This window comes from Petromyzon marinus, chromosome 52 (genome assembly GCF_048934315.1).
Source record: "Petromyzon marinus isolate PM22_M1 ecotype Great Lakes invasive population chromosome 52, UKy_Petmar_22M1.pri1.0, whole genome shotgun sequence".
NCBI lineage: Eukaryota > Metazoa > Chordata > Hyperoartia > Petromyzontiformes > Petromyzontidae > Petromyzon > Petromyzon marinus.
In genome coordinates this window covers 4384862-4663043 of record NC_133718.1, presented here as the reverse complement: position 1 = coordinate 4663043, position 278182 = coordinate 4384862, and the positions used below count along the sequence as shown (strand labels likewise).

Here is a 278182-nt window from a genome sequence, read left to right as displayed (position 1 = left end):
GCAAGATAATCTAAATAATCTGAATGCATGTTTCTAAGTAGTAGTAGCGATAGAAGAGTAACACTGAGGTTACTGGAGTGAATCGGTGAGTGCAGAATTACTACTATAATGAGCCAATAATGTCTGTCTGTGTGTAACGCGTGTGACGTCACTCCATATGCCGCACCCCCCCCCCCCCGTCATGAATATTCATGAGCGGGTGGATTTTTACACTCACACAGAAGAAGGTCGAGCGGAAATCATTTGTTTTTTTCACATTCACTTTAAGTTTGACGTTTCTTTATTGAAAGTGAATCTAATAAATAATTCTACGCAGCAACAAAGTGGATTTGGTGTCTTTATTTATTCAGCACTTGAGACAAAAGGTAAGTCTAATTTATGCTTCTACATGATGGTAAAATATACATTTCTCGGTGATTTTGCAGATATTGTATCGAATTTCAATTTAACCCCAGCGACCGAAAGCAGAAGAGAATGAAGTATCAGAGCAGTGAATTTGAACAAATTGAAGATCAGTTATATACAGTGCTACAGTAACAAGAAGTGAGGTGTTTCATGACGTAGTTTTGTGCAAGAATCACTGCCATTAATACAGCGCTACAGAGAACTGCAGTGAATTGTTTTATGACTTCTGTTTGTGCCAGATTCAATCATTAATACAGTGCTACAGTGAAACGCAGTGAAGTGTTTGATGACATACTTTTTTGTGCAAGATACTGCTCAATGTTTTCGTTAATATTACAAGCCCATCCTAGGATAATATCAAGTACCGTGAGACAGGAACTGAGGACTCCACCCCAGATATGACAACATAATTCCAACTTTGGTTGAATTTGTGCTGTGTACGGTAGTAATAATTATTCGGAGTTTACAGAGGCTGTGGCAGCGAAGAGAAAACTTAGCTTTCATTGATGTCTCCTTAGGCAGGTTTGGTGATACATCCATTCCACGACTGGACGGATGAGATCATGATAACAAGCGTATGCACAGTTTAATTACAAGTCAGCGGGAAATATATTGAATGCCTCCATATTTAGTATCTATCTTTAAATGTTTACTCCAAAAATGTTTGGAGTGTAAATTAAATATTTAAAAAGAAATGCTTTACCCATACCGCAATATACAACAAATTATACATCAAATTACATTGACTACTTAAATTATGTAGAAATTCACGTTATAATTGGAACATTAATTAAATATGTAATGTTCCCATACAAGATTAACATGTTTTTGCATGCGTTATTTAAAAATTGAAAATGTATGTTTGCATCCCAACGGTATATATACATTTTAAATATTTTAAAAATACAATATATTATTGGTGTGATATATATATTTTAAGTGGCAGTGAATGCCGTGGCTTCTCGTGGATGCAGGCGTCATAGGAAACTTTTACTTTTATTTGTACGCCTTTTGGCGTCTTCTGGTCCAACACCAGTGGAGACTAGGCTCTAAGAAAAGCCGTCTCGGGTGTGGACCAATCAAATTCAAGGACAGTGCCAATATTATTATCAGAGTTGTCTCTTTTTGTTTGCATTTTTGACTGCTTGTGTTGTGGTTATTGCAAACATGATGCCTTGAATAAAGGTGTCAGTTTTTGTGACAGTTAAAAGGGTAAAAACCTATTACTATAACTTTTACTTTGCCACCAAAGACAAACATCCCCCCTCCGTATAAGGGGTCGTGACAAAAAGTCAGACCCCTCCCCCTCAAATATGACGTCACAAAGCTCTGCCCCCCCCCCCAAAAAATATATAAAACATGCTTCAAATCGCTTTAAACTATTGTCATTGTAGCGCGTTTTTAATGTGGCGCTGCACTCTGATGTTGTAGGAGAAAATATGTATTAAAAAGTCTGTTTCATTAAGTAGAACGTGTTGTCTATATGTATTTAAAGTTGCGCATTCTGATGTGACGTCACATTTCTCAAACACCCCCCCCCCGCCCCTTGTCACACATCGTCACAAATGTCTGACCTTCCCCCCCCCCAGGTGTGCGTGACGTCATTTATGAACGACCTCTAACCTTTACAGACTGTTGGGGCAAGTACCGTTAGCGAGTAGCAATCCTACGAAGGCTGTGGGCTGGCCAGCACCACGCCCGACCGCCTTTGTCTCCCCACAGCGGCGATGTTGACACACCGCACCAGGCACTCATTTAAAGGCTCAGTCGACCTAGGGTTAGAGGCTCATATAGTCATATAGTCGTCACTGCTGTTGGTCCGTGAGTGGGAATCGAACACGAGGTCGCCACCGCGTCCCTTAAACACCAAAAATATCATCAGCTGTGATCAATCCACTGCTTGATGAAGACTTCCACAGGGCCATCGTCACCTGCGTCTCGCAATGCGAACAAACCGTCTGCACACGATCCGAATCCATCGCTCCATCTCCTCCGCTGGCGTCGTCCCTGGGGCGTTTTGCCTCCGTTGGCTGCCACTCCATCGTTAGTCTCGACCACCTAATACAAAGAACAAATCGAAAAAAACAATTCTTGCACGTGCAATTCGACGCACGTACCGTGATGTAAAAAAATAAATAAATCCGATATTAACATTTTAATGGATGCATTGTAATCACCCCTGCCACCCAGAAATTATCTCAACGTTGGGCCAACGTTGACTACTAACCTTGGAGTGTTTAGTCAGAAATGCGCGTGTAATATGTTTAAATAACAATGCGGTAGTGGAGTTTAAAAAGGTGTCCAACAGCGCCACCACGTGTGACTTTTGTTTCTTCACATGCAAATGAGACTCGTCCTAAAACTAAACTTTTTATTGTACCCACTGAGCTAATTATGGGGCGTCCATATGACGTCACGCGATTTTGGATTAATTTTTAACCCCCCCCCCCCTTTCGTCACACGGCGTCACAAAAAGTCAGACCCCCCTCAAATATGACGTCACAAAGCTCTGCCCCCCCCCCCCCCCCCCAAATAAAATAAAACATGCTTCAAATCGCGTTAAACTATTGTCATTGTAGTGCGTATTTAATGTGCAGCTGCACTCTGATGTTGTAGGAGAAAACATTTATTAAAAAGTCTATTTAAATTTTGATTTAAAGCTTTCGTGACTGCAGTAATTCATATTCTTAGCTCTTTCGGTAAAGTCACGTTCAAGGGAAACAATAAAATAATAATATATATAAAACAATAAAAATTCTCACGACGTTTCGACCATAACACAAACGGTCGTCATCAGGTGTGCCGGTTTGCAAACCGGTTTTTTATTTATTGTTTCCCTTCAACGTGACTTTACCGAAAGAGCTAAGAATATGTCTATTTGATTAAGTAGAACGTGTTGTCTATATTTATTTAAAGTTGCGCATTTTGATGTGACGTCACATTTCTCAACCTCCTCCCCCCACCCCTTCGTCACACATCGTCACAAATGTCTGACACCCCCCCTCCCCCCCAGGTGCGTGACGTCATTTATGGACGGCCCCTTATTAGCTTATTTTTCAGAAGCTTCCCGGCGAACACAAATGATGGCTCAACGAGAAGTGGCTTATCGTCGTGTGGAGAGATTTAGAGCGGCGGCAGCAGCCAAACACCCTGAACGCGTGGTGACGTTGATCCTTAACGTGGAAAAATCCACCAAATATACAACAACAAAGAGGCTTCAGAGTCGGGATCGAACCCACGGTCCTCCTTCATACCCGGCGGGGTAGTTCACGTCTCCTCGCCGCCTACTTACATCAACTATCCATTATACAGGATTTTTTTGGGGGGTGGGAGGGGGGTGGTTAGGGGCCGTCCATAAATGACGTCACGAACCTGGGGGGGGGGGGTGAGACATTTATGACGATGTGACGAGGAGGAGGGGAGGGGGGGGTAGAAATGTGACGTCACATCAAAATGCGCAACTTTAAATAAATATAGACAACACGTTCTACTTATATTCTTGTTGCAGTCGAAACTTCGTGAAAATTTTATTGTTTTACATATATTTTGTATTATTTTATTGTTTGCCTTCAACGTGACTTTACCGAAAGAACCAAGAATATGAATCACTGCAGTCACGAAAGCTTTAAATCAAAACGTTCTACTTAATTAAATAGACTTCTTAAATAAATGTTTTCTCCTACAACATCAGAGTGCAGCGTCACATTAAATACGCACTGCAATGACAATAGTTTAAAGCGATTTGAAGCATGTTTTATATTATTATTTGGGGGGGGGGGCAGAGTTTTGTGACGTTATATTTGACGGGGGGGGGGTCTGACTTTTTGTGACGCCGTGTGACGAGGGGGGGGGGGTCAAAAATCGTCCAAAATCGCGTGACGTCATTTATGGACGCCCCCTTAGATCGCGTCAATATTAATGTGTCGCTAAACCCGCCACCACTCGACAGCCAATTCGTGCTCATTGTAAATGTTGTGGCTTTACTCTCCAACACACCGGTTGTGCTGTACTAGTTACACATTGACATGTTCTGTTTACGTGACAAACCTTACTAATTGGCTGTGTCGGGTGGTGGCGGGTTTAACGACACATTTATGATAAAAATGAATAATAATAGGTTTTTTACCGTTTCTGGCAATAAAACAGGTGTCAAGATTTATATTTTTTTATTTAAAGAATATGAAAGAACAAAGAATATGTGTCAAGATGTTCAAATAAAACCCCTTTTGCAAGGAATCAAGTCTGCATTGACCACACGTACTGATGGTGAACATGCAAACAAAACATGCTCTCATATTATTTGATGCACTCGCCTTTTGCCCGTCCAAGGACGGGTTTATTGCAGTAAATCTGAAACTTGCAAGCGAAAAGCAGAGCGCGACGTAATATATTCATTGCATGAATTCGTGATGCAATTTGTAAGGCCCGCGGTGACACGGACTTATTTCATTGTTCATTACGACGTCCTTTTTACTTCGATGTCTCAACAACAGCGTGACGGAGATCACGTGACGTGATGACGTGACGTTTTGCCTTTGTTGTGAGGGTTGTCAGTTGACGCCGAGGAGGGGGAAGGAGGCGCCACGCCCCTCCCCCCCATGTGGAGTGACGTCACCCGCTAATTAATATTAATGCTGGGGGGGTGTCCATTATTATTTGGAGTGACGTCACCTACTCATGATTATTAATAAGGGGGATTCTCCATGCGGAGTGACATCATCCGCTCATGATTATTAATGAGGGGCGGATCCATGTAGAGGACGTCACCTGTTCATGATTATTAATGAGGTGTGGGGGGAGGGGCTGGTCGACGTGGAGTGACGTCACGCGGGGGACACAGACATTCCTGGCTCATTATAGTAGCAAATTGTCATCGAAAGCGATGGGTCTACAGCAGGGACGACCTTCTTTAGTGCCTCGTCCTCACCACCAGTGTCAGAGCAGAGAACGACTCCAAAACGTGAACAGTACAAAGGGGCCGTCCATAAATGACGTCACGCGATTTTGAACGATTTTTGACCCCCCCCCTCGTCAAACGAAGTCAGACCCCCCTAAAATATGACGTCACAAAGCTCTGCCCCCCCCCCCCCAAATATATAAAACATGCTTCAAATCGCTTTAAACTATTGTCATTGTAGTGCGTATTTAATGTGGCGCTGCACTCTGATGTTGTAGGAGAAAACATTAATAAAAAAGTATATTTAATTAAATAGAACGTGTTGTCTATATTTATTTAAAGTTGCGCATTTTGATGTGACGTCACATTTCTCAACCCCCCCACCCCCCCCCCTAGCTGAGTGACGTCATTTATGGATGCCCCCTTAGGGCCTCGTCTCACCACCAGTGTCGGAGCAGAGAACGACTTCAAAAGGCGAACAGTACAAAGGCAATGCACGGGTCAGAGCATTTACATCTCGGGGTGAGCAGCTTTATCACGGGATACACTGTTTTGGTCAGTATCAAAGTATGAAAAAAAATATAAGGTTAGCTTTTACTCTTTTTTATCACTTTAATTTCTATTTTTAATTTTTTTCTATCTACGTGAATTTACCTAAAGAACAATAGAATATAGCTTTTACCCTTTTATTATTTTACACCCCCCATGTGCACGAACCACCCAATCAACACGCGCTTTCAACTTCACCTCCGACCAATCACAGAGCTCGTTGCTTAACAACCCCCTCCACCCTACCCCCACGCCTGAGGCGGCTGCGCCTATCCGCGCTACGAAATCCAATCCTGGACAGTGGAGCCTCGTGGTGGTGGTGATGGTCTTTGCGATCTTCCACTCTGCACGTTACCTTCTTTTAAACAACTTACATTTAAAACAGAAACTATCGCTGTTACCCTCGCCGCCGAGATGGGGAAGCTGAACGCGACGATGCTGAGATACCTGTCCAGGGATGACTTTCGGGTTCTGGTTGCGGTGAGTTGATGCGTTGCGGTGTCTCGCAAGAGAATCGCCAGGCGCCTCTTCGGATAACGCGAGCACCTGAGGAGCAACATTACTCCGGGATTATTCTCTTTAACATTGCTTTAGTTTATACAGAGTGGTGGTGGTAGGTTTAGTTTATACAGAGTGGTGGTGGGGGTTTAGTTTATACAGTGTGTGGTGGTGGTGGTGGGGGCTTAGTTTATACAGAGTGGTGGTGGGTTTAGTTTACACAGAGTGGTGGTGGTGGGGGTTTAGTTTATACAGAGTGGTGGTGGTTTAGTTTATACAGAGTGATGGTGGGGGTTTAGTTTATACAGAGTGGTGGTGGGTTTAGTTTATACAGAGTGGTGGTGGGTTTAGTTTATACAGAGTGGTGGTGGTTTAGTTTATACAGAGTGGTGGTGGTGAGGGTTTAGTTTATACAGAGTGAGTGGTGAGAGTTTAGTTTATACAGAGTGGTGGTGGTGGTGAGGGTTTAGTTTATACAGAGTGGTGGTGGTGGGTTTAGTTTATACAAAGTGGTGGTGATGGGTTTAGTTTATACAGAGTGGTGGTGGTGGTGAGGGTTTAGTTTATACAGTGTGATGGTGGGGGTTTAGTTTATACAGTGTGATGGTGGGGGTTTAGTTTATACAGAGTGAGTGGTGAGAGTTTAGTTTATACAGAGTGGTGGTGGTGGTGAGGGTTTAGTTTATACAGAGTGGTGGTGGTGGGTTTAGTTTATACAAAGTGGTGGTGATGGGTTTAGTTTATACAGAGTGGTGGTGGTGGTGAGGGTTTAGTTTATACAGTGTGATGGTGGGGGTTTAGTTTATACAGTGTGATGGTGGGGGTTTAGTTTATACAGAGTGAGTGGTGAGAGTTTAGTTTATACAGAGTGGTGGTGGTGGTGAGGGTTTAGTTTATACAGAGTGGTGGTGGTGGGTTTAGTTTATACAAAGTGGTGGTGATGGGTTTAGTTTATACAGAGTGGTGGTGGTGGTGAGGGTTTAGTTTATACAGTGTGATGGTGGGGGTTTAGTTTATACAGTGTGATGGTGGGGGTTTAGTTTATACAGAGTGAGTGGTGAGAGTTTAGTTTATACAGAGTGGTGGTGGTGGTGAGGGTTTAGTTTATACAGAGTGGTGGTGGTGGGTTTAGTTTATACAAAGTGGTGGTGATGGGTTTAGTTTATACAGAGTGGTGGTGGTGGTGAGGGTTTAGTTTATACAGTGTGATGGTGGGGGTTTAGTTTATACAGTGTGATGGTGGGGGTTTAGTTTATACAGAGTGGTGGTGGTGTGGGTTTAGTTTATACAGAGTGGTGGTGGTGTGGGTTTAGTTTATACAGAGTGGTGGTGGTTTAGTTTATACAAAGTGGTGGTGATGGGTTTAGTTTATACTGAGTGGTGGTGGTGGGGGTTTAGTTTATACAGTGTGGTGGTGGGGGTTTAGTTTATACAGAGTGGTGGTGGTGGGGGTTTAGTTTATACAGAGTGGTGGTGGTGGGTTTAGTTTATACAGAGTGTGGGGGGGGGCGGGGTTTAATCGCTCCATCTCCACGGCGGCATGGAGAATCCCCCCCAGACATTGCAGCGCCACATTAAACACGCACTACAATGACAATAGTTTAAAGCGATTTGAAGCATGTTTTACTTTCAAAATGGAAATATGTTTTTTGGGGGGGGGGGGGAGGGACAGAGCTTTGTGACGTCATATTTGGGGGGGCTGACTTTTTGTGACGCCATGTGACGAGGGGGGGGGGTCAAAAATCGTCAAAAATCACGTGACGTCATTTAAGGACGGCCCCTAACACTCAGTGCGGTATACGGGCATCATCGTCGTCATCGTCGTCCGACCCCCGTTTTGCCATTCTGTTGCTGTACTGTGTTTCATACTGCACCGATGAGTCCTAATAGTGGCGAGAACCCGGTCCACAGCTGTCCATCTTCTGTCGAGCTGCCTGCGTCTGTCGGTCACGTTTGCTCAAATTGATGTTGATGACAATCTTAGATAAGATGACCACGGCGCAGTTCTTCAGGAGCTGCCGATGGCTCTTCTTAATTCACCAACTGGTGTACGCGCATTTGTGTGTTTTTGTTGTCACTGACGTGGTGTATTGACCAGCTTGAGATGGGGGATGAAGAATGACGGATGCGTTGTGTTCACCAGGTTGAAATGGGCATGAAGAACCACGAGATCGTGCCCAACTGCCTCATCACCTCCATTGCCAACCTCAAGCACGGCGGCACCAACAAGGTGCTGCGGGAGCTTGTCAAGCACCGCCTGCTCGCCTACGAACGTGCCAAGAGTACGTGGCACGCTCTTACCTTTTTTCCCGCTGGCACAGCCGAGCCGAGCCAGCGTAGGACCCTTGGGTATACAGGCGCCGTTTGCCGAGCCGGGACCAGACCGTGATACGATAACCTCACAGGGCACCCGAATCTGGCTCGGGGCAAAGCGGGGCCAGGGGTGGGGCTAGTGACGATTTCGTTGCGCGTGGCATCGGCGGCACGCCTGCGTTTACCGCGGAGGAAAAATGGAGTGGCGCCACACTGGGCTGGCTCTGCGCGGCCCTTGCGCAGAGCATTTGTTCGTCGCAATAGAGCTATTCAGAGGGCTGCGTTGCTCGCGGGGGGGGTCGGGGGGGTCTGATGCTCATGTCAGATTCCAAAGTCTAGTAAGTGGATGGTCTCAAGCCTTCTGCACCTATGAATGCAGGGTTCTTCAACGTAGTCAGGGGTCTTCGACTATAGTTCAAAGCGGGCCGGAGTGGCACGAGCGTGTGCTGGTGAACCCCACGTGACATCGTGTCACTCATTTGTGTCTCCATAGCTCAGCAAGACACGAGGAAGAGCCTTTGCGAGTCACTTCTGGCCCGTGGCCTGACCATTTGAAGAAACATAATAAACCAGTTAACCACGACTGTAACTTATTAGTCCCCCTATTTGTATGCATGCATGTTGAACTTCTTTCTCACCATATGTAGCCAACTGCTAATCGGAGGTGCGGGGAAATTGGAGGTGTAGGGGGGACCCTGACGCTAGCTCATAACCCAACCAGTGACACCTCAACCTTTTCACTTTTGGTGTTCACAGTGCCACACCACCGCAGTCGGTTGTACACATCGATCGCATTCCTTTACGTAATTAGGTGGGAGCCCATTGCCAAAAATCGGAATGACTTTGACGGAGCGATGTCTCCCCCCGCCTCGCACGTGCCTCGTCAGCTGTGCAGGGCTACCGGCTGACCTTCTCGGGCTACGACTACCTGTCGCTGAAAACGCTGGCGGCGCGGGACACCGTGTCCTCCATTGGCAACCAGATCGGAGTCGGCAAGGAATCCGGTACGGACGCCGCACCCCTCGGAATAAAAATGACCAGGCACACAGTGGAGCTGGACTAATCTTCATACCTGTAATATAATCACCGATGCTATAAACGTACGAATTGAGAAGAATTGGTTATCACGCACACGATTCAGGGCAAGTATGGATTTAGAATGGATTTTAATTGTTGAAGTGTACGTATCGTGAGCATAAGAATAACAACGTGGGGTGGGGGGGTGAAACAATATGGATGGATTCTATAATCGGAATTTTGTCGTAATCGTCATTTAGCAATGATCTATTTGCTGCTGGCTTAAGGTCTCGCCAAGCTATCGCCCAGCTCGCACGGTCTCGTCACACAACAATCCACCTGAAGCACCCGCGCGTGGCCTGACCCCCATAAACTCGATCTCGATCGTTACAACCGCCAGACATTTACATCGTGGCGAATGAGGAGCAGAAGCAGATGGCCATGAAGCTGCACCGGCTGGGCCGCACATCCTTCCGCAACCTCAAGATCAAGCGAGACTACCACAAGCACCGGCAGCGCGTCTCCTGGCTCTACCTGTCCCGCCTCGCCGCCATGAAGGAGTATGCCTACATGAAGGTAGCGGTGGCGACGCGGCGGCACGCGACCAGCACCGGGCAGCGAAACCGCGGCTGTCACTCGGCGCCCTTCTCGTAGGCTGTCGTCTTAACCTTTTTGCCGTTCCGATGATGTCATTTTTTTCTTCCAAATCCATTCCGATGACGTACGCGTACATCAGCAAAACGAAAATCGGAAGTAAAAATGTAGTAAAATAATTGTATTAGTACCGGGGTTCCCACAAGGCCATGCGGGAGGGCATGTGGCACAGTTTTTTAGCGCCAGCTATTGTAGAGTGCGGCGGTTGTGTCATTACGCTTCTCTGCGGGCGAGTACAAAGTCTTTAAAAACAACGGCGCTACGCCTCTCTAATGATGAGCCGCTTGCGCGTTCCGAGATTCAGACGTGAACGGAACCCACCCTGCAACTTGCATCCTTCTCGGAACGGGAAAGGGGTTAACCTACATTAATAAAAAGGCTTTTATTTTTTTACTTTTTGGTAATTTATCTCTCCTAATTTTATCCCGATTGTACAATCGGAGTCATTTCATGCGACGAAGTATCCATCCGAATCTTTCGCAGAGCAGTGCGACCCTCGGTGTAAGAGACCGACCCATGGAAAGCAGATGTTACAGAGCTACTTCTGTGAGATCGGTCGTTTTTTGGATGATTTGGTCAGAGGCACTGGTTAGGGGTTGAATATATTTCATTTCGAAAATTCACATTTTGGGCTGTGGGTCGTCAGAATTAAAGAAGTATTGTCGTCGAAAATGTTTGCTCCATGTATATATATTTTTTAATTTTCTGTTCTAAGTCAGTGGTTATGACGAAGGGGATGAGTGGTATTTGTTTGTTCAGTACAGTATTCCTTCGATATTCGCGAGGGATATGTTCCGGAGATACTCGTGAATAGCTAATGTCGCGGATAATGATATTGGCTTATGGATAAATGTTCTTTTTAATGAATTACCTTAAACATGTACTTAAATAGGTTTTATGTCATCACTTTATTTCTCATCACTTCATCTTATTACTTTGTCTCATCACTTTCTCGCATCACGTTATCTCTCATCACTTTATCTTATCTATTTTCTCTCAGTGCAGTCGTGTAGAGTTCCAGATGCGATTTACGAATAGCTAAAATCAACGATAGAAAGTTCGTGAATAGCGAGGGGATGCCGTAATAGACTTAGTCGATGGACATGCCGTGCTGCTGAGAGTGATATAACGGACTGCCGTGATGTCTCCCCACAATCATATGTCGCTGCAGGCGTTGTACGAACGCGGTTTCCCCGTTCCCAAGCCCGTCGACTTTTCCCGACACGCGGTCATCATGGAGCTCCTCAGCGGTTACCCTCTGTAAGTCAACGCTCGCACGCTCGCGCACACCAATACGGAGATGGGCCCACGCTGTGTGAACGACGGAGTCGCTTTCTACCAAACGCCTACATCAACAGTGCTCTGTTGAATGGCTGTGTGAAGATTTGCCTATGACCAAGCCGCCTGAGACGCATCAAGTCTCGTCGGGTCTCAGAGGCTGAGCCGGGCTGAGCCTGGATGGTGCTTGGGTGGGTGACGCCATGCGTAAAAACAAGTGTTGTAGACGGCTACTGGACTACGTTATCGGCAGTGTGGCAAAGTCTGTTCGATTTATATTATGCTCCAATGTCTGCTGCCTACGCTTCACCGACCCCGCAGTGACCGCAGTGATGCATTACGATGACAAAACCTCCGTGGCCGGAATGGCGTGGGAAAGCCGTTGTCCAGGGGTGTTTTGATAAAGATTCACTTCGACGATTTCATGTTTTCTTATGATCCCTGGCCACGATCCGGTTTCATTGTTCCACAATGGGTTCGATCCACAAATCATTTTTTTTGGTTTACTTGGTGGTACAAGTATTATACCCCGTATGAATCGTCGAAAATACAGTGCATATAATTCTTACCGGGCCCGTGCAATGCCAAGTGCACAGCGACAGCGCTTGCTGCAGTGATGGATAATTATCGTTTGCGTGCCATTTCGAAGTGGGAGGAGGCCCTCATGTCGCCACATGGGCCAAAAGTTCCTCACGCCTGGCTTCGAGCGACACCACATCTGAATTTCCGGGCGGCGGTGCTCGGTGGGTGGTATCTTTGCCAGAGGTTCGTGGTTCAAGCCCAGCAGCACGTCCTGGTCAATACCGTGGGGTGTTATATTTTGCAAATTCATCGCAGATGACTTAAGTGGGTAAAGCCGCGTAGCAACGTCACCCCCCCCCGCTATGGTAACAACTGCGGACGATGCTCATCGTACGTGCAACATGGCGCCAACGCGATAGCGCGCTCGCCATTTGATTTGTCCGCGCGAGCAGCTGCCAGATCCGCGAGCTGGCCGACCCGGCGGCGCTCTACAGCGACCTCATGGATTTGATCGTGCGGCTGGCGAACCACGGCCTCATCCACGGCGACTTCAACGAGTTCAACCTGATGCTGGACCAGCGGGACCGCGTCACCATGATCGACTTCCCGCAGATGGTGTCCACCTCGCACGCCAATGCCGAGTGGTGACTACCGCACGTCGGCATCCGTCGTCGGAAATCCGTCGGCAATCCGTCGGTGTCCATCGGCGCCCGTCGGCAATTCCTCGGCGTCTGTCGGCAATCCGTCGGCGTCTGTCGGGCGTCCGTCGGAAATTCGTTGGCGGCGTTGGGTTTTAGTTCTGGCCCCAGAATCTTGTTGCTCGCTTACCACATTCCTCCGTGGCTTCCACAACATACCCCCACTACTGGTGGGGGAATGGGGGAAAGCCTTCGTCGAGCAGTGCGTATTGACTCATGGCTGTATATGAAAATACAATGAGCAACGTTTTGAGCAATGGCCCTTTGTCAGCAGCCATCATGGTCAAATGCTTAGGGTGTATTTATCACGAAAAAATTGTGTCATGGTCAAAATTGGTTGGTTCATTCGTTTCTCAATCCGCTTGTCCTGGTGAGGGTCGCGGCAATAGCATGTTGAATAGGGCGGTCCAGACCTCCCTTTCCCTAGCAGCATACTCTAGCTGTACATTACTATACACTACTATACATTACCATACACTACTATACGTTTCTATACACTACTACACACTACTGTACACTACTATACATTACTATACACTACTACACATTTCTATACACTACACTACACTACTATACACAACTACACTATACACACTACACTTATACATTACTGTACACTACTATACATTACTATACACTACTGTACACTACTATACATTACTATACACTACTACACATTTCTATACACTACTATACACAACTACACTATACACTACACTTATACATTACTATACACTGCTACACACTACTATCTTACCTATACATTATACACTACTGTACACTACTATCTTACCTATACATTATACACTACTACACACTACTATACACTACTATACTACTCTCCATTATACACTACTATACACACACTCGAGCTCTTTATGGGGAGTTCCCAAGCGTTCCCAGGCCAGCCGAGCGTCATAGTCCCACCACCGTGTCCTGGGCCGGCCCTGGGGTCTTCACCCAGTGGGACGTTGCTGCTGCCCGGTAGCGTTCCAAGGGGAGTCTACTGGTGGGCATCCTTACCATGTGCTCGAACCACCCTAACTGGCTCCTCTCGATCCGGAGGAGCAGCGGCTCGACTCTGAGGCTCTCGCTGATTAGCGAGCTCCTCACCCGATCACGGAGAGTGAGCCCAGCAACCCTGTGGAGAAACCGAATGTCGGCCCCTTGTACCGTCGGCCTCATCCTTTCAGTCATTACCCAAAGCTCATGACCATAGGTGAGGGTGGTATCCTAGATCGACCTGTAAACCGCGAGCTTTGTTCGAGAACTCAGCGCCCGCTTCACTGCCACGGAACGGTACGGCGCCCGCAACACTGCGGACGCCGCACCGATTCATCGGCCGATCTCCCGCTCCCACTTATCATCGCTCGCGAAAGAAATCCCAAGGTACTTAAACTCCTCCACTAAGGGAAAATTACCTCATCGGGTAAAGCCACGTGGCAACGTCGCCCCACCTGTTCACCTACCGCAGACGATAATCATCTGTGAGACAATGCGCCTTCTTGATAGCCTTGCACTCCAGGAGCGGCAAAAAAAAATTGAAGAATGGTTGTTGCCCAAAGCGTCCCTTAGTGTATATATTTTCTCCTTTTAAGGCCACACCGTTATTGACGGCTGTGCTGAGTTGTATTGCTATTTTTGCCCTTTGCACCACAGGCACAATTTGTCAGACAGCATCAATACATTTCTTTAATAGCTGTTAAACGCTCATTTTTATAATTGCATGAAGTAAACAGTGCTTAAATTTTGATTTAAAGCTTTCGTGACTGCAGGGATTCATATTCTTGGTTCTTTCAGTAAAGTCACGTAGAAGGGAAACAATAAAATAATAAAAATATAAAACAATTAAATTCTCACGACGTTTCGTGAGAGATTCGTTCATGAGGCTATCCACATATACAAACACAGAGACAATTTCAACCGAGAAGATGGAATCTGGCTTAGCAATCATTGGAAGGATTTGATAAACCATTTCGGGTCTTAATTGATTGATCACGCTTAAGGTGGCTTTCAGACCGCATCCATTATTTTTCGTCTCCCCCCTCCTCTTTTCCGAACATAGATGGACTCGTCCGTCTGAACAAACTGTCAAATCGCTATCCGTGGTGCTAACGTTAAAAATAACCGCCACTTTTTTCAAATTTTCTTGTTGTGGTTTTTCACACCTGATGATGATTGCTTGTGTTGCAGTCGAAACGTCGTGAGAATTTTATTGTTTTATATTTTTATTATTTTATTGCTTCCCTTCTACGTGACTTTACCGAAAGAACCAAGAATATAAACGGTGCTTGGTAGTGATTTAATGTCGCCGTCCGTCACAGTTGCCTGCTGCGTGTGCCTGATTAGCTCATCTCTCCCCCCTCCTCACCGCACCTCCGCAGGTACTTTGACCGTGACGTCAAGTGCATCAGAGACTTCTTCGCGAAACGCTTCGCCTACGAAAGCGAGCTCTTCCCGACCTTCAGAGATGTCAAGTGCGTATCACTTGCCACTGCCGTGCTCCCCGTCAGGTGGCACTTGGAGCTCGTTGTGTATAGTTTAATGTCCTTGGCCCCGCACCTCCGATTTAGCACGGTTGGTTATGTATGGCGCGAAATATTTTTTACATACATAGATGCAGAGCGGCATAAGTCTCACGTTCACTCTGTGTCCCTGTTCCTTTCCTGCACCGTTCAACGTGTCTTTGTTTTTCATGCTGGAACAGTATTTTTGATAACTCTTACAATTAATGTTTGCCAATTACACTTAACATGTAGACTTTTGCGACCAAAATTACGATGAATAATTCATTTTTGGGTTGGATCACGTGCGTACATTTCCAATGCGTTGTTGTACACATTGCCATTTTTTTTGTAATCTTAATACGAATGAATTTTATTCCATGCTTGCATATGGCAGTATGTTAAGGAGCTAAATGCCAATGTCGAAGGTCTTCTAGCCACGCTCCATGAGAGCGTTTGTGTAGTTTTGCTGTTCCCCCCTTGAAGGAGCGCAGACTACAGCGTCTTACTACTCCTGTGCATTAACCTCAACGCATTCTTTCCTGCTACTTCCTGTTTACTTGTGGGGGGGGGGGGGGTACGTTGATGACATCACATCGCTTCATTATGATTCTGCTGGTTTGCAGCTGCCAGCGACACGCCGTATCAAATTGTTAAATGTTGCGGATTGCTGTCCAACGTACCGGTGTGCTGAAGTAATCGTAAAATGTTTTGTCACTTGCGTCGCAATTCCGTCGTGCGTGCCCCGGGCAGGCGCGAGACGAACCTGGACGTTGAGATCTCGGCGAGCGGCTACACCAAGGACCTGCAGGAGGACGATGAGCTCCTTCACCCGGCCGGGCCTGATGGAGACGACGGCACGGCCTCGTCTGACTCGGAAACGGAGCCACCCAACGCCGAGTCGCGAATCTCGCCGGCGGAAGAAAATCCGGACGATGATCGCAGACTCCCAGACGACGAGAAGGGCCCGACGACAGAGTTTGACCTCGGCCACGGCCACGAAGCTGACTTGGGCCGCGACGTTGACCGACGCGAAGACCACGATGACAAACTGGCTGAAGAAGTGGACAGGCTGGCGGTAAAAGACGAAACTTCCGGGGAACTGTGCCGGGAGGTCGGTAGAGTTGGGCCGCCACAGGAAGGTGGCACACCCGGTTCTGATTGCGGTGAGCTTTGCCGGGAGGTTCCGAGTAAGGAGGATTGTGCTGCATTACCCGGAAAGAAGGCGGACAAGGAGGAAGAAGGCGTGGACCAAGACCTTGTCAAACTATCGGAGTTGAATAAGGAGTTCAGGCCGTACAGGTGAGTGCAGTGATGATTTTTTAAATATTCTGTTTGATTTTATTTTTTTGCAGTGATGTATTGTAAACTCATGCCCCAATAATAATTTATGTTAGGCAATTAATGCTGCATCGAATGCAATTGATTGCTAGGCTCACAAATGTTAGGTTTGGGCAAATGGAAAAAAACAAAACTGACTAACAAGACAATCACAAGCTGAATCATTACAATTCATTGGTAATTGTTTAGCATAATAGCAGACACGAGCTAGTATCTAGGCTGCGTTCGCTACCTAGTTTATATGGAGCGTGATGATGAATTTGGCGTGCGTGCATGGTTTCTGGTCCCCTATTATTAATGCTTGTTTTACCCAGGAAAGCCTTTGCTGAGTTTCATAAATACGTGATGTACCCCATCACCTGACAGAATGCGGAGGCCTTCCGGCAGCTAATTGACACAAAGGGTTGAAAAGTCTTTAATTTGATTGAAATGTACCACTTCTTGACTCTGTGTAAAGCAAATTCACGTTTACACACTAAGCAATTTTGGCACGTGGATTTTTCACAGCCACTCAATCCCAGTGTTGATTCACTCGCATGCGCTCTCGCTGTTACGCACTCCTGCGGGCATCTTCGCGACTGTGCAGATTCCCGCAGGAGTGCGTGGCAAGAGCTTGAGAGAAGAAATTCTCATCTAACCCAGAAGGTGCCACGTGAATGCTAAGCCACTTTTAACAAATTGCTTAACTTTGTAATGGCGACTGGAGAGCCTCCACACTTGTATCCGTGTGTGGGGAGCAGTAGCCCAACGGTTGGCACGCTGCGCTGTACGAACCTGGCGACCCGAGTTTTATTCCCGCTCACATCCGACAACAGTGACGATTATCTGAACCAGTCCTGGGCCTCCCCTAGGTCGACTCAGCCTCAAATGAGTAACTAGTGTGGTGTGTAAACATCACCACTGGGGAGACAAAGGCGGTCGGGCGTGGTATTGGCCACCCACCCCCTCGTGTACCGTGCCGACCGTTCATAGGTGCTCGCTAACACCACTTGCCCCAACAATCTGTTAAGGTGATACGGGAGTTATTTGTCATTGTTTTTGTGTACAGAGATGAGGAAAGCCTGCAGCACCTGAACGAGCATCTCGCCTCCAGCCGTCGGCACCGGACAGACAGCGAGTGCTCTGGGACATCCTTCCTTAGCAGCCACTCCACCATCGCTCCTGTGAGTTATGCAAAGCCAAAAGATAAAATATCCCACTCATAAGCCTTAACAGACTGTCGGAGCAAGGGCTGTTAGCGAGCACCTATGAAGGCCGGCACGGCACACGAGCTGGCGGGTGGCCAGCACCACGCCCGGCCGCCTTTGTCTTCAAAGTGGCGATATTTACACACTGCACCAGGTACTTATTTGAGGCTGAGTCGACGTAGCGGGAAGGCTCGGGACCGGTTCATATATTTATCACCGGTGTTGGCCGTGAGTGGGAATCGAATTCGGGTAGCTGGATTCATGTTCTTATAAGGTCCCTGAAGCACAAAACAGCTATAGGCAATGTTGGCTAAAGTTTATTGACGATTCCTAACAAGGATACACTTGTATATTTGTCCTGCTCCTTTCTAGAATAATATCGTCACGATTTTGACTATTTTTTGGTGGGTGGTCTAAAACAAAGCCATGTACATTATACCTGTAGGGGCAGAATGGTATAAGTCACCACTAATTTGTGAGACTTCAACAAATCACTGCTGGCACAAGGATAACGCCATCAATTAGGTGCCATTACTACCGCTCCTGTATCTCATCAGCCCTGCTTAACCAAACTAAACAATTGTTTATTTTACCATATAGGGCCCACTGAGCTATACAGCTCTTTTTCAGAAGTGACCTGGCCACAAATGATAGCTCGACAAATTGGCTCATAATGTGGAAATTTACAGCAGCCAAATACTCTAAACGCATGTTTCTTAACGTGGAGGGAAAAAAAAAAACGGAATGCCCAGAGAAAAATCCACGCGACCAGGTGGATAACATGCCAACTCCAAATATACAGCAGGCTTCAGGGTCGGGATGGAACTCACGAGCTCCTGTGTGTGTGTATACCACATGGCGAGATCGTTAAGATCTCGCCATCCTGGCTCTTAACCAACACTCGTGACGTCCCGGCCCCGCCCTACCGCCCCCCCCATTTAATTCTCCCCCGGCACCCCCCCCATCGCAGGACGTAATCCGCATGAAGGTGAAGCGGCAGCTGACGAAGCAGCAGAAGGCCGCCGCACGGCGCCGACTGCAGAAAGGCGAGGCCAACGTCTACACGACGATACGCCGCGAGAATATGGACACCATCCGCTCGTCCGTGGACTCCAACGACTTTTGGGGGTAACCTCTTCCCCCCGACGGCGGCGGCCGGTGGCAAACGCAGTCGGGCCCCCCTTTTGCGGAAGTCGTCGAGTGGCCATGGGGAAACGTCTCGCTTTCCCAGCTTGGTTTGTCCAATGTCTTTTTTTTTTGCGGGTTGTTGCCATCGCGCTGTTCGCCGCGATGTCCGATGTTTTTTTCTCCAGGGAACCCAGAAAATGGAGCGAAACAACGTTGGACAACTTTGCATAGTGGTGTCCAGGTTTTGGTTTTCACGCAGTTTAAAAATATTATTGCTTTTACGATAGCACATGTAAAATAACTCGGTGTGTTTGGAAAACATTTTAAATATATATTTTTTTCGATGTGAAAGTGTAAATTATGTTTACTGTACTATCGTCATCATCACCACCCATGATCTATCCACTGCTGGATGAAGGCCTAGCCAAGTCGATTACATCTCTCGCTGTTCTGCGATGTAACAATCCCATCAAGTGTTTTCATTGCTCCATATATCCTCTTGGATGTCGTACCCTCCTGTAATAAAATCACAATAAATTTATAGTGTCCCGAGAAAATAAATGTGCCTGTGTGTTTTTATGTTGTTCCTCAAGTTTTATTGCGCTATTGGCATCATCAGACGAATCCATCGGGAGCTGTCGCAGAACGTTGCAACGACCCTTGTCACGGAACAGTCCACAGAAGGAGATATCGCAGAACTAATTCTGCGATCGATTTAACGGACCTCTCTAAAGGCTGTAACCAGTCCAGCGATCGGCACCATGCGCGTGACAAAAAAAGTAGCAATACTTGATTTCAGTATCTAATGTATACAGCACATTATACACTACGTACAACTTACTGCTGGTAGGAACCTCCTGGTTACACCAGCCCACAGGGGATTATTGTGTCCGTCCGTCGTGCATCCAAAAATGGGAGGGGTGGGGCTGGGTGGGGAGGGAGGGGCTGGGTGGGGAGGGGAGGTTGGGGCTGAGTGGGGAAGGTGGGGCTGGGTGGGGGGTGGGAGGGGTGGGGCTGGGTGGGGAGGGGCTGGGTGGGGAGGTGCTGGTTGGGAGGGTGGGGCTGGGTGGGGGGTGGGAGGGGTGGGGATAGGTGGGGAGGGGCTGGTCACCCCGTGGTGCCCTTATAAAACTCAACGTTTAACCTACTTACGCCGGCTTGTGCCCGCCCTCACAGTCGGGCATATTTGCGGAATACACCACGTGGTGGTGCCGCCGTTGACCCTGGCCATTGACCGAGCAACCCAACGTTCCTACCAGCTCCCTCCGCAGGAATGTGTTGAAAATACTGCACGTTTATACATCGCCCCATGCAGAGTCTTCGAGATTGGAGTGGTAAGTACGGTACAGTAAATACAGTAACTTTTTAAAGTAGGATATTTAATCTTCTATATTTGTATGTTCATGCTTATTTCATATCGTAAACATTTAAAACACTAAAAAACAATGCGATACAAGAATGTTGAAAAATAAGCTATTTTAAATAATGATTTGGGATTATCCATAGTTGAGTGCGTAAACCACATCTGAAATTGTATTTTTGTGCAGTTATTGGTGTTTGAACATTTGAACACGTGCTTTATTGCCAGGAAGGCGAAAACGTATTAATGTTCATCAGGCCACACCGTAAGGGGGTAAATGACAGGCGAAACTTCAACCAGTTTAGTGCAACCAATGACTGTTTAACCCATGTACTGCTTGTGGGCCGTCCATAAATGACGTCACGCGATTTTGGACGATTTTTGACCCCCCCTCGTCACACGGCGTCACAAAGTCAGACCACCTCTAAAATATGACGTCACAAAGCTCTGTGCCCCCCCCCCCAAAAAAAAACATTTCCATTTTGAAAACACTTGAGAACACAGTTGAATGACGGGCGGCAGCCTGGATTCAAACCCAGGCTCTCGGCGATGCCAGCAATGCACATTTACAACTTGAGTCACCTGGCTTTGCCGTTTTGTTTATTTCTCTGGATATGGCTTAAATGTTCAGTTCAGTTTATTTTGGTATAGCCCCGTGAGCCATTCGGCTCTTGAATCGGGTGCAACCACAACAAACAAAAAAACAAAAACACGAACAAGAAAAACATCTTAAAGTGACTATGTGACTGTGTTAGGGTCGCCGGCCCCCGGGATCTCCCCTGCCTGCGACCCTGTCCGCGAAGTACCGACGCTCCCAGACTCTCCACTAGTGTGGGAGCTGCCGCCGCCGCACTCCTCCCCTGGCGGGGAAAGGTCGTCGCGCTCCTGTTCCCCCCCCTGTGCCGTCCCCCCCCGAGTCCGGGTCTCCTGCCGGTGGGGCATCCCACTCGACCTCCCTGGGACCCGCTAGCGCTTCGCCGGCACCCAAACGCGACGCTCCCCGCCCGCGCAGTCCCACGCACCAATCACACGCGGGTAACAGGGGGTCAAAGGTCGGAGGGTAAGCGACGTCGTTCGTGCTCACTCCGACGCTTGGGGGGATTGGTTTAAACGGGTTTAAAGGGCTATGCGATGGGCATGCGTGCGAGACGGGTATCCGCTCGCAACGCAGGAGTCCGCAGCCGACGGTTCGTAGCGCACACAATCCACGCGGCGCCGCTCCACACACGCGGCGACCACCGAGAACAGCAAGCGAACCCACGCTTCCACTCTCTTTCCACACCCTCGCAAAAACCACCACACCAGTCTGTTATGTAACGACCACCGCGACAGCAAGCGCACCCACGCTTCCGCAAAAACCACACCAGTCCGTTATGTAACCGCCGACGATTTATTCCACCGCGTCGGCGAGCCCTTATTTAACCGAGTCAGTCGGGATCAGCGGGGCAGGACCGATCTATCTCTCGATAGTCGGCACTACACTCTACCTGTCCTTCTCCCCTTTACCCTCTCCGGTTTTGCTCTTAAGCTAAGTCCCAACTCCCTCTCTCTCTCTCTCTTACTCACGGTTCGTCGTCACTGCCGTCTGGTCCTCGCGGCGCGTCGATACGTCCCACGGACGTTCGTGCGGTTGGACTCGGGAGTTGACGGGCCTGGGGTTGACTCGAGTAGCCAGAGAACCTTTTTCCTTCGCCCGGACCCGCTTTATTCTTTCTACATCAAAGGGGCTACCTGGTGCCGACTCGCGGGCCAATCAGCTCGCTGGGATCACCCGCCAATCGGTAGGCCCATCTGTATCCCAGCATCCCCCGGGCCGTTGCTTTCAGCGACGTCCGCATCTAAATTTACCTGCTCAGCGACCCTCCAGCCAGAGGGCGACCCTGCTTTCCCGCCGCTCGTGGCTCTGCCCTCCTACCTGCCTGCTGACCCGTGTGTGTTGTGTGTGCTGTCTACCCGCGGTGGCTCGGCAGCCCCGTCGTGACCATGTAATTACAACCAAAGTCACGGCGCCGCGGTGGGTGTTAGCGTCGGGGGAGACCGTCCAATTCCCTGGCTGCAGGAAACCGTGAAGATTATCCCTTTACGAGGGCTTCTGGGTGAAAACCTGTCGGCCAGGGTGTCTCCCCACGCGCTCTAATGGTGGGGGAGTGCGTGCGTGTGTGTTCCGGTGGGGGGGTGGGGAGGTGGTGGGGTGGAGCAATGTCGGCCTCGTCGCTCGGAGCGGCGAGATCGCAGGTGGGCCGCCCGCCGATCGGCTCCGTGGCGGCGGCATCACATAGCCCCCCGAGGTGCCAGTCCCCGTCCCGGGTTGACTGGAGCACCTCGCCTGGGCCGCGCTCACGAGGTAGCGCTGCGGGGTCCGGGGGATCCGCCCGGATCTCGTGGCTGGCCTCGGGGGAGGTGGCTCCGTCCTCGGGGTTTCCTGCAGCGGTCTCCTTCTCCACTCCAGTGGCTCCTCCGATCCCTCGGCACCTGGGGGCTGGGGGACAAACTCCGCGGCAGCGGGGTTTAAGGGGCGGCGTCCCCGCCGTCCTCTGGCGGGGCCGGGACGCCTCGGGGCTGGGGGCACGGCGGGGCCCATGTAGTGCGCGAGGCCCCCGAGCACGGGTGGCGCAGGGGCACCGGGGTTTCGCGGTACTCGGGCAGCGAGGTTCTCCCCCGCCGGGGCTGCCCTCCATGGTTTTAAGCGGCGGACGTTAACCACCGTTTCTCGGCCCCTCTCTCCACCCTGGATTAATACCGTCCAGGGAGAGATCTGCCGTACCACGGTCCAGGGGCCCCGCCAGTAGGTGGTCAGCTTCCCCACCTGTCCGGCCCCGACGCGAGGGGTGTGTAGCCACACCTTGGTACCTGTCAAGAAAAGGGGGGGCTCCACGCGGGGTCGGGTGCTCTGTTCCTGTCGCCGATGCGCGGCCTCCCCTTGCGGGTAGGCCCGGTCCCGGACCCCTCGTAGGGTCTCCATCAGATGTTCCACGGGGCGACTCCCTTCCTCCGTTTGGGGTGGAGGAATGCCGAACAGCAAGTCTGCGGGTAGACGAGACTCACGACCAAACATCATTAGGAACGGGGTTTGTCCCGTCGATGTGTGCACCGTGGTGGCGTAGGCGAACAGGGCGTAGGGGAGGTGTTCGTCCCAATCCCGTTGGTTTGCGGCCGCCATACGCTTGAGCTTTCCGGCCAGAGTCTGATTCATACGTTCAACCATACCGTTCGCCTGGGGGTGGTACGCCGTGGTTCGGTCTTTCTGGATCCCGAACTCCCGGCACAGCGCCTGAAACAACTCGGCCTCGAACTCGCTACCCTGGTCGGTAAGGACTCGCTCCGGGATCCCGTGCTTAAGTACATAGTGCTCCACGAACGCCCGGGCTACTACCAGGGCCGTTTTATCGGGGATGGCCACCGCCACAGGGTAGCGGGTGAAGTATTCCACCGCTACGAGGATATAGCGGTTGCCCCGGTGGGATCGTGGGAATGGCCCCTGGAGATCGATGCCGACCAGCTGGTTAGTCCGACTGACGCGGAACGGCCTTAGGGGTACTTGGTATCGTGCCGGTTTCGGCCCGCACTGCTGACAAGCGCGGCAGCCCTGTACCCAGGCGGCCACATCTTGCGTCAATTTGGGCCAGAGATACTGGCGACGCAGAGTCTCCCGCGTGCGCCGTTCCCCGTCATGGCCCCCGAGCGGGTGGTCGTGTACCAGCCGTAGCAGCTGGGGTCGCACCTGGGCGGGAACACAGATGCACCCCGGCTGGCCGGCCTCGGTTAACTCCCGTACCACCCCGTTCTGCACACACAACCGGGCATACAAACCGCTCCAGGGCCCTGGTAGGGTGCTTTTCCCCTCCCGCAGGGCCGCTTCCACCGCCGCCAGATCCGGATCCCGCTGCTGGGTCTGCCTCAGCTGCTCGTCGCTCAGGCCCGGGAAGGCGCAGCCGACGTCCTCCTGGATCCGTCCGATCGGGGCGGGGTGGTCCACGGGGTCCCGAGTCGTGGGCCCTGCGCTCGCCGGGCGGCCGACTGGGTCCGCGCCTCCACCTGTGGCGCATACCGCACTCTCTCTCGCCGGGGGGGGGTTAGGTTCAGCGGGTTCCCGGGGGTCCGTTGCCTGTCGGCAACGTCCCCCCGTGAAGCACGGGCAGGCCTCCTCCGCCCTCGTCTCGGCACACACCGCGGGTCGCCGTGATAATGCGTCCGCGTTTGCATGCGTCCGCCCCGCCCGGTATTCGATCTGCAGGTTGTACTCCTGCAGCTGCGCCAGCCATCGGGCCATCTGTCCCCGCGGTTCCTTGAAGGTGAGGAGGAACTGCAGAGCATAATGGTCCGTGCGCACTCGACATTTCCTGCCGTATAAATACGGCCGAAACTGTTTACACGCGAAGATCACAGCGTACAATTCCTGACGGGTCACACAGTAGTTCAGCTCGGCCCCGCTCAGGGTCCGGCTGGCGTACGCAATCACCCGTTCCACCCCTTCCTGCACCTGCGACAACACCGCACCCAGCCCGCTGCTGCAGGCGTCGGTGTCCAAAATAAAGTCGGTGGTAAAATCGGGGAAAGCCAGTGTGGGGGTGTGTGTGAGGTGGTCTTTGAGGGTGGTGAAGGCCGTCTGGCAGGCCTCCGTCCACTGATAGGGGTTCTTGGGGGAAGTGAGTTGGGTGAGGGGGCGTGCAATCTCGCTGAATCCCTTTACAAATCGACGGTAATAGGTGGCGAGCCCCAAGAATGACCTTATCTCCGACAGGTTTCTTGGCTGTGGCCAATCCACTACGGCGCGTACCTTGTCCGGATCGGTGCGCACCCCCGCCTCGCTGACGCGATGTCCGAGGTACCCCACCTCGCGCTGGGCGATGTAACACTTACGCGGCTTGAGCTTGAGATGAGCCGCTCGCAGTCGCTGGAACACCTCCCGTAACCTGGACCAGTGCTCAGACAGAGATCTACTGAACACGATCACATCATCCAGGTAAATCAGGCATTGCTCCCACTGCAAGCCCCGCATCACCAACTCCATCAGCCGCTGGAACGTCGCGGGCGCGTTGGTGAGCCCGAACGGGAGTACTCGAAACTCGAATAGCCCCATCGGGGTGGTGAATGCGGTTTTTGGCCGATCCTCCTCCGTCATCTCCACCTGCCAGTACCCGGACGCGAGATCGAGGGTGGAAAAATACCGCGCTCCGGCGAGGCTGTCAAAGGTGTCGTCGATGCGCGGTATGGGGAAGGCGTCGCCGAGGGTGACTGCGTTTAGTTTGCGGTAATCGACGCAAAACCGGGTTGACCCGTCCTTTTTTGTTACTAGCACCACCGGGGCAGACCAGGGGCTCGCCGAGGGCTGAATTATGTTATCGCGGAGCATGTCCCTGACCGCCTCTTTGATCTGGGCGCGTTCGGGTGCGCCCACGCGGTACGCGGGGAGTTTTATGGGTCGGGCGGCCCCGGTGTCGATTTGGTGCTTAACGAGATCTGTGCGACCCACGTCTGAATCGTGTTCGCTGAACACGTCGGCGTACTCCCGCAGTAACCCGCGTAGCTGATCGGCCTCTCCCTTGGGTAAATCTGCCCAAGGTACGTGTACCGCGTCAAGAAGGGGGACGACCTCGGCGTGGGGAGTCGGGCCGACTCGCCAGGCCAGGTCTTGTTGGTCCTCGGGGCGACCGGGGTCCTCCGCCCAGAGTGCGAATACCGAGTCGCTGGAGTGGCGCGCGTGTAGGGGGTGCACGGTGGCTACTGTGGTGCGCCGTCGTAGTATTGCTGGGGTGCCGTGGGGGTTAAACACACGCATGAACAATCGGCCCCCATCGGCGTTTACCAATGTGGCTGACCCCACAACCCCGTATCGTTTTGCCAACTCCGGGTGAGGAGTTAGCATTACCTCCCCCGATGGTCGGTGCGCGGGGTCGGTGGAGGGTGTCGCCACAGGTACCAGCATCTCGGCGAGCGGCCCGATGGTGACGGCCGTCGTCAGGGTAGCGGCCACAGGTGTGAAGCGGGGGCGATTCGGCTCCCGTCCCAGGAATGGAATCCGTTCCCCGCTGCCTTCCACGGTGGCGCACCGCTGTCGGGGCTGCACGTTGAGCCCCAGCTTTTCCAGGAGGTCGGTACCTGCGATACACTCGTGGCACAGCACACTCGAGACGTAGAACTCCTGAGTGCACACCTGGTTTCCGAGACGGACCTCGAGGGAGATCCTTCCCAGCAACCCCATCCCGGCTCCGCTCGCTGTGTGCAGCGCGCAATCCGGGGCCGGCAGGCGGCTCACGTCAACCCCGAGCACGCTGCAGTGCGCGGCGCTCACGAGTGAGGCTACGGCCCCCGTGTCCAGTAGGATCCGGGTGCGCTGCCCGTTCACCTGTCCTTCCACCAGTGACGTGGCCCCCGTGATTCCTGCCACCAGCTCCCGTAGCCAGTCGCCCGTCCTCACCGCGTCCTTGGGTGTTGTGGCCGTGACCTGTGTGGGTGTCACTTGCTTACCATTATTATTATCGTCGTTTTGTTTCGGGACCTCGGTGATTGCACCCCTAGGTGGTCCACTCTCTAGGGGGCGTTGGCGTTTAACCCTTCGGTATATCTAGCGCGGGCGATCTGTGGGCAGTCTCTCATGAGATGCCCCTGACGGCCGCACATATAACACGCCCGGGGGGGGGTGGCGGCTCCATAGTGGGCACCCTGCCCGCTCCCTCTCCCCCCCGTGCGCCGCTGCCCAGACTCTGCTTCTAGTCGGGCTACCCTCCCAGCTAGCCCTCCCAACTCGGTCTGAATCGTCTCTACCGTAGTCTGCAGCGTAGTCACATGTGCCCGTACTTGGGTTACGTTGTTGTCCACTTGGGTTACTTTGTTGTCGATCCCCCCGATGCCCGCCTGTATCCCCGCTACCCATCCCGGGGTGGTCTCGCGGGATACCGGAGGCCCCCTTTCCCGACCCCCTACCATCCTGGTGAGCTCCTGTTCCTCCTCTTCCTCCTCGGTGGACAGACTTGCGATGGTGCGCTCCCGTCCCAGTCCTCGGAGCTGTGCGCGTTCGCTAGAAATTCTTTCACATTTGCGCGCGCGCTCGACAAGGGCATCAAAGGAGAGGCGCGTACAGTTCACGTCTGGCTGCCACCACGCCGTGCGCATTAAGTATCGCTGGATTTTCTCTGTGGCCAGCTCCTCAATCGCTTCCGTGGTGTGCCTCGGGCGTGCGATCTTTGTTAGCTCACGCACATCCTCGGCATAATCGCGCAGGTCCTCGCCGGGTTGGCGACGGCGTGCCTCTAAGGCCGCTTTTGCCTCCTCCTCATCGCGCGTACCGAAGCGCAGATCAAGTCGGCGCATCAGCTCCTCTAGCTGTGTCTGCGCGCTTGCGGGTAGGGCTTCCACAAAATCGGCTGCCCGCCCATCCAGATTCATATTAAGTTGACGTAGCGTCTGCGCGTCCGTCCACCCATTAATTTCCTTAGCCCCTAGGACGTTGCGGGCAAATGCTCTCCACGAAGGTGTACCCCGGCCAGTGAATATATGCCTTATTTTCGCGTGGGGTAACGCGGGGGTTCATCCCACTTCTGACACCATATTGTTAGGGTCGCCGGCCCCCGGGATCTCCCCTGCCTGCGACCCTGTCCGCGAAGTACCGACGCTCCCAGACTCTCCACTAGTGTGGGAGCTGCCGCCGCCGCACTCCTCCCCTGGCGGGGAAAGGTCGTCGCGCTCCTGTTCCCCCCCCTGTGCCGTCCCCCCCCGAGTCCGGGTCTCCTGCCGGTGGGGCATCCCACTCGACCTCCCTGGGACCCGCTAGCGCTTCGCCGGCACCCAAACGCGACGCTCCCCGCCCGCGCAGTCCCACGCACCAATCACACGCGGGTAACAGGGGGTCAAAGGTCGGAGGGTAAGCGACGTCGTTCGTGCTCACTCCGACGCTTGGGGGGATTGGTTTAAACGGGTTTAAAGGGCTATGCGATGGGCATGCGTGCGAGACGGGTATCCGCTCGCAACGCAGGAGTCCGCAGCCGACGGTTCGTAGCGCACACAATCCACGCGGCGCCGCTCCACACACGCGGCGACCACCGAGAACAGCAAGCGAACCCACGCTTCCACTCTCTTTCCACACCCTCGCAAAAACCACCACACCAGTCTGTTATGTAACGACCACCGCGACAGCAAGCGCACCCACGCTTCCGCAAAAACCACACCAGTCCGTTATGTAACCGCCGACGATTTATTCCACCGCGTCGGCGAGCCCTTATTTAACCGAGTCAGTCGGGATCAGCGGGGCAGGACCGATCTATCTCTCGATAGTCGGCACTACACTCTACCTGTCCTTCTCCCCTTTACCCTCTCCGGTTTTGCTCTTAAGCTAAGTCCCAACTCCCTCTCTCTCTCTCTCTTACTCACGGTTCGTCGTCACTGCCGTCTGGTCCTCGCGGCGCGTCGATACGTCCCACGGACGTTCGTGCGGCTGGACTCGGGAGTTGACGGGCCTGGGGTTGACTCGAGTAGCCAGAGAACCTTTTTCCTTCGCCCTGACCCGCTTTATTCTTTCTACATCAAAGGGGCTACCTGGTGCCGACTCGCGGGCCAATCAGCTCGCTGGGATCACCCGCCAATCGGTAGGCCCATCTGTATCCCAGCATCCCCCGGGCCGTTGCTTTCAGCGACGTCCGCATCTAAATTTACCTGCTCAGCGACCCTCCAGCCAGAGGGCGACCCTGCTTTCCCGCCGCTCGTGGCTCTGCCCTCCTACCTGCCTGCTGACCCGTGTGTGTTGTGTGTGCTGTCTACCCGCGGTGGCTCGGCAGCCCCGTCGTGACCATGTAATTACAACCAAAGTCACGGCGCCGCGGTGGGTGTTAGCGTCGGGGGAGACCGTCCAATTCCCTGGCTGCAGGAAACCGTGAAGATTATCCCTTTACGAGGGCTTCTGGGTGAAAACCTGTCGGCCAGGGTGTCTCCCCACGCGCTCTAATGGTGGGGGAGTGCGTGCGTGTGTGTTCCGGTGGGGGGGTGGGGAGGTGGTGGGGTGGAGCAATGTCGGCCTCGTCGCTCGGAGCGGCGAGATCGCAGGTGGGCCGCCCGCCGATCGGCTCCGTGGCGGCGGCATCACAACTGTGCTAACAGAAAATCCATGAAAAAAAAAACAGCAAAAATATTCCTGAAATAGCACCGTACACCAACGCTGTGTGCAAAAAATCCCAGTGGGATGCAAGTCAAATAACAACAACCACAAGACAACTAAGATTAAGGCCATCAGTATAACTCCGTACTACAACAAAACAAACATGTCCAAACCAAAAAACGTTTTCCAAATCACCAAAAAATGAAGCCATAATTGCAACGTAACAGTGATCACAAGGAATGTGACCGAATTTTTACAATAAACTACATAAATAACATGTAACACCAAAATCCTAGAAAGCCATCGCCATTTCACGATTCCGTCGCTATTCTTGACGATCAGCCAAGGGGCCGTCCATAAATGACGTCACGGACCTAGGGGGGGGGGTCAGATTTGTGACGAGGGGGCGGGTTTGAGAAATGTGACGTCACATCAAAAGGCGCAACTTTAAATAAATATAGAACTGTTATAACAACATTAATTGTTATAATAACACTCCTACAACATCAGAGTGCAGCGCCACATTAAATACGCATGACAATAGTTTAAAGCGATTTGAAGCATGTTTTATTTTAAAAATGGAAATATGGTTTTGGGGGGGGGGGGCAGAGCTTTGTGACGTCATATTTTAGAGGGGGTCTGACTTTGTGACGCCGTGTGACGAGGGGGGGGGGGGTAAAAAATCGTCCAAAATCGCGTGACGTCATTTATGGACGGCCCCCAAGCAGTACATGGGTTAAACTGCAGTCATTGGTTGCACTAAACTGATGAAGTTTCGCCTGTCATTTACCCCCTTACGGTATGGCCTCATAAAAATTAATAGGTTTTAGCATTCCTGGCAATAAAGCACGTGTTCAAATGTTCAAACATCAAATAGAACATCTTAACACCCGGTTCATTGCCAGAAAGGGTGTCAGACCCATTGTTACGTTTCATAATTTTGGATATTGGCAAGGGTGGGTGGCCAGGCGATGTCAGTACAACAACAGGAATCTTGAACCACATGCGCTGAATGTGGTTCAAGATTCCTGGCAATACGGCAAGTGGCTCACAAGCGTAATTAACAACAACAAAAAAACGAATTTGTCAATAACACCCGTGCGCCTCAAAAGGTCAAAACAATCGGTGATGTTTTGGGACATGGCCATACTTCAAAGCATATTGCTAAGAAATGAGATGGCCCAAAGCGTTAGTTATTGTTTGACTTGCATCAGACTGGGATTTTTGCAACTTTAAAACTTCTTATCCATAATACCGCCACCATACCATAGTTTCATAGTTCCATTTATTTTGGTATATCCCTGTGAGCCATTCGGCTCTTGAATCGGGTGCAACCGCAACAAACAAAAAACAAAAACACGAACAAGAAAAACATCTTAAAGTCACTATGCGACTGTGCAAACAGAAAATCCAGGAAAAAAAAAACATCAAAATATTCATGAAATAGCACCGTTACACCAACGCTGTGTGCAAAAATCCCAGTGGGATGCAAGTCAAACAACAACAACAACCACAAGACAACTAAGATTAAGGCCATCAGTCTAACTCCGTACTACAACAAAACAAAAACATGGCCAAACCCCAAAAAATAACTTTTAGAAATCACCAAAATAAAAGCCACATATACAATGTAACAGCGATCGTAGGGACTGTGACCGAATTTTTAACAATAAACTACATGGATAAATTATAACACCAAACCCTAGAAGCCATATTTTAGGCCAATCAGTAAGGGCTTGTCACGTAAACGGAACACGTTACCGATTCCTTCCTGCTACAGCACACCCGTGTGTTTGGAGGGGTAACCCACGTCGCATTCCGAGGTGGCTCTATTGACAAATGCGTTAGGCGGTGCGCCGCGGATTTGAGAGCCCCCGCGAATAGCGAGGGCCCACACCCTCAACCCCTCCCCCCACCCCACCCTCCTTTTCCCTCGGTGAACGCGGATTCTGGGAGCTTCACCTCGGGGTGTTGAAACCCAAGAAACCGCGCCGGTCCGCTGTTGGTCACCAGTCGCCAGCCCGCGAATCTCACTTCGCCGACAGAGGCTCCGAATCGCGGGCCCGCATGGCTCTCTTTAAAGCGGCGAAGTAAGTGGAGGCTGCCGATAGGCGTAGCGACGCCTTTTTAAACATCGTTGCAACATTTTGAGGGTAACCTTGAGAGGCGAACTTGACATTCACATGACACCTGACGGCTGACCAAGTAGGCCCACAGCCGGTGCCTTAGGGCTTGCCTAGATTTGATGCCGTCGCCAGGCGGCGGTCGCCCAGGGGGACCGCAAGGCCGAGCCGCCTCCCTCCTTACGGTGTCTGCTAATATTAACGTTTACCGTTATTTAGATAATTTGAGTTTATTGTTACGTTTGTAAAATGCTACTTTGTCCGTGGGTATTGTTTGTGACGTTTTGCTGGCGCTGATGTGAGACGAATGTTAAGCGAGGCATATGTCGAGGCTTTTACTGTGCTCTAACTATGAATACAATACGTAAATTTGAACACGTAGTAGGCTTTCGCTAACGATATACACAATAGAGGTTGCTTTTGGGGGGTTATATCGCGTAAATATAAATGTGTCGCTAAACTCTCCACCACCCGACACACCAAATTAGTAAGGGTTGTCACGTAAACAGAACATGTCAATTCGTTACTAGTACAGCACACCCGGTGTGTTGGAGAGCAAAGCCACAACATTTTAAATCTAAGTACGACGTTTCGCCGGTAATTACAACTGGCTTCATCAGAGGGACATGCCATCTTGCTCTCCAACACACCGGCGTGCTGTACTCGTAACAGATTGGCATTTTCTGTTAACATTACAAACTTTATTAATTGGCTGTGTCGGGTGCTGGCGGGTTTAACGACACATTTTAATTTACGCGATCTAATCTCCCCCCCACAAAAAAAACCTGTATTATGAATAATACGTACATTATTGCAACGTTGCAAGATGCCGAATATCGCTTGGAAGTATGCGTCTTACACGTGTTCAATACGTTTTTAATTCGCTTATCTGCTGCACGTCGACGGTTACTGTTGTAAAATCTGTTTGTGATGATCGTGTAGCAATAGTAATAGGTAGAATCACAATTGTGTATTGCTGGGCAGTATAGATTATCACGCATTGTCCATGACCAATTAACCCGGAATGGGGCCTGATGAAGGCAGTGATGAGAAGGAAACTGGCACTATGTGGACACACATTTAGGGTGAACACCATACCGCGTCAACCCGTACAGTTTGGCCCGTATTCTTGTCCAGGGAATCTTGAGTTTTTCAGGTCCATACAGCGTACAGCCGTTTCATTACGGGCAAAAATGTTTTTTTTGTCTTTTATGTTTCTCCCTTGTGATGGGACTTTGTAAGGACGAAGGTTGAGATTTATAAGGGGCACGGGGTGACCAATAAGGTCTGAATTGGTCTGTAATAAGGTAGGGCACTGACAAGGGGTTGACAGGTATGGAACAACAACAGGGAAAATGTCAAGTGCGTTGTTCGGAATAATGGAAGGAACCGGACAGATGGGAAGACTTCACAGAGAATGGCTTGATGACGACACAAGAGATCGGTGCCAGAAAGATGTGGCAGGTACTTGAGCATATTGGCACCAGACAGAGGCAAGTGGAAACAAATGACCAAATGTGCAGTGGACACGTCACGAGCTATCTGCCCATAGCTCGTGATGTGATGTGTGCGGCCTGATCTCGAAAGCTAAGCAGGGATCTGAGCCCTCGATACTGATTTGGATGGGCCACCACCATGTATTAAACAGGTCGTGATTATAGGCTGCTCTGCTGCAACGTTTTGGCCAACAGATGGCAGCGGTGAAGCAAGCTCAATGATTATACCGAATTGCACAACTAGGCTTTCACCAACGGCAGTGCATAAACAATAACCCCCTTTACTACTGTCATCTCTTAGCAATAGCGGTGGTGAAGGACGTGATAGGAATATAGGTGCCAATAATAATGGTAACAGTGGATATTATAATAGTGGTCATCGTGATGACGTCTCTTGTGATGGTCATTACGGTGATAATAAATACTATGGCGATGACGGCAGTGATGTTAATAATATATGTTATGAGTTATTCTCGTGGTTCTAACGGCAATGTGACTTTGCCCATTAGGCTGAGCGTTAAGCTGGGGTTGGCTGGAGGCGCCGTGTACGTTGCGAGCTCACAAGGCGTGTTTCGTGATGGCGAGGATGGGGAGGGAGCCCTCTCCCGCCTCGGGGACACAGTCAGCCCCGTGCTGAATAAATACTTGGGACCGTACGTGGGCCCTTACCTGCCAAAGGTGGGAACATAGCACTCGGAGCCCAGGCATCCAATACTCTTATGGCCATGACATAACAGTGCACCCTAACACCACACACTCACTGTGCTCTCCATATGTCAACACCCACCCACGGAATCCTTGAAACTTGGATGATGTTTCCTCTGCCACTCTTGTGACGCGAGATTACACCCACTTCGTCATCAGCACCCACTCGGATGCCCACAGCAACCCATGGTGGCTCGTAGGCACGTAACGGATGGTTGATTGTACGTATGTATGGGTATTCTGTATGAATGATTCACCTTCCCCCCTCCACTTCCCTGCCAGCCATTATATGAATTGTTACAATTCTGAGTTATAATTTTATGCACGAGTCGGTACTTTTTTAAAAATATATACGATTTTTACTGCCTCTATTGCTTCTCTTCATTCGCTATGCGTCAACATTTACTTGAGGTTAGTATGCACCATGCCGCTAAACACTTTAGGTCCAACTGCGTTGGACTAACCATAACAGTTATTGCATTAGGCTGAATAGAATGCACTCATGTTTTATGTGTAAAGAAATGTATCTACTGTGGAAAGTCACCTGCTGTCCCTTCGAATCGAATGTGTAATCAGACTTGAGCGGAGCTGTCTCGATTGGCCGATTATGTTGCATTGTGTTTCGTGTAGCCTTGAAGTCCCATCTTTCACACTGCAATACCCTAAAGGATGCCACCAGGAGGTGCTCTGTTCATGCTGTTTACTGCTTGGCATGTGCATTTTCTGAGGCCAGCAAACGTTGTTGGAATGCGCTCAATGCCAACATATAAACAGATAGTTATACTTGCTGACAGTTCATCTTCCGTTGAGTAGCCTATCCCAGATATAAACATGGATATATCGAAGTCATTGATTCTGGAAATGTCATGCAACTCAATGCTAGGATTCTCATGCGATAACTTTGCAGACTGGCGTGGTTACTGATCTGTCTGCTTGTTTAAAAACCTCAAGATATGGCACTAGCATGAATATAAACAGGGATTAATTGTATATATTGCCACAGTGTGACAGGGCATTATAGCCTGTAAAGAACACAATGTGTTTGTGAATGTTAAATGGAAGGCTTTGCATTCTGTTCTGAATGTAACGCACACACACATTCTAGCAAAAACAAAAAACACGCAGGACTTTGTACAATGTTTATCCCGTATTTATTTTAGTCCTATTGCACAACCCGCTCCGTCAAAGATTTGTTGTTTCATTTGGTTAGTCGTTACTCAGTTTAGCTCCGTGACCCGTGGGGAATTTTCACTGAATATTTCAGCGCAACATAAATAAAGTAACGTTTTGTATTTCACCAGGAATCTTAAACCTCCAAACTTTTTTGGTTTTTATGTTCGTGCCAAAACGTGTTGGAATCCATCTTGTTACGGCTCACTTTGCTCAGTCGCCCCAGGGTGTTTATGAAGCTTGTGCCGTAACTCACCGTGTGACAATTTGCAGGTTCCCAGTGGTGTGGGCGTCTGCGAAACAGTGAAATCTGCCTGGAACTCAGGTATTTAAAGCTCAAACAACTTGACCACCGCAGGTTTTAAACACATATAGGCGCGCCCTGCTGGAGTTTCGGCACGCGGACTTCCGTGCTGCCGCTAACGCATCAAAACACTGCGGTCGCTTCGCAGGCAGCTTGCTGCGCGTGGCTTGAGACAGTACCGAAACACGTTGTGAGAGAAATGAAATTGAAACCGAACGTTATCTTGGAATGCCCATGTGTGTTCCCAACCGCAGGCGTTCACACCTCCATATTGGCGCTGTCGAATCTGCCCCAGCGATCGGGAGAGTGGGCGGGCCAGGGCTGGACCTACGTGCGTGACCTCGTCAAATGACCGTCAGAGTGCGACCCACCTCATCGCACCTCTCGCTCACAGTCAACATCGTTGTTCTTTTTTTTTCGTTATTATCAGGCAAAGCTTTATTTGGTTTTTGCACGACCTGTGGTTATACATCAACTGACATGCGATGGTGCCAAGACTGCGGCACGTGGCTGGATGACCGGTTAGATTTAAACTACGTGCGAGAGGTGCTATGTTTCTGAATGTTGGTGGATATTGTAACTGGGCCACTGCCTGGCGGTGGTCATCACCATGTAGGTTTTCACTTAACTACACATACACATTCGAAAGACCTTAAAAACATATCAGGAGACAGAGTGTGTCATCAGTGGCGTGCCGAGACGTGGTTGGCATGAGCTCTGGTGCAGGGAATGAAATTGGATGCCCCCCCTCCCCGCTGCCATTGTTACATTTTGCTCCTCCCACTCCCATTGTATCCCCGTGCCTGGGCAAGTCTGGCTAAGTTGGCTCTAACGCAGTTGCCCTGCCTGCACACCCGATAGCTACGCCCATGTGCATGACATTGATCGCCACATTTTTATCCATTCTTAGTGTTAATTCATGATGCTCGGGTATCCGTACACACACGTGGGTGCGCAGGTTGCGTTCGGATTCCCAAATGAAAAGTAATGAAATCGAGGCTGATACGAGTTGGCAACCTTCCCGCAAGAGGTGCAATCGGCAGGTGCAATCGAAGAGGGCACGATTTCTACGTCGTTGCATAAGTCTGCGCCATCTTCGCTTGCCTGCTGTGACCACACCTGCCCAGGGGGAACAATTCAGACCCAACGTGAGACCGTCTTCTATGCACCACCCATCCCCTACCACCCTGTTCTCCTACCACGCACACCACACAGCGACCGTTGCCGTCCACGTTTGCGTCTGGAGAGAAGAAGCCTATGCTGTTTATAATGATAATAGATTTTTATTTTTAAAAGCGCATCAAATGGGCGCAAAACTATCAGGCTCGTGTGACGGGTTCCCGTTTTGCGTCGAGCACGTGGGAGTGTGCGAAACAATACTTGCACTGCCATCCGAGTGGGGAGCACTCGCGATTCCGGAGAAGTGACTGCGCAGTTGGCCGTGGCGTATCGACGCTACCAGTTGGCAAAGCAATTCCAACGCTTCCCGTTTAATCTTTAACAGATGCTCTTCATTGACCGTAGGACATCGCCAACACTTTCTGTAAATGATGAGAAGATCATCCAGCAGAAAAGTGTGTGCAGGCTGGATACAATGAGCAATATTACATGCATACGGTGATTGTTATCATAGGCTGTCTTTCCATCTTGCCTTGCATGAGACATGGCATGACCACACTGCGTGTATAATGCACACGGCCTTGTTTAAAACCACCGAATTACATTACTTTTGGCCGCAGTAGGACAATGAGACAACTCTATACTGGTTTCATCAATGTTAGGATTAATCACTACAGTATAGCCATGGTTGTCCTTGGTGTTTTATTTTTTGGATTGGTGGCATTGTTGGAAATCGCATTTGGGACGTTGCATACGGCCTCTGAATAAACTCTTAGGATGACACTGACTCTTGTGTGTAGCTGGGTGGATGACTAACAATATAAAAGGCTGTGTGGTCCTGATTAGTTTAGCCACGGATTGGCTTCTGGTGTCAAGCGATGGATTGCTTAGATGTGTACGTAGAGTTCACGGTGGTTCGCGACTAATGTGGGCGATGGTCCGGTTGGATTTTCCACAATCGAATGCTGTTCTTTCTTTGGATTTGTACCGAAGGTCATGGGGTGGATCTGCAGTGAGACGCGAGGATTCAATATAACACGGGCCGGCGTTTTTTTTTTAAGGTTAGATTACATCCCTTAGGTTTTTCAGTGGGATCGGCGATCGGATGCTCCCTCTGAGATGTCGGTGTTCGCCAAAATCTCTTGCCATTTCTCCCAGGGTGCAGAAGCCGAAATGTGTAAGAGGGTTATGTGCCTTTGCTCAAGAACGACTTGCTCCATTTCAGGTGGGGATTGGGCGGGTCCCGTAGTCTTCATGGATGGGTTGGCCCCTTGATGAGTCTGCATTCACGATTGGCTCGCGCAGTGAGAGTCGTATATTCTTGGGTCTTTCGGTAAAGTCACGTGGATGGGTTCAAAGAAAATAACAAAAATAATAAAAGAACGCAAAAAAACTACGACGTTTCGATCGCAACACAAAGCGGTCGTCTTCAGGAAAAGGGGGCTTCGCTTCCAAGGCAAATTGTTTAGAAGGGTTTGAAATGGGCGTAGCTCAAATGTCAGCAGCCAATGATAATGTAAGTGGTGGGCAGCCAACCCCTCAGTGGTTGGTTTTCCACCAATCAAAGGGCTGCCAGGTGGAAGTTAGCATGTTAATGAGAGATTAGCATGTTAATGGGAGATTAGCATGTTAAAGAGAGATTAGCATGTTAATGAGGGATCGCAGAGCCACAACCAAGAGATAAGCGCGAAGTGGCTGTGTGAGTGTGAACCCTGTGAAAGCGCAAGTTTGAAATGGGCATAAAGCACAACTCACATCTGATGGTGGTAGGCTGGAAATATCATAGCCAGCTATGACTTAAACTGGTTGATAACGTCCTTCAAATGATTGCTCAGTTTGTACCCATCTTCTCGGTTGAAATTGTGTCTGTATTCAAACAATGATCAGCCACGGCCAAGGTATTGGTCCTTCCGTGTTTCAGATTTGACATTTGGGCTACGCCCATTTCAAACCCTTATAAACAATTTGCCTTGGAAGTTAACCCCCTTTTTCATGAAGACGACCGCTTGTGTTGCGATCGAAACGTCGCAGTTTTTTAATTAGTTTTATTTTCTTTGAACCTATCTACGTGACTTTACCGAAAGACCCAAGAATATGAATTCCTGCAGTCACGAAAGCTTTATAAACCACAGATACGCGGAATCTGCTTCACAGCGGACTTTCAAGATCAGGTGATGTTATTCTAAAGAACAAAAAAGCGTAGGGATTGTGCGCTGCCATCGCGGTCGAAATCTGCCAAGTTCGAAAACTCGACTCGCAAATGACTCAAGTTGGTAAAAGCCACATGGGCATCATCGCGTCCCGCTGGCAGACCGAGTGGCCGCTTGCACAGCTGGTGGTGTGCCGCGTTCTCCTTGCGATGCCACCGGGACAGCTGCCGCTGGAGGTTGACCTTGGCGAGACTGCTGCAAGGGCACCTCGAGATGTTCTGCATTGGAGTCGCGGTATACATATTCAGCGTTGATGGTGACGCTGACGAATTTACACGTCACTTTTTGGTATTTCATAGCTGCATGAAAGAAATGTGCCTTGAGTGTTGCTTTTAAACCAATGGCTGTCTTTGTACATTGTGCCCGAGGGACTATTGGGAACACTTGACGATCTTCAGTTCGACAAAGGAGCCTTTGTCAAAGAAATTGTAAAAAAAAAATTTAAGCACTTTCCACCGATATAAACGCTCTCTTTGTTTAATGAGCCGGGTTCGTCAAATTGGAATGGCTCCAACGTGCCACCTGGATTATTTCCTCGGTTGATTTGTCCCGATGGAACCTTTTCCAGAATTCGTTAAGCCCTATTTTTGTTTTTAAAGTATTGCGTAAAGCAGTGGTTCTTAACCTTTACTGCGGCCCTTGCACCCCTTGCATTCTCAATCGTTAAAACAACCTCAGTTTAACACGTAGGCTTTTATGAAAAAACAACCTCAATAAAAAAGACCTAAATACATAGGTTTGATGAAACACAGTAGTTGTACTTACGTGCCCGAGCTCAATTTGTGTTTAGATTATTTACCTTCGACAAAAAAAAAACTGGCCACGTCTCGCATTCTCCAGAATAGGGCATCACGCACTCCCACATGGGGTGCGTGTACCCCAGGTTAAGAACCACTGGCGTAAAGTAGTGTATCGTCGAGACCACAATGATCTATATACACTTCTGGATGAAGGCCTCCCCCCAAACCGTCACGGTATGTCACAGTCTTGTGATGCAGCGATCGCTCAAACACCTGCGTACAAACTCAATTGATAGCTCCCGTCTCCGCTGTGGAGGTCTCCTTGGTGACGATCCCCCCTTTAGGCTGCCACTCTGTCGTTAGTCTCGGCCACCGGCCATCGTCCGCTTCCAGTCGTGGCTTTCTAATATCGGAAGGAAGAGCGTTCCAGACGGCCGCAGAAGCGCATCCGAAAGCACGCGATGCGATGGCAAGCAGGATTCATGACGTCTCCAACTTGCATTCACGTTCTCTAAACCATGTGTTCCCCTTTCTGCCGCACAGTATAATTACAAACATTAACATCGACACGCTTTGTCCTTGTTAGTTTGGTTTAAGTTACGCTGCTTTAGAGAGTATACATTGATATTCTTAGTTCTTTCGGTAAAGTCACGTTGAAGGGAAACAACAAAATAATAATATATATAACAATAAATTTTTTCGCGACGTTTCGACCATAACACAAACGGTCGACCGTTTGTGTTATGGTCAAAACGTCGTGAGAATTTTTTATTGTTTTATATATATTTTATTATTTTGTTGTTTCCCTTCAACGTGACTTTACCGAAAGAACTAAGAATATGAATTACTGCAGTCACGAAAGCTTTAAATCAAAATTTAGAGTCTACATTGGTTTAGACTACTGGTTTATATGATTGACACTGCGTTTTTAGTAGGTTAGTGTTGACTGGTCACGAGTTAATATCCTATGCCTGATACAATTTGTTAAATTAAGCCGTAATATTGTACACTGGTTCCGATGCGTCTCTCTGGTGCGTCTGTCGGTGCGCTTCTGCATGTGTCTGTAAGGTGTATTGTGTCTCAGTCTGTTTATCTATGTCTCTCCGTCCATCTCGATGTGTCTGCGTCTCTCAATGCCTCTCTAACCACACCTTGTCTGCCTCTGTATGTCTCTCCGTCTCCCCGTATTTATTCCTCTCTCCATCTTCGTCTTTACGTGGATGACTCCTTCATGATGTCTGCGTCTCTATTACTCCTGTTTCTCCCTGTTCATCTCTGTCCGTCTTTCTCCACCATCTGTCTTTCTCCCTGTGTCCACGTTGCCTCCACTCTGTCTCTCGAATTTGCGTGTCGTCCTTGCGCAGGGGGCCATGCTAATCTTCTCTGTATCGTTCCAATTTTAGTTTATGTACTGCCGGAGCAAGTACTGTCTCTCTCTCTCTGTGCGTGCGCGTGTGTGGCTACCGCTCTCATTGTGTCCGCACGTGCGCCTACCTCTCTCTCTCGACAGCTATTCAGACGCCTCTGAATATCGATGTACAAATGGACAGGCGATGTGGATGGTTGGGTGGGTGGATGGACTGCGAGTAGACGGACGGACAGTCGTTGTCTCTCGCTGCTCAAGTGAGTTTGGCTCCGAGCCCGGCTCGCTCGCTCCTCTCCACAAGCCGTGAAACCCAAGCAAGGCAGAAAGGAGGAGGGAGGGGTGGTGGTGGTGTGTGTGTGTGGGATGCCCGACAACCCAAGCTTCCGCAACTGCTCCGCTAATCATCCATGCGACACCAGGCAACGGTAACCAGGGTGACAATTGATTGCAGACCGTCGGGAGCAGTTGAACCAACAAATAGTTTGCCAGCAAAAAACTCTTACACCCCCCCCCGCCTCTTCGTATGCAAGGCTCTGTGGGGAGCGGCAGCGGCGGCGGTGATGGTGGTGGTGGTGGCAGCTATCTTTGCGTGTTTTTCTTGTTAAAAAATTGAAATTGAACGCAAGGCAGCGGTTTAAGTTTTAACAACAACAACATCAGCAACAGCAAAAGAACACGACAAAAAAAGTCGGAGTCAAAAATCGAGAGACCGAGACTCGAGAGGCATGGAAACAACGGAGAAGGATCGCCCCTTGATTTACGCAAAGTTCAGAGGTAAGAAGAAGACGATGGCTTTCGCGTCTGCCGCGATATAATCGAGCGGTCGTTGTTGTGTTTTTCTGATCGCCTTTAACCGGCCGTTCTCGATTGACGAGCTGTGAGTCTTAATCAGCGTCGGGATTTACGTCACCCACGCGTGTTTGTGTGCGTTGGACTTCTTTCGTAACGTACGTAGCCAACCGTGCTAATCGGAGGCGCGCGCGTGTGTGTGTACATTGTACAATTGGTGGTTGAGAGCTGTTTAGATTGCGCCATCGGTGTCGCGGTGTTTAGCAAAAAGCTCTGAACCCAGCGACGTGCACTCGATTCCTGGCAAACGGAGCAATTCTAAATACATTCATTTTTCAATGTAGATCATTTAAAAGTGCGTAGTTCCAGTAGCTTCCCAATATCGGAAGAGCGTTCCAGACGGCCGTACATGGTTCTCGGGAGTGGTGGCACAGTGATTGGCGCACTGAGTTGTGAACCCAGCGGGCTTCGATTCCCGGGCCACATCTAACATCTAGCGGGGACCTGCGGTAGCCTGACCCGTTCCGGGCTTCCCCTAGGTCGGCTCAGCATTAAACGGCTACACGGTGCGATGTGTAAACGTCAGGGTCTTGAGACGCGAGTGTGCTGCTGCTACTGCTGCTCTGCAACTTGCATCCCACTGGGATTTTGTGCACCACAGCGTTGATACGCGGTGCTTTTTTCTGGAAGACTTTTGCTGGGTTTTTTTTCCTGCGTGTTTTTTTGTTTTATGTTTGCGCGTGGTCACTTTAAGATGTTTTCTTGTTCATGTTTTTTTGTTCGTCGCGGTTGCACCCGATTCAAGAGCCGCAATGGCTCACAAGGCTCTATACCTAATAAATAAACTGAACTGACATTAACGCATCGCTAACGGCACGTGGCGCTCACCAAGTGTGTCCATGGCCCACAACGTTGGCGGGGAGTTGGGGGGGCGGGGAGTCTTTTCCATTGTGAATAATACAACGCTCGGGTGCGACGTTTCTTCATTTGCCGGGATGCGTCAGCAAAATTGAAAACCCATTCGCAATGAATTATAAATCACGGGGCTGTGTGGGAGGGGTACGTGGATCAGCGCCGCGCAACAACGTAGCTCGAGTAAATGTTTGTTTTGCTATCGAGCCTAAATTTGCCACTTTTGCCTTATGCAGGTTCACATAGCGCCTTGAATTATATATATAAAAGCGCCTTACACTAGTTTTTTTTATTGTACATAAGATGATAGTGGTTGAAATGAAAGAGCGTTGTTATTAAAAGTGGTGGCGTAGCTATGGCGACAATTACACATCAGATGTGGATATGTACACGTGTGAATATATTAACCTAGCATCCAAAACGTGCCCCGATCTCGTCAAAAGTTGAAGCAGCGTTGAGCTTGCCACAAGCCCTTGGATGTGCGCGATAATAACGAACAATACATTCACGATAACAGGTGTTATAGGCTGCTTCGGAGATATGGTATTTTTGCCAGTACAGGACCGTGCAGCGAAATCCACAGGTGTAACTTTACCACGTAGCAAGCTTTCGCGACCAATATTATTCATAATAAAGCTTTTTTTTTAGATTAGATCGCGTATGTAAAAATGTGTCGTAACCCTCCACCACCCGACACAGCCAGCAAGGTTCGTCACCACGGGTGGACTATTTCAGCGGCTGCCAATCTTTTGGGAGTGTGCGAACACTCTTTTCAACCTCCAAGAAATATCGCGGGGCCACCGAACGCTGCTGCTACTAGCTATTTGAAATTGTACATTTGTGAGGATATCATTAATTTATATTCCGCTGATCCCCCCCACCCTTCCCCCCTCCCCCCCACTTTGTAGTACCCTCACGCACCGATAGGGGTCCACGGTCCACGGGTTGGGAATCGTTACTACGTCACTGATGATGTAGTTACTACGTCAGTGATGATGTAGTTACTACGCCACTGATAATGTCGTTACTACACCACTGATAATGTAGTTACTACACCACTGATAATGTAGTTACTACACCACTGATAATGTAGTTACTACGCCACTGATAATGCAGTTACTACGCCACTAATAATGTAGTTACTACCCCATTGATAACGTAGTTACTACGCCACTGATAATGTAGTTACTACGCCACTGATAATGTAGTTACTACCCCACTGATAATGCAGTTACTACACCACTAATAATGTAGTTACTACCCCACTGATAATGTAGTTACTACGCCACTGATAATGTAGTTACTACACCACTGATAATGTAGTTACTACGCCACTGATAATGTAGTTACACCATTGATAATGTAGTTACTACACCACTGATAATGTAGTTACTACACCACTGATAATGTAGTTACTACGCCACTGATAATGTAGTTATTACCCCACTGATAATGTAGTTCCTAGGCCACTGATAATGTAGTTACGACGCCACTGATAATGTAGTTACACGACTGATAATGTAGTCACTACACCACTGATAATGTAGTTATTACCCCACTGATAATGTAGTCACTACGCCACTGATAATGTAGTTACTACGCCACTGATAATGTAGTTACACCACTGATAATGTAGTCACTACGCCACTGATAATGTAGTTACTACGCCACTGATAATGTAGTTACTACACCACTGATAATGTAGTTACTACGTCACAAATAAGGTAGTTACTACCCCACTGATAATGTAGATACTACACCACTGATAATGTAGTTACTACCCCACTGGTAATGTAGTTACTACGCCACTGATAATGTAGTTACTACGCCACTGATAATGTAGTTACTACACCACTGAAAATGTAGTTACTACGCCACTAATAATGTAGTTACTACCCCACTGATAATGTAGTTACTACACCACTGATAATGTAGTTACTACGCCACTAATAATGTAGTTACTACCCAACTGATAATGTAGTTACTACGCCACTGATAATGTAGTTACTACGCCACGGATAATGTAGTTACTGGGCCACTGATAATGTAGTTACTACGCCACTGATAATGTAGTTACTACACCACTGATAATGTAGTTACTACACCACTGATAATGTAGTTACTACGCCACTGATAATGTAGTTACTACGCCACTGATGATGTAGATACTACGGCACTGATAATGTGGTTACTACACCACTGATAATGTAGTCACTACACTACTGATAATGTAGTTACTACGCCACTGATAATGTAGTTACTACACCACTGATCATGTAGTCACTACGCCACTGATAATGTAGTTACTACGCCACTGATAGTGGTTACTACCGCACTGATAATGTAGTTGCTACGCTACTGATAATGTAGTTACTACGCCACTGATAATGTAGTAACTACACCACTGATAATGTAGTTACTACGTCACTGATAATGTAGTTACTACCCCACTGATAATGTAGTGACTACACCACTGATAATGTAGTTACTACGCCACTGATAATGTAGTTACTACACCACTGATCATGTAGTCACTACGCCACTGATAATGTAGTTACTACACCACTGATAATGTAGTCACTACACCACTGATAATGTAGTTACTACGTCACTGATAATGTAGTCACTACCCCACTGATAATGTAGTTACTACGCCACTGATAATGTAGTCACTACCCCACTGATAATGTAGTTACTACCCCACTGATAATGTAGTTACTACACCACTGATAATGTAGTTACTACGCTACTGATAATGTAGTGACTACACCACTGATAATGTAGTGACTACCCCACTGATAATGTAGTTACTACGCCACTGATAATGTAGTTACTACACCACTGATAATGTAGTGACTACACCACTGATAATGTAGTTACTACCCCACTGATAATGTAGTTACTACACCACTGATAATGTAGTTACTACGCCACTGATAATGTAGTTACTACACTACTGATCATGTAGTCACTACGCCACTGATAATGTAGTTACTACGCCACTGATAATGTGGTTACTACCCCACTGATAATGTAGTTGCTACGCCACTGATAATGTAGGTACTACGCCACTGATAATGTAGTAACTACACCACTGATAATGTAGTTACTACGTCACTGATAATGTAGTTACTACCCCACTGATAATGTAGTTACTACGCCACTGATAATGTAGTTACTACGCTACTCATAATGTAGTCACTACCCCACTGATAATGTAGTCACTACGCCACTGATAATGTAGTTACTACGCTACTGATAATGTAGTGACTACACCACTGATAATGTAGTTACTACCCCACTGATAATGTAGTTACTACGCCACTGATAATGTAGTTACTACGCCATTGATAATGTAATTTACTACACCACTCATAGTGTCGTTACTACGTCACTGATGATGTAGTTACTACACCACTGATAATGTAGTTACTACACCACTGATAATGTAGTTACTACGTCACTGATGATGTAGTTACTACACCACTGATAATGTAGTTACTACGTCACTGATAATGTAGTTACTACCCCACTGCTAATGTAGTTACTACGCCACTGATAATGTAGTTACTACGCCAGTGATAATGTGGTTACTACCCCACTGATAATGTAGTTGCTACGCCACTGATAATGTAGGTACTACGCCACTGATAATGTAACTACACCACTGATAATGTAGTTACTACGTCACTGATAATGTAGTTACTACCCCACTGATAATGTAGTTACTACGCCACTGATAATGTAGTTACTACGCCATTGATAATTTAATTTACTACACCACTCATAGTGTCGTTACTACGTCACTGATGATGTAGTTACTACACCACTGATAATGTAGTTACTACACCACTGATAATGTAGTTACTACGTCACTGATGATGTAGTTACTACACCACTGATAATGTAGTTACTACACCACTGATAATGTAGTTACTACGTCACTGATAATGTAGTTACTACCCCACTACTAATGTAGTTACTACGCCACTGATAATGTAGTTACTACATCACTAATTATGTAGTTACTACCCCACGGATAATGTAGTTACTACACCACTGATAATGTAGATACTATGCCACTGATAATGTAGTAACTACACCACTGAGAATGTAGTTACTACGTCACTGATAATGTAGTTACTACCCCACTGATAATGTAGTTACTACGCCACTGATAATGTAGTTACTACGCTACTCATAATGTAGTCACTACCCCACTGATAATGTAGGCACTACGCCACTGATAATGTAGTTACTACGCTTCTGATAATGTAGTGACTACACCACTGATAATGTAGTTACTACCCCACTGATAATGTAGTTACTACGCCACTGATAATGTAGTTACTACGCCATTGATAATGTAGTTACTACACCACTCATTGTGTCGTTACTACGTCACTGATGATGTAGTTACTACACCACTGATAATGTAGTTACTACACCACTGATAATGTAGTTACTACGTCACTGATGATGTAGTTACTACACCACTGATAATGTAGTTACTACGCCACTGATAATGTAGTTACTGCACCACTGATAATGTAGTTACTACACCACTCATAATGTCGTTACTACGTCACTGATGATGTAGTTACTACACCACTGATAATGTAGTTACTACACCACTGATAATGTAGTTACTACGTCACTGATAATGTAGTTACTACCCCACTGATAATGTAGTTACTACGTCACTGATTATGTAGTTACTACCCCACTGATAATGTAGTTACTACTCCACTGATAATGTAGTTACTACGCCACTGATAATGTAGTCACTACACCACTGATAATGTAGTTACTATGCCACTGATAATGTAGTTACTACATCACTGATAATGTAGTCACTACGCCACTGATAATGTAGTTACTACACCACTGATAATGTAGTTACTACACCACTGATAATGTAGTTACTACACCACTGATAATGTAGTTACTACACCACTGATAATGTAGATACTACGCCACTGACAATGTAGTTACTACGCCATTGATAATGTAGTTACTACACCACTGATAATGTAGTTACTACACCACTGATAATGTAGTTACTACACCACTGATAATGTAGTCACTGCACCACTGATAATGTAGTTACTACGCCACTGATAATGTAGTTACTGCACCACTGATAATGTAGTTACTTTGCCACTCATAATGTAGTTACTACGCCACTGATAATGTAGTTACTGCACCACTGATAATGTAGTTACTTCGCCACTCATAATGTAGTTACTACGCCACTGATAATGTAGTTACTGCACCACTGATAATGTAGTTACTTCGCCACTCTTAATGTAGTTACTACACCACTGCTCACAACGTGTGCGTCCGGCTAAGAGACGCCCAGACGATTTTGGGCGAAAGTCCTGGTATTGTTAAGTCCTGAGCATCCCCTCCCCTACAATAAGGTAACGATGCCGGTTATGCTGATTGACACAGCCTTTGAATGCGCGCAATCGAGCGCACTAACAAGCCGGCTCCAGTGTACTGACCGAGTCAGCCGCCAGGGGTAAGATCGTAGATTCAATACGATCGTCGAGCAATTGAATTTGCCATTCGCGTCGCTGGTAGATATTTCAAAGGTGTTGGTCCGTACGCACGCACGCAGTAGGGAGGCAGACACAGACACACACACAGAGAGAGAGGGCATGAGCCTATGTCCAAGAGTGTGGTTGACAAAGAGGGTTGTTACACTTGCATTGTGCACGCATGGGAGAGGAAGAAACGTGAGAAGGGGGCGCGTTGCGACCGCTTGGAAAGCCCTCATCTTGAGTGGCGTTAAATTAAAACCTGAAACCATGATCCATCCATATCCCCCCCAACCCCACCACCTGCCCCAACACAATCCCCGTCATGCTATGGTCAGAGAGTCCCCACGCAGTGCGAAGGAGGAAAGCGATTGTTGACTATGAGAGCTTCACCAGAGGCGGAGTTTGACCTCTCTATTTGGGGGGGGGGGGGGGGAAGGGGGGGCCGCAAAGGGTTCGATTTGTCCCTCGCAATAGGAATGGCGGTGCATATACAGGGTGCTTCTTCAAACATGTTTTTTTTACACTTCTGAGAATTTGCAACAGTAGCACAAGAAATGTGCGTCCGGGGACCACCTGGAGAAGATTCCAGACACGTTGACATTGATAGCGAGCAAGTGACTTTGTGAAGCTATTAACATACATTTGTTATCACGTAACAGTGTGTTTTACGTTCTTTTTCCAATTGATAATTAGAAGCCGATGTAAGTGTTAACATTTTTTTGAAGCACCGGTAATTATTTTAAAATGGTTTTTTTGGTTTATCTTAATTGTAAACTGCTGAAAATAAATTAATGACGGTGTCCAGTTTTGGGAGGCATTGCCTCCCCCTCCCCCCCCAAACTCGCCCACGACCTTCACCTATGGTGGCTATAGGAGATGTTAACTTCCTCGCCCGGTATACAGGAGGTCGTGGGTTTGATCCCAAACTTCACGCCTGCTGCTGCTGTATATTTGGAGTCTGCGTGTCTCCCTCCCTGTGGTCGCGTAGGAGTTTCTCCGGGTCCTCCGGGTTTTTTTGCCTCTCCACATTTCAGAGTCAACACGCGTTTAGAGTCTTTGGCCGTTATACATCATTTCTACGCGATAAGCCACTTAGTTGAAAAAAAACATTTGTGATAGCCAGGTCGCTTCTGAAAAAACAGAGCCGTATAGGTAGCTCAAGTCGGCCCTTACCTGGCCAAATAAAATATATCTGGTAGAACCTGACCCACCCACCACCCACCCTCCTACCCCCGGGAGAAAACCCATCGACAGGTGTCCCGTTGATATTTCCAAGCCCCCCACGGGCGACTTAAGGAGGCAATTACCACGCGCGTGACAATAGCCCCGCACAAAATGGGCCCGTGTCAACTTCACCACGAGCGCGGGTCCGGTGTTGTCGCTGCTCCTCCTGCTGCGTTTTGTTGAGCGAGAGAGCAAACAGACAGAGAGAGAGAGCCGTGGCTGCATGGGGTGGAGAGGAGGGGGAGGGTACTGGCTACCGCTACAAACGCAAAGAGACACCGTGTGTGCGCGTGTGTGTTTGAACATTGCAAGGGTTGTCACTGTTACCGTACACAAACGGCAACCCCCTCTCGTTTCTGTGAAGCGAAACGACAGGGCCGTGGGGAGGAGGAGGGCGCGGGGGGGACGGACGTGGGCCCTCCACTTTATCATTCGCTGAATCCAAATCGCGGGGCTCATTTCCCCCACTAAATAAAATGCCACCCTCCCCCCAATGTTGGTTTACGGTCGCTGTGCGTTTCGTCACGCTCGCCGATTCAGGTCGAAAGCGCCCGTGCATTCGCTCGTCCGGGTCCCATCCGTCCGTCTGTAACAGGACGGCACTCATAACCCGCATAACGTGATCCAAATATAACCAGTGGTTTCGGCATGGAGTTGCCTTGCTTTACCGAGGACTTCACTCGACAGAAAATCTACCAAATTGATCGGAGGGTTATTGCCCAAAACTTGATGATTAAATAAAAAAACCAGCGCTAAAAGTACAAGCCTTCTAGGGCCAAGGCAATAACCTCAATCGTCGTGCGCTCCCCTTCCCCGCACGATGGAGAGCCTTACAGAACTCATTATATGCATGATTTTCCTTGCTTGTTTTAAAGGGGGGGGGGGGGCATCACGTATGTATGTTGAACTTCTTTCGCACTTTACGTAGCCAACCGTGCTAATCGGAGGTGCGGGGTGAAGGACAACAAACCAAACGCAAAAAGCAGCTCTAAAGAAATGAGTTTACAAACTAAGTGATTTAAAAGTGCATGGCTCCGGTTGGCTTCTCGGAACGGAAGAGGCGTTCCAGACGGCCGCAGGATACGCACCTGAAAGCGCGCGACGACGCGGTGACCGCCGCCTTTGCTTCGACGGCCAGCCAAGAATCCGCCGCATGCGAACGACGACCGGAGTCCGCGCGACGATGGCTTGCGCTCCTGGACGACCTCGGCCAATGCGTTGTGGTTCTGTTTCTCGGCGAGCACTTTTTCCGTGCGCAATCGTCGCCTTCGCCGTTGACGCGCGTCTGCCGTGCTTCAGGGCCGGGGCCTGCCAAGTACAAGCTGCCACCTACGCTGGGCCACGGCGGGCACGACGTCTCGAAGCGCGCCAGCCCGGCCTACACCATGTCCGCCCGCTACGACGACCCAAGTACGCGCGCGGCGGCGAGGAGGGTTCGACACCCTCTCTCGGGACGCATTCCTCCGTCGGTCTTGGTTAGATTAGAACACGTGTGCCCCCGTCGGCCCGAGTCGGTGCTCGCTAACAGCACTGGTCGTGCCATCCCCCCCACCCCCTCCCCACGCATACTCTGATGATCACGGTTGGCTACGTGCGGTGCGAAAGAAGTTCAACATACGTACTCGTCCCAATATCATCTGTGCAGGCTACACGGCAGTGGTCTTCGTTGCGAGGTCCGCGCGACCACTGGCGGACCCAGGTGGCCTTTAGTGCGGCCCCTGACAATACGCAACGTCTTCTTTGGTTCTTTCGGTAAAGTCACGTAGAATGAGAATAAAATAATACATTGATAAAATAAAATAACACAATAAAATTCTCACGACGTTTCGGCCACAACACAAGTGGCCGAAACGTCGTGAGAATTTTATTGTGTTATTTTATATTATTAATTTATTATTTTATTCTCATTCTACGTGACTTTACCGAAAGAACCAAAGAAGATGAATCCTTGCAGTCACGAAAGCTTTAAATCGAAATACACCACGTGTGACAACAACCCCCATCAGCATCGTGCTGTGAAACCCCAAATTATTTCAAGTGTGTGACGGTCCTCACACTGACGTTTTATCGGCGAAAGTTCCCCCCCCCCCCCCCTCTGAAAATTAGTGAAGAATATTGCGACACGGGTTTAGCTGTCCCTGTCTCTCGCTCCAGTTTAGCAATGGAGAGACAAAGGTGGCTGGGCATGGTGCCGGCCACTCTATGCCATTACGAATGATGCTTGCCTCCTCCACAGGTGCTCGCAGCACCTTGTCCCAGTAGTATATGCAAGCCATACGAATGACCTTTGTTCATTGTGTATTCCTCCACTCTCAGCACTGGGGAGACAAAGGCGGCTGGCCACAGTGCTGACCTCACCGCCCCGTTTGTATGTATGCGTGGGAGGGGAGCACGTGACGTATTTAATGTCATTGCCTTGGCCGATAAGGCTTTATACTTTGAGCGCTGCATTTCATCACCAGGTTGTGGGCAGTAACCCTCTGATAAATTCGGTCGAATTTCTGTCGTGCACCGCGCTGACCTTCATAGGTGCTCGACTCAAAACACTTGGCCCACCAGACGCTTAATTTCAGCTTAGTCGGTGGCCGGCACACTACACACACCTGGTATAAACTATTTATTTAAAGTAAACAATTGTTTATTTTACCAGGTAAGGCCCACTGAGCTATGTAGCTCTTTTTCAGAAGCGACATGGCCACAAACGACTGCTCAACGAAAGTGGCTTATCGTGTGGAAATGTACAGCAGCCCGGACGCTCTGAACGCGTGTTTCTAAATGTGGGGGGAAAAACCGGAGGACCTGGAGAAAAATCCACGCGACCACCGGGAGAACACGCAGACTCCAAATACACAGCAGGCGTCAGGGTCGGGATCGAACCCACGACCTCCTGTATACCTGGCGAGATAGTTAACATCTCCTAGCCACCGTGGCACCCTCTCGCTGTAGGGCTGTGGATACCATTTACACTAAGCATATGCCCACCTCCAGTCTTCAATGAGAAATGACGCCCAGGCTCCGCCAGTCCATGCAACCACACCGTCACTGTTCCTCCAGGGTTCCCGATGGCCAAGACTCCCGGACCAAAGTACTACTCCCCGAGCCTCACCCGGCACGGCCTGGAGGGGTCGCCGGTCTACTCGATACAGGGCCGCCACCGCGAACGCAGTACGGCGCCCGCTAACGAGACACACGCTCTAGATGTAGAACAGTCATTTATCTTAACCTGGGGTGCATCACGCACCACCCCGACCCCTCCCCCCACGGGAGTTGTGAGATGCCCCTTCTGGGGGGTGGCAAGACATGGCCAGATTTTTTTTGTACAAGGTAAATCATCGCAAAAGGCAAATTATGCACCACGGGCACGTAAGTTACAACTTCCTCTGCTTCCTAAACCCCCTATGTAGTCATTAGCATTACGCAGTATTTTTTTTGTTAACGATTAAGAACCAAACTGGTGCAAGGCTGTAGTAAAGGTTAAGAACCACACTGATCTAGAGCAGGGATCGACAGCATGCGGCTGTAGAACCGCATGCTACCTTTTGGGCTCCCCCCCCTCCCCCCCGTTGCGACTCTTTGGCTTGCGGGCAGCCGTTTAAAAAAATGAAATCTTAAAAGTAGTTACTACACCACTGATGATTACTGAATTTAATATGCAAGGGAATGGGTCACGGTGACAACAAAGTGTACAGGTATAGGTTACCACGTGGACTTTACATTTTGTCGTAGATTCATGCGTAATTGTTCACAAGTGACTTCTCACGTACGACATAATAATTTAAAACATTTGTAAATCACACCACGTACGCCCCTCTCCTCCTCCCGCGTAACCCCCCCTCCCCCCACCCCCGGTTGAGAACGACTGTGTTAAGGCCTTAACTGGGAGTTGGGGTGGCGTGGTTTGGCCGGCGCGGTGGTGGGATCTTTCTGCCTTTTCTCTCCAGCGCTGGCGTTTCGCACGCCGGGCCCGGGTGCGTACGCGAGCGAGCGTCTCTTCCCGCCGAGCGAGGCGCGCGCTCCCGCCTACTCGCTCGCCGAGCGCACCGCGTCGCGGAGCGTGGACCTTGTACCGGCGCCCAACGCCTACAGGTGAGACCGAGGGGTTTGCGGTGGCTCTCTCTCGGTGTTTTTTTTTTCTCTCCGGGTCCTCCGGTTTTTCCCTCCACGTTTAGAACCAACATCACGCGCTCAGAGTATTTGGCTGCTGCTGTTGCTGCTGCTGCTGCTGCTATAAATCTCTCCACACGACGATAAGCCGGGCCCGGGTGCGTACGCACCATCATTTGTGGCCAGGTCGCTTCTGACAAATAGCTATAGAGCTCAGTGGGCCTTACCTGGAAAAAATAAAAAAACATGTTGAATAAATTGCGCGTGACGTCAGTGGCACGGCTCGGTTTCTGCAGTGAAAAAAAAACCAACCTGGCGCCTCCTGAGCCGCGACAGCCTGGCCCGGCACGGCCCTGGCATGGCTCGGATATGCCAGTGGGGGAAAAAAAAAATGGGGTTCGCGATTCAGCGAACGTCAGCTAATTTTAACACACTGGCTTGGTGGCTTCACGTTCTTTCACCGTTAAGCCTGCCGAGCACGCTGGGCTCCCACCTGCCGCACCGCCGCTCGGCGCCCAGCTTCTCGGTGTCGGCCCGCCGCCCCGTTGGGGGCCACGCCGAGGACCTGGCCCGGACGCCGGGCCCGGCACGCTACGACGCCGCCCACGCCTCGGACCTGCGGCCGCACCGGGCGCCGGCGTGGTCGCTGCAGAGCCGCAGCCGCCTCCCCGGCGACAACACGCAAAAGCCGGGCCCCGGGGCGCACCGGCCCGAGACGTGCGTGTCGGTGACGACGCGCCGCGCTCCGACGTTCCGCATGGGGGTCCGGCACTCGGACTACGTCATGCCGCTCATTTGCTGACGACGCGGTGGCGGTGGTGGTGGCGGCGGCGGCGGCGGCGGTTCACGCGTGCTGCCGCCGGTGCTGAAGCGGAGAGAGCGAATGCTCTTTGGTTCTTTCGGTAAAAGTCACGCGGGTGGAAATGAAATGAGTCACGACGTTTCGAGCGCAGCACAGGCGCCCGTCTTCAGGTGAAAATCGCGACAGCTGAGAGCAGCAACGATGTCTGCTCACTACCCACGTGACTTTACCCAAATAAATTTCGATTTAAAGCTTTCGTGACTGCAAGGATTCATCTTCTTTGGTTCTTTCGGTAAAGTCACGTAGAAGGAGAATAAAATAATAAAATAACACAATAAAATTCTCACGACGTTTCGGCCACAACGCAAGCGGCCGTCTTCAGGTGAAAGGTACAGAACAGACGGCCGCTTGCGTTGTGGCCGAAACGTCGTGAGAATTTTATTGTGTTATTTTATTATTTTATTCTCATTCCACGTGACTTTACCGAAAGAACCAAAGAAGATTTACCGAAATAACCAAAGGGTATGGATTCCTGCGGTCACGAAAGCTTCAAATCAGGAGAGAGCAAAATGGAAAGTGGAAAGGTGGTGAGGCTTGCGGCGGGGAAGAGGGAAGGATGCAGGCGGTTAAGCCCACTGGCTCTCAACCGGGGGGCGCGTGGAACCCTGGCGGTGCGTGGCAATGCTCCAGTGTCTTAGACTGTCACATTCGTTGTGCTTATTGTGCTTACGCTATTGATTTTCATTGTTCATACATTTCTTTCCTGGAACTACGTTGGGTCAAGGCAAGGGGGTACTCAGTTGAAACGAAAACTCAACACGGGGTACAGTGGCAGAAAAAAGAAAAAGGTTGAGAACCACTGGTTGAGCCAACCAACGGCGGAGGCTGCTCCCGAGTTAGCCGAGCAGATGCGAGCACAAGCCCTCGGACTGATCGCCAACCCAATCGACTGTACAACTAGCCACGGCTCCAATTCTGATCACAACCCGCAAGCCTGATTGACTGGCCGTTGGGCCAACATCGCTGAGCCTAGCACCAAGAAACTAACCAAACCGCCACTGGTATAGTCCCTAACAATGACGCTAACCCTGACCAGCTCGTCAATCAGACACTAGTCCTAGTCTACTAATCCTAACCCTTGTCACCCGTCCCAAGCAAAAACACTAACTCTAACCTTAACCATCCACACATTGGTAATAACTAATTATTGAAACTATTTTTGCATTATGCCAGCTAAGGTCTACTGAGCTGTGTAGCTGTTTTTCAGAAGTGACCTGGCCACAAATTCTGTCTCAACGAAGTGGCTTATCATCGTGTGGAAATTTATAGCAGCCAAATACTCTAAATGCTTCTAAGTGTGGAGGGAAAAACCGGAGGACCCGGAGAAACATCCACGCGACCACGAGGAGAACACGCAAACTCCAAATATACAGGCGTCAGGGTCGTGATCAAACCGGGACCTCCTGTATATCAGGCGAGGTAGTTAACATCGCCTAGCCATCGTGATGATGAGAGAGAGGGAAATATGCAAGATCCAAATATACAGCAGCAGACATCGTCAGGGTCGTGATCGAACCCGGACCTCCTGTATATCAGGCGAGGTAGTTAACATCGCCTAGCCATCGTGATGATGAGAGAGAGGGAAATATGCAAGATCCAAATATACAGCAGCAGACATCGTCAGGGTCGTGATCGAACCCGGACCTCCTGTATATCAGGCGAGGGAGTTAACATGTCACCACCATGGCGTTACTGCCCAGACCCCAAACTAACGAACCAACCAGACCAGAGTGCTCGCTCTCCGAATCGGCCAAAGCCGAACTACAACAACCCCCTTCCACGTACCGTATGTAGTAAGTACGTTGAACTTCTTTCGCACCGTGCGTAGCCAACCGTGCTAATAGGAGGTGCGCGGGGCGGCGAAGAAGGAGCTCCTTTGACTTTTTGTTCCCTTTTAAGTTTTGGTGTGGACAACACAAACCTGTCAACCCTTTATCAGTGCCTACCTTATTGCGGACCAATTCAGACCTTATTGATCACCCGTGCCCTTAGGGGCCGTCCATAAATGACGTCACGCACCTAGGGGGGGTTGGGGGGGTCAGACATTTGTGACGAGGGGGGGGGGGGTTGAGAAATGTGACGTCACATCAAAATGCGCAACTTTAAATAAATATAGACAACACGTTCTACTTAATTAAATATACTTTTTAATCAAATGTTTTCTCCTACAACATCAGAGTGCAGCGCCACATTAAATACGCACTACAATGACAATAGTTTAAATCGATTTGAAACATGTTTTATATATTTTTTGGGGGGGGGGGCAGAGCTTTGTGACGTCATATTTGAGGGGGGGGTCTGACTTTTTGTGACGCCGTGTGACGACGGGGGGCGGGGTCAAAAATTGTCCAAAATCGCGTGACGTCATTTATGGACGGCCCCTTATACATTTCAACCTTCATCCTACAAAATCCCATCACAAGGGAGAAACACAAACAAATAGACAAAAACATGTTTTGGCCGTATTGAAACGGCTGCACGCCGTATGGACCTGAAAACTCAATTTCCCTGCACAAGAATACTGGGTAAACCGTATGGGTTGACAGCTGTGACAACACGTGGCCCATCGGAGCGTATGGGGAAGTTTGCGCGGGGGGCATCGATCTAAAGAGTGACTTTATTTTGGTGGTGGTGGGGGGTGGGGCGAAGGTGGGGGGGGGGCTGCCGAATCGAGCACCGTTCCCCCTGCTTGACAACCGTCTAAGTAAGCTTTCACGCGTGGCTCGTCTTGAGAATAACTTATTCACGTCTTGGGATAGTGTTGCATTATACATGCGCCCATGTAGAGCGAAAATACACGCTTTTGGCTTCATCTGTTATGCACGCATACTGTAAATGCTGTATTGTGCACTGGAGTGTGTTCCATTAAATGTTGGTACTGTATTTTCAACAATGAATTGCGTTTAAAGCGAAACGAAACAATACACCCTCCCGGGAAGCTGCCACGATACAATCCGCACACCGGACTTTTCGGTTTCATTTATTTTCAGTTTCATTTATTAGGAGGTATAACCCTGTGAGCCATGCGGCTCTTGACTCGGGTGCAACCGCAACAAAACATGAACAAGGATAAACATCTTAAAGGGACTTGCGCTCCGGAGGTCGCAGGTTCTGTTCCATCTCCCAGCGCAGCGGTTGCATAGTTTTCATAGTTTCAGTTTATTTTGGTATAGCCCTGTGAGCCATTCGGCTCTTGAATCGGGTGCAACCGCAACAAACAAAACAGCAAAAACATGAACAAGAAAAACATCTTAAAGTGACTTTGTGCATGTGCAAACAGAAAATCCAGGAAAAAAAACAATAAAATATTCCTGAAATAGCACCGTACACCAACGCTGTGTGCAAAAATCCCAGTGGGATGCAGGTAAAACAACAACAACCACCACAAGACAACTAAGATTAAGGCCATCAGTCTAACTCCGTACTACAATAAACAAAAACATGGCCAAACCAAAAAACTTTTAGAAATCACCAAAAAATAAAGCCATAAATGCAATGTAACAGTAATCATAGGAACTGTGACCGAATTTTTAATAATAAACTACAAAAATAACATGTAACACCAAACCCTAGAGCCACAGCTGGCTGCATGAGTCACACCACAAACAACAGAAGCATCAGTCGGAGTATCACATGTTTCAATGCACCTTTAAGATCAGCACACTAAATCAAAATACAGATAATACTTTGCAGCGGTCATCCGGAGCGAAACATTTTATTTTATTTAAGGCCACTGAATAGCAGTGGCAGCTAGGGGTGTACAACTCCTCTAGAGCAGTTTTGAGTGAAGATCTCATAGGTAGTGATTCAAGTTGCAATTTATTGGCAATATCATTCCAGACCCTGGGGGCATCAATAGCAAAGGCCCTTCCTCCGGTTTTTGTACGGCAATAGGGAATGTGAAGCTGGTAGATGAGCGAAGACCTGAGGTCAAATTTGTTCTTTGAAACAGAGAGGAGATCCAGCAGGTAGTCTGCGGATTTTTCTGTAAGTACATCGTGAATAACTAAGATCTGGTGTACAAGCCGTCGAACATTAAGAGATGTTACGTTTGACCCGATGTAGAGATCACAGTGGTGAGTCCTATATGGGCAGTTCAATGCAAATCTTAAGGCCGAGTGATAGATGGAATCAAGCTTTTTCAGTACAGTACTTGGGGCTGATTTATACACGATATCACAGTAGTCAAGTAGAGGCAGTATGGTAGCTTTTATCAATTCCAAACGGAACATAGGGGGGAAGCAGTGCTTGTGTCGATACAGAAAACCAATTTTTATTTTTGTCTTTTTACCAATATAATCAATGTGATCTTCAAAATTCAGTTTTGAATCCAGGATGACCCCAAGATACTTATAGATCTTGACTTGCTCTATTTGATAATTATTTAAGGAATGTAATTTGGGAAAAATAACTTCCTGCTTTAGTCCCGGTGAGAAGCATAGCACCTTGGTTTTGGAGGTATTCAGGACTAGTTTAAGAGCAACTAGCTGATGTTGTAGTTTGTTGAAATCAACCTGGAGCTTAGCAATCACGTCATCCGGAGAGCGGCCAGCAGTAATCAGTATCGTGTCATCTGCAAAAAGATTTACCCTGGAATGATCCAGGTCAGTGCCCAAGTCATTGACATAAAGCGAACAAGAGGGGGCCGAGGATGGAACCCTGTGGAACCCCTTTTGTTATCTTAACACTGTTTGACCTTCAACCATCTGTGAATCCAGTTTGGGTGCGATAAAAGAGGTAATTTTTTTTACCATTTTACTGTGTTTTTGGAAAAACCGAGGCAATTTAATTTACTAAGCATGGTGTTGTGGTCTACTGTATCAAAAGCTTTGGACAGGTCAAGAAAAAGACAGGCACAGTACTGGTTGGAACATCGGTGGCAAGTTTCATAAATCTAGGGGCAGCAGGGGGTAGGGGCCCACTGCCCCTATCCACCGAGCAGTGTAAATGTGGGTTCATCACACTTCGTCGGTCGGCAGGTTGCGTGTGGTGTGGTAAGGTGGTGGGGCGCCACGGTGGCTAGGGAGATGTTGACTACCTCGCCTGGCACACAGGGGGTCGTGGGTCCTATCCTGACCCTGACGCCTGCTGTATATTTGGAGTTTGCGTGTCTCTCTCTCTCTCATCATCATCACGGTGTCTAGGGAGATGTTGACTACCTCGCCTGGCACACAGGGGGTCGTGGGTCCTATCCTGACCCTGACGTCTGCTGTATATTTGGAGTTTGCGTGTCTCTCTCTCTCTCATCATCATCACGGTGTCTAGGGAGATGTTGACTACCTCGCCTGGCACACAGGGGGTCGTGGGTCCCATCCCGACCCTGATGCCTGCTGCTGTATATTTGGAGTTTGCGTGTTTCTCTCTCTCATAATCATCACGGTGTCTAGGGAGATGTTGACTACCTCGCCTGGCACACAGGGGGTCGTGGGTCCGATCCCGACCCTGACACCTGCTTTATATTTGGAGTTTGCGTGTCTCTCTCTCTCTCTCTCATCATCATCACGGTGGCTAGGGAGATGTTAACTACCTCGCCTGGCACACAGGGGGTCGTGGGTCCTATCCCGACCCTGACGCCTGCTGTATATTTGAAGTTTGCGGTGTCTCTCTCCCCACGGTCTTGTGGATTTTTTTCTGGTTCCTCCGGTTTTTTTCCCCCTCCACATTGAAGAAACACGCAGAGTATTTGGCTCCTCTAAATTTCAACGTGATAAGCCACTCCTTGAGCTATCATTTGTAATAGCCAGGTCGCTTCTAACAAAGAGCTACATAGCTCAGTGGGCCTTACCTGGCCAAATAAAAAAAAGAGTGTAATTTAAAGTGTGAGTACGCCCACCTCTTGCAAGACGTCTAGTCAGCACGGAAGAGTAGGCCAAAACACCATCTGGAGGGGCTCTCGAGAGCTCCCCTTGGTGGAGGCCCATCCGCCAGCAATGTGGAAAGAAACGTTGCCTGTTATACCCTCTGTACCATCGAATGCCGTGAAGCAAATAGAACGTGACTATACTGTAGAAGGTGAGCTGATGCAACGCACGACTTCATGGAGCGTAGCCAAATGAAATCTGATCGCAGATGAACGCGTTTTTTTGGCTGCACTGTATAGTACAAACATATATCACATACATCAACAGCACGATTGCCGCGTGAGTAAAGTGTGTCGTAAACCCTCCGCCACCTGACGCAGCTGATGAACAGAGTTACCGCGTGATGAGCGAACGTGCCGATGTATTGCTGGTAAGTGTTTGAGCTACCAACGCACCTTTGGTGTTGCTGAAACGGCAATAATCGGGTCATGAGGCGTAAAAACTACATTTATTACAACTGTTTTTTTGTGTTTTAGTTTGTTGCCCTTCCCCTGTACCCTCCTATTAGCACGGTTGGCTACGTACGGCGCGAAAAACTTACATAATAGAATCATTTGGCACGTGTGTTCGTCACGTGACAACTTTGTTAATTGGCCGAGTCGGGTGGAGGAGGTTTCACGACACACATTTTACTCACGCGGCGATCTGACCCCAGCAACAACAACAAAAAAAAATCAATAACGAATCCTAACATTGGTCACAAAAGCGTGTTCAAAATACATCAACAATAGTAGTGGTTTGTGACGATCGTGATGACGCGCGTCTTTTGATCAAATAAATAGTCGTTGGATGTGATGATCTGAAATACAACGCGAAAGTCCGTCAATGGGTGAGCGAAGCAACCAGCCTGCCAACACTCACGTGAAGTTGCCCGTCCTGCAGGGCAGCTCACCGCAGTCTCACGAGAAACAAAGCTGGCACTTTTGAACGACCAAGGACATCTTCACGCCGAATCTTCGTGACGCTTTTGTGTATCTCGATTCACGAGCGGAATTTTACGAAGAACACCTTTCCCTATCCTATCGACAGCAGTGGAACGCACGAACAGTGCCCACACGCGCACGAGTTCGTAGTACACGTGCCGTGATTAACATGCCAATGCAGTACGGTACAGGGGTTGTTGCTAGCCGTGCGTTTTTTTGAGTTGGGCACTGGCAAGGACGGTGTAGGAAACAACGAAACGTGTCCTTCAAAGTCTTTCTTCAACAAGAAAACTTTGGCCCTAAAGGAGAAAACATATAAGTGACGATTTCGGCAAAGACCCATGGTCGTTGCATATACAAAAACAAAATGCTACAACCGTGCTATGGCGAAGTAGGGCCATTGCCCGAAACGTCGCTTATATATATTTTAAGTCAGTATTAATGACGAATGTGTCGAGTTATTAATTATTTTATTAACTATACACTTTAAAAAAACCTTTTATTTTAGCAGGTAAAACCCACTGAGCTATATAGGTATTTTTCAGAAGCGACCTGGCCACAAATGAAAGCCCAATGAAGTGGCTTATCAATAGGAAATTTATAGTAGCCAAATACTATAAACGCATGTTTCTAAATGTGGAGGTAAAAAAAAACGGAGGACCTGGATAAAAATCCACGCGACCACGGGGAGAACATGCAAACTCCAAATATACAGGCGTAAGAGTCGGGATCGAACCCATGCCCTCTATATACCAGGCGAGGTAGCTAACATCTCGCCACCGAGATAAGCCACAGCAGCAGGAGCAGCAACCAAGTGGCATCAGCATCATCAGGACATTGAAAGTGCGATCACGTGGAAAGCACGTGACGCCGGCTTTGGAGGGGGTGGGGGGGACCGGTGAAAGTGGGCGGGGGCTTCGTGGCAGAGTAGGCGGGGTCCTGCGGAGAAGCGGGCGGGGCTTACGATAAAGTGGGCGGAGGGCCACGGATAAGCGGGCGGAGCCTGTGTGACGAGTTGAGCGGAGCCTGCGACGAGTTGGGCGGAGCCTGCGACGAGTTGGGCGCAGCCTCGTTGTAATGCGTCCGGATTGGCGTGCGCGGCGCACGTGACTGGCCCCCACCCCGCCTTCCCCCACCACCGTGTCTGTGGTCAAGTGCCGCCTCAGCTTGCGAGACGCTGCTGGTTCTCTCGCTCCCCGTGGGGTTCCAGCGCGCGTTACTACCCCCCACCTCCCTCGTCGTATAAAAAGCTACGCTCCGAAACACCGTAGCTCAACATTAATCAGGAGACGCACCCAACGTAGATGTCCTAACTGGCCGTCGTCGTTTAATTATTTTTTTTGGAATACCAGCTCCGACACTGCGAATCACACCCACCCCCCCCCCCGGCAAAGCACGCAACCTCTACCGTGTACCCATCACCTCGGCCGGTAGGACTAACTATCCGAGAGTCGGTGCTAGGCCGCAGTTGGGAAAAACAAATTTAAGATTGTTTTTTTTGTTTGTTACAAACAAAACGTCATCCCTCCACACCGAGGGCACGATGGACGTGCACTCGGTGAGCGCGGCAATGCCGGAGATGCCGGCGATGGTCGACGGCGTAAAGCTTGCGGCGGTGGCGGCGGTGCTGTACGTGATGGTGCGGTGCTTGAATCTCAAGTCGCCCACGGCATCGCCCGACCTCTTCTTCCAGGACTCGCCACTGGCGCGACACCTGCTCAAGTCGTGTCCCCTGCTCACCAAAGAGTGAGTGACGGACGGGCATTGGGGTGGGGAGCAGCGATGGGTGCGTGAGTGGGTACGAGAGGAACTCCGGCTCTTAGCTCCTGTTGGATTGTGCGTTTGGGGGGGGGGGGGGGGCGGTGGCAGTAGAGCTATTGTGTGTGACAAAGAGCTTCATAGCTCATCGGATTCCTCCAGTCCGAAAGAGAGATTGTGATTACTTTATTAGAGATTGTGATGTTGGAACACCGCTGTGAAGTTGGGGTTGGGCCAGCCAGGGCCCAAGACTAGCGCCAGGCCCTGTTTGTTGGGCACGGTTCGGACAAAAAAAAACCAACCGAGCAAATGATTAGTGAGGAACCCAAGCAGTTCCACGGGGGCCCTGTGTCTCTGACAAAACATTGGACCTGCATGAAATGTCAGCTCGAATTTTGGATGTTATTGAACGGTGAGATAAACACCCGGCACTTGCGCAGATGCCCCGTGGATTCGTTGCATCGCGCGGTGGTGGCTTGGGGGAAGAGGCCTCCATCTGGAGTTGATTGATTATTGGATGATGATGATGAATTAACGGAACAGGATAGTGAACGTACATCAAATTAAACACGCTCATCTCTTAACGCGTCTACCCCTGTGCGTGCAACTCGCTACATCTGTATTCTACATCTGTCTTTTATTAAAATTACTCTCCTCTCGCGACTTAAGTATTTCTTTGACAGCTTTTTTCATATCACTATTTCCTAATTTAAAGATAATCCCCCCCCACCCAAATAGTTCTGCCTCGAGCCTCCCAATGGGCTGGCACCACCTCTGAGCGAGGGTAAGTGGGGGGACAAGGAAGGTGAGATTAAAATATACTGTCCCCGAAGATTGGGTATCCAGTTACAGACCTTAATTGGGCTTTCGTTTATGAAATATTTCAGGGACACCTCTAGTTATCCTGAAGGTTTAAATGGCTAATGTTAGCGGTTCGAGTTGGGGTTTGGAGTGCGGTTACAGTTTTTGGTGGTTCAGGTTAGGTACGGTAGGATCAAGACTGACCTATAAATTTAGATGAACTCTTGCAATACGTCTTTGGCAGCGTGGAAGGGTAGGCCAATTACCCTCTATAGAGTGGTTTTCTAGAGCCCTCTAAAGTGGAGACCCATCCGCCAGCAGTGGCGTGAGCAAACCATTTAATGCTTTGTCACGTACAGTGCGAAATAAGTTCTGCCTACATACAGGACTCATTCATTAACGTTTCCCTTATGATGAAAGCACCCAGAACCATCTCGTCCCATCTCAGAAGGTCAGCATTATTGTGCCTGGATTGTGCTTGGATGTGTGACCACAAATGCCTAACAAAGGTGTTATGGGCTACGTTGTCATCAGAGGGCGTTGCAGAAATATCAATTGCTGTACTGCACTTCTATGCTACCACGTCTAGTCTCCCTGCCTTAACCAACCCACGCTGACCGATGTAGTGAAGTATGGTCAATTAGCCACCTTCATGTCAAGACGAGGCCCTGATCCATCAGCGGATTGACAAATAGGTTGGGCATGTAAACAAAAGCCGCGGCTAGCGTAAGTGGCAAGCGAAATCTGAACCTGTGCTGGTGGGCACACCATTCAACAACCCACACGAACTAGCAGTTAAGAAGCATGGTGGTGCATGCCTTTGATCTAGCACTTTGGGGAGCGTGGGATGGTGGATCACAGAGAGATTTCGTAAGAATCTGCTGGCTAACTTGGTCTACGAGTTTGTTGCGACCTTGGAGGAGATGGCAGCACAGCAAGTTGGCTCTTGAATATATCTCTGCGGGGTTTTGAGTGCCGTTTCCTCGTATTTGCGGTGGATTTTATTTGAACAGATACTGTCATAGACAAAATACAAGAGTCTTTTGGCCAGACATTAAAACAAATAGTGTATTTCCTCCGATTATATTTATGGGTCTTTAAATGGCAATAGGCCACAAGCAGCCTTGTTATGGTAAAAATCCCTTTCACAGACACCGTAGGGAGCATTCAGTGCAGTACAGCAACACGGCTCAAATATCTTTCTTTTTACCTGCGGGTCCTGTTAGATGTACAAGTTGAAGTGTAAATGAATAAATGGAAATACTGTACGAAAGGTGTGTGTGTCACAATATAATATTCGTGTCACTCCGAGCCATTGTTGTGCGATTGTTTGCTTAGGCAGGCGAATTCATGACAGGGAGTCACGTTTCTAAAGTCTGAAACGAATCGTAATAATTTGTCTTGTCTTTCGAGTCCACCAAGGCAGCGCACACTCGTTTTGTGAAGTCGCCTGGCCTGTTTAAAACGCATTGCTCTTTACATCAAACTTCTTTATGACATTGCTCAAACTTTCCAATGCGTGACCTCATTAAACGGTGTCTTGATATTTGCTAAGGCTTTCCCTGGGTTAATGGTGTGTTATTATTGTTATTACCGTTTTTAATGTGACCTTGTTTTCAGGCTATGATCGGGTTAAGGGGAATTGATTCTTTTGGGTCTGATTTTTTTTAGTTCACATCATTTTTCCCGGAACGGCTGATGGGGTGTCCCAAGCCATTTTTGTTTTCACGAGGGGCGGGTCCTGTTACAGTGGTACGTTCGTCCAATTCCTCTCTTTGATATAGAGAGTTGTTATACCCATCATGCCGCGTAGGGATAGCACTCAAAGGGTCCTTACAGATGGGTTAATTAACCCCACTCGTTGCCTCATCCTGTCCACCGTGGAACCCAGTTTGGTTGGTTTAACGCGCAGGCTTTCGCGACCAATATCCATAATGGAGGTTTTTGGGTTTGATCGCGTAAATATAAATGTGTCGTTAAACCCGCCACCACCCGACACAGCCAAATTAGTAAGGTTTGTCACGGAAACAAAACATGCCAATTCGTTACAAGTTCAGCACAAAGCCGTTTTGGAGAGTAAACCCACAACATTTACAATTGGGTTTCAACATCACAGCGTCTCTTCTTGATCAAATGATGATGGTTATTGGTTTATCGACAATGGACGGATAACGCGTTCAGTCAACATCACCGACCTGGATTTGGACTTGCAATTTTATGACTGGGTCAAATGCCGTTTGCCACAGCACCACCTGACTGGGTAAATGAGTTTACAAATGACGATGTTCCTGCTGGCAGGCAGCTGGGGCTGATAAGCTTCGGCTGTGACTCACCTGGATTAATACAAACATATCGGACTGTTGCTATGCACTCATAGAATATTTACCCGTGCTGAGGACTTGTTCTACCAGACTCACTGTTTTGCTTCGTCCATCGCATGTTATTCAACCACCACCACCGCTTAAACTATACAATTTTTTTTACTCTTATTTTGCTAGATAAGGCCCACTGAGTTATGTAGCTCTCCTTCAGAAGCGACCCGACTCACAGATTATAGCTCTACGAAGTGGCTTATCGTGCGGCAATAATATAGCAGCCCAATGCCCTAAATGCATGTTGATTGTAAAAATGTGGAGGGAAAAACCGGAGGACCCAGAGAAAAAAAAAACACTTGACCACTGCGAGAACATGCAAACTCCAAATATGTAAAGGCGTCAGGGTCGGGATTCGGACCCATGACCTCTATACCAGGTGAGGTAGTTAACATCTCGCCACCATGGCGCCCTGTGTTCAAACCACCACCACCACCACCACACTGCAGGTCACAACACTTCCTGCTACATGTCTCACTCTGTTTTGGAATTCCCTCCCATTGTCTCTTTTCCCAAGTTCTTATAATAATGACAACAACTTTGCTCAATTCAATAAGCGTATTCAATTTTACGCGTTATACCCTCGGCAGCGCCATTTGTTGCCGACCGCTTGGAATTTTGGTCTTGCGGGTCCTCTACTCTGCAGCCATATATAAACGAGTAAATTATTTGAAAGTCTGCTCATGTAAAATTGCTGCACTGTAGAAATTGTGATGAGAGTCTGTATAAAAATAACTTGAATGAGCAACACGCATCTCTGCATGCCCTTGAGTCATGTCTGGGTAATTTGTGCGAGATATAAACAGGGACTGCTGTATATGCAGCATTGCATCACGGCATAGACTCGTGATACCCATCTCGCTGTGCCTCGACACTTGTTTGAGGTTCCGGCTCTAACCCGCACTCACTTACACAAGTCATTCGCTAATTCTGTTGCTTCGTTGGTAAGTGGTTGCGCAATGTGTATGTTCGCACGTTGAACTTCTTTCGCACCGTTCGTAGCTAACCGTGCTCATTGGAGGTGCGGGGTAAGAACAACAAACTAAACATCAAAAGGAGTTCTTAAGAAATAAAACACATTCGTCACTATCACAGTGTGGTGTTAACAGAAAAATATATAAAATAGGTGACGTTTCAGGCAATAGCCCTTCTTTTGTGTGCCATGAAGAAGTTCCATTGGCCGAAATGTCGCCCATTCTAATATTTCCTTGTTTTAAGACCACATGCTGATTTTGATGAATGTATTGAGTTTCGTCACTCATTTACAGTTTAAATTGTATTGCTTCTGAGTAGATGTCGACTTGGTGGCACACACGTTTGTCAGCGTTATGGAGTAGGGTACAAAGGCCGATGTTTGTGCCTGCCATGTACATCTTGCGTACAAAGCCTCCACCCCCCACCCTGACATCGCTCACTTAATCCTCATCAATCATCGATGAAAGGACGATTTCGAGTCGGTGTCCATCGCTTGTCGCCATTTATTGACCTTCGGAAATCTGCGAGTCATCATTATTCTCGTCGTCGTGGTCATCGGTCACCAGCGCTATCACCGTAGTTCCATCGGTCGTCATTATAAAGCCTTCGGTATATTGTCATCGCCTTGGTAATTGTGCCCCCGCATAGCACATCACTGCTGTGTCGCTGTAGATCTGGCTGTGAATTAGCTGTCACTTTAGATCTGCATGTAAGTTTGCAGGTGGACTGAACCAATAAACCGCTTAATGGCAGCGCAGGAAATCGAGAAGGGATTTTTTGACTCGCAACGGGTCTGCTACCTCTCTCATCTCACTCTACTCTCCTCTACGAACTCTCCTGCCTCTCCCCTCTCATCTCACTCTACTCCCCTCCACGCACTCTCCTACCTCTCCCCTCTCATCTCACTCCACTCCCCTCCACGCTCTCTCCTACCTCTCCCCTCTCATCTCACTCTACTCCATTCCACGCACACTCCTACCTCTCCCCTCTCATCTCACTCTACTCCACTCCACGCACTCTCCTACCTCTCCCCTCTCATCTCACTCTACTCCCCTCCACGAACTCTCTTGCCTCTCCCCTCTCATCTCACTCTACTCCCCTCCACGAACTCTCTTGCCTCTCCCCTCTCACCTCACTCTACTCCCCTCCACACACTCTCCTACCTACGTGTGAGACACTTGCAAAATAGCCATTGCCCGATTCCAAAGAAAACCAGTTCTGGGTGGATAACGTGGCCACTGTGCTCGGAAACAAAAGCCTCGCATTTTGCAGAGGACGTGCCGTGCTTTTAAATAACATCTAGAAGTTGCAAGCAGCAAAATTTAAACGTATCTCATCCTTCCTGCCGAGACCGGCCACCGATTTTTTTTTTGTCCGATCTCTCGGTGCAGCGTCAGCTCACGTGACGTTATTCGATTCCCAGCACCGTCGGCGGGGCAGCGGTTAGTGCCCGAGGCGCCGCGAACCCGGCGAAGCCGAGTTCGATTTACGGACACGGCTAACGTCGGTGGCGAGCGATGTCAGACCCACTACTGGGGGGCCCCCCCACCCCGCACCATCACCAACCCGTAGTTGACCAGCATGGTGAAGTACGCTCCATTAACTCCAAATTCACCGATATGGCAATGGGTTGAGATCTTCATCCGGCGGTGGATTGCTACGGGTTGTACATTTAAATGTGTACATGAAAAGGTGAAGGTGGAGCCATGCAATTGCTTACTCACACCACTACTGACAGGAAGGGTCTCCTCCACTCGAGGGACCTCTTGTTGAGCCCCCTCTCGAGAGGATTTTCGCCTACTCTTCAACACTGGGTCAGTCGTCACAGAAGAGGCGGTATCCGCACTTTATCTCACCACACATGATCTGACAGTCTACTAACTTTGGCGGATCTAATTTATGACGGTTTATGGGTGGATCAAGGCGGTGGGGGAGTGGTGTTTTTAGCAACACGGCCAATTGTTTTAACTGCCGCGCCGGGAGATGGAATCGAATCGGTGACTTATGCATCGCAAGTCCAGTATGCGAACCCTTACAACACCGTGGTAGCCACCTTGATTTCTCCTTTGCTAAAGTAAAACTTCCTTTCATTGCTACACACTTGTGCGCTTGCGTCAAACCAGTAACTGGTTTTTGTATGGTAATGCAAAGCGCACCCCTTCTTAACCCTAAAACAAACAACACCCACATTCCTTCCGTGCCGTTTTTGCAAGTTTATAACTCACGGTGACGCTCACTGTCACGACTGATTTACAGCTATCAGGCGCTTGATAAACACCATTCTTAGCAAATCTAACGGCGTCACGTTGTGAGACAACGACATCGGAGCTCTCCCAGCTCGTAGTGTACCACCCTGTGTCACGGAAAGTCATTGAAAGGCTTCTTTCGCGTCATTTAGTTTGGCAGCTTTTACCCACATAAAGGACTCGCCTTGGCTTGTCAATGGGATAAAAATTGTTGAATTTCCTGCGCTGAACTCACCCGGATTGGAAACCCACACTGATCCGTGAGTTCCTTTGCCTACAGTCATTGGTGACTGGGCCACGACCATCGGCTCGCTTCTATTGTGTTCGTTATTTAATCACGAAACGGATCAAACTTTAGTATTCAAAGCCGAACTCTCAAACCGTGGCGGCTCAGCGCTTGAATGCGAGCTTAAGCTTTTTAAGCCACGCACTTCTTCGTCTTTTGCGACACGGCCAAAGTGACTTCAACTACCCCCTCCCCCCCCCCCATGAAATGTGTCCCGACATCCTTACACGCACCGAGGCTGTCTCACACACACACACACAGGCAGCCTTCGGTACGTCGCCCTTAACAAACACATCCAGCTCTCCGGCCACCTCAGTCGAATGCGCGCAATTGACCGAACGCGACGACGGGCCGCGACCTCCCGCTAATTCCCAATCCGGTTTTGCCCGGCAGTGTGTGCCGGAGTGACGCCTGCCGGCGTTTTTTCTTTTACGAATAATCCGCATCGTCGTACTGTACCAAACTGTACGCGCAGGATGTATGCGGTGATGGACCGGGGCTAAAAATCGGCCGGGGCATTTGTAAACACAGCGGGCCCCAAATTGCCGTGCGATCCCATTGGCCCATTTTGGCTGGGTCCAAAAAACAAATGGGGCCGGTGAGGAAGAATCTTTGGGGCTGCCAAATATGGGACTTTATACCAACTGAGAGCATAAATAAGCAATGAAGCATTACACATTAGAGGTAATAACATATTTTAACTAAAAAAAATTATACGTATAAAAATATATATATTCTCTTGCAAACATTATTTTAAAATAATCTCACATGACCACACTTGCAATTTTCCCACACAGACCGGCCCGCCGGCCCTCGGAATGGACCGGCCGACCAGGCATTTGCCCGGACTGCTGCCGTACGGCCATTCAGAGCCCAGGATGTTATGTATGCACGTATGGGCTTGCGATGTTTTTTCTGCGGTGGTGTCCCCACACAGTGGTGGGAGGGGGGGGAGGTTAGGTGGGGGGAATTGGGGGGAGGTTAGGTGGGGGGTGGTTAGGTGGTGGGTTTTGAAACCCATTAGCCCGGCGTGAGAAAGTCCTTTAACGATTCTCTCCGGGGCTCGCGTAATTGGGCACATTACGCGAGATGGTGGCACCGTCTCATTTAATGCCATTCACTCTTCGACCGTTGCCCTAGGGTAATGGTTCACACGTTGGGCCTGCGGTCCGGAGGTCACTGGTTCCATCCCACCTCCTGGCACGGCAGTTGAAACATTGGGGCCAGTTTCTCAACTCCCCCTTCGCACCGCCTCTGTCCGCCCGGCAGTTCAAATGGGTGCAACGCGGCGAGTCGGTGGGCTGGTCGCGTGTGGTGGGGTGAAATGTGGGTAGTCCCACCTATTCCCAAGACGTTTTGACCAGCGTGGAAGAGTAGGCCACATACCTTCTCGAGAGTCCCACTTAAGCTTCCTCTACCGGAGGCCCTTTTGCTAGCAGTGATGTGTTTGAGCAAGCAATTGCAGGGCCACACCCATCACCTTCTGAAATAAGATACAATGAAATGTGATTTTTTAAAATCATTTTTGCGTATACTATACAATTAAAACTCGAGGAGCTATTGATTAATGAATCCAGCTCAGAAGCATGCTCACCCACAATATTTTTACATTTTATTTTAAAGATTTTATTGTCAAGAGCATTCCAGGTATGACTTGGCGATAGAGTTACAGAGGCAGGGTGCCACGGTGGCGCGATGTTAACAACCTCGCCTGGTATACAGGAGGTCGTGGGTTCGATCCCAACCCTGATGCCTGTATATGTGGAGTTTGCATGTTCTCCCCGGGGATTTTTCTCTGGGTCCTCCAGTTTTTCTGTCCGCATTTAGAATCAACATCAAGCGTTTCGAGCATTTGGCAGCTGTGAGTTTCCACGTGATCGCCGCTTCTTTGCGCTGTCATTTGTCATAGCCAGTTCGCTTCTGAAAAAAGAGCTCTAGCTCAGTGGGGCTTCCATAAAAATAGAGAAATAAAAAGCCTTGTCCCTCCTGATTTTGGAAAACAAAAATTGAAGCTACAAAGAGTTCAGATTTATTGTAAATAATGTTGGTGTTTTCTGTTGTTGGTTGGCACATTCTCTTCCTGCAGATGTTCTCAAACTGCCGCCCACTGCCGACGAGTCTTCCACTGTGGTCGTCCTTGTAACAGAGCTGGCTAGCTACCTCTTACGGGCCTTACCGGCTGATAGAAATACAGTTCTGAGCCATTCACTCATCTCAAAATGTGTGAGACTAGGACTAAAGGATCTTAAATGTCTTGTATAAGGTCACGCAAAACAGCCTGTAATGCTTGTTCCAACAACTACATTGTGCCAGGTCTCTTGGACCCACGGCTCTGTCCGAGAATTGCATTCCCAGTTTAGAGGCGGTAACTGGGCTGTAATGATTACAAAGAGCCAAATTGCATTAAATTAGCACAATTAACTTGGCAATTTCCCCTTGTTATTGGCAATGGGAGACGTTGACAGGTCTTTGACAATGTAACATGACTTGAAACGACGTTCATGAGAAAGGGAATTGGTTTTATTTTGCGGCTGTGATCACTGTAAACATGTTGAGAAAACGCATTACGGCTTTGTATAATTTCGGAAATGTGGCTATTCGTGGGATTCTCCCTGACCTTCCAGACCGTGCCCTATGGGCGATACACGTGTTACCTCGTTCTCAGGAACCACTTGCAGATCCGAAAGAAAGTTAACGAGTGTATCGGGGTGTTCACGGGAACAGCTTTAATGACAATTCGAACCACGGGAGAGCATTGACGCATCGCCTCCTACATTGTGTAAATGTGCACGTGGGCAGGTCTGCTAGTCCAATTAAAAAAATCAAAGCGTAATGTACACAGGTAAACGCGTACAATGTTCACCGTTTCTCTGCGTCCATGTACCGCCTTTGTTGAATCTCAACAATTGGCAATTTACTATTATAATGAGCCAAGAATGTCTGTGTCCCGTGCGTGACGCAACTCCACGTCGACCAGCCCCCCTCATTAATAATCATGAGCAGGTGACGTCACTCCACATCAAACAGCCCCCCTCATTAATAATCATGAACAAGTGACGTCCTCCAAATGGACACCCCCCCTCATTAATAATCATGAACAGGTGACGTCACTCTACATGGGGGGGCGAGGAGCCTCCTCCCCCCTCCTCGGCGTCAACTCACAACCCTCACTACAAAGACAGAACCCTCACGTCACGCGATCTCCGTAACGCTCTTGAGACATCGAAGTAAAAGGGACGTCATGATGAACAGGGGATTAGAACCTTTAAATTAAATAAGCCTTATAAATTGCACACGAATGGATGCAACGAATATATCACGTCGCGCTCTGCTTTTCGCTTGCAAGTTTCAGATTTACTGCAATACACCCGTCCTCGGACGGGCAAAAGACTTGTTATAATTATTAATCAAGGTACGGGTGGGCTAGAGTGGTGAAGGAAGCTGCAGCACAAAGCTGTTTGCTATTACAGACCCACCCTATGGAGAAGCAGACAAATTGTATATTGGTCCCCTAAAACAATGTGGTGGGGGGGCGACGTGGGAGTGGGAGGCACTCAAACCACACACATCAGAGCTGAGATGAATATTTTCAAAAATATGCAAACGTGCTTAGGCCTGGCAGCAACCTGTTGAAAATATGCCAATATATTTCGTGTTTTTCCGTGACAGCTGCCCATCTGCTTCCCACATTGCCAATCACACATTTAATTAAATACTTCCGAAGGCAAACGCACGTTGAAAAGTGCGATATATTTCCCCCCTCCCCCCCCCACATCTTGCAAACACATGACATTTACTTTTTGACTCTGCTTCCTTGTCGGTGCCACGGCGAGCTTCTGCTGTTGCGGGTCACAGGAAAGCCAGGAAGAAGGGCAGGCGCGCGGCGATTCGGGCGCGTTCCGTACCTAACAACAGAGCCAGGGATTTGGCGAGCGTTTTAAATATTTAACGTCGTGCGGTTCCGGGGGGGACGGTCAACCCGAGAGGGAGAGAGAGCTTGCGCCCTTATTGCCAAGGCTGAAAATGGCCCCCTTGTTTTCCTCTGTGCCGTAAATACAACAAGGGCGTAGCCCGCCTTGCCGCCCGCCGCTCACCCCTGGCCAGCACACAGTGTCGGCTCGCAGACATGGACGACTTAATTAATGAAAGATCGCCCGACCGTTAAATGTTCACCACCTCCCCTCTAAATTTTGATTTAAAGCTTTCGTGACTGTAGGGATTCATATTCTTGGTTCTTTCGGTAAAGTCACGTAGAAGGGAAACAATAAAATAAGAAAAATATAAAACAATACAATTCTCACGACGTTTCGACTGCAACACAAGCAATCATCATCAGGTGTGAAAACCACAGCAAGAAAAAAAACCGCCACTTTTTTTTTCAAATTTTCTTGCTGTGGTTTTCACACCTGATGATGATTGCTTGTGTTGCAGTCGACACGTCGTGAGAATTGTATTGTTTTATATTTTTATTGTTTCAATTCTACGTGACTTTACCGAAAGAACCACAAATACATCTCCCCTCTCTCCGCTGTGTGTGGAATCAAATGCAGGACCTGCCGCCGTGTGCTTGGGGCATCCTCGGTTCACTGTCCTTTCATTTCCGAGTCCATTGAGACGAGGTTGAAAGTCCGTTCAGGCATAAGGGATAAACTAGAACTTGTGTTTTTGATTAAGTTCCAAAACACTGCCCCATCCCCATTGCTTGGCAATGGAGATGGGGTGTATTTTTTTTATCGTAGAACCGGGGTAACCCCACCGCAGCAGCGTGGTCAAGTATGGTCCAATGAACACCCACACCGTGTCGGCTGTGGGAGTCCTTCCTCCAGCAGTAGTTTGATAGAAGCGTTTGTAATCGTTATTATTTTAATGATATTCACTTAATGTCGAATTGACCTAAGGGGGTCCTTGGCCATGATGATGATTCATGGCACTGGATGCCACTGGACTGTTAAACAACGACTGCCGCCATGCACCACCAAGTAGCGGTGAAATCGCCACGGCGCTTGTGCCAGGCTACGTGCACTTTGAGGCTATCACAAAGTGTGGGAGGCTCGCTGGAAGGAAGTGACAGGACAGGCCCAGGTGTCTGTCCTGTGACTGCACAGCCAACACCAGTGACGATTAGCTGAACTGGTCCTGGGCTTCCCCTAGGTCGAATCAGCCTCAAATGAGTACCTGGTTGCAGCATATAAAAACATTTCCACTGGGGAGACAAAGGCGGCCGGGCGTGGTGCTGCCCGCCCCACCCCTTCGTGTGCCGTGCCGGCCTCCATAGGTGCTGCTCGCAAACAGCACTCGCCCTAACGGTTTGTTAAAGCTATACGGGGGGGGATCTTTGTCTTTGTGTGTGCGTGCACGAGCAGGTATGTGCCTCCCCTGCTTTGGGGCAAGAGCGGGCACGTGCAGACCGTGCTGTACGGGAAGATGGGCCGCGTGAGCTGCCCGCAGCCGCATGGCCTCCGCAAGACGGTGCTCATGCCCGATGGGTCGTCCTCCACCTTCGACCTCTTCGAGGCGCTGGCTCCCCACTCCACCGGAGGTGAGCGCGAAAGTCGGAACGTACGCCGTGTCTTCCCCCCCCCCCACCCCCCGCATGTAACAGCCAAATCCCGTAGCCCTGAAATGTCTTGCTCATGCCACTGCTGGTGGAAGGGGCTCTGCTGCAGGGAGCTCTCGAGAGCTTCTCGAGAGCAGGGGCCGGCCTCCTTCGACTCCAGAGCCGCGTTCAGCTCTTTGAGGACCGCTTCGTGACATTATTTATGAATGGTCACCGTCTCGTATTCAGATGCAAATAGAAAAAAATGGCTCTTCTTGTTATATTGGTTGCCGACCCCCTCCTCTTTGGCCTACTCTTCCACGCTGGCCAGACGTCGTGCAAGAGGTGGGAGTATCCACGCTCTACCCCACCAACGCGCGACCTTTCAATCGACTCTCTTTGGTGTAATAATTTCAGCTGCCAAGTAGTACAGAGATTGGTGGGATGGCGTTGGGGGGGGGGGGGGGGGTGGGCGCGGGGGGCGCAAGAAACTCGACCCCCGTCGTTTCAACTGCCGCGCCGGGAGATCGAATCGAACACACCACAGCAACGTCCCGTCCCGCGTGTATTTGAATTTTTACGGGTTTAATAATTTAAAAAAAACCTCACCTGTACGGTGTGGGGAAGCTGTCATCCAGCATTGTATTGACATGTACAGTATTCCCTCGTTATTTGCGAGGGATACGTTCTGGAACAGCAAATGTTGTGGATAGTGATATTACCTCATCACTTTATCTCTCATCATCACTTTCTTTCTCATCATCACTTTATCTCTCTCTCTCGACGCAGTTGTGTAGACTTCCAGATGCGATTCGCGAATAGCCAAAATCGCGGATGGCAAGTTCGTGAATAAGGAAGGGAGGCTGAACTTGCACAACCTCTGTCCCCTGTTTATCTCTCAACAACGACGTGTCACCTCATTGCGCCAGTCGCGTGCGTCACTCGCCACCCGCCTGTCTGCTCTCGCCTGGCCCCTGGGCAAATAGTTTTTTTTTTTTTAAGTGATTTCAAGGAGGTGCATTGTTTGAATTGTCTTTTAGATGTTTCGTATTCGCTAATACATTTTGCTTTGCTATTTTTCGCCAAGCTAAATGGTTTATTTCGTTAGATCAATGAATGCTCAGACTCAGATCTTCATGGTGAGGTAGCCGGGTGGCTCAGAGCTCAGAGACATGGGTTTGAATCCAGGTTTCAGCCGCCCATGGCAGATTGAACCGGGTTCCCAAATGCAGCGAGTTGACGGTCTTTGCCCATTCAGCAATAACCGCACAAAAAAAACCCCACAATTAAATTTGGTTCTGCACGCAATTTTTCTAAATTCCAGCTCTTGAGAATGTAAAAAAAAACATATACAGGTTGGACCATCACACGACGAACATTACGCTCGGGGGCAGTGTGGGTGGAAAAGTTGTGCCCCTGACCGTGCGATCCAGATGTCACTTTAAAGGGAGCTCAGAGGGTATCTCTCTGGTGTCCGCTTTTGCGGGCCGTTCTCTACGACTGCTAAGGGTCATACTGCTGCGCGAGAGTTCTGAGTAGATTCCTAATCTCGTTACGCAACGCTGACGGCACAATGGCGACGAGAGACGCTTAAGCCAAGCGGTCTCTTCCTCCTGCTGCTGCTGCTGTTGCCTTGCAGGCAGCGTCGTGGCATTGTTGTTGTTGTTGTTCGTTTAAAATGCAGCTCTTGCCCAGTACCGAGTGAAATGTATTGAATTGGGGGGGAAGCTTTTCCCATACTAACGTTGGCCGCGGTAACTGTTTAATTCCCGTTAATGGGTAATTGCTCCGCTTGATTAAAGTGGATTGAGAGCTCGGTAAATCTTTGCCGATGCGCTCGCCTTTAGAAACGCTCGCAGCACAATGCTGAGTTTCCCAAACTCGCTGTTTAGTCTGACTTAATTGTTTATTCTTTTACGTGGAGTCACCATTCTCACGTTCGATAAAAACAAATAATAATCATCATCATTATCAGCCTCTTTTCAATCCACTGCTGGATGAAGCCCTGTCTGTGTCAGTCGTGAGGGGGGCGTTATTTTATCTTATTCAATAAATTGTCACGATTCAGTTCAAGTTTTTCTTTTTACATTGTGTTGAATGTACTGACCTCGAGTGACTGCAGGGGTCTTGACCATACTTCACCACATCGGTGAGTGCGAGACAGTCAAGTAGGGGATGCCCTGTGATGTTTGGCCATGGTCGGGAGTCAAACTCGAGTCTCGTCACATTCACTGCGCGATGTGCGAACCACTTCACCACCGCTCCACCCCGACCAGTCTCTTGTGCACCTTATTAAGTTGGATGTAAATGTTTTGGGGTATTTATGGTTTATTTAGTTTCCCCCTGGCCAAGTCATCAGCAACCCCTCGGCCTGGTCCTCGTGGAAGGTGTGAACGCAGGTAAAGATCACTGTCAGTTTTGACATGTAGGCTTTCGCGACCAAGATTATCCATCTAGTTATTCAGTTATTAGATGCAATTACTGGCGAAACGTCATACTCAAATTGTAAATGTTGTGGGTTTACTTTACAACACACCGGTGTGCTGTACTAGTAATGAATTGCCACATTTTGTTTACGTGACAAACCTTACTAACTGGCTGTGTCGGGCCGTGCCGGGTTTAACGACACATTTATATTTGCGTGATATAACCCAAAAAAACCTCTTATGGAAAGATCACTCTCTGGACAAAACAAAATCGTGGGGCTGAAACGTCGATCGCTTGCAAAAGAAGAGGCTTCTGTTGGGCACGTGATAATTGAGTCTGGTTTAAATCGGCTTGAATAGGGTCACGCGAATGCTTTGGTGCAAGGCGCACTGCTAGAAATGATAATTGGCAGCAGTCGGATTGGCAATTTGTCGCCGTGTCTCTCTGGTTGTTGTGGTTCTCTCTTTTGATTGTTTTCATCACAATTGAAGGCTGCGCTTTCGGCATTCACTTATTGGGACGAAATGCCAATTTGGAACTCTCATGTTTGTATAACGACCCCGGGGAAGGTGATACTACAGAGCCATTTCCCACACACTCTACCGCCGCAAATAGATGTCTCATGTCACGCAAACTTAATTTTTTTTTATCACACAGTTAGAATTGGTGCCAAATTATGCACGCAAAAAACATTACATTTAATAGTTTTTTTGTGCAGTTATTGTTGGTGACAGGGCTGAGACCATCAACTCAATTTCACATGAGAATCCGATTTAAACACAGGTGGCTGAAACCCAGGCAAGGCCGGCTCAGCTTTCTGACCTGAGCGAGCCACCTAGCCATCCATCCATCCAGCTACTCAGCCACCACTCTCATCTTCCCATTTATAACAAACACAAAGATCCCCCCATATAGCCTTTGACAGACTGTTGGGGCAAGTGCTCTTAGTGAGTTGACACACACACATGTGCATGCTGGTCTATCCCACTCCTCACTCCCCTGTGATATGTCTCACAACAGAGGACTTCACGATGGTGATCTGCCCGGGCATAGCGAACCACAGCGAGAAGACGTACATCCGCACGTTTGTGGATCACGCGCAGAGGTCTGGCTACCGTTGTGCGGTCCTCAACCACCTGGGAGCCCTGGCCAGCATCAAGCTCACCGCACCGCGCATGTTCACCTACGGTGAGGATGGCAGTTTGACACGCGGTGTGTGCGTGTGTCATGTGTGAGCATTGTGTCGGTGTGTGTGGAAGCGTTGGCGTAGTAGTTACCGCACTGCGCTTTTAAACTGGCGACCTGGGTTCAATTCCCGCTCGTGGCCACCAACACCAGTGACAATTTTCTTAACCTGTCCTGCGCCTCCCCTAGATCTACTCAGCCTCAAATGAAGACCTGGTGCAATATGTAAATATCGCCACTTTGGAGACAAAGGCGGCTGGGCGTGGTGCCGGCCACCCACCCCCTCGTGTGCCATGCGGGCCTTCATAGGTGCTACCTGCTAAGCACTTGCCTCCACAGTCTTTTAAGGCTAAACGGGCTTCCTTTCTAGGTGTATGTGGGTGTGGATGGGGAGTAGAGCTGTAATGGTTAGCACGCTGAGCAATGAACGACTAAAGTTCGATACCTGCTCACGATCAACATCGGTGGCGATGATCTCATCCGGTCATCGCCTAGGTTCACTCAGTCTCAAATATGTGAAAAACATCATCACTTAGGAGACAAAAACATCATCACTTAGGAGACAAAAGTGGCTGGGAGTGGCACTGACCACACCCCACCCGCTCACTCGCTGTGTCAGCCTTCACAGACTCGCTAACAGCACTCTCCCCCGACAGCCTGTGTGGGCTACACATGAGGAGGTCTTTGTGTGCGTGTGCGTGCGAGTGGACACGCACACGCACACAACGGTTGTCAGGCGAGGGAATCGCAATCGAGGGCCCTGATTCAGGCGCTAGGCAACGGGCGGTGCCGGCGTTGTTGACGAAGGCGCGGTGCCCCCGAATCAGAGTTTTTTTATGTAGACTAGAAGAATCCGATGAGCTACAAAGCTCTTTTTCGCACACGTTCAGTCGGGGCTGGTCAGCGCAGAGCGGCTTATGAGAAACTGGTGCCACAGTGGCGAGATGTTAACTACCTTGCCTAGTATACGGGAGGTTGTGGGTTCAATCCTGACCACTGTAGTTTGCATGTCTCTCTCCCCGTGGTCGCGTGGATTTTTCTCCGGGTCCTCCGCTTTTCCCCTCCACATTTAGAAGCGGCACGCGTGTTGAGAGTATTTGGCAGCTGTAAATTTCCACATGATGATAAGCCACTTTTGTTGAGCCATCATTTGTGGCCAGGTCACTTCTGAAAAAGAGCTGTATAGCTCGGTGGGCCTTACCTGGTCAAATAAAAAAAAGTTTTTCTTTAAACATGTCGGCGCATGCCACTGCCCACTCGGTGGTCTCCCTTCGGTTCGTCTCACTTTACTCGAGGGGGACTTCCCCCCCCCCGGGCTCTCTGTGACGGTCGTTGTGACCTTAACGTGAAGGTCGTCACGACTTGCTGCCTGTCGTTGGAAAGTTTAAGGGTGGGGGGGGTGGGTGTGTCGGCTCGCGTGCCAGTGCAACTATAGTGAATAATGCCACAGCGACTCAGGCACGTGCCATTTACGTGTTGTAGTAACGGTGGCTGAACTTCTTTAAGTTCAACAGGGAAATAAAAAGAATAGCCCCGTTAAGATAACGCGAGACACTACCCAAAGAAGCTCCCGGCACGGAGAGCGAAACGTCGGACATCGTGCAAGCGCGTCGGAAGACCTGCTTGGCACGATGGCCAAAACCTACGCAGCGGCGTGAACTTAGGAACGGTGGAATCGCACATTCCATTCGGAATTAATAAGACCACGATTGAGCATTTAACCTATTTTAAATGGGTTGGTCATACGTTACATCCATACAAAAACAGTACAGAATGGAAAGTTTAAAAGCGGTTGCATTCTTTCTCTGTTAAATGTGGACTTCCTGCCCATGCGGTTGTTAAATAAATAACATCGGTGACTTTTCGTAGAGCACAAGGCATTTCCATTGCCCCTGCATGAGGAAATGACTCAGTGACTTAAGCTTGGGCGTGGTCGCTGATCAATCCGATCTGCCATTTAACGTTTGTGAGCGTTTATTTCTCGTAGTGCAAACGCCCGTATCGCTGCAGCTCGTGTCGATTAGCTGAGTTGGTGGATCGTGCAGGGACATGGTTATCGTGCGTGTGTCATAGCCATCCTGCAGAGCAGCACCGGTGCCCATAGTGGTTGGGCACAAGCGAGTAGGTTGGATCCTGTGGGTTGTTCTCCGGGGGCAAGTCCAAAGGAATAACTTGGTGGGCAAGCGATTGGCGTTGTTAGGTTGTCACAGTAGCATCAGTTCCCGCGCTCACGATACGTCTATCGAATCGTGTGTGCGCGTGTGTATCAGAATCGATCACTTGCACTCCGTATTGCACGTTGAATGTAAGTTATTCTTGGAAGCCCTACCACCAATTTAGCGATGTCTGAATGGGCCCCCCCCCCCCCTCTTCACCGACCCGCACTGCTGACCACCGTGGTGAAGTATGGTCAAGTAACCTACATGACCGACACTACAGGGACGAGGCCTGCACCCAGCAGCGAATTCACAAAAGATCTGTGTACAGTATTCGTATTATTTTATTATAAACAATTCACTTCATGATAATAATTGGGGTTGTTTTTGTTCCATTTTAATTAGCGCGACTCGGCCCCCGCACGATAATATTTCCCCACCATCACATCCCGTTACGCAATACGCACACATCCAAATACAAAGACAAAGATCCCCCGTATAGCCTCAACAGGCTGGGGCAGGTGCTGTTAGCAAGTACCTATGAAGGCCGGCATGGCACACGAGGTGGTGGGTGGCCATCACCACGCCCAGCTGCCTTTCCTCGTGGCAATGTTTACACACCACACCAGGTACTCATTTGAGGCTGATTCGACCTAGGGAAGGCCCAGGACCGGTTCAGATAGTCGTCGCTGGTGTTGGCTGCGAGTGGGAATCGAAACCCGGTTGCCGGGTTCGTAGTACGGCGCGCTAACCGCTACACTTGTTATAACAACAAGTCGTCATTTGCCACTAAGTGGGAGTGACATCACCACGGCACCTGTGTCAAAGCCAGGTGCACTTTGAGGTTACGTGAAGTGCTGAAGGCTTGCTGACAGGAGGTCCGGGTGCCATGGGTCGACTGACTGACAAATGTACAAGCTGTGCCTCCTAGTGTGCCAACTTGCTGCATTTCAGCCGCCCAGCGCCTCCGCTCGTTGTTGTGAGCGTCGCTCCTCTGCCCTCCGTTGTTGCTGGAGGGCGACTGCACAGCGGCGTCCTTCACGAGCCTCCTCCTGCCGCCCCCCCCCCCGACACGCGCGCACACATCACGCGCTCACAACACACACACGCACTGCCCTGGAACGCGCTTGGGGGGGCAGGAAGCGGCTGGGGAGCCACCGCGGCGTTTGGAACGCGCCGCCTCGCCCAGTGCGGTGAGCCGGCTGGTGAGCTATCCCACCGGCAACAAAACTCCCTCCCGTCACAACCCAACAGCCATCGGCACCGCCTGCCTTCCCTCTCACGTACGCACACGCAGCTGCAGGCGTGACCACACTGCCGTGTTTGTCCAGCGTCAAGGCCGATGGCTCGGCACCTTCGCAAATATTACAGCAGCCCTTGAAGAGAAACGTATATATATATAGACGTGCGAGCTGGCAATTGATGTCCAGCTAAAGGCGTATAGAGGGATTGACTCGCGCTGAATATTGTTTTGATGTTCAGTTTTGCGTATCGTCATCGTCAGGTCGTGCGCCGCTGTCCCTCGCATTCGCTGAAGAACCGCGGGTCAGGTGGGCGACAGCAGCCAGGCGGCGAGCCGGCGTGTCCAATCGTTGCCCACGCTCTGCAGTCCTCTTGATATCTGTATATGACAGTTAGTTAGTTTCATGCGTGCTTGCGTGTGTGTGTCACACGGTCCTCGCCTCCGAAATGTAACCCCCTTTCTTTCCGGCCCACGGAGAGAGAAAGCATTATCAATCACGGGGGGGGGGGGGATTTAATCCCATTATTTCACAGTTTTACAAATAAATCTTCACCCTATTTAAATTGTAATTTGTTAATCATTGCACAATAATAGTTAGTGATTTTATAATGCTGTGTCTTGGTTTTTTATGTTTTACAGTATGCGAAACTATTGGTATCGTTCCCCCCGTTATTAATTGAGTGGTACATTCTGAACAGCCGAAAAGCTACGGTGAGCAATGTGGATCAAAGCAGATGGCGGTAACGTGATTTTTCATTACAGACGTTAATTTGGCATCATTGAACTGACGCACATCAGAATCATACATTTATTTATCCTGCAGGAATCCGATGAGCTATGAAGCTCTTTTTCACAGATTCCCAGTAGGGGCGGTAACGAATGTTACAACAACAAACTGTACGAAAACACGATAGTCGTGCAAGTACCCTTGGGACCGGGTAATGGGGACCCCCGCATCTAGTTATTATATATATTGTGAACGACTCGTAGGTCATGAAGAACCACAGACAAGTGAGAAAGCAGCAGCCAGGCGATGAGCCTGCGCCAGCAATTTCGCAAGCAAAGCCACAACATTTACAATCTGAGTACGACGTTTCGCCAGTAATTACAACTGGCTTCATCAGGCGACAGCCAGAGGAGAAATCCTCCTGTTTTGTTACTTAAATAGAGGGGTAGATGTGATGGCATCACTTGTGAGCCCTTCTTCAGCGATGTGGCAGGGGGCGGGGGGGGATTCATGAATGCATGATATTAGTCCGCACTTTTCTCAGTACCGCATTGCCCTGGCGAGCTGGGAGTATGGGCGCCTCTTCAATGCCCACAGGGAGGGAGTTTGACAGTGTCTGTATAGTGATCCAACAACCCTCGCTGCTGCCTCCAACAGTGCTCGATTACAGGCCACGTGCATAGCCACCGCTGCCCAGCGTGTGATGGAAATTGCAATTAAATACACAGATTAAACAAATGATGTTGCAGGCATTCACGATTGTTCAGAATGTGTGCGTGTCGAAGGGGACGGCACAGAAGTACTTCTGAGCTCCCTTGGATTGCCACTTATCCCAGCCCAGTCAGTCGTCCCCGTGAGTCTTGCTTTTGTTTAATATTGGCTGCATCAGCGAGCAGCCCAGAGGCCGCAGACGCTGCCGTCTCCCCGCGATAACGGCAGTCTCTCATCTCATTTAAGGAACCGCTAAGCCCTTTAACGGTCGCTCGTAGACCTTGCACGCCATTATGTGAGCACGAGGTACCTTGAAACACAGAGTGCCTTTTTAGCTTTCCGAGTTTCACGTAAAAGGTCGCTCCAAATAACAGGGCGGAAGTTATATACAGTGAGGGAAAAAAGTATTTCATCCCCTGTTGATTTTGTATGTTTGCCCACTGACAAAGAAATGACCAGTCTATAATTTTAATGGTAGGTTTATTTGAACAGTGAGAGACAGAATAACAACAATAACATCCAGAAAAACGCATGTCAAAAATGTTATAGATTGATTTGCATTTTAATGAGGGAAATAAGTATTTGACCCCTCTGCAAAGCATGACTTCGTACTTGGTGGCAAAACCCTTGTTGGCAATCACAGAGGTCAGACGTTTCTTGTCGTTGGCCACCAGGTTTGCACACATCTCAGGAGGGATTTTGTCCCACTCCTCTTTGCAGATCTTCTCCAAGTCATTAAGGTTTCGAGGCTGACGTTTGGCAACTCGAACCTTCAGCTCCCTCCACAGATTTTCTATGGGATTAAGGTCTGGAGACTGGCTAGGCCACTCCAGGACCTTAATGTGCTTCTTCTTGAGCCACTCCTTTGTTGCCTTGGCCGTGTGTTTTGGGTCATTGTCATGCTGGAATACCCATCCACGACCCATTTTCAATGCCCTGGCTGAGGGAAGGAGGTTCTCACCCAAGATTTGACTGTACATGGCCCCGTCCATCGTCCCTTTGATGCGGTGAAGTTGTCCTGTCCCCTTAGCAGAAAAACACCCCCAAAGCATAATGTTTTCACCTCTATGTTTGATGGTGGGGATGGTGTTTTTGGGGTCATAGACAGCATTCCTCCTCCAAACACGGCGAGTTGAGTTGATGCCAAAGAGCTCCATTTTGGTCTCATCTGACCACAACACTTTCACCCAGTTGTTCTCTGAATCATTCAGATGTTCATTGGCAAACTTCAGACGGGCATGTATATGTGCTTTCTTGAGCAGGGGGACCTTGCGGGCGCTGCAGGATTTCAGTCCTTCACGGCGTAGTGTGTTACCAATTGTTTTCTTGGTGACTATGGTCCCAGCTGCCTTGAGATCATTGACAAGATCCTCCGGTGTAGTTCTGGGCTGATTCCTCACCGTTCTCATGATCATTGCAACTCCACGAGGTGAGATCTTGCATGGAGCCCCAGGCCGAGGGAGATTGACAGTTATTTTGTGTTTCTTCCATTTGCGAATAATCGCACCAACTGTTGTCACCTTCTCACCAAGCTGCTTGGCAATGGTCTTGTAGCCCATTCCAGCCTTGTGTAGGTCTAGAATATTGTCCCTGACATCCTTGGAGAGCTCTTTGGTCTTGGCCATGGTGGAGAGTTTGGAATCTGATTGATTGATTGCTTGCTTCTGTGGACAGGTGGCTTTTTTACAGGTAACAAGCTGAGATTAGCAGCACTTCCTTTAAGAGTGAGCTCCTAATCTCAGCTCGTTACCTGTATAAAAGACACCTGGGAGCCAGAAATCTGTCTGATTGAGAGGGCGTCAAATTCTTATTTCCCTCATTAAAATGCAAATCAATTTATAACATTATTGACATGCGTTTTTCTGGATTTTGTTGTTGTTATTCTGTCTCTCACTGTTCAAATAAACCTACCATTAAAATTATAGACTGATCATTTCTTTGTCAGTGGGCAAACGTACAAAATCAGCAGGGGATCAAATACTTTTTTCCCTCACTGTAATAGCAGTGGTGGGGGGGGGGAGCAGAGGATATCAGACTGTGAAGAATTTGCCTCAGCGATGTGTGTATTTGTATAGAATTTTTAAGGCGAAAGTAAAATCCCCCCTCACCCCCACCAACGCGTGTGACTTGGCATGGTCCTTGCCCCCCCACCGAAAGTGCGTGAGTTGGTATGGCCGAGCGCGAGTAATAAATAATGAAATAAAAAATCGCACAAAATCGCTAATTTTACTCATTTAACGCTGACGGATGTGAAAAAGAAATAGCGCTTGCCAACCGCGGGTTTTACGGCGTGGTACCTGGCTAATTTTTTTTTACGTAAACCCCACCGTTGGAGAGCCAAATCCCTTGCAAGCGCGTGAACACAGACAGACAGACAAAAAATGACATTTATACATAAGATTTTGGTCATAATAATAATTATTATTATGCTTGTTCGTATGTATGTTCAACTTCTTTCGCACCGTATGTAGCGAGCAGTGTTAATCGGAGGTGCGGGTGAAGGGCAACAAACCAAATGCACAAAACGGGTATAAAGAAATTAGTTTTCAATTTTTTACCCGGGAAAGACTCGCTGAGTCTCATGACTGTTTGTCAGCAGGGTCCTGCCAAGTCTTCGCAGGGTGGGGTGTTTATTGCTACTGCTTATAATCCCAATTGAGTAAAGGTTGCCGTGTAAATGATTGTCTTCTTATTCGGCAGTCCCCTATCAGCCGAGGACAGTCGTCTTCAATCGGTGTCTTCTCATCTGTGGGTGCGAAGCTGGCCCCCGATGAGGCCGACGATGCACGACCCCCCCCGTGGTCCCTGCTCCGGGCGTCGCGTGCTTCCGAGCGGGACGGCCGTCCCCGCGTTGTCGATTCCGTCGTGCGGACTTGCCGTTCCGCCCATAGGGCAATGCGGGTTCACGGTTATTCTGTGGCCTGCATGGCTAAGCGGCGGGGGTGCGGGTCTTTGTGTGCGCTCAGGCTGCACGTGGGAGTACGGCGCCATGGTCCGGCGCGTGCGGAAGCTCTACCCCAACACGAAGCTCGTCGTCGTGGGCTTCAGCATGGGCGGCAACATCGTGTGCAAGTTCCTGGGCGAGGACCGCGAGAACCAGGAGGGCGTCGCGTGCTGCATCAGCGTCGGACAGGGCTACAGCGCGCTCATGTAAAGCGTGCGTGTGTGTGTGTGTGAGCGGACCGGTAGTGTGTGTTGTCTGGGAGGAGCGGTAGTGTGTTTTATTTCCGCTCACGGCCAACACCGGTGACGATTATCTGAACCAGTCCTGGGGCCTCCCCTAGGTCGACTCGGCCTCAAATGAGTACCTGGTGCGGTGTGTAAACATCGCCAACTGGGGAGACAAAAGCGGCCGGGCTTGGTTTTGACCACGCACCCCCTCGCGTGCCGTTTCCGGCCTTCATAGGTGCTCGCTAACAGCACTTGCGTCAACAATCTGTTAAGGCTATACGGGCGATCTTTGTCTTTGTTTGGGTGTGTGCGTGTGGAGCAGTGGCTATCACGCTACGCTACGAACTCCCCAAACTGTGTTCGATTCCGGCTCAAGACCAACAACAGTCGCAAATATCTGGAGCGGTCCCAGCATGCATTCACCTCGAGAGGATAAAATCAAATTTGTATTGATACAGTCTTCAGATATACAGAAACCTGTATTATGGATGATATCGGTTGCAAAAGCCTATATGTTGAATGGACATTTAGTGGAGAGAGGGGCAGTTGGTCATTAGCATAGAAGACGAGGATGGTCTTGAGCCTGAACTTTAATAGGGGCGGGGGTCCACAGCACGGTCGGCTGAGGGGAAGGCAATTCCAGACTATGGGGGCAGTAGAGGAGATTGACCGAACTCCCACTGAGCGAAGGTTGACTGGGTGGGGCCTTCGATAGAAATCCATTTTTGCATGAGTGCATAGAGGGTAGTAGAGTGAGATGAGAGGGGAGAGGTAGGAGAGTGCGTGGAGGGGAGTAGAGTGAGATAAGAGGGGAGAGGCAGGCATGGGCTTGTCCGTGTCGGATCACGATGACAGCGAGTGCGATCTTGAAATTGATCTGGGATTGAATTGGGAGGCAGTGGAGCGATAGGAGTATGGGGGAGACCGCGGTGTCATTTACAGTTATGGGTGGGGCGGCTGGCAGCGGCATTTTTGAGCATCCGGCGTTTGGAGACCAGGGATTTGAGAAGGCCATAGACCGGTGTTTTTCATTGCAAGGCCCGCGGGCCACTGGTGGCCTTTAGTGCGGCCCCTGACGTGCGGCCCCCGACGATACACAACATGTGACAACATCAACGTGCTGCTGTCAAGCCCCAATGGTTTCAAATGTGTGGCGGCCCTCACACTGTGATGGTGTCTTATCGGGAAAAGTTTGCAATGGTCGAGTCGGGATGTGACGAAGGCAGAGGACGAGTGTCCATTGACTCCCACCGCTCTTGCCACCGCGGGGGCCTGGTGGCGTAAGCCTTGTGTGTGTGAGTGGTATGCACTCCCTGGGTTCCTCCCACACACACAAAACTCTCTTAAAGAGGCACTGTTTACACTTTACATTCGCAGGATCCTCAAAAAAATAAGTCTTAATGGGCAGTGACTCATCTCGTTAGTGGAGAGGGAGCAGCTGCGCAGTGGTTCTGACCTGAATTCTATTTTGGGCGATGGCTAACATCGCTGGCATGTGATATCTGAACTGTTCCTGGCCCCGACCACGCGACCCTATCACCAATCCACGCTGACCAGCGAGGTGAAGTATTGAAACGCAAATAAACGACAAGTGGAGGGAGGCCTTCATCTAGCGGTAGATTCGCAAAGGGGTGGCAATTGATGTATTATTATTATTTTGTTTTATTTGGCCAGGTGGCTCTCAGCCAGCACCACTGACATCCTAGGTTCAAATCCAGGCAGTGGTCTGTTATTACGAGTTGATTGTCTCAGCCCAGTCGCCAATGACTCCAACAACAACAACAAAAAACAACCCCATCATATTCAATTTGGTTCTGTCGCGTTTAGTTTTCCAATTTGTGCTGTGTTCGATCCGGAAGCAATTTTGCCTCGAGCTGATTTGCCCTGCAGGGAATCGTGTTTGAAATATTTTCAAGTCCCCATCACGAGATGCGGCTGTCTTTGTACTGAACCTATTGTTGGTTTTACTTTCCATCAGTTAGGCCAGCGGTCCCCAACCTTTTTGGCACCAGGGACCGGTTTCGTGGAAGACAATTTTTTCACGGACCGGTGGGGGGGGGGGGAGTTCATCATTGGGTCTTTCCCCCTTTTCAAAGAAGCTCTCTAGCGACGTTTGTTTGTTCCTCATTTTTGCTACTAGGGGGTTAGAGCTTGTGGGCTTTATACCAACACCGTGACTGAGACGAGTGCGCAGTGCGGGAAAGAGGCACAGACGGAAGTGTTAAATAATAAAATAATGGGCGGGCCACGCGCGGTCTCACCGCTCTCACCTCCTGCTGCTGTGCGGCCCGGTTCCTAACAGGCCACGGACCGGTACCGGTCCGCGCCCCCGGGGGTTGGGGACCCCCTGGATTAGGCGACCCAGGGGGTCACCCTTACAAATGAGACTGTTGTCTATTATAACCCTTGTCTCTAGAGTTCCCACCCGCTTCAACACAATCAACTTTGAACCCTTGAGACACTGCCCCCGCAAGCGATCGGAATGCTTGAGATGCTGCCCCTGCGAGCGATCCGAATGGATCCCACCGTCTGATGAGATGTCACCGTGACAGAACGATCGGAACAAAACCAGAAAGTGACAATTATAGTTTAAAATACATTTTGAAGACGCGCACGTTATTTGTTTGCCTTGCAGCGCATCACCCACATTCCTGCAGTGGGACAACTTCCGGCGCTTTTACAACTTCATGATGGCCGACAACATGAAGCGCATCATCCTGAGCCACAAGTATGCCCTCTTCCCTTGCGCGGCCCGGATTACAAAAATGCGCACGCACGCACGCACGCGGGGAGATGAGCATCGCTCTAAGCTGGCACTTGGCGGAGACACGGCGGGCACTTGCAAGGGCACAGTCGGCCCGGGTAACCCATGCGGCGTCCCAGTTCGTTTGCCTGATGAAGCTCTTTGAGGTTGTTCAGTATTGCAGGTTGTTAAAAATTCGGCTGGGAAAAGTCCTAAGCCACCCGGCAGTTAGGAGGAGCTCTCTCAGTCAGAATTTAATCAATGCATTGCCACGGTATATGTAATATTTCTGTAAACACGACGATTTCGTAAATACTGAGGAATTTGAATTTGGCGTGGGTTTGTTCTCTGACACACCGCTGTGCTGAACTAGTAACTAATTGTCATGTTTTGTTTACGTAACAAACCTTGCTAATTGGCTGTGTTGAGCGGTGGCAGGTTTGACGACACATTTATATATTTACCCGATGTAACCCAAAAAACCTCTTTTATGGATGATGATTTATAATTGGAGATGCTCAGGGCAGTGGCCTTCAATATCACACAGAGAGAGAGAGAGAGGCCAGAGAGGTTGGGGCTAAAGATGACAAACAAAACAATTATCAATCAACGTATTGGCTGTGAAGGCCTAGATGTCATGGTAACGATCCCCCTCTCGGCAGCACCCCTCGATCCGCACTCAGTGTGCTTGTAGAACAGCGCTCATCCAACAGCATTTTCTGCTGGCTGCTATTTGAATCGGAATGCCGTACGTTGAAACCTCCGTAGCGTTTTGCAGGGGAACCGGCCAGATTGGACGTTGTGCGTTCACGAGCGGGGGGGATATCTACCGCGTCGTAACGCGTCTCCAGGGTGGCACGGGAGCCGAAAAAGTAAGGGGTTACGATTTATAAATTTCCCCCCACCCGTCCACCAAGCAGCATAACCGGGTGCACTTGCAGTGCGTCGATCGGCAGGTCGCGCTTGGTGGGTTAAAGTGTGGGTACGAGCATCTCTTCCCCCACGTTAATATCGTAAATTACTCCTCGTCCCCCCCCCCCCTCCTCCCACCCCTCTCTTCCCGCCTCCTCTCATCGTTACCCCAGGGAGTTGCTGCTGGGAGACGGGAATGGAAAGCGGCCGTCGTGCCTCCAGGAAATGGATTTCAACCGCCTCTACACGGCCACCTCGCTCATGCAGATCGACGACGTGATCATGAGGTCAGCTGCGGGGGGAGGGGGGGCAGGGGGAGGGGGCCGGGTGGCTGAGGAGCAGGGAGGAGGAGTGGGGAGTTTGGGTGGAAGTGTGAGTGGTTGTGAGTTTGAGAGCATAGCCGCCATATGAGTCGGTGAGTGTGAAATCAATCAAACATTTTTGAAAGTTCATGAATGGTGTCTATTTTCACAGGGGGGAGGGGGGGGTGGTGGGGGGGGGCTGATGGGCCTGGAGGAGGAGCGTGAAGGAGTGTGAGTGGAAGTGTGCTCGCTTAACAGCACATGCCCCAACAGTCTATTAAAGGCTGTAACTGTGGGGGGGGGGGGTCTTTGTGGAAGTGTGAGTGGTTGGGAGATGGGAGTGGTTGGCAGCTTGAGAGCAACCTAGTAATGCCAGCGAGTGTGAAAGTCCAGGAATGGCGTCTTGCTGCACAGAAGTCGCGCGATCAACGGGAGGCTTGAGTTGGCCTCGGGAGAGAGACGGTTGTGTTGTAGCTGTCGCGCGCGAGATGGCGGTGTGTGTGTGTGTGACCGAAACGCCACGCCTCTGCTCGATGGTGTCTCCCCCGTGCAGGAAATTCCACGGCTACAGCACCCTGCAGGACTACTACGAGAAAGAGAGCTGCGCTCCCTTCCTGCAGAACGTACGTCGCTCGTTCCTCAGCCGCAGCGCCGACACAGCGGCACATTACGTCGGTGATGATGCTGCTGGCTGCTGCTGGCTGCTGCTGTGTTGCCAGTGGTGCACAAACAACAACTCGACACACTCGTCGATAACAACGCTGTAGCCTTAAAAGGAAAAATGTATTATAGGCGACGTTTCGTGCACAATGGCCCTTCATCGCGTGACGTGCAGGGCCATTGCTCGTAACGTCGCCTGTCGCATGAAGAAGGGTTATCTACTCTTCTGTTTCACATTATTTTTTTCCCTACGTGTGACAACTTAAACCAAAGCCTGGGCCATTGTGTTGTGAACGTTATGGACTGCGTTAGAAGTTGTGCTTCTATTGGAAGACCAATCCGCAGCCTTACGTTGATTGGACGTACATACTTTGAAATTATTTCGCAACTGTGCGTAGCCAACTGCGCTGATCGGAGGTGTGGGGGAAGGACAACAAGCTAAACACAAAAAGCCAGTTCTAAATGAATGAATTTTCAATCGACACTTAAAAGTGCATAGCACTCGGTGAAGAACCTGAACCTTTAAGTTTTGCAAACCACCAAAAGCAATGCGGCAGAATGGGAAACAATTACGGTGCAATGTTAAACTGCTATCGTGCGAATGCTTGTTGAGTGTAAATTGGACAGTGGTCCCACGGTTGGTGTTTGTTTTGCCGTGTTGCATTCTGGCCGCAGATCAAGGTGCCCATGCTGCTCGTTAATGCCCTGGATGACCCCATCGTCCATTCCTCACTCCTCGTCATCCCTCGCACGCTGGCCGGTACGTTGCACGATGCCCAGCTCGCCCACGCTCGCCCCCACGCTCATCCACGCTTGCGCTCGTCCACGCTCGTCCACGCTCGTCGATGCCCGTGCCGAGCCGAGCCGTGGCAAGTCAGTGTCTAGCGGCCAGTGTCTGTGCACAAGTGTGCGCGTCAGTCACGTGGAAGGGTGACCAAGTGTGCGCGTCAGTCACGTGGAAGGGTGACGCAGTGGTTAGTGCTCTGCTCTTGCGCCCATGGTGAGCTCACGTCAGCGGAGAGTTATGTCTGAACCGCTCTTGGGCGTCTCCTGGGTTGACTCATCCTTAATCGGATACCGGTTGCAGGGTGCAAACGACGACAACCAGGAGACCCAAAGGCAGTGCGAAATTACGGATATAATTCATGGTCGGGCGTGGTGCTGACCTCATCATCCCCCTCGTGTGCCGTGCGCCACCAATGCCAGTGGCGTTTATCCGAACCGGTCCTGGGCCTCCCCTAGGTCGACTCAGCCTCGAATGAGTACTTGATGCGATGTGTGAAACATCGCCACGGGCAGAGACGAAGGCTGCCGGGCGTGGTGCTTTGCCACCCACGTACGTCGTGTGCCGTTGCCGGCCTTCGTAGGTGCCCGGCTAACAGCACTTGCCCCAACAGGACGAACCCTTTGGGTTCGTCATCGTCGTCATGCCAGCCTTTCGTTAGTGGCGCTGAAATGCAACACCTGCCGTGTCTTTGTGCTGATGTCATCACCCCCAACTTCCTCCTCTGTGGACTCTACCAATCTCCGTTAGAAGCCTGTCTGACCCACCCCAACGTTTGGTGGATAGTGGATACGCCAATACCCTTAGTTCAATCATGTATGCCAAAATGATAAAATAATGATATGTTGACACATTTTGGTATTTGCGCAATTCTGATAGCCACGAGATCATCGCGACGAAAGGCGCCGTATTATCATTGACGAGCGTCGTTTTCCAGTCAGGGGTCCGTATTCCCTCTGTGGTTTTTTTACCCAGGTGCTGGGCAATTTGTGAGTCGTTTTTTTTCTTTCGATTGTGGAAAATTTTGGCCGCGGCGCCGGGATTTTTCACGTCCGCTGTGACGCAGGCGGCTCGCGTGCGTCTGGGCTCGAGCCGCGAACCCCAGCAGTGAGCGTCAAACGCCAGAGATGGGGCGGGGAACCTTCACCTTGGCGATAGAGCCGAAATAGGATCCTTGGCCACCTTTGGCGGGCGACCGCACGCGTTAGTTGACGGGGGACCGCGTCGGACAAGCAGGCATGTTCGGTTTTCCGTGACGTCTAAAAAACGTTTCCAAGCGTGGTCGCTGGGCCTGAGTGTCGCCCTCGAAGGTTCAGCACGTGTGTGCGCGCGTGTGTGCTCATGTGTTCGCGCGTTACCCCATACACGTGCCTGGCTCAGCTCGGCATTCGATCGTATCCGTCGTAAAATAAAAAAAAGTTGCTTCGAGTGACGCCGGTCAAACACTGCGGCAAGGTTGACCGTTGGCGATCATTTTCGGTTGATAAAAAGACGTTGACCAATGCCCACTGTCACTGTTTAATGTTGCCTGCAGGATCTTGTTCTGAAATTTTTGACGGACTTTTTTGTTGTTGTTTCACTCTCCCATCGAAAGCTTGAGAGCATTTCTGGATTAGATCAGTCCGTTCATCCGTTCGCTTGTCTCTCTCTCTCTGTCTATCCTTCCGTAACTTGGAGAGGGGGTGGGGCGCACTTATCCCGTTGAAACAAACCTAGTTAACGAAAACGGTTTCCCAATGCGACACTAAGCAGTACAAAAAGGACAATTTGCAATGAACGCAGAGCGCTTGTCAGCCCGACGGTTATGGGCCTCCTCATTGCGAGTTAATTGCTGCCGAGGACAAACGCGCGCTGGGAAGCAACGCACAATCCGCTCGCTGACGCACACCACCACCTCGGACGTTATCGTCGTGGCTGCCGGTAAGGCTTCACCGAGCCACGCAGCTCTGCTTCGAGGACGGCCTGCAGAGACCAAGACCCGTCGGTAGCGGCGGCAGTCGTACGACGCCGCGCGGCGATGGCGTGCGTGCGCGCCCGTGGCGACCCTTCCGCACGTAACCAGGGTTTACCGTGACGTCACCAAGCGTGGCCTTCGCTCGCTCGCCGGTGTGACGGTGGTGGCTACGCGCGATTTTTTTTATCGTAATCATTTTTTTTTTAAATCCTAATCTTTCCTTTTGTTCGTTCCGTGGTCCTCTGCGCGCCCCCCCACCCCCACCCCCACCCCTCCTGCCACCCCGCAGAGAAAAAGGAGAACGTGATGTTCGCCCTGACGTTGCACGGCGGCCACCTGGGATACTTCGAGGGGGCGGTGCTGCTGCCGGAGCCGCTCACGTGGATGGACAAGCTGATCGTGGAGTACGCCAACGCAGTCGCCCAGTGGAGCAAGGCCCCCTGCGCCGCTAGCGACAAATAGACTTTGCCCGCCCCCCAAACAACCCCCCCCACCCCACATTCCCCCCCCCCCACCACCACCAAACCCCCCCCACCCCCGTGGAGAGCGAGAGCGAGCGACGGTGTGCGGGTCCTCGCGGTCAACCCAGCCTGAGACGTCTCGCTCGTTCTCCCGCCGAGATGAAGATGCAAACGAAAGGAGCCACCACTTTTTTGTTATTTGTTTTTTTTGTTGTTTGGCGGTGAGCGAAGCCGAGTGGCCCACGCTTTCACAGACGAAGGGGGGGAAGAGGGAAAAAATATTTGGAATGTGGATTGCGTCCCGTGGCTCACATCGATTTAGTCTTCACCATGAAAATTATGGAATTCTCTTTTTTTTTTTACAATATTTCAACGTGGCTTTTTTTTTACAATTCGTTTCTAGAATCGTTGTCCAGACGAAGTTGATGTTTAAGCCTGACTCGGCGTGAGTAACACTCGCCACGGGAACCGAATGTCGTGGCAAGGAGTAATTTTTTTGTTTTGAGGATTTTCATACTTGCCTAAACCTTGTTGTATTTTTTATGATTAATATTAATAGCAGCTGTGTCTTTATCGTCAATGTCGCTTGTGTGTGGAAGTGAAACGAAGCATAATTTTCGAGGGACCGTTGCACAAGTTTGCGTTTTGATGTCACCAACAGGAAGGGAAGTCCCGTGCATGCGACGTCCGTAAGTTTTTGTTGTCTGTGGCCAACGTATTTGTAAAAATGTCGTAATTTAAAGCAATTAATGCATACTTATGTCGAAGCATTTGCACTCGTAGCTTGATGGGGGAAGGTGGGGAGTCGGCAGGAGGGTCGGCGGATTGCTTTCCGTCGAGTGCGGAACGTGAATCTTGAAACGCTGCTGAGGAGCTAATCATTGGATCCTCGTCGTTAGAGGCTACTTCGTTTGTTCAGCCGAGAGAATTTCCGCTCGATGTCGCAACGCGTTCTTGCGACAGCGGCAAACGATTCCCACGTGGCTGGAAGGGTGCCGCGGTGGCGAGATGTTAACTCGCTCGCACGGTATGCAGGAGGTCGTGGGTTCTATCCCGCTCCTGGCGCCTGTATTATTCGGAGTTTGCGTGTCTCTCGCCCCCGTGGTCACGTGAATTCTTCCGCGGGTTCTACGTTTTTTTTCTCTCCACATTTAGAATCGACGTGCGTTCAGGGTATTTGGCTGCTCAAAATGTTCACGGGATGAGCCACTTCCGGTTGAGCTTTCATTTGTGGCCAGGTCGCTTCTGAAAAAAACACATCTCTGGAGCTCATTGGGGCCTTAGCTGGTAAAATAAAACAAATAGTTTGTTGTTTAAAGAGAGCGGAACGTGGGACGCGATGCCGAGCGTGGCGCACTTCAACCCGCCCATACTGGACATCCGTGAAAAAGAGATTCATAGCTCATCGGATTTCTCTAGTCTAAATAAAGATTTAGATTCCGATTCCGGAAACAAACATCAGAGAGCCAAGCGAAGGTGGCGTTTTTTTGCTTTCACGGCCGTCGCTTCGGGGCACAAGCCGCCGTCACACCGTTTGTGCCGGCACAAAGATTGTAACGCGGTGATGAAGGTTTTCTGAAAAATGCACGCTTCCTAAACACAAATTTCCCCCCCAAAAAATAGTTAAAAATCGTGTATGTGTATAAATAATATCGCGCGCGTGTGGTGTGTGCGCGCGTGTATGTATGTGTGTGCTGCTTGTCTAAGCGGAGATTTAACTCGCCACGCTGTATTTTAGAAAGTGTCTCGGTCGTGAGTGTCGGGGATGGGGGAGGGGTGAAACTTGTTCACCGATCTGATTGACTCAAACAATGAAAACACATTGGACAATCAATGAAGCGCTTGGATAATTGTGGACACGAGGCATTGAAAGTTAAAGGTTTGTCCCGTGACTTTTTCTAAACAGGTATGTTTTTTTTTATAGATTTGTATTTTCGTGACTGCATGGATCCATACTCCTTGGTTTTTTCGGTAAAGTCACGTAGGTAAAGAATATAAAAATATAAAATAAATTAGAATGAAAACAAAGAAATTTATTGTTTTATTTATTTATTTTCATTCTAATTTATGTTGTATCTTAATATATTTGTTTACCTACGTGACTTTACAAAAAAAAAACAAAGAGTAGGTATGTTTTTCGCAGCCGCTCGTAAAATCCGAGTGTGGTCTCTTCCGGATCCGGCCCCGTGTTCAGAATTGTCTTCTGAAGCTTTTTCCATGTGCTACTGCGGGTGGGCGGGCGGTGGTGGTGGCGCCACACCTCTGATCCAGCACTGTGGAGGCGAGAGAGTTGGTGGATCACTCAAAGATGTTGTGAAATTTCCATGCCTGTGTGTGTCGAGGAGGTGCCCGTACCCTGGCTTGCCAGGAGAAAAGTGGATAGAGCAAAGTGTGGACTAATCTCCCGTTTGTTCCACCTGGATGGGATTGAGTGTTGTGCCCCCCCCCCCCCTGTTCCCCCTCGTACACGTGGGTTCTCTTCCCCGCACGTTAATGGGCGCCGCGGTGATGAGATGTTAACTACCCCGCCTGGTATGCAGGAAGTCGTGGGTTCGATCCTGACCCTGACGCCTGTATATTTGGAGTTTTCATCTCTCCGTGACCGCGTGAATTTTCCTCCGGGTCATTCCGGTTTTTCCCTCCACGTTTTAAAATCAACATGCGTTTAGAGTATTTTGATGCTATACATTTCCACATGATAAGCCACTTCATTCAGCTCTCATTTGTGGCCAGGTCAAACATCGCAGTCTAGGACCACAGAGCTTTGGCAATTATTGGGGCCAGGCTCATCTGTGGTTTCCCTCGACCTCGATTGCCGAACAATGTTCAGCGCCGTTGCAAATTTGCAACGTTAGATTAGTACAACATTGTCGTTGACTTTGCTGTGATCGTATCCAGGAGTTGAGAAGAGGGGAGTCCCCAATCTGTTGTCTCTAGCCTTGTATGACCGCCCCAAACCCGGACGGGGTCGCACCTGGGCCCTGTGACTGGATCACTTGACGGTCGTTGGCTCTTTGTTTTCTCCACGAGGCTTTGGTGGCATTACCCATGTCGGATGTAATTACGCAGAGCAGTGCCCAGCTACCCAGGCATGCATAACAGTGAATACTAAAGCCATTTTTAACAACCGCAGCAGTGACGATGCGAAATAGAAAAAAAACGAGTAAGCATTAAGTGGCTTACGATAATTTCAGAGTGCCGTCTATTTCGGCTTTGCGTGACGTTTTGCATCGTCATGTTGCCGCTTGATTTTTACTTTTTGTGCGTTTTTTTGTCGCTTTGTTCGTGAGCACCGTTACATTTCTTGCGGCGTTTTGATTCTCTGCGGCTTGGAACGCGTGGCGTGCTACGGTTAATTCCGCGTGGTGATGTGAGCTGGGGTTGCCACCTCCGTAGGTACAAAAAACCGGAATATATCGTGGGAATAAGAGTATCTCACGATGCCTGAATCGGGGGGTGGGGGGGGAAGGGGATAGCTACACTTAAATGCACGGTCTTGAGTGGTGCATTAATATTATTGCGCAACTTGACAACAACTAGGACGGTTAATGTCCCTGGGAGGACTCGCAGATTTATCGAGGGTGGCTCGCTCAGAGTGGGGACAATCCTGGGGAAAGCCGGAGAAGGGAGGGGGGAGGAAACCCTCGCCCGCAGGAGAAGCATAACCCTGGCTTCGCTGTATCGAAGAGCATTGTTCCCCCCATTGTCCCCCCCCATTGTTCCCCCCATTGTTCCCCCCATTGTTCCCCCCATTGTTCCCCCCATCGCCATCCCGGCACGGCGTGTTTTCCCAGCGCGTCAAACGCAGGGGGTTTCCTTAATCGAACCGAAAAAAATCCGATACGAAACAATTTATTTCTTTACAATGCTGGTGGTGCACGTGCACAATTAATAACAGCAGGGGGCGAACGCGTTCCTCAGTAACGCTGCCATGAAGGGAAGCGAAGAGAGTCGGCGACGTTTCGGGCAACAATCCCTTTCTTCACGAGGATAAGGAATTGGTATTTATTGGGCGCTCAAATGCTCCAGCATCTCAAAACACCTTGCATCACATGGCATTTCTCGATCATTCCAGTGCCCTGGTGTAGTTTTTAATATTTTACTCAAGCCTGCTATCTATAAAGCTGGCCAGAGATAGAGGTTTATCTTTAAAGGGGGGGGGGGGGGCAGCGTTGTTGACGAATGCGTTGTGCGATTGGACGCCACACGCACCCACCGCCCAGGTTGTCGATGGTGACGATGCAAAAAGGTTTTCCCCCATTGGTATTTTAAACGCCGGTGTGAATTCCCAAATCTCACTCGAGATTGTCTGCGTTGCACCTGGCCAGAGTCTTATTTTGTTTTCGCCGAGATGAGAACTCAGGAGATCAGAATTGGGGTGGGGGGGGGGTCCTCATTTGCGAGAGTACGTGTGTACGTATGTTGAACTTCTTTCGCGCCGTACTTGGCCAACCGTGCTAATCAGAGGTGCGGGGGGGAAGGACAACAAACTAATACACAAAAAGAGGGACTGACCCCTGGGTGACCAAAATGATTAAAAGCAAAATAAAGTACAGCAGTGAAGGAAATGGAATGAGAGCAGAGCCGACAAAAGTTAGTTTTTAGCCTGCAAACCAGAGCTTGAATATGGTTAAAGGGATGCATAGATTCAGTTATTGTGACCTGTGGAATCATTTGGTCTGCTGTCCTTCCCCCCCCCCCCCCCCCCCCTTAAGCGGTCATTGAAAATTAAGGATTGCGTTGAGCTTCCCAGATGACAGATCATCGAGGATTTAAGTCGTCACTTTCTGGGAATTTTTGTGATTTTTTGCACTGATGTAATTTTTTGTTCTTTGCCTAGTTAATTTTTTACTCGCCGCACGCCTCTATTAAGTCGACGAAAACACATGTTTATGTGTTTACGCCTTTCCATTGTAACCTCTTTACTTTTAGCCTCTCAAATGTTTCTGTTAAATCGTTCCAGCTTACAGGCTCTTTCCGCGAAACGTTTTGTACGATTATTATCGAGTTCGTCAGAAATTTGCCGCTTTAACAAGTTTGACGCCGTTTTTCGCGAGTGGCCCGGTCCAATTCCCCTTCGTTGTGCGTGCACGTGATCGCTATTGTTCCGTTCTTCGTTTTTTTCACGATTGCAATTCATGGCCCTTCCTCTTCAGCACGCGCGCGGCTTGCGTACACCGCTGGGCTTTGCTTCTGGGCGGCAGTGGGGTGGGGGAGGGGCATCTTCTGGTGCCCCCCCCCCCGAGCTCCTGTCGCTTGGCTCACCCGGGAGGGCACTGAAGCCGTTGGCCTCCAGCGCTTACGTGGCCGTCGGTAACGTCTGGCCGCGGTAAAAAAATAAAAAATATAAAAAAGAAAAGAGGTGAAACATGTGAGCGAGGTGACCGGGTGGCCGGCTGGCTCAGAGGTCAGAGCGTCGAGTTGCCATCGCTAGGTGATCCTGGGTTGGATTCCAGGCACAGCTGCCTGCGAATTCGACCGAGTGCTCAGAGTGTAATCGAGTTGATGGTCTAAGCCCGGTCACCAATGACCACACACACACACAAAAAAAAATCCCACCGACTGTTTACTAAATTCTGGCCAAATTTCGTACTGAGAGTTAAAAACATCCGAATTTGACTGTCATGTGAATAGCACTGCTAGGCCCTAGCAGAGTGGATGGGAAAGTGCTGTCTCCTACTGTGTGGAGCAAAGGTAGCTTAGAAAGGGATCTCTGGGGTGGCTCCATGGCATCCACTTCTGTGGGCTGTTTTCTTTGCGCGGAAGGGTTTTTCGACAGTGCGAGAGATCGGATTAAAAATATATATTTTGTATCATGACATGGCAAAAACAAATATGGCCTTGCTTAAAGTTGACATTACACGAAAAAAATCGACTCCCCCAATTAATGAGACGGGGCAAAACACTGCAGTAGCTAAGGATTTAGGCTTTCTCGTGATTATATTTAACGATCGATGTTTTTTTGTCTTCGTTTGCCACGGTGACGAATCAAGCGCCTCCAGTGGATGAAGGGTTGAGGGTCAGCCAACTGCAACTTGCACACATCGGCCGTTGGATTTATCATGCCAGACCTGGGAGTCGAATCCCGTTTCAATTCCGAAAGAAACGGTGAGCGGAAAAGATTTGTTTTTGTTACAATGACATACCGTGGTTGCGAATCGCTCGCACAAATTACAATGGGAACCGACCCCCAGGTCTGTCTCGCACGCACAATTCGACGCTTGTATCGCAAGCCAGCGAATTGATTTTAATCGCCGAATCGACGGCATCCACCGTTTGAATCCTCCTGGAGGGAAGTTATTTCCACGTTAAAAAAAAAAATCTGTACGGCGAGTCCTCGTTCAACGTGCTGGTAGCAGATGCCTTGCTGAAAAGTGCCACGCTAAGGGGAAAAAAAACACATTCGGCGAAAACAATTTCCCCCAAAAAATGATGCAACGATCAAGTTTGGCGAGATAAACAATGTTAGCACACAACGCAGTGAGACTGCGGGACAAATACCTGATGGTACGCCGCCGCGTTACTGTGTCATTTCGCGTACCGTATCACCCTGCCGCCCAGCCGCAGAGCTCAAAAAAGTAGTTCGTCGTCGACCGCTCAAAAACCGTGTTGTAATGACACGTTATAACGGGAGGCGCATTCAGCGTTATAACGGGAGGGGGGAGGCGCGTTCAGCGTTATAACGGGAGGGGGGAGGCGCGTTCAGCGTTATAACGGGAGGGGGGAGGCGCGTTCAGCGTTATAACGGGAGGGGGGAGGCGCGTTCAGCGTTATAACGGGAGGGGGGAGGCGCGTTCAGCGTTATAACGGGAGGGGGGAGGCGCGTTCAGCGTTATAACGGGAGGGGGGAGGCGCGTTCAGCGTTATGCGAAAAGTCTTCCCGAATGAAAGCGCAACAGCGTTGCAGAAAAAAACGCCGCGTGAACACCACGCGTTAAGCGAGGACACGCCATACAAACTTTGGGTTTTCCCGCTAGCAGTTGCGCGGCTCCCAAACCAGTGTAACATTCGCCGTTGGCACTTAGGCTATCGCAGCCACGCGCGCTCCCAGGTGTCTCGCAGTCGTACTTTCGCTCGCGGGAAGAAAAAAAAAATCCGAAAATGCGTGCCTAACACGGAAGCTGCACTTGGGCTGTAAAGTTGGTGCGAATGTGGGGGGGGGGGGGGGTGGTAGCATGGAAGTGGCAGTGGTGGTGGCACGGCGGTGGCACTGGCACGGTGGTGGTGGCACGGCAGTAGCACGGCCGTGCCGTGCCACCGGCACGCTACTTAAACTTGGTGGCTGTGAGAACGTTGCCAGCGATGTTGGGGCGTGAGCGTTCGGGGCACGGAGCGCGTGTTCGCATTTGTCCGACCAACGATGCACTTTGCCTCCCTGAAGTGAGGCTTGACTCTTTTAAGAAGCTTAGAGAGAGAATACAAAGACAATTTAATAAAAAAAAATCATCCTTTGCAATCTGAGACTGGCCTTCAAGTTTGTACGGCGCAGTTCGTTGTTGGTCGCAAAGATTGTCTTCGTGCTGTCCCCCCCCCCCCTCCTTGTTTTTTAAATGTGTATTTGATCAAGTTCAGCTCTGCACTACCTGGGAGTAGGTGAAGAGATGGCACTACCGCTGCTTGAATCCATCTTTGCGGAGCGTTGGGTAGCTCACCCCCCACCTTTGGTATGCGTGGATGTTCTCCATGTCCGGAACTGGCCCAAACATCCTGAGAGCCAAGCCAATGCGACTGCTGGGTAAAATGCTTTTTTACGTTTAATTTTGTTGTCCTTCCGCCGCACCTCCGATTGGCTACGAACGGTGCGAAATTAAGTTCAACATACGCGCACAAACGATTTGTGGCAGTAATCGGGTTTCGTCAGCAGACGTCGCCAGAAGGGATTGGACGATGGCCGGCGGTCGAGAGACACGTTGGTTTTCACACCTGATGATAAACCGTTTGTGTTATGGTCGAAACGTTGTGAGAATTTTTATTTTTTATATATATTTTATTGTATCCCTTCAGCGTGACTTTACCGAAAGAGCTAAGAATATGAATTACTGCAGTCACGAAAGCTTAAATCTAAATTTAATGGGCAGCTCGTTGAGAAAACAAAGATCCCCCGTATATAGCCTTAACAGACTGTTGGGGGCAAGTGCTGTTAGCGAGCGGCACCTATAAAGGCCGGAACAGTGTGTACGAGGGGGGTGGGTGGCCAGCACCGAGTGGTGATGTTTTACACACCGCACCAGGGTACTCACTTTTGAGGCTGAGTCGATCGAGGGGTACGCCCAGCACCGGTTCACATAATCGTCACCGGTGTTGACGGTCGCTTCTGCGGCCGTCTGGAAGGCTCTCTTTATTACGATATTAGGAAGCCACTGGAGCTATGCCGGGTGAGGCCCTTCCTCATCCGGCAGTGGGCGTGGAATTGGTGACCGCGTGGACGGAAGATGGGGGCGGGGGGGGGCAAAATGGCGGAGATGAATTTGCTGAACGGTCTTGGCGGCCACCGTTGGGTTCTGTGGGATCCCGACAGGAGCCCGGGCAGACGCACGCGGACACGCGGACACGAAGGAGCCAAAGTTGGGGGGGGGGGGGGAGCGGTGACGGCGGCACGCAATGTTTAAAGCTTCGTTTATTGCCATGAAACGCCACAGTGTGCACAGCCATGTACAAGAACATCTGCAATTCACTGTGTAACCCCCCCCCGCCCCAAAAAAACAACACCCGGACCGATCCTATCACAGCGCAGCGTTGTCAACAACATCATCATCTCCGGTTTAAATTATATCCCTGTCTCCCCCCCCCCGCCCCCCATAGTTTTATATTTACGTCTCATGTGTGTGTGTGTGTGTTTGTTGGTGGGGGTGCGTTTTTTTTGTTCATTTTTATAAAATGATTTTTCATTATGATATATATTTTTTGAGTTTTTCATTTTTTTTATAACACCCACTCGTTTTTTTGCAAATAGACGGAGGCAGCAAGAGCCAGCTCGTGCCTCTGGCCTCTTCTGCGGTGACACAGAGCCCCCCCGCACTGAGCCCCCCCCGAGCCCCCCCTGGGGCTTCCATAACCCCCTATTCCACGCGCAAGCGCCCGCGCAAACCCCACCCCCCCCCCAAAAAAAAAAACAACAACAACAACCACCACGCGCGACATCGCGAGAAGAAAAACCACAACACAAGTCGTCGTAACAAACGCTCCGAGCTGGTTTCTCTCTCTCCGTTTGTTTTGGTTGGTACTGTGAGCTTCTTCTCCACGCGTTCTCTTCCACCCCCCCCCCCTCCACCACGTGGAGCGAAACGTCGGACATCGTGGCCGATCGACGCCCGCTGAGATCCTGACGGACGGAAGGCGTTGGTAGGGCGATTTGCTGCGCGACCGTGTGTCAAAATCAACGCGTGATTGTCCGAACGGCGGGTAACAACCGGGGCCTTAATTTCTCACTCAAATCTATATTTTCGTTACTTTCGTTTTTCCGGGTAGCTGGTGAGAGACTGAACGAAAGAGGAGAGTTGGTACGCGATGGATATTTAGTCGCAACCATAGCGACAGGTACACTCGGTGTGGTGTGGGTGCAAAAGTGTTCTCTGGGAGGCCTGTAGATTTGAAGACATTTGGCATGTGACAAGTATCCACAACCATTGAGAGGAACGATGGATGTGGTTTGCAGGGTGCATAAATGTTTCGGTTCGCCGATGCAGGCAGACTTGTTGGCCCCTTGCAGCAGCGGCAAGGGGCCAACAAGTTAGGGCCGGAGTTGTGGGTGGGTGGATTGGCCCACCAGCACCCAAGATAACTCTCCTCCCGAGCGGGGTGCATCATCACCGTTACGGTGGCCCTCAACACAAGCGGCTCTGCTGGCCTCCACCGCCCGAGGGGAAGGAGACGGGCCCGCCAGGTGTACCGATTGGGGGGCAGCTACATTAGTTTATAATAAAACCAACATTTGGGCGACCACAGCACGGTTGGCTACGTACGGTGGCGAGAAAGAAGCTCAACGGACGTGCATTTATCGAATGTCGCGGCGGCGGCTGCTGCTGTCGCGCGTCCGTGTTGGCATCTACGTGGTCGGATGGGCACCAGCGCAAAAGGTTTACCTCCGTGAGAATTTAGCAAAGTGGCGAAAAATAAATGTTGCGTTGTTTTTTTTTTATTGTTGCCCGAGTTCCACGTGCATCCGAGATGACCGTCGTCCGCTTTCGCAGAATGCGTTTAAACCGACGCGTGACCGCCCTTCGATCCCCAATGAGCTCGTGCAGGACTTAAGCGCCACAGGCGATTGTTAATTTAAATGATATCCCACGCCGATTTCAGTGAGCGCTGCAAGAGTGAACGCGTGTCACCCCCCCCCCCCCCCGTGCGTATGTCCACGTGTTGTCTAACAGTCGCCCTCACGTTGTAGAACAGATCGCCTCATCGTGAAACACGTGAGAAAAACAGTTAAGGATGCGCTTCTGCGGCCGTCTGGAACGCTCTTCCTCCCAATATTAGGAAGCCACCGGAGCGATGCACTTTTAAATCATCATCTAGATTGACAAACTCATTTCTTTAGAACTGCTTTTTGTGTTTAGTTTGCTGTCCTTCCCCCGCGCCTCGCATTCGCACCGTTGGCTACGTACGGTGCAAAAAGAAGTTCAACGCCCAGTACAAAGTAAGATCGCTTAACAAGAGACCGCTCGGAAAAGACAGCCGCGTGAATTCGCCCGTGAGAGCGACCGGAGGTCAGGCGAGGGCCTTAGACGGAATTGGCGGGTCCGTTCCAGATGACCGTTCTCAGAAGCTCGGCAGGGACTTCGAATCTGGATTAAGTGCTCCAATGGGCGACAAACAACCCCTGCGTACGAGAGGTGCCGTCGGCTGCTGCTGCTGCTGCTCCTACGGTGCCGCGGAGGTCACCGTCACCGGATTGACAGCGCAGCAACGCCGCTTCGTTGTGCCGTGCTGCTGCCATGCTCTCGACGTCTCTACGCCTCGCCCCCCCCCCCCCCCCCCCCCCCCCCGCATCGTTCGCCAAACCCGGCACTGACCAGAGTGCACGGTCAAATATAGCCCCGTGACCGGCACGGCGTGGGCAGGAAGGCCTCCCCCCCCCCCCCCCCCTCATCCAGCAGTGGACGTGACTAGCGGGAGAGGGCTGCAACGTGTTGTATGTACAGGCGTCCGCGACTCGTGCAGTCCCCTCTCTGGCCTCCTGCTCGTTTATTACGACCTCGAGCCCGCCGATAATCACGAGGTGGGTGACTTAACCTGGCCACCACCCCCACCGCGGAGGCCAAAAAAAGTTACCAGCCTTTTATAAGTTTGTCCACGTGCGCACGCACACACACACACATAAACACAGCTTGTGGACAGTCCAGTGCTTTGCAGTTGAAAACGTCTATTTCATGAAAACAAGATTATCTTTTTTTTGTTGCCTGTAATTTCAATGGGTCATTTTGAAGCATGACTATTACCGTATCTCATTAGTGAGACATCAGCTTTGGCACACATTTTGGGTTTAAATGATTTTATGCGTGTATTAAAGGGTGGGAGGGGGGGGATGAAGGCGTAGCCCTGCATGTGGTTATTTCCACCACTGCTGGAAGGAGGCATCCTCAGCGAGGGAGGCTCTAGACAGCCCCTCCAATGGGAGGGGCGTTATGATGACCTCCACTTCCACACTGGCCAAGATATCTGACAAGTGGTAGTACCCACACTTGACCCCACCCCACACGTGCTCTGGCTATCATAGACGCACTTGCGATGAATTTATTTACGCTGCAGGGTGGACAGATAAAGTAGTGGGCGGGAAAGGGGGGGGTATTTAAGAAACACCACCCCCATTATTTCAACTGCGGTGCTAGGTGATGGAATCGAACCGGCCACCGTCTGGATTGCAAGTCCCTGCGTGCTAACCATTACACCACGGTAGCATCCCACGTGTGTATTTATATTGAAACTGATTTAAATGAAAAAGAGCATTGTTCTTACTCCAAACACTGGAATGTCCAAAGCGAACCCTAAAGGAACACAACATTAAGTTATATATTTTTTTCAAGCTATAAATATTAAACCTCAAAGCATTAAAAAATAATGTGTGCAGCACGCACGCTGGCGTGCGGATGTGCTTTCACTGTTTTGCGTAGTGTGGCTTACAAAGGCCCCCCCCCACCCGCCAGAAAAAAATGATATCTACCCCCCTCCAATTTAAAATCTCAACCAAGTTCACACGCATGAAAGTAAAAAAATAAATAACGTAAAATAAAAAAAAATACTCTAATGATAAAAAAGTACACACCATTCCAAAAGAGAAAAAAAAATATATCATGCCACAAACCAAAACTTTTTTTTTTTTACGGGAGCCATTATAAATCAGTAAGGGCTGAAATGTTATTTGCGATAAGTTGCGTTGAGCTCAAAGCGTTAAACGCGTACAATTATAAATAATATTCATCTTTTATTTTATTTATGGAAGGACCTGCAGTGAGTCTCAAGCAGTCGTTTTCAAGAGGGTTCCTCTGCTACATTGGGATGTCAGTCCAATTCCATTGACGGGCAAAACTTTTTGCATGTGGGAGCAAACGCCAGAAGAGTCTGCAGAAAATGCACACAAACACACAAGAAGGGAGGATAGCAACTCAAACCTACGCTTCTCGTTCTCGACGCAACTATGTACAAGAGGCGGTTTTAAACGACAGAACCCCCGCCCTTGAGTCGAGTCAACAATCCCTCGAATATCCACACTTAAGTTACGGGACACCGTTGTCAATAACAGCCCATGAAATCATTCACTTTGTCCATCTACGTCGTTCCGTTGTTTGCCGGGCCAGCGTGTTCAACGTTAAAATGACGAATGCTGCAGTGCCACATTTACGTTTGGTGGTTTCTGATGACTGGACCGCTCACGCGACCAACGCGAGATTTTATTTTTTGCCCACTGCCGCTGTCGTTTGCTACGGTCCCGAGACATTGGCCCAAAAGCTTCTGTCGCCTTTTGACAACTTTAGCGCGCGACTTTCAACTCGTCGGAATTCGGACTCGGTAACTCCGAAAGGCCGAGCACGCAACGCCGCTACGCTCTTCGCCCCGCCGATCCTCAAAAAACAACGCAGATTTATCGTCCACGTTTGCGTCGCACGTTTTCCGTTACCTCTCTCCAACCACAATCCCATCAACAACCACCGCCACCGCCACAAGACGGTGGGGCGCCACATTCACACGGCTCCTCTCCGCGAACCTTTGACAACGCTTCAGCGCCCCCCTTCAACTCCATCCGTCACCTCCTCGACAGCCCACAATTCACATTTCTCGCACAAACCTACACGTGAACATTCTCATCGTCGTCGTCATCACGTCGTCTCTTACCCCCCCCCCCCCGTACTCGGTTATGAAATAATCGTTTCGGCGTAATTTCTGGCCTCGTCTTTCATGGAACTGTTTTGTTAATCGGTGGTCGCAAGATCAGATTTTTATTGATTTATTTATTATTGTTGTTCTAACTCGAGGATAACTTTGTCTCCGTACACAACGGAAACGGAGTGAAAACGTTGAAAATCAGGGGTGTAACGATGCATCGACCCGTTCATTAATATCGGCTACAAGCGGTTATTAAGCTCACCGGCGCACGCATGGAATCGCGCGCGGGATATTTGAAGTCCTTCAATTTGTGTGTGCGCGTTGTGGGTTCAGGTCACCCCTGGAGCCACTCGAGACGCGAAACCAATCGCCGGAGTTTGGGTTGAGAAAAAAAATATTCAGTTCTGGAATCGAATCGCGACCACGGAACGGCGTCAATTCCTCGCATCATTGCAAGAGTGCGCTGGGTTTAGCCGGTGAATTGCCAACCGCCGACGGAAAATACTTTTCAAATGACATCGGAATTACAAAAGGGAGGAGCCACCAATGAGGATATTTTGTGTTATCGTTTATTTTTTAAGTTTACCGAGTCCGATTATTGGGAGTGTTGTTGTTGTTGTTTCTGTGTGTTGACAAGCAAAACCACACTCCCGTGTCCATGTTTCCAAAAGCTCGAAAGTTTATTTTAGAGTTGTTAAATATAATGATAATAATACAACTCGACCCTGTCTGTAAATCCGTACGTTTTACCGAACAAAAACATAATATCACTGCTATTAGTAATTTAGAATTGTTTGAAACATTGATGATGCCAGGAGCCTGGGGTGACTCAGAGGACACTGCTGAGGTCCTGGTTTTGAATTTCGGGTTTCAGGTAGTTAAACTGGGTCCCCAAGAGAAGCGATTTAATGGTCTCAGCCCTGTCACCAACAATAACAACTGCACACCAGAGACCCATCACGTTAACTTTGGTTACACACTGAATTTGGCTAAATTCCTGCTCGAAGAATTACAAATATTAGTTTGACTGCCACGTGACAAAAGCCGATCTCGGAACAAGAGTTTGTGTGTGGGGGGGGGGGTGAAAAAGTCAGCAGGGCAAAGATGAGAGCGAAACAACACGAAAGCTGCCCTGTGGGTCATGACAGGTTATTTGTCAATACTTCACCACGCTGGTTAATGCGGGTTGGTCAAGCCCCGTGAGCAGAGAGAGCGTGGGAGCATAGGTGCAGGAGTACAACTCTACGGATTTCCCTGGCACTGCGTAGCCCTGCGGCATCCACTACGGCAGCCGCTCTACGTGCGGTGGCGCTTGCCAAGGCTGACCTTCTGAGACCGGACGGGCTTTCAGACACACTCCTGGCGAGCAGGACCCCCCCGTTGGTCCGTCCACGTGCACGCCGGCGATTCGGTTGCTAACAACGAGTTGCTGAAAGGAACATGGGTTTCATTGTCGGCAGGGTGGAGGAGTGGGGGGGGGGGGGGGGCGCTGTCATTGAGCCGTCATTCCGCACCGCACGGCACGCATTGGGGCGTCTTTGTTTGTGATGATGGGAGACACCTGGGAAGGTAAGGTTGGCTGATTTAATTAACCTAACGATGTAAAGTGTTAATGAACCGAAAACAAACAAAAAAATACGGGGAAAAATGCTGTGGGTCTTTTTGCTTTGTAAGTCGCGTTTTTTTTTTACTGTTAACAAACGTACGTGGGCTTGGGTAAGACAGGTCTCTTCGCTACTTGGAGTGACGATGATGGCGGATGGATGAGACTGGTGAAAGAATGGCAGCCAAAGGATGGAATGCGCCCGCTGGGCAGGATTCTGATGACAGCTACCAACGAAAGGAAGGACGATCCCTGGGGGGGAAAAAAACGGGATGGATGGCGAGGCCTAGGTAAGACTTATAAGGCTGGGTATAGACTTCCCACAATGCAATGCAACAAACCACAGCTACTAATCATGTGCCCCCCCCCGCCCCGTTTCTCATCTCAGGTGAGATGGGTGTCTTATTCTACATGATACATTTTCAACGATTATTCACATCCCCACCGTGCTCCCCCACGCTGTTACAAAGTGGCATTCCTTCTTATTGAGAGTGCCAGACAAAGTGTTTTTTGTTCGAGTTCCATACAAAGTTGTGACGACGTGCGAAAGTATTATGTTTTGTTTTGTTACTTACATATGGCTTGTTATTGCGTCGGTTCGCAAGTTAACAGTGAATGCTAAAACACGAATCTTGAATGCGTGTTTTTTTCTTCCATTCACACTGCGAGATGCGACGTTTGCTCGCGTGAACTTGTGAAATGAACAAGTGCCAGATCGTGCCCGTCGAAAGATTACCCTCCTGCGCAGTGCAAGCAGCCGCTGCCTTTTCCAAGAGAATATAAATATTCTAGGACAATAAATAGTAGTAGTAGTTATAATATATATAGATATAAAAAGACAGAGTCTTCCCATTCCTTTGCCGACCAAGCTCAACAAATATCTAGGGAAACCCAAAAGAAAATTCAGTGACGAAAGTCCACTCTGCTGGAAAAAAAATATATTGTTTTCTCTCTAAAGCGTGAAAATGTTTTGACGTGCGTAGATTTGAAAATAATTATTTCGCGGCAGGGTGCTGATCGATTGTCAATGGCCGGGGCAGGTTTGCGCGGAGCGCTTGGGATGAGAGGTCACGCAGTCAGAGGCATCTCCGAGAGACCCTTATGGCTTCTCATGTCTGACCAATCATACATAGGGGGACACGGTCTGTCCTCGCCCAATAAAACTAATTAAAATAACATGTACAATAAAAAAAAATCTACAAATGCCAATAAGTCGTTTTGTGTGCTCTCATTTTTACAATATATATTTTTTTTAAATTAGCAGACGATATCCAGGGTGGCAGCCTGCGCTCAAGCCTTTGGCTGTGCATCTATGATTGTCTGCAGCGAGGTCAGGCAGGCTGGGGGTTTCCGGTGTGTTTTCAGGGACGCGGTTGTCGCGCGTTGCGCTCCCAGCACGTGGGGCGAAACGTCGGACGCCGTGCCGAGCAGTTACGCAGGCACGCCCTGAAATCACGTCGGAGAGCCGCACTTCAGCGCGATCGCGGGGGAAAACAAGAAAAAAGTAAAAACGCCGACACGCAGGGCAGCCGGTTTTGGGCGGCGCGCACGCCACTGCACCCGCTCACTTTACCCAAAATAAATTCGCTCGCCGGGCTAGCCGCGACCCATCGACGCAGCGGTGAAAACCAAAAAACCGGCGCGCGCGCGCGAATCTCGATACGGCGCCACCACTCTAACCCTCGCCGTTCGTCCGCGATTGCCTCGAGATGAGCGTCGCGTCGGGGAGGAAGGCCCTCGACGCACGTCGCGCTGCCCACAGGCCGGGCTCCACGGAGGGCCGCGGCTTCGGACCGCTCGCGTGGTCATTTGGCCGGTTTATTGCGCCGCCGCCGCCGCCGCGAGGGAGGTGCCGTAGGTTGTGGAAGGGTCCAGAGACAAACGGCCGATTCGCTAAATCCCCAAAAAAACCATGCCGCTTGAAACAATCGGTTATGGAAAGCAACAAAGCTGTGACGTTCTCGTAAATGTCTTCTCCAATTTGCGATATGTTGACTTAGGAGAGCCTCCCTGAGTCCCCAAGACTTTTATTTTGTTTATGAGAGTTTCGCCTGCATGTAATGTCTGGCCAAATTACGCTTTGGGCGATGAACAAAGCTTGAGATAAAGTTCTGCTGTGGTTCGTGACGGCTTCGCAGTTCATAGGCACGGAACGAATCGGATTAACATCGGTTCTTACACGCGTGTGTTTGAGAAATTAAAATTGTGGGGTGATAGCCGATTTGGTTACGACTTGCGTGCAATCCGCGCGCAAAGGGGCTACGGAAGGGCTAATGGAACGAACGAGATGGGACGAACGAATCCAAACGAGACAAAAACACAATCGAACCTTTAAATAATCGGACGTTGCCCTAGCAATTGAATCGTGGTGACGCCACGGGTGGAATGGGGGGGGGGGGGGGGGTGGTGTAAGGGGGCAGTGAATCGTGCCGACGACCGGTTCACCATGCGACCCTGCTGCCCGTGATAAAATACAGGGCGATCCATGTACAGACTCCCCACAGAGTTCTTCTCTCTCTCTCTCTTCTCAACGGGCGGGTGAACGCTGCGAACGCGGCTGACCTCCCCCCCCCCCGCCGCCCGCCCTCACCGCACCCCGTGCCTTGAGGAGGCTGAGCGTTACAAGGAGGAGCACGTCGACCTTACCGCTGGGACTCCGAAGTAAAAATTTGTCTTTTCACTCTCCTAGGTGAACGCACCCGCATGTCGCCGTTATTCCGGCGGGGCGTCTCTAAAACGGGATCAACCGCCCTCCGCTGCGAGGGAAACCGGCCTCGAACGCGACGGTCGGTCGGTCGAGGGTTCACGTTTTCCCCTGCGACCGAGACGCACGATCGTTGCCGTTTGTTCGTTTCGTTGTTGTGCAATTTTTTTTGCGCGCGTGCGCGTTGATATTTAACATTTTTTTTCATTTAAACAGGACAGTTTGTATATAAAATAAAAACGATAACTCCTCAGCTTTGTTCGCCTCGCTCGCCCAACCGCTCAGCGGCTTTCGCGCGCCCCCCGCGCCCGTGGTTCACACTCGGAGGAGTGTGCCCGCCCCCCCCAACAGCAAGTTAACATGTTTTCTTGTTTATCTCTTCATTATTCTAAACCGCCCTCGCCCCGCGTCGCGAGCACAATGGCAGCGGCGGCCCCGCGCGAGCCCGTTGTGCCAGGCGAGGTGCGCTTTGAATCTGTACAGGTACAATGCTCGGCCGTCTCGCTTTAAACGGCTCAAATTAAACGTACGCAACCCGTAAATGCCTCGGTCGTTTTTTAAACGTTGACGCTTTGGGGGGGGGGGGAAATCGCGGCGTTTTAAAAAAAAAAAAATGTGCTCGTTGACGCCGTTGTTGATAGTTCTATTAAAGTTACGTTCGCCTCGCTTTCACTTTGCTGCTGTCATTGTTGCGTGTGTGTGTGTGTGTGATATTTCACTCCAGTCTTTATGCTCACCTTTATTTTCTTATAAATTTCTTTACTTATACCATTATTAGTAGTAGTATTACGACTACATTAAATTAGAAATTTTTCTCAATTTGCGGGGGAGGGCGGGGAGGTTAAAATAAGCGTTGCCGTTGTTTCTAACGTTGTTGTTGTTGTTGTTTGTTTGTTACCGCTAACGACCGCCGTGGGGTTTCCCCGTTTCCGTCGACGCCACGTGGTGCCCTACGTCGCCCAACTCTCCGTGAGCCGCGCCCTCTTCAACAACGGCCCTTCCCCTCCGCTTGCCTCATGCTGCTGCTGCTGCTGCTGATGGTGGTGGTGCTGATGATGCTGCTGATGATGCTGCTGCTGCTGTTGTTGTTGCTGTTGCTGATGATGCTGCTGCTGCTGCTGATGCTGCTGATGCTGCCCCGCCCGACCCATCCCGGCAGGCATGAGGTAGTCGCCCCCGGTGCCGCCGCAGGGGTCGTCCGGCTCGCCCCCCTCGTAGGGGCTCAGGCGTTCGCTCGGACGCCCCAGGGGGTCCTGCCGCTGCATGGTGGCGGCCCCCGGGTAGCCGGGACCGCCGCCCGACGAGATGGGGTCCCGCGACGGAGACAGCGGCTCCGACTTGACGCTCGGGTAGCCGCACGACCTGCGACGGAACAAGGCGTTGGTTGGCTCAAGGTGCTCCGTGACGCAGTTTTGAAAGCGGCGGGTTTCGATGGCAGGGGTTAGTGCAAGGGCCCGAGGAGCGTGTGACCGAAATTCAGGGCGCGTGGGGGTCACTAAAGGGCTACGGGGGAGGGATGGGACGGAGTGGAGGGGCGAGGGGAGGGGAGAGGAGGGCAATGGGCGATGGAGAAGAGGTGAGGCTTCCAGAGAGGAACAGAAAGAGGTTAAGGAGGGGGACTGCTTAAAGCACAGGGGCAGTGTTGAGTCTATGGTTAGTGTTGAGTCTATGGTTAGTGTTGAGTCTATGGGCAGTGTTGAGTCTATGGTTAGTGTTGAGTCTATGGGCAGTGTTGAGTCCATGGGCAGTGTTGAGTCTATGGTTAGTGTTGAGTCTATTGGCAGTGTTGGGTCTATGGGCAGTGTTGAGTCTATGGGCAGTGTTGAGTCCATGGGCAGTGTTGAGTCTATGGTTAGTGTTGAGTCTATTGGCAGTGTTGGGTCTATGGGCAGTGTTGAGTCTATGGGCAGTGTTGAGTCTATGATTAGTGTTGAGTCTATGGTTAGTGTTGAGTATATGGGCAGTCATAATAAAGGTTTTTGGGTTAGATCGCGTTTATTTATAAATGTGTCGTAACCCTCCACCACCCGACACGGCCAATCAGCAAAAAAAGTGTCACGTTGACAAAAGACAAATAATTCACTACTTCAGCCCACCGGTGTGTTGAAGAATTAATCCACATTTACAGTTTGAGTACGACGTTTCGCTGGTAAATACATCCAGCATCATCGGGCAATTCGCCAGAATGGTAAAGCCCTCGCTTGCTCCCGGTTTTATATAGAGCAGCAGGGTGACGTCATCACTTAACTCATATCAGGTGCAGTGATTAGAGGCGGAGGGGGGGGGTATTGTAATTATATAATCGATTAGTAATCAGTCATTGGTTATGATTAGTAATGAGTTGTAGATTAGTAATTCTTTAAATCAAAATGTAATGTGTATTATTTAATAATACGCTTCCAGGCCGCACTAAGCCGGTAGCTGTCAGAGCGATTAAAGTTATTCTTGTTCCTCTCAATTTCAATGGATTCTCTAATTAGTCTTTGCCAGTAATAATTAGTTTTACACACCACTGCAACATTGTCAAAATCAATTGAGTGTCCTTGTTGACAAGCATGTTCTGCCACTGCCGACAGTTGTGTTTGAGATAATTTAATATTTCTCTGATGTTCTTTTAGTCTTACGCTGATGTTACGTCCCATCTGCCCAATGTAGCAGCTGCCACATGAACAATTAATCCGATATACACCTTCTGTTGATAGTTTAGGTAATGCATCTTTAGTGCAAGATACTAGTTTTTGAATTTTGTGTACTGTACCAAATCTTACTGTAATGTTTTGCTTTTGCAAAACACGGGCTAATTTGTCAGTTACTCCTGCGATATATGGAATTTTTATTGTTTTGACAATCTGGTCGCTTTCAGCAATATTGCTTTGCAATCGTGATTTGGCATTCAGTGCTCTGTTAATTTGAGCATTATTGTAGCCATTCTGTCATAGTGCGTCTTTAACGTGTTTAATCTCTCTCACTAGACTCTCACCATCTGACACTGTTTTGGCCCGATGTATGAGCGTCTTGATAAGAGAGGATTTCTGAGCTGGATGATGATGTGATTCTGCATTCAGATAGGCATCAGTGTGCGTTTGCTTTCTGTAAACGCTGTGTGTTATTTTACCGTTTAGGCCATGTCCAAGCAAAATATCTAGGAATGGGAGTGTGTTATTCACCTCCATTTCCATGGTGAACTGGATGGCCGGGTTTTGTGCATTGAGATGATTTAGAAAATCATTAAGTGTATCTTTACCATGTGGCCAGACAACCAAAGTGTCATCCACATACCTAAACCAAAAGGATGGTTTTAATGTGCTCGAGGCAAGTGCTCTTATTTCAAAGTTTTCCATGTACAAATTTGCTATAGCAGGGGATAAAGGAGAACCCATTGCTGCTCCTTCCTTTTGTTTAAAGAAATCCCCTCTCCATAAGCGTATTATTAAATAATACACATTACATTTTCATTTAAAGAATTACTAATCTACAACTCATTACTAATCATAACCAATGACTGATTACTAATCGATTATATAATTACAATACCCCCCCTCCGCCTCTAATCACTGCACCTGATATGAGTTAAGTGATGACGTCACCCTGCTGCTCTATATAAAACCGGGAGCAAGCGAGGGCTTTACCATTCTGGCGAATTGCCCGATGATGCTGGATGTATTTACCAGCGAAACGTCGTTCTCAAACTGTAAATGTGGATTAATTCTTCAACACACCGGTGGGCTGAAGTAGTGAATTATTTGTCTTTTGTCAACGTGACACTTTTTTTGCTGATTGGCCGTGTCGGGTGGTGGAGGGTTACGACACATTTATAAATAAACGCGATCTAACCCAAAAACCTTTATTATGAATAATATTGGTCGCGAAAGCCTACGTGTTAAACTATATGGGCAGTGTTGAGTCCATGGGCAGTGGTGAGTCTATGGGTAGTGTTGAGTCTATGGGTAGTGTTGAGTCTATGGTTAGTGTTGAGTCTATGGGCAGTGTTGAGTCTATGGGTAGTGTTGAGTCCATGGGCAGTGTTGAGTCTATGGTTAGTGTTGAGTCTATGGGCAGTGTTGAGTCTATGGGCAGTGTTGAGTCCATGGGCAGTGTTGAGTCCATGGGCAGTGTTGAGTCTATGGTGCAGTGTTGAGTCTATGATTAGTGTTGAGTCTATGGGCAGTGTTGAGTCTATGGGTAGTGTTGAGTTCATGGGCAGTGTTGAGTCTATGGTTAGTGTTGAGTCTATGGGCAGTGTTGAGTCTATGGGCAGTGTTGAGTCCATGGGCAGTGTTGAGTCCATGGGCAGTGTTGAGTCTATGGTGCAGTGTTGAGTCTATGATTAGTGTTGAGTCTATGGACAGTGTTGAGTCTATGGGCAGTGTTGAGTCCATGGGCAGTGTTGAGTCCATGGGCAGTGTTGAGTCTATGGTGCAGTGTTGAGTCTATGATTAGTGTTGAGTCTATGGGCAGTGTTGAGTCTATGGGTAGTGTTGAGTCTATGGGCAGTGTTGACTCTATGGTTAGTGTTGAGTCTATGGGCAGTATTGAGTCTTTGGGCAGTGCTGAGTCTTTGGACAGTGTTGAGTCGTTGGGGGCAGTGCTGCAACTGAGCGTGCGAGTGAGCGAGTGGTTGAATGAGCGAGAGAGTGGCTGGATGAGTAAATGGATGAGCGTGCGAGCGAGCCATTGAACCAACGCCCGCCCGCTGTGCTCCGAGTGCCACTCACAGCAGCTGGTTGATGTTGGTGCCCTGCTGGTGGTGCCAGTTGGAGAGGGAGCTGATGCTTAACGAGCCAGGAGAGTTGAACCCCGTGAGACCCGACAGGTCGGCGCTCGACAGCGCGTATTCTGCGACGGACAACACACGGAGCACGGGTCACCGACGCGCGCAACGTTCAAACTTCTTGAGCACCGTACGTAGCCAACCGCCTCTAATCGGAGGTGACGGGAGCAGAAGGAAGACAAAGTGAACACAGACAGCACGTCTGAAGAAATGAGTTTGTCAATCTGACGACCGACCGACGCGACACGGCCAACTCGATCGTGGCGGGTTCTAAATTCCCATCGTCGACGGCGACGACGACGACGATGATGATGATGACGACGCGAACGGTGGTGGCACCGTCTGTAACGAGGTTCACGTGGCACGCCACAGGGCAGGCTGGTTGTATGTTGTACGCATGTTGAACTTCTTGAGCACCATACGTAACCAACCGTGATAATCAGAGGTGCGGGGGAAGGACAACAAACTAAAAGCACAAGGCCAGTTTTAAAGAAATTAGTTTTCAATTTTAATTTTGGTGGTGGTGGTTGTGGGTGGGCCGACCTCAGGGCCACGCCTGCAGAGGCCCCGCGATGCATTGGCCTCAGTGAGTGAACACTCTTTTCCAGACGCTGGAGGGCGCTCTTGAATTTTAATTCCGAAGCAAGCAGGGGCGGTAAGACCGTCATAATCACGATGATTTATACAACTGGCACGGCGTACGAGGCGGTTGGGTGGCCAGCAACCACGCCCGGCCGCCTCTGTCTCCCGAGTGGCGATGTTACTACGACTACATCGACGTTACTCCATCGCCACTCCGGCGAGATGTCACAGGACTCGAGACTGTAAATGTTGTGGGCTTACTCTCCAACGCACCGGTTGGTGCTGAACTCGTAGCGAATTGGCCACGTTCTGTTAACGTGACAAACCATCACAATTAGGCTGTGTCGGGTGGCGGCGGGTTTAACGACACATTCATATCGACGCGATCTAACCCTTCCACCTATATTATGGGTAACAGTGGACGCACGGAGACCTGTTCAGCTTCACTACAACACCGCACCGGGTACTCATTTGCGGCTGAGTCGATCTAGGGGAGGATGCCCAGGACCCGGTTCAGACAATCGTCACTTGGTGTTGGCCGTGAGCGGGGGAATTGAACTCGGGTCGTAGCCGGGTTTGTAGCGCGGCCCTCCCCCAATCACCGCTGATCTCGACCACTACCCGTACCGTACCAATCTACGCCAACAACAACAACCATCAACAACAAACATCAACAACAACCCGTTCAGTCTGTCATCAGGCGCACAGCTTCCTTCTGCAAGGTCAAGTCGGCAGTCGTGTGGGACCCCCACCCCACCCCAACCTCGGGCCCGCGTGCTTTATTTAAAGGGTAATCAAGCACAAGGAAGAAAGAGAAGACGCTCCCGTCAACACACCGGCAACCCTCCATGATACGTGGCTTTTTGTGCGGTTAGATCGCATAAATATATAAATGTGTCGTTAAACCCGCCACCACCCGACACGGCCAACTAGTAAAATTTGTCACGTGAACAGAACGTGGCCAATTTGTTGCGAGTACAGCACACCGGTTGTGTGTTGGAGAGAAAATCCACAACATTTACAACACACCGGTGTGCTGTACTAGTAACGAATTGGCCTGTTTAACGACGCATTTCTATATTAACGCGATCTAATCCAAAAAAAACCCCTATATTATGGATATTGGTCGCAAAATCCTACTACGCTAACAACCCTTTGGAAGCTAGCCCAAGAGGTGTGCTTATATCCGGAGTGAAGTGGTGTGCTTGTATCAGAAGCTCACGTTTCAGAGGTGTATTTTCCGAGTAAAACCCATTGAAGCTGAGTATCCTGTGTGTCCTCATTTAACCAGCGGTGTAATGTAAGCAAGCAAGCACGTGTTGCTTATATCAGAACAGTGCTTATATAAGGTGTGCTTACATCCGGCTTTGACCGGAGGGATTTTTTTCGAGTTAAAACTCGCAAAATTTTTTTTTTATAAAACGTTGCTTTGTGTTGTAGTGTGAAGGCCGCTATTCTCACACCAGAGCAATGAGCTCATATGCGCGTGATGTTAATGTTTACACATTTGATTTTATTAAAACTTCAGTCGGGTGAATATGGTTGAACTTACTTATTAATTAATAATAAAGATTTTTGGGTTAGATCGCGATCTAACCCAAAAACCTTTATTATGAATCATACTAGTCGCGAAAGCCGACGTGTTAACTCACTTATTAATTGTTGGCGTTTGCTGTTTACTTATTCACAAGCTCCCTTTGTGCGTTTGTTTATTTATTAGCTCCCACTCACTGGAGCCAATCTCGTACCTGGCAACCCCTTATCAGTGTCCTACTTTTATTACAGACCAATTCGGACCTTATTGGTCACCCCGTGCCCTTATAAATCTCAACGTTCATCCTACAAAGTTCCATCACAAGGGAGAAACACAAACAAATAGACATTTTTTATCTCCCGTATTGAAACGGCTGCACGCCGTATGGACCTGAAAACTCAATGTCTCTGTAAAAGAATACGGGGTAAACCGTATGGGTTGATAGCTATGCACTTAACCAGTGTGGTGAAGTATGGTCAAACAACCCCACAAGGCCGACGCTGAAGTGTTGGAGGGAGGCCTTCATCCCTGCAGTTGAGTCACATAAGACTGAGTCCATTCAACAGTCATTAATTCGTTATTTATTGCCGTTGAAATAATTATTATCAGTCTACATATAATTTCACGGTTTGAAATGTTTTTAGATTGCACGTGTTATTGTTTTAGACATGTATAGGTGTTATTGTTAGCTTGCTAAATTAACAACCACTCTCGCTTCAAAAGAAATATTCCCATTTCACGAGGAAACATTTGAATTTCAACAAAACAAAAAACATTCCACTGCTGTATGAATGCATCTCGGATGCCAGCCGTATATCCTGTATAATGACTACACCAGACTTAATGGGAAAAAGAATAATCGGCTTTGCCCTTTCCGGCGATAATACAGTAGGTGTTAAGATGTCCAAACGCCAGAGACACCTGTTTCAAGGCATCAAGGCCGCATTAACCACACATCATACTTGTGGCAAAACATGGCAACAAACACACGTCGATTATCAAATATGCAATGTCCTTGAAACTGATTGAGCCGACACACCACAGCTACAGCCTCCTTCATGGCCTTGTGTCACCACCGGTGTTCAACCAGGCGAACAGCGCAAAAGGAAATGCAAATGTCAAAACATTAATAAGCTCGGGCTAAGCAATTCTACCTGTTTGGACTCTTGTGTTTTTTTTGTTGCCGGTATTAAAATGATGAAAAAAGAGAACATGCTTCACCACATTGCGTCGAGATGTTCAAACATCAAAGAGACACGTCAAGTCTGCATGGGCCACACATCGTTTTGACACCGGCGAAAAGTATCCCATAGTTTACAGCAGAGATAGCCTATGGTCGGCAGGTTTGTGTGTGGTGGGGTAGTAAAGTGTGGGAACTGCAACCAGTTCCAAGACGTTTGGCCAGCATGGAAGAAAGAGTAGGCCAAATCACCCTCCCTCTAGACGGGTCTTTGTGGAGCTCCCTCCAGTCGAAGCCCTTCCGCTAGCACGGTGGTGAGATGTTAACCCATTTTCCTGGTATACAGGAAGTTGAGGGTTCGATCCAAACCCTGATAACCCTGTAAATGTGGAGTTTGCATGTTCTCCCCGTGGATTTTTCTCCGGATTTTCCCTCCGCGTTTAGAATCACGGAGCATTTTGGCCGCTAAAAACATTTGATGACAAACCGCTTCGTTGAGCTATCACTTGTGCGACCAGGTCGCTTCTGAAACAGAGCTACGTAGCTCAGTGGGCCTTACCCGGTAAAATAAAAAATATATACATGATAGTTTAAGCAACGTGGCGGGCGGTCGAGCGAGCGGGCGGGCGAGCAGTTGCCGGGGCTGCGCCTGTGTTCCGGAACCGCTACTCTCGCGGCGTTGCCATTTCCCCAGATGTTTTCCGTCTCGCGCGTTTTTCTTCCTTCCTTTCTGTTTGCCGTACGCCCGTTTCGGCGCGGTTGGAAGAAGGGAAGAAAAAAAAACCGCGCCCACCGTGTAAAGACGCCGGTGGCTGCGGCCGCGCGTCGAGCGATTTGACGCCGCCGCCGCCGCCGCCGCCCCGGTGCGTAGTCGTTTGTTTTGTTTTGTTTTTATCCGACTCGAGCGTCTCACTTAAAAACAAACTGGGCCGCCCCCCCCGGCGCCCCCCCCGCCCCCCCCACCAGATGATTTATCTACCCCAGCCCCATCGGATTGAAAACGCCCCTCCGATTGTCGACGCCAGTTTCGGGTCGTCGTCGTCCCCCCCACACACCCCGCACCTCCGATACTCAAGTTAAGTCGCTGAGGAAGCTGCGAGCACGTGGGTTCGTGGGGAGGAGGAGGGGGGGGGGCGAAACGTCGAACGTCGTGCGGACACGACCCCCCCCCCCCTAAAAACTCTACGGGAGAGCCGCGGAAAAAAAACCGAAAACACCGAGCGGCCCTGCCACGTTCCCTGGGCCCTCCCGCCGGTCAGCAGGGCCACCGCCACCGCCGCACCGCCACCCGCGGCTAAGAGTCGACGCTGGGCACCAACACGACTCGCCGCGGAATAGCTTCGCGAGGGTTTCGCGTTTCGTTTTGTTTTCGCGTTTCGTTTCCCGGGGGGAGGGAGGGAGGGAGGAGGGGGGAATCTTAGGAATTTTATTCGGAAAAGCGAAACAGAGAAAGCGAGGAATGTCTCGGCTTAAATTCCAGGCCCCATCAATGAAATGCTTTATTTGAAAGCCACTTTAGGTAAAGTGTCCTTTTTTTTGTTGTTTGACGAGAAAACGCACGGAGGTAGTTTGTGACTGGAGTGAGCTGCCTTTTGGGGGGCCTCGTATATACACCCCCCCCCCCTGTGAATGTACTAAATTGTTAGGCAATAAATTTACTCACAAGCTAATGAGGGCGTGTAAACAAAATACATATTTATAATACTCTGGCGCCAGCCCGCACTGCTGACCAGAGTGAGCATGGTGAATTATGGTCGATCAGCCCCCTATGACCGACGCGACATCGGGAGGATAGGCCTTCATCCAGCGGTGGATTGAACAAAGTTCCGTAAATTATTGTTATTATCAGCAAATCCAATCATCATGCTCATGAGCAGTCATAGTCTCTCCACTGCTGGATGAGGGCTATCCCCCCCACACCGTCGTCATTCCTAAACAGTCCCACGGCGTCACAGTCCACCGCGGTCCTGCACGTCGCTCTGCCTCCACGGTTCTCTCCTCTGTCTTCCATCAGCCGCCGTCCAACTCGTGGCCACGAGGTTATGCGGCCCCAGCGTCGCGTGTGTAGGTTTCTCAACAGTCAGCAGGCGTCTTCGACGGTCGCCCCCCTCCAAGCATTCTCCAGTCTAAAACCCCCGCTTAGCCTCCGAGATCTGACGCGTACGCAAAGTGGTCCGCTCGCAGGTTACGTCACAAGCCTGTGGTGATAAGAACTCCCCACCGACCGACCCACCGACCGACTCGGCCAACCCAATCAAATCGTAGCGCGGAGCACAAGCGTCGAACGGCGATCGTTTCTGCGGCCGTCTGGAACGCTCTTCCATCCGATATTAGGAAGCCACTGGAGCTATGCAACTTTTAAATAATCTACATTGAAAACGCATTGCTTCAGAAATCTTTTTGTGTTTCGTTTGTTGTCCTTCCCCCCCACCCACCCCCCCACCACCGTACCTCCGATTCGCACGGTTGGCTACGTACGGCGGGAAAGAAGTTCCACGCACGTACGTACTCGTGCCGTGTTAAAGTCGCAAAAGGGGCCGCAGTGCAAGGGATTGTGGGAAGGAGGTTACACTCACCTGTGCTGTAGTTTGGTTGGTAGCTGCTGAGTTGGCTGGGTGTCACCAAGGCTTGCAAAGCGTGGGAATTTGTTAACCTTTGATTCTGCAAGGGGATATAAAGTCACAGAGACGTCATTCAAAAATTAAGCAAAGCAAAAGCTAACTCCTTTTTGAAATGTTTTAAACGAGTGTAATTTTACTGTTGGCGGCGATTAAAGACTGCTTTATTTTGACTGTGAGCTTAAGCATCGAATGTAAATCTCCATTGAGAGCTGTAAAATGGCTTCATACCAGCTTTAATGCAAACGTTATTGTATCTAGACCGCAACTTACTGAAATAATGTCTTTTTCTCGGTAATAAAAACACGCATATATATGCTTATAAATGCGATTTCATCTTTACGTGCCATTAAAAGCTCTAGCAGTTGACAGGGGGCAAAAGCAGATAAGGAAATGTTTTATAGAGAAACTGTCTCCTTGAGTGTAACACGTGGTAGGCTTTCACGACCAATATGATCCATAACACAGGTTTTTGGGCTAGATCACGTAAATATATAAATGTGTCGTTAAACCCGCCACCACCCGACACAGCCAATCAGTAAGGTTTGTCACGTAAACAGAACGTGGCCAATTCGTTACTAGCACAGCACACCGGTGTGTCGGAGAGTGAACCCGCTACATTTATTTACAATTCGAGTGCCGTGACGTTTCGCCGGTAATTACATCGACCAGCATCATCAGGCGGAGAGCCAGGCTTGTGGAGAAATCCTCCTGTTTCGGTCTTTAATAGAGGGGATAAATGTGATGTCGTCACTTGTGAGCCAGTCATGGTTGCGAAGGCCAGAGGAATGGGGGGGGGGGGGCGTGGTTAATGCATGCATATAAATTACATTATCTCTCCTTAAGCCCTCTCGTGGCGAGCAGACCTCAACATTGGCGTTTAGCTCCTGAACATATTGCTAAGGGCAAGAATTGACGAGAATATTTTATCAAATACATTTTTAAACCCATAATGCACGGGGGGTGGGGGGGGGGCCTTTGGCCAAATCCACTGCTCGATGAATGTCTCCCCACGTGACCATGTTCGCCCCGGGGGTTGATCGAGCACGCTGGTGACAGTAAGGCTTTGACTGCGCATCTGCGACAAAGAGCTTCGCAGCTCACCAGATTCCTCCGATGGGTTTGGACAGCGCTCGCCACGGTGACGTTGGCCATGGCCGGGAATCAAACTTGGGCTCGCCAGGTGCAGCTCGCTAACAACGTGTGTTATATAACATCCTTTTTAATTTTGTCTACGTGCGGACATGCCTATATATATAGAAATACATATTTTAAAAAGTATATATGTAATTAATGCCCATCATTAGCGTTTTAACACGTTACCGTGGCTTGACAGGTCTTTTTAAATACTGTATTGCACGATCCGAAAGTCCAATTATTTTGCATAACACGGGCACACAGACGTCTCACAAATCGTCAAATCCCCATTAACACCCCTCCAAAGTTGTGATGCCAATTAAGCCGTCTCAGTGACCAAGACACTGAGCTGTTATATTCGGCACATTTTTTTCTGTGTGTGTCGCTGTCCCCCCCCCCACCACCACCACTACCCCCCCCACCCATTCCCCACCTTCACCCCCTCTCCCACCGCAAACCGCACCCCCGCTCAAACTGCAACGAAGGGACGTTGGGATAACGAGTAATAGATTATGAAATTCACGGGATTTCGCAACAAGACGATGGAGCGGTGAGCGTTTGGCTTTGTCGCGGACGACACGGCTCGCCACCCCCCCACCCCTCCCCTCGTCGCCCGCTTTCATCGCCGCCGCCGCCGCCGGGATCATCGGGGCGTGCGCACGGCGCCCACTCGTCCGTTGGCGCCGTCGTGGTTGGGCGTAAAAGACCGTCCCTGTTGGCGCGCTCGCCAAACTCACTTCTGGCCACACCAGCCAGAAATCGAACACACCACCCAACTGCGCCCTCGCTCTCTCACTCACACACTTCTCAGTCACGCCACCATCACCCACACACTTCCAGCCACACCGCCAAATGTGCCATCACTCACCCACACACTTCCAGCCACGCCACCATCACCCACACACTTCCAGCCACGCCACCATCACCCACACACTTCCAGCCACACCGCCAAATGTGCCATCACTCACCCACACACTTCCAGCCACGCCACCATCACCCACACACTTCCAGCCACGCCACCATCACCCACACACTTCCAGCCACACCGCCAAATGTGCCATCACTCACCCACACACTTCCAGCCACGCCACCATCACCCACACACTTCCAGCCACGCCATCATCACCCACACACTTCCAGCCACACCGCCAAGTGTGCCATCACTCACACACACACTTCTCAGTCACACCACCACCATCATCCACACACTTCCAGCCACACCACCCATTCTGCATCGCTCACTCACAACCACGCCGACTGCCACACCACCATCAACCACAAACTATCAGCAACACCACCAACTATGCCGTCACTCACACACACTTTCAGCCACAGCACCAACTGTGCCGTCACTCACATACTGAGCGGCACACCACCATCACACACATACACACACACTTCCAGCCACACCACCAACTCTGCCATCACACACACACACCTTACAGCCACACCACCAACTGTGCCATCACTCACACCCACACTTCACAGCCACACCACCAACTGTGCCATCACTCACACCCACACTTCACAGCCACACCACCAACTGTGCCATCACTCACACCCACACTTCACAGCCACACCACCAACTGTGCCATCACTCACACCCACACTTCACAGCCACATCACCAACTGTGCCATCACTCACACCCACACTTCACAGCCACACCACCAACTGTGCCATCACTCACACCCACACTTCACAGCCACAAAACCAACTGTGCCATCACCCACACCCACACTTCACAGCCACACCACCAACTGTGCCATCACTCACACCCACACTTCACAGCCACACCACCAACTGTGCCATCACTCACACACTTCACAGCCACACCACCAATTGTGCCATCACCCACACACTTCACAGCCACACCACCAACTGTGCCATCACCCACACACTTCACAGCCACACCACCAACTGTGCCATCACTCACCCACACACTTCACAGCCACACCACCAACTGTGCCATCACTCACACACTTCACAGCCACACCACCAACTGTGTCATCACCCACACACTTCACAGCCACACCACCAACTGTGCCATCACTCACACCCACACTTCACAGCCACACCACCAACTGTGCCATCACCCACACACTTCACAGCCACACCACCAACTGTGCCATCACTCACACCCACACTTCACAGCCACACCACCAACTGTGCCATCACCCACACACTTCACAGCCACACCACCAACTGTGCCATCACTCACACCCACACTTCACAGCCACACCACCAACTGTGCCATCACCCACACACTTCACAGCCACACCACCAACTGTGCCATCACTCACACCCACACTTCACAGCCACACCACCAACTGTGCCATCACCCACACACTTCACAGCCACACCACCGACTGTGCCATCACTCACACCCACACTTCACAGCCACACCACCCGTACTGCCACCGCCGTCATCTCGGTACTCACCATGCTGCCAGCAGGATTCTTGCAACTCTGGGGCACAACCGCTCGCAGGTCTGGCTTGCGCAGGGGGTGCCCTTGCGGCAGGGGGGGGCTCTTGGCGGCCAGGCCGCCCCCCCCAGGCCGGATCACGTGACCACCAGGGCCCAGAATGCCCGGCGACCCTCTCTGATGAGGGTAGCCGTTTGCTGGTGGCACAGGAACACAACAAGCACGTGATGTACACGTACGCACAGACAGTCATTAGAATCGGGATGTTTATTTATCGTGGGGAAATCTGATGAGCCGTGAAGCTCTTTTTCACAGATGCCCATTCAGGGGCCGTCGGTCATGAGCGACCCGTACAAAGCGTACCCATCAACAAATCACAGTTGCTCATCCTATCTGTGCGGAGCAATGAGCGTTATCCTCCCTCGTGTGCGTCGGTATTCGCTGGGCATTTCAGTTTTGTCCTACGTGTAAAAAAACACTCACACACCGCACACAACCACAAACAAAGACCACCCGTGGAGCCTTAAAAGACTGTTGGGGCAAGTAGCACCGATGAAAGCCGGCATAGCACACAAAGAGGTGAGTGGCCAGCACCACGTCCGACCGCCTTTGTCTCCCCAGTGGCGAGGTTTACTTCACCGCACCAGGTACTAATTCGAGGCTGAATCGACCTATACGAGGCCCAGGACCAGCTAAAGATTGTTCGTAGTGCAGTGCGCTAACTACTGCGCCACCGCTCCCCACGCGCTCACACGCGCTAAAACTCACAATCACACTCACACACATAGGTCTGCACACACTCACACGCTCACACAACGACAAAGATTCTCCCTTAAGCCTTAACAGACTGTTGGGGAAAGTGCTGTTAGCAAGTTAGCACCTATGAAGGCCGGCACGGCACTGGAAGGCGTGAGTGGCCAGCAACCACGTCCGGCCGGCCGCCTTTGCCTCCCCAGTGGCGAGGTTTACACATCGCACCAGGTACTCACTTGAGGCTGAGTCGACCTAGGGGAGGCCCAGGACCAATTCAGATATTCGTCACTGATGCAGGTCGCTGGGTATGCAGCACAGCGTGCTAACCACTGCACCACCGCTCCGCACACGCTCACGCACACGCGTGTTCGCGCACACGCACGCGATCTCGCTCACACACACGCGCGCGCTCACACACTACATCACAGTCTTCGGCGCTGTGAGTGCGGCTTTGTGCCTGTTAATGGGTGTTTAAAAAAAGACTGTGTGCATGGCTGCCTTTACAAGTGTAAATTATACTTTGTGCTTACTTATTTATTTATTTGGGATTTTCTCTCTCTCTCTAATAGCAGGTTGATGCGTTGCGTTGTACCTGTCGCATCCCCGCACGTGTCCCTGTGTGTGTGTGCGTGTACGTACGTACGCGCTACGAACCCGGCCACCAACCCGGCCACCAACACCAGTGACGATTACCTGAATAGGTCCCGGGCCTCCGCTAGGTCGACTCAGCCTCACATGAGTAACCTGGTGCGAGGGGCTGGTGACCCCTCCACCTTCAAGTCAATTACCAACATTTTGTTTCACTTAATGATCAAAATACGATTGTGCCAAAGGCCTCGGGGGAGGGGGGGGGGGACAGGCATCTGTGATGTCTTGTGGCCAAGCCCCATTTGGTGATAAACCAGGAGACTGAACCCAGAAACAGCAGGAAGCCACCGTGGCTGGCCACATGGAATGTGTCCTGTGGACTAGAGAGGGTCTGGCGGACTGCTACTCACTCCAGTAACCACGAGGGAAAGGCAGTACTCCATTCGGGGCAGGAAAACTGGAGGTCACTTTGTGAGCGTCACTCTGAGGGTCACGGTGAGGGTCACAGTGAGGGTCACTCTGAGGGTCACTCTGTGAGGGTCACTCTGAAGGTCACTGTGAGGGTCACTCTCTGAGGGTCACTCTGAGAGTCACTGTGAGGGTCATGGTGAGGGTCACTTTGAGGGTCACGGTGAGGGTCACGGTGAGGGTCACTCTGAGGGTCACTCTGAGGGTCACTGTGAGGGTCACGGTGAGGGTCACGGTGAGGGCCACTCTGAGGGTCACTGTGAGGGTCACGGTGAGGGTCACTCTGAGGGTCACTGTGAGGGTCACGGTGAGGGTCACTGTGAGGGTCACCGTGAGGGTCACTCTGAGGGTCACGGTGAGGGTCACTCTGAGGGTCACGGTGAGGGTCACTCTGAGGGTCACTCTGTGAGGGTCACTCTGAGGGTCACGGTGAGGGTCACTCTGAGGGTCACTCTGTGAGGGTCACTCTGAGGGTCACGGTGAGGGTCACTCTGAGGGTCACGGTGAGGGTCACTGTGAGGGTCACTCTGAGGGTCACGGTGAGGGTCACTCTCTGAGGGTCACTCTCTGAGGGTCACGGTGAAGGTCACGGTGAGGGTCACTGTGAGGGTCACGGTGAGGGTCACTCTGAGGGCCACTCTGAGGGTCACTGTGAGGGTCACGGTGAGGGTCACTCTGAGGGTCACGTTCTGAAGGTCACTCTGTGCTCACCTAAAGGACTGGTGCCTGCACCAGTCAACACCGTCAAGTCTCCTCCGAGCAAGCTTCCTGTACACACGCAAAAGAGAAACGTTTGTTTCAGTAAAGAAAAAAAAGAATTGCATGAGTTTCGCGCGGCGCAAATGTTACGGTCTGGTCAAAGTTTAATTTGAAGTATCTTCTTCCCCACTTAAAATAAACCTGAGGCTGCGGGCATTTTCATTGTTGACCTTGCAACGGTGAAAATATTTCCACGCTCTTTTGGATGCTTTACGACGGAGGCACATTACTTATTCCGGCAACTTAAGTTCGAACCTCAGCACTGGCTAAGATCCGAAGTGGGCCTGGGATTAACCCTTCGCCAACTGACCGTTATGACAGAGTGGCAAAACAACGTCTTACGATGCACAAGTTAACCAACTTATCATTAAAAAAAAAATGTGTTTCTCTGTAACGGGCCCAATGCATGCATCACGCACAATGTTTATGCGTTGTTTGTAAAGTAACTTCCTGACTGTACCTATCTGTGATTCGACGGAGTCTGTCACATGTCGCATATCTTGACTTAAAATGTATTGAGCGTGCCCGGAAGAAACTAAATTAGGGATTGCAAAAAATTTATCTATCCCGTTCGCGAGTAGAACAAACTTTGATTTGAATAGGCGAGACTTATCTATCCCGTTCGCGAGTAGAACAAACTTTGATTTGAATAGGCGAGACTTATTCGAATAAAAAAAAGAGAAAACACCGAGCATCTCTCAACGCTGGATGTTAGCGGCTTGTCGAGTTTTCCCCAGCAAGAATTTTTTGTTTGTTAAATTCGAGTGGCGGCAAAACTTCCTGGGAGGACATGATGCGGATTGCCGTGGCAATCGAGGCGTGCGCCAGCGATCCCGCATCAGTTCACTCCGCACGATACTCGGTAAATTGTCCGGTGACATTTTTGGCGACTTTTTAGAAGGTCGATGCGGCGACATCTCGAGACTTCTTGATGTTCGCTTGTCGACTTTCCGCTTCGTAGCGTTGACCGCACTGCACCAGTGCGCACAAGGCACTGAGCCGTGCACGTGAACACATACACGTGCACACACACGTGAACACACACACACGTGCACACACACGTGCACACACACACACACACGTGCACACACGTGCACACACACGTGCACACACACGTGCACACACACACGTGCACACACATGTGCACACACACGTGCACACACACACACGTGCACACACACACACACGCACGCATTACCCCCCCACCCCAGCGAGCCTTGTTGTTGTTCACGACGTAATATCGGTAATTAGGTTTTCCTCTGTTCAACTAAAAGCGTTTCGCGGACGGGACGGGCGGTGGATCAGGAGGGGCCTCTGCACAGCGACGGCGCGACGAGGAGGATGGGGGACGACGAGGAGGATGGGGGACGACGGGGAGGATGGGGGACGACGAGGAGGATGGGGGACGACGAGGAGGATGGGGGACGACGGGGAGGATGGGGGACGACGAGGAGGATGGGGGACGACGAGGAGGATGGGGGACGATGAGGAGGATGCTGGGAAGAGATGGCAATGGTGCCGTGGGAGCGTGCAGAAAAGATAAACCGAAGCGGTTTTTTTTTAAAAATCCCGTTTACAAATTTCGCAGAAATTCCGCGCGCTTTCCCTCCGGAGTGAGCGGACAGCGGTGTTTTTGCGCGCCGGTGTTGTCACCGCGTGGCCACCTCCCCGCCAACTCTCGACACGGCGGTCAGTAAAAGCCACCCCCGTTATCGCCGCGCGAAGGCGACGCTCGCTCGCTCGCTCGCTCGCAATCACGGCGCTATCACGGCGCGAGTGATTTAGAATGCGGCGGCGAGGGGATCACGTCGCGTGCGAGCGCGCTCCGGCCCGGCGAAGGTTCAAGCCGCCGTCCCTCTCTCCGTGCCGCGAACCGGCCGGGCCGCGAGCGTGCGAAGCGCGTCGACTCAAGATCTCCCAGCGGTCCCCTAGGGCGACTCCGCCTTAAACGAGTACCCGGTGCGACCGTGCGTAAACGTCAGCTGCCGGGGGGCACTGAGTCGGTGCGGGTGCTCGCTAGCAGGCGCTCGCTAACAGCACTTCTTGCCCCAACTGTCTGTTGAAGACAACACAGGGGGGATCTTTTCTTCGTCAGCGTGTGCGTGCGAGTGCACCTAGGCTGGCGCAAGCACTCTGGTGATGCCGGCACCACTTGGTGGCGTATGGCGGTTTGTTTTGTTGCGTGTGCATGCAAGAAGCGTGCGTGTGAATCGTGAACACGGAGGCGTATAGTCTGCTTGTTTATTTTTATTACTTTATATTCTCCACAACGACGCTGAGGCTTATTCCGTGCATCCCCTGGGTAAACTTAGCCTTAAATAAGCACCTGGCCTAAGCAGGCACTCCCCAAACACCACTTGTGCGCGTGTATGTACGTGCGTTCCGTACGTGCAAAATGGCTTGACCAGGTCTACCTGTAAACTCCAGGGTGCTGTTGTACACTGACATCGCTCACTGCGGCATCCTGAATGCGAGATTGCAGCCAACGCGATGCCACAAAAGACAAGGACAAAGATCCCCCCGTAGAGCCTCAACGGACTGTTGGGGCGAGTGCTGTTAGCGAGCACCTTCTGAACGCTGGGACGGCATACGAGGGGTGCAAAACATCGAGGGATGGCTGTACACCCGGACGCGTGCACGCGTTGCACACGCACATGGCGTGTGCAAGGTGCGTGTGGCACGCGTTGCACAAGCACATGGCGTGTGCAAGGTGCGTGTGGCGAGTTGCACAAGCACATGGCGTGTGCAAGGTGCGTGTGGCGAGTTGCACAAGCACATGGCGTGTGCAAGGTGCGTGTGGCACGCGTTGCACAAGCACATGGCGTGTGCAAGGTGCGTGTGGCGAGTTGCACAAGCACATGGCGTGTGCAAGGTGCGTGTGGCACGCGTTGCACAAGCACATGGCGTGTGCAAGGTGCGTGTGGCGAGTTGCACAAGCACATGGCGTGTGCAAGGTGCGTGTGGCGAGTTGCACAAGCACATGGCGTGTGCAAGGTGCGTGTGGCGAGTTGCACAAGCACATGGCGTGTGCAAGGTGCGTGTGGCGAGTTGCACAAGCACATGGCGTGTGCAAGGTGCGTGTGGCACGCGTTGCACAAGCACATGGCGTGTGCAAGGTGCGTGTGGCACGCGTTGCACAAGCACATGGCGTGTGCAAGGTGCGTGTGGCGAGTTGCACAAGCACATGGCGTGTGCAAGGTGCGTGTGGCACACGTTGCACAAGCACATGGCGTGTGCAAGGTGCGTGTGGCGAGTTGCACAAGCACATGGCGTGTGCAAGGTGCGTGTGGCGAGTTGCACAAGCACATGGCGTGTGCAAGGTGCGTGTGGCGAGTTGCACAAGCACATGGCGTGTGCAAGGTGCGTGTGGCACGCGCCATTGTTGAGGAACAGTTACCCGTGCTCGCGGGTCGTATCCCGGGGCTGGAGAGCGTCGCTCCCCCCGTCACCCCGTAGCCCATGCTCCCGCCGGAGCCCATGCCCAGCGGTAGCTGAAAACCGTGGGAAGGGATTCCAGCCTGCGGCGGCGGGGGGGGGGGAAGAGAGAAGTGGGGAGGGGTGGGGGAGGAGGAGTGGGCGGCAGAGGAGAGAGGAGGAGTGGAAGGGGGAAGCGGAGTGGAAAATGCGGACGGGGGGGGGGCCGGGGGGGGGGGTGTGTGTTAGTCACCGCCGATGTTATTATCGCAGTGCTCCCCGACCGCCTCCCCTCCTCGCGGCCTGCGGTCATTAACCCCGCGGGCACCGTCGCTGCTCTTAACGTCGTCACTCGCGGCAAGAGGGACCTGGGTTCGATCCCACGCCCAACACCGCCTCCCTCGCCCGTCTCTGGACCTTTTCTGCCGTTGGGGAGTTTTGTAATTCTCTCTCCCCACCCCCCCGGCACTGTGCGAGTCTTTTTTTCTTTTTTCTCACGGGTTCCCCCGGTTTTACCTCCCGCAGCTAAAGACGTGCGGACGTCAATGCGTGCGTCGGTCAAACATTCCCAAAGGCAGGACCCTCCTGTAAAAAAAGATGATTAATCAATTGACGTTATTATTACATTCGTGTTTAATAATATCGAGCGGGGATAATTTGACATCTTCGTCAAAGGTGGCCATTGTAAAAATCGTCTTGTAATGATGATTTTTTTTAAATCTCTGCAGAATGGTCATAATCTCTACAATATAGCAGTGCTTAGGACATTTGTTCTTAATTTTAATCTTCATTAACTGTCACAATTATTGATCGCCAATATCGTTAGAGACCAATATTATGATCGTAAGAATTTACATAAACCCCAGAAAACAATATCATTTAGTTTGCAGTGATCATGAATAATGTTAATGCCACCAACAACGTTAAGGCATAAGCAGCAGCATCATCATGATCATCAGCACAAGTAGAAACAGCAGCACCATCAGGAGTGCTGTCATTATGAGCAGAATAACCATCAGTCATTATTGATGGAAGCAGCATCAGCACCATCATCAGCAGCATAATCATCAGCTGTACTGCAGTATCATCATCGTGATCAGAATCAGCAACAGCTTCGTTTAACATCTCATCCAGCAGCAGCACCATCATCAGCAGCATCACCACCATCATCATTATCACCATAATCATCATCAGCAGCATCATCATCATCATCAGCAGCAGCAGCAGCGTTATCATTACAATCATCGTTGCGCGCAAACAACATCTCCCGACTCCCGCCGGCACGGGGCGATTAAAGGGAGCGAGTTGCGTGTCAGGGAGTCCGAGCATAAACAGGAACGACAGTGCGGACGGAGGAGGAGGTTACGGTTGGTGGGGTGCGGTGAGGTGCAGGGAGGGCAGTGAGTGATGTTGATGCAGTGAATGTTTAAGTGCAGCAAACAGGAAATCGGCGCTCGCGACGAGATGCTCGGAGAGGCCGGGGGCAAAGTAGGTGCACGGGAGTGGTGTTTGTGGGGGGCGGCGGGGGGGGCATGGCAAAGGAGTGGAGGAGTTGTGAGAGGCTGTGTAGTGGGGGGGGGTGCGAGTGGAGGAGATGCAAGGGTCTGCGTTGGGGCGCCGCGAAATTATTGTCTCTGGCTTTACACGACAAGAACAACAACACCAGACGGGGAGCTGGCCAACTTGCTGAGAGGTCACGAAAGGTCAGAGCGCTTGAGCCGGCACCGCTGAGATCCCGGCCTCGACTGCGGGCTTCAGCCGCGGCCCGTTGTCTAAACCGGGTTCCCAGGTGCGGAGAGCCGGCGGTCCCAGCCCGGCCGCTATTTGAATGCGCACGCAAACAGAAGGGAGAGCCTCAGATTCGCCGAACGCCCGCGGGGCGGTGAGACGTCGGCGCGCTTCGGAGGTGCTCCGAGCACAATTTTGCGTTTGTAACAAAAAACAAAACAAAAACCGACCGCTTGCATCACGCGGCGCGATGGTGAGTTGTTGGGTCACGCACTGAACTCGGTGCGACTGCCATGCCGCGAGCCTTGCTCTCTGTTGGCACAGCGGGTGGGGAAGCGCGGCCCCCCCCTCCTGCGTGTGGCAGAGGTCCGCTTAAAGGGACCGACCTCAGGCAGTAGCTCCGCGGCATCCGCTTCTTCGCGAACGTGATTGGTAAACATGCCGACGTTGGGCTCACGTCGGCATGTCGTTGTTCACCGTTGGACTCGCGTCGGCCCAACGTTCCATGTCAACTTGGTTCCTGCCTTTACAAAACGCGCGCGGCGTTTTGCAACTGGGTGGCACGTGGCTCAGGCAATGGCCGTGCATGGTTTGCGCCTCTAGTGGCTGGAAGGGGGTTAGGCGAACACACCGCATACAACGGACACGCACCGGAAAACACATCCGCGCGCACACGCGACTCATCGCACGTATCGCCGGCTTGGGAAGCCGACGTTAGTCGAGGAACCGACGCTTCGTGGTTGCGCGGCCGATCGGAAGAGCGCCACCCTGGGAATTCTTTAGCTTCATTTCACGCCGATTTGTCGTCGGCGTGGGGGAGAGGGGACGATGCAGCAGCAGCAGCAGAGATTCGTCGACTGATGTGGAAATGTTCTGACGTGGATGGGGTGGGTGGGGTGGGGGGGAACTCACCCTCCCCGCCATGTCTCCGTCGTCGCGTAGGAACTTGTCCTGTCCCATGGGGCTGTGCGGGCCGAGCAGCTCATCCACGTCTCCCTCCGGGCTCTCGCACCCGTTCATGCCCTTCTTGCGCAGCGTCTGCGGGCACGGAGGGAGATGCGGGGACGGAGGGAGATGCGGGCACGGAGGGAGATGCGGGCACGGAGGGAGATGCGGGGACGCGGACGGAGGCGGGGGGAGAGAGATAGAGGGGGGGGCGAGAGGCAGGGAGGGCAAAGAGCGACGTAGTAGACGGAGACCCAGAGGGAAACAGGGGGAGAGAGAAAGAGGAGACAGAGACACACGGAAAGAGAGAGAGAGACACACACAGAGAGAGGCACGATTGAGTTTGCCGTCACTGAGCCAGCCCCACTAAGAGCCTGCGTTCGAATCCAGGTTTGAGCCTGGAACGCAGGCCGGGTCTCAACCCGGTCACCAACAACCGCCAAAGTCAGGTCATCATATCACATTCGTTAACTTTCCAGCTCTGAGAATTATAAAAAAAAGTGACAAACATTTCCCTCTAGCAGTGGAGGCGCATGGGAAAGGGCAGTGGGTGCTCCCCATAAAATTGTGTGGACAGCACCAGAGCCCCCCCCCCACGCCCCCCCCCCCCCCCCTCGAAGAGACCTCAGATGTAATTCTGCGATATCCCATTCCGCAGAGCATTCTCTTCGCGTCCGGGGCCTCCGCAAGAGGAGTTCCGAGCAGACGCGTCACCTCGACCCGCAGCACGAAGCCAATACGGCCATCGGGATATAACAACTCGCTGGGGGGCAGCCCTTGAGGTGCAGCGCCGGGGGGCAGCGCCTGGGGGCAGCGCCTGGGGGCAGCGCCTGGGGGCAACGTTTGGAGGCAATTTTGCCGCTGTTCTACCGAGCGACGTCGCGCTCGTAGCAACGCGACGTTGCGCTCACGTTTAGGCTATGCTGGATCGTCTTCACGACGGTCTTCGCGTGTGCACCCCCCGCCCCCCCCACCCCCATTACAGATGGACAGAACGAGATCTACCTGAGTTGTTTGAAAAAAACAATATATAAAAAGAAACAAATGTAAGGCAAAGGCTCTTCGTCAGAGCAGAGACAGTAATTACCCACAACGCCAGCTACCCCGCGTTGGTTTTTTTCTCTCTTAAAAAAAAAAACACTCCAGGATAATATTGTTCTGGAAAGCCAACGAATAGGCTGATGGAATAAAAGACATTTGCACTTGCGTCGGGAGACGCGGAGCGGAGTTCGACTTATGTCTGCTCTGACCCACAATGCTCCGTCTCGGGTGCACGGCGAGTTCGTGCACGACACTGCTTTTTGGCGTGTCGGGAACAGGGTCCCTGCGGTTCGCGCGGAGTGCTCATGCCAACAACATCCGGGAGTCCCAACAGCATTTGCTTAATGATCGTGGCTCTGCTCAATGTCAGAACCGGTCCAGATTCGGTTCAGACTTTACGCTCTCTTAAACAAGCGCAGCCGCGGGGATAAATGTCGGTGTGGAAATCCAATAATTGGTATTTACAGCCCGTTCTCCCGTAACGTGGTAGTTGCGTTCCTGAAGTAAACCACGTTATGGGGAAATCGCGCTGTAATAAATAATATAGAGTCAATCACAGTCCGCGATAACACGTGATATGCGTACGCAGGCTGAACAAAGACTTGAGGCGCGTGCGTAGCATCTAGACACATCCAGCAGCATCCCAGTGCCTCGTGTGACGCTACGCCGAGGCAGCCGCACAACCGCACGGCCGCTAATTCCTACTCGCGCGACGAAGTGCCGTTCACTCGATGGCGTTACATCCAATTCGCGTCATACATATATAAATTTAAAATATGTGCTCCCTCGTACATTCGTCGATTTGCGTCCAATCCGTGTCGCGAAAACAACGCGTGCCATCATGGGAGAAGAGAGACTTCACGTGGCGTCCGCCCTTGCCCGTGACGCCCGACGGCAGCGCTCGGCGACGGCTCTGCGTAGCGCCAGGCGGCGACATCGGTTCTCGCCGGGCGGCGAGGATCCGGCAGCGGTGACGGCGCTAGAGAGGATCCCCGGCGCGGTATTTTCAGCCGGCGTTTCGACAGCCCGCTCGCCAGCACGCGGGCTGCCGAAGCGCCGTCCGAAGCTGCGAGCCCGCCGCTCGTCTATTTTAGAACTTTGTTGTTTTCCAGCTGCGGCGCGGGCCTGTCGGCCCGGCTGGGTCGGCGCAGGGTGGGGGCGGGGTGGGGGTGGGGGGTCACGTAAACGCGTCGCGGCCTTCGCCGTGATTCTTCGTCGCCGCGGTCGCGACGGGCCGCGCGGTCTGTCCGCCGCAGCGCACGGCTTCGTTGTCGCTAGGCACGCCACGAGGTCGTGCAGACAAAACGTTACTTTGGGGAGTTTTTTTGGAGCCGGGATGAAGTGACACGGCCGCGGTCGGCCTCGCAGCGGCGGCGGCGGCGGTGGTGGTGGGGTGCGGCCGGCCGGCCGGCGGGTGGCGGTGGCTGAGGTGGCTCAGAAGCCCACCTTTTAAATTCTTTATAAAGTCCAAGAAGTGTTGGAATGATATTTAAAGTGCACGACACTTAACAGTGGGGGCCGACCGCATCGTCATCATTCGCCGTGTAGCTGAGCACCCATCGGTCGATCTGACGTCTTTGTGGAACAGGTAAAGGTGCAGCCCCTGAAAGCGCCTGCTCGCTCGCACCACTGCTGGCAAGTTTTGTATGCTTGTTGTTTTTTTTTAACCAGGTAAGGCCCAACTGAGCTACATGGCAGCTCTTTTACAGAAGCGACCTGGCCATCACAAATGATAGCTCAACAAAGTGGCTCGTCATCATCATCATCATCACGTGGACATTTATAGCCGCGGCCAAATACTCTCAACGTGCGACGTTGATTCTAAATGTGGAGGGGAAAAACAGGAGGGATCCGGAGAAAAATCCATGCGACCATGGGGAGAGAGACGCGCAAATACAGGCGTCAGGGTCGGGATGGAACCCGCGACCTCCTGTATACCAGGCGAGGGAGTTAACATCTACTAGCCACCTTGATGATGATGATGATGAGAGAGAGAGGAAGACACGCAAACTCCAAATATACAGCAGGCGTCAGGGGTCGCAATCGAATCCACGACCTCCTGTATACCAGGCGAGGGAGTTAACATCTCCTAGCCACCTCCCTGCACACCCCCCCCCACTCCCACGTTCCCCTCCTCAGCGGTCCTTCGAGCAAGGTCAGGCTGCGGGGGTGACCTTCAAACGGACAGGTACGGCCAGAGAGATAAGAGGGGGGAGCGAGCGGGCAAGCGGCGAGAGGGGACGGGGGGTGGGAGAGTCTCGGGGGGCCCGTGATGAGGGGGGGGGGGCTAGGCAGAGGGAGGTGGGAGAGCCGTTGCCGCCGATGCTGCCCAGGGTCACGCACTCCGCTGGGGGGGGTGGGGGGGGGGGTCCTGCCTAAAATTATCCGCCACCAGAGAGACCAGGTGGGGGGGGGGAAGTAAATAGCCGTAAAAATAAATATATAAATAACCTCCGGCGCAATTAGGCACGCGGTTGCACGCAACCGCTCCTCCTCGTTGCACGCGCGTGCGTGACTGCGTGTGTGATGTGTGTGTGTGATGTGTGTGTGCATGACTGTGTGCATGCGATGTGTGTGATGTGTGTGTGCGTGGCAGCGTGTGTGATGTATGCGATGTGTGTGTGCGTGACTGTGTTTGTGATGTGTGTGGTGTGTGTGTGCGTGACTGTGTGTGTGCGTGACTGTGCGTGCGTGACTGCGTGTGTGATGTGTGTGTGTGTGATGTGTGTGTGCATGACTGTGTGCATGCGATGTGTGTGATGTGTGTGTGTGCGTGGCTGCGTGTGTGATGTATGGATGTGTGTGTGCGTGACTGTGTGTGCGTGACTGCGTGCGTGATGTGTGTGATGTGTGTGTGTGTGATGTGTGTGTGTGCGTGACTGTGTGTGTGCGTGGCTGTGTGTGTGTGATGTGTGTGTGATGTGTGTGTGTGATGTGTGTGTGTGCGTGGCTGCGTGTGTGATGTATGGATGTGTGTGATGTGTGTGTGTGCGTGACTGTGTGTGTGATGTGTGTGATGTGTGATGTATGTGTGTGTGCGTGACTGTGTGTGTGTGTGGCTGTGTGTGTGAGCGTGACTGTGTGTGCGTGACTGCATGTGTGATGTGTGTGTGATGTGTGTGTGTGCGTGACTGTGTGTATGATGTGTGTGTGTGATGTGTGTGTGTGCGTGACTGTGTGTGTGTGCGTGGCTGTGTGTGTGAGCGTGAGCTTGTGCACACTCACTGACGGCACTTGCCCTGAAAATGGCGCACGCTCGAGGATCTTTGGTATTTTGTGTGGAGCGGCGGTGCAGCGGTTAGCGCGCCGCGCTACGAACCCAGCCACCCGCGAGGTTCGATTCTCGACCAGGGGCCCACATCGGTGTGACGCATATCTCAACCGGTCCTGGATCCTCCCCTAGATCGACTTGGCCTAAAATGAGCACCTGGGGCGGCACCGACGACGCAAAGGCGGCCGGGCACGGTGATGTCCTCACGAGCCCACCTCGTGTGTCGGGCCGGCCTTAAGTGGTGCGTGCCCGGGTACACGGGTACACGGGTACACGGGCAGCCGCGGTCGGGTTCTGTCCCGCACGCCCAGCGTGCCCATCTAACCTCTCGCGCGCGATGGCAGCTCCCCAACCACACCGCCAGACCCCCGTCACTCACATCGCGAAGCCCCCCGCGCACCCCCCCCCCCCCCCCCCACTTATGCCTGGAATCCTCAGCTGTTTTGCCACCTGTCTTAACACCTCCCTGCCCTACCGCCAACGGGCAACAACACCCACCCACAACCACCCACACTCAGCCGCCGCCACGTTCACACCACCTCCCCTCCCCACGCCGCCGCCACCACCACCGCCACCACCGCCAACAACTTCCAAGTGACTGAGCGAGCGATTGAGTGAGCACGCGAGACTCCCACCAACATCATCATCCACCACCACCACCACGACCACCGTCATCGCCATCAATGCCAGCAATATCCATGCCAGAAAGTGAATGAGTGAGCGAGCGAGTGTGTCGGTGAGCAAGCGAGCGACTCCCACCGCCATCAACATCCACGTGAGCAATTGAGAGCACAACCTGGTGATCAAGTGAGTGAGTGAGCAAACGAGCGAGCGAGGGGGCGAGCGACTTCCACCACCAACAACATCCACCGCCATCGCCCACCGCCCCTTCCGCCAAGCCTCCCTCCCTCCCATCCATCCACTGCCACCCCACCTCCCACCGCTGCACCACATCCCTTCGGCTGCTCGCTCGCATGACCATACAAGGCGACGGGCGGGCAGCGAAGAGGGGGCCCGGTGGGGAATTGGCATTCACGGAGCCAGGGCTGCGCTTGTGCCACGGGTCAGCATTGGCACACGAGGGACACGGGGGGGGGTGTATAGAGGGAGGTGGTAGCACACGGGGGCAAGTCGAGGCAGGACAGGGGCAAGGCAGCGTTGCTGAGAACCTCTCCAGATGCTGTGACGGTCCAGCGTCAGTTTGTGGATTCATCGTTTCGCTAACGGGGGCCCTGGGGTGGAGGGGGGGGTAGGTGGTTGGGTAGGTGGGATGGTAGGTGGGTGGGTAGGTGGGGGTGCTGTGGCTCGGCAGTGGGAGCGAGCGGCTCGCGATCAGAGAGAGGTCGCGAGTTCGAATTCCGGTTTTGTGAGGGTTGACTTGGCCCACGTCAACCCTCCGAGGTGTCGATGAGTACCGCCTCGTGGTGGGCATGGGGGGGGGGGGGGAGTTCAACGGCGCTTGTACTACGGAGAGACTCGCCCGCCGTCCATAGGGAATGTGGAATTTCCACGACTGTGGCTTTGCAGGGGCTCCGTTAGGAGGAGGCGAGCGCCGATGATGGCTCGATGCTCCCGTGAGCAGGAGCGGGAGCTCCCTGGAGCCGCGTGGTCCGGGGAGCTCGCGGTCTATCCGCTGCTTAGATGGAGGCTTCCCCTGCACCGTGTCCGTGACGGGTGGGTGGTTTGACCATACTTCACCGGTTATTGTGGCGTTGAGGGATGCACGGGACCGGTTCGGGATCGCTCGGCCGCTCGCGTTAAACCCTGGCGGCCGCCACTCCACCACGCAGGTTATATTAAGCTTTCATAATTCAAGCTTTTGTGTACATTTAATGTAACAGCGTCAAGAGTTACCTCCCAAACATCCAAATTACCCAGTGTTGAATGCGTTACAAAGTTCAAAAGTATATTCAGTTGAACACTGCATATACATTTTAGGACTGGGATTAATTCCGAATGTTTGTGGTATTTTTTTTAGTTTTTACCAAGAGATAATTCCAGGTTTAACAAATGCTCCCCCTCTCCCTTCCTCACTCCCTCCACCGCCCTCCACCCCCCACCCCTCCTCCCCCACCCCCTGGCTCATCCAATAAATTATCACGATTCAGGGTCGCAATTTGATTGATTTGTCTTTAAACACCATAGTGTACATGGCAGACCCCAGTGGCTGCAACGACGCGATTCCAACGGGCGTCACACGGCCCTTAAGAATCGCTAACAGGTGATTCATCGGCGCTCCGTTATATAGGCCCCCTCACCGAATTACCCAAAACGTCTAAAGCCCTCTTTGACGCTTGCCTGCAACCGTTTGAATCCCCCCCCCCCCCGAACGACGACCAGCGGAGACTTATCGCCGCTTCCCTGCCGCCACCGTTTGACCATGCCTCACCGCCGTGGTGTCAACGACGACGCCTTCCGTTTGCAGACGTCGCTTGCGCCCGCGCCGATAACGCCGCGTGACCTTCGAAGGAAAATCATTTACGACGGGCAAACGTTTCGGGCAATCAGCCCTTCTTAACAGCATAAGTTTTCCCGAAACGTCGCCTATGAAGTGTATTTTCACTCACAGATGAAAGCTAAATAACGGTTTGCTTGTAGACTTACCGAGTTACTATTTGAATTGAACATTTTTTCGAAGCCTTAGCGGAGGGTAATAATTCAAGGCACGGGTGGGGAGAGGCTTAATTTTGAAGACCGGAGCCTGTTAAGAAGTGAAGTTTGATTGATGAACGTGTTGGGTCGTTGTTATTGTTTGTGAACCACCACTGCCGTCGAAGCAGTAGCAGCTGTAATCGCCGGATACTTTGTTTGATGGGAATCGAGCAGAGCTACAGTGACCCAGCGAGCGTGGGGAGCGGTGACGCAGCGGTTAGCGCGCTGCGTTACGAACTCGAGCTCCCATCCCGCTCACGGCCAACAACACCGGTGACCATCATCTGAACTGGTCCTGGGCCTCCCTCTAGGTCGACTCAGCCTCAAATGAGTACCTGGTGAGGTGTGAACATTGCTCCTGGCGTGGTGCTGGCCACCCACCCTCCCGTGTGCCGTGCCGGCCTTCGTAGGTGCTACTCGCTAGCAGCACCATGCCCCGACATCCTGTTAAAGGCTACGTGGCGGGGATCTTTGTCTTTGTTGCTCGAGAAGTCGAGTTCGTTTCTGCCGCGCGCGTGCCCTTTCGTCACCGGCCAGAACTTTCAATGCGAAATTCCGTGAACTTTGGTCAAACCCGGCCTGGGTCCCCTCAAATCTCCCCAAAAACCCCGCCCACACCCCTTCCCCACTCCGCCATCAACTCCTGCTCTGCGGCGCCGTTATCTGCAACGGAACAGCGTGGCAAAAAGGAATTTTCGGCGGTGTAGCTGCAATTCGGCCGTGCCTCCACAACGGAAAAAAAAATGTTCAACACATGTTGCACGTATTTACATAACAAGAGTCTGGTCCAGTAGCCGGGGGGGGGTGGGGCGGTCTCAGGCTTGTTGGGATGGTGGCCCCCCCTCCCCTACCACCTACAGTCAAGTCCACTGGTTCCCGTGTGCCTCCCCCCCCCATCCCTGTCTCACCAATGCCCCCTACCCACTCACCCAACCACACAAGCAGTGCCGGATTAAGCGAGTGTGGTGCCTGTAGCATATGTTATAAAGGGGCCATAAAAACACATAAATATTCAAACGCAAATTTGTAACTTGCACGGTAAAGTAATTGTATTTTTTCATTTGCTATACAGTCAGACAATACGACAAATCGCTCACCTTAAGCACCCAGTCGTTCGTAATAGTTGAAGGCGTTATAGTACTACAGTAATAGAGCAAGTGCAGAATCACTGAACCGGGAGTGACAGCTTGAAAGCATTTAGCGCGGAGCCCTTCAAAGTCCGGGACCCATAGCTACACGTGTAGCTACTTTTGCGACTGGGAAAATCCGGCACTGCTCACAACGTGGTACCAACCCCAGCAACAAAACGTTCAAGAGACCACAATATAAAAGGGGGTCACGTCTCCACGCGCCTTTTTTCTCCCCAGTGACGATGTTTACACACCGCAGCGGACACTCATTTGAGGCTGAGTCGACCTAGGGGGAGGCCCAGCACCGGTTCAGATAATCGTCGATGTCATTGGCGGTGGCCGTGAGCGGGAACCGAACTTGGGTCGTACTCGGGCATATACGTACTAGCACACATATGGACTCGGGCACGTGTACTCACTCACACTCACACACTTCTCCAAGCGCCTACGGGCGTCATTTCCTCCGCTGGAAAAAAAGCTCAGTGTGCAACACCTGGGAAAGAGCAGCACGGGAGCGGCGTAGCCACGGCCACGTGTGCACTCACACACACACAGACTCACGCATACACGCACGGACTCAAAGACAAAAACAAAGATCCCCCCGTATAGCCTTCGCAGATTGTTGGGGCAAGTGCTGCTAGCGAGCACCAATGAAGGCCACCACGGCACACGGGGGGGGGGGGGGTTGGCCAACACCACCGCCCGGGCGCCTTTGTCTCCCTAGTGGCAATGTTTACACACCGCACCAGGATACTCGTTTTAGGCTGAGTCGACCTAGGGGAAGCCCAGAAACGGTTCTGATAATCGTCACTGGTGTTGGGAATCGAACTCGGGTCGTAGCGCAGCGCGCTAACCGCGGCACTACCGCTCCCCACACAGACTCACGTACCCACAGACTCAAGCACCCACAGACTCATGCACCTACAGACTTACGCACCCACAGACTCACGTACGCACAGACTCACGCACCCACAGACTCACGCACCCACAGACTCACGCACCCACAGATTCACGTACGCACAGACTCATGCACCCACAGACTTACGCACCCACAGACTCACGCACCCACAGACTCACGCACCCACAGACTCACGCACCCACAGACTCACGCACCCACAGACTCAAGCACCCACAGACTCACTCGCACCCACAGACTCACGCACCCACAGACTCACGCACCCACAGACTCACGCACCCACAGACTCACGCACCCACAGACTCAAGCACCCACAGACTCACTCGCACCCACAGACTCACGCACCCACAGACTCACGCACCCACAGACTCACGCACCCACAGACTCACGCACCCACAGACTCACGCACCCACAGACTCACGCACCCACAGACTCACACACGCACGCACCAACGTGTGTTCCCGTCAAATTCCCTGCCCACCCCGCCCCCCCCCAACTGACCACAGAGAGGCAGTGCCAAAGGCCAAAGAAAACACAACACTTAGCCTGGTATCGGAAACTCGCAAATTCGTGTCCAAAGAAGACAAAGAAAGCTGACTTTTTTTTTCTTTTCGGCCATCAAAATGAAACATTTTTTTTGTCGTAGTTTCTGCGTGTGTGTGCTTTTTTAGCGGTTACTGTGCCTCCGTAGCCGGACGCGCTTGCCATTCCGCGGAGTTTTTTTGCGCGTTTGTTTCGTGCGTGCGCCCGCCCGCCCGCCCGTCCGTGTGTTCGTTCCCCGGCGCCGGCAAGAGCAATCATTTTCGCGTGTTTTTATTAACATTTCAAGTCAACGGTGGCGGCGATGAGCGGGTGCCGCCAAGCGTGACGACGACTACGGCTTAGCCACCAAAGCGCGGATCCTCCCCGGTGATCACGGAACGTTGGGCAGACGTCGGGCACAACGGTACCAACCACATGCCAACGTTGGGCCAACGTTGGCATGTTTACTGCGTCCACCGGCGATAACTTTCACCGACGCGCTCGCTTGCGATGAAAACATTAGTCCGCTCGGTGTTTTCTCCGTCGGCTGTGACGACGCGCGGCCGAGCTCTCATCGAGCGTGACGATGTCCCTGACCGCTGCCACCGGGAGACAGAAGCACGGTGGAAGTGCGACCGAAAAAGTGCTACCACTCTCCTCTAGGGCTCAAGGTGACCCGTAGACCCCCATAGACACCAACAGGCAAAGGGCTCGAGGTGACAGAACTGGTGAAGAGGGTCAGAAACGCTGAGCTGGGACAACTGAGACCCTGGGTTTCATTAAGCCGGCCATCAACCGCAATTAAAAAGATTTCTCAGGTGCACTGAGTTGGTGGCCTCAGCCCGGCCACTAATGAGTGCACAACAACAACAAAATCAGTCACGCTGAAATTGTTTTTCACTTCATGTTGCTAGATTCGAGCATTACTTTGCAGGAAGGCGCCGGACAGGAAGCGTGCAGAGTAGCCAATGCGTGTGCGTCCAAACGATCACTTGGAAGTAATCTCAGAAGTAGTTGCGTGATATCTGTTTCCGCGCGCCGTTTCCCTTAACACCGCCGCGCTTTGCCTCCGGCTCTGGGCTTCCCCGAATTGACACCCCATCCCTTTCCCCTTCCCGCCCTACGATGTCCCGGTAACTTGCCACCGACTGCTGAGTGTCTTGGGCCACGGACACGCTTGGGGCTTTTGGCCCTCCTCGTAACGAGAGATCGGCCCCATAAGGGGGCCTTTGCTCAGCTGCAAACGAGCGCCTGAGCCCGGAGAGAGTCAAGGAAGGCACCGAAATACGTCGTCGGCCAAGTGCGGATAATAATTAAAAGTGGTCGACGGAAAGGGGCCCAAACAGAATCGGCTAACTTTACAAACGGGAAAGTACGCCCCTCCGCCCATATAAAAGTACACGCACCTCCGCTTCGTGGTCCCCACTCGGTGGGGCCGCGGGTGAGTGGGCCCACTTTAAACCCAGCTGAGGTCCCCGCGGATTTTCTGTACCCCCACCCGCCCCGACCGCGTCGCGGCTTGTGCTCTTTATTGGCCTCCCGTTGAAATGCAATAAACAAAAATACATCTTTTCTTTTTTTTAAACCCGACGGTACGGAAAGCGTTGTGGACGCGGCTCGCAGCGGCGCGCGTTCGCCGCGCCGCGGTTCTACGTCGCGATCGGCAGGCTACGCGTGATTAAACCAGGAGACGGAGAGCTAAGGTCGCGTTTTCTTTAACGTCGGTTTAAGTCTTGACAAGTTTCCTCCTCCACCCCGCACAAACCTCCCCGCCCCACACCTCCCTTTCCTTGCGTCACTCTTTCGTGTATTTTTTTTTCTTTAAACACAATCCCAGCCGTTTCCCCCCACCACCCACCCACGCCAGAGAGAGAGAGAGAGAGCCAGGGAGAGAGAGAGAGAAAAAAATCCCAACCAAGGGCACGGCGCTATTTTTAGCTCGGACGCACCGAGCTATTTTTAGTGGGTGGAGGTCACGAAAGTGGAAAAAAAATCCGGCCGCAAATGGGATCGGGATAAGGGAAGGAAAGGGTGTGTTTTTTTTTTCTGCCTAAGTACCCGCAGTTATGGAACACACACACGAAAGAAGAGAGAGAGAGAAAAAAAGTTTAAGACGAAAAATGAAATAAATAACAATTAACAACGCTGCTGCTGCTGCTGCTCGTCGGAACGATCGTCGGTTTGTACAACATTTTAAAAAAAGCCCCGGCGTAAATTTTGAAAAGGAAAATTCTATCTTTTTTTTCCCGCGCGTGCGTACGCGCGCGCGTCTCTCTTTGTGTAGCACCGGGGAGACAAAGGTGGCCGAGCGTGGCGCCGGGCACGCCAATCCGTCGTGCCATCGTACTCGCTAACAACTCTTGTCCCAATAGCCTATGCAGGCTATACGGGGGGACTCTTTGCGCGTATGTCTAATCCGTGGGTGGAGCGGTGACGCAGCGATTAGCTCACCGCACTGCAAACTTGGCAGTTCGAGTTTGATTCCTGGCCGCGGCCAACATCAGTGGGGATTATCAGAATCCACTCGGCCTTACATGGGTGCCTGGTAAGGGGAGAAGAAGGCACCCGGGCGTGGTGCTTGCCACACACCACCCACTCGTGCAACCGTGCTGGGTTTCAGTCGGTACTTGCCAGCAGCACTTGCCCCAACAGCCTATGTAGGCTACAAGGGGCATCTTTGTCTTTGTATCCACATCCTGCCCCCAGCTCCGCACAAACACACCCCGCGTGCCTGAGCCTCCCCTCGTTAGTCATCTCCCATAAGGAGAAGTAGAAGGACGAAAATAAATAATCCTTAAAATCCATGAAACACACCGGCACGGCTGCTCATTAGAATCGCCCGACGTGCATGAAGACATCCAACCAGTTCCGGACGGACAGTCAGCGTCAGCAGAGCACGGGATACACCGGTCATGTTCTATCCACTGCTTGATGCAGGCCTCCCCACGCCGACGCCGTCCGTCGCGATCCTGCGATGCGACAATCTGCCTCGCTCATGCGCAATCCATCGCACTGATCTCATTGCTCCATCTCCGCGGTCAACGTGCTTTAGGGCTTATTCCCTCCTTTTGGGCTGACACTATTTACTAGTCTCATCCATCATGATGATGATGGTCATCATCATCATCCCTTCCAGCTATGACGTGTCCTGTCCGAGCCCACTCACTTTCCTTCAAAGTCAATGCGATGTCTTTGCTTTGCGTTTGTCCTCTGATCCATGTGTTCCACTTTACGTCTCTCTCAGTGTAATCCCCAGCATGCATCTCTCCATGCATCTTAAATGTAATGTGTACGTGTTACGTCTCTTTCATTGTGACTCCCAGCATGCATCTCTCTATGCCTCTTAAGTGCACATTTACGTACTGCATAAACCCTTCTGCCAATCCACTGCTGGATGAAGGCCTCCCCACGATGTGCGGGCCGTAGGGATCGTTTGCCAACTCATTAATTACCTTGTCACCCGAGCGATTAATTGCGGGTTTTGGTGAAGGCAAAAAGTGTGGACGTGGCACCATAGGAGTACTGCACAACAATGGGTATTTATGCGCTGCCCTTTGCTGCCCATGCTTTGTGTCGGTTAAGCGGAGCTCTCTTTTAATCGAGGTCGGGGGGGGGAGGGAATGTTGCGGGAAGAGGAAAAACGGCGAGATTTGGAATTTATTTTTTAGCAAAAGTCAAAACGCGCTTGAGGTGTGCCATGGATTTGTGTTCCAGCACGTGCTCGTCGCAAGGGAAGAACGGCGCTCTTTGTAGTTCGGGACGACGCAAATCTGGCGGCTGTAAACGCACGGCAAGGCAATCGCGTTCCATGCCGTGAGCGCTTACTGTACGCTAATTGCCATGATTTTTTTTCTAGGGCCCGTCCCCCCAAGAAAGATTTTTCTTATTTAAAGGAAGAAATTAAGGAAATAAAATGCGGGAATGTTTGGCGGAGTTTCAATCGAACGTTTCCGATATGCGTCCCGCTCGCCGCCGCAGCCGTCGCTTTTGTCCCGAGTTTTTCCTTTATCGGGCCCGAAATATAAAAAAAAAAGGTGCAGCGCCTGCGAGGTGACCCCTTTGCGACGCTGCCGGCGACACTGCTCGGGGGAGCTCTAGGAGAGGCGCCCTAGAGGGCACTAGCGGTGACAGCTCTTCCGCGCCGGCGACAAAGCCGAGAGAGGTGCAGTAACCCACGCTTTACCCCACCCACCGCACGCGACCTGCCGAAAACTACTAACTGCGGCGCGCCCGTTCATGCTGCTGAGCGGACGGAGGCCGTGGTGGTGAGTGGGGCTGTGTAATTCATACATTTTCAGACTAGGGTTGCTCATTTTGGCATTGTTGGTCATCGTTGCACGGTGTGACCAGCGGGAGCCCTCGTGCCCGGTGCTCTACGGTGGCTGTCGCTGCCACCGATCACGGCGGGACACGCCGCGCCGCTAGAACGTTCGCTCGCGCGCGCCTTCAATCCGGTCCGGGAGGAGACCGCTGCCTCCTCTGGCCTCGCTGGGCCTCCTCTTCGAATTAACACGGAGCGTTGGGGCCAACGTTGTGCCAATGTTGGGCCAATTTTTGGCCGACAGTTGCAACCACATGCCAAGGTTGGAATGTTTACCGGGTTCAGAGGGCCATTTGCGAGAAACGTCGCCTACTGTGCACTTTTTAGGGCGGCGTTGCTGACCGCGCGGCACCGCCAAACAATCCGGTTCGATTTTTGGGAGCGGACTCGGTGATGGGGACTTCGAACTTCGACAATCGGTTCCCGAGGAGCGACGATCGCTTTTTAGGTCACCATCGCTACGTTTCGGTCGCGACGCTCGAAGCGGAACTCTTTTTTTTTTTCCCCCCTTCTCCCCACATTCACAGTTTCCCACCGACCCCGACGATGGATGATGGCACCGCAATAAAACCCGGTGGATGATTAAGCGCCGTACCTCGCGGCGCTCGCCGGCGAACGTGGCGCAATGAAGAGCGAGCGCGCCAGATAAGCGAGATGTCCTGGGACAGCTGAGCGCACGAGCGGAAGCGATATCAAACGCGGCGAACAAAAAAGTCGCCACCGCGGCTGCTCGTCAAGCAGCAACAACAACAACAACAATTACGGCGACGATGCAATTCGTAACGCCGCGCGAAGGAGGTGGGGCCTTCAAGTGTCTCGTACGAGTCGGTGTAGGGAACTCATGGGCAACCGAGACGAGTTAGCGGGCCGAGTGAGCGTCCCTTCCTTCATCTCAGTGGGCTGCAGGCTTGACATCGTGATTGTGCACTCACCATGAACCCACGCACCTCTGATTAGCACGGTTGGCTAGGTACAGTGCGAAAATAAGTTCAACATACATATATCATACGTACAACATATATACCGTACATACAAAAACAAAGACAAAGATCCCCCGTATAGCCTTTAACAGACTGTTGGGGCAAGTGCCGCTAGCGAGCACCTATGAAGGCCGGCACGGCACATGGGGGGGGGGGGGGGGGGGTTGGGTGGCCAGCACCGCGCCCGGCCGCCTTTGTCTCCCTCAAGGCGATGTTTACAAACCGCACCAGGTACTCATTTGAGGCTGAGTCGACCTAGGGGAGGCCCAGGACCGGTTTAGATCATCGTCACCGTGAACGTGAATCAAACTCAGGTGGCCAGGTTCGGAGCGCGGCGCGCTGATCGCCACACTGCCGCTACCGTACATACAACATACATACATCATACGTACATGCAACATACATACATCATACGTACATACAACATACATACATCATACGTACATACATGCATATCACCCTAGACCCACTGAGACCGGTCCACCACCACGAGAGGCCCTATGGGGCGGATACGCAGGCTGCAGGTTGCCAACACTGGCGTAGGCTGAACGCCACTGCTGTGAATGTACAGCAGCAGCAGCAGTGGGGACGATGATGGCCACATTCCAGACAGCGGAGGCTGTCACGGGTGTTTGAGTGTCTGGGTGTGTGTGAAAGTAGGTGCGTGCAATAGGTGGCACAGTGATCCATACTCTTTGGGTTTTTTTCGGTAAAGTCACGTGGGTAAAATAAAAGAAAAGAAAACAATTAAATCACGACGTTTCGGAGGCAACACAAGCTTCCGTCTTCAGGTGGAACAGTCACAGCAAGATCGCTGCATCAAGGTGCTTGCTGTGACTGCTGTGGCTGTTCCACCTGAAGACGGAAGCTTGTGTTGCCTCCGAAACGTCGTCATTTAATTGTTTTATTTTATTTTACCTACGTGCCTTTACCGAAAAAAAACAAAGAGTATGAATTCTTGCAGCCACGAAAGCTTCAAATCTAAAACAGTGATCCATGTTTGTTTTTGGGGTAAGGCCATGTTAAAGTGGTTTGACGCTAAAAAGATTCTTGTCAGTAACCGTCCACCACAAGACTGCTCTTCCTCACCGGTAGCGGTGGAGAGAGTTCACGACAATCATCTGGGCATAAACCCAGCTTGTGGCCTAACCCAGAAAACAAAATGGGCTCTAGTTCTGGCTGCCGGTGACCTCCGTATTGGGTGGCACGGTTTGTTCAAGCGCTGCTCTCCGATTCTGTTGACGCGCGAGCCGGATTCCCGTGTTCTCATAGACCTGCCGTACAGCGGGCAGGTAGTATCAGAACTTGTGCTGGGCCACTAGGTCCAACTCATCCTGAAATGTTGTGCCAATTTAGCTCTTGGGGAGACAAAGGCGACCGGCGGGACAGGGTGCTGGCCATACCACCCGTTCCGTGTGTGCCATCCAGCCCATAACAGGTGCTCACCCCGAGGGTCTCTTTGACTTTTGCGTGCGTGGGCGCGCGCGTGTGCCCCATAAATCAAGTAGCTGGACATAGCATTACATGATGTTATTAAAAAAAAAGCAAATGGCACGTGGTTAAAAATAGTAACGTGTGTTGGCAATATTTTTGATAACCGAGGTGAAGGATTATCCTGTTTTCAAGCGTGTTGCATCTCGTTGGCCGGTGTTAAGGGCTGGCTCAAAAGCCTGTAATCTATTAAATACATCGCAATTCATTCATACATTCAGCCACACCCTAATTCATCCACACACTATGACTCACACGTTTTCCGATTCATATCACCGCAGCGGTTTAAACAGTTTAACTTAAAAGGTGACCGGGCGGCCCAGACGGTCAGAGACGCCGAGAGCCTGGGTTAGAATTCCGGTTTTAGCAGCTGCCTGTGGTTCAACCGGGTTCTCAAGCGTCATTATACGATTGTTACAACCCCAGTCACCAATTATTGTTAAACAAAAAAAACGCATTAAGTTTTCGTTCCGCACTCAATTTATCCAAAATTCCAGCTCTGAAAGTAAAAACTAAATTCTGTCACTCGTGCATAAGGCTAAACGATTTGGGGAAAATATATAATTGCGATTTTTCTGACAGATATTGCGATTGCGATTAAATTTTTTTAAAGTCAGGCTTCAGTTCAAAATTCACTGTGTAATAGATTTAAAACATGTAATGGAGCATTGCCACGTGATACCATCAAAATATGAACTGCTCTATATATTCTAATGCAAGGATGAGAATTTAAAAGATATGAATTTGCTTCCAATATGTATTTATGAAAATATTTTAATTGAAATAGAACAATCAAACGTAGAACAATTGTTAAGTTAAATAAAGTTAGAATAATAAAAAATAAAATAATTCCAATAAGAAAGTAATAGGACTTTTCAAATCGCAAAAAAAATCGCAGCCTTTGCGATTTGCTAATTGCATTGTTTCAAATTGCGATTTCGATTTGAAATAGATTAATCGTTCAGCCCTAGTCGTGCAGTCGACCCGCCATCATCCGTTTCTAACCGGTGGATCCTGCCCTGGGCCGTATTATCCAAAAGGCCACAGTAGCCATTGTGCCTAGGGCCTATGAAAACTAAAAGGCCTAGGGAAAAACATTTGAGCATGTTGCTTTCGTAGCGCAGAGGGACGGGACGCAAAAGCGGATAGAACGCTCGCTCCAGAGGCCCTCGGAAGTAGTTGTGCAGTATCCACTGCCGCGGGCCGTTTGGCAAGCGCGAAGCGTCGCGTCGCAGAGGGCGACAGGGTGGAGACGTCGGGCGGACGTCACAGACGGGATGAACCCGAAAGTGAAAAATTGCAGCAGGGGACAAAAACCCACTCGAACACTCTTACGCAAAATGTAACAAAAGAAAAACTAAGATATTTTTGACAAGCAACCCATTACAATTATTACATTCTCTGTGTCCAGAGGCTAAGTGAAGCAGGTGTTTGTAAAAAAGGGAACGTTGTGGGCCGAGTCAACAACTTGTTGCCATGTGAGTGTTTGTGCGTGGGTGATGGCCGATTTTGTTGTTGTCGTAGTAGTAGTTCGCAGCAGTACCTCCGCGTGGTCAGGGAAAAAATAAACCACAACTTCTGGGTGTGGAGGTTTTGGTGGTGGAGTTGGGATATTTAGGAACACGGGCAGATGCGTGTACAAAGACAAACATCGCCCCGCATAGCCTCAACAGACTGTTGGGACAAGTGCTGTTCACGAGTAGCATCTATGAAGGCCGGCACGGCACACGAGGGGGCGGGTGGCCAGCACCTCGCCCAACCGCCTTTGTCTCATTTGAGGCTGAGTCGACCTAGGGGAGGCCCAGGACCGAGTCATAGTCGTCGCTTGTGTTGGCCGTGAACGGGAATCGAACTCGGGTTGCCGGGTTCGTAACGCAGCGCGCTAACAACTACGCTACCGCTCCCCGTACAGACAAATATCCTCCCTATAACCCCTTGAAGCCTCCGCAGGCTGTACCGTTGGAGCACGTGATGATAGCGAGCAGATGTTAAGTAGAAATACAAAAGACCACCGCAGAGAGGTCATAATAAACACAAGGTAATCAGAAAGGTTACAAACGTTCCTTTGCTTGTTTGCTAAACAGGACTATGCCAAGCCACCTTTGTCTCTCCAGTGGTGATGTTTATACACTGCACCAAGTATTTTACTGACCCGAGACTAAGTTGACTTTAGTGATGCCCAGGACTGGTTCAGATTATGGCCTACCCATGTGAGTATTGGCTAGGAATCGAACTCGGGTCACTCACTGGGTCCGTAGCGCAGTGCACTAACCGCTGTACCGCCTCGAAGGCTAAGATCTCCCGTATAGCCTTAACAGACTGTTGGGGCAAGTGCTGTTAGCGAGCACCTACAAAGACTGGCACGGTACACGAGGGGGTGGGTATCCCCAGTGGAGATGTTTACATGTCGTATCGGTTACTCCTTTGAGGCAGAGTCGACCTTAGGGGAGGCCCAGGACCGGTTCAGATAATCGTAGCCGGTGTTGGTGGCCGTGAGCGGGAATCGAACTTGCGTCGCCGGGTTCATAGCGTGCTGCGCTAACCACCGCTCCACCGCTCGCAACACGTGCACAAGCAAGCCACACACGCATGCACGCACTTACGCACGCACGCAACCACAAATTTCCACGAGGCTCCTCGAAAATGAAATGCCAAGCCCCGCGTGAACAAAAAAAAAGTCCCTAACTAAAAACACCTGCTCCCCCACATTGCCGATCGGGTCGAGTTTATACGTTAGAAATTATAATACCCCTAAGACTGGCCGCATACCATTAACAACATTTAATCTGGTACAGTTGGGGTACACTACTCCACGTCGATGTGACAATGCAACGATTCATCATGTAATTTTGAATAAAAAAAATGAATTATCCTTGTCCTTTTATGCGCGCGTGGGACTGTACAGAAGGGAATGACTTTCTCAGCTGATCCATGCACACTTCATGCAAATTAAAGTGCATACAGAAGCGTTGAGATATCAATCGCGTGCTTGGTATTGAACCGGAGTGATGAGGTCAGCTCTCGCGGTCCCGGGATTCACATTCCGGGACCGTCTAGCAGTGGATTGATCGTGGCTGATGATGATGCGAACGTCACGTGATCGTCCCCTAATGTTCACACCTCGTCGCAGATAAGAGGAGTGGCCCAAAACGTGGCAGCGAATGCAATCCTGTTCATCCGCATTTATCCACGGGTAACCAGGCAATTATACCCGGAGTTATTTTTTGGTGGGTATGTGCAAATCACTCCGACCAACCTCCCTCGCCCATATATCGGCGTCGACAAGAGGCGTTTCGCGTTAATTTGAATTCACGAAGAACCCTCCGTCCCATCTCGCGGAGAGGATCTCCGGTCGTGCGCAGCGGCGAGGTGGGATATTTGTCGCGGCGCGAGACCGAGAGGGATGGGTTGAAGAGACGCGGGGAGCGTTCATCCAGGCGTGGATTGATCATGGCTGGCAACGCTGACGTTGATGAAAGCGTCTGAACGCAAATGCAACTCAACCACCACCACCACCAACCAACAACCACACTTCCGATCACAACGCCTCTCTTGCTGCTTCTCCCCGTCGCGCTGCTCCCCGTTGCAATTCCCTCCCATCGTAGTCCGTCTCTTCCCCAAGCTCTTAAAATAAAATCCTCGTTCAATTCAAGGAAAGCTTCTTTTTTTTTTACACCATTGGTTGTGCTTTTTCGCAACTATTTTTCTTTCCTCCCGGCCGCTTGACATTTTGGACCTTTTTGGTGGCCTGTGCTCGGCAACTCGGTTAAAACAAAAACAACGTCTCAGTGCGCCGCGATAATCGAGGCCCATCGCCCCAGAGCGTTCGCCTTTATTCGTGGCGTATTTTTTCATCTCCAAGGAACTGTTTTGGTCGACGGTGGCAACAGGCGGAGGCTGGCGAAATATTTTCAGCCCTGGGTTAATGTCAGCGTCACGGACTCCGCCACCGCCACGGGCCTAGGCTTGCCACCTCCGCGGCACAAAATAACCGGAACACCATGGTGGCAAGAAGAAGAAGAAGAAGAAAATCTTGCAACACTTGAAGACGGGGAGACTCGCGCATAATCGCGTCGCCTTTTGCGGTGAATTATTCTGCAGGGGCGCATCATTGCATAATCGAGAGTTTCACCGGCCTGGGAAGGCTTGCAGAGCTTTGCCGGGACAGCTGCCCATCCCTCCTCAACAAGAGGACGATACTGGGAAAACGAGGGACAGGTGGTGGCAACCCTAGCGCCTTAGCCACCACCAACCACCACCATCACCAAGGAAGCTGAGTCTCTCTGATCATCCCGTCCATTCCTGTGTGGGCGGACGAGCGGACAGGCGGGCGAGCAATCAAACGCGTTTTTCTGGTCGGCGCCAAAGGCGTCAACAGCAGCCGGGCTCGACTCGTTCTCCCTGCACCTCCCCACCCACCATCACCCCCACCGGGTGTGGGGGGGGGGGCAAAGCCGGGGAGGGGGGGGGGGAGCATCGGTCGCCCACATCCAATCCCCCCCCCTGCCCCCACCGCCAGTTGCACCGATGGACGAGGATAACGAACAGAAAGGGAGCATGGGAGGCGTGCGCGTGTGAGCGCCTTCCTGCTTTGCAGCCGAGTTCCGAGTTGGATGGCGCTGCGTTGGTGAATTTTTGCTAAGCGTTGAGAAACGGAGGCGGCGGCGGCGTTCAGGGTCGTGAACCCCCCCCCCCCCCTCGTTTTTGTGTGGATCGTGTCGGGCCACGGGTGTGCTGTCGTTGCCGTTGTGGCTGCTGGGGGCCGCCACCTGCCCCGCGTTTCCCCGGCGTCGTAACTCATCGAGTTGAGGGGGGGGCAGCCACTGCGGTCGTGGGGAAATGTGTAGGTTTTTCCGCGACATTCAAGGGTTCAGGTTTTACGTCAGTTGCGCAATAACACACCTCCTCGAGAACGACGCATTGGCGAGCATTCCCCCCCCCCCACCCCCCGCCCACCAACCTCCCCTTTTATTTTTGTAGCTGAAGAGTTGGCCAACCCTGGTTGGGTCAGACTTTTGCTATTCTTACCCCCGCGCTTGCAACATTTAATCTTTTTTTAATGTCTTTCCCCACGCATGTTTTTTTTTCGCCCAACTTTCACCGATTATAATCCGATTGTGTTATCGGCGGCGGCGGCATCGTCGTCGTCGTCAGGTGACTTAAGAATCATTTCGTGAACCCATTTCGGTAGGGCACCAGTCTGGTTTGGCGCAACGGGATTCATTCCCCGTCTTTCTGCCCCCTGCTTTTTACAACCGGTTCAGTTTATGTTTGACGGCGTGTGTACGTGCGTCACGAACGTGCTGTAACGGGCCCGTGCATTGCCTCAATAAAAAAAATACAAAAAAATAATAATAATTTCGGAAACCTCGCAAAGCTTCAGGCCCCCGATGTTGTCAGAGTTTGAGATATTTAATGGGACCTCTCCCAAAATAAAAAAAAAATCCTACAAGCCGGCCCCTTTATCCTTCACGAAGTATATGGTGCACTTTCCCACACACTCTTAACACGAGATGGAAAGTTAAGCTGACGTTATTCATTTATTTACTCGGAGAGAAGGACTTTTGCCAATTTAAGTGCAAAAACCAACTTAGTGACGGCAGGATGGGTTTTTGTTGGCAGTCTTTTAGTGAGCAGACTAAGGCCATCAACTCGCTGCACTTGAGATGCTGGTCTAATGATGGGGCAGTGGCTGTAACCAGGGATTGAACTCAGGATCCACATGGAGCTGGCCTCGGGGCTCCGACCTCTGAGCTGCCTCCCAGTGTCGCAAATTTGACGGTCTCGGCAACGTCACGAAAACGATTGCGCAAAATTAGAAATATAAATAACGAATAAAAACATAAACATGCTGGATGAAATGCAGTCGTGGGCCTTATGAAATTAAGTCCCAGGCCCACCTGATTGAAAACTAATTTCTTTAGAACTGCTTTTTGTGTTTGTTTGTTGTCATCCCCCCCCCCCGCACCTCCGATTAACACGGTTCGCTACGTACTGTGCGAAAGAAGTTCAACATATATACAACATACATACAACATAATACTGTACATACAAATACAAACAAAGAAAAAATATCCCCCATATAGCCTTTAACAGACTGTAGGGGCAAGTGCTGATAGCGAGCACCTATGAAGGCCGGCACAGCACATGAGGTGGTGAGTTCTAGATTTTAAGCTTTCGTGACTGCAAGGATCCATACTCTTTGGTTCTATTCGGTAAAGTCACATAGGTAAAAAATAAAACAACAAAAATCACGACGTTTCGGCCACAACACAAGTAGCCTTCTTCAGGTGAAGGAACAGAACTGTCGGGACGACAGAGCTTCAATGAACGCTGCTAAGATTCGTAGCGTCTTTTAAACTGGGTGAGAGGAGTGAGGCACCTTTACAAAGGAGTTTACATATCAAACAGGAGAATTTAGCATTGAACCAAAGAGGTGGTGAGCTGCCAACACCACGGCTGGCCGCCTTTGTCTCCCTCGAAGTGATATTAATTTGAAGCTGAGTCGACCTAGGGGAGGCCCAGGACCGGTTTAGATAATCGTCACCGGTATTGGCCGTGAACGCGAATCGATCTCAGGTGCCCGGGGTTCGTAGCGCAGCGCGCCAACCGCTACACTGCCGCTACTGTACATACAACGGTCGTACATACGTACGCACATACGTATGAAGTCGTGGGCCATGTTCAGCCCCGTGGGGGCCTCACAAAATGAAGCCTCGGCGGTGCCCCACATCTGGCTCGCGTGCTGTAGGATCCTCGACCCCTCACCCCGTGGGCTCGTCGGGCCGAGGGCGGTTGTCTGTTTTTGGGCGGCTCTCGCGTGTCTCCGCTGCAAGGACCGAGCGCTGATTTTGGTCGCCGCAGATTCTCGGCACCGCTAATGAAGAGCTCCTGTCGCCTGTGACCCCGCCAAAAAAAACACAACTGCGCTGGCCGGCGGTGCCGTTACATTTTTGTTATCATTATATATTTTTTTGTTTTATGCATCAAAACCATCGGTCAGTGGGTCTGCAGTCGGTTAGCGATAAAACAATAAACAAAGCACCGACTTTTCTTTTGATTCTTACATTGTGGTTCAGTGCCACGTGGTGAATCCGTGTCCGCTTTTCTGTGCAAAATCCGGTGCACGGGTTTTTTTTTATTGCTTTTCTTACCAACCCAAGCGTGCGGGTTAATGGAGTTCCACACTCTTTCTTCACTTCACCGGGGTGGTTGTTTGACCATACTTCACCACGCTGAGCAGTGGGGCTACCTGAAGGCGGGCGGTACCCATGGACGGTTCAGATTTATCTCCTTTAGGCCTGTCAGGGATATCAAACCGAAGTCGCTGGATCCATAGTGCAGTGGTGCGCTAACCGCTGTGGCATAAGGCAAACTAAATCTTCGATTCAGAAACCTGGCATTAGGACTGTGGTTTTATACGGAGCCTGAACTTCGAAAGCTGACGATGGAAGGAGACTCAAAATCGTCAGAATTGTGGCTCTACCGGACTGCTAATGTTGATAATTCCGCTTCCTTCGGGAGCTATGTATGTATGTATGTTGAGCTTTTTTCGCACCGTACATAGCCAACCATGCTAATCCGAGGTGCAGGGGAAGGACACCAAACTAAACACAAAAATCAGTTTTCAAGAAATGAGTTTTCATTGTCGATTTAAAAGTGCACAGCTCCAGTGGCCTCCTAACATCGGAAGGAAGAGCGTTCCAGGTGGCCGCAGAAGCGCATCCGAAAGCGCGTCTTTGTTCGACGGCTAAACCAAAAGCCGCCGCTGCTGCTGCTGCTGCTGCGAGGCTGACCGGAGTCCAGATGAGTTTTCCTTGGACACGGGTGGTGGTGGTGGGGGGGGGGAGGGTGATGGTCATCCACCGGCTCCGTGCCGGCACGCAGAGGAGGACCGACTGGGCCGGAGGGAAGTAGCCTTCGGCTGAGCGAGGACGGCGAGAGAGCCGCGCGGCGGTGGGAGTCATCGTCGGACTGTGCCCTCCGGCGTGAGAACCGGCATCGCCACGAGCTTGCGCGTCTGGAGGTGGCGCGTGGGCGTGGGAAGGGGGACACGTGGCGGCGGCCGCGGCATTCCTCCGCAGGAATATGTGCGTTTAAAAAAAATGATTTAAACCTTTTCAGCCGCGTCACGATTTTTGGCTCTCGAGCAGGGTTGGTGGGGAGGGGGGGGGGAATTATGTTTCGTTATTTCTTTTAAACGACGCGTTTATATATTTATTTGCTGACTCGTTTACTTAAGATATTATTATGATTATTTTCTCCTTCAGTGGGGCACTGCCTTGATGTGCCAAAGATACTTGGCGAGTCTTGTAAGCCTTGCAGACCCAAATAGCTCAACGACACCGCGTCTAGCGGCTTGTGGCAACCCACCAGCTTGCAGGTCACAACAACTCACTCACTAATTCGCTCAACAACAACAACAACCGCCATTCGCCACTAAGTGGCGGTGCCGTCACCACGACGCTTGTGCCAGGCTATGTGCACCTTGAGGCTACGTGAAGTATCGAACGCCCGCTGACAGGAGGTCACGGGGCAGACCCAGGTGCCACGGGTCGACTGACTGAGATGACTGGCTGATGCACCACCTGTGCCCCCTACTGTGCCAACCTGCTGTGCTTTAGCCACCCGGCGCTCCGCTCGTTGTTGTGAGCGTCGCTCCTCCGCCCTCCGTTATTGTTGGAGGGCGACTGCCTCCAACTGCCTAATAGCGTCCTTCACGAGCCTCCTCCACAGAGGCCGATCTTGACACCGCTGGTACCAGTCATCGGCAAGTCCACTCAGCTCCACGTCCTCCTGTACCACATCACTCCCATCTCTTCTCTAGCCCGTGCCGCGCCCATTTAGCCCCCTCGATCCGGCCGAACAAAAGCTGTTTCGGCATGCGGTGGCTGGGCATGCGGGCTACATGACCCAGCCAACACAGCCTTGCCTGCCGGAGTAGCTCACCGATGGGACCTTGCCCAGATCTTTCAAAGATTTGTGAGCGCCTCACACAATCCAGCCTGGTTAAACCCAGGATGGATCGTAGGCAGGCTAGCCTAAATGTTTCTAACCGGCGAAGATGTTCCATTAGGGGGGTCCACGTTTCGCAAGCGTAGAGAAGGGAGGGAATGACCGTGGCCGAGAAGACCTGAAGCTTAGTGCGGAGCGACAGGCCAGGTAGCTTCCACACAGCGTTACGCAACCGATGAAAAGATATTGCCGCTCGACTGATTCGGAGTGAGACCTCTGCTGTTAAACTGGAGCCGGTCATAAGCACACTGCCCAGGTATGGGAAACTCTCCACTCTCTCCACAACTGCCCCATCACCGATTGGGAGTTGTGGGAGTGGTGTGTCCGATGGTACTAAATACCCAGGCAGGTGCTTAGTTTTGGTGGGGCTGATGGTAAGGCCCCATCTCTTAGTGGCACGCTCCAGTCTCAGCAGCAGCGTCTCCAACTCCTCCTCTGAATGAGCAGCTATTACCAAATCATCAGCATACATAACGTGGTTGAGCAATAGGGAGCCATCCCTTGACCGCACCCGGGCATCGATCAGCCTCCCATTATATCTGTACCAAATGGAGATTCCCCCGGTACAGCTAATGAAGGCTTCACTCACCCACTCACTCACACACTCACTAATTCACTCACCCACTCACTCACACACTCACTAATTTACTCACCCATTAATTCACTAACTCACCCACTCACTCATACACCCACTAATTCACTAATCCACTCACTAACAAATTCACTCACCCACTCACTCACTAATTCACTCACCCACTCACACACTCACTAATTCACTCGCCCATTAATTCACTAATTCACTCACCCACTTACTCACACACTCACTAATTCACTCATCCACTCACTAATTTACTCGCCACACTGCAGGTCACAACAACTCACTCACCCACTCACTCACTCACTAATTAACTCACCCACTCACTCACACACTCACTAATTCACTCACTCACACTCACTAATTCACGCACCCACTCACTCCCCACACTGCAGGTCACAACAACTCACTCACCCACTCACTAATTCACTCAAACACTCACTCACACACTCACTAATTCACTCACTCACCACACTGCAGGGCACAACAACTCACTCACCCACTCACACCCTCAACAAATTAACTCACCACACTGCAGGTCACAACAACTAACTCACCCACTCACTCACTTCCACACTCACAAATTCACTCACCACACGGCAGGTCACAAATCACTACACTTACTCACCCATTCACTCACTCATACGCTCACTAATTCACTCACCACGCGGCAGGTCACAAATCACTTCACTTACTCACCCATTCACTCACTCACACGCTCACTAATTCACTCACCACGTGGCAGGTCACAAATCACTACACTTACTCACCCATTCACTCACTCACACGCTCACTAATTCACTCACCACATCGCAGGTCACAAATCACTACACTTACTCACCCATTCACTCACTCACATGCTCACTAATTCACTAACCACGCTGCAGGTCACAACAACTAACTCACCCATTCACTCACTCACACGCTCACAAATTCACTCACCACGCTGCAGGTCACAAATCACTACACTTACTCACCCATTCACTCACTCACACGCTCACTAATTCACTCACCACGCTGCAGGTCACAAATCACTACACTTACTCACCCATTCACTCACTCACACGCTCACTAATTCACTCACCACGCGGCAGGTCACAAATCACTTCACTTACTCACCCATTCACTCACTCGCATGCTCACTAATTCACTCACCACGCGGCAGGTCACCTCACTTATAGTTCTGTTTCTTTCCTCATGCTGCTCCACTTCGATATTCCCTCCTCCCATCGTCAGTATCATCGTCTCTTTTCCCAAGCTCTCATAACCTTTCTCAAATATCCGAGGGGACGTATTGACTCTTACATTTAATTGCAAATGTTAAAAGCTCTGTTTATTGCTGACCGTTAGACCTTTTGGTTCGCAGGGCCTGTGCTTCGGGACCAGTGAAGGTAATCAGGGGTGGAATCGGCTGGTGTGTTGGTGCTAGGTGGACTATTGTGGGGAGCGATAGCGTAGCGGTTAGCGGTAGTGTTGCGGTGAGCAGTAGTGCAGTGGTTAAGGCGCTGCTCTACGAACTCGGCAAAGAGCAGAGTTCGATTCCTGCTCACGGCAAGCAACACCAGTAACCATTATCTGAACCGGTCCTGGGCCTCCCATATGTCGACTCAGCCTTAAACGGGTACCTGGTGTAGCGGTGTGTAAACATCGCCACCGGGGAGACAACGATGGCCAGGCGTGGTGCTGGCCACCAACCCCTCGTGTGCTGTGCCGGTCTTCATAGGTGCTTCTCGCTGACAGCACTTGCCCCAACAGTCAGTTCAGGCTATACGGGGGGTCTTTGTCTTTGTTATTGCAAGAAGAGTGGGCAGAGAGAAGACTGATCTTGGCCAATGACGATTGCCAAGTTATTTTGTAAATTCCAGGCCAGGTTTCTTGACATTGTGTTGACGATAAACGGCATTTAAACGTGTCACCAAAATAAAATAAACTACAGTTTAGGTAAAAGAGAAAAACATAAAATGACCTTTAGAGAGAATCTTATTTTAGATATTGATTTCATTTATTTAAAGATCTTGGCTGAAGCGGAACTAGGGCTCCGGGTCATGTGCTTGCAAACTGATCCAGTACTGATTTTGCAAATTCGTTGACACATGTCTGGCCCATGCACACGTATGCAGAGGGAGTTCATATGCAAGGGCCCGTAGTCAATACATGTACACAAACAAAGGTGTCCCACGCACGGCCTCGCACATTACTATTGGAGCAAGTGCTGTTCGCGAGTGGCACCTATGAAGGCCAGCACGGGAGACAAGGGGATGGTATGGCCTGCACCGTACCCAGCCGCCGTTGTCTCCCCAACGTTGGTATTTAAACACCGTATTCTTGGTTCCTTTGGGGGAAAGTCGCGCAGAGAGAAAATAAAATAAAAAAATATTTAAATTAAACGAATAAGAAAATGTAAAATTTCAATCATAAATTGAAAATAACAAAAGCAAAAAAGGCCCCGTGACGTTTCGATCGCAACACAAGCGCTCCTCTCTTCTCTCCGCCAGATGAAGACCGCTTTGTGTGTTGCGATCGAAACGTCCTTACGTTTTTTGCTTTTATTATTTTCAATGTATTATTAGAATTTATTATTTAATTTTATTTTATTATCTTTTATTTTTTTATTTCATTTTCTATCTACGTGACTTTAACCGAAAGAACCAAGAATATGAATTCCTGCAGTCACGAAAGTTTTAAGTCAACATTTTAACACTGCACCAGGTATTCACGCTAAGGTTAAGTCGACCTAGGGGAGGCCCAGGAATGGTTCAATTAATCGCCTTTGTCGCCCCAATACTGATATTTACACACTGCACCAGGTATTCACGCTAAGGTTAAGTCGACCTAGGGGAGGCCCAGGACCGGTTCAAATATTCACCACTGTTATTGGCCGTGAGTGGGAATTGAACTCGGGTCGACGGGTTCACGCGCATACGCACACGCCCACACACACACACACAAACATGCGCATGCATGCCAACACACACGAAGCCTCATTTTAGCCTGGCTGGGCTGGTGGGGCATGTGCTGTTCGCGAGCACCTGTTAAAGCCAGCATGCAGAGAGGTCATGTGGGAGGTATAAGACCACACACACACACACACGCAATCAATCAGTGGCTGCCATTCCCTCCCCAGTGGTAATGGTGCCACGTAATTTTGATGCCGAGTCAACCTAGGGGAGTTCCATGCAAGGTGACGAATTTCCACTTGCGTGTTCGTGAACATCACAGCCAGCGGTCGAGCCCTGTTTGCCCGCTAATTTAATCGAATTAACCACGATGGCGGAGCGGATGCAAAGAGTGTTCAGCGTGCTACGTTATGACCCTGGTAAACCCGAGTTCAATGCCCAGCCGCGGTTAGCACAAACAGGCGTGTGATATCTGCATTGGTCCGGAACCAACCCCCCCCCACCCCCTCCCTTCGGTATGGTGAAGTACGGTCAAGCAACCCCCACGGCCGACAAGGCATCATGCAGAGGCCTTCATCCAGAAATGGCTTTTACAGAGGGGTTGCGAATAGTAAGAATTATGACATTTGCTCGTATGCTGTGAGAGCACTTACTGCAACTCAGAGCACTGATACGGAGGGATATGAAAGTTTACTGAGGTTCTCGTTAAGAGATAAAAATGTGTGTGTTTTTTTACTTTAATCTGCTCGTCTCATTACAACTGTGCTGCCTTAAATGAACAACAGGAAGTACAAAAGGTCATATCACAAGAAATGTCTTAAAACCCTCAACAGAGCTGTTTCTATAGCATCGGAACACGCATGAGTGTGTCTGTGTGTCTACACGCATGTGTGTCTATCCGTGTGTGTGTGTGTGCTTGTCTGGGGAGCGGTAGTGTAGCGGTTAGCGCGCTGCGCTACGAACCCAGTGACCCAAGTTCGATTCCCGCTCACGGACAACACCCAGTGACAATTAGTTGAACCGGTCCTGGGCCTCCCCTAGGTCGACTCAGCCTCAAATTAGTACCCGTGCAAAACATCAGCACTGGGGAGACAAAGGCGGCCGGGCGCGGTGTTGGCCACCTTGCATGCCATCTCGGACTTAACAGGTGCTCGCTAACAGCACTTGCCTGAACAGTCATGTTAAAGGCTACACAGGGGATCTTTGTCTTTGTGTAGGCCTGTACACCCGGATCCTACTGTCCACCACTAACCCTTCCCGCACGCGCACACACAGTCGCAAAGACAAAGATCCCCCGTATAGCCTTCACAGACTGTTGGGGCAAGTGCTGTCAGTGAGCACCGATGTTAGTGTCCGTGAGCGGGAATCGAACTCGGGTCGCCGGGTTCATAGCGCAGCGCGCTAGCCGCTAAACCACCGCTCACACACAGGCACAAAGGTGCACACACAGGCACACACACACACGTGTCGCGGCGCGTGAACGCACGTGCAGTCTTGCACGATAGTCGCGTATCCGCCCGGCGCCAGATTAAGGGCATGAGCGTGACCACCCACGCACACGCACGCACGGCGCACACACGCATGCACCCATTCGCACACACACACACAAGCACATGTGTGCACGAAGACGAACACACGTGGACACGCTCACACACAAAGATGAAGACAAAGATACCCCATGTAGCCGTACAGATTGTTGGGGCAAGTGCTGTTAGCGAGTACCTATTAAGGCCGGGTCAGCACGCAAAGGGGTGGGTGGCCAACACCACGTCCGGCCGCCTTTGTCTCCCCAGTGGTGATGTTTACAAACTGCACCAGGTACTCATTTGAGGCTGAGTCGACCTAGGAGCGGCCCAGGGGCCGGTTCAAACAATCATCACTGGGGTTAGCCGTGAGCGGGGAATCGAACTTGGGTCGCCAGGTTCGTAGCTAAGCGTGCTAACCGCTACACTACCGCTCCCCACATACATAGACACACACACACACAGGCACACACGTCCATAAAAAGACAAAGCTCCCCTGTGTAGCCTACACAGACTTTTGGAGCAAGTGTGGTTAGGGAACACCTAATAAGGTCACGCACAAAAAAGAAAGCCCCCACCGATAGCCGTACAACCCATGAGGTCAAGTGCTGTACACACAGACGCACACGCAAGCCACACTCCCACGCATGTGCACATATTCACACACACACACAAAAGACAAATGTTCCCCGTATAGCCTACACAGGCAGATGCTGTTCATGAGTGCCTATAAAAGCCAGTACAGCGCACAAAGAGTAGTGTGACCAGTACCACGTCTAACCACCTTTGTCTCTCGCAGTCGAACTGTTTATACACTGCACCAGGTATTAATTTATGGCTGAATAGACCCAGGGGAAGCTTTGGTATTCGTCTCTGAGCGATATTCGAACTCGGGAACGCCGGGTTCACAGCGGAGTGCTAGCGACACACGCACAAGCGCTGCGCACACAGGTGTACACACACACACACACGCGCGTGATCACTCATGGGGCACACGCACGGACATGCATGCACGTCAACACACATCATCACCCGTGGGGCACTCACACACTGACACACTGACACACACACACTGACACACTGACACACACACACGTACAGACACATGATTGCCCGTGGGGCACACACGTACATGCAAAGACAAAGATCACCCGTTTAGCCTTTAACAGAATATTGGGGCAAGTGCTGCCAACGAGCACCTACGATGAAGGCCCAGGCACGGCACCCGAGCGGGACGGCGGCCAGCACCACACCCGGCCCCGTTTGCCTCCCCGACGCCGGCATTCTACGCACCGCACCAGCCAACCCATTTAAGGCCGAGTCGAACCTAGCAGGGGGCCGAGAGGACCGGCCGGGGGGTTGGGGGAGTGGGGGGGGTCGTAGCGCACGGACGCGCAAACGCACGGTCGCCGGCGGGACGAGCGCACGCACACCGGCACGGACACCGACGCACCTCCAGGATGTCGGAGTTGGTGCGGCTCTCGTGCGGCTCGCTGTACTCGGTGTACTTGAGCAGCACTTTGTCCATGTCGGTGCTCGCGTACTGGAAGAGCTTGTTGGAGCTGTTGAAGATGATGAGCGCGATTTCGCAGTTGCACAGCACGCTCAGCTCGTAGGCCTTCTTCATGAGGCCGAACTTGCGCTTGGTGAACGTCACCTGCGGAGCGGCGACGAAGACCGGAGAGAGGTGGGGGGGGGGGGGCGGTCGTGACGCTGTTAGGACTTGCGTGGTCATCGTCATCACCAGAATCACTGTCATCAATGTCATCGTCATCACCAGAATTATTGTCATCATTGTCATCGTCATCACCAGAATCACTGTCATCAATGTCATCGTCATCACCAGAATCATTGTCATCATTGTCATCGTCATCACCAGAATCACTGTCATCAATGTCATCGTCATCACCAGAATCATTGTCATCATTGTCATCGTCATCACCAGAATCACTGTCATCAATGTCATCGTCATCACCAGAATCATTGTCATCATTGTCATCGTCATCACCAGAATCACTGTCATCAATGTTATCGTCATCACCAGAATCATTGTCATCAATGTGATCGTCATCACCAGAATCATTGTCATCAATGTCATCGTCATCACCAGAATCATTGTCATCATTGTCATCGTCATCACCAGAATCACTGTCATCAATGTTATCGTCATCACCAGAATCACTGTTCTCATTGTCATCGTCATCACCAGAATCACTATCATTGTTGTCATCATCGTAACCATCATCAGGATCATCATCAGTATTTCATCATCATCATTATTGTCACTGTCAAAATCTCAATCATCAAGCGGCAGCATCATCAGCGTTATCATGAACAGCAGCAGTAGGAGCGGCAGCATCGTGAACATGCCAAACGCTCGTTCATACATTTGGCCAGACAGCCGAATGCAGTACGCTCTTGAAAACGAGTCTTACATCTCAATTGGGCTCCCCTGGTTAAATAAAATGCATTATCATTAATTACGTTTATCATTATCATCATTATTTTACACAGTATGCTGAAACTGCAGCAGATGACACGATACACACACACACAAATTTATAATCGGGTCAGAGTTCTAAAACTTGCTCTCAGGCGGGTCCTCGCTTTGCAATGTTTGGCCAAAGCCTCGAGCATGGCTCCTCCACTGCGGTGCGTGGGGGGCAAGCGGAAATGTCCGGAGAACCCCCCCCACCCAACGCAAAGCTAACGTCGCAAACGTACGTCGGGAACCTTCTTGCTGTACTGCCACATTGCCCCTGCAGGCAGGCGCCCCCAAGTAACAACCCGGGCCCGGCACGATTCGGTCACGCGAATGAATGTACACCCCCTTTTGTCGATGCGCTGCTGGATGAGGCCCACGCAGTGGGGGATCGTGTGGGCCGTTTGACCATACTGCACCACGCTGCTAAGTTGTTTTCTCTTTCACCCCCCCACCCCTACCCCTCCCATTTCTCCTGCACTTTTCTCTGCTGGTTGCTGCTGGCCGCCCGGGGGCTGCGCCTTCGCCCCGAGTCGTCGTCGGCCCTACTCGAGCAAAGCGCCGAAAGATCCGGGCGAAGAGCGGAAGGCAAAAAACCGCGGGCGAACGCGCACGCAAATAACGCGGCATAACAGATTGGATCGGCGCATCGCCGTGGGCCTGGCAAAGTTTTTTTTTACTTTCTTTCCCAACGTGTCGTTGGTTGTCAAGTACAACGTCGCTCGCGCGCCCATTGCCCTGCTGCCGGGCGGCGGTTTGGCGATTGGCGGCGACGGCGGTGCGGGACGGTGCGATGAGAGCGCCGATGTTTTGCTCCGTTCTTAACCCGCGGCACTGGCCGCGTTCGACGTCGTGTTTGACAACCAGCGACGCGTTTAGAACAAAAAACAAAAAAAATAACTCGGGCAAATCCGCGGCGACGCGCCGGTCCGTCTGTACGTTGCGTTATTTGCGCCCGTGCTTGTTCGCCCGCGATTTTTACCTTCTGCTATTTGCCCACTCGCTTATGTATTTTTTTTTTAGAGCGCAGAGGATTATGCCATGTGCTGTACGTCCCCCCTCCCCCCTTCCTCCTCCCCACCCCCACGCTCGTATCAGCATGGGCCTAGCGGTCAGGCTGAACCCGCCGGGGTCAAACCAGGGCAGCTGACATGACCCTCGACGCGTCGGCCTGGTGTGCGCCGCGTTAAACGTCAGCTCCTCCGGGGGAGACAAAGGTGGCAGGGCGTGGGGGCTGACCACGTTCGCCCCCTTTTGCGAATCATTCCGTCATCATCATCATCATCACGATCCATGGGCAGGTAGCCCCCGTGGGTGTCCACTGCACATTTAGACATTTGTTTCCACTTTGCTCTGTCTCTTTGTGTGAACACGCTCCAGTAGTGGCCACGTCTTGCCGGCACCAGTCTCTCACGTCGTGGCCAAGCCATTCTCCGGGAGGTCTTCCTCTCTTTCATGCCCCTTACATTTTTCCCGAACGACAACAACACTTTTAATTCCCCTGTTGTTGTCCATCCTGCACGTTTGTCCAAATAGTGGACGTTACCTTCTCATCGCTGCCTGCATCATCGGATCTTCTTCTATAGGCAACCTATTTCTTACGAGGCGCCGTGAACAGCAGTTAGACCACTTGATTGTCGTGCCAAGTGCTGTTGTGATTCAAGATAATTTTTGTTTTTTAATAAAGCTCGACTCTGCTGATAAGACACAGCGCGTCAAAACGGGCCCAGAGTTTGCTTGACATGAATGCTGCTCAAATGATGCACTCCGAGAAGGCCGTGCGGCTGATGGGTCGTGTAAGAAACACTTTTACATTTTTATCTGGAGAGACGGATGTACTGTATGATGCAGCGGGGTTTTCCAAACCTCGACGAACAACGCACACCATCGTCGACCCTCAAAGTAAATTCCGTGGACAGAAACACCAGACCCCCCCCAAAAAAACACATCCAAAAATTAAAATCGAACTCCAAATCGTAGTGTCTGCAACACTTTCTACGGACAACTGCGCACGCCATTGGGACCCCAACCACCCATCCACACGCTGGTTGGGCAACGCGGCTCTCTGGACCGTGCCAGTGTTTGTGTCTTACCTGTCTGTTTCTCTCGTCCATTATTTTCGCTATTTGTATTTTTTTCCGCCCCATCTTCGCGGTTTTCTGCTCTCCCCCTCACTCTCGCTCTCTCTTCTCTCTCTCTTCTCTCTCTCTCCTCTCTCTTTCACGTCCTCTTCTCCAAAATACTCGACACCTTCTCGAATCCGCCCGCAGAACCCTCTTCTCAAGTCTTCAGCACCTCCCGTTAAAGCTGCGGGGTGGGGGGGGGGGGGAACGGAGAAACGAAGAGGAGACTTAAGAAACATGGCTGGCGAAGACGGCAGGTCAAAGGTCAAAACAATGCAGGTGGGTACCGGTCAACATGCAACGTTGGGGCAACGTCGGGACAACGTTGAGACGTGGTTGGAACCGTTAGGCCCAAAGCCACAATACAACGAGGAAGAAAAACCGTGCATACGGATGTTTTCTGGAACGCTTCCCAGCTTCCCACTCGTCCTCGCCTATCGTGGCCCGGATGACACGCAAGGCGGGTGATGTGATCAGCACCATGCCTCGCCACCTTTGTCTCCCCAGTGCGAATGTTTGCACGTCGCGTCAGGCTGTGCAACCCAAAGGGGGCAACCCTATTTTTTGTATCGATTTCGGAAACGCCTTTGATCAATTTTTCATTAAATCATCTTTACGAGCGTTACCGTGACCCCTGTGTTGCGGACAGACAGACAGACATGTGGACGGACAGAGAGCTAGAGCGTCAACGGTTTCAGCCGTCGTTGGAAAGCGTTGAGACGCGATTCAGAAGCAGCTAAAAATACATCGCATCCAAATCTGTCCTTCAAAAAAACGATATATCACAGCAATTAAGACATCTCTTTGTGAGGATATAAATATACTTTTATTTCATTCGAAATCCGGAAAAGTGAAAATGCGCCAAATTGCTCGTGACTAATGGTGCAAGGTTAAATAATGTGTGCAGAATTTATTTATTTATTTCGCTTGGCTTTTCGCACAAGCGTGACTGTATAGCTCTCCCCTCCCACCCTATTTGCCCCCCCCCCACCATCATCTTCCACCCCCCCCTGCCCACCCCCCAAAAAAACACTTGGGCACTAGCTCCGAATTCTAAGAAATTTAAACAAAACAAAGGAAAAAAATGTATTAACGCCGCACGTGCACTGCGCATATTTCTATTTAAACTCCACAACACTGCAGAAAGTTACTCGTCTTACATCGTTACAATTGCGTCATTGATCTGCTCAAAATATAACCCCCCCCCGCTGTCAGACGTCGTAAATAATGAAATAACTGCAGCGATGACCATCATTTACCCAGGGAAGCGTCATTGATTCTCAACACTTTGTTTGCAGTCACGGTTTTTTTTAAAATGTACAATGGTAGTGAACCCATTGTTCTGCAGTGGAAAATAAGATACACTTGTCATGCGTGTATATACGTTGAACTTCTTTCACACCGTACGTAGCCATCCGTGCTAGTCGGAGGTGTGGGGGAAGGACAACAAACTATGAGTCTCTGTGTGGTGAGTCTATGGGTCTCTGTGTGGTGAGTCTATGGGTCTCTGTGTGGTGAGTCTATGGGTCTCTGTGTGGTGAGTCTATGGGTCTCTGTGTGGTGAGTCTATGGGTCTCTGTGTGGTGAGTCTATGGGTCTCTGTGTGGTGAGTCTATGGGTGTCTGTGTGGTGAGTCTATGGGTCTCTGTGTGGTGAGTCTATGGGTCTCTGTGTGGTAAGTCTATGGGTCTCTGTGTGGTGAGTCTATGGGTCCCTGTGTGGTGAGTCTCTGGGTCTCTGTGTGGTGAGTCTATGGGTCTCTGTGTGGTGAGTCTATGGGTCTCTGTGTGGTGAGTCTAAAGGTCTCTGTGTGGTGAGTCTATGGGTCTCTGTGTGGTGAGTCTATGGGTCTCTGTGTGGTGAGTCTATGGGTCTCTGTGTGGTGAGTCTATGGGTCTCTGTGTGGTGAGTCTAAAGGTCTCTGTGTGGTGAGTCTATGGGTCTCTGTGTGGTGAGTCTATGGGTGTCTGTGTGGTGAGTCTATGGGTCTCTGTGTGGTGAGTCTATGGGTCTCTGTGTGGTGAGTCTAAAGGTCTCTGTGTGGTGAGTCTATGGGTCTCTGTGTGGTGAGTCTATGGGTCTCTGTGTGGTGAGTCTATGGGTCTCTGTGTGGTGAGTCTATGGGTCTCTGTGTGGTGAGTCTAAAGGTCTCTGTGTGGTGAGTCTATGGGTCTCTGTGTGGTGAGTCTATGTATGTTGAACTTCTTTCACACCGTACGTCATCAACCGTGCTAATCGGAGGTGTGGAGGATGGTTAACAAACTACAAAACACAAAAAGCAGTTATCATGTCCATGCTTTTCTGACAATTCTCCTGTACTCGGAGAACTCAAAATAATCAGTTTTTTGTAGTGTCATAAGACAATTGATCGCTTTATTTAACCAGGAAAGCCTCACTGAGTCTCAAGACTCTGTTTGCAGGGAGGGTGCTGCTACGTTGGGATGTTTGGCCATGGAGATCCCATTCATGAGAGTTTGGTTTCGTGTCGAGAGGAAACCCAGTATCACGCATATAGAAGGGCAAGTAACACTCAAATCTCCGCACGGATGGATTTAAGAACTAACTTCTGTATAGCCGCATCCGGTCCCCGGCCCCTCGTAGCACACGTGGTGTAGCATCTTATATTATCGCTCACCACCCAATTACTAGTGTCAATTGTAACTAAACTAGCGATACAAATATTCAAACAAGGTGTCCATTTTAATTGAACAACGGTGACGGAAGAGTCGACAAGAAAAAAACCGTCCAAGCGCGATGATTTACTGCGACTGCTGAGACCCAAAAGCGCCCCGTCCGACCGTGACGTCGAGACGCGAGCAACGAGTCCGCGCGGCCACGGTTACACCCGAGATCATTCGGCGACCTTCACTGGAGAAGAACGCCGGGCACTGAGCGAGCCCAATCGCCCGTTATCCCGCACACGCGCGCCTCAACAGATTCCGCCGAGTTCACCGACTGGACGAACCTGATAACGCCGGGGAGGAAGAAACGCCGCGCGGGCCCTCACGCCCAACGTTCAATCGCCCGCGGTGGACTCTAAACGTGACCGGCGCTTGAGTCGAACGGACTCGGAGGGGGAGGGGGGGGAGGTGGTGGTGGAGAAAGGAGCGCGTGGGATGTCCGCAGACCCGAGACTCGGCGCAGGTGGTCGTTGACGGGACCCACGCCACCCAGACGAGCGGCTGCCGCGCTTCCACTTTCTCGAGCAGGCTGGCTCCTGCTTGGCGTTCGAGTTTCGATAGAGATCGGCTGTGATCGGTCGCGGCGGGGGGGTGGGGGGGGTAGGGGAGTTAGGGGGCAACGGGCGGTGTATTTGGTCCGCCTGTTCATTTATAATACGTTTACGGCGCTGCGAGGCGCCGCGCAGGTCCATCGGCCCCTCGCAATCTAACGCTATCTCTCCGGAGCTGTCCGGGCGCCAAGGAATGGACTGAGCGAGACGCCCGGCCTTGACTTTGAACCCTAGCGACTTTGACGACGAGGCCAGCGGTGGCGATGGTCTCAGCAGCGCTGCTGCCTCTTTCCCCACTCTCGCTCTCACGAACACCCCCCCTCCTCCTCTCTCCCCGCACACCCAGCAAGGGACGGTCCCACGGGGCTACCCCAGAGGGGACCACCGGAGGTTACCCCGATTAATCTCTTGTCGCAATTCCGGGGATCACAATCCAATTCGAGAAGACGCCACGTACGCAATTGTAATTTCAACTTGTAACGCCACTCGGCAGTAGACACGGTACCCGGCCCAATGGTACAACAAGCACGCGTGCCAACGACGTTGGCCCATTTCTGCTCGTCATTGTTCATGATTGTTGTTGAGGCCTTTGCTGTTTGTTGCCGATGAATTTTTTCGAGGGGTTTTTCTTTATCGTTTCGTGTCTACGTCATTCTGTGCTGCCTCTCTTGCAAGTTACTGCCTTATTTGCGCCCATCTGTCTCGGTAGCGTTGTCTGTCTTGAGCGTTCAATCACATTGGTAACGTCTGTTTGCACTGTCTCGTTAACAGTGTCTCATTTGTACTGTCATGTACACCGCCTGTCTTAAATGTCGTCTCAATTGGACTGTATCATGTGTGTTGTCTCGTTAGTCTGTTCCATTCATACGCGTGCTGCCTGTCTTATTTGCACTTCTCTAATGCGTAGTGTCTATGTATTTGTCTCAGGTCCTGTACCATCAGTCGCATCATCTGCCTCTTTAGCTTCATGAGCCCCATTGTAACTTCAGCAAATAATAATTATCCATTATCACACACACTCTGAGTGCACGAATCAATTGTTATCGACCTATCGACGCTGCGGTATGCTGCTAACTCCACAGTCCACCCTCCTCCAACGGACAGATGGTTCCCAAAGCAGATAAGGGGACACAACAGCTCCTGCAGATCTCAAACCTGTGACCCCTCCTCCCTCTCCCATTGTGCCACCATGAAACTAAACTATTCATCTAAACTATTTTTTATTTTACCAGGTAAGGCCTACTGAACTAAATATCTCTTTTTTTTCGCAAGCGACCAGGCCACAAATGATAGCTCAACGAAGTGGCTTATCAAGTGGAAATGTATACGCAGCCAAATACTCTATATTGCCTTATGTTGGAGGGAAAAAACCGAAGGACCCGGAGAAAAATCCACGCGACCACGGGGATGGAGACGCGCCAACTCCAAATATACAGCAGCAGGCGTCGTCAGGGTCGGGATTCATGGGTGGCAACGAGCCACAACGACTGAAGCGCCAGTTCTGATATCACTCGCCGCTGGTGTCGTTTAACCACGGACGGGTATCAAACTCGTGGCGCCAGGTGTCGCTGGGAAGCGCGTTATCCACCGTACCACCCGCTCCACCGCAGGAAGAGAACGTTGGCCAAAAAGGGAATTTGGTCAGATGGCCCGAAGCTTGGGAGGATGCTGCCCCTGTGGTTTTAATGGTCAGCACGCTGCTGGACTTGCGACGGACAGCTCGATGGTTCGATTCCATCTCCCGCCGCGGCGAAAGTTGAAACAATGGCAGCGAGTTTGTTAAATAAACCCCTCTCTCCCCATCGCTTCCCAGCAGTAGACCATGGGTCCACCATAGATGGTCGATTGGCAGGTCGCGTATGGTGGGGTAAAGTGTGGGCACTCACAACTGTGTTAAGACGTATGGCCAGCGTGGGCTATCTACGGGCGTGAGCTTGCAATTGCAGGGCTGCGCCTTTTATCTAAGCCTGAGCTGGATTTCTGTGTCAGCTCTGAGCATATTGTATTGTCCCATCCTCTTCCTCCCTCCACATTGAACCTCTGTGTGTAGCCAATACTAAGCTGGACATAATGCCTCCACCACCAAAACCACGATCGCCACAACTACAGAATCTGCTGCCACGACCACCACCACCACCACCACGAACATTATCACGACCACAAACTTCGCCAGCACCACCACTACCTTGGCTACCACTGCCTCCACTGTCACCACCATCTGCACCACCACCACCACTGTCCCCAAATGTCCCCCGTATAGCCTGAACAGAGAGAGCTGTTAGCGATCACCTATGAAGGCCGGCGCGGCGCACGAGGGGGTGGGTGGTCAACACCATGCACGGCCGCCTTTGTCTCTCCAGTGGCGATGTTTCCACACGGCACCAGGTACTCATTTGAGGCTGAATCGACCCAGGGGAGGCCCAGGATCGGTTACGATAATCGTCAATGGTGTTGTTCATCGTGAGCGGGAATCGAACTTGTGTCGCTGGGTTCACAGCGAAGGGCGCTCACCACTACGAAAGCACCAAAGACTTCCCTGTAAAGCCTTCATAGACCACTAGGACCGTTAGCGAGCACCTATTCAGCAGGCTGGCATGGTGCCGCCACCACTAACGCTTACCAATATCACCACTGCAAACCCAAACTCTGGTAACACCACCGCCATTGCCTTAGCGTTACATCCGCCATCAAGGGGCCATCCATTTAGTAGGTACGCAAAAATGTCAGAAATTCACCGCTCCCCCCCTCCCTGTACGTACGCTTGACGCACCCTCCCCCCCGAATCCTATAAAACGGTCGATATTTAATCCATTCAGAAACCATCAATGATTAGTAATTTTAACGTGTTTAAGCAAACAGTTAGTCCACCGCCGGACTATCTAACTCATTTGAAGGCCAATGTAGACAAATTATTATCGAGGTTTCACTCCCGCCGTTTTCAATGCGCACATTGTCAGTAGACCCCCCCCCATACGCAAGCGAACGCATTTGGGTTAACCCCCCTTCCCCCCTCCATGCGTACGTACTAAATGGATGGCCCCCAACCACACCAATGCCACCACCCTCTGCTAATGCCACAACCACCGCCAATGCCACCACTATCATCGTCGTCATCACAAAGGGGGGACCCAGGCACAAAGCGTGCGGGCGAGGGCAGGGGAGTATTTAATTCCTTTCACCAGGGGCCCCATACCGACCAGGCTAAGCCACTGACCAACACCACCACCACCACCAGCCATCATCTCTCTCTTTCTCTCTGGGTAAATGGCTCCTCCGATCAATTCTGGTTTCCTGTCACTAATGAGAGCCTCTGCTACTAATGCGCGCTCCGTATTGTGTTACACGCCCACCCTTCCGCTCAGCTCTCACTGGGAGAGCTGGAGGTTGGCGGTGGGGGGGGGGGCGGGCAGATTTTGTTTTAATCAATGGAGTTGAAGGGTAAGTGGATTGAGGCTCCGTTGCCAGTGGTGTAGCTATCGAGTGTGCAGGCAGTGCGATGGCACCGGAGTTCCGCTGGCCAGAGGGGCCCTAGTGACCACCCCTAGACTCCTATAGTCCCATAGGCTCACATACAGTCAGTCCCATGAACATACAGAAAGACTCACAGATTCGCATAAAAGCCTTTCCAGTATTATGGCATAGGACCATAGACTTGCAAAGAACCCACGTACGGGCACTTATCGGCTTACGAACCTAATTCGTTCCTGAGAACCGTTCGTAAGTGGAACGGTCCATAAGTCGGAACGCCATAACACGGTCAGGGTTTTGATTTAAAGCTTTCGTGACTGCAGGGATTCATATTCTTGGTTCTTTCGGTAAAGTCGCGTAGAAGGGAAACAATAAAATAATTAATATATATAAAGAACCAATAATATAATACGGTCAGTGTTGTGAAACGTGTTACGGTTCAACAAGGGGAGCATCGTTAAACTCGTTACATCTCACGGAGGGATCGCTCATTCCGAACAAAATAGTTCCGTGGTTCCGTTTTCAAGTGCGAGTTCGCTTTTTAAAGTCGATGTAATTTAAAAAAATAAAATTTCATGGAAGCGGCTTCGTTAAGTACGGGCGTTCGTAAGTACGGGCGTTCGTAAGTCGATGACTGCCTGTTAATGCAATAGCGTAGGACCCAGAGTCGCCTAACATAGGTGGGCCCAGCGATCGCGTAGCTGCGGAGTGTGCAGGCTGGTGCAACTGCGCCTGGGCTCATGCCAAACAGTGCCCTTGATGTGTGTCCAAGGGATGTTGGTGGTCGGGTTTGTCCCGTTGCATGAGCTTGGCAATGCTTCTTCTCTCCCCGTCTCTCTCTCTCTCTTATATCCCGAGAGATGAACTTGAGCGAAAAGCATCTATCATTATAATCCGATCAAATTGATTTTTTTTGGGGGGGGGGTGGGGGTGGATGTGGGAGGGAGTGATCGTAAATTCGCGTGTAATGAGCCAGATCTGCACCGCTGCGTCACTCACTGATGATGGGAGAGCTCTGGTAGGGGTGGGGGGCTGTGTCGTGGTGGGATTCTGGGGCACCACAGCACCACCACACCACCACCACAGCACCACCACAGCAACACCTTTCTTTGAGGCCCCACGAAAATAAAATTTCGTTTGAAATTTTGGGACAGCCTCCATCTCGGGTCGGGCCCCCCCCCCCCTAACCACCCACCCCTCCTCATCTTCCTGGGAAGCTGTGTCCACCTGCCCTCTGATGTTGTTTGCAAGATTTACAGCAAGATTCCCGACACTATGCACTACACGACTGAAACACCTGTGCAACATACATGCTCATAACCATGCGTGCTGCATCCTATACACTGACATGTAGTGTACGGTACACTCGGGGTGTACAGCATGCACATTGCAATACATGATACAGTGTACACTGCATTTACACGCAGCATCCGCTACATACACAGCAAACGCAGCTCTTACACTGTATACACTACATACAAAGCAGGCACCACTATTTTACACACGTACACTCGCCAACCACAAGCAACTATGTACAGCGCAGTCATACATACATACAGTACACACTACATACACACAGTACACACTACATACACAGTACACACTACATACACACAGTACACACACACTACATACACTACATACACAGTACACACACACTACATACACACTACATACACACAGTACACACTACATACACACAGTACACACACACTACATACACTACATACACTACATACACACAGTACACACACACTACATACACTACATACACTACATACACAGTACACACTACCGACACACACACCATACACACGGTACACACGGTACACACACTAAATACACACATAGACACGGTACATACACTACAGACTACATACACTACAGCATACTTATGAACACAGGATATCTTTACAGCACCCAAGCTAACACTGCATATGAAAGATACACAATATACTGTACACACCATGAAACATACACACAACATACCTCGCATACTGTAGAGGAAATGCAGACACCTCAAAAGCGACACACACCCCATAAGATAAAGAACCCCCGTATAGCCTCAACAGACTGTAGGGGCAAGTGCTGTTAGCGAGCACCTATGAAGGCCGGCACGGCCAGCACCACGCCCGACCGCCTTTGTCTCCCTAGTGGCAATGTTTACACACCGCACCAGGTACTCATTTGAGGCTGTGTCGACCTAGGGGAGGCCCGGGACCGGTTCAGATAATCGTCACTGGTGTTGGCCGTGAGCGAGAATCGAACTCGGGTCGCCGGATTCGTAGCGCAGCGCGCTAACCGCTACACTACCGCTCCCCACTACACACACTGACATACACACACCACATACATAACACACACCCCATACACTACACACACCCCATACACAACACACACACCCCATACACAACACACACACCCATACACAACACACACCCCATACACAACACACACACCACATACACAACACACACCACATACATAACACACACCCCATACACTACACACACCCCATACACAACACACACACCCCATACACAACACACACACCCATACACAACACACACCCCATACACAACACACCCCCCCCATACACAACACACACCCCATACATAACACACACCCCATACAAAACACACACCCCATACATAACACACACCCCATACAAAACACACACACCCCATACACAACACACACACCCATACACAACACACACCCCATACACAACACACACACCACATACACAACACACACCACATACATAACACACACCCCATACACTACACACACCCCATACACAACACACACACCCCATACACAACACACACACCCATACACAACACACACCCCATACACAACACACCCCCCCATACACAACACACACCCCATACATAACACACACCCCATACAAAACACACACCCCATACATAACACACACCCCATACAAAACATACACCCCATACACAACACACACACCACATACACAACACACACCCCATACACAACACACACCCCATACACAACACACACACACCCCATACACAACACACACACCCCATACACAACACACACACCCCATACACAACACACACCCCATACACAACACACACACACCATACACAACACACACACCCCATACACAACACACACTCCATACATAACACACACCCCATACACAACACACACCACATACACAACACACACACCATACACAACACACACCCCATACACAACACACACACCCCATACACAACACACACACCCCATACACAACACACACACCCTATACACAACACACACACACCCCATACACAACACACACCCCATACACAACACACGCCCCATACACACCCCATACACAACACATACACACACTCCATACACAATATACACACACCCCATACACAACACACACACCCCATACACAACACAAACCCCATACACAACACACACACACCCCATACGCAACACACACCCCATACACAACACACACACACACCCCATACACAACACACACACCATAAATACAGACAAGATATAATACACACCTTACACAGAATGCAGACTCTTTGCGACAGGAAACCCGAATTGAATGTAGTAGCTGTGATGGGTAGGATGTTGTTTTTTTGTATGTTGGCCGTGGAATCGAACTGGGGGTCACTGGGTTCGTCACATGCAAAGTACGCTAATCACTACGCCACCGCTCCACCAATACCCAATATCCACCATGCTAAACACGCATCATACACAACACGCATCATACACAACACGCATCATACACAACACACATCATACACAACACACATCATACACAACACCTATGAAGGCCGGCAACGGCACACGAAGGGGGTGGGTGGCCAACAATACGCCCGGCCGCCTTTGTCTCCCCAGTGGCGATGTTTACCTTATCGTACCAGCTACTCATTTGAGGCTGAGTCGACCTAGGGGACGCCCAGGACAGGTTCAAATAATCGTCACTGGTGGTGTTGGTGGCCGTGAGCAGGAATCGAACCCGGGTCGCCGGGTTCGTAGCGCTAACCGCTCGCCACGCTACCGCCGCCCCCACACAACACACACAAACACAACAACACACACACAACAACACACAAACACAACATACAGTAACTTCAACGTGTGAGTCATCACGCTGACGTGAGCCCTCCCTTGGAGTAGGCTCTGCCAAATGGCCACGTGTTGAGAGAGCTTCTCTGAAACGTGCACATCCCATAACCCAAGTGATGATTATTCCACGACTGCCTGCACGCATATACAGCAAAGACTGCTCGATTATTATTGAAATGATCAAAATCCACACTGTTGCGTGAAGTGCTTCCGCACAATTCAAAAAGTCTGGCGTTTCACCGAACTAACTTTAATTGGGGTGGGGGGAGAGGTGTAGGAGGGAGGGTGGGGGGTGGAAAACGTGGAGTTTTAACATTTTGACCGAATCCTCGTGAACCCGTCAGTCCATCTGGACCTAAATTTGACGGCGTTCAACGCCGCAGCTTTCCCGAATAAAATTATTTCACGATCCGCCGGGTGGCAAGCGGTGGTGGCTACAGGCGAACTACGTTAAACCGAGCACAAATCTCGCGCGCTCCAGATGCCTGTGAAAAAAAAACGAGCGGTGCATCAAACATCAGCTCACATTCAAATCGTAGTAAACAACGATGTATCATTAAAATTAAAGTGCATTCATCTCTCTCATCTGTCTTCAATGACTTACCTCTTCTCTCATCTCACTGCACATCTAGTTTTTTTTTGTACACGTCTCTCTCATCTCACGACTGTACGTCTCTTATCTGTTGCCTCTTCTGTCGTCTCTCGCTCGGATTTTATTCATTCAAGAGGGGCGCCTCCCCCCCCCGACACCGAAAGTGATTGTGGCTAAGGACCCCCAAATGTGCCAAACACCGCCGCTGAGTGTACGAGGGCCGTGCTAACGTGCAGCCGAAAGTGCACGCATCAACATCGGCAGCCAAGGGCATCCATCCATTGCCCGTCGTCGACAAAGCCAATGCATTTTTTGTTAAAAAATTTGCCTTTTAAAACCAAAACCACCACAAGTTGGTTGTACAGATGAAAAATATTTACAGCCCAGTAGAGCACACTATGATGATGATGATGATACGTGCGCGCGCGTGGGCGTCTGGTCTGTGCGTATCATCAAACTACAAAGACGTCACCTGGTCACACAACTCGCACCGAAACAGCCCGTGGGCACTCGCATATCAAAGGTGCTTACGACCTTCACACTTTGACCTTTCGATTTTGGAGGAGGCGTCGTGTCCCCGCGCTCTATCCGACCACGGTACAAGCAATTCTATTTAGTCAGTTGGCGTCCATCAACACATTTATCAGCACAAGGTCAAACGTGTTTAAAAAAAATATTTCGTAGTTTTATCTCTTAATTCCTGTCCCCGTTTCAAACCTGGATGGACAGAGTCACCTGTTGAAGAATTTTGCCCGTGGCTGGATCCATGCCTTCCTTCCTTCCTTCCCAAGGACGCCGAAAGATCGGCGAGCCGCCAAACAAACGCGTCGAAGCCCACGGCGCTCAAAGAGCGGCACGATGCCAGCTGACGAACGGTGACAGACGTGGTCGAGTCAAGAGGACGGAGGTCGCTCGCGCAAGCTTCCAACAAATCTCCTCCCGCTCTCACCCGTAATGGAATTAACTTCTTAAGGCTATTTCCATTCAATCAACAGTCGGGGTCAGCGCTCCCTCCCGCGGCATTAGAAGCCGGGGAAGAAAAAAGAACCTGGCGACGTGATTCTCAGCACCACCGCCACCGCGGGCTCCCCGCGGACGGTCGGGCGGTGCGTCGCTCAGTCTCGGGCGCAGGGCTACGACCCCAGCTTTTGGCGTTGGAATATTTCGTCTCCGAGCGAAGCGTGTGCCGCGGGGCTGCTTGCGGGCTCCGGGCTGCACCTTCCGATTTCTTATTTTGGCAAAAGCACGAACGAACGAACGCACGAACGCACGCAACCACCACAAACGGACGAGAGAGAGAGAGAACGCCACCCCACCCTCGCTTCCTCGGCTCCCACAATCACCGCTGACTCTCCCGGTCCCTCTCTCGTCCTCCTCCTCCCCCCACCACCACCTCTGCCCTCCTCTCCCACATGACGCCTGCTTTTATGACAACCGCTGTAATGGGGTAGCAACCTCCAGTGCTTTGTTACGGCGACCGAAACAACGTGTGTGTGTGTGGGTGTGTGGGGGGGTCACGTTGCCGATCTCTGCTCGAATTCTAGGGGCGGCTGGGATGAGATGACCCCCCCCCCCCCATATCCATCTCCGTGAGGTGGCTTGGGAGGATTGGCGCTTCCGTGTTTTCGTTGAAATCTCGTTGTTGTGATCTGTTTCGGCCGGGGCAGGCATTTCTGTTTTTAGTTAAGGGATGGCTGCAATTATTGTGGAATGTTTGAACGCTATAATTAACTTGCGCAGTAGCAACGTATGCGCATAGGCAGCCCCTGAGAAACAAGGATTTTCTTGTTGAGTCTTTGTCGTTGTCTTATTCCCAAATGTATTCTCAGTTGTGCTACGATTGGCATCATGTCACCATATGAAGGATCCATATGGAAACCCACGCTGAGAGGTGTCTTGTCTCGTGTCTGAGAGGAATGGACCTTTTTAAAAATACTATACGTTATAAAATGTGTTTTTTTTTCCCCCATCAGTTTCTCCTCATTGACTTATCCACTTTGGGCCTTGGTGTAAATCCCACGTTTCCATGACCGGGCCTAGTGTCTCTCCTTACGCAAACCGCCAATTAATTCCCTCATATTTTTCCGTGGCAAGGCCTCACCAGTAGGCAAAGGTTGCCACCTCAAAGGTAGAACAAAACCAAGGACATTTCATGGGAAGGAAAATATTTCTCAATACCAGGCAAAGGGAGGACGACACGCCAATACATTGCGGGTGGTTCATCATCATTATTACGCAACTGACAAAAACCAGGACTATTAATGTCCTGGGAAGACGTACAATATTTCCCAGGACATCAGCTACCCTAAAAAAAACAGGATGATGTTATACTGATTTTACAACCCCAGAGAAATTATAACATCAATGATGATGACGATGAGCCAAAGTCAGCTTGACCAGATAACGAGCTACTTATCTTGCCACCAGAAGCCAGCTTGATATATATACTGAGTAAGCTATCCCAGTACTGTAGTAGTATTATTAATATACATTCTCTCTGCATAACGACCAACAAAATGTATCCAATTAAGGTAAATTCCTACTCCATTGATTCGGGTCATGTGACGCACGTTCGGCCAATCAGGCTGCAGCTTGACCTCCTTTGCCTCTCCCGATCCCAACCTGTTGGCATGGAGACGACACTGATTGGCTGGTGCTGTTACGTTGGTGATGTATTTGTTAACCATCTCCTGCCCACAGTGCTGCAGCAGTAGCAACAGCAGCAAGATCAGCAGTGGATATACAGTGAGGGAAAAAAAGTATTTGATCCCCTGCTGATTTTGTACGTTTGCCCACTGACAAAGAAATGATCAGTCTATAATTTTGATGGTAGGTTTATTTGAACAGTGAGAGACAATAACAACAACAAAAATCCAGAAAAACGCATGTCAAAAACTGTTATAAATTGATTTGCATTTTAATGAGGGAAATAAGTATTTGACCCTTCTGCAAAACATGACTTAGTATTTGGTGGCAAAACCCTTGTTGGCAATCACAGAGGTCAGACGTTTCTTGTAGTTGGCCACCAGATTTGCACACATCTCAGGAGGGATTTTGTCCCACTCTTCTTTGCAGATCTTCTTCAAGTCATTAAGGTTTCGAGGCTGACGTTTGGAAACTCGAACCTTCAGCTCTCTCCACAGATTTTCTATGGGATCAAGATCTGGAGACTGACTAGGCCACTCCAGGACCTTAATGTGCTTCTTCTTGAGCCACTCCTTTGTTGCCTTGGCCGTGTGTTTTGGGTCATTGTCATGCTAGAATACCCATCCACGACCCATTTTCAATGCCCTGGCTGAGGGAAGGTTCTCACCCAAGATTTGAAGGTACATGGCCCTTGTCCATCGTTCCTTTGATGCGGTGAAGTTGTCTTGTCCCCTGAGCAGAAAAAACACCCCCAAAGCATAATGTTTCCACCTCCATGTTTGACGGTGGGGATGGTGTTCTTGGGGTCTAGGCAGCATTCCTCCTCCTCCAAACACGGCGAGTTGAGTTGATGCCAAAGAGCTCCATTTTGGCCTCATCTGACCACAACACTTTCACCCAGTTGTCCTCTGAATCATTCAGATGTCCATTGGCAAACTTCAGACAGGCATGTATATGTGCTTTCTTGAGCAGGGGGACCTTGCGGGCACTGCAGGATTTCAGTCCTTCATGGCGTAGTGTGTTACCAATTGTTTTCTTGGTGACTATGGTCCCAGCTGCCTTGAGATCATTGACAAGGTCCTCCCGTGTAGTTCTGGGCTGATTCCTCACCGTTCTCATGATCATTGCAACTCCGCGAGGTGAGATCTTGCATGGAGCCCCAGGCCGAGGGAGATTGACAGTTCTTTTGTGTTTCTTACGTTTGCGAATAATCGCTGCTTGGCAATGGTCTTGTAGCCCATTCCAGCCTTGTGTAGGTCTACAATCTTGTCCCTGACATCCTTGGAGAGCCCTTTGGTCTTGGCCATGGTGGAGAGTTTGGAATCTGATTTATTGATTGCTTCTGTGGACAGGTGTCTTTTATACAGGTAACAAGCTGTGATTAGGAGCACTCCCTTTAAGAGTGTGCTCCTAATCTCAGCTCGTTACCTGTATAAAAGACACCTGGGAGCCAGAAATCTTTCTGATTGAGAGGGGGTCAAATACTTATTTCCCTCATTAAAATGAAACTCAATTTATAACATTTTTGACATGCTTTTTTTAAAAAAATTTGTTGTTATTCTGTCTCTCACTGTTCAAATGAACCTACCATTAAAATTATAGACTGATCATTTCTTTGTCAGTGGGCAAACGTACAAAATCAGCAGGGGATGAAATACTTTTTCCCTCACTGTAATAGCAGCAATAGTAGCAGTAGTAGCAACAGCAGCATCAGTCGTATCAGCAACAGTAGTAGCAACAGCAGCATCAGTAGCATCAGCAACAGTAGTAGCAACAGCAGTAGTAGCATCAGCAACAGTAGTAGCAACAGCAGTAGCAACATCAGCAACAGCAGCAACAAAGCAATAGCTTCAGCAGCACGAGCAACAGTAACAGCAGCATCAGCAACAGCAGTAGCAACAACAACAGCAGCAGGATCAGCAACAGCAGCTTCAGCAGCAACAGCAGCAGCAACAATAGTATCACCAACAACAGCAGCAGCTTCAGCAGCAGCAGTAGCAACATCAACAGCAGCAGCAGCATCATCAACAGCAGCAGCAGCATCATCAACAGCAGCAGCAGCTTCAGCAGCAGCAGTAGCAGCAGCAACAGCACCAGTGGCTTCAGCAGTAGCAACAACAGCAGCAGCAGTAGCTACAGCAGTAGGTTCAGCAGCAACAACAACAGCAGCAGCAGCTTCAGCAGCAATAGCAGTAGCAACAACAGCAGCAGCAGTAGCTACAGCAGTAGGTTCAGCAGCAACAACAACAGCAGCAGCAGCTTCAGCAGCAATAGCAGTAGCAACAACAGCAGCAGTAGCTACAGCAGTAGGTTCAGCAGCAACAACAACAGCAGCAGTAGCTTCAGCAGCAACAGCAGTGGCTTCAGCAGTAGCAACAACAGCAGCAGTAGCTGCAGCAGTAGGTTCAGCAGCAGCAGCAGGAACAACAACAGCAGCAGCAGTAGCTTCAGCAGCAGTAATAAGCGTTAGCAGCAGCAGGCAGCGGAGGAATTTTCCTGGAGCAATTATTGCAAAAGGTGAATTAAATTGTCATCAGTTTCCTCCGAGACTGCCCCCCACCCCCCCCCAACAAGAGCATTAATTATCCCGCGATGCTTAACGAGCACACACACAGCGAGAGGGTGAGGCGCTCGAGCAATAATCATCCTGTCACCTCGGATCTCACAGTTTATTTATATATCATTTCCTTCAATTGAACAAGATCGACCGCCCCAAACTCGGTCCCACCAGGAGAGGTGGCGGTGGGGGGAGGTTAGGCGGGGCTGACCCCCCCCCCTCCCCCACCGTCTTCTGCCCCCCACTGCTGAAGATGAAGCCCCCCACCTCTCCCCCCCCCTTCTTCTAAAGTCATTTGTCCGCGGTAGCTGGAGGGTTCTTTGAGACAAGACGCGAGAACGTGTACAGTACCCATAGGGCAGCGGGGGTCGGCGACCGAAACAACAGCAAGAAGAGACTTTTTTTTAGAATTTGGTGGGAGAAACTCTCCCCCCCCACCCCGGCAATATTTAAAGAGCCGCAGCGCAGTGCACTGTGGTGGTGGTGGTGAGACGGTGGTGGTGGTGGTGAGACGGTGGTGGTGGTGGTGAGACGGTGGTGGTGGTGAGACGGTGGTGGTGAGACGGTGGTGGTGGTGGTGAGACGGTGGTGGTCTCTTAATGAACAACGTCACGGAGCGGTCCCTTAAAAGAGCCGCCGCACGCGGTTTCGGAGCCCTGCGATGGAGCAGTGAGAGCCTCTCTCCTCATGCACGCCGAATGGAACAGCATGCACGACAAACACAGGAACAGCATGCACGACAAACACAGGAACAGCATGCACGCCGAATGGATCAGCATGCACGACAAACACAGGGACAGCATGCACGGCAAACACAGGGACAGCATGCACGACAAACACAGGAACAGCATGCACGACAAACACAGGGCGGATCACACACACACACTTACTCGGTCTGTGCTACGTTTGACGTTTCTTTCTTTAAAGTTTGTTTAAAACATTGGCTGTCATGCACCCCCCCCCCGCCCCCCCAATCGTGTGCTACAAAGTAAGCACACTGCTGACGGTTGCGGGACGTAAATTTCCCCCTATTTATTTATTACGAATGAAAAACAAAAACGACAACGAGATATACGGGCGCCACAGTCTTACGATGCTGGGCCCACATAAGCGGAACTCTCCGGTAGGCAAGCCAATGTTGGGGTCAACGTTGGCCCAACGTTGACCCCAACATTGACGAGTTTACTGGTCCATCGCTGGTCACTCTCCGCCATGAGTCACCGAGTGCCAGCTGGTTTGCCCTTCACGCTTACAGGCACCAAAAACCACAGTGCCTTCGCACTTAGTTTATCGCCTTTGCGCGATAAGAAAGGGGGCGCAATTAACCACGCGCACTTGTTATCTCCTTGTTTGCAACTGCATCATCGTTCCTGATGTCACTTCCAGCAAGAGCACTCGCTCGCTCGGTCCGCAGAGAGCCGAGTCGCAGCGTCGATGATGCACCGCTGCGAACGCGATCTGAGGCTCGCTTGAAAGGGCCGCGGCAGAGCGGCGGCGCAGCGGTTAGCGCAGACGCCGCTACGAACCCGCTGACCCGAGTGCGAAGCCCAGGAACGGTTAACATCGGTGGCGAGCGATGTCTTGAACTGGTCACGGGCACACTGCCTTGCACCAACCGGCGCTGCCCAGTAAACGTGGAACGTTGTTGAACCAACCGTGCATGTTTTACCACGTCACCAGCGAAATCAAGTATGTTCAAACAACCCGCAAGACTGGCACGGCGCGCGGGGAGATAACCTTCATCTAGCAGGGGATTCACGAAGAGGAGCTGTACGTTATAATATCTCGCGTGCGGCCCATGCAATCACTCCTTCCCGTTTCGCTTTAGATTCCTTTACGTTTTTTTTTATTTTTTCTTTTCACGAAAAATGTCTCAAGAAAAAACAAAATTTGGCGGCGGGACCAAAAAGCCACGTGGAAAATGCCGGGAGGCAGCCATCATCATCGCTCAGCGGGGATGCGTGCGTGCACGCAGTCGGGCACTCGGGCGTCTGTGAAGGGGCCTTTCTTGTTTGGTGAGAGGACCCCCAGAGGTCACTGGCCCCATCGCGTGCCGCAATTAACCTCTCCTCCCTGCCGCCCTTCCTTCCGCACCTCTCTCCCCGCCGCTCGCGTTCGTTCTGCCGTTAAAGTGGCCCCATTATCGCCAGCCTCCCACCACCACCACCACCAACTCCTCCTGTTGTCGGGCCCAATCGAAAGGCTTCTGTGAAAAATGTATCCCCCTCCACCACCCACCACTGCTAGGACCTCCACCACCGCCGCCGCCGCCGCCGCCCCCTTCGAGTGACATTGCTAAAAAGGCCCTGTCACTGTGTGTGCCCTCGAAATCATGTGGGCAGATATGCCGTGTGAGGTTGCCATCTACGAGCTACAAAAGAAAGAGGGCACTCACATCACGGGGAAAGGAAGAATATCTCGGAATACCAGAAGGCGGTAGAACTACACGTACACGCGTTGTCTTGAGTGGTGCATTATTGACACACCTCCGATTAGCATGGTCGGTTACACACGGTGCAAAAGAACTTCAACATACATACATGGAAACTGGGATTTCTCATGTCTCGCAGATTTCCTAAGCGCGGTTGCCTCAAAAAGAGGACGATGTTGGGGAAAAACAGGAGAGGTGACAACGCGAAACACGAGGGCTTAGTGGCGGACCCCAAAGAAGTTGACATTTTGAAAGAAAAAATATATTTACAACTTCTGTAGCTCGATAACGGAACATCGTGCGTCGCAGGGTTTCCTTGCTGCTCGCTACGTCTCCACGCTGCACAGAACGTCACGCACCGGTGGAGTCTGTGTACCGTGCTGGACCGTACAGTAACTAGGGTAGCATCTGATTGTGCGTTCCAGCATTGGCGCGCGATTTCTGGTGATTTCAGTCGTGCTTTGGTTTACCCTTCATTTGTACTGCATTGCATTCAGTCTTTGTCACAAAAAAGAGAGGGATACAAATAATAATTTTACGATTATTATTGCTTCAGCTTGCAACGCGTCGCTGCCGCCGCTCAGCATCCGCTCGCTCGCTCTCGAAGAGAGAGGACGACTCAGAGAGAAAGAGAGAGGATAACTCAGGGAGAGAGAGGGGACGACTCAGAGGCGCCAGGAGGAGGAACCACAGACGAGCGGGGAGGCAGCAGCAGCCACGTGCAGGCGAGCGCCAAATTCCCCCCCCCCAAGCTCTGCGGTCCTCTATATATATGAAGCTGTTATCGGACAATTCATGAGCGGTCTACATGCGAGACAAAACCGTAGCACCCGGAGAAAGCCCGCATGTGCGACAGGGCAACACTCGATTCCATACAGATGTAACAGATGGTGATTCGTCCGCGCTTTGCTGCAATGCCTTCTCATGGCAAGCCAAAGTATGGCACCTTCTCGACGCCCGCCAGAAGGGAGTTTCGCAACAACTGCGTAGGCCGTGATCCACCAACCCTTGCTGCCTCCACAGTGCTGGATAGAGGCGTGCTCCATCGCTGCCCGGCAAGCTGGCATTACCAGGCGTCAATGAGACAAGTTTGGTCTTCATAGAACAAACGGGGTTTTTTTTTGTTAATAAAAACGGATATTGTGGGGCACACCGCACCTCTGAATTGGCCCCGGTATTTCAAAACACACACACACGCTGCGATATTATTTTTCTTACTTCCTGCAAAAAGCAGAAAGGTGATCAAAACTGAAGCAGCACTGTCGACGACACTGCGGTGGCGAGGATACGAGGTAAAGGCGCAGCCCTGCGATTGCTTGCTCACGCCACCGCTGGTGGCAGGACACCAACTCTAGAGAGAGAGGGGGGGGGGAGAGCTCCACCCCTCTCTAGATCAGGGGTCGGCAACCAAAAATAACAAGAGCCGCAATGCGTGTGAATACGCGCACACACACACATACGTTACGTCGCGAGGCAGTCCGTAAATAAGCCGCAGGGTGGCGACCCCTGGTCCCCGAGTGTCCGTGGGCCTACGTTTCACCGCTTGGCAAGAGAGTGAGGCCACAGAATTAACCTCGGCTGCAGGAACTGGCGCTCACCACTCCTCAGTTGTTAAAAAAATCAGCGTGTCTTTGTGCTCAAGCGTGATCTGACCCTGAACTCAGTTGGTGTAATTTCCATGTTGCTATGGCAAGGATGAGTCACTCCAGGAAAACCGCTGTTAACTTCCCATCAAGTGGTTTTGGCCGGATAACGATCGTGCTTGGATATATGTGCACACACACACACGCGCGCAGACAGAGTACACGTGCAGCGTGCATTACGATCGAAATATATTTTTTTATTGCGCCAAAATGTGAAGCCGCCGATTATTCATGATGCATGAAGGCCCCACTTGAGCTAAGAAGCTCTTTTTGCAGTGGCGATATGGCCAGCACACGGCCGATGCGACGGTAGCGAGCGCGTTACACGGGGGAGGGAGGGAGGGTCGACAGCGTCTGCGTGGAATAATGGCAAAGCAATCGCCATCCCCCACGATCCTGTGATGTAACAATCCACCAAACATCCGTACATGTACGTGCGTACGTGTGTATATTGAACGTCTTTCGTATGACTGTATCAGTCATGGGAGTTGTTGGGCCATACTTCACCACGCTGGTCTGTGCGGGTTGTTGAAGATGAACTGCCAAGCTGTCTGTCGCCACTGATGTTAGCTGCCGTGGCTGGCAATACAACTCAGGCTTTGGGTTCGTAGCCCACTGTGCTAACCACTGCACCACGGCTCCACTCTCAGTCATAAGAGTCCCCTTTATTTGTATGTATGTTGAACTTCTTTCGCGCCATACGGAGCCGATTCCACGAATCGGAGGTGCCGGAGAAGGACAACAAACTAAACACAAAAAGCAGTTCTAAAGAAATTCGTCTTCAATCTAGATGACGATTTAAAAGTGCTCAGCTCCAGCGGCTTCCTAATATCGGAATGGAATAGCGTTCCAGACGGCCGCAGACGTGCATCTGAAAGCGCGCGATGCAGTGACCGTATCTGTTCGATGGTTAGCCAAAAGCCGCTGCTGTTAGGATGACCGGAGTTCACGTGATGACGGTTCATGCTCGTTGACGAGATCAGCGACGTATTGTGATTCATTTGTGGCAAGCACTTTGTGGGTAATGAGTGCGACATTTATGCATTCGTTCGGCAACCGAAAGCCACACGAGCCGATTCTGTCACTCTGTCTCCCCAGTTGTCGTTACATTCACACTGCGACCTCTCTCTTGGGTGCCACTCCAGCGTTAGTCTCGACCACCCGGGGCATCATCAAACCACAGCTCGTGTTTTCGTTATGTATATAAGTCCAGATAATGACAACTGCACCGTGCAACTTAAAAAAAAAATCTACATCATAAAAGCTAATCCTAAACAGAACTTTCGATTGATGGATGTCAAAAAAACGATATATATTTTTTCTGACCAAATTTTTTCTTTTTATTAAATGAGCCAACTTTGTGAGGGTCCTCTGCATCCAAGTTTCAGATTCCAGCTCTTGCACCATGGCATTATCGCAACAGTGTGCGCTTCTTGACATCATCCGATATCGAAAACGAAAAATATATAACGATCCCTTTTTTTAATTCCATGCCTCTCATTAGCTTCCCCCCTGCTCGCCCACCCTAAGTGATGCTTTTCATTTCAGATTAGGATTTGCATGTTATAGTGACACTTGCTGAAATGTCACGGAAACTCCAAGTGCGTGCGTGCGTTTAAATCACATCCCATCGCAACCATATGCAATGCCCTGCTGCTGCCTAGCCAAGGGTGGGGACCCCTCAGCGGCAGCTGTCCGCGTGTGACAAATAAAACTGAGGACCCATTGAATGATCAGCGCCGAGTTGCAAAGTCAAGCGCGCGCGTCTCCATTTTTTACTTTATATTTCGGAGCCACGGTGGAATACCGCAGAAGGATCTTTTAAATATATAATGGCACTTACCCCATCTGCTTACAGCGCTATGAATGTATGCATGAATTTAAGATGCGTTTAAATGGCTCCGGCGTCCGTTGCGAACGAGGTGGGGGGGGGGGGGGGAAGTTGGCATCGTCGTTTCGCCCGCGAGACGGCTCCACAAAACGAATCCCCGCCGGCCTGCGGCGCTTGCCACGGGCGCGACGGTGCCTTGGCTCGTCGGCGGACGCCGACGCGGACGATTCTATATCGACCGCTGAGCCCCTCGAAGTGTGCTCATCATGGCGTTAAAGAAGCGGATGCCTTTCCAATCTACCACGCGCCTCTCGCACGCAACGTGCCCAGCAGCCTTCGACGGTCACTGGGCGACACGGGTGCGTGTATGGCGGTCGAGGCAAACGTGCCATTTCCGGTCGTGACCCTTTTCGTTCTTCAGAAGTGTCGGGGATTCTGTAACGAGTCACGCAGAGGAGAGCGCCGTTCTCTCCCGCACCTCGACGGCGTGTTCATGCTGAGCCGCACGGGGTTTCGCAACTTCTCTACGGAGCTCTGAGAGTCGAACGATGCGGGTGGATTTATCTATCGAACGTATGTTGAACTTCTTTCGTGCCGTACGGAGCCAACCGTGCCATTCAGAGGTGTGGGAGGGGAGGGGAGACAATAAACTAAAGACCAAAAGCAGGTCTCAAGAAATGAGTTTTCAATTTAGATTTAAATATTCATCCGGTGTGGCGGCGGCGGTGGTGGCTACGCTGCACATGGCTGCCTGTAATCCAGCGCTGCGGAGGCAGCAGCAGCAGCAGCCGCAGCAAGGGGTTGGTGGATCGCACGATTGTTGGGAAAACTCCACCTTCTCGTGGGGGGCCGAGGAGGAGTCGTACACCCTGGCTCGTCAGGAGAAGGCGGCACGGCAAAGTGCGGACGAAATATCAACTTTGCCTTTCTGTATGAGATGGTGTTGGTCCCATAAAAGAGTAGGTCTTCTCTGGTTGCTCCGGCTTGCTCCCACGTGCATGAACAACTCATTAATTGGCGGAATACATCCTAACATAGGGAGGACCGCGCAGCTCGGGAAATTTTGCAATCGCGATCACGAGAGGCGCACTTTGCACGAACGACGACGCAATGTATGAAACTAAAGCGAACGGTAACATTTAGTGCATTTATAACTGCATCTCCAGACTCTATACAGAGTGTGACACGCGTCGTGTTAACGGCGATATATATACACGCTCTGTGTGTTCGAGAGAAGAGGCAATCAGTCGTCGGAAGATAAGCATGGTTGGCTACGTATGGTGCGAAAGAAGTTAAACATTTTCTGCTATATTTACCCAAGAATGTCAGTGTGTAATGCGCGTGACGTCACTCCACGTCGACCAGTCCGCCTCATTAATAATCATGGGCAGGTTACGTCCTCCACATGGACCCGCCCCTCATTAATAATCATGAGCGGGTGACGTCACTCCGCATGGAGAACTCCCCCCCCCCAATAATAATCATGAGCAGGTGACGTCACACCACATCGAACAGCCCCCCTCATTAATAATCATGAACAGGTGACGTCCTCCAAATGGACACCCCCCCTCCATGAATAATAATTAGCGGCTGACGTCACTCCACATGTGGGGGGCGTGGCGCCTCCTCCCCCCTCCTTGGCGTCAACTGACAACCCTCACTACAAAGGCAGAACCCTCACGTCATCACGTCACGTGATCTCCGTAACGCTGTTGTTGAGACATCGAAGTAAAAAGGACGTCGTGATGAACAATGAAATAGGTCCGTGTCACCGCGGCCTTACAAATTGCACACGAATGGATGCAATGAATATATCACGTCACGCTCTGCTTTTCACTTTCAAGTTTCAGATTTACTGCAATACACCCGTCCTTGGACGGGCAAAAGGCGAGTGCATACATAAAATATCTGGGGCCTGGACCAGAACAATGCGCTCGATGCAAATGGAACGCTAATGTTAAGATTTAGGCTAAAATAGAGCGGGCGAAACTGTCAGACAAGACAGGAAATAAAGCTGAGGATGTGAAACGGGACGGTGAAACTGAAACGACGACAACAACAACTCCGGGGGATCTGACTCCTGATATCTAATAGCGACACCTCGGCTGGGGGTAGGCGACAAAATTTAAAAAAACACTAACGACGGTCAAAAAATCATAAACCCGAGTAGCGACTCTCAGCCACCTTTAACAATCCACCGCCGGGTGAAGGCCTCCGTGAAAACGCTCGACCAGATCCAAGGGGTCGTCGCGGCTACGCCACGGGAAACACGAACGACGCGCGAACGCGCCCGTTCCCTCGGTCTTCGTCGCCAACCCCGGGGAAGAGAGGAGGGGATGCGCGGAGCGGACGTGCCGGGCGGTGGGGGCGGACGATCGAGCCCCGGTCACAACGGCTGCCCCCCCCCCCCCCCCCCCCACACACCCACACCCACGCGTGCTCCGCTCGCGGCGCGACGTCCGACGTTTCGCTCCCGCTGCCCGCCCGAGACACATGGAGCGGAACGTCGGACGTGGCCCCCGGAATATGAAATGCCCTACGAAGCGGTACGGTCAGTCGCCTCACAATAGCCAATGCACTTAAAACTTGATCTTCTGAGAAACACGACCCCGCCGCTTGACCCCCCCCCCTCCTCGCCCCCCCCCTCTTCTCCCCCCCCTCCCCTCCATTATTATCCTTCTCTTCGTTGGCGTCAGCAAAGGCTCGGCACTGGAGCAAACATTCAGTGCTAGAACTTGTCCCTAATTATCTTACGAAACTTTGCGGTGGGTGGGTGGGCGGGCGGTCTAGTGGGCGGGTAGGTGGGGAGGCAGTGAGGTAGGGGGGCAGGCGGTGGTGGGCGGGGAGGGGGGTAACCAGAAAAAAGGCTAAAGTGCTGCAGGAAAGAAGTTGGGAGGTAAAACAATGACAGTCGTGCAAAGGAGGATCTCACTCAGCATCCTTCTAAAATACGTGCCAATGAAGTCACGACGTTGAACTTTTTTTTAAAGATAATAATAATAGTAGTGTCTCATTTCAGGGATTGGTACAAAAATACCCGGCGCAAGATAATATATGCCGTCTTCGGGGTTATCGCACGGTTCGTGAGCTGTGCTCGGCCTCGCGCCAGCACTGGGGAGACAAAGGCGGCTGGGCGTGCGATGCTGACCACCTTGGCCTTTAATAGACGCTCACGAACGGCACGTTCCCCGACAGCCGATGAATGTGGCGCGGCCATACTTCACCACGCTGGTCAGTGCGGCGGGCTTGGCGAAGTAAAGAGGGGCGGGCCAGAAACCCGTTTTGGATGTCGCTCACCACCGATGCCGGCCGTAGCTCGCCTGGTTCCTAGCTCGCCTGGTTCCTAGCTCGCCTGGTTCCTAGCTCGCCTGGTTCCTAGCTCGCCTGGTTCCTAGCTCGCCTGGTTCCTAGCTCGCCTGGTTCCTAGCTCGCCTGGTTCCTAGCTCGCCTGGTTCCTAGCTCGCCTGGTTCCTAGCTCGCCTGGTTCCTAGCTCGCCTGGTTCCTAGCTCGCCTGGTTCCTAGCTCGCCTGGTTCCTAGCTCGCCTGGTTCCTAGCTCGCCTGGTTCCTAGCTCGCCTGGTTCCTAGCGCGTTGCCCCAACCATGGCACCAACCGCTCCAGAGCTCAGCCGACTTGCGTCCCACCTACCCCAGCGGTGGCCAACTGACATCTCACGAGCCGCACGCGGATTTTTAATCCACCACATGCAGCTCTATCGAAGGGCGCGTAACGTAGAACGCACTACCACGGTAGTAGCAAGGAATAATGAACGTCTCCTGTGCTGCGCCGAAAACTGTCAATATATATGCCCACACACTTGGCTCTTTGGAGAACTCACGGCTACCTTTTGGCTCTTGGTGTGATACAGGTTCGCCACCCCTGCCCTAATCGATGTAACATCATCAGAAATTTGCCCCCTGCTTTTGAGACCTCCCCAATGTGTCTCGGCCGAGTATCCCTCTTTGCTCACGGCGAGGAATTCCAACGGCGGTCGTCCTACGGATATACTCGGTCTCGCCATAGCAACGGGGGAGTTTCCACCACTGGCCCAGGCCACGAGCACCGATACTTCGATGCTCGCGTGAGCAGGGAATCGCTCTGGTTTCGTGGGCGTCTCTGCGAGACTAAGCAAGGGCATCGCACCCCACCCCCCCTGCCCCGATGAGCACCTCCGATTAGCGCGGTTGGCTACGTGGGGTGCGAAAGAAGTTCAACATGCATACGTACGGGTGGAAGCGAGGCAAGGCTGCGTTGGGTGGTGGAGGGGCTTGACGACACAAGCACACGGTCAGATATCATTACGTGGCCCAAACCCGAGAATCCATTATGAATCGTTGCCGTAAATTTAATTGACGGGGCACCTCTGATTAGTGCGGCTGGCTACGTACGGTGTGAAAGAAGTTCCAACATGCATACGTACGTACATATCAAGAAGTGGGCATGGATCCCATATTACAAATCTCGCATTGGCGAGTGGTGGTGGGTGGGGGGGTGGGGGGGGCTGGCGGGAAGTGGGGGGCAACCCTGAGGGGCGAGCCCATCAGCAGATGGGCTGTGGATCTGTGTGATGCGCCCCACTCCCAAAATCCCTCCTCCACAACAGGCCTAACCCCTTTGAAGAAAAGGATGAACTGTAATTTTGAAACAATCGAATTATGTTTTTAACTAAACGATGTTGCTCCCTTTCCCCCCCACCCACCCTGCCCCCGATTTATTTTTTTGCGTCCTGCAACACTCTGAGCAACTGTGGGATTTGTGCGAACAAAAACAAAGGGAAAGGCGCATCCCTGCAAGAGCTCGCTCACGCCACCGCAAGAGGCCGCTCTACATGGCTCACTACTCTCCCGACTCTTCCACGCCGGCCAGACGTCTTGCCAGAGGTGGGAGTATCCACACTTTACCCAACCGCTCGTGAATGTGTGATCGACTAACTGCGTTATCTAACAACGTACACTGCCGGGTAGACAAAGAGGTGGTGGGGGCAGTAGTTATGAAACTTTCCACGTGCCGTTTCAACCGACTGTCGCGCCGGGGGTTCGTACGGAAGACTATTTGGCTGTCATAAATGTCAACGTGACAAGCCAATTCGTTGAGCTATAATTTGTGGTGGCCAGGTCGTTTCTGCAAAAGAGCTATATAGCTCAGTGGACCTTGCCTGGTAAAATAAAAAAAGTAGTTTAATAGTTTTAATAGAACTCGCGACCTCTGGATTGTAAGTGCGGTGCACTAACCATCGCACCACGGCTGCATCCCATGGGACTTTAAGTTTCGTACAAAAACAACTAATTCCATCCCATTCTCAATCCACCAATGGATGAAGGAAGCCCTCTCGACAAACGCCAAGTCAGTTTTTTTTTTCCCTACCATACTCCACGACGCCGGTTAGTGCAAGTTGGTGAAGAAGAGGGGGGGAGTTGGGTGGAGGGGGGGGGGGGAGTTGGGGTGGGGGGGGGCGGCCGGGGAAATCCTGGTACCAGTTGGGATATCAGTCGCCACGGATGTTAGCTGTGACCAGCGACGATAACCACTGCGCAGCCGCCCGCTCCGCCCCCGGTATTTTAAGTATTGCGGAAGAAATTAATTGGGGCGAAAAGAGCGTTCGATAACATCCAACAGGTCACGCCAGCCGCCTCTCGCACGCAACGTGCCAGCAGCCTTCGACGGTCACTGGGCGACACGGGTGCGTGTAACAACGGCGAGGCAAACGTGCCATTTCCGGTCGTGACCCTTTACGTTCTTCAGAAGTGTCGGGGATTCTGTCACGAGCCACGCAGAGGAGAGCGCCGTTGTCTCCCGCACCTCGACGGCGTGTTCATGCTGAGCCGCACGGAGTTTCGCAACTTCTCTACGGAGCTCTGAGAGTCAAACGATGCGGATGGATTTATCTATGTTACGTATGTTGAACCAACCATGCTAATTGCAGGCGTGGATTCAGGTTCACGACGGGCGAAGGCCTCTACCAGGGCCATGATGGTTGAGGCTGGGTTTTTTTGTTTTAAACCACACTTCACCACGCTGGTCAGTGCTGGTTCGTGAATGTGGTGGGGTGGGGGACAGGGGGTGGCCCAGAACCAGTTCATAAATCGCTCGAACTCAGATCGCCCAGTTCACAGCACGGCGCGCTAACCACTGCACAGCGGCTCTATCCCCATTGATTCAGGAACTTAAACTGTAACGTTAGCTGTCCCCTCCCACCACACGGGTGCGGTTTCTCCGGGTGATACAGGATTTCTCTCTGAAGAGAAGAAAACCACATGTGTTTTATCCGTTCTCCCAAAGAGACTAAACCTGGGTTCCCGGGGAAAACCAACACGTGCACGGCAGAGGGGGGGGGGGGGGGGGTTCAAATACAGTTACAATTTGAGTCTTGGCTAGACATCCCAATGAAGCAGGACCCTTTCAAAAAACAATCTCGAATCTGTTTAAAACGACGTAGGCTTTCGTGACCAATATCCAGGTTTAGCGACACATTTATGTTTACCCGATCTAACCCAAAAAAACCCCTCTACTGTGGGTAACCTTGAATCTTAATGAGTCTTTCCTGGCTAAAGAGACGGACGGTCACCGCATCGCACGCTTTCAGGCGCGCTTCTGCGGGCCGTCTGGAACGCTCTTCCATTCCGATATTGGGAAGCCACTGGAGCTATGCACTTCTACATCTCGACTGAAAACTCGACTGCTTTTTTCGTGTTGAGTTGAATATGGTGCGAAAGATGTGCAACATACATACAAATAAAGGGGGACTCTTATGACTGAGAGTTGGGGCGGTGGTGCAGTGGGATAGCACACTGAACTACGAACCAACGGCCTGAGTTTTATTGCCAGCCCCGGCGACTAACATCAGTGACGAGAGATATCTGAGCAGGTCATGGGTGGTCCCCCTCTCGTTAACAACCTGCAGTGACCGGCACGGGGCAGCATGGTCAAACAACTCCCATGACTGATAGACTGTGGATTCAAATGGGGCTGTAAAAATATTATTATCATCATCATCATCGTCATCATTAATATTCATTAATAATTATACCCGGATTATGATTGCTATTACTCTTTAGTGCTCAGACACTGGCAATGATTTGGAACGTGCACTGCAATTAGCAGCAACAGTAATTGCTGGATAGAAGTGGTAAGCCAAGCAAGATCACAGCGTGATGCCAGCTGGAGTGCCGAGCGAGGCCGTGTCTCCTTGGTGTGTGTCTGTATGTGTGTGGTGTGTGTCTGTATGTGTGTGGTGTGTGTCTGTATGTGTGTGGTGTGTGCCTGTATAGCGATAGTGTAGCGGTCAGCGCGCTGCGCTATGAACCTGGCGACCCGGGTTCGATTCCCGCTCACGGCCAACACCCAGTGACGATTATCTGAACCGGTCCCGGGCCTCCCCTAGGTCGACTCAGCCTCAAATGAGTAACCTGGTGCGGTGTGTAGTAAACATTGCCACCGGGGAGACAAAGGCGGTCGGGCGTGGTGCTGGCCACCCACCCCCTTCGTGTACCGTTCCGGCCTTCATAGGTGCTCGCTAACAGCACTTGCCCCTACAGTCTGGTTAAGGCTATACGGGGGATCTTTGTCTTTGCGCGTGTGGGTGAGACACGGGGGGACGCGCGTGCATCACAGCAGGATTCCGCTGACCCGGGGGGAAAGCGAGGAACGCGTGGGATCGGAGGACACACCCAAAAGGGCGAGATGACAACGATCGTCGTCGAGAAAAGTAAAGTTTGGCTTGGGGGCAGTGGGGAAGGGGGACACATCATTGCAGGCAGGGTGAGGGCGTACGGTGGTGGAGGATAATCACAGAGTGGCAGCCAAAGGAGGGAAACACACGCCAGGGAGGGCGTCCACAAGCGTAGACGTAGCGGCGGGATCTGCCCGTGCAGAATCGGAATCGTCAGCATCTAGACTGGAGGAATCCGATGAGCTATGAAGCTCTTTCTCACAGATGTCCGGTAGGAGAGGAGCCGCACGGATTGCCGCGCTGCGAGACCGCGAGAGAATGGCGACGGCTTTATGGGTGGTGGTGGGTGGTGGTGGGTGGCTTCATCCGGCAGCGGATAGATCATGGCTGCTGATGATGCCGATGATCGCGATGCACCGGAGAGAAGTTTGGGTTTGAACACCGCCGCCACGTGTCGTCTGGCGCAATCGCCCGAAACGCGATCGCGAACGCGAACCTGAACGCCGGGGAGGTCGCCAGGTAGTGCAGCTGTCGTGTTTCTCGCGCGTGCGTGCGTGCGTGCGCTCGTCACCTGATATGATCCCCCACGACACAGCCCCTCCGAAGTGGATAGCAGTAGCCGCAGCCGCCGCACTGCGAACCCCAGTTCCCCCCCCCACCCCCCGAGTTCGAATCCGGGCCACGGCTAACTCGGCAGTCGCGAGTGATACGTCTGTTTCTGAGCACGCCCCTTCCTTCGCTGAACCAGCATGGCGAAGTATGGTCAAATAATCCCCCCCCCCCCCCCATGACTGGCATGGTGACGGGAGGCCTTCATCCAGCAGTGGATTGACAAAGGGCCGTGCACTATTGTTATGTTCGCACTGTATAGGGGGCCTTGCAAAATTTCATCATCAACCCGCTCACCGCGGAGTTACACTCGACATTATCAGTCGCCACGATCAATCCACTGCTAGCTGAAGGCCTCCCCACATTGAGTTATCCTGCAATGTAAAGACAAAAGTCAAAGCGACTTTGCAGTGGGGCGGTGCTCATCATTATCATAAGTGAACCTCGTGACGTACATTCCACATTCTCATTGCAGGGCCCAGTCCATCCATCTGGACCCACCACCGGAGCTGCCGCTGCGTTTTCCGCAAAGCGGCAAAACAAGATTTCACCGTGCGCCCCTCTCTAATCGTACGAGCCCATCAAACTACGTCGCGTTACAATAAAAATAATAAATTTTCTAAAATGTAAACCGCGTTGTTGTTTTGTGTGGGGGGGGGGGGTGGTGGGTGGGTGGGTGGGAGTTCAGCCGGCACGCTGCCAAAAGGCACCGCGGTGCACGGCTGGGGAAGAAAAGAGGCTCCTTAACAACACAACAACAACAACAACAAAACCCCAACAACAACATCAACGAAATGTTTCCACTGGGCTCACAGAGCCCCGACACGTACACGTTATCGCGAGCTCACATGTGCGCGTGTGTGCGCGTCCTGGCCAGCGGTTTGAACGGAACCAGGGGGCAACGCAAATGAGCCGACGATTTTTTTTCCTTTCATTTAAACGCTTTCACAACCTAAAGGTTGAGAGCTCGAATGCATCAGGTGGTACGCTTACGCCGTCTAACCCAAAAAAAAAACACCGCTATTATGGACAATATTTCGTCGCGAGAGCCTACGTGTTGAACTGCATTATCTCCGTACGTGCGTCCGCGCGTCCGTCCGTCCAGTCCGTCCGTCCGTCTGCCTTGCACGGCAGACATGATAGCTCTCGTGATGACGATCCGAACACGGACCAAGCGGGGCGAGGAACGTTGCGTGTCGTCATCGTTACTAAGTTCGACGATAAATATTGCCAATTAAATACCTCCGAGAAAGAAACGAAGACGCATTGGCGGATGTTAAACACCGTCCAGATACGCGAGTGTAACCGGGAGATGGGAGTGCGCTTCAGTGGCACCGCCTCGTAGACAGAGTCTGTCTGCTGGGCGCTGGGTTGTCTCCAGGTTTTGCAGCCTCCTCCTCCAAACACGAATTCCGAACTCCTCTCGCAAACGATTTACCAACTAAAACTAAACGATGGGATCCATGGCCAAACGTCGTGGTGGTAGCAGCACGCTCCTGAACACCCGCTGCTCGGGACTCGGCAAAAGCCTGTCCTGGGTAATTAACTGGCGAGCGTTATTATTAGGATGCCTCGGGAGATAAATGAATGATTGTAAGGACTCGTTAATTTAAAAAAAGGTGGACTCTTATTCAATTCCAAGCGGAAAGTTGTACAGTGTAGATAAAAAAATAATTATTTAATTGATTGATGCAAAGACTGTGAGACGAGAAAATTAATTAACCATTTAAAAATTAGCAACTAAGAAATGTATGATTGAATTATATTATAGCTGTATTACATTTAATAATGTACAAATATATTCATTTACCCAGTTTTTAGTGAATGAGCGTCTTATGTAAATTATAATTGTGAACCAGGTTTGGTTTCCGGACGTCCGATTGCCTGCCACAACTAACATCAGTGGCGAGAGATATCTAAAGCAGTCCTGGGCCGCCCCCCCTCCCACCTTCACCCAACCTGCAGTGACCAGCGTGGTGAAGTATGGTCAAACGACCTCCATGACCCACAAAGCAACGGGGTGGCTTTCATCCAGCATCAAGGGGGCTGTAAGCTATTGTCGTTTTATCGGTGCAAGGCGTACCCAGTAGACATTCTAATGTTGCGCCCAATGTTCCGCCAAAGTCGGCAAAACGATTTTGCTGGGCAGAGGCTTTGAAACAAAGTCACGGGGGGTTTTTTTTCACTCTTCGATTTACTCTCCATTATTGTTGCGAAGAATCTGTACATGGGTCACTCTGCAGACGGGCGTAGTCGAGCAGATGCTGTTTACGATGCGTTAACGCTTCTCGCAAGATGAGGACGCGAGTGACATGCGGGATTCTACGTACACACGCTTGCGCGTTCTGCGCGCGTGTGCTGTGTGTGTGTGCTGTGTGTGTGTGCTGTGTGTGTGTGCTGTGTGTGTGCTGTGTGTGTGCTGTGTGTGTGCTGTGTGTGTGCTGTGTGTGTGCTGTGTGTGTGCTGTGTGTGCGCTGTGTGTGCGCTGTGTGTGCGCTGTGTGTGTGCTGTGTGTGTGCACCGTATTGTGCGGCATCGCGTGAAGCTGTAGGAAAAAAGACACGCGCACACGGATCTCTACACTTGTAAAGCAAACACGTAATCACACACACGTGCACACGTTATACAGAAATATTTCACACCATCACAGAAAGGAAATTGAAGCCGTAATCCATGTACGGTAGTTTGGTAGGTTTTTTTTGTTTTTTGTTTTTGCAGAAGGCTGCCTAACTGCCGCATCTGTATATTCCAGTCAGGGCCGTCCATAGCGGAGGGGCTGTGGCCTGGAGCCAACCCCACCGTGCCTCCCCACCGCTCTCCCCCTAAACGCCTTCGAATTAAACCGGGAAGCATCGCACGTGACACCGTGACGTCAAAGCGTGGGCCCCCTCCCCAAAAAGCGCGGGGCCACGGGGCAGTCGCCCTCCCTCCCCCCCCCCCCCCGATTACGCCGTGCACCCTAAAGGGCACGGCTCACGATTCCGGCGTTCAACTTCGATCAATAGCGGGGACGGTGCCACGTTGGTGTAACAACGGCGAGCGCCACTGGCGCTTGCAAAGCCAGGGGTCGCCGGTCCGACCCTGTCTGCCAGCGCGGCATTTGAAACGACGGCGCGAGTTCCGTGAATCGCCCCCCCCCCGCCCCCCCCCCCCCCCCCAGCAGTATAAATCAGCACAACACAGTGTCAGTCGACTGGCAGGTCACACGTGGTCTGGGTAAAGTGTGGGTACTCCCACCCCTTCCAACAACGTCTCTATAGGGGCCCCTATAGCAGGGGCGGGACCCTTTACGCTAGCAGTGACATGAGCGAGCAGTTGCTTGGTTCCTGCGCCTTTGCCTTTAGTTTCGATTTAAAAAAAATGAAATGCGTCTTTAATTGCACATTGCGTAATGCTGTACGTTATGAAATGTACAATACAAATCGGCGAGTTTTTTTACGTATGAATAACAATGTTAATAATCATCATCGGTCATTGCTTATCCACTGCTAGATGAAGGCCTCAATGTGGTCACCCATCCAAGCAATATCCAGGCTCAAAGCTGCTTAGCTTTTGAAATCTAATGGAGATCAGGCACATTCCAGAGTAATGTAGAATTTCCACCCACGCTCGAGCGACACTTGACACACGACCGCGGCGGTAGTTGGCCGGCACGTACGACGCCGGCCAACGCATTCCGTCCGTGTAAAATACTTCACGGCCACTGCTTGTGGCGGGGGGCGGGGGGGTGGGTGGGTTGGGGGGGGGGCGGAGGGCGGAGGCCTTCATCCAGCAGTGGATCAATCATGGCTGACAACGACGACGACGGTGGTGTCAGAAAGCGACGCTGAATGTGAAGACAACGCGAGCGGTCGGAGCGCCGTTCGGGGCTCACCTCGACGGTTCGTCTCGAATCGCTTCGAAATGAACTTCAGCGCGAATCCAGCCGCAGCGGGTCGGTCCGTCAGTCCACGCGCCGTCCACCAATCGGAGACTTCAGCGCGAATCCAGCCGCATTGAGACGAGCAGTGGGTCGGTCAGTCAGTCCACGCGCCGTCCACCAATCGGAGACCTCTTCTCAGACTCTGTGCCAGCCTTTCGTGGACAATGGGCACAAGGGAAAGACGTACAAGTGACCGCCTGCTCCAATGAAGAGCCCCGAGCCAGTGTTGGATATTCCACGTTCCTATGGCGGGGGTCGAGTTTATCCATAGGACAACCGCCGTAGAATTACCCACGAGGTGCTACTCGTTTTTATCGACCCCGCAGGGATGATGGGCTCAATCAACCTCCCCCACCCGCCTCCCCCAAAAACCAGGAGTTGAACTCTGCTGATCAGCCACCCGGTTGGTTAATATTACGACAGTATCGTCGTCCTCAATGACAACTTATCCTCTGGTACTCAGAGGTATATTTCAATACATCGTTCAGCGCTATATTTCAATACATGGTTCAGCGCTATTAGCATGATAATGATGATAACATGAACCGCATTCTCCAGATTATAAGATGTACTTTTTCCCCCCTCTAGTTTAAAGCAAAAGTTGGGGGTGCGTCTTGAATATAACCCAGAGAGTGTGTGTGTGAGAGAGCGTGGGACCAGATTTATGTAACTTTATTGATGGCGTGGGTCTTAATTTCTGGAGCGTCTTACACTGTGATCAGGAGTGTAGCGAGGGATATTGTGGAGGGGGCATCTTTCATTAACTCGATAGTTGTAAAATCAAAATGCCGACTATGATTCCAAAGTTTGTCGTTGTTTTGTGACTCTGCCGTCCTCCAATGAAAGGCTATCTGGCTATCGAGCAATCACATTCAGTGCTCTGCCTCCTCGCTGGGTTAGGGCAGGGTCACTTACACCTTCTCTCGAGAAATTCACGAGCATCGTGAGAAAGGGGAGATATTGTGTCACAGGCCTGCTGTTGTTGATGTTCAACTACAGCCCTGCCACTCTCTCATCTCGATCTATAAGCGGAATAGCAATTTAATTCCAATCGATCAATAGCACTCCGATTGATTTCATACATAGGCCGTCACGGCCGACATCATAATTCACCGTTGGTTGCTTTTGGGACAGATCATGTAGGTGTGATGTCATTTGGAGTTATTGACATTATATAGCTCTAAGTAGCAAAACTAAACTATTAAAATTATTTGTATTTGATCAGGTAAGCCCTGCTAAGCTACATAGCTCTTTTCCAGAAGCGACCTGGCCACAGAGGACAGCTCAACGAAGCGGCTTATCACGTGGAAATGTACTGCAGCCGAATACAGTAAACGCGCGTTGCTTCTAAATGTGGAGCGAAAACCTCGGAGGGTCCGGCAAAAAAGCCCACGTGACCAAGGGGAGAGAGCATGCAGACTCCAAATACACAGCAGCAGGCATCAGGGTCGGTATCAAACCCACGACCTCCCGCACACCAGGCGAGGTCGTTAACACCTCTCGCCGCCGCTGCGGCAAACTGTGGTACCCGTGGCTACACCACAGGAAGGGGAGGACAGCCAAGGATGCAAATGCACGGGGGAAAGACAAAGGAACGGAGATACGGAAGAGAGAAGAATGGGAAATCGGGAGGGAAATGACCGAAAAAGGAGCGGAGAAACGGCAGCAGAGAGGGGTCAGGAGAGGTGAGGATAGGAAGGGGCCACAGCAGGGCCTCCACGCTGCTTCTGTTTTCACAGGGGGCGGGGATAGGGGGCGGATTCAGAGTGGTGGGGGTGGAGACTCGCGAGTCACGTGATTTACGGGAGGTTCCAGCTGATTGAGATAGATATATTGACAAATGGCCGTACCTACACGGATCTAAATCCAATTTTGAATTAGCTGTGTGATTATTGCCTTGGGGTCGTTGTGATAATGATAACATAATGGAGGGCTTCATTCAGCAGTGGACTGAGCATGGCTTGATGATGAGTTATACAATAATAATATGACAGTAATAACAGCCGCGGAGTACAGAAAAAAATAACGTTTATAGATATCCGCGCAACTAAACGCAATAGCGGGTGATGCATCAATGCTGTGCGGAAGAGTTGAACACGTCCATGATATCGCATGCAGTCAAACGCAACGACCGGATTGTAAGACGCGTCGGGAAAGTAGGACCACGAACTTGCTCCCTGGCGAAGATCTAGCCACGCACGCAGCTACCCGGATTATAAGACGCGTCCCCAACTCGTGCTTTAAAATGCAAGTGGGGGGAAAAGTGAATCTTGTAATGCTTAGAATACAGTGAATGTAACTTGAATGGGGTCTACAGAATAATGTATGCATGTCCAACCCACACGGTTTACCCCGTATCCTAGATTTGAAGTTTTCGTGAATGCAAGGATCCATACTCTTTGGTTCTTTCGGTAAAGTCACGTAGGTAAAAAATAAATAAATAAAATTGCAACAACTTAATTAGTTGTTTTCATTTTTGTTTTTTTACCCCGTATTCTCGAGCAGGGAAATTGAGTTTTCAGGTCCGTACGGCGTACAGCCGTTTCAATACGGGCACCAACAAAACGTGTCTATTTTGTGTTTGTGTTTCTTCCTTGTGATGTGACTTTGTAGGATGAACGTTGAGATTTATAAGGGGCACGGGGGTGACCCAATAAGCTCTAAATTGAGTCCGTAATACGGTAGGGCACAAGTATGATGAAGGCAAATACAGTATGCTGCTCATAACCCACCGACTTACAAGATAAAACTTCTTAAAGCAACAGTCGTAAATCATGGCGATTCTCAACAGCAGAACTGAACACGCGTTAATACGAATGCTCGACTCGAGAAACTGCATCGAGAACGTGCCACGTACCACCGGTAAGCAGAAGTAGCAACAGGCACGGGCGAATATCAATGACACATTTGTGAGGAGCGGTGGCGCTGCGGTTAGCGCGCCGCAGCTCTGAAACCCGCGGCTAACATCAGTGGCGAGTGACATTTGACCCCCGTCTTGGGCCTCTGCCCACCACAAAGACCTCTCACCAACCTGCACTTGACCAGCGTGGTGAAGTATGGTCAACTAACCACCAGCGGTGGATTGACAAAGGGCTTGGAGCTTTATATCACCTATCACGTCAATTATTGTAGTGTATACAGTACTTGCATGTGTAGCGACGTACACACTCAACAAGTATATTTTACAATTTTAACAATTGTTTTCAAGCAGAATATTACTCGAGAGTATGTGCCTGGTAATTTCACACTTACGAGAGATCATGTAAATAACAAGAGTATACACACAGTCCGGGTATTGTGATGTAATGCTCTCCAACGCCTTAAACAATCCAGCAGTGGATAGACACAATGTACACTAATGGTGCGGTGTGTTTAGGGTGTCTATAATTAGTCAAGTATACCAATAATACATTACATAGATACTGAACGAGTTTTCCTAGCTAAAGCAGTCTGTGACTACAGAAAACTATTGTTCAATGCAGAGACTGACTGATATGCCGTGCTAAAATAGTGCCACTAAATCAAATTGTAACAAGGCATGAACGGGAGCGATGTCCATACTGACTATAACTATACACAGCACTTACATTCACAATGACACACACAGTAACAATACAATGCTAATGTATTTAGCATGTATATACACACAACTGCATTGTGAAGACTTATGTACGTGTGTCAATGTACTATGTAGGATTGCACGTACATACAACTGCATGGTTTGACACGACTACACACTATACTATTCAGTATACATATACCCATCGATATACTATAGCGGGTAAATGTATGTATATTCGTTCAACTGCAACGTATAGACACTAAATGTGCACAACAATACAAGGATTGTGTTGGTACAAGATACAACTGTGAACCTACCACACGTGTACTAAACAGGACTGCCTTGTGTACCAGTGTACGTACATACAACTGCACGCGAAAGACGCTGTATACACATTACCCATCAAAGGTGCCAGACAGTCTAACACACGTCCTATATATTAACACAAAGACACTATATATAGTGCAGGCAGCTAACAAGTAACCCAATATATAACCACACGCGCGCACACACACACACAACTACTACACAGCTGTTTCGAAGTGCAGGAAATAGCATTTGTAACAAACGTGCGTCACACCACAGCAGTAGGAAGCGATGTACGAGCGGCGCACTCACAAACAGCCACGCCATAGCAGACAGCGAACAAACACTCAGACGGACACACGCACACACACATCGACAGCCAGACATTGACAAGTACCATCATCATCATGCTGCCGCTGCTGCTGCTGTTGTTGTTGTTGACGATGATTGTGACGGGGTTGGCTGGGTGGGTGGTTGGTGGGGGGAAGACACACAACTCAGCATTTGCCCAGTCCCGATACAGGAGAAGAATCCACAGCTACAGCAGCTCTTTGCTATTTTTACCGACAGAGTGAGAGAGAGAGAGAGCCAGTGGGAGGGAGATGGGGAGGGCGAAGGGAGATTGGAGAGTGTGGGAGGGGACAAGAGGCATGCACTCTAGGGGACATAGGAGGAGTCATGGGTAAGAGGGTGGAATAGGTCTTGCGTTACACAGGGAGCCCAAAACTACCCTTTTAAAAAAAAATACCTCCGACAGCCACGCATAGCGAGAGACGAATAGCCCCCGTGTAGGCTACACAGACTGTTTGAGGCAAGTGCTGTGAGCGAGGATCTGTGAAGATGGGACGGGTGGTCAGTATCACGCCCGGCCGCCTTTGTCTCTCCCCCCCTCCTCCCCCTCCCTCCGTCCAGTGGTGTTGCCTACCAGTAGCTGGTTGCGGTAGGTAAATCAATTTAAGGTTGAGCCGACCTAGGGGAGGCCCGGGACCGGTGAGCGCGGCGTGATCGGACCCGGGCGGGCCCCGGGGGTTTGTGGCGCAGTGCGCGACACGCACACACAAAGTCGCCGTAGGTATTAAAACAAAACAAAATATATAATGAATCATCTTGTGATCTTCATTTATTTTGACGTTGTTTTTGTACACGAGTGCATTGCCCTCGGTTTTCTTTTTGCCCGAATAATTGTGTAGCGCCCCGCGTTAATGTTACTGCGAAAGGTGTCCTATAAAAAATACATATTGAAGATTGATTGATTTTAGAAGAGCAAAACGTTGTAAAGGCGCAGCCCCTGCAATTGCTAGCGACTGCTGGCAGAAGCGCCTCCACTCGATGTTTTTTATTTATTTTTGGCCTTCCCTTCCATGCTGGCCAAGACGTCTTGGAAGAAGTTTGAGTAACTCACACTTCACTCCACCACACGTGACCTACCGGTTGACTAACTGTAGTGACCTGGGGGTGAGTGCTTGACCTTAAACATTCGCCCATTTTTTTACTTCTGCGTCGGAACTTCCAATTGAACCGATGACCTCTAGTTCACGAGTCCCAGTGTGCTGGAACCGTTGCTGCGCGTCATTGTCCACGATGCGCATGGCCCACCATAAATCGCACAAACCGTGGCAGATGCGGACACTCGATGCGCTAGTGGGGGCACAAAAAAAACTAAAAACGCTCCAGTAGGTGTGCGACTGCGGTCATCCAGAACAAGAGGCCGTTACAAGATCCCGATCCACGAATACGAAGGAGACATCGCGGCGATCTACAACTCCGCCGCTCCTGTCGCCGTTATCCCTCTTTACCACCTGAATGTGAAATCGTAGTTTTTTTTACTCTGCGTCGACATCAGCCGCCGTACGAAAGACGATTTTGATTTAAAACTTTCGTGACTGCAGTAATTCATATTCTTAGCTCTTTCGGTAAAGTCACGTTGAAGGGAAACGTGACTTTACCGAAAGAGCTAAGAACAAGCAAACGATGTTATGACTGTCGACTGAGTGTAAATCGGCACCTTGCTGCAGTGACAGAATGAGACTGAGCCGCCGCGCTAAAATGATAAATACCGTGACGTTGACAAGGGTCATCACACGATGAATATTCCCACTCCTCCAGTAGCCGATTCAGTGCCGATAAGGTGCTCGCAGCCAGCGATGCATCCCTCTTAAACACGGGAACGTCGGGCCAACGTTTGGCCCAAAGGTTCCCACCGCTTGCCGACTTCGGAACCACACGTACCGTGCGTCTGCCGGGTAAAGTATGTTCGAGTTTATTGCGTTATTTTTGTTTGTTAACCAGGCGAGAATTATCGAGACGCACAAATGTGGGTATCGTTTTGTATAAGTGTGTACCTGTGTCACCAACATCATTAGTGGTCGCCATCAAATGAAGGTCGCATCTGTTCAAATTTATCTGGAAATGTCCGTCCCTGTCACCGAAGCAATGTGTTTACACTGTGCTTAATTGATAAAATTGATAACGGGGGAAGTCACGAAGGACTAATGGTGGTTAGAAAGTAAAGTCAAGCAGTCAATAAACGTGAAAATACAACAAAGATAAAAAAAAACTTAAACAGAAATCTCGGAAAACATCTTGCAGGTAAAATAATAATCAGCAGCCAGGGTCAATCTACTGCTGGATAAAGGCCTCCTCCCCCCCCCCCCCAAAGTCAATGCCGCCTCTCACGATCCCACGATATAAATATTCAACCTGGCACCTACACCCATGCTGGTTTCAGCGCTCCATCTCCTCGGGTCGTCGTCTTACCTTTCTTAAGAGTTGTAACGATGTCGTGAACCCGCGCGCGTTATCTCATCCACGTGCACCTCTTTCCGTATCCCTGTGTACCTCCGAGGCATGCATCTCCTGCACGATTCTTTGCTGCACCTTTCGCTCTTTGTTCCAATATTTTGGTTCAGCGTCGCGTTACTGAACGCCGTGTACTGCAACCTGATGTTGCAGTACACGGCGGATGAAAACAATTTCAAGTGGGAGGTTTGGGGGGTTGGGACGTCGTGAGTGGTAGGGGGTGGGGGGGGGGGGGCAATGGGAGGTGGGATGGGATACGCACTGATCAATCTTTTTTTTTTAAATCATAGACTTTCGATGATCGCACGAAAACTGCCATGCACTGCAATAAGTTACGCCGATATCCGCTGCTCTGATTTTGTGTTGTCGGCCGCTTGGGATTCTGCCATCCCCGTGCGGTGTTTGTGAGGTATCTCTTCGTCTCGCAGGCCAGCCTCGTGTCTCTCTCTCTCTCTCTCCGAGTGCTCCAATTTCCTCCCACGTGCAAAATACTAAAAATAGCCAACGACGAAAAATCCACGGCAGGGCCCTCCCGAAAGAGGGTCTTTAGATTCGGCAACGCTTCCCGTGACGGAGAAAGCGGGATCAATGCCCGATTAAGGGCGATTGTGCCAGGCTAGGCGCACAACTGGAAAACACATCAGAGGGCAGTTGTTCAAGGCGGGGGCCAGGATCGAGATGGGTAAATAGAGCGACCACGAGCCGGGTAGGAGTGTTTTTGGAAAATGATGAAAAATTAAATTGCAACGTGTCTCAAGCAGACGCTCGGCAGCGCGGGGCGCTGACAAAGAAAATGGGGAGAAGAAACTAATCTGAAAAGTGTCCAAAGAGGCATGGAGACGTACGTGCTCGCGAATTGCACGGTAGAAACGCAAGTTAGGACCTCCGATAAGCACGGTTGGCTACGTACGGTGCAAACAAAGTTCTGCATGCATGCACACACATACGTGAAGACGACTTAATTACTGCGAGGAATGTAAGTGAGCTTGGAAAGGACACGTGACAGAAACAAAGGCGTGATGGCCGGTGGTCGAGACATAAACGTGGAGTGGCAGCCAAGGTGGAGGATGTGCCCGGGGGTGGATTGTTACATCGCGGGACTGTGAGAAATGGAAAAAAAAGCACGCGGGGAGGGTGATGCCTTCATCCAGCAGTGGAACGATCATGGCTGCTGACGATGATGAATGCAACGTACTGCACAAATTCCCTTGGCGTGGGTAGCGATGTTCGGCGTTGCTGTATTGAGGGCAGAACCGGCTGTTATGCCCGCTTCACTTGCCCGAGGCCTCCCTCCAACTTTTGACGGAAGCACTCCACTTTATTTAGAAGAGAGGAGAGAGAAACCTGCAAATGAATCGAAACTTTATCGTTTTTGTTCGCAGCCCAGCCAGAATTCTCACAATGTCCGCTGCCACGGAGGTGATAATTGTGTTTTTCACGGAGGCAGCTCGACTCAGCGGGCCATCGCTCGTGATGAGTAATATTTGGCAAGGGCCGCGCGAAACTACAGCACTGTGTATTTTACCGCCGCCAATATTACATTATTTTTTTCTTCTACTTTTCGCTGCGAGTTCTGTAAAAAAAAATGTATTCCGTAACTTCTAACTTTTTTTTTTGCCGGTTTCGACAACGTCTCAAAGACACTATTGTTACGAGACACGCCGTCTCAACCGATCCAGAGTTGAGTTCGTCTTGTTTTGGATCGATACCGCTGGATGTACGCGCTACCGGAAGGCCGTGTGTGACTGATGGATCGTGGAAGAAATACTTTTACTCGTGTTTTTTTTTTAATCTGGAGAGACTAACACATGAAGAAGACATTGTCTGGTGAAATATTTGAGTTATTTATGTTCTCCACAATGACGCCAATGATTATATTCTAACATACGGGTCAGCCCAAACGGTTTGATTTCCATGAACAAACTCCTCAGTGGCCAGCGAGTGAGAGGATTGGGGAGGACACACATCACAGCCAGAAGGGATGGTGACCGGTGGTCGACACTAATTAAGGATTGGCAGCTAAAGACAAGAGGGAGCAATGAAATCATCTCCTGTTGCAGATGATATAAGACGGGGGGGGGGGGGGGGACGGAGGCCTTCATCCAGCAGTGGATTGATCATTGGCTGACGATGACGATGAAATTTGGAGAAACGGTGAATTCCCCCCCCCCCCCCAAAAAAAACTAAAAAATATGTTCATGTAACTGTAGCCCTAAAGTCGATTTTTGTTTGACTATGTTGGTTTCTCCAGTTTGACCAATTAACTCGTTTCGTGGAAAATTACTAAATCGCCTTGGTGCTTTGCTCGGGTTTTAAGTGAAGCCGCACAGAGACTGCTGGAGGCCAGAACTACGCACGAGTGGGTGGGGTGCCTAGCACTGTGCACGGCCGCCTTTGTCTCCCCAGTAGCGATGCGTTCGCACCGCACCAGGTCCTCGTCTGAGGCTGAGTTGACCTAGGGGGAGGCCAGAACGACGCATACACGTGTTGTGTAACGGTACTTGCGCGCACAAAGTTGATAACACGCAGTGTGCAACCGGGCAATGTCACAGTCATAAGTCATTTTTAGAAAACGAGTGTTTACACACGTGTGAATAACGTACACCTGTGTGTGAATTCACGCCTGTTTCAATGTGCACGCGCGTCTTTATGGAAGTGCCAATGCACGCGTGCATGTATATCGGTGCATTTTTATATATACTGTGTCCAGCGGAGCGGTGGTGCAGCGGTGCGTGCACTGCGCTACGTATGGGTGCCACGGTGGCTAGGAGATGTTAACTACCTCGCCTGGTATACAGGAGGTCGCGGGTTCGATCCCGACCCTGACGCCTGCTGCTGTATATTTGTAGTTTGCGTGTTTCTCTCCCCGTGGTCACGTCGATTTTTCTCCAGGTCCTCCGGTTTTTTCCCCTCCACATTTAGAATCAACATCACCACGCGTTCAGAGTATTTGTCTGCTGCTATAAATGTCCACACGTGATAAGTCACTTCGTTGAGCTATCATTTGTGGTCAGGTCGCTTCTGAATAAGAGCTTTACCTGGTAAAATAAGATAAAGTGTTTTTACATAGTTTATTAGGTGCGCACACACACATTACGTTATTTATTTGTGTCACTCTTCGCCAATGGGTCACACCAACAGTGGCTGTTTTTTTATACCCCCACCACCACCACCATTCGGACCCTTAAGAAAGAAAATGTTTGATTAATTGGATGTTGATTCGTGTCCGAGACGTACCCGTGCATTTACTGGCACTGGTGTCAAACTCTCCGCTCCTGCATGCAACGTATACCACCCATGATTTATGTCCATGCAAAAAAAGAAATCGCCTCTCCCTTTCATATATTTGTTACATTTTAGAAATACTTTCCAACTGCAATCATTTGAACGCTCGGATGAATATTCCAATTGTATTTGTTTGTTATTTTAAATCGAACTGCACGCCGGCCCGTTATACACTGCCGACCTGAAGTGTGAATGGGGTCTGTCGAGTTAGCAATCGTCATCATCATCATGCCGTGGTCAATCCACTCCTGGATGAAAGCCCTCTCTCCTCTCACGCGCAGGCCATCGCTACATCTCTCGTAGCTGCGATGGAATAACATGCTGCAACTGCGAAGTCGAGTCGAACGGATGGTCTCGCGTGTTGGTGGAGACCAAAGTGCGAGTACTCCCACCTCTTCCAAGACGTCTGGCCATTGTGGAAGAGTAGGTCAAATACTGTTACGCTCAAGAGATGCCCCTCTAGAGCTCCCTATAGCGGATGTCCCTTACGATTGCGGTGGTTTGATCAAGACATTGTGCCTTGCGTTGACCAGCGTGGCGAAGTATGGCAAGATAACCCCCCACATTTCCCGATTTAAAATTCAATAAGCTATCATTTGTGATAGCCAGGTTCGCTTTTAAAAAAGAGCCATACAACTCAGTGGGCCCTTACTTGGTAAAACAAATAGTTTAAATAGTTTAGTTTTGCTACTTAGAGCTATATAATGTCAATAACTCTTAATTGACATCATTCCTACATGATCTGCTCCAAAAGCAACCAACAGTGAATCATGATGTCGCTCGTGACGGCCTACGTACGAAGTCAACCGGAATTCTATTGATCTATTGAAAATATATTAGCTGGTAAAAATAAAATAGTTTTAAATAGTTTAGTTTCACACTTGCGGATGCAGAGAACGGGCGAGGCACGATTCCCTGCGGCCTTGCTGCTGTTTGCTACCCACGGCATCCGTTTCACTCGGCCCGTGTCCACACACGAGGCCCCTATATCATATTGGAGGTGTCCGCTGACGATATTTAGTGATTCGTGCTTTTCGTCGCTACAAGCGTCACAGCCACACGGATCGGGCTCCTCGACTTGCAGTGGCGAGTATTTTCGGCAAAATCTATCTGAGAGTCCGATTCGCTCCTCGGTCACGAGGTGGTTTCGCACTGAAGGCTTTTGCCACCAATATTCTCCATCACGAATGAGGTTTATTTTTTTTTCGGGGGGAGGGGGTGGGGGGGATTGAGGTGGGGTGTTAGATCGCGTAAATATGATTGTGTCGTTAAACCCCGCCGCCACCCGACGCAGCCAATTGGATGGTTCCCCACCTCTGTGGTGCAGCCTCCTTGTCGTGTGACCAGGTCGGGACACCTGTGCAAGGAGAAGCAACATTGTGCTACATCTCAGTCAACTCTCGGTTAGTATCTGGGGTAAATTGAGCGCGATTTATATTTAACAAAAAAACCCAACAGAGAACACTGAATAGCGCAAGTTTGGACGACACAATGGCAATGCTTAGCTATGTACCCTGTGGGATGTACACGGTGTATGGGACGAGCCGCTGATTGTATTTGCTTCTCTCAAGCAATCAGTCATCCTTGTTTGGTCACCCGAGTCACAAGCGAAGAGGCGCTTTATTAATAGCCACGGCACACACGTGTCGAAGCCACGGACCAGCGCCGGGACAATACCGCGTCCAGGGGATTCGTTTGTCACTCGACGAGGTCTCCATTCCCGAACGTTACTTGGGAGGAGTCGGCCGACGTGGGAGTATGGAATTATCGACGTTCGTGCACTACCACTGGAGTGCACGCAAGGTCAAGTCAGTTCATTTCGGGGTTAAGGCCCACCCACGTGGGCCTTAAGGAGGTTTTGTTACAACCGCGACCCGGCCAGAACGGCCGATACGATGGATGGTAGCGGACGCGGTAGATCAAAAGCAGGGAAATGTTACAAGCACGACTAATATAACGATTATTTATTAAACAGCAAAAAGCTGTGTGCAATGGAAATCCGGTGAGCGATCCCAAAAAAATAACATTATGCGTGACACTGGGTAGAGGAACTCACCTGAGCAATTTCACATGGAAATTATAATAGCCATAATTGCAATCAATAATCCCGTTTGACTGTACTCTCCTTCTGTATTCATATAATCCTACGGGCATATTTATACGGGGAATATGCTTGCGGATGAGGTTCCAATCAAAGGGAGAAACGCAACTTAGAAGCACGTGTAGCTTTAAAAAAAAAAGAAATAATCCGAGAGAATCGAATAGTAAAGATACGAAGACTCTCTCTGTCTCTGTCTCTCTCTATATCGCCTCGTTACATCATGAGCCACTCTGCCCCCGCGTGGCTATCTGCGGCATCCTCGCACGGTTCGCCAACCTCGCCCCCTTCATTGCTCACAAAGGAATACAGGGTTGGAGTTGGGAGTGGGGGGGGTGACTCTGTAAGTATTTCAGGGGGGCTTACGGCCGCGCGGCATGGATACTGTGCAGGAGAAATTTCAAAACAGCGATGATAAAAACCACACACACACACGAATACACAACAATGCATAATAGAAATGTTTTGTTGGGTTAGATCTCGTAAATATAAATGTGTCGTTAAACCCGCCGCTTCCAGACACAGACAAATAGTAAGGTTTGTCATGTGAATATAACGTGCCGATTCGTTGCTAGTTAAAGCACACCGGTGTGTTGGAGTGTAAACCCACAACATTTACAATTCGAGTACGAGGTCTCGCCAGTAATTACAACCATCATCATCAGGCGACAGCCATATTTGTGAAACGCACGCCTGTCACAAACACACACGTCTGTAGGTATTAACAAGTTATTAACAAGTATTAACAAGTTATTAACAAGTTTATAAACGACCATGACGTCCGCACACGATGGCCCTACTCTCGAGAATAACGTCATGGGATCTTTAACATCCACTGCGAGTGGTGCAGTCGGTGCGTAGTGCAGGATGTTTTGTTGTTGTTACGGCCAATACTGTAGACACCGCAGCATTAAACCAGGGCGACCGCTTGGGTCCGAACCGTGAAAGTTCTGCTGCAACGTAAAGCCGAATCTTTATTTATCCCTGGAAGAAATCCGATGAGCTATGAAGCTTTTTTTGTTTTACAGATGGGTGGGTTTAGAAAGTTACAACGACAAACACAATGCAAAAAAACAACGATAGGAGTTCAAAGTATCGGAACGGTAACAACAAGCGGGCCAAAGTGTTCCCACAAGGCCATTTCATCCAGAATGGACCGTAACAACATGCCCGATCCACCAAGACGAATGATATACTCATCACAGCAATAACACTCCGCTACTCCTGCTGGCGTGACCTTCCTGAATGTGAAACTGTAGTTGTTGATCCTGCATCTACATCAGCTGTATGACAACAACAACAAGAAGAAGACTGGCTGTTGTCTTTTTTTGGGGGCCGTGGACTTCTATCGAGAAGCTGTAGTTGTTGATCCTGCATCTACATCAGCTGTATGACAACAACAACAACAACAAGAAGAAGACTGGCTGTTGTCTTTTTTTGGGGGCTGTGGACTTCTATCGAGAAGCTCCTGGAGCTGTCCTTGGTGTGGGGTTGGTGAGCCGAGGAGCGACGGGCGCGCTACGGTCACAGGTGTCACGTGGGATGAGCGCTCATCCCCCACGGTAACGCAAGCACGGCCGGGCACACAAAAGACAAAGATCCCCCGTGTAACCTTTGACAGGCTGATGGGGAAAGTGCTGCGAGCGAGCAGCACCTACGAAGGCCGTCACGGCACACGAGCTGGTGGGTGGCCAGCGCCAAGCAAGCCCAGCCGGCCGCCTTTGTCTCCCCCAGTACTGATTGTTTTTTTCACACCGCACCAGGTACTCATTGAAGGCTGGGCTCGACCTAGAGGAGACCCAGGGACAGGTTCGGAAGTTCGTCAACAACGTTCGGCTGTTTTCGAGCGGAGAATCGATCTCGGGTCCGCCGGGTTCGTACGAGCAGTGCGCTAACCGCTGCGCCACCGCTCCCCCTCCACCCCACAAACGGGCGGGTGCAACAATCCCGAGTTATTCTTTGTTTCTTTCGGTAAAGTGACGTAGAAAGAAATTAATTTAAATAAAATTAAATTATAATATTCTTTGGTTCTTTCGGTAAAGTCACGTAGAAAGCAATCAAATTAATTAAAAAATTCATTCCTACGTGACTTTACCGAAAGGACCAAAGAATCATTCCTGCAGTCACGAAAGCTTCGAGTCTATGTTTAACGCGAGTGTTGAAGAAGCCACTTCCACCAAACGCAGCGCCGCCTATTGCTTCACGCACGCCACGTGTTGGTCAGATTAGCACGAGGCGCCAATGTTGTTGTGGTTTCTATTTTATATTCTGCGTTGATGTATTCCCCGATCGTTGGTCAGAGTGGCACGCGGCGCCAAATATTGTTGCGGTTTTATTTTATTTTGTCTTGGTGGATCTACCATCGGCTGCGACGGGAGGTCGCTCATTCTCCTCTGCTGCCGCTCAAAGAGTCCGCAACTCCGCTACTTCCGGGGCCATCCGTGCTGTCGACGCCAGATATTCGTATCGCCCGGAGGCGGGGGGGGGGGTCCGCCAACCCGTGCCTCTGGAGCCACGTGCGACTCTTTAAAGGGACCTGCTTCGTGACGTCATTTATTAAGGACTCGGTCACCGTCTCGTATACACCGCGTGGCATTGCGGCTCTTGAAATATTGAGCGTGGAGCTTCTTTTTTTTTTTTAAACCGAATTCGACACCAAATAAAAAATGTCCCTTCTTGTTATTTTTGTTTGGCGACCTCCTGGTTATAGCCCAATTGGGATTAACTTTGACGACGAGGAGGAGGGCGCATTTGAGTGCTCTACAAGATCTGGCCGACATTGAAGAGCGTTATCACAACGGATGTCACGCAAAGAAACAGGTTACCTAATGATAGTACCGTACAAGTAAATCAAGTGGCGTCGTCGGTGAACGGATTTATGAATTTAAACTGTGCCACACTTTGGCACCGTCACCCAAGTGGGGGGGGGGGGGAGAGAGAAGGGGGGGGGGGGCGCGCGGTTTTAATAGCGTCGGGAACGGCCCGTTCTTCCGGAGGCGGTCTCCGCTGCAAATTTCGAACCGCGCGCGAACCCCCTGCGACAAAGGCGGCGGGTTCGCCAATAACGGCTTGGGGAGGGGGTCACTAAGTGCCCCCCCCACCCCCCCCCACCCCCCACGACCGGTGGTGTGACGAGACCCGCTCTTCCGAATTAGCGCCGCTTGGCTAACGAACGGTGCGAACGAAGTTCAGCATCGCATGCACTCACGGACCACCAAATAGTCTCAGCAATATATGTAATCGATTCCGAGCCTGGAGATTCGATGTCGAGCACTTCTTGATTATTCTTCTTTTTATAATCTGTTAAAATGCTGGACCTAAAGCCAGGCACGGATTCACAGGACAGGGATTCTGGATTCCAGATTCCGTTAAGTGATGGACGAGGCAGCTGTTGCGTGCCCGGTGCGCATCGGAGGGAGGCGAGTGGTCCGGGTGCCCGGCATGACCGATTATCCGCCTCGGGATTAGCGAGACTCCCCGCGCCAGGTGTGTAGGCAGTGCGGTTCCGTAGTAAATCTGAATATAACTCAATTAATTCGCTCTTCCCTTCAATTATAGATCTCCTGGCCTCCCTGTGGAGGGTGTAGCTGCCGGATGTGAGGAGTGTGGAAAATCCGGAGCGGATCACATTGTATTCCGGTTCATTAGCACTCCCTAAATTTTTTTCCAAACTGCGTGAGTGCGTAGAACTAGAACGTACGCGCAAAGCAAAGCCCTCTCGTCAAGCCGCTGCTATATGAGGACCCATTAGAAGACTTGTGGGTTGTCGGGCTTATGTGACCATACTTCACCGCGCTGGTCAGTGCGGGGTTGGTGACCGCGGGGAGCGTAAACGTGTTACAGTCCAAATGATGCACTTCGCTGCACTGCTGTCGGTAGCGTATAACACCACGGCAGCCTATAACACCTGTTACGCACAGCTATGGCTCTAGGGTTTTGGTGTTGCATGTTATTTATGTAGTTTATTGTTAAAAATTCGGTCACAGTCCCTATGATCACTGTTACGTTGCTTTTATGGCTTTATTTTGGTGATGTCGAAAACGTTTTTTTGGTTTAGCCATGTTTGTTTGTTGTAGTACGGAGTTAGACTGATGGCCTTAATCTAAGTTTTTGTGGTTGTTGTTGTTGTTTGACTTGCATCCCACTGGGATTTTTGCACACAGCGTGGGTGCGCGGTGCTTTTTCCAGGAATATTTTGCTGTTTTTTTCCTGGATTTTCTGTTTTTGCGCGGTTACACAGTCACTTTAAGATGTTTTTTCTTGTTCGTGTTTTAGTTTTTTTGTTTGTTGCGGTTGCACCCGATGCAAGAGCCGAATGGCTCACAGGGCTATACCAAATAAATGAAACTGAAAACTGAAACTGGTCTCCCATCCGAGGGCGATCCAGGTTCAACCCCGCTTAGCCGCGCATGGACTCAGGAATCTCGCGTCGTGCTGCTATCTCCCGGCCGCCTTTGTAGGGATATCGTCAAACACCACCACATTGGAAGTTAATCGATTGTCTCCTCTAATCGCTAACTGCCTTTCAGTCAATGACAGTTTGACTTCATTGATAAATACAAACTGAGTGAGGGTCATTATCCCAAGTCGTGGGCATAGCTGCTTTAGCTATAGTTCTGGGTAAATGCTCTCCCCCTTAGCACTAGCTTTGGAAAGATGATTTCACGTTATTTAATATTCGTGAAAACATCTTTCTCTTTAAAAAAAATCCTCCCATGGTGTTCTTTCGGGATCACGGGAAGGTCAGCTGCCTATTGGCGTGAACAAAAGCCGAGCCTCTTCATAATTAGACTGAGGCCTCTTTAATTGCCCGTGAACACTGCACACACACACGCGCACGCGTTGACGATCCATCATCCGACATTCAAATACCCCCAAAAACCCCACCTTGTTGATAAACGTACAGTTAAATCGTCTCTATCATACAATGAATGATTATGATGATGATGATGGGATATGCATCGTGCACTGCGTGATGGAGCCGGCACGCTGAGTTCGATTTCCAGGCCACGGCTAACATCAGTGGTGAGTGATATCTGAACCGGTTTCCCCCTCCACTTTCACCAACCCGCGTGGTGAAGTATGACTTCGAACAACCTCCATGACTGGAAAAGGTGTGGGAAGAGGCACTCCACCAGCAGTGGATTGACAAAGGCCTGAAAATTACCGTTATTAAAATAATAATAATACAAGCGGTATGTATTGTATTTTTAAATACACGTATCATAAATATACTGCGGTGTGCGCAGTGTATTTGGTGAAAGGTTTCAGGAGACGTGGTCGGTGGCGGTGGCGGCGGTGGTGGTGGTGGTGCTAAGTGTCGGCTCACGTGTGAGCAGGAATGAGAGATGGTGGGGCACAGCGTGGGTATTGCAGAGGGAGGGATGCACTTACATCGGGGCCTGGGGGAGGGAGGGAGGGGGAATCTTCAACCTTAACGATGACCGAATAGAACTCTTCAACCATTGTCGAGCAGCCACACGTGACCACACACACACCTCGGCATTGTTCAATAATAGCGGTAAAAATAACAACGGCAATCCGCAAGCCAAACAACTATACAGACCACCACCCCCACACCTTGAAGTGACAGAAGTGACAGGCGAGTGAGCGCCGCGTTAAAATTATAAACGCAGTTGCTTGTTGCCAGATCCAAAATTATCCCCACATCCCACCTCTCTCTACCCCTCTAGTACCCGATAAGTGCGGCTAAGATGCTTGCAGCGACGGGGCGAGCGATGAGCTCGAGGCGCCCAGAGGGCGCGGAGGGCACGGACTGGGGCGAAGAGGGGGGGGGGGGAGCGGTGGAGGAGGAGACAGCTTTTGGGCAGCAGATAACTTAAGAAGAGGAGAGTGAGCCAGGAGGAATGTCTGTGTCAAATGAAACCACTTAAGGACCGATCCCGTCCAATCACATGCTTTACAGCACACGATGCCACAGCCACTGGCACCAACCACCCATGCCATCACAACCACCACTGAGACAACCACAACCACTGCTGACACAAGACCACCAACTGGCACTCCGCACGGATTACTTGGTGGTGGTGGGACAGCCTCCCCACTCTCAGCAGCAGCGGCGGCGGGAGTGGCTCGAACGATCTTTTCTGGAGCTGCTATGGAGCTGCTATGGAGCTGCTATGGAGCTGCTATAGAGCTGCTATGGAGCTGCTAAAGAGGTGCTATGGAGCTGCTATGGAGCTGCTATGGAGCTGCTATGGATCTGCTATGGATCTGCTATTGAGCCGCTACGGAGTTGTTCTGAGGCCACGCTGGAGTCGCTCCCCGCGTGTAAATTATCGAGTAATTGGCGAAGATTCCTCTCTACCTCCCCTCGAGAATGATCGCCTTGTCTCACGCAGGCCGGCTCCAGTCAGCAGTGGAGAGAACACGCGGGCACCACCCGTGCTAGCCTGGCACCCACGTGGGAATGGGGGGGGGTGTCATGTGCCACGATCATAACCACTGTGGCCATCTTCACAACCACAACTCACATCTGCCACCACCAATGGCGCACGGAAAGTTACCGACAATACATAAACAATACACAAACAATATACACAAAAATACACAAACAATATACACAAAAATACCAAAACATTACACAATACACAAACAATACACAGACAATACAAGACAATACACAAACAATATACACAAAAATACACAAACAATATACACAAAAATACCAAAACATTACACGATACACAAACAATACACAGACAATACAAGACAATACACAAACAATATACACAAAAATACACAAACATTACACAATACACAAACAATACACAGACAATACACAGACAATGCACAAACAATATACACAAAATACACTAACAATACACACAAAATACCAAAACATTACACAATACACAAACAAAACACAGACAATACACAGAAAATACACAAACTCGTGGCCACTTCGCGGCCCAAATATATAAATATAGAGCACCTGCATAACGTGTTCTCATATTAAAAGGTAAAAGTAACAAAAGACAAAGACCCCCCCGGTATAGCCTTTAACAGGCTTGGGGCAAGTGGTGTTAAGCGAGCACCACATATGAAGGCCGTACACACTTGCCAAGTTGCAGGAAATTTATTGCGTGCTTAATGTGCGTTTATGTGCTATGAATAAGGACCATTGCCCAAAACGTCGCCTAATTTGTTTTATTATTCGAATGCCGCCGTGGTATTGACGACTGTGTTGCATTTGTTGTTGTTGTTGTTTGTGCTGATGCACTACTGCAAACGCAGCAGCAGCATCATAAAATATGATTTCGTATGTTATATTTAGAGAGTTTGGCGAATTTAGATGTGATTGTGAAGACGCGGTTGCGTCGTGCCGAGTGTAAATCTAGAACGGGGCAACCGGACGCGTCATTTTACTTCTGAATTCGGTAAAAAAAAACATTGTATAACAAAAACTCAACATTTAAAAATAGCCACAATGCACAGTGGTGAATGAAGTCACGAATCACAGTTCCTTAAAGAGCCGCATGCCGCCGGCCTCCCTTCCTCCTGAAACTGAAAACAACAAGGTGCAAAGTATTCACAACTCGTGCGTAAAGTGGATGCTGCTGTCATCTTAACGCGGGAAGAGTTTCAGCAGAAGGTCGGGAGAAGCCCCACACCAAGTGGGAGCGATACTGAACTGTTCACCACACAAAGTGAGGACGATACTGAACTGTTCACCACACAAAGTGAGGACGATACTGAACTGTTCACCACACAAAGTGGGGACGATACTGAACTGTTCACCACACAAAGTGAGGACGATACTGAACTGTTCACCACACAAAGTGAGGACGATACTGAACTGTTCACCACACAAAGTGAGGACGATACTGAACTGTTCACCACACAAAGTGAGGACGATACTGAACTGTTCACCACACAAAGTGAGGACGATACTGAACTGTTCACCACACAAAGTGAGAACGATACTGAACTGTTCACCACACAGAGTGAGAACGATACTGAACTGTTCACCACACAAAGTGAGGACGATACTGAGCTGTTCACTACACAAAGTGAGGACGATACTGAGCTGTTCACTACACAAAGTGAGGACGATACTGAGCTGTTCACTACACAAAGTGAGGACGATACTGAGCTGTTCACTACACAAAGTGAGGACGATACTGAGCTGTTCACTACACAAAGTGGGGACGATACTGAACTGTTCACCACACAAAGACAAAGATCCCCCGTGTAGCCTTAACAGATTGTTGGGGCAAGTGCTGTTAGCGAGCACCTATGAAGTCCCGCACGGCACACGAGGGGGTGGGTGGCCAGGACCACGCCCGGCCTCCTTTGTCTCCCTAGTGGCGATGTTTTTACGCACCGCACCAGGTACTCATTTGAGGCAGCGTCGACCTAGGGGAGGCCCGGGACCGGTTCAGATAATCGTCACTGGTGTCGGCCGTGAGCGGGAATCGAACCCGGGTCGCCAGCTTTCGTAGCGCAGCGCGCTAACCGCTACACTACCGCTCCCCACACGCACACACAGACACACGCCCCGACACAGACAACCTACTTGATGTACTGCCATCTGACTTGATTAACGGCTAAGCTCACTTACATCAACACTTTACAAACAGATATGAAAGCAACATTTTATCTCTTGAAGATCAGACGCGCTTAGTCGGCAAATGCACGCGGTAAAGGCGCGGCCCTGCAAGTGCTCGCTCAGGCCACCGCCGTGCGGAAGGTGCCTCCCCGTGAGGGCGCTCTGGCGCAGTGTATTTGGCCTACTCTTCCACGCATTGAGCCAGACGTCTCGGAAGATGTGGAAATGCCCACACTTCACCCCGCCAGGGAACACGCGTTTTCCCGCACCTCCGATCGTGCGCACGGCTGCCGACGGTACGGTGCGAAAGAAGTTCAACGTGCGGTGCGCACGAACACCCCACGCGACGCCTGTTGCCGAATCCACTGCTGGATGGGGGGGGAGGCGGCGGCAGCCTTTAAGTTTGCGAGGCCAAGTGCGCCGCTAACCCTTCCACCACCTCCACAGCAGCAGCAGCATCCATCCATCCATCCCACCGCTGTCACAGACTTCAGTCAAGAATCAAACGAGATGAGAGGACAAATGCGTGTACACACGACTCCCCCAACGCGCGCTCGTCCACAGGAAGCGTTTCGTTGGCGGTGATGGAAGCGGAAGGGTGGTGGTGGTGGTGGTAGCTGTCGCGACAAAACGCGTTTTGTCGACGCACAACACGTGGCGTCCTTTTTTAGCGGGGCTTTAACGTCTCAATGCTTTTGGGCAAAAGAGCCCTCCGCGATCAACCTCGACCGCCTCTTTTTTCGCGGGGGCTTAGTCTCCTACGGCGGCACAACGCTGTTCCTTTGCGATATTAGGACCATCCACCGAAGCGGTGCTTTTTTCACATCATAGACATTGACAACTAATTTATTTTGGAAGCGCTTTGTCTTTTTTTTTTAACGGGTTACTTTGTTGTCATCTCCGATGAGCACGGTTGGCATCGCACGGCGCGAAAGAAGTTCATCGTGCACGTATGCATACAGATAAATTTCAACCAAAACGTTGAATGTATTAAGGGTCAACTTTTACACGGTTATCGCGACGCCTGCTCCCCCCCCCCCAGGGCTAACGAACTTACCAGCTCGAGGAGGACCTCTCTCTTCACCCTCTCTCTCTCTTGCCTTGTCGTCACCCGTGCCAGTCGGGCGATTTTCTCTCGATCTCACACGAAAAGAAAATATCGCTCCTCTCCTCTGTCTCTCTCTCTCTCTCCCTCTTCCTATCTCCCTCCCTCCACACCAACCCAACTCCCACACCTCCAACACCACCACCCACCCACCAACCCACCCCCCCACCACCACTACCCCAAAAAAACAAAATCAAGAACAAATCTCTTCACCGTTTCCAACAAAAGTAAACTTTACGGGCAGAAGAAGAAGCTGGAAAAAAAAAGAGACGGGTGGAAAAAAAAATGCAGATGACTCAGAAAAAAAAAGAACAGATGAAACGACGCAGAAAGTAAATGTTTACCAAATAAATTTCGACCAGCGGCTTTCTTATTTTGTGTGTGTGTGTGGATTAGAAGAAGAAGAAGAAAATAAAAAAACCCTCCTGGATCTTCTTGGGGTTTTCAAAGCCAGACCAGCTGGCTTTTCCCAGGCGAAGCGTCCCGTCGGTCGATGCACTGCAGACTAACCCACGCCGACTCACGCGCTGCCAGTAGAGTTGCGAGATTTTTTTTTTACAATCCGTGTTGGGGAGGGGAGGGAGAGGGTAGGGAGGGGAGGGAGGGGGAGGGAGGGGAGGGGAGGGAGGGAGGGGAGGGAGGGGACAGTTAGAGGGCTGCACAGCCAGACGGCCTTTTTGGGAGGGGGTGATGGCGGGTGGCTAAGGGGAGTTGTGGAGAGGAGGAGATGGGGGGGGGCGAGATGGATGCGAGCGGGTACAGGCAGAAGAAGGTCACAAGAGTGGACAGTGGAACGATTGACTGCGGGTGACATTTCTGCAGTTGGGGTGGGGGCGGTGGGTTTTAGTGGTGGGGGGGAGGGAGGTTGGGTGAGCAGTGGGGCTGAAGAGGTGAGGGGTTGGCTGTGTGGCGATGGGAGAGCCATCGAGAGAGAGTGCGGACCGCTGCTGTGGATGGAGTGTTGTGACCGTGGGTACTTGTGTGAGTGTTGTTGTTGGGGAGCGGTGGTGCAGCGGTTAGCGCGCTGCGCTACGAACCCTACGACCCGAGTCCGATTTCCGCTCACGGCCAACACCACCGGTGATGATTATCTGAATCGGTGCTGGGACTCCCTTGGTTCGACTCAGCCTTCAAATGAGTACCTGGTGCGGTGTGTAAACATCGCCACTAGGGAGACAATATCGGCCGGGCGTGGTGCTGGCCACCCACCCCCCTCGTGTGCCGTGACGGTCTTCATAGGCGCTGCTCGCGAACAGCACTTGCCCAAAACGTCTGCGAAGGAGCTTTGTCTTTGTTGAGCACTCACCGTCGTCGTGTTTGATGGAGGATTACCAGGTTGTCATTGATGTCTTAACCCAGGTGGATCAGCTTTTGGCGGCATCAATGTGAGCGGCCCATATCTAAAATTCGCAGTGTATCCAGCGGACATTCATCGGACTTCCACCTTGACGTCGACCGTAGCTCGGTGTGTCCAGGCCTTCTCACCGTTGCACGCTGTTTGTCTTCGTTCACAACGTTGCGTGGCAAGTTTAAACATTTTAGCTTAGCCTATCAGCCCGAAAATGGCTTATCGGTTAGTACGTAAGGTGGTAAGTGCTACCAATGTTTTTTTTCTTTATCCCCCCCCCCCCCGGAACATTTGATCCCTAGATCAAAACATATATGCATGATAGCAAGGTCACCGAGGTAGCTTTGAATGATGAATGGACGGACAAAAAAAATCACCGCAGTATGTTTGATAGGGGGGAAAAACCACCGTGACCAAAGTGAAAGTAATAGCGAGGCAGCGGGGGTGGGAGGCGTTCTATAAAACTGACAGTACATCACGCTCACAATTGTCCCCCCTGCTGTTGGCTACTACAAATGGTTGATACTGGCCGTCGTGGACACTGCACGTGGTGAACACCGCACGTGGTGGACACTGGAAGTATTTTCCACCCCCTGTTGGTACCGTCCAACCGTTTGGCTCATGGGCTCACTGTTGACGCGGGAAGGCAACCCTCATTGGTTTCGTGATATCTCAGCGTTTATGCGTCATCTTAGAAGACACTGATGATGATGATGATTACACTGTGTAACAACATTTTTTTGTGTTCCTGGGTAGTAAGTGTTATTTCCTAATTGCTTATGCCTCAAAAGTACAGATAATGGCTGTTTATTCTCCACAAACTTTGCTTTTGTGACCAGGACCATGATATTTTGAAATGTACCTATTTTCAATGAGAAAACGTGGTGTGCATTTGTGTCATTACTTCACGTAAAGTACTGGTCACAAAAGCAAAGTTTGTGGGGAATAATAGCCATTTTCTATACTTTTGAGGCATAAGCAATTAGAAAATAACACTTCTACCCAGGAACAAAAATCGTGTTACATAGTGAAATCATCATCATTATTATCATCATTGTGATGAAACTCGGGGATTAATTTCAGGGGGATCTCTCCGGGTCGACCACGTGACAATGTTTTCCCGCACCCAGCACACAACGTCCAGTATCCAACATCCTCTCGCTACGCCTGGGACCAACCAGCAGCCCGGAGAATATTCAGCGACAAACGAAGCCCCTTTGGTGGTGGTGGTGGCTGCGGTGGTGGTAGTGGTGGTGGTAGCGGTGGTGGTGGTAGTGGTGGTGGTAGCGGTAGTGATGGTGGTAGTGGTGGTGGTAGCGGTGGTGGTGGTGGTAGTGGTGGTGGCTGCAGTGGTGGCGGTGGTGGCAGTGGTGGTGGTGGCGGCGGTGGCAGTGGTAGCGGTGGTGGTGGTGGTGGTAGTGGTCGCGGTGGTGGAAGTGGTAGCGGTGGTGGTGGTGGCGGCGGTGGCGGTCGTGGTGGTGGTAGCGGTCGTGGTGGTAGTAGCGGTGGCGGTCGTGGCGATGGTAGCGGTGGCGGCAGTTGCGGTGGCGGTCGTGGCGGTGGTGCCAGTGGCGTCGTTTGTCGTCATTCCTGTGCCGTGCGTCCTCCGGCGTGGCGAGCGGTGGCCGACGCCGCCGCCTCGTCTCGCCGTCGGGGTATTTTTAGCGCAACACGTGCGCGCCCCCCTCCCCTCCTCCTCCAGATAGCGGCCACCCCCTTCCCCGAATGCTTCCGCGCGATAGCGCCCGGTGCGGACGAACAACGGACGGACGGACAAACGAGACGGAGAAGGCAGCGAACAGAAAGCAAATAATTAAATAAATAACAAAACGCACATTGCACCCCCCCACTACCCACCCCACCCCACCAGCCTCTCCGCGCAACAGATAACGACTTACATCACGTAGAACATCGGCAATAAAAACAAATTAGAACAGGGCCACGCCTTTGGGAGCAGGGAGTCATCGAATAAGTTGAGTCTCAGCTGTGGCGTCGGTGACTCCACCTCGCGATGGCTGTGGTCCACTGCCAGTCGTGTGCCACCTACTGCACTCTCTACCAGACCACCCAAGGATATTTTTCCCCCACCCGGCACACCACATCAAGGCTACATCTCGCGATGGCTGTGATCCACTGCCAGTCGTGTGACACCCACCGAACTCTCTAAAAGACCACCCAAGGATATATTTCCCCCACCCGGCACACCACATCAAGGCTACATCTCGCGATGGCTGTGGTCCATTGCCAGTCGTGTGCCACCCACCGCGCTCTCTACCAGACCACCCAAGGATATATGTCTCCGCGCGGCACACCGCATCCAGTATACTTCTCGCTCTGGACTGGGGCTCCTGACCAGTCACGTGCCATCCACCCTGCTCTACCCGCCTACGCAGAAGAGATCGAACGAGAAATTCGTCGCATTGTGGTGCCCGGCTCAGCGTTACCACGAAGGTGGAAAGCTTCACTGAAGTCGCTCTGTCCGTCTGCCCTCCCTGTAGTGGCGGTGGAGGTGCTGGAGCGCCGGGATAACTCTCCTGGCCACGGTCCGACATGGGCGAATTCTTCAGCACGGAGGTTGTCGTGCGCCTGGGCACCAAGTCCGGGCAGGGCTCGATCGCACAGCGGCCCAAGAGCTCCCCGTCACCCTCCGGGGGATCGAGCCGCCAATCCAAGAGGCGTCGTGCCCCCCACCGCGTGCGGCGATCTTCGACGCTCGTTCATTGCCCCCCTCCCCGCCCCCTCGCCCCCCCTTGAGGGCGCGCGCACGCGTGTTTTTTTTCCATCTGTCGTGTACTTATTTATTTAGTTGTGTACCACTCGGACTCGTCCCCCTTCTCGCGAGGAGGGGGACGGGCGGCGTCGCCTCGCGTCATCGCCGCCGCCGGGTCGAAGGTCGCCGGCCGCCACCGCGCGCGTGCCGGGACTCATCGCCGCCGATGACCTTTGGAACAGCGACCCCCCCCCACACACGCACAACCCCCCCGCCCCCCATCCCGGTCGGCACACCACATCCAGTGTGCCTCTCGCTGTGGTTGTGGTCACTACTTAGTCGTGTGCCACCTGCTCCGGTCGTTCAGCCACCCGGAAAATATTAAAAGTACTCGGCACACCACATCCAGTATACCTATCGCTGTGGTTGTGGTCACTACCAGCCGTGTCTCGTGGCTGTAAACGGGAAATGAACGCCAGTGCCTCAACGCTCATTTGAACAGAAATTCACTTTCAAGCGAATAATAATGATCATATATCAAAGACAAACACAGATCCCCAGTGTTGCCTCGACAAGCTGTTGGGGCAAGTGTTGTTCGCAAATAACACGGCACACGAAGGGGTGGGTGTCCAGCACCACTCCCCATGTCCCACCACTCCCCGTGTCCCACCACTCCCCGTGTCCCACCACTCCCCGTGTCCCACCACTCCCCGTGTCCCACCACTCCCCATATCCCACTACTCCCCGTGTCCCACCACTCCCCGTGTCCCACCACTCCCCATATCCCACCAGCTCCCCGTGTCCCATCAGCCACCCTCTGTGCTCCGGAGGCGCTGGCATTCGGAATAAATCCGCGAATTTCCCCGCAGCTCGCTCCGCTCCGAGCCGTGCCGCTCCGCTCGGCGTGCCGCCGCTGTCAGCAGCTGGCGCCGTCACTCAGAGCCCCGAGCGGCTATTTCGAGCCGGTCAGGTGCTCTCCCCGGTGCAGAAGTCATCCTACTCACACTTGCCCGCTCGCCCACTCACTCGCTCAACCACTTGCCCGCTCGCCCACTCGCCCACTCACTCGCTCGCTCGCCTACGTTCCTGCTCACCCACCCACCCGCTCACTCACTCACTTGCCCGCTCACCCACTTGCCCGCTCGCCCACTCACTGACCCACTCACTCACCCGCTCACCCGCTCACCTGCTCACTCACTCACTTACCCGCTCGCCCACTTGCCGGCTCGTGAATTCGCTGGCCGGCTCACCCATTCACTCACCCGCTCACCCACTCACTCACCCGCTCACCTACTTTCCCGCTAACTCACTCACCCGCTCACTCACTCACCCACTGGCCCGCTCACCCAACTCACCCACCCGATCACCCACTTGCCTGCTCGCCCATTCATCTTACTCACCGACCCGCTCACCCGCTCACCCACTCACCCACTCACCTGCTCACCACCCTTCCCCCCCCCCCACTCGCTCATCTTCTCATCCATTTAACCCATTCACCTGCTCACCACCAGCTCACCACACTCACCCTCCCACACACCCAGTACTGGTGTGATTGGAATACATTTTCCCACTATTTACACGCAACAAATATTTACGATTTAACTTTAATGAGGAGGCGGCTGTAAAATAAATTATGCGTTTACCTCGGCACTTGATGCCAGTAGGGGCTATTGATGATGAAACGCATCTGTTGACGGATCAAAATAAATTTTTTTATTTGAATAAGAGGAGATTTCAAATTATTAATATTATAAGTTTAATCTTGATTTGAAGCTTTTCGTGAATGCAGGAATCCATACTCTCTGGTTCTTTCGGTAAAGTCACGTAGGTAGAAAAAATAAAATTAAAATAACACGACGTTTCGGTCGCAACTCCTGCAACCCACGGCTCTACAAACCCCCCTCTTCCGTGCCTTTATAAAGCCACAACAGCAGATAATTACTTCTCACCTGATGACGGACGCTTGTGTTGAGACCGAAACGTCCTGTTATTTTATTATTTTTTTCTATCTACGTGACTTTACCGAAAGAACCAGAGGTTATTATAAGTTTAGTTCTCAAATAAATAAAAAAATTAAACCCATTTTCGGTCCATCGGCTTCGGATGACAGCACAAAAGCTTCGTTCGGATCTCTGAGAGAACGGCACGATCCTTTGCCGTGTGGGCCCTAGCAAGTTCCGATGCCGAACAAATTACCCGTAAATCACTCGATTGAGATCACAACCGCAGCAGCAACAGCAGCCTTTGTTGCACCTGTCTCAAAAAACAATAATGAGAAATTAGCGGAACGACCCTCCTGCAATATAGACTCTTTTGAGATGCGCTGAGGAATTCCCGGGTAAACAAAAGTGTCACAAGCGATAGTGAACTGGGCTCCCAGATAGGGTATTGGAGACAACACGCAGGCTATATTATAGACGTGCCAGTGACTGTCACGAGGAGCGGAGGCGCAGCAGTTAGCGCCCTGCGCTACGAAACACCCGCACACCCGAGTTCGATTCCCGCTCACACAAGTAGCGGGCACATCCTGGGTCAACTCAGCCTCAAATGAGTGTCGCGCGTGAATATCACCACACCGCGGGGGTCGGGGGACACAAGGTTAGCATGGGCGTGAGCGACGCTACCGCGGGTGGCAATTGTGACCTTTATTTGTTGATGTTTTAGGCGCTCGCTAAGCTCACTTTCTCCCAATAGTCTGTCGAAGGCTGCAACGGGGCGACTTTAGTAGTCGCGCGTGAGTGTCTGAGCGCGTCTCAGCTGGCTGCAGGCACCGTTTCAACAATCACGAAATCACAGAGAGCGCTGCAATCAAATGCCCATCTCGTTCCTGTCGTGAAGCAATTACGGTACCGGGCCCCCCTTAATTAATGAAATAACCCGCCCGCCCGCCCCCACCTCCTCCACCCCGATGTAGATATTTTTAATTATTTAACTCATTCCCGTTTTACCTTTCGGGAAAGTTTTGCAGCAACAAACTCCGCGTGATGAGCTGCGGGGCTGTTCACACAACAAAGATAAAGATCCCCCGTATAGCCTCCGAAGGACTGTAGGGGCAAGTGCTGTTAGCGAGCACCTATGAAGGCCGGCACGGCACACGAGGGGGTGGGTGGCCAGCACCATGCCCGGCCGCCTTTGCCTCCCCCAGTGGCAATGTTTACTACACACCGCACCAGGTACTCATTTGAGGCTGAGTCGACCGAGGGGAGGCCCAGGACGGGTTCAGATAATCGTCACCGGTGATGGCCGTGAACGGGAATCGAACTTGGTTCGCCAAGTTCGTAGCGCAGCGCGCTGACCGCTACACTACCGCTCCCCACTCTCACACAACACACACACAACGACACACACACACAACGACACACACACAACGACACACACACACAACGACACACACAACGACACACACACGACACACACACACACAACGACACACACACAACGACACACACACAACGACACACACACAACGACACACACACACAGAGAACTCAAAATAGCGGGCCAGGTATTCGCGGGACACATTTTGCACGCAAGTGTGCACAGAGGCAATTAGGCTGCTACTTAATTAAGTTAGGGAATAAGGAAGGTTGTGGGAGGGTGGTGTGTGTTTTGGGGGGGGTGGAGAGAGATGGGAGGGTGGAGAAAGAGGGGATTAGGGGGGGGGACAGGAGCGGGTGTTGTCGGGAGGCTAGACGCGAGTCTGTGAAAGAGGGGAAATCAGAGGAGAGCAGAGAGAGGAGAAGCGGATCAGATCAGCCGCTCTCCCGCTCAGCCACTCACTCACTCACCCACTCACTCACCCACTCACTCACCCACTCACTCACTCACCCACTCACTCACTCACCACTCACTCACTCACTCACCCACTCACTCACTCACCCACTCACTCACCCACTCACTCACTCACCCACTCACTCACTCACCACTCACTCACCCACTCACCCACTCACCCACTCACTCACTCACCCACTCACCCACTCACTCACTCACCTACCCAATCACCCACTCACCCACTCACTCACTCAATCACCCACTCACCCATTCACTCACCCACTCACTCACTCAATCACCCACTCACTCACCCACTCACTCACCCACTCGCCCACTGGCCTGCTCACCCACTCACTCACCAGATCGCCCACTTGCACGCTCGCCCATTCACACACGTAGCGGAGATAACGCCACTGTAGCCGTCCGAATTCCCACGGCGTGTCTGGATGTGACTAAGAGACACCCACAGCGTGTCTGGATGTGACTAAGAGACACTTACAGCGTGTCTAGACGTGACTAAGAGACACCCACAGCGTTTCTAGACGTGACTAAGAGACACCCACAGTGTGTCTAGATGTGGCTAAGAGACACCCACAGCGTGTCTAGATGTGACTAAGAGGCACCCACAGAGTGTCTAGATGTGACTAAGAGACACCCACAGCGTGTCTAGATGTGGCTAAGAGACACTCACAGGGTGTCTAGACGTGGCTAAGAGACACCCAAAGCGTGTCTAGATGTGACTAAGAGACACCCACAGAGTGTCTAGACGTGGCTGAGACACCCACAGAGTGTCTAGATGTGACTAGGAGACACCCACAGAGTGTCTAGATGTGACTAAGAGACACCCACAACGTGTCTTGATGTGACTAAGAGACACCAACAGCGTGTCCAGATGTGACTAAGAGACACTCACAGAGTGTCTAGATGTGACTAAGAGACACCCACAACGTGTCTAGACGTGACTAAGAGACACCCACAACGTGTCTAGACGTGACTAAGAGACACCCACAGCGTGTCTAGATGTGGCTAAGAGACACCCACAGAGTGTCTAGAAGTGACTAAGAGACACCCACAGTGTGTCTAGATGTGACTAAGAGACACCCACAACGTGTTTAGATGTGACTAAGAGACACCCACGGTGTGTCTAGATGTGACTAAGATACACCCACGTGTCTAGATGTGACTAAGAGACAGCCACAGCGTGTCTATATGTGACTAAGAGACACCCACAGAGGGTCCACAAGTGGCTAAGAGACACCCACAACGTGTCTAGATGTGACTAAGAGACACCCACAACGTGTCTAGACGTGGCTAAGAGACACCCACAGAGTGTCTAGACGTGACTAAGAGACACTCACAGCGTGTCTAGATGTGACTAAGAGATACCCACAGTGTCTAGATGTGACTAAGAGACACCCACAGCATGTCTAAATGTGACTAAGAGACACCCACAACGTGTCTAGACGTGGCTAAGAGACACCCACAGAGTGTCTAGATGTGACTAAGAGACACCCACAGCATGTCTATATGTGACTAAGAGACACCCACAACGTGTCTAGATGTGACTAAGAGACACCCACAGCGTGTCTAAATGTGACTAAGAGACACCAACAGTGTGTCTAGATGTGACTAAGAGACACCAACAGTGTGTCTAGATGTGACAAAGAGACACCAACAGTGTGTCTAGATGTGACTAAGAGACACCCACAGCGTGGCTAGATGTGACTAAGAGACACCCACAGCGTGTCTAGACGCGACTAAGAGACACCCACAGGGTGTCTAGATGTGACTAAGAGACACTCACAGCGTGTTTAGGTGTGACTAAGAGACACCCACAGCGTGTCTAGATGTGACTAAAAGACACTCACAGCGTGTCTAGACGTGGCTAAGAGACACCCACAGCATGTCTAGACGTGACTAAGAGACACCCACAGCGTGTCTAGATGTGGCTAAGAGACACCCACAGTGTGTCTAGATGTGACTAAGAGACACCCACAGAGTGTCTAGATGTGGCTAAGAGACACCCACAGCGTGTCTAGATGTGACTAAGAGACACCCACAGCGTGTCTAGATGTGGCTAAGAGACACTCACAGTGTGTCTAGATGTGACTAAGAGACACCCACAGCGTGTCTAGACGTGGCTAAGAGACACCCACAGCGTGTCTAGATGTGACTAAGAGACACCCACCGCGTGTCTAGATGTGGCTAAGAGACACCCACAACGTGTCTAGACGTGACTAAGAGACACTCACAGCGTGTCTAGACGTGGCTAAGAGACTCCCACAACATGTCTAGATGTGATTAAGAGACACTCACAGCGTGTCTAGACGTGACTAAGAGACACCCACAGCGTGTCTAGACGTGACTAACAGACACCCACAGAGTGTCTAGATGTGACTAAGAGACACCCACAGTGTGTCTAGATGTGACTAAGAGACACCCACAGTGTGTCTAGATGTGACTAAGAGACACACACAGCGTGTCCAGATGTGACTAAGAGACACCCACAGCGTGTCTAGACGTGACTAAGAGACACCCACAGCGTGTCTAGATGTGACTAAGAGACACTCACAGTGTGTCTAGACGTGACTAAGAGACACCCACAACGTGTCTAGACGTGACTAAGAGACACCCACAGTGTGTCTAGACGTGACTAAGAGACACCCACAGTGTGTCTAGATGTGACTAAGAGACACCCACAGTGTGTCTAGATGTGGCTAAGAGACACCCACAGTGTGTCTAGATGTGACTAAGAGACACCCACAGCGTGTCTAGATGTGACTAAGAGACACTCACAGTGTGTCTAGACGTGACTAAGAGACACTCACAGCGTGTCTAGATGTGACTAAGAGACACTCACAGTGTGTCTAGATGTGGCTAAGAGACACCCACAACGTGTCTAGATGTGACTAAGAGACACTCACAGAGGGTCCACAAGTGGCTAAGAGACACCCACAACGTGTCTAGATGTGACTAAGAGACAGCCACAGCGTGTCTATATGTGACTAAGAGACACCCACAGAGGGTCCACAAGTGGCTAAGAGACACCCACAACGTGTCTAGATGTGACTAAGAGACACCCACAACGTGTCTAGACGTGGCTAAGAGACACCCACAGAGTGTCTAGACGTGACTAAGAGACACTCACAGCGTGTCTAGATGTGACTAAGAGATACCCACAGTGTCTAGATGTGACTAAGAGACACCCACAGCATGTCTAAATGTGACTAAGAGACACCCACAACGTGTCTAGACGTGGCTAAGAGACACCCACAGAGTGTCTAGATGTGACTAAGAGACACCCACAGCATGTCTATATGTGACTAAGAGACACCCACAACGTGTCTAGATGTGACTAAGAGACACCCACAGCGTGTCTAAATGTGACTAAGAGACACCCACAGAGTGTCTAGATGTGGCTAAGAGACACCCACAGTGTGTCTAGACGTGACTAAGAGACACCCACAACGTGTCTAGACGTGGCTAAGAGACACCCACCGCGTGTCTAGATGTGGCTAAGAGACACCCACAACGTGTCTAGACGTGACTAAGAGACACTCACAGCGTGTCTAGACGTGGCTAAGAGACTCCCACAACATGTCTAGATGTGATTAAGAGACACCCAAAGCGTGTCTAGATGTGACTAAGAGACACTCACAGTGTGTGTAGATGTGACTAAGAGACACCCACAGTGTGTCTAGATGTGGCTAAGAGACACCCACAACGTGTCTAGACGTGACTAAGAGACACTCACAGCGTGTCTAGATGTGACTAAGAGACACTCACAGTGTGTCTAGATGTGACTAAGAGACTCCCACAACATGTCTAGATGTGACTAAGAGACACCCACAGCGTCTCTAGATGTGGCTAAGAGACACCCACAGCGTGTCTAGATGTGACTAAGAGACACCCACAGAGTGTCTAGATGTGGCTAAGAGACACCCACAACGTGTCTAGATGTGACTAAGAGACACTCACAGCATGTCTAGATGTGACTAAGAGACACCCACAGCGTGTCTAGACGTGACTAAGAGACACCCACAGCGTGTCTAGACGTGGCTAAGAGACACCCACAACGTGTCTAGATGTGACTAAGAGACACCCACAGCGTGTCTAGATGTGGCTAAGAGACACTCACAGCGTCTCTAGACGTGACTAAGAGACACCCACAACGTGTCTAGATGTGACTAAGAGACACCCACAGAGTGTCTAGATGTGGCTAAGAGACACCCACAGTGTGTCTAGACGTGACTAAGAGACACCCACAACGTGTCTAGACGTGGCTAAGAGACACCCACCGCGTGTCTAGATGTGGCTAAGAGACACCCACAACGTGTCTAGATGTGGCTAAGAGACACCCACAACGTGTCTAGACGTGACTAAGAGACACTCACAGCGTGTCTAGACGTGGCTAAGAGACTCCCACAACATGTCTAGATGTGATTAAGAGACACCCAAAGCGTGTCTAGATGTGACTAAGAGACACTCACAGTGTGTGTAGATGTGACTAAGAGACACCCACAGTGTGTCTAGATGTGGCTAAGAGACACCCACAACGTGTCTAGACGTGACTAAGAGACACTCACAGCGTGTCTAGATGTGACTAAGAGACACTCACAGTGTGTCTAGATGTGACTAAGAGACTCCCACAACATGTCTAGACGTGACTAAGAGACACCCACAGTGTGTCTAGATGTGACTAAGAGACACCCACAGAGTGTCTAGACGTGACTAAGAGACACCCACAGCGTGTCTAGATGTGGCTAAGAGACACCCACAACGTGTCTAGACGTGACTAAGAGACACCCACAGCGTGTCTAGATGTGGCTAAGAGACACTCACAGCGTGTCTAGACGTGGCTAAGAGACACCCACAACGTGTCTAGATGTGACTAAGAGACACCCACAGCGTGTCTAGATGTGGCTAAGAGACACTCACAGCGTCTCTAGACGTGACTAAGAGACACCCACAACGTGTCTAGATGTGACTAAGAGACACCCACAGAGTGTCTAGATGTGGCTAAGAGACACCCACAGTGTGTCTAGACGTGACTAAGAGACACCCACAACGTGTCTAGACGTGGCTAAGAGACACCCACCGCGTGTCTAGATGTGGCTAAGAGACACCCACAACGTGTCTAGACGTGACTAAGAGACACTCACAGCGTGTCTAGACGTGGCTAAGAGACTCCCACAACATGTCTAGATGTGATTAAGAGACACCCAAAGCGTGTCTAGATGTGACTAAGAGACACTCACAGTGTGTGTAGATGTGACTAAGAGACACCCACAGTGTGTCTAGATGTGGCTAAGAGACACCCACAACGTGTCTAGACGTGACTAAGAGACACTCACAGCGTGTCTAGATGTGACTAAGAGACACTCACAGTGTGTCTAGATGTGACTAAGAGACTCCCACAACATGTCTAGATGTGACTAAGAGACACCCACAGCGTCTCTAGATGTGGCTAAGAGACACCCACAGCGTGTCTAGATGTGACTAAGAGACACCCACAGTGTGTCTAGACGTGACTAAGAGACACCCACAACGTGTCTAGATGTGACTAAGAGACACTCACAGCATGTCTAGATGTGACTAAGAGACACCCACAGCGTGTCTAGACGTGACTAAGAGACACCCACAGCGTGTCTAGACGTGGCTAAGAGACACCCACAACGTGTCTAGATGTGACTAAGAGACACCCACAGCGTGTCTAGATGTGGCTAAGAGACACTCACAGCGTCTCTAGACGTGACTAAGAGACACCCACAACGTGTCTAGATGTGACTAAGAGACACCCACAGAGTGTCTAGATGTGGCTAAGAGACACCCACAGTGTGTCTAGACGTGACTAAGAGACACCCACAACGTGTCTAGACGTGGCTAAGAGACACCCACCGCGTGTCTAGATGTGGCTAAGAGACACCCACAACGTGTCTAGACGTGACTAAGAGACACTCACAGCGTGTCTAGACGTGGCTAAGAGACTCCCACAACATGTCTAGATGTGATTAAGAGACACCCAAAGCGTGTCTAGATGTGACTAAGAGACACTCACAGTGTGTGTAGATGTGACTAAGAGACACCCACAGTGTGTCTAGATGTGGCTAAGAGACACCCACAACGTGTCTAGACGTGACTAAGAGACACTCACAGCGTGTCTAGATGTGACTAAGAGACACTCACAGTGTGTCTAGATGTGACTAAGAGACTCCCACAACATGTCTAGATGTGACTAAGAGACACCCACAGCGTCTCTAGATGTGGCTAAGAGACACCCACAGCGTGTCTAGATGTGACTAAGAGACACCCACAGTGTGTCTAGACGTGACTAAGAGACACCCACAACGTGTCTAGATGTGACTAAGAGACACTCACAGCATGTCTAGATGTGACTAAGAGACACCCACAGCGTGTCTAGACGTGACTAAGAGACACCCACAGCGTGTCTAGACGTCGTGGGACACTTGTTTAAATCGTCAGATGAGCTGTGAGTGTTTTTATCCTAGCGCGCCGCTGTTGCCGCTTTCGAAGCCTGGCATCCATCCACCCTCCTCTGCTGCGGTGCGTGCGTCTCACGCGGAGTTGACTTCACTGTTTGGTTATACTGCCTCCGCCACTGCCGCTGCTTCTGATGCTGCTACGTTGACCCCGTGGTGCACAATTAGCAGCAACAACGGCAACTCAACACGTCCGTCGCGTATACGCCGTGAAGAAGGATCATCGCCTGAAACGTCTGTTCCATTCAAGGCGCCACGGTGTTACTGACGAACGTGTCGAGTGTCTGGGTTACACAAGTCGAATTTGGGTCCGATCGTCTAAGAGGGCGCTAGAACTATCAACTATTTCATTTATTTCACCAGGTAAGGCCCATTGAGCTACATAGCTCTTTGTCAGACGCGACCTGGCTATCACGAATGATAGCTCAACGGAGCGGCTTATCATCATCATCATCACCACGTGGACATGTTTTCGCAGCCAAACACTCTAAGTGCGCGATGTTGATTCTCAATGTGGAAGGGATAAACCGGAGGACCCGGAGAAAAAATCCACGCGACCACAGGAAGAGAGAGAGAGACACCACAAACTCCAAATATACAACAGGCGCTAGGGTCTGGATCGAACCCACGACCTCCTGCACACCAGGCGAGGTAGTTAACATCTCCTAGCCACCGTGATGATGATGATGATGATGAGAGACCCACAAACTCAAAATACATAGCAGGCGTCGTCAGGGTCGGGGTCGAACCCACGTGGTGATGTTGATACACCGCACCAGGTACTCATTTGAGGCTGAGTCGACCTAGGGGAGGCCCAAGACCGATTCAGATAATTGTCACTGCTGTTGGCCATGAGCGGGAATTGAACCCGGGTCACAGTGTTCGTAGAGCACCACTACCGCTCCCCCCACACACAGACAGACCCAGGCACTCTCAGCCACACACCCAGACAGACACTCTCACACATACACACACAGACACTATCACCCACACACACACAGACACTCTCACACACACACACAGACACTATAACCCACACACACACACAGACACTCTCACCCATACACACACAGACACTCTCACACACAGACACTATAACCCACACACACACACAGACACTCTCACCCATACACACACAGACACTCTCACACACACACACAGACACTTTCACACACACACATACACAGACACTTTCACACACACACACAGACACTCTCACACACAGACACTTTCACACACACACACAGACACTCTCACCCACACACACCCAGACACTCTCACCCACACACACACAGACACTCTCACACACACACACACACTCTCACCCATACACACAGACACTCTCACCCACACACACACAGACACTCTCACACACACAGACACTCTAACACACACACACCCAGACACTCTCACCCACACACACACAGACACTCTCACCCACACACACACAGACACTCTCACCCACACACAGACACTCTCACCCACACACACACACAGACACTCTCACCCACACACACACAGACACTCTCACCCACACACACACAGACACTCCCACCCCCACACACACACACACTCTCACCCACACACACACAGACACTCTCACCCACACACACACAGACACTCTCACCCACACACACACAGACACTCCCACCCCCACACACACACACACTCTCACCCACACACACACACAGACACTCTCACCCACACACACACACAGACACTCTCACCCACACACACACACAGACACTCTCACCCACACACACACACAGACACTCTCACCCACACACACACACAGACACTCTCACCCACACACACACAGACACTCTCACCCACACACACACAGACACTCTCACCCACACACACACAGACACTCTCACCCACACACACACAGACACTCTCACCCACACACACACACAGACACTCTCACCCACACACACACAGACACTCTCACCCACACACACACAGACACTCTCACCCACACACACACACAGACACTCTCACCCACACACACACAGATACTCTCACCCACACACACACACAGACACTCTCACCCACACACACACACAGACACTCCCACCCACACACACACAGATACTCTCACCCACACACACACACAGACACTCTCACACACACACAGACACTATCACCCACACACACACACACAGATACTCCCACCCACACACACACAGACACTCTCACCCACACACACACACAGACACTCTCACCCACACACACACTCTCACACACACACAGACACTCTCACCCACACACACACACAGACACTCTCACACACACACACACAGACACTCTCACACACACACACCCAGAAACTTTCACCCACACACACACAGACACTCTCACACACACACACACACTCTCACCCACACACACACAGACACTCTCACACACACACACCCAGAAACTTTCACCCACACACACACAGACACTCTCACACACACACACAGATACTCCCACCCACACACACACACAGACACTCTCACACACACACACACACTCTCACCCACACACACACAGACACTCTCACCCACACACACACAGACACTCTCACCCACACACACACAGACACTCTCACACACACACACAGATACTCCCACCCACACACACAGACACTCTCACCCACACACACACAGACACTCTCACCCACACACACCCAGACACTCTCACCCACACACACACAGACACTCTCACCCACACACAGACACTCTCACACACACACACAGACACTCTCACACACACACAGACACTCTCACCCACACACACCCAGACACTCTCACCCACACACACCCAGACACTCTCACCCACACACACACAGACACTCTCACCCACACACAGACACTCTCACACACACACACAGACACTCTCACACACACACACACACTCTCACCCACACACACACAGACACTCCCACCCACACACACACAGACACTCCCACCCACACACACAGACACTCCCACACACACACACAGACACTCTCACCCACACACACACAGACACTCTCACCCACACACACACCCAGACACTCTCACCCACACACACACACACTCTCACCCACACACACACAGACACTCTCACCCACACACGCTCCAGCGATAACTATTTTAAACTCGACACCTCGACAATATTTTCCCTGCCGCTTTTATTTACTCATTTCCCACCCGCAAACGTACGCGCACGATTGAGCGATACTCCGTGTTGGCATCGTCATTATCATCGTCATCATCGTCGTCTTCGTCGTCATCACCGTCATTATCATCGTCATCATCGTCGTCATCATCGTCATCATCGTCGTCTTCGTCGTCATCACCGTCGTCATCATAACGCACGTGCTCTGCTCCACTGCCAGTCCACTGCTGGATGAACCCCCCCTCCCCCGCCACGCCGTGCGGGGGAGGGGGTGGGGTCGCATGGACATGTTTGACCCCACTTCAACACGCTGGGCAGTGAGAGCTGGCGAAGGAGGGAGGGCGTGAGACGCAGAGGAGTTCAGTGAATTATCCTGCGCAGCCATCAAACGTAGTAGCCACGCAGCCTATAGCACCTGTTATACGGACGACGGCCGCCCATGCAAGCGCCACCCGGGCTATAAACCTGCTTAGCTTCCGAGACCTGGCAGATGAATCGTAGGCCGGGCAATACGTTCACCTTTATTGATGCAGCAGAGCCTCGGTGAGACTCAAGATTTATTTTGTTTAGGTTTTTTTTTTTCAGGAGGGTCCTGGCTGCTGCTGCTGCTGTTGATGTTGCGCGATGTCAATCCACGAGTTCCGTCACTGGTGCGAGTTTGGCTTCGTTTGTCACAGAGCAAAGCGGGCAATCCCGGAGGGACCCCCATGGCACGTGCGAGGCTCTGACACCCACGACACTGCGTCGACATGCGCTTAGCACGTGGTTGGCTACGTACGGCGCGAAAGAAGTTATCGGTCATTCAGGTGGGTTTCGCGATCCAAACTTGCTCCACCGCCATCTCGTGCCCAAACGTCGCAGCCGATAAGCCTGCAACGTCTTGGCATTCTAAAGCCGGTCTCTCCCCACCACCCCCCACCCCGCTCCTGTCCTCCGCCATCACAATCGCGAACCAGGCTCAAAAAATCCCTGCTTAGCTTCCAAGCCCCGATGAGATCGGCGCATTCCAGGAGACTGGGTCGTGGGCGTCCTGGAAGACACAGTTGATGATGTGAGAGAGGCGCGCGCGCGCGCACCGTGCGTATATTTAGCTTCTGCGCGGCCACAAGAGACGGACTCGCCAGCCCATGTTCCCCACACAGCCAGCATTGCCATGTAATATTGTTCCCAATGCACCTCCCATACCACCCCCCTCCATCACCACCCACCCCCACTCACCAACCACCCACCCACACTCACCAACCACCCAACCCCACTCACCAACCACCCACCCCAACTCACCAACCACCCACCCCCACTCACCAACCACCCAACCCCACTCACCAACCACCCACCCCCACTCACCAACCACCTATCCACACACACCAACCACCCAACCCCACTCACCAACCACCCACCCCCACTCACCAACCACCCACCCCCACTCACCAACCACCCACCCACACTCACCAACCACCCACCCCCACTCACCAACCACCCACCCCCACTCACCAACCACCCACACCCACTCACCAACCACCCACCCCCACTCACCAACCACCCACCCCCACCCACCAACCACCCACCCCCACTCACCAACCACCCACTCCCACTCACCAACCACCCACCCCCACTCACCAACCACCCACCCCCACTCACTAACCACCCACCCCCACTCACCAACCACCCACCACTCAACTTCTGCTCTACAACCAATGCCACCACCCCCGCATTGCCCAACACCCTCCCCCATCCCTCTCTCCTCCCGGGCCCCCCCCCCCTCGCCAGCCAACCCAGGACCCTAGTGAAAAATGATGAGCGCCGTGCAAATTTACACCTCTCGGTGTGCCGCAGCTAAAAATAGCGCCTCCATGGCTGGCCCTTTAGTGGCTCAACCAGCCGCCCCAGCCCGGTCCAGCCACCCCAGCCCGGTTCAGCCACACCCAGCCCACCCAGCCCAGCCAGCCAGCCCACCCACCCAGGACAGCCCAGCCAACCCATCCAGCCAGCGAGTTATCGCACCCAGCCCAGCCAGCTCAGCTCAGCCAGCCCAGACAGCCAACCTAATCGGCTGCAAGATAGCTGTGCTCATGCACTGCTCACGAGTAACGTCCAATGCTCACCCGTAATGATCGCTCCTCGTTCACTCACAGACTTATCTGCTTGATATTTAGATCACTCACTCGGTCACTCGTTTGATCACGTGCTTACTCGCTCACTCGAGCATCTGCTTACTCCGTCGTCAATATGTTCACTCTCGAGACTCGCTCAACTACTTACCCACCCACTCACCCACTCACCCACCCACTCACCCACACACCCACCCACTTGCGCATTCACTCATCTTCCCTCTCTTTCACTCGGTCACTCACTGTTGTCTCACCATACTCACTGCTAATTTAACTAAAGCACTAAGTGACCACCACTGGCAATTATTGTAGCGCTCCTATGATGTTTCGATCGGGGCCATTCCTCCATTTTCCATTGACCACGTGCGTCCGTTTTCACGTTTTCTTGTTTATCTTCCACACAAATTTCTTACTGCGATTCCGTCAATACATACCCCGAATAACAAAACAAAATAACAACCCAACAGTGACGAGGCTCCCTTAGTGGAATGACCAGCCAGCTTGTTGTACTCGTCGCTGTAGTTGTTCGTTGGGAACATTTGATATTTGTGTTGACCGTGTTGTTAGTTTAGCTGAAGCGCCAGGTCCTCCCTGGGCTCCCTGCTGGAGGGTGACGCTGTAAACGTCTATTCCCGTCTCCCGTCGTCTCAGCTTCCCAGGTCATCACGGGAGAGTCTCCCGGTCTCTTCCGTCTCCACTGGGGCGCTGCGGTGGCTATGATATGTTAACTACCTCGCGTGGTATACAGGAGGTCGTGGGTTCGATCCCGACCCTGTCGACACCTGCTGTGTATTTGGAGTTTGTGTGTCTCTCTCTCTCATCATCATCACGGTGGCTAGGAGATGTTAACTACCTCGCCTGGTATACAGGAGGTCGTGGGTTTGATCCCTACCCTGACGCCTGCTGTGTATTTGGAGTTTGCGTGTCTCTCTCTCTCTCATCATCATCACGGTAGCTAGGAGATGTTAACTACCTCGCCTGGTATACAGGAAGTCGTGCGTTCGATCCCGACCATGTCGATGCCTGCTGTATATTTGGAGTTTGCGGTGCCTCTCTCCACGTGGTCGTGCGGATTTCTCTCGGGGTCCTTCGGTTTTCCCCTCCACATTTGTAACCAACATTATGCGTTCATAGTATTTGGCTGCGATACATTTCCAATTCATAATCCACTTCGTTGAGTTCTCGTTTGTGGGCATGTCGCTTCTCAAAAAGAGCTACATCGCTCAGTGTGCCTTACCTGGTGAAATAAAAAAGCTAGTTTCGTATTGTTTTATAATTAGTTTATATAAAGCTGTGGGCCACTGTGTCCGTCGGTACAGCACAATGTGGATTTCTTACAGCGACGTGTATGCGGACCAATCTCTAAAGGCCGCGTAGAAACAGCATCAGCACGGTTATCTTCACCAGCAGCAGCTGAAATAGAAGCGTCTTTGTCAATAATCGTCCTGATGATGACAGTAATCATTGACCTCATCATTAATCATCATTTTATACACATCATGATCGTAACCACGAGCATACAATCATTATCATCACGATCATTGTAATGATTCGCATAATCATCACCAATAATGCTCTTCATCACCTTTTTGCAATGACAATGATAACTTGAATTAGCAATGATCCTCGATCATCTTGGAAATATTATGATCGCGATGGTGATGACTTTCACGATGACTCTCGTCGTCATGATCGAATTGTAAGTGGCGATGATCTCTGTGCTGTGAAGGAGAGCCACTGTCTCGAAACGTCACCTGTTGTATTTCATCTGGCCAATAGCGGTGCTAGTGACACATTTATCGATTTTATTTGTTTTGTAATGCGTGCTCATGCAGCAGCAACAGCAGCAGCAGCGTCGCCACTTTCGCTTGCTTAATGACCATTACAAAAAAAAATCATCATCATGATCGCCACCATCATCATCGTCGTCATCATCATCTCCCGCAATTTCGACGTAACGAGCGCTTCGGAAACAAAAGAGTGGGATCGGCGTCGTTTGGCACCGATGATTTACGCGAAGTTGATTACCCTCGCAGCAGCGTCTCTGTTTAGTTTGTGCTCAATTTTTTTTAAAATTTTCCTTTCTTGCTGCTCTCTTGCTGCTTTTCTGGCTGCTATTATGACGTGTTTCCCCAAAAAACCCTACGGCTAATGTCAGACTCAAGGACATTGCGTTTGGATGCCGCCATTGTGCTATTTAATTGAGCAGCTGTCCGAGCTTAAGCATTGGCGATGCGTGCATGCTTCGCGTGTCTGTGTAATACGCGTAGGCCCGCGTGCCCAGCCACCGCGTGCGGCTTCTGTTTGGCCGGATAGAGGAAGGGGTTGAGGCGGCGGCGGCGGCGGGGGGGGGGGGGGCTAAACGGACGCGGCACGGGCAGGAGAAGAGATGGAGCTGATGGGGTTACTGGAGGATGTGGAGCCGATTGGACTTGCCGATAGCCGGTACCAGCGGCGTCAAGATCGGCCCCTGTGGAGGAGGAGGAGGCTCGTGAAGGAAGCGATTGGAGGCAGTCGCCCTCCAACAGCATGCGGAGGGCAGAGGGGGCAGAGGAGCGACGCTCACAACAACGAGCGGAGCGCCGGGCGGATAAAAAAAAAAACGGAACGCACCAGGTTGTTGGCACAGCGGGGAGCACAGTTGGTGCATCTGCCGGTCATCTCAGTCGGTCAACCCCAAGGCACCTGGGTCCACCAGGTGACCTCCTGGCCAGCAGCGAGCCTTCGACTCTTCACGTGGCCTCAATGTGCACCTAGGCTGGCACAAATCGCCGTGGTGACGTCACCGCCACTAAGTGTTGTTGTCGAGGGGGTCAATGAAGGAGCAAGATTGGAGCTGGTGAGATGTGGCCGCCACACACGTTGTGGTTCGGTGGGAGAGAGAGAGAGAGGGGGGGGGGTGGAGGGGATGGAGTCAAGTCGGTCGTGATGAAGGTCCCCGTTGAACAATGCCCTTTGATTATCCGGCAAGACCTCGCCGAGTCTCGAGACTCATTCTTCAGGGGGGTTCCATGCTACTGCATTCGGGACAATTTGGGGGCAAAGAAGTTCGTGCCTAGGGTTACGGAGGGCGGCGTTGCCTCGCATTTAGATGATTTAGTCGAATAAAACGAGAGTTGCTGCTGTACGTTTCCACATTAAAAGCCGCTTTGTTCGGCAGTCATCTGTGGCCAGGTCGCTTCTGAAAAGTCACTCATTAAGTCGGCTTTGCCTGGTAAGATAAAACAAAAATTTAGTTGTATTTGTGTATTTTTTCAAAGTTATTTGTTTACCTTTCATATACTTTGCACTCATATCGTGTTTTTTGCACTCTTTGTTGTTGTAACGTTCTGTCCCCGTGCCCTCTATTGAACATCTGTGGGGGGGGGGGGCAAGAGCTTCATAGCTCATCGGATTCCTCCTCCAGTATAAATAAATATTCTGTTTCTGATCTCTGCGACGCGTTTTAGAGTGGTGCCATCGATGGCCAACGGGGAACTTAAATACCCGGCACAGACTCCCTCCATCCCACTCATCACGGGCGACCCACCGACAACACGGCCAGAGGCTCGGAGACTCTCTCGTCTTCGTCTCCCCCACACCACCCCCCGTGAGCACACGCCATGAGCCCCCCCACCCCCCCCCCCCTCTATACACACCTCCACGTAAGTGCGAATATTTTCATTCAAATCAATTGGCCCTGGGGAATGGAACTCCCGAGTTGACCACTGCAATGGGCAATTGCCCAGCATTCTGTCATAACGCAGACGCATCGGACAGCTGCGGTTGCCCCCCTCCCCTGCCCCTTCCCCCCTGCCCCCCGCCCCCAGCGCTTCGCCCCCCCCCCAATCGGGCGCAAGCGCGGACGAACTCACACAGCAGCAATCAGATATCGTGTTTGTGAAATTTAATTCTTTGGCAAGCCATCTTAAACCCTCCCTGCAGGGCTTTTTTTCCCTCCCCGCCCCCGTCTACTCACTCTCCTCCTCCCTCTCCTCTCTCCCGCTTGTATACCTTATTATTATTAATTCCTCTTATTAATAAACTCAGTCATGTTACGCGCGCGTGTGTGTACAGACTAAACGGAGGGTGAGGAGCGGTGGCGCAGCGGTTAGCGCGCCACCGCGCTCTCCGACACCCGGACACCAGAGTTCGATTCCCGGCTCACGGCCACCACCAACACGGGTGACGATGATATTATCTCTGGACCGGTTCTTAAGGCCTCCCCTAGGTCGATTCTGCCTTAAGTGAGTACCCGGTGCGTTGTGTGAACGGCCGGGGGTGGTGTTGGCCACCCACCCCCTCGTGTACCATGCCGGCCTTCATGTACGTCCTGTATGTTGAACTTCTTTCGCACGGTACGTGGCCAACCGTGCTAATCGGAGGCGCGAGGCAAGGACAACAAACTGAACTCAAAAAGCGGTCCTTAAAGAAAGGAGTTCGTCAATCTAGATGATGATTTAAAAGTGCAGCCTAGCTCCTAGTGGCTTCCTAATATCGGAAGGAAGAGGCTTTCCAGACGGTCGCAGAAGCAGTGCATCTGAAAGCAGTGCCGGATTATCTTAGTAGCAAATAAGTAATATTAAAAAATGCTTTTTTTTAAACACGCTTTAATGAAATGTACCGTACGAGTAATGGCAGAACTCCACGACTCCAGGAAGTGGCCCCGAAGCTTGCCACAACGTAATGGACCGTGGTGATTTATCGTCAACGTGAGTTGAGCGTGGACAATTAGAGCCAAGCCACAACATAAGATATTAGAATGATTGTTTAAAAATACTTTATATATAGAATATAGTATTGTCATCAGTATGACATAAGTATACCAAGTTTGCAGTCGATACCACATTGGGAAGTGGGTAAAAATTGAGTTACAAGATTTGAGGATACGACAACAACAGAGTGATTTAAATTAAAGCGTGTTAGCTACACGTGTAGTAGCTACTATACGTGTAGTAGCTACTACAACACGTGTAGTAGCTACTACATGTGTAGTAGCTAAAACACGTGTAGTAGCTGCACGTGTAGTAGCTACTATACGTGTAGTAGCTACTATACGTGTAGTAGCTACAACACGTGTAGTAGCTACATGTGTAGTAGCTAAAACACGTGTAGTAGCTGCACGTGTAGTAGTAGCTACTACACGTGTAGTAGTAGCTACTACTACACGTGTAGTAGTAGCTACTACTACACGTGTAGTAGCTACGGGCCCCGCACTTTCATGGGCCCCGCGCTAAATGCTTTCAGGATATCAATTCCGGTTCAGTGATTCTGCACTTGCTCTATTACTATAGTACTATACCGCCTTCGACTTTTATCAACGACCGCGTGTTTAAGGTTAGCGATTTGTCGCATTATCTGGCCGTCTGGCAAATGAAAAAAATATACAATTACTTTACTTGGCAAGTTAAACATTTGTGTTTTAACATTCACGTGTTTAGTTTTATTTAGGGCCCCTTCATAACAACATCATGCTACAGGCCCCGCGCTGGCTTCATCCGGCGCTGTCTGAAAGCGCCGCGTGATGATGAAGCGGCGACCATCGCCTCTGTGTGCGATGGCCAGCCAAAAGCCTCCGCCGCGCACCGCCGCCGCTGCTGCTGTCGCTGCGAGGGTGACCGGAGCTGCCGTGACGATGGTTCATCATCATCATCCTCCTTGACATTCAGCGACGGTGTCGCCCCGAGCAACGATTTGCTCGCTCTGCATCACCTCGTGGCCGGGCCGGCGTCTCTCTCCCTTGCACCGCATGCGGCTCCGTCCTGTTGTCTCGGACTCCCGAAGTGGCCGCGTCCTGCCCAAGCCCCGCTCGCTTTACACTTAGCAGCCAAAAGTGTCGATCTCTTAAAGAGCAAAGATGAATTTATATCGCAAGGAATGTGTACGTGTATTTTATTATTTTTTGGGAGGGAGGGGGAGGGAGGAGGCGTGTGTGTGTGTGGGGCTGTGCCCCAGGAATTGTGACAAAGAAAAACATCGAAAGCGGACTTCGGGATAAACTTGGTAGGGGGGAAGAGAGAAACAAAAAGGGAGATTAAAAATGTAAATAAGAAAATAAATAAAATATTCCCGATTTTATTTGGAGTCTATTTCCGTGTAAAACATTTTGCGAAAACACCGCAGGAATTCTTTTTCGTCTCGGTTTAGAGGAAGCATTCGACGATTGACTTTATTTTTAATTTTTTGAAATTTTGTTTATTTGCGCCAGGATTTTTATTTATATATATTTTTACAAAACGTTTGTGTTATTATTATTATGTTTTGCCCGCTGCAAGTGACGCCGGTAGAAGTGGAGTTTATTTTGGGGAGGTGGATTGTTTTTTTGGCAGTCTTTCCTGGGGAGCCAGACTTCCGGTTGACATTTTGGCAAAAAAAAGGCGGCCAGGCAAAATGATCTCGCACACCACTCGGGTGCCCTTCATTTAAATCCCGAGCACCATACGGAGTTCAACACAAAGACAAAGATCCCCCACATAGTCTACACACGGAGCTAAATTTGGGGGGGGGGGAGGGGGCTGGTGCGTCCAGCATCATCCAGAAATCGGAATCTTTATTTGGTCAGGAAGGAAGAATCCGATGAGCTATGAAGCTCTTTTTTCCCCCTACAGTTGTCCACAGCGAGTTGCAACAACAAACGATACAAAATTAAACCGATGGGAGTGCAGAACTGGGACAGGGTGAGCAAGTGACTCAATGCAAGGCTGGGGCAAGGCAGCAAAACAACAACAAAGACAGTCCTAGACCACACCAAGATAACACCGCCACAGTTTTGGCTATTAAACTTTAAACTTGAACTTTCGATACTTACACGGCTGAGGATCAACGTTACGAATCACGATTTGAAGCTTTCGTGACTGCAGGAATTACTCTTTGGTTCTTTCGGTAAAGTCACGTTAGAAAGAAAATAAATTAAATACTAGAGTACGACGTTTCGATTGCAACGCAAGCAACCGTCATCAGGTAGAACTAAATTTGAGAGAGAGAGAGACAAAATACAGACAAGCAGAGAGAGACAACACAGAGACACAGAGACACACAACATAAATATAGACATGCGTAGACATATGTTTATGTTGTGTCTCTCTGTGTATGTGGTGTCTCTCTTTGCTTGTGTGTCTGTGTGTCTCCGTGTCTGTGTTTTGTCTCTCAAATTTAGTTCTACCTGATGACGGTTGCTTGTGTTGCAATCGAAACGTCGTACTCTATTATTTAATTCATTTTCTTTCTAACGTAAGAGTTAAAAATCACATTTGCCAATGTGTTGGGGAGGGGGCAATAAGTGAACAGTGGATAAACTCGTCCCTGTCGTAGGAATGTGGAATTGCCATCACTGGTCCAGGATGGGCAAGCCACCTCAGGAGCTCATTTGAGCAGCACATCGATCATCAATGGGACTCATTTAGCTCCCGCAATGCGAATGGGCACATGCAACACGGGTAAAGGTCGCCCCTTGTGGCCTTGAACTATTGCCGGCAAGTGCTGTTGGAGAACATCGATGCAGGTCGGCACGACTTAAGACGATGTACCAAAGCAGTGGACGTTCAGTCTCTATGCACGTCTGTAGGTCTCTGTGTGCTGCTATGGGTATCTGTGTGTGTGTGTGTGGAGTTAGCACGTCTGTAGGTCTCTGTGTGCTGCTATGGGTATCTGTGTGTGTGTGTTGAGCCGTAGTGTAGCAGTTAGCACGTCTGTAGGTCTCTGTGTGCTGCTATGGGTATATGTGTGTGTGTGGAGTTAGCACGTCTGTAGGTCTCTGTGTGCTGCTATGGGTATCTGTGTGTGTGTGGAGTTAGCACGTCTGTAGGTCTCTGTGTGCTGCTATGGGTATCTGTGTGTGTGTGTGGAGTTAGCACGTCTGTAGGTCTCTGTGTGCTGCTATGGGTATCTGTGTGTGTGTGGAGCCATAGTGTAGCAGTTAGCACGTCTGTAGGTCTCTGTGTGCTGCTATGGGTATCTGTGTGTGTGTGGAGTTAGCTCGTCTGTAGGTCTCTGTGTGCTGCTATGGGTATCTGTGTGTGTGTGTGGAGTTAGCACGTCTGTAGGTCTCTGTGTGCTGCTATGGGTATCTGTGTGTGTGTGTGGAGTTAGCACGTCTGTAGGTCTCTGTGTGCTGCTATGGGTATCTGTGTGTGTGTGTGTGGAGTTAGCTCGTCTGTAGGTCTCTGTGTGCTGCTATGGGTATCTGTGTGTGTGTGGAGTTAGCACGTCTGTAGGTCTCTGTGTGCTGCTATTGGTATCTGTGTGTGTGTGTGTACACGTGTGTAGTGTAGCAGTTAGCGCTCTGCGCTAGGAGCCGGACGACCCGAGTTCGAATCCCGCTCACGTCCAACACGAGTGATGGATTTCTGGACCGGTCCTGGGCCTCCCCTAGGTCGACTCAGTCTCAAATGAGTACCGGGTGCGGTGCGTAAACATCACCACTGGGGAGACAAAGGCGACCGGGCGTGGTGTTGACCACCCACCACCTCGTGTGCCGTTGCCGGCCTTCATAGGTGCTCGCTAACAGCACTTGCCCCTACAGTCTGTTACAGGCTATATGGGGGATCTTTGTCTATAGAATGCCACGTGCAATGTCCATGTCAGCTAAAATGCAAACAAACAGCATCTCAAGACGCCGTTACAGACCCAGTGTATTGGCATGCCTCTTTAATTCATCGAGTGTGAGAGAGCGAGAGAGAGAGAGAGACAGCGAGAGAAGGGGCAGTCATAGTCAGACGGGAAAACAAAGACGGTTTTGAGAGTGGGTTTGAACAATTATTGGCGCGTGTGTTCCCCCCTCCCTCCCTCCCTCCTCCTCCTCCTCTCTCTCTTTTTTTACGATCAGAGAGGAAACAGGAAGATGCTCGGTGCAGTCGGCACTTTGCTTCGTTCATCATTCCGATTTTTTTTGTTGTCGAACGTTCTTCTGTGATCGAGGGGGGAAACCCTTCCACGGGAGCTGCGTTGAGTTCGACTCCCCTACAAGTTCCTGGTGGTTCCGACTCACTTTGTTTCACTGTGTTCGCGTGACTTGCGTTGTCGCACGGGAGGGAGAGCGGTGGGGGGGGGTCGGTGCTAATTCGTCTTTCCTTTCGTTTCGTTTCTTTCTCTCGGTCGCTTTTTTGGGGATTTTGTTTGGGGGAAGGTGGGTGGCGTGGTGGGTTGGGAGGTCCCTGTTTTGGGTGAGATCGTCACGTCGGCATGGCACGTGCCGTTTCGTCGCAACGATTTGCCCGCCGCCACCCGGCGAACAAAGTCCATCAAACCGTCCAAAGTATCGCTTTTTGTTGTTGTTGTTGTTGGCTTCGATCGCGTGAATATATAAATGTGTCGTTAAGCCCGCCACCACCCGACACAGCCCAAATCGTCGCTAGTACAGCACAACCGGTTGTGTGTTGGAGAGCAAATCCACATCATTTACAATCTGAGTCCGACGTTTCGCCAGTAACTACAATGAGCATCGTCAGGCGGACAGCCACATTTCCATCAAACCAAGTTCCCATCAAGCACGGGTGGATACGTACGGCGCCAAAGAGCTCCAACGTGCATACGAACCGTGTGAAAATAAAACCGCTCCAACTGATTTAGGTGTATCAGCACAAACCGGAAGAGGAGGAGGAATGTGGAAAAGCACGCAAACTGTTGACAAATCTGTCCGACGTTTCGCTGGAGATTACATCTGGCATTAGCAGGTTCCGACAACAACAAAAATGTTCAAGATATCGTAGACTCTGATTTCCCGCTACACATTTAGCGTTTAAGTCTCTCTCTCCGTCTCTCTCTCTCTCCGTCTCTCGTAACGGAATTCTCGGGAGTCCGTGTCACGCGAGTTGGTCTGGTCCAGCGGTAGCGCAGTCCGCCGCTCGTGTGCGGAGGTCGGAGCTTCAGATGAGAGGGGAGTAGAGTGAGATGAGAGGTGGGAGAGTGAAGTGAGTGGTGGGAGAGTGAGATGAGTGGGGAGAGTGGGATGAGTGAAGTGAGAGGTGGGAGAGTGAGATGAGTGGGGAAAGTGGGATTAGTGGGGAGAGCTAGAAGAGTGAGATGAGTGGGGAGAGTGAGATGAGAGGTAGGAGAGTGAGATGAGTGGGGAAAGTGGGATGAGTGGGGAGAGCTAGGAGAGTGAGATGAGTGGGGAGAGTGAGATGAGTGGGGAGAGTGAGATGAGTGGGGAGAGTGGGATTAGTAGGGAGAGCTAGGAGAGTGAGATGAGTGGGGAGAGTGAGGTGAGTGAGATGAGTGGTAGGAGAGTGAGATGAGAGGGGAGAGGCAGTGGGAGTGAGATGAGAGGGGGGAGCTAAGCGAGTGAGATGAGAGACAGGAGAGGTAGGCGAGCGGCTCTTGTTTACGCTGCACAACGAAGGCGGCGGGGGGAGGGGGGGAGATTTATTCGGCGTTGGCTCAACGTTCTCGGCGCCGTCGTGACGCGCCGTTGGAACCCCGTGGCCAACTGCACGTCACTGCGGGGCCACGCGATGGCAAGCGGCCCGGCTAAGCGACTCAGTGGCCCCGAAGCATCGATTCACGAACTGTGTGAGAGACCTGGGCTATTCACCAGCAAGGATGAGCGTGGGGCCTGCACAGCACGCCACGGCTGGAAGGGATGACGATGGTGACGATGATGGTGATGACGATGGTGGTGACGATGGTGGTGATGATGGTAGTGACGACGATGGTGACGATGGTGGTGATGGTGGTGACGATGATAGTGATGATGGTGATGATGGTGGTAACGGCGATGATGGTGGTGATGATGGTGATGATGATGGTGGTGGTGACGGTGATGATGACGACGTTGAAGGTGATGATAACGACGATAACGATGGTGATAATTACGGTGATGATGGTGATGATGATGACGACGATGATGGTGATTATGGCCATGATGATGGTGATGGTGACAATGATGGTGACGATTATGGTGCTGATGATGATAATGGTAACGATGACGGTGATAATGATGATGGTGATGACGATGGTGACGATGATGGTGATGACGATGGTAATGATGATGATGGTGACGATGATGATGACGATGGTGACGATGATGGTGACGACGATGGTGATGATGGTGACGACGATGGTGATGATGATGGTGACGACGATGGTGGTGATGATAGTGCCGACGATGGTGACGATGATAGTGATGATGATGATGATGGTGACGATGATGATGCCGACGATGGTGATGATGGTGACGATGATAGTGATGATGATGGTGACGATGATGATGGTGACGATGATGGTGATGATTATGGTGATGATGATGGTGATGACGATGGTGCCGACGATAGTGATGATGATGGTGATAACGTTGGTGATGATGGTGACGACGATGGTGATGACGATGGTGATGACGATGGTGACGATGATAGTGATAATGATGGTGATAACGATGGTAATGACGATGGTGCCGACGATGGTGACGATGATAGTGATGGTGATGGTGATAACGATGGTGATGACGATGGTGCCGACGATGGTGCCGATGATAGTGATGAGGATAACGATGGTGATGATGATGGTGCCGACGATGGTGATGACGATGGTGACGATGATGATGGTGATGATGATGATGGCAGGTGGTCAAGACTAACGACAGAGAGGCAGCCACGGGCAGGGGAAAACGCCCCGCAGAATGCATTGACCATGGAGATGGATCGCTTAAAATCAGCTCGAGGTGGATTTTTTTTTAAGTTTACATCACAGGATCGTGAAAGATGGCCACGGATTTGAGAGGGAAGTTTTCATCCAGCAGTGGATCGATCGTAGCTGACGATCGGGACTACCGTCCTATCAATGCAGCCGCCTTTCCAGTCGCTCTACAAGATAGATGAATTTGCCAATCGCTGTGTGTATATCTGGACCGGTCCTGAGCCTCCCCTAGGCCGACTCAGCCTCAAATGAGTACCGGGTGCGGTGCGTAAACATCGCCACTAGGGAGACAAAGGCGGCCGGGCGCGGTGCTGACCACCCACCCGCACGTGTTCCGCGCGGCGTGTGTCAGAGGTCGTCGCGCGTACGCCGTTAAACCCGGCCACCCGAGTTCGATTCCCGGCCACAGCTGGCATCAAAAGTTGGCGCTGTGATATCCGAGCCGAGTACCGGGCCTCCCTAAGCGCGACTCGGCATTAAATTTGTACTTAAATTAGTACTTAAATTAGTACTTAAATTAGTACTTAGCGCGCTGTGTAAACACGAGCAGCGAAGAGACAAAGGCGGTCGGGCGTGGTCTGGTTCAGAATCCACCCATCCTGCTCCCTTTCCCAAAGCCTTAATAGGCGCTCGCTAACATCCCTTTGCTCCAACAGTCTGTAAGGCTATTCGGGAATCTTTGTGTGTGTGTGTACATGGAGGTAAATCAATGCTTTGTTTGGTGCTGCTGTACCAATGGAAAGTCTTTCCATGCGAGTACAAAGCTGTTCATTTGTCAACTTCTTCAACTTCCCCATTGCGAATAATAATCTTCGCCTGTAAGGCGGCACCACCTCAGCTCCCTCTCTCTGCTCTGCAGGAGGGTCATAGACCGAATCGTCGGCCTATTGTAGACGTGTATGTTATAAGGCCGTGTGAATGATGGATGTGGCGAGGCTGTTCTTGGCCTGTCCATGATTGGGGAGCGGTGGTGCACCGGTTAGCGTACCACCGCTCGGCCTACCCGAGTTCGCTTCCCGCGATTATCCGAACCAGGTGTATAAACATCAGTACCGGGGAGACAAAGGCGGGTCCGGGGCGTGGTGCTGGTCACACCGCTCAACGTGGTTGCGGTGCCACAGTCCTGCAGAGGTGCTCCTCGCTAACAGCAACACTTTCTCCAAGAAGTATGTTGAGGCTATACGGGGGGTCTTTGTCTTTGTAGGGGGAATTCGCGTGCCCCCCCCCCTCCACCGAGTGGTGTGTGTGTGGGGGGGGGGGCTCGTGTGCCCGGTTCGCGGCACGCGTGGAAGTGCGCTCACGTCACGGGGCTATTTTTGGGACGGGAGGACGCAAGCGTGGCCAGGCGCCAAGTTTCCACGTCGCCCGACTCACCCCGGGCGCTCACCACATCACCCACCACCACCACCACCCCCCCCCCCCCAGGCTCCCACCGCAGGCAAGCCACTCGACCATTACAGAGGTAGGACATCACCACAGAGGTTTGGGATTCTCGTAGAGGATGATGGGGCCATCACAGATTTGGGACCGTCAGGAATTTTGGACCGTTGCAGAGATGGGACCATCGCAGATTTGGGAATATCACACCAACATTTCATCACGGTGATGGGGCCATCGTAAAGATAGCACCATTACACCAACCTCTTATCACAGTGATGGGCCATCACAGAGAAGGGACAATCACAGGGTTGGGACCATCACAGATTTAGGAACATCACACCAACATATCATCACGTTGATGGGACCATAATAAAGATCGGACCATCATAGCCATGTAACTATCACAGAGTTGGGACCATCACAGAGAAGGAAACATCACAAAGATGGGACCGTCCTACCAACCTCTCATTCCAGTGATGGGACGATCATAGAGATGGGACCAGAACAGCCACGTAGGAGCAGCACAACGAGCCACCCATCACAGTGGTGGGCCTATCACAGCGATGAGACCATCCCACGGTGAGAGAATTAACTCAATGATGTTGTTCCTGTCGCTGACCAGCCTGGATAGTCGTCGTAAGTAGAAGTCACAGAAAATAGCGAGATGAAGGTATACTGGAAGTGGTGTGCCGGGCGTGGATATATTTTATCCGGGTCAGACCTGGCTATTCTATTCGGCTCCCAGTAAGGAGAAGTCCCCCACCACCCAAAAAAAAAATCTCGATCAGAGAAAAAAAAACATTAAAGTTTAACCTTGAATCACCCTCGCGTTATTATTACCATTATTAAATAATGATTCGTTTCTATTTATTTACCATTTTGCTTCAGGTGCGGACTCATTTTTAGGTTAGCGCGGTGTGCAACGTCAGCAGAAATGTTTTTATTTCTCTACAAAGAGAGGGCCCACTCGGGATGGGGGTGAGGGTTGGGGGGAGGGCACGGAACCGCCGCTGCTAAATTTACACGCGGCGTCCCAAGATCTCAAGGACGGGGTTTTTCGCCTCCATCGTCGTGACGCAAACGCCGCTGACGCCTCCCGCTCTCCCGTCCGCCTCCTCCTCCTCGCGATCGAGCGGCGGTCGCGTCGATCCTCGGGCCCCACGTGCGTTTGAAAGCAGCCGCTAATGAAACGCGCTCGCTCGCCCATTCACACATTCGCTCGCTTGCTCGCTCGCTTCTTCTCTTGCCCGCTCACTCCTTCTCTTGCTCGCTCACTCCTTCAGTTTCCCGCTCACTCCTTCACTTGCTCGCTCACTCCTTCTCTTGCTCGCTCACTCCTTCACTTTCTCGCTCGCTTCTTCTCTTGCTCGCTCGCTCCTCTTGCTCGCTCACTCCTTCTCTTGCTCGCTCATTCGTTATCTTGCTCGCTCACTCCTTCTCTTGCTCGCTCACTCCTTCACTTGCTCGCTCACTCCTTCTCTTGCTCGCTCACTCCTTCACTTGCCCGCTCACTCCTTCACTTTCCCGCTCACTCCTTCACTTTCCCGCTCACTCCTTCACTTGCTCGCTCACTCCTTCTTTTGCTCCCTTATTCGTGCTCTTGCTCGCTCACTCCTTCACTTGCTCGCTCATTCCTTCTCTTGCCCGCTCACTCCTTCACTTTCCCGCTCACTCCTTCACTTGCTCGCTCACTCCTTCTCTTGCTCACTTATTCGTGCTCTTGCTCGCTCATTCCTTCACTTGCTCGCTCATTCCTTCACTTGCTCGCTCACTCCTTCACTTGCTCGCTCACTCCTTCACTTGCTCGCTCATTCGTTCTCTTGCTCGCTCGCTCACTCACTCGTTCTCTTGTTCGCAGTGTTCACTCACTCATTTCGCGTGAATGTTGAACTTCTTTCGCACCGTACGTTGCCAACCGTGCTAATTAATCGGGGGTTTCGTGGTACGGTACCACGTTTAGTTGATCAATCGAACTGATAATCGGTAGATGAATCGATATTGAATGGCCATTTTTCAAAGCGTCACCTATCACTGGAATATTCTCTCTCTCTCGAATGAACATCGAGCTATGGTGCTCATCTCCTGCCAAACCAATGCTGGAAATTCCACATTCCTATGGCTGTAAGTGTGTGTGTGGGGGGGGGGGGTAACTCCATTGAACAACCGCTGTTGGTAGACTCAATTTCATCGACCCCGGAATGGATGATGGGCTGAGTCAACCGCTCGCTCCACCTCCACGCCTCTCCTGGCGCGTGGTTCACGGCGGCGTCCCTCGCCGCAGGGAGGCCCCGCAGGGCCCGGCAGGGAGGCCCCGCAGGGCCCGGCAAGGCCCAGAGCCAAAGGCAGGCCCCGTGGGGCAGATGGGGCAGGTGGGAGGGGGCTCAGCCACAACACCGCGGGGCTCAAAATAGGCGGCGGTGGCGCCGGTGGTGGTGTCAGTGGTGGTTGTGGTGGATGTGGTGGTGGTGATGTCAGTGGTGGTGTTGATGTCATTGGTGGTGGTGTCAGTGGTGGTTGTGTCAGTGGTGGTGGTGTCAGTGGTGGCTGTGGTGGATGTGGTTGTGGTGGTGGTGTCAGTGGTGGTGGTGATGTCATTGGTGGTGGTGTCAGTGGTGGTTGTGTCAGTGGTGGTGGTGTCAGTGGTGGCTGTGGTGGATGTGGTGGTGGCGGTGGTGTCAGTGGTGGTGGATGTGGTGGTGGATGTGGTGGTGGCCGTCAGTGGTGGCGGTGTTAGCGGTGGTGGCGACAGCGTTGGTGGTGGTGGTGCCGGGGAGGGGGGGGGGATGCAGGGGACAGCAGTGGGGGCTGTGATGGGGGGTGGTGGGGGCTGTGCTGGGGGGGGGCTGTGCTAGGGGGGGGGCTGTGCTGGGGGGTAGTGGGGGTTGTGCTGGGGAGGGGGTAGTGGGGGCTGTGCTGGGGGGGGTGGTGGGGGCTGTGCTGGGGGGTAATGGGGGTTGTGCTGGGGGGGGGTAGTGGGGGCTGTGCTGGGGGGGGTGGTGGGGGCTGTGCTGGGGGGTGGTGGGGGCTGTGCTGGGGGGGTGGTGGGGGCTGTGCTGGGGGGTGGTGGGGGTTGTGCTGGGGGGGGGCTGTGTTGGGGGGTGGTGGGGGTTGTGCTGGGGGGTGGTGGGGGCTGTGCTGGGGGGTGGTGGGGGCTGTGCTGGGGGGTGGTGGGGGCTGTGCTGGGGGGTGGTGGGAGTTGTGCTGGGGGGTGGTGGGGGCTGTGCTGGGGGGTGGTGGGGGTTGTGCTGGGGGGTGGTGGGGGCTGCTGTCTCCCTCCACTCGTGCCCCGGAATGTCTCTGCGGTGGCTGGGCAGCAGCAGCAGCTGCCAGGCGAATGACATCCGCGGTGCATCGCTAGGTCGCGGCGGCTACAGCCACCGATAACAACAACGACGGTGACGACGATGACGATGATGACGACGATGATGATGATGACGACGATGATAGTTACAGCTCGAGTTATAATGCCATTCATTATTAATAGAAATGCTGCCGCGCCGTAATAGTTAGCTTTGCGGTAATCCATGCATACGCATGATTTTGCTTCCCTGTTTATTATTTAATGTAAGCCGGTCTCTTTCGTGTGAGAGAGTCCTGTCCTGATGAGCACGGTTGGCTACGTACGGTGCGAAAGAAGTTCAACCGTGCATACAAACTACTATACACTTCACATTACTATACACTACACTATACACTACTACACACTACATTACTTTACACTATTATACACACCACTCCTATACTACATTGAAAACTAGTTTCTTTAGAACTGTTTTTGTGTGTTTAGTTTGTTGACCTTCCCCTGCACTTCCCATTGGCTACGTACGGTGCGAAATAAGTTAAACATACATACATACTACACTATACACTGGACAACACACACTACACAATAGACTGCACTATACACTAACATACACACCACTACCATACTAAATAGAAAACTCACTTCTGTAGAACTGCTTTGTTGTGTGTTAGTTTGTTGTCATTCCCATTATCGCGGTTGGCTACGTACGGTGCGAAAGAAGTCCAACATTCCCTCCCCCCCTCTCCATCCCTTCCGCCGCTTTAACTCACCACCACCACCCCCGGCACACGTACGAGGACCACCGTCGCGGTCAGCGATCCTCGCAAAAGCGCTCCTCGAGTCGCTCGACATTCCTCCATCAGCGCTCTCTCGTTCACTACAGGCACGTCCTGGCGACGGGGGGGGGGGTGGTGGTGGGGATGTTCCAGCACGCTGCGTTGAAGAGGTGCTACTCGTCGTTCTCACAACGAGAGTAGGCGACACGGCCCCACCACGTGCGCGTGTCCGTGTGTGTGTGTCAGTATGATCGATGCCCGGGTGCGGTCAAGGGATGGCTCCCTATTGCTCAACCACGTTATGTATGCCGATGATTTTGTGATAGCTGCTCATTCAGAGGAGGAGTTGGAGACGCTGCTGCTGAGACTGGAGCGTGCCACTAAGAGATGGGGCCTTACCATCAGCCCCACCAAAACTAAGCACCTGCCTGGGTATTTTGTACCATCGGACACTCCACCCCCACAACTCCCAATCGGTGATGGGGCAGTTGTGGAGAGAGTGGAGAGTTTCCCATACCTGGGCAGTGTGCTTATGACCGGCTCCAGTTTAACAGCAGAGGTCTCACTCCGAATCAGTCGAGCGACAATATCTTTTCATCAGTTGCGTAACGCTGTGTGGAAGCTACCTGGTCTGTCGCTCCGCACTAAGCTTCAGGTCTTCTCGGCCACGGTCATTCCCTCCCTTCTCTACGCTTGCGAAACGTGGACCCCCCCTAATGGAACATCTTCGCCGGTTAGAAACATTTAGGCTAGCCTGCCTACGATCCATCCTGGGTTTAACCAGGCTGGATTGTGTGAGGAGCTCACAAATCTTTGAAAGATCTGGGCAAGGTCCCATCGGTGAGCTACTCCGGCAGGCAAGGCTGTGTTGGCTGGGTCATGTAGCCCGCATGCCCAGCCACCGCATGCCGAAACAGCTTTTGTTTGGCCGGATTGAGGGGGCTAAACGGGCGCGGCACGGGCTAGAGAAGAGATGGAGTGTGTGGTACAGGAGGAGGTGGAGCTGAGTGGACTTGCCGATGACTGGTACCAGCGGTGTCAAGATCGTCCTCTGTGGAGGAGGCTCGTGAAGGACGCTACTGGGCAGTTAGAGGCAGTCGCCCTCCAACAACAACGGAGGGCGGAGGAGCGACGCTCACAACAACGAGCGGAGCGCCGGGTGGATAAAGCACAGCAGGTTGGCACAGTAGGGGGCACAGGTGGTGCATCAGCCAGTCATCTCAGTCATCTTAGTCAGTCGACCCGTGGCACTTGGGTCTGCCCCGTGACCTCCTGCCAGCGGGCGTTCGACACTTCAAGTGGCCTCAAGGTGCACGCAGCCTGGCACAAGCGTCGTGGTGACGTCACCGTCACTTAGTGGCGAATGGCGGTTGTTGTTGTTGTGTCAGTGTGTGTGTGTCAGTGTGTCTTTGTCAGTGGGGAGCGATAGTGTAGCGGTTAGCGCGCTGCGCTATGAACCTGGCGACCCGGGTTCAATTCCCGCTCACGGCCAACACCAGTGACGATTATCTGAACCGGTCCCGGGCCTCCCCTAGGTCGACTCAGCCTCAAATGAGTACCTGGTGTGGTGTGTAATCATCGCCACTAGGAAGACAAAGGCGGTCGGGCGTGGTGCTGGCCATCCACCCCCTCGTGTACCGTTCCGGCCTTCATAGGTGCTCGCTAACAGCACTTGCCCCAACAGTCTGTTCAGGCTATACGGGGGACCTGTGTCTTTGTTTGTGTGTATTTCGGCATAGGCAAACTAAGCAAAAGTGTAGTGCCCCAGGTAGCTCAAGGGGTGACAGGTTGATTTATAAAAAAAGCCGGTGTGTGTTTCAAACATCCAGGTCAAAATTCAAATCTTAATCGACATAAAATGATTGAAATGCAATATCTTTAGCACTCCGTAACCCTCTCTGGACTCTATATGCGCGTCATTAAGTGGGTCTGCCCGGTGACAGCTCCACGAAACAGCATTAGCCAATTAACTGACTCCACCAATTCACTTAATACACCACGGGCAATGGTGTAAGGTGCTGTCTCCGACTCCTGTTATCAACTCCGTCTCTCCAGCCTCTCGATTGGTGTGCTGTGGTAGATGGACCGTTGCCTGAAACGTTGCCCATTAATGAAGGGTCATTACCTGAAACGTCGCCAAGTATATTTTTGTGCTTTTAAAGCCACACAGTGTTATTGACGAACGTTTTGTGTAAAAAAATAAAATAAAGCCATTGAAGATTTCTCGTCTCTGATCTTATCTGCGTCTCACCAACTCTCTATTTCAGATTCAACATCTTTATTTATCCTGGAGAAATCCGATGAGCTATGAAGCTCTTTGTTCACAGATGTCCAGCAGGGGCTCGTCAGAAAGTTACAACAAGAGCACGGTTGGCTACGTACAGTGCGACAGAAGTTCAACATACTCATTGTTTTTTTCGGTAAAGTCACGTATGTAGAAATACAATCAAATTATATTAAAACAAAAAACAATCACGACGTTTCGATCACAACGCAAGCGATCTTCATCAGGTGTCAAGAACAAATCACGGAAGTAAATACAACAAAAAGATGAGAGACGAGAATTCAACAAACCTGAAAAAAACATTATGTGAAGCACATCCAGTCAGGCCAACAACACAGACACTTCCTGGCGGACCACGAATTTCAGAAGAGTGTTAAATTTCGTGTTCAACCTTTGGATTGCACATACCAGCATAGATATAATGAAAAATACGAGGTACACGGTCAGTACAAATACATATACAAGTCCACCAAGAGGTAAGTATGTGCAATCCAAAGGTTGAACACGAAATTTAACACTCCTCTGAAATTCGTGGTCCGCCAGGAAGTGTCTAACTGTGTTGTTGGCCTGACTGGTTGTGCTTCACATAATGTTTTTTCAGGTTTGTTGAATTCTCGTCTCTCATCTTTTTGTTGTATTTACCTCCGTGATTTGTTCTTGACACCTGATGAAGATCGCTTGCGTTGTGATCGAAACGTCGTGATTGTTTTTTTGTTTTAATATAATTTTATTGTATTTCTACATACGTAACTTTACCAAAAAAAAACAATGAGTAATTTTATGCAGTCACGAAAGCTTTAATACTTTATTAAGTTCAACATACATAAATACAACATACATACAACATACATTCAACATACATATAACATACGTACAACATACATACAACATAGTACAACATTTGTGCCTGCGTTTCCATCATACGGTACTCGCTACATCGGTATTTCTCCGGAATCAAAGATGAGCTCCGGGTACGTGTAGCGAAACGTCGGACACCACGCACGGGACGACCCGGAAACTCTGCGGCGAGCCACCCAGCGGCCCCAACCGCGTTCTCCTCCGCAGCGGTAGGAATCGGAATCAGAATATTTATCTGGACTGGAGGAATCCGATGTCCAGTAAAGGGCGCGGGGGTCAGAAAGTTACAACGACAAACAGAATAAACAACAACAACAACACGACAGGTGTGCAAAGTATAGGGGAGGTAAGCAGATCACGAAAAAACACGAGAATGGTAACGGATTTAATCTGTTTTAAAAAAAAACCCAAATCTATTTAGAAATGTGTTCAGTGCTCTTTGTTAACGTGACGCCGGTGCAATGTCCCGTGTGTTGCGCCCGCTGTTATTCCGACCGTCGTTCACACGGACGCTGCGTTCTGATTCACATTGTTGTGTGACCTACACCTCCCTTCCAAAGCATCCTTTTTTTTATTCCGCACAAGCTCCCTCCTGGTTTCTAATTAACTTTCATACGTACAGCTGCAAAACGGTATAAATAAGTCATGATAAAGGTTTTTGGGTTAGATCGCGGAAGTATAAATGCGTCATAACCCTCCACCACCCGACACAGCCAATTAGTAAGGGATTTGTCACGTAAACAAAACGCCAATTAGTTACCACTTCAGCCCGCCGGTGTGTTGGAGAGTCAATCCACAACATTCGCAATTTGATTCCAATTTGGTGGAGGGTTTCGACACATTCGTACATACGCGATCTAACCCAAAACCCTTTATGATGAATGATATTGGTCACGAAAGCCTGCTACGTATTAAACGGTATAAATAAGGTCCGTACGCAGAGTATGATGTGGGTGGGAGCGGTGGCGCAGCGGTTAACACACGGCCGCCACCTGAGTCCAATTCGGGGCCACGGCTAACATCAGTGGCGGGTGATATCTGGACCGGTGCTGGACACCACTTCACGTCCCTTCACTGAACCGTAACTGAACCAGCGCAAGCCGAGGACCTGGGTTCGTATCCAGGTTGCATCCGCCCCGTGATTAAACTTGAGGGTCTCGAGTGCAGTCAGTTGATGACGCTGTTCAGCCTGGTCACCACTGACTCGCAAACTAACAATCCGCATCGCATTCAAGTAAAAAAAACATAAATAGGACCTTTCTGCCCGTATCAAAGTATGACAAAAAATAAGGATAGGTTTTACCCTTTCTGGCAATAAAACAGGTGGTTGTGTTAAGACCTTTCAAACACCGAATATAAACCTTCTGCGAGGAATTAAGTTACTGCATTAACCACAGACAGTACACGTGGTGAACATGCAAACAACCATGCTCTTACAAACACATTCCTGCGGAGGGAGCTGGTAGGAACGTTGGGTTGCTCGGTCAATGGCCAGGGTCAACGGCGGCACCACGTGGTGTATTCTGCACAATATGCCCGACTGTGAGGGCGGGCACAAGCCGGCGTGAGTAGGTTAAACGTTGAGTTTTATAAGGGCACCACGGGGTGACCAGCCCCTCCCCACCCAGCCCCACCCCTCCCACCCCCCACCCAGCCCCACCCTCCCCACACAGCCCCTCCCCACCCTCCCCACTCAGCCCCTCCCCACCCAGCCTCTCCCCACCCTCCCCTCCCCACCCAGCCCTACCCTTCCCACCCAGCCCCTCCCCACCCTCCCCTCACCACTCTTTGAAACCGATGGGCCTACACCAGAGACAGCCTTCTTTAGGGCCTGGTCTCGCCACCAGTGTCAGACCGGAGAACGACGCCACAAAACGGCGCCTTTTTGCCCACGCCGAGCTGTAAATGCTCTGATAGTGCATTGCCCTTGTACTGGTCGCCTTGCCTCTGATCTGACTCTGGTGGTGAGACTAGGCCCTAAAGAAGGCTCTCTCTGGCGTAGGCCAATCAGTTTCAAAGACAATGCCGTCTCTTATCAGAGCGTGTTTTTGTTTGCATGTTCACCACATGTACTGTCTGTGGTTGGGGGCCGTCCATAAATGACGTCACGCACCTGGGGGGGGGGGGTGGTCAGATATTTGTGACGATGTGTGACTAGGGGGGGTGGTTGAGAAATGTGACGTCACATCAAAATGCGCAACTTTAAATACATATAGACAACACGTTCTTCTTAATTAAATAGACTTTTTAATACATGTTTTCTCCTACAAAATCAGAGTGCAGCGGCTCTTTAAATATGCGCTACAATGACAATAGTTTAAAGCGATTTTAGCATGTTTTATTTGGGGGGGGGCAGAGCTTTGTGACGTCATATTTGAGGGGGGGTCTGACTTTTTGTGACGCCGTGTGACGAGGAGGGGGGGGGATCAAAAATCGTCCAAATTCGCGTGACGTCATTTATGGATGGCCCGTTAATGCAGTCACCATTCCCTGCAAAAGGTTTTTAGTTGGTGTTTGAACATCTTCACGCCTCCTATTTTATTGCCAGAAATTGTAAAACTCGTTCTTATTTTTCATACTTTTAAGAGTGGCAAAAAAAAGGTCCGATGATTTATCTACTCACGCCGAGCTATTAATGCTCTGATAGGTGCATTGTCTTTGTACTGGTCGTCTTTTTTGGCGTTCTCTGCTCTGACACCGGTTAGCCTGGACCACGAAAAAAGGCTGTCTGGTGTAGGCCCATCAGTTCCACAGACAATGCATTTATTATCAGAGCATGTTTGTTTGCATGTGGTTCATGCAGACTTCATTCGTTGCAAAAGGGTTTCTATTTAGTGTTTGAACATCCTAAACACCTCCTGTTGTATTGCCAGAAAACGTGTAAAAAACTATTGTTATTTTTCACACAGAGATTGCTTGTTTGGGGATCTCGGCGGGTGGCTCCGCGATTTCCGCCCTGCTGGGGGTCACTCTCCAAACATCCCGGATCGGATCCGTCGCGGATGAATTCGGGGTTTTTAAGAGTTCGACGACGACAAAAAAAATACATTGAAGATTGAGATGACGTCTGTGACCCTTGCGACGAGCGAGCGGCGCTCCACTGAATTCCACTTCGATCGCAAGGGATGTAACAACGAAAACTGAGCTTTTTTAAATTTTATTTCACCAGGTGTAAGGCCCCACCGAGCGATGTAGCTATATTTCAGAAGCGACCTGGCTATTACAAATGATAGCTCAACGAAGTGGCTTATCACGTGGACATTTATAGCAGCAGACAAATACTCTAAACACGCGTTGATTCTAAATGTGGAGGAGAAAAACCGGAGAGTCTGGAGAAAAAAATCCACGCGGACCACGGGGGAGAACGCGCAAGCTCTAAATACACAGCAGGCGTTGTCAGGGTTGGGATCGAACCCACGACTTCCTGCATACCGGGCGAGGTAGTTAACATCTCCTAGCCACGGTGATGATGATGAGAGAGAGGGACACAAACTCCAATTATTCAACAGGCGTCAGGGTCGGAATCGAACCCACGACTTCCTGCATACCAGGCGAGGTAGTTAACAACTCCGAGCCACCGTGGCGCCCCGTGACGTGCCTCTCGCTCAGGCGAAACTCCGCACCTCACGTCTCCAGTGTGAACGAGCTCCAAGGGCAATGAGCAAGGGCAAGAGCGCATTTTTTTTCCGTTCTCAAGCGGTTAGCGGTGGGGAAAGGGGGAGAGGTAAGCGGCTAAAGGATTGCAAATGCCACCACAAACCCCTTGGCCACTCTGCCTCCGATTAGCGCCGTTGGCTACGCACGGCGCAAAAGAAGTTCAGCGTGCATGCGTGCGACCGAGCTGGTTGCCGGTTGCCAATTTCCCAGTTTGTCATTCCGCTGCTGGATGGATGGCGGCGTGACCCGCCGTGCCGGACAGATCGCCGGCGAGATACGACGTTGCTTTCTTTTTTTTTTGTGCAAAGCGCACGGATGTGACGATGTCGTCGGTCCCGTGCGGAGTTCACAAGTTTCAAGTCGGGCTGTTGAACGAGGTGAGCGCTCTTAGAGAAAGGAAGTTCCACCCCCCCCCCCCCGCCCACCCCCCGTCTCGTTTTTCGAGAGTGACCTGGCTCACGGAAATGCCGAAAAAAACCAACACGCAAATCAAATCAAGTTACAGCGAGGGAGCCAAACACCCCGGGGGGTAGCGGTGTCAGGGGAATCGCCGTCGCTGGGGTGGTGGTGGTGACTGCGGTGGTGGTGGTGACTGTAGTGGAGAGCGGGACAAAAACAATTGCATCGGACGAGGAACCGAACCTATCGCACGGACATAAAATCCACGTTAAATCAGAGCCAAGTGTTAACATTTCCTGCCGTGCAAGTCGGCTCGGGATGATACCTCGAGATTGAACAAGACCACTTCCATATTGATAAAGATTACCTCCAAGTTGATCAATATCACCTCACGATTGATCAAGATCATCTCCATATTTATCGAGATCACCTCCGGATTGATCAGGATTATCTTCTGATTGATCAAGATCACCTCCAGATTAATCAAGTTGTTCTCCAAATGAATCAAGATAATCTCGAGATCAATGAAGATAATCTCCAAATTACTCAAGATAATCCCCAGACTGATTAAGATCACCTCCACATGAATCAAGATCACTTCCAGATGGAGCAATACGATGCTCAATATTGATCAAGACAATCACTACATTGATGAAAAAACATCTCACCCAGATTGATCAAGATCACCTCCATGCTGATAAAGACCACCTCCAGATTGACCAGGGCACGATTGACAAACATCGTTCGCTGTGCAGGAGTATCGCCATATGTCGGCGACCCTAACGATCATTTTCAGCCGATTGCCAATCCACTGCTGCATGGGTGAAGGTCTCCACACACCGTGCCGGTCGTGGGGGTTGTTTGACCATACTTCGCCACGTTGGTCATTGCTGGTTGGTAAAATACGGGCTGCCCCGAGACCACTCGCCACTGATGTTAGCCGTTTGCCGGCAATCTGTTTTTTTTAGTCTTTATTTTTTTTATTTACCAGGTAAGGACCTGCTGAGCTGTATAGTAGCTCTTTTTCAGAAGCGACCTGGCTGTCACGAAGCGGTTCGTCACGTGGACATTGAGAGCAGCAGCCAAATACTCGAAACGCGTGGCGTTGAGTCCAAATGTAGAGGGGAAAAATCGGCGGACCCGGAGAAAAATCCACGCGACTGCGGGGAGAGAGAGAGAGACACGCAAACTCCAAATATACAACAGGCGTCAGGGTCGGGATCGAACCCACGACCTCCTTGCATACCAGGCGAGGTAGTTAACATCTCCTAGCCACCGTCATGATGGTGATGAGAGAGAGAGAAATATACAAACTCCAAATATACAGCAGGCGTCAGGGTCGAGATCGAACCCACGACCTCCTGCATACCAGGCGAGGTAGTTAACATCTCCTAGCCACCGTCATGATGATGATGAGCGAGAGAGAGAAATATACAAACTCCAAATATACAGCAGGCGTCAGGGTCGAGATCGAACCCACGACCTCCTGCATACCAGGCGAGGTAGTTAACATCTCGCAACCCGAGCGCAGTGCGCTAACCTACTGCGCCACCGCTCCGCCACCTGACCTGCAGCGTCACGGGCGATCGGTGAACTTGGGAGAGACGAATGCCCATGGTTGGTGGGTGGCGTAACCTTTGCCGGGTGTTGTCCGCGCCGCAGCGCAGCGAACCTCTCAGCCGCTGAGCTTCGTGAGAAAGGAACAAACAGAAAAAAAGCGGAAGGCAAAATCCGCTACGCGTGAAGTCGGTGCCGATGAATTATTTAGAGCGGTGTGAGTGAGGGCGCGCCGCGGCGAGGCGATTTATTTATATTATTTGTACGTTTTCGGGCAGTGGCGGCGCTAGGCAATGAGTAAGCGAAGCGAAAGCTCAGGGACCCAAGCAGCTTTTTTTTAATGAATAAATAAATAAAGGTGCTCCATCAAATATAAGTACTGTACATACTAAACTACCTTTTTTTTGTTATTTGACCAGGTAAGGCCTTCTGAGCTATGTGGTTCTTTTGCAAAAGCGACCTGCCCATCACAAATGATAGCTCAACGGAAGTGGCTTTTCACGTGGACATTTTATAGCAGCAGACAAATACTCTAAACGCGCGTTGGTTATAAACGTGGAGGAGAAAACCCGGAGGGCCTGGAGAAAAATCCACGCGACCACGGGGAGAACACGCAAACTCCAAATATACAGCGGGCGTCAGGGTCGTGATCGAACACACGATCTCCTGAATACCAGGCGAGGTAATTAACATCTCCTAGCCACCGTGATGATGATGATGATGAGAAAGAAATACACAAACTCCAATTATACAGCAGGCGTCAGTGTCGGAAGCGACCCCATGACCTCCTGCATACCAGGCGAGGTGGGTTACATCTCATCACCACGGCGCCCTAACATGAAGAGGTCATTAACATCAACGTCTCTGTCTTACCTGAATCTCTCTTCTCTCATCTCACTACATCTCCACGCACCTCTGCATCACCCCCACCCCCCCCCTCCTCCTTATATCACTGCATGCATGCATGTACGTATGTTGAACTTCTTTCGCACCGTACGTAGCCAACTGTGCTCCGTCACGGTGGTTAGAAGATGTTAGCTACCTCGCCTGATATACATGAGGTCGTGGGTTCGATCCAGATCCTGACGCCTGTTGTATATTTGGAGTTTGCGTGACTCTCTCCCGGTGGTTGCGAGGCCAACATACTAAACACGAAAAATAAGTTTCCAAAAAAATCAGTTTTCAATCTAGATTTAAAAGTGCATAGCTTCTAGTGGCCTCCTCATAAGTCTGTATCTCAGATCTCTTCTGAGACGCAGATTGATTGAAATGAGGGCCCGTAAAAAAAAAAATTCCATCGAGGACCCCCTACCCGGAAATATGCCAGCACTATCATTATTTTCAGGTGCCCCCTTATTTAAAAAAAAAACCAAGCTGGTATTGCGGACAGCTGATTCCCTGCCATGGCGTAGCGGTATCGCAATGGTGAGCGAAGTTTCGCTACGAACCCCGGCACACATTGGGTTCGGTACCTGCCCACGGCTAACGTCAGCTGCGGGAAGATTGCCAGCGATGCTCGCAGCATGGCAGTTGACAGCAGCACGCATGCCAGAGGGGACGGCAGTTCCCATAACGTCAGAATCAGCATCTTTATTTAGACTGCGGGGTGAATCCGATGAGCTCTGAAGCGCTTTTCTTCACAGATGTCTCTAGTACGGGACGGGACAGCACGTGGCAATGGGCGAAAAATTCAAATGTTGACATCGCTTTTTTTGCGATGCGCCACGTGGCGTCAACGCTGCGAGCCACCTCAATTGCGGAAACTGAAATTTCACGGTTTGCGATGAGCCACGTGGAACCACGCCGAGCCATCTGACGGTGTTAAAATAACAAAAAAAACCTAAAATAAGCAAAGGCAAAAGAGCGGCATACATCCCAGGAAAAATATCTTGGCTCAAGATCTCGGCCACTCTGATTCACGTGCCGCGCTCGCCTGGAAAGTGATCACGCAGTGACGGCGTCTGTGACTGGTGAACGCACGCACGCACGCAAAGACAAAGGCCCCCCGTATAGCCTATACCGGACTGTTGGGGCAAGTGCTGTGAGCGAGTAGCACCTGTGAAAGCCGGCACGGCACACGAGGGGGTGGTAGGCCAACACCACGCCCGGCCGCCTTTGCCTCCCAAGAGGCAATGTTTACTGCACACCGCACCAGCCACTCATTTGAGGCTGAGTCGACCTAGGGGAGGCCCAGGACCGGTTCAGACAATCGTGACCGGTGTTGGTGGCCGTGATCGCGAATGGAACTCGGGGTCGCCGGGTTCGTAGCGCAGCGCCCCGAAGACGCTCACGCGCACACGTGTGCACACACAAACACACACGCATACTCACACACGGCAACACAAACACACACGCACAGACAAAGGATCGCCCTGTATTACACAGACAAGGCTGTTGGGGCAAGTGCTGTTAGCTCGCACCTACGAAGGCTGGCACAGCGCACGATGAGGTTGCTGTGGCCAGCACCACGCCTGGCCGCCTTTGTCTCCCCACTAGGTAGACTCTTTTTGAGGCTGAGTCAACCGAGGGACGGTCCCCTGACCGCTTCAGAAGATCGACACTGATGTTGGCCGTGAGCGGGAATTTATCTCGGGTCGCCGGGTTCGTAGCGCAGTGCGCTAACCATTTCACCACCGCTCCCCACACGAACGCGCGCACACGTGTGTGTGTGTGTGCGCTGACACCTCGGCAAACACTGCTCATCGTGAGACGGACAGATCCTTCATTGTGCAACCAAGGTGAACACCCTTTCAGAATTAAAGTCTCGTGATCAAGGAGGAGGTGTGACGCTAAGGCACTGCTCCTCAGCTCATGTTTGAACGTGTCTATGTGTGCGTGTGTGTGTCTCTGTGCGGGGGGGGGGGGGAGTAGCGGTTAGCGCTGCGCTGCGCTACGAACCCGGCGAACCAAGTTCGAGTCCCGCTCACGGCCAACACCGGTGGCGATTATCTGAACCGGTCCTGGGCCTCTCCCGAGGTCGATTCAGTCTCAAATGAGTAACCTGGTGCGTTGTGTAACATCGCTATTCGGGAGACAAAGGCGTTCGGGCGTGGTGTTGGCCACCCACCCCCTCGTGTGCTGTGTCGGCCTTCATAGGTGCTCGCTAACAGCACTTGTCCCACCAGTCTGTTAAGGCTATACGGGCGATCTCTGTCTCTGTGTCTCAGCACTTGCCCCTACAGTCTGCTAAGGCTACACGGTCGATCTCTGTCTCTGTGTCTCAGCACCTGCCCCGCCAGTCTGTTAAGGCTAAACGGGGGAACTTTGCCTCTATGTGTCTCAGCACTTGCCCCACGAGTATGTTAAGGCTATACGGGGGATCTTTGCTTCTTTGTGTCTCAGCACTTGCCCCACATGTCTGTTAAGGCTATACGGGGGACCTTTGCCTCTGCGTGTGCCAGCGCGCGTACGCCCGGTATCTCTCCGGGTTTATTTTTACGCCGGCCCCAGACAGTTGCCAAAAATCTGCGACACAGACGCTCGAGAACCAAACACGCGCCCGATTATTTAACCACCGCCACGGGAGGGCCTTTCGCTCCGAACCATCACACCAAACACTCGGCGCGCACGCGCGCGCAGAGCGAGGGGACCCAGCCGTGCGGGCAGCGCTGCGCAGCGGTCAGCGCGCTCCGAACTTACCGACCAGCCACGGCGACAGTCCTCCAGAGTTCGACTCCCGCTCACGGCCGCCAGCACCAGTGGCGATTGTCTGAACCCAGGGAGGCTCGGGGGGAGGGGGGGTGTTGAAGGGGGTTTTGGGGGGGGGGGGGTGTTGGCAACGCGCGGCTCTTGTAAGGAGACTTGCTTTGCGGCGTTATTCATTGAGGGATCCACCGTCGTCACTCACGCGGTAATTACGGCTCTTGAAATTATTGACTCGAAGGAAATGGCTCATCTTCCTCCTTTCGGTTGCCGGCCCCTGATCTGAACCGGTCCTGTGTCTCCCCCCCCACCACCGCCACCGCCACCAACCCCGTCCCCTATAGCGTCCGCTTCGCCTCAATTGCTCAATTGAATACTTACTGCGATGTGTAAAACCATCGCCGCCAGGGAGACAAAGGCGGGTGGACGGGCGTGGTGGTGGCCACCCACGCCCTCGTGCGCGTTGCGGCCTTCGTAGGTGCTGATGCTGCTCGCTAACAGCATTTGCCCCAAGAGAATGGTAAGGTTATACGGGGGGAGGTCTTTGTTTTTGTGAGCGATTGTTTGGCCCGCGCTCCGAACCCGGCGAAAACGAGTTCGAATCCCGCTCATGGCCAATAGTGAAATATGCTTATTTCGGGTCTGGGCCTCCGCCTATGTCAACTAAACCTGTTTCCTGGTGTAATCATCAGTGCCGGGGGAAGAGAAGAGAAAACAAATCGACTCTGTATGGGGTTAAACGGACGCGGCACAGGATAGGGAAGAGATGGATGATCCGGTATAGAAGGATGTGGAGCTGAGTGGACTTGCCGATGACTGTTATCAGTGGTGTCAAGATCGGTCTCTGTGGAGGAGGAGGCTCGTGAAGGACGCTACCGGGAAGTTGGAGGCAGTCGCTCTCCAAAAACAGCTGAGGGTGGAGGAGCGACGCTCACAACAACGAGCGGAGCGCCGGGAAGATAAAGCACAGCGAGTTGGCACAGTAGGGAGCACGGTTGGAGCGTCTTCCAATCATCTCAGTCAGTCAACCCATGGCACCTGGGTCTGCCCCCCTGTCCTCCTGCCGACACTTCACGTGATAGGAAGTCGCTAACATCCCGACAGCCCTTGCCCATACAACAATGCAAATAACCGTTGTATCTCCCTTTTAAACAGAAGAACGATCGAGGCATCGTTCAATGATTGCGACATTTCATTTCCGTGTAAAACATTTGGTGGAACAGATGCGCTATTTTTATTTCCAGCAACTGGTGCCGCTTCTTTGATGATGTCCACATTTGTTACAGCAGCTGGTCCACCAGCTTCGCCTTTCCTTTCATGATTAAGAAGGGCAGCGGAACGGCTAGCGGTCGAGACTCAGTCGTGTGCCTATGTATGCTGAACTTCTTGCGCGCCGTACGCGGCTATCCGTGCTAACCGGAGGTGCTAACGAGGCCCAAATGACAGAGACACCTCAGGGAGGATATCCACTGTGAAGATGGGCCATCATCGATCCACTCCTAGATGAGTGCCACCGCCATATCTCGCGGGCAATCCACCCAGCGGCGATCAATCCACCATCGTGGCTCCATCTCTGCGCTGGAGGTACTTTATAGGGTGCGGTCCCTCTCGGGCTGATGTGGCAAACGCGAGGAGCTCTTGAGCTCAAACTTATTAAACGAACCTTCCATAATATAGGGGGGGGGGGGGTTGGGTTAGATCGTGTAAATATATAAATGTGTCGTTAATACCGCCACCACCCGACACAGCCAATTAGTAAGGTTTGTTACATAAATAGAACGTTGCCAATTCGTTACTAGTACAGCACACCGGTGTGTTGTAAATGTTGTGGATTTGCTCTCCAACACACAACCGGTGTGCTGTACTAGCAACGAATTGGCCACGTTCTGTTCACGTGACAATCCTTACTAAATTTATATGTACGCAATCTAACCCAGACAAAAAACACATTATGGATAATATTGGTCGCGAAAGCCTACGTATTAAAACTAACCTTGGTTTTATTTGAGCAGGAAAGGCCCACTTGAGCTATACGGTATAGTTATTGTTTAGAAGCGACCTGGCTATCACAAGTGATGGCTCAACGACGTGGGTTATCAGCACGTGGGAATGTATAGCAGCCAAATACTTCCAAACGCGTGACGTTGATTTTTTTACTTAAAACTTTCGTGACTGCAGGAATTCCTTTTCTATGGTTCTTTCAGTAAAGCACGTAGATAGAAAAAAAAAAGAAAAATATATATAGATAAAAACACATTTCGATCGCAACACAAGCGGTCGTCATCAGGCGCGTTTGAAACGTCGTTAGTTTTTTGGTTGTCTATATTTTTTTTATATATTAAAAAATATTTTAATATTTTTCTGATAATTTTTATTTTATTTTCTAGCTACGTGACTTTACCCAAAGAACCATAGAATACGCGTGACGTCGATTCCAAATGTGGAGGGAAAAATCGGAGGGACCCGGATTAAAAAAAAACACACTCGACCACGGGGAGAGAAAGAGACACACGCGAACTCCAAATATACAGCAAGGAGGCGTCAGGGTTCGAGATACAACCCACGACCTCCTGCACACCAGGCGAGGTAGTTAACATCTCCTAGCCACCGCGGCGCGCCCAAAGCAGCGGGCGCTCTGTACGAAAAAAAAGAAATAAAGAAAGAATAAAAAAACCCCCGAAACCTCAAGCTGGCAGCTGTGGTCAGTCGACAGAGTGGCGACGGTGGCGGAGACGCGGATCATCGTCGCTTTGAGCGCGGAACAACACTCGGAAGGGCCGCGCTGTCCGAGACACAAAGCGAGGAAAATGCCAGGGACTTTCCATTCCCCAATGCCGCGGCGTGTTTGGAGCGTGCGTGCGAGCGTGCGTGCGTGCGTGTCGGGGAGCGGT

General features: G+C 50.9%; 5 protein-coding genes and 1 non-coding gene across 10 annotated transcripts; 4 read left to right on the top strand and 2 right to left on the bottom strand.

Annotated features, from left to right (window-relative positions):
- Positions 1-6110: 6110 nt before the first annotated feature.
- Positions 6111-19552, top strand: RIOK2 (RIO kinase 2). The gene is made up of 10 exons (XM_032973951.2): positions 6111-6331; positions 8493-8631; positions 9550-9666; positions 10080-10255; positions 11505-11593; positions 12586-12777; positions 15216-15308; positions 16089-16637; positions 17725-17839; positions 18834-19552. Exons 1-10 carry the CDS (start codon positions 6266-6268, stop codon positions 18993-18995), a joined length of 1698 nt encoding a protein of 565 aa, XP_032829842.2. The 5' UTR covers positions 6111-6265; the 3' UTR covers positions 18996-19552.
- Positions 19553-31371: 11819 nt separating this feature from the next.
- On the top strand, positions 31372-37137 carry MICOS13 (mitochondrial contact site and cristae organizing system subunit 13). Its single transcript, XM_076075157.1, has 4 exons — positions 31372-31529; positions 33568-33736; positions 35207-35258; positions 35492-37137. The coding sequence occupies exons 1-4, from the start codon at positions 31507-31509 to the stop codon at positions 35587-35589; spliced, it is 342 nt and encodes a 113-aa protein (XP_075931272.1). The 5' UTR covers positions 31372-31506; the 3' UTR covers positions 35590-37137.
- A 2906-nt stretch (positions 37138-40043) lies between these two features.
- On the top strand, positions 40044-56992 carry LOC116953616 (ciliary microtubule associated protein 1B-like). Its single transcript, XM_032973974.2, has 5 exons — positions 40044-41446; positions 50443-50553; positions 52198-52308; positions 53085-53229; positions 53716-56992. The coding sequence occupies exons 1-5, from the start codon at positions 41398-41400 to the stop codon at positions 54047-54049; spliced, it is 750 nt and encodes a 249-aa protein (XP_032829865.1). The 5' UTR covers positions 40044-41397; the 3' UTR covers positions 54050-56992.
- On the bottom strand, positions 40626-40733 carry LOC116953672 (U6 spliceosomal RNA). Its single transcript, XR_004404620.1, has one exon. It is a non-coding gene; the product is annotated as a U6 spliceosomal RNA (small nuclear RNA).
- Positions 56993-61900: 4908 nt separating the features above from the next.
- ABHD2 (abhydrolase domain containing 2, acylglycerol lipase) lies at positions 61901-101759 on the top strand. The gene is made up of 9 exons (XM_032973965.2): positions 61901-62639; positions 74695-74870; positions 78315-78482; positions 86283-86466; positions 89123-89215; positions 90316-90429; positions 90998-91067; positions 91780-91864; positions 94132-101759. The coding sequence occupies exons 1-9, from the start codon at positions 62437-62439 to the stop codon at positions 94302-94304; spliced, it is 1266 nt and encodes a 421-aa protein (XP_032829856.1). The 5' UTR covers positions 61901-62436; the 3' UTR covers positions 94305-101759.
- A 6415-nt stretch (positions 101760-108174) lies between these two features.
- Positions 108175-226388, bottom strand: LOC116953609 (myocyte-specific enhancer factor 2C-like). 5 transcript variants are annotated; one of them, XM_032973955.2, is made up of 11 exons: positions 226196-226386; positions 204469-204668; positions 169762-169975; positions 166640-166843; positions 134800-134925; positions 132143-132263; positions 128698-128754; positions 126193-126374; positions 122574-122658; positions 116646-116766; positions 108175-113292 (listed from the first exon to the last, which is right to left on the bottom strand). In XM_032973955.2, exons 3-11 carry the CDS (start codon positions 169813-169815, stop codon positions 112881-112883), a joined length of 1362 nt encoding a protein of 453 aa, XP_032829846.1. In that variant the 5' UTR covers positions 169816-169975; positions 204469-204668; positions 226196-226386; the 3' UTR covers positions 108175-112880. The 5 variants fall into 5 exon arrangements, with proteins under 5 accessions (XP_032829846.1, XP_032829847.1, XP_075931270.1 ...); XM_032973956.2 differs by lacking the exon at positions 226196-226386 and adding an exon at positions 208782-209100; XM_076075155.1 differs by lacking the exon at positions 204469-204668 and having other exon boundaries at positions 226196-226388.
- Positions 226389-278182: the final 51794 nt, after the last annotated feature.

What these genes read in the sequence shown, in the direction of transcription:
- LOC116953609 (XM_076075155.1), bottom strand. Translation starts at nt 169,815, where the DNA reads ATGGGGCGGAAAAAAATACAAATAGCGAAAATAATGGACGAGAGAAAC. An exon ending in CCAACTCCGACATCCTGGAG is followed by an intron (nt 134,926 to 166,639) that starts GTGCGTCGGTGT and finishes CCGTGCCCGCAG; the next exon opens with ACGCTGCGCAAGAAGGGCAT. An exon ending in TGCAGGCACCAGTCCTTTAG is followed by an intron (nt 126,375 to 128,697) that starts GTGAGCACAGAG and finishes CTGTGCCACCAG; the next exon opens with CAAACGGCTACCCTCATCAG.
- RIOK2 (XM_032973951.2), top strand. Translation starts at nt 6,266, where the DNA reads ATGGGGAAGCTGAACGCGACGATGCTGAGATACCTGTCCAGGGATGAC. An exon ending in ACTTTCGGGTTCTGGTTGCG is followed by an intron (nt 6,332 to 8,492) that starts GTGAGTTGATGC and finishes TGTGTTCACCAG; the next exon opens with GTTGAAATGGGCATGAAGAA. An exon ending in TCGCACGCCAATGCCGAGTG is followed by an intron (nt 12,778 to 15,215) that starts GTGACTACCGCA and finishes GCACCTCCGCAG; the next exon opens with GTACTTTGACCGTGACGTCA.
- ABHD2 (XM_032973965.2), top strand. Translation starts at nt 62,437, where the DNA reads ATGGACGTGCACTCGGTGAGCGCGGCAATGCCGGAGATGCCGGCGATG. An exon ending in CAGGGCTACAGCGCGCTCAT is followed by an intron (nt 86,467 to 89,122) that starts GTAAAGCGTGCG and finishes TTTGCCTTGCAG; the next exon opens with CGCATCACCCACATTCCTGC. An exon ending in CATCCCTCGCACGCTGGCCG is followed by an intron (nt 91,865 to 94,131) that starts GTACGTTGCACG and finishes GCCACCCCGCAG; the next exon opens with AGAAAAAGGAGAACGTGATG.
- MICOS13 (XM_076075157.1), top strand. Translation starts at nt 31,507, where the DNA reads ATGGCTCTCTTTAAAGCGGCGAA. An exon ending in GCTCTCTTTAAAGCGGCGAA is followed by an intron (nt 31,530 to 33,567) that starts GTAAGTGGAGGC and finishes TTTGCCCATTAG; the next exon opens with GCTGAGCGTTAAGCTGGGGT. An exon ending in GAAATCTGCCTGGAACTCAG is followed by an intron (nt 35,259 to 35,491) that starts GTATTTAAAGCT and finishes TCCCAACCGCAG; the next exon opens with GCGTTCACACCTCCATATTG.
- LOC116953616 (XM_032973974.2), top strand. Translation starts at nt 41,398, where the DNA reads ATGGAAACAACGGAGAAGGATCGCCCCTTGATTTACGCAAAGTTCAGA. An exon ending in GGGCCGCCACCGCGAACGCA is followed by an intron (nt 52,309 to 53,084) that starts GTACGGCGCCCG and finishes TTTTCTCTCCAG; the next exon opens with CGCTGGCGTTTCGCACGCCG. An exon ending in CCGGCGCCCAACGCCTACAG is followed by an intron (nt 53,230 to 53,715) that starts GTGAGACCGAGG and finishes TTCACCGTTAAG; the next exon opens with CCTGCCGAGCACGCTGGGCT.